Source organism: Rattus norvegicus, chromosome 2 (assembly GCF_036323735.1).
Source record: "Rattus norvegicus strain BN/NHsdMcwi chromosome 2, GRCr8, whole genome shotgun sequence".
NCBI lineage: Eukaryota > Metazoa > Chordata > Mammalia > Rodentia > Muridae > Rattus > Rattus norvegicus.
In genome coordinates this window covers 30,069,534-30,332,601 of record NC_086020.1, presented here as the reverse complement: position 1 = coordinate 30,332,601, position 263,068 = coordinate 30,069,534, and the positions used below count along the sequence as shown (strand labels likewise).

Genomic DNA, 263,068 nt, shown 5'->3' with positions numbered 1-263,068 from the left:
AAGGAAAAACTAGTCAGCGGCATTGAAATGCAGCCACCAATGCTAACACACTAGGTTGAAATTCTTTTAGAAAAAAAATTTTTTTACTCAAAAAAAACCAAACAAACCAAAAAAAAAAAAAAAAAAAAAGTCAGTTCTTGTTTTATCTCAAGTTATAACGTTTGGTATTTTCTAACTACTAACAAAAAAGTAAACTTTAAACCTGTGTCCAACACGTATTAAGGCCCGAGTTAAATCTCCAGCAGTGAGCACGTGCCTATGATCCCATCACTCGAGACGTGGTAGGAGGACAATCAGGAAGGTAAGATCCCCTTCGCTACATCGAGTCTGAAGCTAGTCTCAGACTATGAGCCCCTTAAAGGAGGCTACAGTTTGCCTGGGACATCTGTAGGAATCTGCTAGTGAAGAAAGTGGAGGGGAAGGAAGATGATTTCTGGGGTTGAACTTTGATTTCAACAGTGAGAGAGGTCCTTTAATATGCTAGTGAATGCTGTATTTAAGATTCTCAAGAGAAGGGGCTATGCTACTCATAGATTTTGATCATGCAAGGCACCATCAAGGGATAATCTGAAATTGTTTTATTCCTCCTCTCAATCATCTTATCACCATCGTCCTCATAAAGTGAAAAATAAATACATTTCATAAATGACTGTAAATATGAGCTTCGGTCTAGCCTGGTCAGGTAGGCTCACCAGTAATTTGGACATAATTGCTAACCAAAATGTCTTCTGAGAAGAAAGCTCAAGAATGGCAGTTCAAATCCTCTCTGACCACCCTAATACACAAAGAGAGAAATGGTTGGATAAGAAGATGTCACAAGACCCATGAAATGTCTCTGCAATTTCTTTAGAATATATATCTGTAGCGGGGCGTTGGTACAGGAGTCTTTAATCCCAGCATTCAAAATGCAGAGAATGGTTGAGCTCTGTGAGTTCAAAGCCACCCTGGTGTAGAGAGTGAGTTCCAGAACAGCCAGGACTGTGTAGAGAGAACCTGTCTCAAACAAAACAAAATGAAATAAAGCAAACAACAAAAACCAACAGAACAGGGTTGGGGATTTAGCTCAGCGGTAGAGCTCTTGCCTAGCAAGCGCAAGGCCCTGGATTCGGTCCTCAGCTCCGGAAAAAAGAAAAAAAAAAACCAACAGAACAAAGCACAACATGTATTTGTGCAAATCAGATGCTTTCTTGCAGAAGTGTTTGTAACTTGTTTCTGTGCTCAACTTCATTTTGTATAAGTAAGTGTGCAAGCTGCTGTTCGCAGACTATTAAGATCATCAGATCTGAGCCTTACAGTCTTCAGGGCACCAAGCATATAGACAGAAGTCACCTGTCATAAAGCACGCACTGGAAGTTGAGACAAACCCGTGATAAAGAACTTCATATATCATGAAATCAGGATATGGAGTCCTATGCACCGTGTGTATGTCTGTATGTCGGTGGCATAGCTTCCCAATTGACACAGAATGTTCACAAGTGTTATCTTTGCCCTTGTTCTGTGTGAGTGTGAATGTGCTTGAATGTGTATGTGAGTGTATATGAATGTGTGTGAGTGTGTGTGAATGTGTGTGAGTGTGTGTGAATGTGTGTATGAGTGTGTTTCAATGTGTGTGTATACGTGAGTGTCTTGAATGTGTGTATGTGCATGAGTGTATGTGTCAGTGTGTATGTGAGTGTGTGTATACATGTGCATATGTATGTGTATATGCAGATACACATGCACGTGAAAACCAGGGTTGTTCCTTGGGCTCTATCCATGTTGTTTTTTGAGTCAGGGTCTCACTCACCAAGCAGGCTGGCTGGCCAATGAGCCACAGGGACTTACTAGGACTTCAATGTGTCACTGACATTTTAAAACAAGGGGTCTGGGGCTCAAACACAGGTGGGTACCTGAGAACCCTTTTCCAACTGAGCTGTCTACGTAATTTATCTTTGCCCTTCCGAAACAAGATTCTGAAAGCATAGTTGGTTGTGCATATAGTACCCCTAAATGTTTCTAATTTAGTCAATTCTGTGGGGAAATGAGATGCTACGATTCTAAAATTAAAATGTATTTGATTGACAGACTGAATCTCAATCTTCCACTGTGTATTTTACCTTTGTGTCTGACAATGAGATGTGTCATTGTGCAAAACAGGGGAACCATCTGGCAAGAACTGCTGTAGACTAGGACGAACTCTGGGATCCTTAAAACTTAAAAGCATTGCTATTCAGTATCAATCTCTGCTGAGTGCTACAGAAATGAGCTTCTGCAGCACAAATGGTCTTCAGCCCCCCTGATCTCCTTGTCTCTGTCATGCCTCCTCTGTAAAAAGAGTGGTTCTGACGTGGCATTCCATTGCCCCAAGAGTAGAGGATTTGGAAAAGGTCCTTTCCTGGCATATGAATGCATCATTTAGAAATGAACTAGAATTCCTTTTCCACAATGCAATGCTATGGTCTAGGAGCTCGCTTTGTTATAGCTCATAAGTCATCAGTTTGCAGTTACACAGCTTCCAAGCCACTGTCTCTTTTCTTGACCTGGGCTTTCTTAAGGGCATTCGTGCAGCACTGTGCATGTCTTATTTCCCATGGCCAGCATAGAGAGTGGCATGAGGCAGGCCCTCAGTAAATGCTTGCTACATGTCTGAGTGAAATGCTGAATGAATGAATTCAAGACTCGGATTTATCTTTTGGTTGCATTGGCTTGACAGTCAGAGGAACATGCTAACAGTATCTGTTGGTTACCATGACTGATCTGTCCGACATCATCATAGACAGCTGCTGACAGTTCTAGAACTCAGACATGTTCACTGTCCTGTGGACTAAAATGCTCATTCGGTTTAGGAACGCTCATTTGTAACCTGTTTATACCTTGATATTTAACTACTGTATTTTCTACATACTAAACTCTCTGATGATGATGATGATGATGATGATGATGATGATGATGATGATGATGGCGGCTACATTTTCCCACTATTTTTCTTTCCTACTATTTTTAAAACCAAACATTAGAAGACAGGAGATGGCCCAGTGGGTCAAGTACCCACTGTGTAACGCTGACCTCAGTTCAGACTTTCAATACCTACATAAAAGCTGGGGTGGTGCTGTGTCTATAACCCCATTTCTGGAGAGGCAAAGACAGGCAGATCCTTGGAGCTTGCGGGCTAGCTACTCCAGTGGAAATACTGAACTTCAGGTTCAGTGAGAGATCCTGCCTTGAAATATAAGGTAGAAAAACAACAGAGAAAAACACCAAAAAAGAACAAAACAAAACAAAAAACCCACTGCAAACACAAGTGAGTATGCATATCACATACATATACACACACCACACATATACACACACATACACACAAACCATACACACATACACACACACCACACACACACACACACACACACACACATGCACACACATACCATACACACCATACACATACACACACACACCAATACTCCCTGCCTTTACTCTCTGATATTGCTCTGGTTAAATTTTTTCCTTGGCAAAAAGAAAGAAAGAAAGAAAGAAAGAAAGAAAGAAAGAAAGAAAGAAAGAAAGAAAGAAAAAGAGAGAGAGAGAGAGAAAGGAAGGAAGGAAGGAAGGAAGGAAGGAAGGAAGGAAGGAAGAAAATGTTTTGTGTTGTGCTAATTTCCTTCTGTACTTTGTTCCCAAAGGCTTGAGTGTAGAGCCCTCCCGGCCCTTGAACTTACAGTGAGTTACTGCAGCTTCAGCTGCTGCCCAGTGGTCTCCTGGCTCCTTGCTAAGCTCTAACCCTGGGCAGACTCCTCCAGCTCTGCTTACCCTGACTTCCAATGTCTCTACAGAGGTCCCCCACCTCCCTAAGGCCTGAGGATGAGAACCCTGGGTGCCAGGCTCTCCCTGGGTCCTTGTTCTCACCCTCTTGGGGGGCTGTGGGAACCCTCCAGGCTGCTGTCCACTTCAAATCTAATGCTCTGCAAGTCACTTCACTGGTGCCTGGGACCACACCTGGAGGCTTGTGTTGTATTTTTCCCTCTGGCTCTGCTACTGATGTACTAAAATGCTAGAGACAGGTATTGAACTCGTCTCTGTATAAAATATAAATCTCTGTGAGATTTCAAATATTTGGCATACATTCCCACCTTGAAAGTCGGTAACCCTAATAAACAATTTATTCTTGCAGATATGTATTCAGTAACAATGCCTTAAAAAAAAAAGACAGGAATTTTTTCCGTACCCCTAGCTGTCCTAGAACCGCTCTGTAGACCAGGCTGGCCTCAAACCCAGAGATTTATACCTGCTGGGATTAAAACCATGCACCTCTTGGGGTTGGGGATTTAGCTCAGTGGTAGAGTGCTAAGCACTAGCAAGCGCAAGACCCTGGGTTCGGTCCCCAGCTCCGAAAAAAAGAAAAAAAAATGCACCTCCCAGCCTCTTAGCAGTGCACTGCTGTGCTTGTTTTGTTTTGCTTGATTTCCTTTTCCTTTTTCTTTTTTCCTTTTATTGAAAACAGTTTTTTTCTTCCTCACATACCATATCCTGATTAGTTTCCCCTCCTTCTACCCGTCCCAGTTCCTCCCACCTCCCCTCCCCTCTAGATCCTTTTCTGTCTCTCATTAGACAGAAAACAAACAGGCTTTTAATAGAAAATGGTAATAACAATACCTAATACATCAGAATTGGACAAAATAAACAGAATGGGGAGAAGCCAACCGAGTGCTTTAATCTTACTGATGACGTAGGAAACTTGGGTTGTCTTTAAGGCTGACTGAGCCTTTCTTGGCTTCTGGGTAAGCAGGGTCCTAGAACAGCTACCACCAAAGCCACTCTGGAACCAGTGACCCTTCGCTTCTTGACTTGCAAATTGAAAGAATGAAATTCACAGGCCACAAAGGGTATGTTTTAGACAGAATTTTATTATAGATAGACAGAAGCTTACAAGAAAGGGCAGGGCTTCTACAGAGCAGGAGGGACGCCTGGAAGAAGAATACCATCGCGCTGCTAACCTGGAAGCTTTCGAAAGGATTTGGAAACTGTGGTGAGGTGTAGGGGTACCCAGGTGCCTGTCTATTGCATCCTCATGGACACCTTCCAGGCAAGGGTTAGTGATAACATGAAGCCAGGAGCCAGGACTCTCTTCTGGTGTTGCTGTTGCCCAGAACTGTGGCTCTGCAGTCCCCGATGAAAGGGTTAATAACCTAACTGCCTCGGGTGGACTAAGAAACTCAGGACAGGAAAACTGATGATAATGCCTGTGGGCTGTTAAGTTCAGGAGTGCTTCAGATAAAAGAATCAACAAGTGTCTTTGAGTGGTGCCATCCCCTTGGAGACTGCCGGAGAACTGCGCAGATGGTATCTTCCATCGGAAAAGTCTCCTTTAAAGTCCTATAAATCTCTCCAAGTCTTGTGTACCCCATATGCACAGTCTCTATGCCTGTGCAGAGACTGCAGCCCCTCAGTTGTCCTGATTAAAGGAACAATTCTGCTTCTGGAGATGCCATGCGACCTCCATCATTTCCAATCTAAGACCAGCTCCACCTCGCCATTTCCTGTCCCCAGTTCCCATCATCAATGAAAGTCATGAGGCACACACTAATACCAAGGAACATGTTGCAGTCAGGGAATCTCAGAAGGACTGTGACATCATGGTCTTGGAACTGTCTTTCAGCGGTGTTCTCTTCTGTCTAAGCACCCAGGACTCGAAAGATGGATGGCTCAGTGGTTAAGCGCAATGGCCGCTCTTCCAGAGGACCCACGCTCACCTCTGAGCACCCATGTGGTGGCTCACAGCCATCTGCAACTCCAGTCCCAGGGGATCCAATGCCCTCTTCTGTCCTCCAAGAGCACCGGGCACACGCATGGTGGGAATATACAGACATGATGACAAAATGCCCATAAGTATAAAATAAACAATGAAGCAAACAAAAACACTGCTGGATTGTTTTGCTTTTAGAAAACTGTCTTGAAATTAATCATTTGCATTGCCTTTGCCTTTGGTGAGGCCCAGAGAAGCACAGCCAGAGAGAGCTTCATCTGGCACTGAGTTCTGCAGAACCAAAACTCAGCTGCAGGATAGGTCTCACGGAACGCACGAAAGAATGGAAACAGCCCCGTGAGCAGCCTTCTGGTAGTTCTTTCATCATAGTGAATAAACGATGGTTTGTAACTCTTTAAAGACATTTTCTGGTTTGCTCTGTTTAAAAATTATTGAGAGAGAGAGCGCGAGCGAGAGAGCGCATGTGATATGAGTGTGTGTGCGTGTGTGTGATGTGAGTGTGGGCACATGCATGCCATCGAGCACACGTGCATCATGACAACCTTTGGGGGTCAGTTCTCACCTTTGACATGTTGGGTTCTGGCATTCACAAACACAAACGCTTTTACCCTCTGCACCACTTTTCCAACCTGATTTATGAACTCTCAATAAGACTGCAAAGGTGAAAACCCACCAATTTCAACGACTTCTTTTTCTCTGTCTGGAAAAGAACTCACTCCAAACTTGCTCAAAGCCCTCACCTGCCAACATCTGTGCACTTGCTGAGCCTCCGAGCACAGCCCTCAGTATTGTGCTTCTCCAGTTCCTGAGGACACTGGCCACCCATCTTTCCTGACTGCATCCTGCACCCAGCCATTTACTCTTTTATTGTAGGTCAAACCCTGCAAAAGCCAGGTCTTCCAGAGACAAGTGATTCAGTAGGGACAGAAACACTCCATCCCTCCATACGGCACTACTGGTTTCTCTGCTGCTTTAGAGAAGAAGAAAATCACCCTTAGTAAATATCTTCTCTTTCTGTCCTTGGTCTAGCAGTAGGTACTACTGATGTGTCCAGCCTTTTAACATTGTAGCACAGCATAGCTACCTACAAAGTTCACCCTTGGGAATTTTGCAACTGACTTACAAAAAAAAAGCAACAAAAAATTCTCATAGTGTTTTAAATAAGTTTATGACTTTGCATTTGGAGCCTCATTCAGGACTATTCTGTTGTCCATGGGAGCCACAGGCTGCAGGTAGGACCTGCCTGAGAGGGGGAGCAGGGGTATGTGTCGAGGGGTGCCTCCTCCGGATCTCTCTCCTCTCCTTTCTCTCCCTCCTTCCTCCCCACCTCTCCACTAAACAGAGGTTTAGGGAAGTGGCCCGCAGAAGGGTCTTCCAGGGATTTTGCATGACGTCATAAGAAACATCAAGGTGGATCTGTTATAAGGCTGTGGGCACCAAACATGGAGTTGGAAAGCTGTGTGTGTGTGTGTTCCTCTGCCAACAGGGCATAAGCTTTTATTTGGGGGAGACAGAGCACCTCAAAATCCTATTCCTGCAAAGTTCCATAAAAGGGTAGGCATACATTTGGCTGTTTCTTCTCTTCTTATCTCTTTTATGTTCTTCCTTTTTTTCCATCTTAAATCTCTCTTTTAAATTTTCATTTGTCCGCCTTGTTATATTTGGAAGAACAATGTTTTATCCCTCTGCCACTCAAGGCTCTGAAGAAGGACTACCTCAGCTTCTGAAAAGATTCCCTCCCATTTTCTTCATTCAAACAGTGTACAGTCATTTTCATGAGCAGTTCCCAATAAAGATAGATAGATAGGCAGGCAGGCAGACAGAGACAGGCAGGCAGGCAGACAGACAGACAGACAGACAGACATACGACAGACAGTACCTTAAGAATCTTCCTTACAAGGACCGGAAGTTCTAACTATGCCATGAGCTAATCATCCTATAAATTCCCTTTGCTTCCTCAGAGAGCAGGTGCAACCTCATTTGAAAGATTAAAATCTCTACCAGTTTGCACTAAGGTCAGCTCCGAAGCCACTAGCTCAACAGTCATTAAGTATAAAGAATTACAGGGTGTTTTGTGCCTCTAAGTTGAATTCCAAGAATTTTGAGTTTACAAAAGGCAAGGAAGTGGGGATTGCAGAATGACAGATATGCTAAGTAGAGGCATTGATTGGGAACCTCAGGAAACCAGAGCCGTGGGGAGGGAGAGAGCTCCTCCAGAATTCGGACCGACTTTGCAGTCATTTCTTAACCTGTGCTAACCTGTGTTTACAGGAAACCCTTATTTGCATGCATTTGGTTTTCTAAGGGCCTTTAAAAGGTACTTAGTTGGGGGTTTCAAATGTCTGCCTAAAGCGAAGCGTGTTTTCATCACTCAGGCCAAATACAATCTTCTTGAACTTAGTGCTAAAGAAATCAGAAAACGTGCATCTGTACTTGCAGGGTTCGCGTAAGTACGTGCGTACCGCGTGCGTGCGTGCGTGCATGCGTGCATACGTACGTGCCTGTGAAACTGGAATGAAAAATTTAAAGGAAAAGAATAATAAAGTGTTTAGTAGTTTTATTCCCCCCAAACAATAGATCACACCGGAAAATTCATCCATTAAACACATATTTATTCGGCACCCAGCTCACACCAGGCCTCTTTCTGGTCTTGGTACTGGCAAAATGGCGTGAAATAAGCTAGACAATCCCTCCGCTCTCGTGGGACTTAGAATCTAACCGGACAAGATGGGATTGTGGGTGGGAATAAGTGCGTGCTACCAACTGTGGCACAGGGTGATAGGTCGAACAAAAGTCAAGGACAGCATCTTGAAGGAACCTGGAAGGTGAGTAGGAGACAGGAGAAGGGCGGATCTAATCTTTCTCCAGGGTTTCCCCGGTGTCTTGTAATGAAATGCCCTTCTCTCTCCAAACCTTGAAACTCACCTGCCAAGCTTGCTCACTTCAGCTAAGAACTCGCTAACAACTTCTGTTGTCACTGATCACTGTAGCCAGGCATTATGAGTCCCTAAAAATTAGGATTTGCAGTCCCTGGCCCCCAGTCTGGGGAGATCTAAGCATCTAGCTTCCCTAATGACTCAGCTTTGAGTATGTCAGTATCTAAACGTTCTGGAAAATTCACCCATTTGCTTTAGTGGTTTTTTTTTTTAATCTTTCCCCAGAACAGGGTCCCTGTTGTTCACATTTATCCTATAGCCTGTGTCCTGATGTGTTATTTGTGATAGCACAAGTTTTATAATTTGTATCTGTCTGCTTTCTATCACTCTAATACCCAAGGTCATTAACAGGTAAAGAGAGAGGGCTTGTTCTGATACACAGTGTCAGAGTTTCCAGCCCCAGTCACGCAGGCCCTTGCTGTCGGTGTCTGGCAGGGGTTTGAAATATCTCAGGATGGAGTAAAACCATCTACTTCATGAAGAAGAAACAAAATGAGAAAGAGCAGGAGTAGAGGTCCCACTCTCTCCTTCAAGAGAAGACCCCTATTTTGATTTAAGTTTGGTGTGCCCCCTTCCAAGCCAGATGATATCTCTGTGCGACCTTTGAGACTAGACTAGCCTTCGCCTGGCTTCTCTCCTTCCTAACATACAATGAAGTAATGAAGTAAAATGACCCTGTCACATTGGCCTACCCCGTGAGCTCAGCCATGCCTTCCTGTCATGATGCACCTAAACTTATGAGCACAGGAGTCAAAGTTAGTTTATGTTGTCCCTCTTGTCTGATCATGGAAACGGGAAAGAAAATCAACACATCCCCCAAGACCTGACTCCTTCCCTAGTCCCCACCTCTCAAAAGTCCTTTCAGGCCTTAGTATGTTATCCTGGGGACCAGTGCCATCCCACATGGACCTTTAGGGGACGGTCAAGATACACATTATAGCATGCTTTTGAAAGTAGGATTTGTTTTTTTTAAATAAAATTTTAAAAAACAGAAGAAGAATAAAATTGTAGTTTCCATTTGGCAGTATTACTTTTCAGACTTTATCTCTAGTCACCAGAGTCTTGCTTTTTCTTCCCTCTCTCTTTTCTTTTCTTTCTTTCTTTCTTTCTTTTTTTTTTTTTTTTTTTTTGGTTCTTTTTTTCGGAGCTGGGGACCGAACCCAGGGCCTTGCGCTTCCTAGGTAAGCGCTCTACCACTGAGCTAAATCCCCAGCCCCTCTTTCTTTCTTTTTTTTTAATTGGCAGTGTCCACTATATAACCTGGCTGGCCTTGAACTCAAAAAAGACTGAACTGCCTCTGCCCCACAAGTGTTGGGATTAAAGATGTGGGCCACCACACCCAGCCTATTTTCTTTTTAATATAAGTGACTCATTCTACATACAATTCCGAATGCTAATTTCCCTCCATTTGCTGTCATCTCGTTCTCTCCCCGGTGACATGTGTAAGTGAACCAGGGCACAGTGCTCCACCAAGGGACCACTGTCCACCTCACTGTTCCGTGGGACGTAGAAGGCTCCCTGTAGTCTCCCTTTCACACAGAAGTGTCTTCAGTGGCTGACATGAGTTCTACAGGAGAGATCCTGGAAGCTGCACAACTGGGCTAAATTATAACACTTTTAGAGATTTCTGAGGCTTACGACAGACATCACTCATGTTCCCATGACAATGTACAAACGCCCCATGCAGTCACACCCTTGTCGGGCGTGGTATTGCATGTTCTCAGCCCGTCTTAATTTGTTAGGCAAAAGGGGGAGAGAAAGACGTTGTCTTGTCCTAATTTACATTCCGTGATGTGGATCATTTTCCTGTATGCAGTATTTTTATTTCCTCTTTGATGAACATGTCCTTTCCCATGCTTAGTTAGCCATCTTTTAGACTTTTACAATTCTCTTTGCTGTAACCCCAGCACTCAGGAGGCAGAAGGAAACAAATTTCCGGGAAGCCAAGGACAGCCTGGTCTACATAGTGAGCTCTAGGTCAACCCAGACAACATAGTAAGACCCTGCCTCAAAAAAAGGTTTTTTTTTAAATTTTGTCTTAAATCTTTACATACAGAATCACTCATCCTATGTCAATTCTGATCTGCGATCTTAATATCAATAATGTAACTTTCATTTGAGATAGTCTTAAATGAGACACAACACAATCCATTTTTATTTCAAAATAATTCAATTCCTATTAGATATTCCTTACAGATAGATTCTATAAGATAAATTGTTGTTGTTGTTGTTGTTGTTGTTATTATTATTATTATTATTATTATTATTATTATTATTATTTAGACTGGATGGCCTGGAACTTACTGTGTAAAACACACTGGAATCAAATTCAGAGCTCCATCTACCTCTACTTTCTGACATTAAAGGCCTTTGAAGCTATATCCAGATGCCTGTTTAAGTTTAAATACATGAACACGTGTATGTTTATATATGAGAACACACATGCACACACACACACACACACATGCACACACACACACACACACACACACACACACACATACACACATCCCACAATGTATAAACAGAAATAAAGACAAAAGATAAAATGATTAATTTTATGTAGTCACCAGTTCATTAGAAACATTTGGTCTAGTTGTAGATTTCGAATTCTCATAGAGGGTTCAAATGCTGCCCACAGAGACACAAACATTTAAGAAATTAATGTACAATTAATATAATAAGTGATGGGAACGTTTTACTTTTTAAAAAGATTTCTTTCTTTCCATGGCTGTGTCTGTGTGTTTGCTTGCAAATGTGTTCGCACACCACGTACTCTCAGAGGCCCAGAGAAACCATCGGTCCCTGGAAAGGGAGTTGCGGACAGTTGCGAGCTGTCATATAGGGGTAGAAGGTGAACTGGATCCTGTGGGAAAGCATCAGGGCTCTTAAGTGCTGAGTTTGTCTCTCTGGCCCTAGAACATTAAAAAATAAAGGCAAATATTTATCTTCTTTTTTTAAGTACTCAAACACTTGTGTTCTGACTTTACTGAAAGCATTTTTGGGTCCTCGTCTGCTATTGCTTTCAGAATTAGTTTCTGAGTCATCTTCATTCATTTATCTTACCCAGGTTTAGAATGGTTTTAGTCACCTGAGTTGAACTACTCTGGGAGGCTTCAGTGGTGATTTTTCCTTCTTTCAAGGCCCAGAGAATTACCATGATGTGAGGGATGTGTCTGCATTTGCCCATGTTCTCAAAACCTTACGTTCACAGATCTAAAACCGTCTGTTCAGAGGACAGTTTGGGAAAAGTTCAATTGCCTTTTGATATCCTCAGAAAACTGTCTCCTGGAAACCGCAAAGATACAACCCCTCAGATGCTCAAGCCCATGTGCAGACAGGCAATGGAGCCGCCTGGAGACCGTGTACAGCATAGGACAGCACCTCCGAATCACTTAACCTCATACAGATCGGCAAGATAGCTTAGGGAAAAGGTACCTGCCACCAAGCCTGATGGCCCAAGTTCAGTCCCCAAAACTCTCATGCTGGAATTGAGAGACTCAAATCCCACAAGCTATCCTTTGACCTACACACCAATGTGAGCGCGCACACACACCTACACACACACACACACACACACACACACACACACACACACACACAAATGTAAAGATCTGATATACATAGTATAATGTATATGTGTATTACTTGGACCTAAAATACCCTCTCAAGTTCCACAGGTTAAAAGTGTTTGTCTCCAGCCTCAGGACCTGCGGTGTATGTGTGTGTGTGTGTGTGTGTGTGTGTGTGTGTGTGTGTGTGTGTGTGTGTGTGTTTGCTGCCTGATCGTAGCCTTTAGCAAGTGGACTTTAGTTGTAAGAAGTTACATAATTGCAGGTGTTCCTTTGAAGGCTTGGAACCTCCAAGCAGTCTCATAGCTCTTTGCTTCCCAGCTACTGTGAGGGTTTTCCCCACAGGTTCCCACCATGATGAACGGTGAAGAGAAAACTTCACTTCCAAGGATCAACCTTCCTTCTGGGCTCTCCTCTTCGTTCTCTCGTTCCTGGGCTGAGGAGATCAAACCCAAGCTTCCCTTGGTTTTGGCAAGTGCTCTGCCATTGGATGTCATACCCTGCTCCTCTTTCCATTCTTGAGGTGATGGTTTCAGGACTTTGCTACTGTAATAGAAAGCTTATGACATGCCGAGTTAGTAGCTGCTGTAATGCGTTCTTTAGGGAATAATGGCGAGGAAGAAGGCTATACATGCAAGAGTACAGGCGAAGACGTTTTTTCCTAAATAGTTCAACCCCTTGGTTGGATCTGGAGGTGCTGATTACAGGACCGAGCTCATAGAGCATCTGAAAAACCAGGGTCACCTGCCTATGTCTGTCCCTGAAAGTATGATCTGCACCCCAAAATGAAAGCCCTGATCCCCCAAGATGAGTCCGAGAAATCCACTTTGAGACCTTGATCATAGCTCAAATACTTTGAGTTTGGTTTTATTTTTTCAGAGATTTGGAAAAAAATTGAATAGCATAAAAATTAAACTGGTTTTAGTTTTGAAGTCGATATGTATGTGTGTGTGGTGTGTGTGTGTGTGTGTGTGTGTGTGTATGTGTGCGCGCGCGTGCTCGTGGGGGGGAAGGGGGAGTGAGCTATTTGTTTTCTTTTGTTTTCAATCTGTCCAGGCTCACCCACCTCTGAGCACTGTGTGGAAACGTGGATAGGAAAAATCTGCAAAAGTATGTGCAAAAGTAATATTACAAATGAGGACATTATTACAATGTGTCCCTTTCTGACTTAAATATGCCTTGTCCATACACCTGCTTCTAAATTCCTAAGATGCTTGTCCTTGAACGTAGACCCAGCAATGGGATTGATTATTCATTTGCAAAAACACTCTTGGGCTTCTCAGGCACAGCAAGCTATTGTCTTCAGAGGATCAATAACCTCTCGCTCTAATCACCAGAAGAAACCACGGGCATTAGGAAAAATCATCAGCGAAAACATGAAAAGCTATGCAGGCTGTTCATAACAGTCTATAGGAGGGACTAGAGCAAAACAAAAAGAAACGTTGGCCCCGTACTGGGAGATGAGCGGAAATGGGACACCCCCATACCCCCACACCCCCATCTCCCCCGCACAGAGACTAACAGAGGTCTGTCTGGGATTCAGGTGTGCAAACAAAGCACTCCCATCTCTTTCGCATTGACTCTTGGGAATTCAAATTACTCCAGGCCTGGAGCAGCCATCCCTGAAGTCCCGCCAACTCCTAATGCAGACAATTTGCCTACACCAGAGTTCTAAGATCAGAGTGTAAGCTATGAATTAGCATAAAATATTCAACGTGAAGTCATTTGTATTAGAAAAGCGAGGGTTTGTGTTATTTGGTTTTTGGTTTTGGGCTAAGTTTCAAATTGGTGATGCTGCCTTGTATTTCAAATCTGCTTGGCAATCAATCTCTCCCCTTCTCTGACTCCAGTCCCTTGGACTTGACGCTCCTCACCATTCCGTGCTCGTGGTTAATTTCCTTGTGTTTGGGGAAATAAGGAAGACACACACCCTGTGCCCCCTATGTGGCTCACGAGAAACTCACCACTTCCCCTGCTTATGTCTAAGCATGTCTCATAGGCTCATTTCTCCCTGAAGCCTTCCGTCTCTCCGGACGTGTGTTATTCAGGTGTATAGACAAACGGGCCCAGCCTTTTAGCATCAGCTCTTCTGAATGCAAATTGCTCAGAACTTAGAACATAGGCGCTGAATAAGCTTTGCCGCAACACGAAGCAAAGAGCAAGCAACATGCAATCCAAACCTAAAGCTACTTAGTCATCGGGAGAGCCCTTTGTGGACTGAACGAGGCCAAACACTGGAGAGCTACATCCCCAGGCCTTATGGGAAGGAAAGCCAATCAGGCAGGCCCACACTCAAGGCTGTGGGTCCCAGAGGATGCTTCGTTCCCAGCCATGCAGCCTCACGGGCTCCTTGCGGTCTCAATACTCTGTTGAAACCATGACCTTCTAGAAGTTACCACACCAACTGCTTCAAAAAAATCTGGCGAAAGTAATTTTGTTTCAAAGATGGTTTAAGTAGAAGAGGAAAGCTGTTTAGCTCAGGTCTCAGATGGAAGGGAAATCGGCCCTGGAGAGAGGGGGAGGGGGAGAGGGGGAGGGGGAGGGGAAGGGGAAGGAGGGGGAGGGGAAGGAGGGGGAGGGGGAGGGGGAGGAGGGGGAGGGGGAGGGGAAAGAGGGGGAGGGGGAGGGGAAGGAGGGGGAGGGGGAGGGGAAAGAGGGGGAGGGGGAGGGGAAAGAGGGGGAGGGGGAGGGGAAAGGGAAAGAGGGGGAGGGAGAGGGGGAGATCTGTGGGAGTTATTTTTGAATGCCGTTCAGGTTGGGAGGCGCTATTAGAAGCTAAGGGGTAGAGCCAGAAACAGTAAACGCCCAGTAAAATTAAGTCCCCACGTCAGAACTTCCTCATACACTGCCCAGGCAATCATGCCTGCAGAAAAGAGAATATATGGATCTGGGTTTAAAGCCTCACCCCTGCTTGCCACACAAAGTACCTTTCCACGACTGTGGATGTTGAGACACACGCACCCGTTTGTAAACGCTGGGTGTAAGTACTTCGCTTTGGAATTTTAGCAAGAATGGACCACAGTCCTCACATTGTTAGTCATTATGTCAAGAATCACCACCATGGTCACTGATGAACCTCTGCCTGCATGAAAGGAACGGTCCCGTCGTGCGCTGACAGAAATGTATTTACCTAGCCCTTGCTTGAAAATGTCAAATAGAGTGTTAGCAGCATTCAGTGGCGGGGTCTTGCTTCTTGTGCGCCCAAACAAATTCATTATAAATAGTTGTGGCGCAAGACTTCACAGAGCTAGCTTAGTCATGTCAAAAGCACACGTGCTTTTAGTGAAAATCTCTTCCCTTTTGCCTTTCCTTTCTCTTTCAGTTTTCTCTCATGTATCACACAGATCCCTACTTTTCCAGACGCTGAGAGTGCCTACCTCAGACAGTGTGAGCCACCTTCTCCAAAATGGCTCCTGTCTCGAGAGCCATGCTTGTCCAAGGTCTTGCCCCCATCTCTGCCCAAGGAGTAGTCGTCATCCACTGACATCTCCCTGGAGGACCGTAAAGCTCCGATTATACAAGACTCTACAAGATCACTCATCTCTAGACCTCTGGGTCAACCAATGAGATCAGCTGAGTCACCTGTAGGACGTGGCAGCATAACCCGCTCTCTCCTGCCCGCCCCTGTGTCTTTTTCTCTCCTGTAAGCTGTTGGTCCTGAAAGCACATCCCCTAATACCATCTCATGTTTTTGGCTCTGAAGATCCTAATGTGTGACACAGATAAAATAGTTATGATGTATGTATGTAGTATGTATGTATGTATGTATGTATGTATGCATGTATACTTGTAAAAAAATTTATATACCAGTTTAGAGTAATAAAGGGAGAAATTACAAAAGCTTTGCAACAATAACAAAGGAACCAGCTTTTATAGGGCATCAGGAACCACAGGACCAGAGACACATAATACAGTTCTTCACGTTCTGACGCCCCCAACCATAAAATTGTTTTTGTTGCTACTTCATAACTGTAGTTTTGCTACTGTTATGAATCACAATGTAAATACCCGATATGCAGGAGGATATCTGTATGTGACCCCCAAAGAGTGAGAACCTCTGAGCTAAATACTTTAGGGTCCCTTTCCCCTAAGAGCCTCTCCTTCAGTGTAAGAACATGTTTCTGCTAGATGCTGACATCAGCCAAGACTCAAAATAATACCTTATGTAACTGTTTTTGCAAGAACTTGCATAAAATAAGTGGTCCTGCACCGCTTCAGAGCACAAAGCAGTTTTCTGCCCAAATTATCCACCCTTCCCTTGAGTGCATCTCAAGGGAAGTAACTGCTGATTGTGTGTGATGCGGCCATCAGAAGCCAGTGCACGCGCACGCCCAGAGAATAATGCGCCTCTGCAAAACCTGGCCATCACAGTAGAAGGTCCACATGGCTCTCTAACTCTCTTGGAGAGTTATTTAATGCCAAAGAAGATAATAAGCTGGATTGATTACAGCCATTTTGGGCCATTGAAAATTTTAGATAATGTAGAGTTTTATTCATAATATCATAGATAACAATTTTCCTTGGACTGGAAACGATCCGCAAAGCCTGGGTGTTGCCGAGGGGTGTGTGAGCACACATCTGAATGGGCAAGTACATTTCTGCAAATGTGTATGCTCGGGGTCTATGTGAGAGAGCGTATTGGTTGAGCCAAGGAACCGTAGAAGGGAATCCAAAAGCAAGACCATACCTGACCAAGAACGGATTGGAGGGAGGGAGGAATGGCTTGTTTTGGCTTCAGGTTTAAGAAGGGACACACCATGGAGGGAAGGCCTGGTACCAACGGCATGGGACACGTTGCTTGAGAAATCTGGAGGCAATGAGAAGACAGGAAGTAGAAAGGGCCATCATTCTGTGTTCGTTTTTTCTTTTTTAAGAGAATATCACGATCACAGGTCACATGCAGGAGGAAAAGGCTCTCTTGGCTTACAGTGTCCTGCCATTGTTTCAGGGAAGTCAAGGCAGAAACTCCAGCAACTGGTCAAGGGCAGAGGGGAAGGAATGTACCCGTGCTGCATGCCTGCTTGTTGTTACGCTAAACTGGCTCTCTTCACTCTCACACACTCGGGCCAGCTAATTTCCTATTGCTGTGATAAGACACTACGAGCAGAAGCAAATTTATGGAAGGAAGAGTTTAACTTGGCTTGTGGTTCCAGAGGGATAAGAGTCTATGGTGGCAGGTGACACGTGACAACAAGGTGCAGAAATGGGGACAGAGGCAGGAAGCTGAAAGATTACGTCTTCAATCACAGAGATGAAAGAGTGAACTGGAAATAGGGCAAGACTAAAAACTCTCCATACCTGCCCCCAGCGACGTACTTCCTCCAGCAGGATCAAACCAGTTCAAGCCCTGCCCCCACCCCCACTCCAATGCCACCAAATGGTGCCAAGCATTCAAATACTTGAGCTTCTGGGGGGACAAGCCCATCCAACTACCACAGCATTTCAGGGCCTCGTCTAGGAAATGGTTTCAGTTACGATGGCCTGAGTCTTCCTACGTCAATCAACAATCACGACAATCCCCCACAGATATGAGAACTAGACAACCTGACCTTGACTCGGTTCAAACTCTCTTACCATGTGGTCCTGGGTTGTATTAAGTTAACTCTTAAAACCAATTGTCACAGCTTTCACATCTCAAGGCCAGTCCCTCAGTGACTCACTTCCTCCAGTAAGACTCTACCTCCTAAATGTTCCACAACCCTCCACTCAGCCCGACAAGCTAGGGATCAAGTGTTCAACTTCATGAGCCTATAAAAGAAATTTTATACTCAAACCACAGCATCCAATGAGTGACGCTCCAGTTTTCTGACCAGGCTGCTCTAATCCAGTCCTTCTAAGCCCTTTGAAGGTGCTTCCATTCCCCTTCACGCCATCAAAGTGCTTTTTATATTCAATAAAGCTGGCGTGAGGTTTACTCACCTGACTTGGTGTCTCCATTCAACCTGTTTGTGTAACGCTTGTGCGTGCTGTAACGTCACCGGACACTTTAGCCACGGGACATTCAACACTTCTGAGTGTCTGAGTCTAAGCTCCTTAGCGCTGCTCAGCTGCCTCTGGATTGTCTATTCCAGAGTCTTCCTTAATGTCTGCTCTGCAGGGATGATAGTCAGAGTTCTCACTTGTAGTTCCTCCCAGGAGTGCGGTGAGGGCCAAAGAGAGCCATCATGCTTCTCAGGTACAGAGACGTTATAGATTGTCTATGGGATTTGAGCATACTCTGCTCTCAATAACATAGGTGATTAAAAATTAGGACAGTAAGCACAGGCAGGTGTCCCCACTTCAGCAGCAATGTCATTTGCCTCGTTCTTGTGGCTTATTGTCTCCTGGATTTAACAAGACGTCCCAGACACAGACCAAGCAAGGCTGGGAAGGGAAGGGAACACTGTCGTTGCCTAGCTTTCCTACCATCAGTAAATAATGTGTGCAATCCCGTCCACACTGGCTGAGCCCACAGCTAAGAATAGATTCAAGAATAAATCGTACATTTACTTGTCTGTCTTGTCCTTTGTAGTTCAAAGAGAGCTTTTATAAAAAATCTTCATGTTGCTTTTAAAGAAAAGGGGGCTGTGTGCGGTGCCTCAGCCAAGCTGAGGAAGTGCTGGGCATGCTATTTTCTCACTGAGAAAGTGGGTCACCTTCTCTCCCATGTGCTGCTGGCACACTGTCTGGTCACATACCTGCTCTGACACCTATTGCAACGGTAATCTGTTGGCTGCCTTACCAGGTTGACTGCTATGAGAAATTCAGCAGAACCAGGTGTATAAACTACAATCGTGTGTCCGACTTGATGGGCTCCGAGGACTGAGCAATTTGCCAAGACACTCGACCTCTATAGAATCGGCTCCCAAAAGACTGTGTGAGACGTCCTGTTCACAGCCAAACCACTGAGTATAGCTGGCGGCTCCACTCAAATACGGGTGGAGTCCCCGGTCTGGACTAAGAAACCAAAGAAGCCAGTTAGAAGTAAATCCAGTGTACACTGGGCAGCTTGGAGTGAGGAAGACAAAGGATGTGTTATTAGCAAAGAAGGAAAGCTACCTCTCTACTTGTGTGTGTCCGGTGAGTGCCTGAACAAACGTCTTGGCTGGGGTGCGTGTTTTCTTTCTAATATTTAGAATGCATGTCTACTCTTCCTCCGGAAGTAAAAGAAATGATGTGAGAAGTGGTCGCAGAGAGAGAATTCAACATCTTAGCGTGCAAAGGGGACAAGCTACAGGTGAATGCATGGTGTAACTGATTCTCCTTGCTCCAACCAATAATCAAACTCATGCTCAAAAACAAAGCAAGCGTGGCTTTGTCAATGAACTCGCCACAAAAACGTTGGGGGCAGTTAAAGGAATTTTATTCACGGGACACCTTTTCTGTGGAAAGTGGCATTCTGAGTTTCAGATCATCTTTATGTATCAGACTTAACACAGAGGCCTATTTTCCCACAATACTTTTATTCATGCTAGGCAACTGTTTTACCATACAACTGCATCCCCAGCCTCATGCACTACTCCTAGAAGTGGGCACCAGAAGTATGATCATAATTTCTTTTTAAAACATATTATGTATTTATTTATTTTAAATGCATGACTATTTGCCTACATGTATGTCCAAACACACCACATATGTGACTACAGATCAAGAAGAGGAAGTCATAGCCCCTGGGATTTAATAAAAATTTATTTTAAATGCATGACTATTTGCCTACATGTATGTCCAAACACACCACATATGTGACTACAGATCAAGAAGAGGAAGTCATAGCCCCTGGGATTTGTGTTAATACCCATCATTGTGAGCCACCATGTGGGTTCTGAGAATTGAATCCAGGTCCTCTAGAAAAGCAGCCTTCTCTTCAACTCCATGACCGAATTTCTGTCCTGTCATTTTCTTTTGCTGTGGAAAAAAAAAAAACCCAGCTAGAAGAGAAAAGGGTTTATTTGGCTTACATGTTACAGTCCAAATTGGTGTGGAGTAAATAAAGTCATGAGTTAATGTGCATTACTGATTACTAGCATGGCCATGTCAAGGACCTCATTACCTCAGAGGCATGGGAATGGCAAGGCCTCCCCAGGTCAAGTTCAGAGGAATGACAAACCCTTGCTATCTCAGTAAGGGTTTCCTTTGCTGTGATGACCCAGGCAACTCTTATAAAGGATTGTACGGAGCCGTATTGGATTTGGGCCTAGCCGCTTTTTGACTGCATGGCTCAAAGTGGCTAGGTGACTTTGGGCTGTTTGGCCACAGATATTCACCCCTAAGATGACTGCCATAAGTCTTAAGATTGTTGAATGAAAGCCTCTCCCATGAATTTATGGCACAGGAAGATAACATTCAAGGGATGCCTCAGCTCCCTTAGCAGATACCTGTTACCTCCTGAATCAACACCCAGTGTCTCCACTGCCTGACCTCTTTGCCTCCAGCTATCACTGCCTGTATCCGCACCTCCCCCTCCTCTGTGTTTCACAAAGGACACTCCCCCTACCTGAAAGCCTTAAAAGCTGTAACATTCACCCCAATAAACGAGACCTTGACAACAGAACTTTTGCTTGGTCTCCTTCTTCTCTTCACCCCCATTTTGGCCCACAGGTAGAAAGCCCCTTCGGGACCCTGAATAACTGGGTCCCCGCTGGCGGGGACAAAGGACAGCATTTATTTGGGGCTGGCTTACAGTTTCAGAGGTTCAGTCCATTATCATCATGGCAGAAGCATGGCAGCATGCAGGAAGCCATGGTGCTGGAGAAGGACCCAAGAGTTCTACTTCTTGACCTGAAGGCAGCCAGAAGAAGACTGAACTTCCGCACTGGGTGGAACTTAAGCATAGACCCTCAAAGCCCACCCCCACAGTGACTCACTTCCTCAAACAAGGCCACACCTAATAGTGTCACTTTCCATGGGTCAAGCATATTCAAACCACCACACTTCCCCTAAATGGTTGGCCTTTAGCTACGGCCAGGGTGTGTGGAAACTATCAGCCATTGTTTCTTCCTCTCAGAGGGCTTTAACCCAAGTCTACTCCCCTACAGAGATTTTCTGATCCATCTCCTCATTCCCCATCTTTCCAGTTAAGTCAACCCCTAAACTGTGCTAGGAGAGGAATCAAGGCAGGAACCCTGAGGCAGGAACTGAAGCAGAAACCACAGATGAAGGCCACTTATCGGTAGCTACCTCTGGCTTGCTCAGCTCCTTTTCCTACACAGCTCACAGTAGACTGGGCACTCCTAAATCTATTAGGGATCAAGAAAATGACTCACAGACATTCCCAGGTGAATTGGACCGAGGCAGTTCCTCAACTGATGTTCCTCCTTCCGGGGTGACTCTAAAGTTTTTATCAAGTTGACAGCTGAAGCTAACTATTGAAGTGGAAATGTCTTGTTTCTTTGGAGACTCGGTAGTGTCATGTGATTTTTTTTTTTTTCTGGAAGCTCTCCTATGAGAGGATATTTTGCTGCAGCAGACATGTGAAATGATGTTTTGCTGAGAACAGACGCGTGGTGTTTTTCTGGAAGCTGTCTTGTGAAGGGGGGTGTGATGTTTTGCTGGAAGGCATGCTTGAGATAGTATGTGGTATTTAGAAAGAATATAAATCGCAGACAGTGAAAGGACGCTCCTGCATTGGTTCACCTTACAAATATTTTGCTGATCTTCGCTGATGGTGTTCTTTCATGGGTACATCTCAGCACTTGGCTAGTCTTCAGTGATCTTCACTTGTGTCATGACTTTCTTGCTGTTTCTGCAGACTCCTGCTGACTTAGTGGAGCCTCACGGTTTCTTCTGGATCAAGCTGCTCCTGCTGATTCTTGTTTGATGACACTATTGAACTGAACTTCCATTATACTCATGCTATTGAACTGGACTGCTGATATCCTGACAACAAAGATTGGAATCGCCCCCAAAGAACTATTTATAAACAGGCCCACGTTTCCCCTTGTCCTATTAACCATTTTCCTCCTCTACTTTTGGTCGGTGGGCTAGAAGAGAGGTTGAAGTATTAAAGAGCCCTAATTAAAGTAGGTTTTGAAAAAATCTAAGCCAGCCAGAAGCTGGAAAGAACTCAGATGTCCTTCCACAGAGGAATGGATACAGAAAATGTGGTACATCTACACAATGGAGTAAAACTCAGCTATTAAAAACAATGACTTCATGAAATTCTTAGGCAAATGAATGGAACTAGAAAATCCTGAGTGAGGTAATCTAGTCACAAAAGAACAAACATGGCATGCATTCACTGGTAAGTGGATATTAGCCCAAAAGCTTGGAATACCTAAGAAAAAATTCACAGATCATATGAAGCTCAAGAAGAAGGAAGACCAAAATGTGGATGCTTCATTCCTTCTTAGAAGGGAGAACAAACTACTCATGAGAAAAAAATACAGGGACAAAGAGTGGAGTAGGAACTGAAGAAAGATCATCCAGAGACTGCCCCACTTGGGAATCTGTCCCAAATGCAGCCACCAAACCCAGTCACTATTGCTGATGCCAAAAAGTGCTTGCTGATAGGAGCCAGATATGGGTGTCTTCTGAGAGGCTCTGCCAGAACCCTTCTGATACAAATGAGAATGCTTGCAGCTAACCATTGGACTGAACAAGGGGACCCCAATGGAGGAGTTACAGAAAAGACTGAAGGAGCTGAAGGGATTTGCAACACCATAGGAAGAACAACAGTATCAGCCAACTATACCCTACCTGAGCTCCCAGGGACTAAACCACCAACCAATGAGTAAACATGGAGGGACCCATGACTCCAGCCACATATGTAACAAAGGATGGCATCGTCCAGCATCAATAGGAGGAGAAGCCCTTGGTCCTGTGAAGGCTCATTTCCCCAATGTAGGGGAATTCAAGGACATTGAGGTGGGAGTGGGTGGGTGGGAGTGGAAGCATCCCTTTAGAAGCAGGGCGAGGGGGAAGGGGTATGGGAGAGGGAGAAAAGGTGATAACATTTGAAATGTAAATACATAAAATATCTAAGAAAAATAAAATTTAAAAAAGAAAGAAAGGGGCTGGGGATTTGGCTCAGTGGTAGAGCGCTTGCCTAGCAAGCGCAAGGCCCTGGGTTCGGTCCCCAGCTCCAAAAAATAGAAAAATAGAAAAAAAGAAAAAGTAAAAAGAAAGAAAAATCTAAGTCTACAAACTATGACAACTACTTTGAGCATGTGAAGACTACAGATCTAGTGTGCTGTAGTTTGAGTAAATGGCCCCTTCCCAAATGCCCATGTCCTAAAGGGTCTGTATCTAGCCTGTGGTCCCTGGTTCCTGCCCTTGAAGCGGACAATGGGCCTCACTCATTCACTGTCTTCTTTGTTTACTTCCCTGCTGCTGGATCAGCCACTTTTCACCTCAATAGGACAAAACACCCAAAATGAGCAACTGAAAGAAGAAGGATTCCTCTTGCCTCATGCTTTGAAACAGTCCAGAGTGGTGGAAGGCAAGATGGTGGTTGGAAACTATGGTGTTGGGAGTGCTGTGAGGCAGAAGTAATGGGAGCTTAAGGTTCCTGGTTACTGACACCAGATCAGGAAGCATAAATTTCAGGCCAGAAGCAAAGTTGACCTATAACTTATTGGAGTCCTCCCAGTAACCCACTTCTTCCAGCTGGGCTCTACCCCTTAAAGAGTCCACAAGCTCTCCAAACAGTGCACCACGTGTTACGTGTCTTATTACAGCTCCAAGGCACTGAAGCCATGTCAAAGGCACACCCTAGTCATCCAAACATTTGGAATATGGAGGCAAGGGACAGCAAATTTGAGGCCAGCCTACACTATACAGTAAAGCCCTCTCTAACACCATACATGAAAGCCAAGTAACCATGGACGGGACATCTGGGATTGGGAACCATAATGACTCCTTTTAAGTTGGCTGTCCCGGATATTTGTTACATCAGCAGAAAGCTAACACACAGCCCTGTGCTAGGTGATGTTGTTAGTAATAACAAAGAATTCTCCTCCCCTCAAATAAGAGGCAGGCAGACAGGCAGGCTTAGAACAAACAAAACTTAGAACAAACAAAACAAAACAAAAAGCCTACTTCTAGTTCTGTCTTGGTCTGGAACAGGGAGACAAGAAGGATAGAATATCATTACTAAAACACTTTAATAACATAGTTAAGTCAGGACACCACAGTCATTGGATCACGCACAGAGAGTCTAAAACTCCAGTCCAAGCTCAGTAGCATATAGAAAGGATAAAAACAAAACAAAGCCCACAGAGAACCACAAAAACAAACCTCCAACCCCAGCTGTCTGAGAGAAGACTCCAAATTCTAGAGGTGCCCCTCAACACCGCCCACTGGACACACATTCATGTGTACAAACGTGAGTTCTCCAATCATGAACTCAGGACAGTAGCAGTCACTGCCAGAGGTAGGTCTGTATTGCAGTAAATATTTTAAAAAAAAGTAGAACCTTTTATCCCGTGCTAGCACTGGCACCCATGGGGCCCCATAGCACTTTGGGGTACTTTCATCTCAGAGGCCCCATGCTTTCCCCAAGTACCCTCAGACCCAGGTGGCACCTTGCCATGCTGGTCCCTAGAGTTAATTCCGGTACTGGAGGGCATATGGAACTAACCATAATTTATCTCTGGTTAGTATATCTCCCAGCCACTGCTAGCTATGAACTCTCTTGTTCCAGCCTCCCAGTAAAATCAGGGCTCTAGAAGTCCAGCATGGGCTGGCCTATCACTGCTCCCTGCCTCAGACTCTGCTCACACTGCCAACTACCCAATGAAATCAGGACTCCATAAACTATAATTTATCAATCATGTTAATAGTTTAAATTCTCAATCCACAACACATCCACACAACAAACTCACAACCAATTAATAAAGTTATAAATTGCCCACCTAGATAAGATAAATTAGCCTGTAGAAATCCATCCCTTAAGAAATATTCGTAACAGCCTGTATCTGTTCAGAGATTCGTGGCGAGGATCGTTTACGTCTGCCTCCATGTTGCCTCTGCTCCTTTATGCCTCTCCCTTTCCTCCTAAATCTTTGTTCCCGCCTCCCTTCTTCCTTGTCCAATGACAAGCCTCAGTTTATCTTGTGTCTGCGTTCACCTGCATAACCGCATCAACCTACAGGTCTAGAAGAGAAATTCCATCTCCTTACTTCTCTGGGACACCTGCTCAGTAAAACCCTTCTGCAGACCAAAAAACTCAAAAGTGTATACACACTGCAAGGCAGTCAAGGACTGGATGGTGACTGAAGGAGACTTCAAGAGTCTGAAGGCAGGCATCAACAGTTTTCAAAGTCCTTAAATGATCCCAGCAGACACTGCAGCTGAGAACTCCCCATGTTGACAATTCTCTGTAACACAGATTCAGCTCTGTTGACCTAGTCTAGGCCTTTGCCAATGTAAGAGAGACAGTGTTTCCTGCAGCAACGAATTAATCCATCTTTCCAACCAGTTGAAGTAGCACTTCTCAGGAGCATATAGACTTCCAAAGTGTGATTAGACATAAAGGTTTAGCAAAGGATTTGACTTTGTTTATAACAGGGTCTTGATGTATAGCCCATGCTGCGTTGGAAGTTACCATCCTCCTGCCTCAGCCTCTTGATCCATAGGGTTACAGGTGATTTTTATTTGTAAGAGTCTCAGTGGCTTAAGTAAAAATTATCTCCTATGGACTTGAGAGATGACTCAGTGGTTAGGAGTGCTTAGCAGTGCTGAAAACCAGAGTTCATATCTCAGTGCTCACCAACCATCCCAGTGTTCCACAAACGCCTACGACTCTGGCTCAGAGAAATACCCTTTTCTGGTTTCCTCAAACGCACACGTGTGCACACCTGCTTACATATGTGTGCACACACTCAGACAACTGCACAGACAAAAATGAATAAAATAAATCTTTTTAAAAGGTGGAGGAGGAAGAGGAAGAGATAGAGGAAAAGGAGAAGGGGAAGAAGAGAAAGAGGAGGAGGAGAGGGGAAAAAAGGAGAGAATAAGAGGAGAGGAAGGAGAAAGATGGACCTATTTGGTCTTTTAGTTCATTTTTGTGAACCTTCAGGCCCTAGGTGATATGCAAAGGCAAAACCTCTCTACCAAAAAAAAATCTCAAGTTTTTTGGGAAACATTTCCATTTGGAATTTCAGCTGTCAAGTGAGACGGCAGTTGAGTGAGTGCCTATTACTATTTAAATCAATGTAGTTTTATGCACCTCATTATAAAGGGAACAGCCCAAGTTTCTAAGTTTAATTTTGGTTTTAAAAAAAAGAAGAAGAAGAAAGTTGAAACTATATTTATCGGGCTGAAACATGAAAAGGATCCAGTCAACTTTTTTTTGGGTTCAAGTAACTTTCTCTTCGTCATCTGTCACTCCTCTGTCAGTTAAATTCTAGAGATAAGTTTGTACCAAAGTATGGGCTGTCTGTGGTTTTCTGCAGCTCCTGGGGAATAGATCATCTGGGTGAAGACCAGCAGATTGGTCATTTTTAACTTCACCTCTTTCTCGCATTTCAATAGGAGGGACAGGTACGTGGTAAAAGTAATTTAATAAATCTCAGGTTACATTAGGTTTGTGAGAAAAAGGGGGATGGCCCAAATTTTGCCCTGCTTCTATGGCTAATGTTGTTTGTTCTTCTGGCTTCAGCCTTGTATGTGAACCACAGAGACAATTAGCTCAGGGCTGCAGACAGTATATTGGTGTTTTAAAGAACTTTGTCATCACAGAAAATGAAGCACTAGGATTAAGAGTCAGGATTCAAGGTCAACTATAAACCTGACACCTGCCGGACTTACCATGTGCAGAGAGAGCTCTGTGTTTGGAATAAACAGAAGTTTGGAATAAACAGAACTTGGAGAACTGAAGCGGAAGTCAGCCTAGGGCAGGATTCCTCCTCAGACCAGGCAGGGCCTGATTCACACTGTTCTCAGTCAGTTCGTGCCCCGCAGACTAAACGAGTCAGGCACCACAGGCTGTGGGACCAGGGGTCACTCCTCTAGTCCTACCACATGGAACCAGAGTGGGACCTCTGGCCACCATCCTTTTGGCATCTTTAGAAACGGGGTTTACTTTAGTTTGCCTTGGTTTAGGACAGCCCAGACTGGCTTTGAGTTTCTGATCTTTCTGCCTCCCAAATTGGAAACGATATATACGAAAGAGAAAACCAGAGCAGGCAAGATGGCTTGGTTGATAAAATGCTTGCCTTGCAAAGGCTTCCTAATGCTCACTACCAGTCAGCCCAGCCTACTTGTCAATTCCAGATGAATGAAAGATACCTCGAAAATTAAAGTGGACAGCCCCTGAGGAACAAGGAACAACACTGGAGGGTGTACACACACACACACACACACACACACACACACACACACACACACACACGGGTAGGGGGGAGCTGAGGGAGATCTGACTATGAAGGACACTCTTGGCAGGGGTTAGCATATATGGGAAAATGAAAAGGATGAATGGAAGTTCCTGTGGCCTCCGGAGCAGGAAGATCCTTGCAGAAGTGTTTTTTGCAAAACGCCTTTCAGTCAGCATGCATTTCACGGGGAATGTAATGGCCGTTTTAAATGAGAGGAGAGAAGCTGTGTGGTGGCACACACCTATAATCCTAAGACTCGGGATGCTGAGGCAGAGGGATCAGTAGTTTCAAACAAGCTCGAACCACACAGCGAGACTCTGTCTTTTAAAAAAATAATAATAAAGTAAAATAAAATAAATGGGATGAGAAAAGGGGCAGAAATTCAGTGTAATCCCTCATAGCAACCCTCAAAGGTCTTCATGGGAAAATCATGGACACAAGAGGCAGAAGGCACCCCTATGACATGCTAAAGAGCCACGGTATGCCTAAGGCACAGTAAATGGCTACCAAGCCCTTTTATTGAAAACCCCCGGACAAAAAGAGTTTCCTCTCAAAGTGGCAAAGATCAGTATCTCCTCAGTAGTTAGTTACCCTGTTAGAGCTGGTTAGACATTACTAGCCCAGCTTGACGACAAAAAAATGTATGTGTTGGTTTGCTCCTGTTAACGTGGAGGAGTGGCATTGCCTTTAACGCTTTGTCATGGGTTGTCACTGGAATGACTGCTACTGCTTTTCGCGGTGTTCTAATTGGATATTAGCTCATTTATGGGACAGAGTTGGGAAGAGCTTTTGCCCAGGCGACTTGTAACGGAATGAAATAAGCAGATGTTATGCATTCTAAAGTTACTGCGAGGTTTTTATGAGCTGTTAGAGGCTGAGGTGCTCTGAAAATCCTGCTTGAATTGCAGCTTAGTTGTGAACACAGCAATCACATCACTCTACTTGAGCGGACAGTGCCAAATGCTGGAAGTTTCTTTTTGAGCCCGCAGGGATAGCTCGGTGGGTCGGGCACCTGCTGCACAAGTGTGAGGGCATGAGTTCCAGATGCCCAGAACCCACATAAGGCCAGATGCTGTAGTGACCATCTGAGACCTTGTGATCCTCCTTCCAGACAGACGGTGGGGAAAGGAGAGTATCAAGGTTATCAGGTCAGGTGGCTTTCCACTGCAACAGTGAGCAAGCTGCCTTTCGAATGGAGTAGAAGGCAAAGACTGATGTCCGAGGTTGGCTTCCCACCTCTACATGCACAGTGACATGTGTCGTGCACTTACATGCAAACACACACACACACACACACAGAGAGAGAGAGAGAGAGAGAGAGAGAGAGAGAGAGAGAGAGAGACACCTCCCAAATATAAAAGAGAAAGAAAAGAGTTCCTGGAGAAAGGAAATGCTCACACTGGGTCGTGGAGAGTCCGATCCCCTCTACAACTCTTTCTTACATAACCTACACACACCCCACCCACATAAGAACTCTCGAGGCCCCAAACTGAGGCCATAAGTGTTGCAATTTCAACCTTAGTCTTCGATTGTAGCCCTTCAGAGTTACTGCCCAGCTCGAAGCAGTTGGCAAGACACAGATGGCTAGGAAGATATTTAAATGAAGACACAGGCAGGCATGGGGGAACACCCATGTCACCCAGCACTTGGGAGGCAGAGGCAGGGGGAACCAGAACTCAAGGTGATGTGTGTCTTAGTTTGGTTTTTATTGCTGTGAGGAGACACCATGATCAAGGCAACTCTTATAAAGGCAACCATGTAGTTGGGGCTGGTTTACAGTTTCAGGAGTTTAATCCCTTGTCACGATGGTGGGAGGCATCATCAGTGTGCAGGCAGACATGCAAAAGAGCCTCATTTCACACCTGTGATTCCAAGCACTTAGGTGGAAGGCCAGCTCTGTGTTTCATAAAGTCACAGGGTCAGTTTTCTCTTTCCAGGACATGGCATTGTAGGATGTTTTGTAATGCAGTGGCTTGATGAGGTGGGAGGGGATGCCTTAGCGGGCTCATGCTGAAACATCCCCCTGCCCCAAACGTACCAGTCATAGGACGGGTCTGGTATAAATGAAGTTTATTTGGGGGTATGAGAAGGGGAGTGAGAAGGGAGTGTGGGAAAGAAAGGGACAGAGAAGGACAGAAAGAGAGAGGAGAGAGTAAGAAGGGAAGGCACTGGCTGGGAACACTGGGGAGTGGAGGGAGGACTAGAAGAGAGAGAGGTCAAAGAGAGGGAGAGGCCAAACAGTCCTTTTATAGCAAGCCAGGCACCTACCTGGCGTTGCTAGGCAACTGATGGGCAGAGCTTAGAAGAAATGCTAACCTGGCACACAAGGTAAATAGGTACACCATGCTTTAGTGGGGCAAATGATTTACGCCAAATCTCTACGAGACTCCTTTTTTTTTTTTTCCGGAGCTGGGGACTGAACCCAGGGCCTTGCGCTTGCTAGGTAAACACTCTACCACTGAGCTAAATCCCCAACCCGAGACTCCTTTTAGTTCCATATTTTCATAATATTTGGGCTTGAGTCGTTTATCTACCTCTTTGGGGTGCTTCACAGATTTATCTTCAGAATAGTTAGGCTTGCAGTAACAGGAAGTGAAAGTAAAGAGCTAACAGCCAGTGTCCACCTTACTCCCCTCTCTATGGACACCTGGTCCCACAGTGGTACAATTGTTACAATCTACATTTGTAACAACCCAGACATGTCACTATCACCCAGGGCATGCCAGGTCTAGCTCTCAGTGTTCTGCGTTCCATAGGTTTGAACTATGCATTCACCCACCAGTGCGTATCATTCAGATAGTTCCACTCCCCCAGCCACCCTACCCTCCTTCTCCTCCCTAGCCACAACATATCAAGTACAACTTTGTCTTTCTCGTTCTCTCCCTCACCTACAAGTCTTTATTCTTACGCTTCTCTAGCTCAGTGTTGGCGCCTGAACCTGGTCTCATCCCTTTTAACCTTCACACTAGCCTGATTCATAGACACTTCATTTCTGAGAACCCTTTTATTGCGATATTATAATAAGAAGATATTGTCTGTAGATCGACTAGTAGACCTCGTCAACAGCATAGCTAATTTCCATTTTGAACGAGGGTGCTGGTTGACTCTCCTCTGTCTTTTGATTAGATAGACTCTCAGGAAACACCAGAAAAGGCTCTCACGCAGACTACCACCCACAAACACATACTCCCAAGCTTTCTTCTGCTCTTTCTCTACCCTTCAAATATATCAATTATTTCAAAATTCCTAAGTTCTCTCAAATTGGTTCCCTTCGCCAGAGTGGGTAATGGGCAGGATATTTAAAGCTTTCCATGCATCCGGGGCAGTCTCAGAAGGAGTAGATACTGTTCTTGGCACTTTATTTGGTCATGTCTACTAAGAGCCTGCACTCACCTTTGTGGTCACAGTATTAGCCCAGCTCCCGGGCATGGGAGGGGCAGGTCTCAGCTAGCCAGTCCACCTCCCAACACCCCCTCACGAGTAGTTGTAAAACAACTTAGGGGTAGAACAAGTGATCTGTTAACACAGCAGAGGATTGGTAAAAGACTTGCTGAAATTCCAACAGCCTCTCCCCAACCGCAGCCACCCATCTTTGCCCAGATAACGGTTATGGTTGCCAAGGAAACCGGACTAAAGAGCTAGACAGAAACTCTGTCTCCTTTGGTTTCTCAAGACTCACAAAGCAAGCCCGGCTGTGAGCAGAGCTGGACGTGGCTATGGTAGATTTATGGTAGATTTATCATTTACTTAGCAGAACTGCTTTTGAGTCAGTCACACCGCAGTGTGCGATCCTCCCCTCCTCTAAAAGTTAGGTCTTGAACCTAGAGTTTTCCAATGTCTGACAAATGGTAAGAGCTTTGAAATTCATTGTCTCTGATTAAATTCAAGTGTGGGACAGATGGCTAAGTCTGAGTACATGTCAGACAGGCGGAACACTTAAGATTTGCAACAGGCAGGACCAGGAATTAGCTGTTAACTGTTTGCATTTATTCATACGTTCATGTGCATCATGAATGCGGCTGTAGACGCTTTACTCAAAAACACTCCCAAACAAAGCAACTCTCTCCCTGTGCCAGGCCAGATGCCCTCCTTCAATTCCCTTCACTCAAGATCCTTTCTCCTCGTGCTATAGGAATTATGTGCACCTTTTATACCCAGGCATTCAGGGCAACAGCAGCAACCTTCTCAACCCCTTAGCTTGTCCAGAACCCACAACTTGATCCTCACCTCTTTTCTGGGAACCCGTCTATTGAGATATTTACTTATTTTAATGAACAAACATTTGTCTATAGAAAAGGGGGTAGAGACAAAAAGCAGCCTCAAGCAACTGCAGCTCATTCAGAGCTGTCACACACAGCAAGGGAACCGGGCCACCGCCACTGGCAGAAACTCAAAGGAAGTCAAGTGGGAAGGCTTCATTGTAGGGGAGGAGGGAGGAGAAGGCTGGGGTTGAATAGAGTCGGTCAGCTTTGGGAGACAGCAGGTGGGCCCACTAGATGCCAGCCAGCATCCTGCCGTGGTGATTGGTTGGAACATACATTTAGTTTTGTTTTTTTTGTTTGTTTTTTTTGTTGTGTGTGTGTGTGTGTGTGTGTGTGTGTGTGTGTGTGTGTGGCTTTTTTTTTTTTTTTTGAGGGATGAAAACTTTGGAACCTGTCAGTTATTAATCAAGAACTGGCCGTCCGAGGCTCTGTGTGTGTGTGTGTGTGTGTGTGTGTGTGTGTGTGTGTGTGTGTATGCAGAAAATTAGCATGGGTGTAATTCCTCATGAGCATTCATCCTTGTTTTTAAGATACATCTCTAACTAGCCTGGTGTTTGCCAAATCTGCTAGACTGGTGACCAGCAAGCCCCAGGGATCCTCGGGCCTCCAGCTCCCCACACCCCTCTTCTTGAGTCTCCATGCTTGCACAGCAAACACTTTACTAACTAAGCTATCTCTCCAGTCCCTTTTGAAGCTACTTTTTATGGGGGTATTTGGCTTTCTGGACCAGTTGCAAGACATTGTGATCTGAGTTCTTCCAAGACTGCTTAGAAATAGGCTAGCTTTCTGGTTGGTGACTCAGTTTGAGTCTTAAGTCGTTATCAACCTCCTAGGGGTCTGATTTTTCCTCTCCTCCCTTTCTCCCTCCCTCCCTCCCTTCCTCTGCCCCTCCCTTCCTCTCCCTCTCTCTGTGATGTTATCTTTGGGCATCCATTGTCAGGATTCTTTGAGACATGGCAAAGACACTTTGCACTTGCTTGTTTGCCCTCATGCCAGGCAGCCTCAAGAGCCACTGGTCTCCTCAATCATCTCCCCAAGTCCAGGCTTCTGGACACAACAGATCAAGCCAACCTTGAGCTCCCAGTCTTAGTCTCTTGTCTCTTGGTCATCTCCTTCCACATTTCTAGGCCTATAGGACATTCCAGAGAGCTTGCCTGGAAATCCAGGGTCCCTAGTCCTTTGGACGAGTTATGTAATCTCTTTAAACTGACTCCCTGTTGTACTGGATAGGGGGCAATCAGAGGCTGCTCTGGAGGGCAGCCGTGAGAAGGAATCACTCCTCAGCAGTGCTGTGCAGTCTTCACACTCACCTGCCAGGGCAAACGCTGGAGTTGACATCCATTCACATGCTCCTCCCAACCGTGTTATACAAGTATACATTACCAAGGACCTACTGTGTGCCTGGCACGAGCTTGGCGCTTTCCTTAAATTCATTACACTGCTCAGCTTTGCTCTTTGCACCTGTTGGTGGAGCCTCCATTAGGACGGAGGAAGCGGGGCTGAGAGACGTTGAGAACGGTTTCTGCATGTATCTAAGCTAGTGACTGTCAAGCTCATCACTATCGGGGTCCTCAGGTCATCATGGCACCCACACATGTCAACAGAACTGTGGTTTACAGTGGCTCTGCTATTGACTGTGAGAGGCAACCCCACACACACCACCCACCATAGTGGATAACCTGGGTTCATCAGTTGTCGGTTCTCTTTTTCCCCTTACTGGTGAAATCAGTGCCACTGGCTTGGGGATGGGGGATTCTCTCCCTAGCCATTCATCCATCTTGATAAGTTCACATGATCTGGTTCTTATCAAGAGATTAAAAGTGAATCTGTTAGGCAAACTATTAGCATGCTAAGGAAAATAAAGCACTTCCTTGGGCATATGTCTTTTCACCCATTCTGATCTCCTCAGAAAACAGATATGATTCTGGGGGTGTAGCTGCCACCCCATGATCACGAGAACTAAGGTCCAAGCCCAGGAGAACAATGTCTAGAGAATCTCGTCAGACTCCTGACAGCACGCCCTGGTGATATGCTAGGCACCCCTGGTTTTACCACCATGGACAGATTGCTGCCATGCAAACAGAAGTCGTTGAAACTTTCATGTTTGAGCTGATTCTGCTGTCTGAAGGTGAGAGGTTATAATATGGAGCACCTTCTTCACATGTCCCCGTGTCCCAGCTGAGCTACATACACACACAAAAATCTGTCCAGGGCTGGGGACACAGCTCTGCTGGTAAAGTGTTTGTCATATAAGCCTAGGGACCAGAGTTCCATCCCCAGAATCAACTTTGAAGGCCACGTACAGTAGCACATGGTTATAATCCCAGAGCTGGGGAGGCAGTAACAGGCGGATTCCTGGAGCTAACTGGACAGACAGCCTAGCCTAGTGAGCCAGCCCCAAGGCCAGTCAGAGACCATCTGAAAAAGCAAAGTGGGTGCCACCTGTGGCTAAACAACACCGAGGTTGTCCTCTGGCTTCCCAATGCATGTGTACACAGTTGCGAATTGCCATCTAGGGCACACACACACTCACATATACACAATTTTAAAAGTTCTGTTCATAACAAGTCTCCATTAGCAGTTATTCTCCACTCTTCCAAGTTTCACTTATGAACTTGTGTCAAGTTCCCCTCTTCCCCATCATCTGTTGTCATACTTGTGTGAACCACTAGGTTTCCACAGGTCACACACACTCTGCCTTTGGAATCTAAAGACTCGGACATTTGTTCCCAAAAGCTTGGCTCTACCCCAGCCTCACCCAGCATGGAACCAACTGAGCCTTCTGTCAACTCAAGGTCTCTGCTGGCACCTTGGTCAAGGTCCAGCAGTTGTAACTGCATTATGCCTGCTCACGAGACTGACTCCTAGAGTCCCTATTAGGTTGCATTTAGTTTCTGGCCAGGGAAGACTGTGCCCAACATTGCTCTGCACACGGGAACAATCAGGAGCCTGGCCCAAGTGATAAAGGGACATCGGTGTGACATGAAGCCACTGTGAAGAGAGAGCAGGAGGCTTCATCCAGCTCCACACACAGCCAGCTGTCAACTCAGAAGCAGCCAAGTGTGTCTGCAGATCATACTGCATTCTGCCTCCTTCCAGAGAATGACTGACACTCTTCAAACCTGGGTGTCATTGGATAGGGAGAACAAGGCTCCACCCCTTCCTCAGATAGCTCTTTAACAAGGTACAACCCACTAAGAAGCATAGTCTAGATTCCAATATAAGGAATGCACAGAGCACTTCAGCTTACAAGTGACACAGAAAGGATGAATGCTGCTTTGCTTAAAGATTTCCTACTCTCATGATGCCGAACTCAGGCAGAGACAGGGAACAGAGTTCAAGGTCAGCCTTGTCTACTTTTGAGAGTTTAAGTCAGCTAGAGAGTGAGAGGAGGGAGGGGAGAAGGAAGAGGAAAGGAGAAGGAAGGGAGAGGAGATAAAGAATCAAATAATTTTTTTATGTGCAAAACTCCTTCCATAGAAATCGGTGCTAAATGGTTAAAGATACATTCAGAAAACACTTAAAATAACCTTCATTTTGATTTAACGAGAAAAGACATTTCCAATGCTTAAAACTTCATTGCTGTCAAATAAAAACTCACACATACAATGAAGAGAAAATCTCTAATAATTTATTGACCTTCAGTTTCACATCGTGAAAAAAAATAACAGTTTTACAAAACCTCAAAAATGTAGTGGAAGCAAACAACATACGAACACGACCGTCTTCTAACTTCTACAGGGTTTGGTATGTGAACCACATATTCAATAGCCAAGAGAGGGATATTATGCGGCTCTAATCACTCTTATTCAGACAGGTGTCAAGCCTGAGAAAAGAGGCTCCACCATTATGCCAGAAGTGGAAGGCTGCCCTTTGTTATCCGTTTCCAGGGCAACCGGCTCACAAAATAAGAAGAACCTCCCCTGTCTTATGCCAGGGTTTTTGTGTGTACTGTGCTGTGAATTGTATTTGCTTCAAAGTGTGGGACATTTCACAGGGCGAGAATGGTCAAGTAGCAGGCCCGAATGCCTAGATCAATTGAATGAGCGGGGAGTCTAGAAAGTTCCCCTGCCGGCTGGGGGCCCACCCTTGCTGGGCAGCTCCCTCTGGCTCACACAGTAATTAACAGAGGATTCAAGGCCGGGCCACAACTTTGAAACAGCTGCAGAGAATTCTCCCTGCTCTCAGCAGCAGTGACGTGAAGATCTTGAGACAGATTTGCATTGTAAACTGTGGAGCTGAGACAGCTACGAGACAACTGATCATACCACCAGGGTACAATCAGACACTTACTGCTTAGGATACATCTAAGGACCAGAAACTGACTGCACAAATGGTCCAACGGCTCATTTGTTTTCTTTTGGTCCGACTACAGTCCACTTACTCATGGCATAGACAGACGTGTATAATTAGCCTAAAGTACTAAGGTGAAGAGAAATGTTAAGGAATTATCTGTCGTTAGACAAGGCAAACACACTCACAATGTAAAGGTGGTTATCTGTCTTAAATCCTATTTTTTTTAATACAGCACTGTGAGAAATAGGGATCAAAACAGGCAGAGTTGCAAGCTCTGGTCTTCCCCAGATCCCCAGGGAAGTGCCCACTGTGATCTAACACTAATACCTACCACTGCACATGTTTAGTAAACAAGTACTTAAGAGGGGCAAAGAATGTATTCACAAATGATCCCGACAGGACCGGAAGACCTCCACTGGCCACCTCTTCACTTTGGCATGGTGTGTGACCAAAGATGCCACTTCCGCGTACCAAAGCTCTCTTTCAACATGTATCTAAGGGTGAACACTAACGTTTACATTGTATCAAAATGGATGTTTTCCAGGGAGAATTTCTAGCCAGGCTGGTGACTTTGTTTACACTCAACACATTTTAGTTTTCCCCCTACTGGTGTGGTTACTCAGCCAGGGTAAATAAATAGATAAATAAATAAGCTTTGGACAATGTCTTCACCTGTGCCCTATATACAGAAGTATTCTGGAACCTCTCCAAGGTTTCAGGCTATTACACAAACAGGGGGAAATACTATCAAGTAATTTGGTCCTTTCCAAGTGTCAGCAGCCGAGACCAAAGTTAGGTAAGTCAGACAGACAGGAGAAAGGAGGGCAGACCAATACCCTGCCCTTGTGGGTCCTGCCGTCAGTGTGACCGTGGAACCTCAGTAAGGGGTGGTCTAGGAACGGTGACTTCATAGTTTCCCTGCCTCTGGGATGTAATTTAAGTTTCCATCTCAGAATCTGTCTCTGTCCGGACACTTCAAAAATGCACCCTTCCCCCACCCACCCTTTACTTATCCTCCAAATTATAGTCCCAAAGTTTTCTTTTTGTGTGTCTGCGTGCACGCACACGGCAAAGCACACCAACAGCTACGAAATGTGCAAAACATACGACCGTCTCCACAGGCCCATACACGTGGAGACAACAACGTAAGCACTGTTTCAGCATGCAGGCCGCAAACAATAAATAGCTAAATCTAGAACACATTTCTTAACAGCCAAGAGAAGGTTTAAAGTCACTTATAAATAGCATCTACCAAACAGCCGACCAACAATGTCCCCATTGTTTCCAGACGTTCCTGGGGACCACAAGTCTTGGAGATGAGTGGAGAGTCCTGGGGTTCCCCCTTATTCAGTCAGCCAGGTCAGCTTCCCTCCTGACCCTTGCTCGGCTCTGCATCTCTAACAGCAGCTGGAAGAGAGGCTTCAAGCTCAGTCCTCAGAGGAAGCTGACAACCATTTCAAATCTTGCACATAAATGGTGGGGCCGTGGAAATCAGAAGCTGAATGAGGTACAACAAGGGAAAAGCCCAGCTTCTCTCTCCCTTTGAGGGGCTGATTAACGCTGACATTAATCCACAATTACCAGACAAGGACTAGATCACAAGTTCAGTCATTCATATTTAAACCATGTGCTACTTACATTGGGGGAAAAAAAAAAACCCGCCCCCTCCCCCACCCCTTCCTTCATGTCCACTTAAAGAGTGTTCACAAGGTGCAGCCAATGGTATTCGAGGAGTTTAGTAGCAACTGCTCCTGTTTTTTTTCTTTCTCTTCATTAAACTTGCCTTCTTCAGAGCAGAAACGACATCTCGTGTGTGTCAGAGTGAGCTAAAACAGGAGGAAAAACAAACAAACAAAAAGGTATGAAGGATTTGTGATACAACGTGGTTTAAGACATTTGCTATTAAGCACACAATTTAGAAAAAAATTATAGGCTCGGGGCAGAACTGGGCAATACCACTCCTGAAGGTCTGAAGTCAACAGAATTGTGTTCAGTAGAAAATGTGCACACCCAGCAAGTTGATACCATGAGGATGGTCAGTCCATAAAACAATGGTGCCCATTCCTTTCTTACCTTATACACGAGTATGTTCAAACTCAAGCCTACACATGCTGATACTATGACAAGCTGCCATCTTCTGTTTCCAATGTTTGGAAAAAGAGCTACTGTGACATAATCACTAGGGGGAGGAGGAATCAAGAAAAGGAGACAGCACCCTAAGTCCACTGATCATAAAGAATCCAAGGTAGGCTTTTCAGAGATAGAAGGTGGCCACAGTTTAAAATCCATCTCCAACGCTCACTGCCTTGATGTATACAAGGAGGGACAAAGGGAGTTTTTGCAGGGCCACTCGTTAATTGCATCAAATTCTTGTCTTTGGCTAGTATGTGTTCAGAAGTGTGAGTCAGTTCCTTGTTGTTTCTCTTGGCTGTTGTCTAATAGTGATTCAAGCCTGCAAGACATTCCTTAGCCTTCGGTGTCATCCCTAAGCCCCACCTCCCTGTAACCTATACAGTCACATTAGGCCAAAAGAATGTGTCTTGTAATATGTAACATTTCAAGCTGTGGCACACGCAGAAAGAAAGAGGGGGGAATTTCTAAAAGAAGTCACAAAGCAAACAGAAGTCCGCATCCTGTCAAGCAGAGGCCATAAAACACCACAAAAATCACTAGAAAATCAGAGTGGTTTCCCTGACAGAGCAGCAGGGGTCAGTTCAGATCTCTACGGTGGATGAGGCTTCTGACCTGGGAAGGTGTCTGCTAACCTTGCATGCATTCAGCTTGGGCCAGTATTTGGAGGACTCAGACTGGAGAGCCATGCTAACACCCAAGGGCCAGGTCTGAATGTCATTCCACCCAGCTCTAAGTGTCTTCAACAACATCTTGCGTACAGTAAACTTTAGAAATTTAAACCATTGTTCTGTAGGAAACTGAAAAAAACTGGCTTTGATCAGGGACTCACGGCACCCTTTAAAAGCAGCAAGCTGGCCCTATCAAGATCAATTTCTCTGCGCTTGACTCTTCCGTCGGGAATACCAAGGGCGAAGAATGCTGTTTTACATGTAACACGACATTTCTTTTGCTCTGTTTCCCAGGGACCGGAAACAAGCGATTAGGTTCAAATACCTTAACACACTCACTCTGAGCTGGAAAAGGGAGCCAAAACTGAAGAATAGAAATCACAAACAGCTGATAATCAAAGGAACAGAATGTCCCCAGGACACACAGAGTGAACTCCAGCCAGATCAGAGCAAGGTCTCACTGCAGGAAAAGCTGGCTCTGGGCTTAACTGGGGCTAGGTGTTCTCACCACCCACTCATCTGAACTGGAACAGTTTTTTGGACATCGTGATTGAAATCACTCTCAACGAAAGAGCTGTCCCAAGTCCAGAAAGATCTGAAACGAGGACCGGAGAACACTCGTAACCTCTCTGCTTGCCTCACCTTCCCGTCTTTGCTTCCCATTCTCCCGGTAGTCATTTCTGACCTACTGCCACCGATCACCCCTGGCAATTTTTCTAGCTCCACTGCATACACAGCCAGTTCTGGACTAACTCTTAATTTTGAATCTGTTAATTAGCGCTTTTCACCTAAGACGTTCTTTAGACCTGCTTGAGAGTTGAGTCATGCACCCGTATCTCAAATGAAATAACCACTCGCAGAACGCTTGTTTATTCTGGATTACTGGGATGCCAGCAAGGTTGCACAAACCAGTTTGGTGTGGGCTGCTGTCAGGAGATTGGTCCTCGGAGGAGGTTTCTGACTTGCTGCTCCTCTGGAGGAATCTCATGCCCAGGGACCATTGCCCTGCTGGCTGGGACAGGCTGTGGCGGGGACAGCCAAAGGGTTGTAAACAGACATAGCAGGATGTGAAAGGGAAACTGATCTTGGTGCTTGTAAGTGAGCTACTGAATGTGGGCAAAGAAAGGTCAAAAAGATGAAACCCCTCTGCTTAGCTCACCACCACCAAGGGGTACCCCCATTTTTCCTTTCAAAGGCCCCGTGAAAGGTGTGCCACCCTAAGGGAAGTTGAACCAACATTCCCTGGTAATGAGTCTGTACTCAGAGTCCTCCACAGTGACATTATTTTCTTCTCTTACTGTTAGCAGTGAGTAGGGAATCGGTGCGCCCCTAGGCTCTCTGTTAAACCAGTTTGGGTTTTGTCATTGTTTTGTCAACTTGACAAAAGCTAGAGTCATTGGAGAGGAGGGAACCTCAGTCAACTTCACCTCTACAGACCGTTCAGACAGCTTTTTGATTTATGATTGATGTGGGAGGGCCCAGGCCACTGTAAATGGTGCTGTCTCTGGGCAGGCGGTCTTGAGATGTATAAGAACGCAGTCTGAGGGAGCTAAGGGAGCAAGTCAGTAGTGAGTAGTCCCTTCCTCACTCATGGGCTGTGACCTGGTAACACACAAGAGGAAATGACACCCCCCACCCCACCCCCCGTTTTTTAGTCGTGGTGTTTACCACAGCCAACAGGAACCTAGCACGCACGCACGTACACACACACACACATACACACACGCTGCACCAATTCCTGAGGATGCTTCACAGTAGCTAAGCAGTCACACGTGACACCTAACTGTGCAGACTGAAGATTAATTATTGGATCCAAGAGAATAATATGTTCTTACTCACGCCAGACAACCATTATGTACTCAGCTATATGACACAGGACACCAATTTTGTTGGTCCCAGCAATAGGGTCAGGCTGACCGGTTAACTCTTAAAAAGGATGAAGTCAGGGCTGAATGTGTCTCCACAAGGGTCACCTTCCATGAGAACCTAGATCACCCTCCAAAACTAATCCATGCTCTGAAGGACGAGTATAACCTGAGGGAAGACATTTTAAATATGCGAATATACAACCTTGGTGTCAGTAAACTAGGAAAGGTGAGCCGTGTTTTTCTAATTCTATTAAGTACAGAAAGATCTGAAGATGTGAAATCGGAATAGCAACCCAGTCTCTCTGGAACGATACCGAGATGAGGTTCAGGCTTATCAGGTAGCCGTCTGACTGCATACTGAGGTGTTTGTGCTCTGGGCTCAGGCTCCCCCGGTGGATTCCTTACGGACCTTGACCACTTGTTGAGGTCTATGACTTTGGGCAATTTACAAGTCAGGCTCCATAGGAATCACGGTTGTTCACCTGCCTAGGGAGATTAGAAATAACATCCCAGGGGGTTTGTTCTGAGCATCCAAAGGATGCTTTTGTGAAGCACGTGGTCCTGCTCTAGGAGCACAGTGAGCATTTTACAACCACTGGCTGGAATCACGAATGGGAGTCTGGGTTTCCCAACTTGGCTGGATACTCGGATCCCTGGAAAACTTTCTTTAAGGTACTGCTAGCGTGGGTTCCACTCCAAACCCAACAAAATAATGCCTCTAGAATGGGCAGTTCCTAAAAATCTCTTTGGGAGATTCTGAGGTTCAGTGATAGCTGAGAACCACTGGTTTCTGTTAAGGAGGGGTTTTAGTAGGGGCCAACGCCAAGCGGTTCTGTTGCAGGGGCGCAAAGTCTTTCATTTTTACGTGTGTGACTTCAGATGGAGAACAGGCAGTACATCTCGCTCCCCGTCCTCTGAACTCAAGTGTGCTCCTGCTGCACCCCCGGCTACGGTTCTTACCTCACTCGTGCTCTCCTTGGTTTGCTCTGCATTAGGAAGGCAGGTGTTTCCAGGTGCTGACGAACGCGGTAGGGATCAGAGAGTAGGGAACCGTGGTTATGCTGTTCCACACATCTAAAGTCGGATCGTAACAGTCCAACGTCTTGCAGCGCTGAATGCCGAAGTATCCTCCAACCACGTAAAGCTTGTTCCCGGAGGCCACGGCATGGCAGCTCATGCGCTTGGCTGTCACGTCTCCTACCTTGGTCCACTGGTAAGTTTCACTGTTGAACTTGTAAGCAGAGCAGGCTGAGAATTCTGTATCCCCACCCATGATAAAAATCTGGTTCCCCAGCACAGCTGCGGCTGTGTAACGCCAGGGCTGGGGACAGGTGGCTGGAACTGTCCATCTGTTTTCACACTGGTCATAACACTGAACCTTAGGAAGCTTGTCGTGGCTTACGCTGGTACCTCCGAAAGCGAACAGCTTGAGCTTGGCGCTCACTACAGCAGCATTGCTGACACCTTCTCGGAGTGGGGCTACCATGGTCCATTTGTTGGTTGTGGGGTCATATTGTTCTACTTGCTTTAGAGAGACTGAAGGAGAGGCTGGGAGGCAGCCAGTTGCAGCTGTGTGCCCACCGACCACATACAGGCAGTGCTTCAGTTCGGCTGATCCATGGCCAAACCTGGCCACCAGCATGGGGGCAGCCTTGGACCATTCCTCATGCAGGGTATCATAAACCCAGACATCTTTTGAGACTCCGTTCTCTGATCCCCGCCCCCCAGTAATATACACTTTGCAGCCAATCGCACACGCACTGAACTCTTTCCTCGGGCTGGGAATGTCAGCCTTGGGAATGATTTCTTTAGCCTTCTGGTCTACCAAGTACAGTTTGTCACACATGAAAGTCTGCCCTCCCAGGAGGAACAGGGCGTGGCCAGTTTTCCGAGGGCGAGCACAGAGACTGGTGACCACGCCGTCATTCTGTAAGATTTTTAGTTTGCACCGGATGGCCTCTTCCACAATCTCCTTACTCTTTCTCTGCTTGGTGATGAGTTCTTCCATTGCCACGTTCTCCATGAGATAGATGGCAGGAAGGAGGGCCAGCCTCACTGTCTGCAACAGTTCTGGGAGGTAACAGTAGCGTTTCTTCAGGTCATAGCTAATCCAGTTCATTGCAGACTCATACACCAGCCTTTCGTCTTCTGTCTCCAGTTCTTCGCTGGACAGGAGCTGCACCACCATGTCCTGGGGCAACTGGAGAAAATCTTCATTCTTCCGGATGGTTTGGAAGTTGCTCAGACACATTCTCCAGGAGAGTTCGTACAGCTTGGTGCACTGGTGGGCGTCAGACAGCAGCAGCATCCCTAAGCAGTTGGTGGGATGCAGGTTCTTCTCCAGGAATTCTGCACATGCATCCCTGATGTCCTGAAACTCCAGCATGTCACCAGCCTCCAGGAGGGACTCAGCATTTTCTTCATTGATGATGACCCGGGAGGAGTATGCGTAGTCCAGAAGCAGCTCTAAGACTTCTGGGTGGATGGAATTGTCGAAGTTCACCTCACTGTCCTGGCTCTCTTTCAGGCCACCACTGAACATGGCTTCGAAGTAGCGGCTGCAGGCAGCCAACACTGCCCGGTGGCAAGGGAAGGTCCTGTTTCCCGCATGAAGGAGGACGTCTGTAAAGAGCCTCTGCTGACGCAGAAGGTTCAAGTGAGTGAGAACACTGTCGGCATAGGAAGACTTATGAAACAGGTAGATGTTGATGGAGCCGCTGCTGGCCCTGGACTTGCGGTTCTCATGCACGCTGACGGACATTTTGTTTCAACTCCTAAAAGAAAACCAAACAAACCCATTGAAGACAATGCTCTTGATGTTCCCAGCTGTAGCGCAAAGCAACAATCACTTAGACAAAGAAAACAGAGCCTTGTTGTTGTTAGTCCTGCAGCCTCCCGGTCTGAGGAGGAGGGTATGGCCAGAACAAAGCGGGAGAGAACAACCTGGAAGGAGACACAACCCTTATAATGCTGTTGAGCTATTCTGAACCATTCATGGTTGGGGGTGGGGGGCGGGTAAGGGGAAGTGGGCTAAGGGACTGGAAGCACGGCTTAAAACTGGGTTTATTTTGGAAGACCTGACTGCCAACTGTCAGGATACAGAGGTTCTCGGAACTGTAAGTCAGCAGAAGCTGAGGGAGGCAGGTCTCAGTCTCTCAGTTCCCAGAGCCAGGCCAGCTGATTCACTACAGGCCACTTAAAATGCCAAGCTTCCCGCTCTCATAATGCCAGGAACATCAGGAGGCCAATGGCTTTAAAGCCCTATGCAATATAAAGCCATGTGTGAAACAAACGCCTATAATTAGAAAGTCTATTAAGAATTCCTTTGGTCAGATCCAAACTCTGCATACACATAACTACCCAACTCCTGAAGTGGTCAAGCTTTTACTCTAAGGTAAAAGACACAGTTTCTAACTAGACAGCTCTACCACTACTGAGCTCTAAATGCACCAGAATGTAAACATTTCCGTCCATTGATCAGCAGGCTGCAGTGGAAGCCCAGGATAGATTCTGGCCACAATTACCTCCCATCTTTCTGAACCTGGACAGCTTCCAAAATCAGACTTTGGCACATAAAAGGAAGAATGTTTTGAGCAGGCAGCTCCGTGCTGTTTTTCTGTTCTTCCTGCTCTATACCCATTCTTGGAAAGCTGTTTTTCTGTTCTTCCTGCTCTATACCCATTCTTGGAAAACCATCACAAGAACAAAGGATGCTTCCACCCACCTCTTTGATTAAACACTCCATCACCAGGACTGTTACGTACCTGCAGATACCGCACCTGCATATTGGGAGTTCAAACTGCAAACGGTGCTTTATGTAAATTTAAAAGCACAAAGGGAGGTGTGTGTGTGTGTGTGTGTGTGTGTGTGTGTGTGTGTGTGTGTGAGAGAGAGAGAGAGAGAGAGAGAGTGAGAGAGAGAGAGATTGATTCATGTGCCTATGTGTGAATTTTAACAGCCATTGTTCATAAAGGGCCATTGTAGAATTTATTGGCTAACTATAGTGCTTTTCTAAGTACCAAAATTAGCATCAGTGGAATCTAATGCTATCTTTTTTGAGTATCTGCTGTAAGAAAACTGGGGGCCAATAAGGTGGACTATGTCCACTGTCCATCTTGAAAAATGGAATTAACTCCCCCTTCTGACAGCACTCTTCTAGGGCTCTAACAGAAGATAAAGCCTTAAGAACCTGCCCCTCAGGATTCCAGAGGTTGCTTATGCCAGGGGGACAGACCTTGTAGTTAGCTACTGTTACCTTTTCTGACCCAAACAGCCAGAACTTACAGCACAGCTGAAACCCTGCTCTTCCTTCAGTCATTCAGACCTTTTTATTTATACTCCAGGAATTATTAATAAATATAGATGACTTACCAGATTCATGAGCTATATAACTGCATCCCTCCACCCCCAGCAGCTGTGAAAGTCGGCACTGAGAAAAGTAACAAAGGTAGGTGTTTGCCCGGACATTCGCCCATGTCTTTAGGTGAGGTAACTTGTTTTCCTCTGCTTTTGGAATGTTACCTTTCACGATGAGTAAACAAGGCCAAAGAGAACTAAGAAAGCATCAAAGTTACAAAGCTCCAGTGTTACAAAACCTTTGCAAGCACCCAGAAATTTCCAGTAGGTAGGAAGATGAGGAGGACCCAAGCATCACCCCTATCTCAAGCACCAATCCTACCTCAAGCGAAGCCCAGCTTAACCCCATGTAGAAAGTTCTGAAGAATGACCCATTAGAGGCATCCTCTGTGAATACATTAAGCTTACCAAGTGTTCAGAGCCCATGAACTTGCAGCCTGCTTGCTTTACCACTGTGATGCCATTTAAATGAGTGCAGTTCAGTCTGAGTTATTCTGAGGAAGATTTTAAGCCTAAACCTCTAAATGATTGTCTACTCTATGGAAGCTGCCTCCTCTCGGGCTGCGAGCCAAGAAAGGAACGCCAGGAACACAAGCATCTAAGTGCTAGCAGGCTGAGCTGGAATCCCACAGGGCTAGAGAGTCAGGGTGGTATAAAACAACTACAACCAGGTGTATACTTAAGAAAACAGTTTGTCTAGAAGACCTACAAGACGTGCAACACGCTGCTGCGTCTGTGTTTTCTAAGCCCCCCCCCCCCGAAAACCAGAAGGCACTGTCTACCCTATCACCTTGGACCCCATCCCACAGGAAAGGGATGTCACGGTCACAATTTCTCATCTTGCAACCACTGTATGATTAAAACAAAAGGTGCACTTGAAGACCCAAGGGAGACAATGTGCTCCCTGGTTTAGAAGCACGCAAACATCAAAATAGCCACAGAAATAATGTATACCTTTTCTAAACACACCTTAAACATAAAATGAATCGTTCTTCCCAACATTTTTTAAAGCCCCCAGAGACATAAGTCTGAATGCTAAGGAAATGGTCCCCCAAACGCACATATATACTTAACTTGCATCTACAAAGAAGGCAGAGAAAAAGACTATTACTGTGAACATCAAAAGGGCATCTAGTTCAGTAACTTCGGCTCATTTACTCCTGTTCACACGCATGATGTCTGCCTCCAACACTGGGAGCACCTCCGTCTCTCTCCTGGTTTGAAGCTTGATCTCAATCCCACGAGAAAAGACACCAGGCAGATGTTCTCCAGCATTCACATTATTGACAACAATGGAACCACACTATAAAGATGTTTACAAAAATAGCTCTTCGCCACAGTCCCCTACAACACTTGCAACGCTATTTAACACGCTGGACATGCCAGTGAGGGCGACACCAAATTACAAGTCCAAGTTCACCGTTTCATCTCCACCCCGCCCACCAATTCCTAGCCTTTGAAATTAATGTCATTCTAAAAGGCAAAAGCTTGCAGGAGAGGAAACTCGTTTTTCAGGAACCAGTTTTCATTCATTTGGCTGAAGTCAAGTGCCCGCATGAGGAGGTCTGGGCATGGCCCCCACCGTCCCCCGGAACCGGCTACGAGGCACCCTGGGGAACCGATCCCACGCTCTGGGCTGCCTGAAGGCTGCTGGGAGCCGGGGTAATAACATCCCCCAACCTGGCTCCTCGCACACACCGAGACTTGCCCGGGCGTTACACTGCAGAGGAGAGGCAAGTCGCTCTCCCAGTGCTGTCTCACACCAGCCACAGTTCTGCCTCGAGAGCACCTCCTGGGCTTAAGCCACAGCCAGGGTGGCCGGCGCCGGCTCGGTGCTCGCAAGCACACCCTGCGGCAGACCTCCCAACCCCCGAAACCCGGGCGCCCGCAACAGGTTTGGGGTTGCAGGGCAAACTTACAGTAGTGGCGACTGGCCTCCGCACACAACCGGCTGGGGTTCTTGCCTCGGTCACCCGCAGGGAGCCGAAGAAAGGCGTCTCTGTTCCAGGAAGCGGTGGCGATCGCCGGGGAGAAAAGAGCGCCGGGAAGGGAGGCGATGGCGTCCCGGGTAGTGGCTCTCAGGCCGGCTCCGGCAGGCAGCTGATCTCGGTCTCCCGATCAGCAGCTACGGACCTGGCGCCCCGGCCGGGCCAAGCGTCTGCGGGCGCTCGCCTAGCCAGGGGAGAGTGAGCCTGCGGCGGCCGCGCCGCTAAGGAAGGCGGGCTGCACGCAGTGGGAGGGAGCCGGGCTGCGGCGGGAGCGCTGGCGGCCGCCTGGCGTCGGCTCTGGGTCTCTGCAGCGCCTCCGTCGCGCCGACCGCTCTGAGGCTGCGGGAGCAGACTGCGCCGGGCCACCGTGCGCCGGGCTATAAGTTGCGCCCGGGAGGGGGCGCGTATGCAAAGAGACTCGCTAGTGGGAGGAGGGAGGAAGCGCGTCCACGCTGCGGGCTGGAGCGGGAGGAGCTGGGGGCTGGAGGTGGGGGCTGTCGGGGGGAGTTTGCCGGAGAGGAACCAGGGAAGTGGGGCGGGGAGTGAACGGAGACAAAGCGGACGCCCTAGCTCAGCTACGGGCAGCTGCAGCCCCTGGGGACCGCGAAGAAAATAAGTTTGAGGGGCTCCGAGGACCTTCGCCTCTCCGGGTCAACCCTATTCAAGGCTGGGTCGGGGGCTGGGGCGTCCACTGCAGGGGAAAGCAGCCCTGGGAGCTTTCCTGTGCTCAAGGGTGCGGGGAACCTAAGAATGCTCAGTGGAATAGTCAAGGCCAGGCCGGGGGTCCCACGCACCGGCAAGCACAGCCACTCATTGGGTTAGATCCCCCAACCGCAGGCAGAGCCTCGTTCCCGCTGGAGCAAGGGAAGAAGCCCTGGTTTGGACCTTGGGGACACTGCGGGTCGAGCAAGTGGACTTTGGGTTACTTGCTGGCAAGAAGCCAGACTTCTACTCCAGGCTCTTGCCGGGTGTCTGCCTTCCCCACCCCAAATTGGTGAGGAACCCGCGACAGGACTCTGCCTCGCTCGGAGCTGGAGCCACAGCAACCCCGGCTGGGTCCTGCGGGCCCACGTGTTTCGCAACCAATCGCCAGGGCCGCTAGATTCAAAGCAAACTCCTCCAAGGAGCAGTCACGCTGCCTCCTCCTGGTAGGGAAGGCGTCTCAGTCACCTCGAGACTCGGCCTTTCTTGGGTTTTGTTGGTTGGTGGATTTTGGAGCTCAGTCAAGAAATAGTACCCCACCACACACACACACACACACACACACACACACACACACACACACACACACCGTAAAGCCTCGAGAGTATTCGAAAAAAAAATCAATTCATGTAGCCACAACTGTTTATGACTCTCATTTCTGACTCTTTGTGCCAGGGCATTTGGCTGGGAGCTAAAACGCCACTTTTGAGTTGGCTCTTACTCCGCATTTGAGATACGTAGGGACGAACTGTATAGATCATTGGCCCAACCCCTTATCGTACAGGTGAGCAAGGAAAAGTCTTGGGCGATGTGAATTGCCTGTCTGGAGATCTGCACACCCTCAATAGTGGCCCGGGAGATCGACTTTACCCTGTCCTCTCCATTTCCCCAACGCTGCGCCCCGAGTCTTCCTTTTCTTAAAACGCCAGGCGTAACAAAGGTTTAAACCGGCTCAGGAGGCTCCACATGGCGCTTCCTGAGAGCACAGCCTGCTGAAACCAGTAAGGTCGGTTCTTTATCCCAGCTCCCCTTCTGGCTTCCTCTCCCATTATCCAGGCTGATAAATGTTGCTCATCGCAAAGAAAGACAGTGCCCTCTTAAGTCCTTTCTTAGCATTAACTCGTCAGCCTCACTACAGCCTTTTCAAATCTGTTTCCTATTTTAATTTTTGATAGCGTCTTGGCTCCATTTTGCTTTACAAAGCCGGAAAAGCTCAATGGATTCAAAGTAAGAACCAGGTGCCGTGGGGGGTGGGGGTGGGGCAAGGAGCCAGGGGCAGCAAGAGCCAGGCAGGCTCAATTTAGTTCCCAAGGAGAGAAAGATACAACCAATAGAAAGCAAACGGGTGGAAACGGAGTTCTCACCAGAGATAGATTCTCACAAGGGGGAAATGGGAATGGGTCTCCATGTCTTTTAAAAACACCTTTCTATGTTCTGTGGCCAGGTATGAGAGGCACCACGGCCGACTACTGCACTTTCTGGTCCCTTCCTTTTCTGTTTTCACCTGTCTGGGATTGGGTCAAGCACAAATACATTGGTTTAGGGGACTAACACTTAATGTGTTCCAGTGGAGCAGTGTTCCATTAAGAAGTTAACACATCTTCTCTTTTGACGAAATACGTCTTTTCTTTTCCCCAAAGCCACCTTGAACTGCTGCCGCTGCCTAGAAGCAGTATAAGTACATACGTCAGCTGGATGGTTGGGGATGTTTGCCAGAAGCCACCTGGCAAAGGACAGATAATCGTGTCTATTGCATCTACCACCTGGAAATTGCAGCATCCACAATGAAGCAAACAGTGAAGTTTGCTTCCCTTTGTAGAGAGCTTGGCTAAGCAAGTGGTGCTAAAAGAATGCCAAGTCCAGCCAGCCGTTCTCCCCTGCTGTATCTTTTCTGCCTAATTAGCGCTTCCCCGTGCTTCAAAACAAGAAAACAAAATTGCAGCCTGGAAACTCCTGAAATGAATTCAGGAACCCTATACATCCCTTCATCTGCTACTGGGAGATAAGCAATTCGAGGTGATGGGATTTGTTTATGTGGGTTATGCAAACCAGAAAACGCTGAAGGACACAGGAACTGAACTTACATTTTAGGAAAGTGTGCATTTCCGATGACCCTTAGACCACAGTGATTGGCTCGAGCCAGAGTATGAGACTTCTTCAGACTGTTGGGCGGTTTCAAATGCCTTCCTCAAGGCTGAGAGTGATTCGCAAGTTGGTGGATTTATGATCATAGAAACTCAAACTATGTCATTTTTATGGCGTCTTCCGGCCAATGGTAAGAGTCATTCTTATCGCCTTGTTCACAGGAAGCAAAGGTGAGTTGTGTGCATGTACAGGAAGAAAACTCCACAGAATCGGGATTGCCCTGGACTAGAACAAACAGGGCCGGATACCGAGACGTCAGACCTCAGGAGAGGAGGCCACTCCTTTGCTTTGTACAACAGCCTGAGCTTGATTCAGGATGTTAGATAGGTTGGTCCTGCGGGCCGCTGGGAAGCTGTCTTTGCCTGGCCTTGGGACACTAAACCAAGGTTGTTTTGAATGCTGTTAAGAAGGCTTTGGCCTTGTTATCTTCCTTAACAATATTATTTTTGCTAGGCTGCAAAATCAGCAGCGTGGGGTTAAATGTATTAGCTGCCTTCAAACCTAATCTATCTTCATTCATTCCTAATTATTCTCGGGCTGAATTAATGAGAGTGATTTAATTAACACCATACAATCACAGTGCCAGGGACTGGACAGCTCAGGGGATTAGACCCAACTGGGCCAGGCAGCTGCCACCCTGCCACTTGCAGGTTCCCAAAGCCTTACCCAAATTCAGACATGTCCCCTGCTGGGATTCCAGAAGGGCCCCCCTTTGTTCTTTGAGTCCCTTTCTCGATCTGTGTGAGGAAGATGGTGCAGCCCTCCAACCTAGGCTTTGAGAACCAGGCCCAGTAGAGTCAACATGGCTGAGGGCCAAATGCCCACCCAAGGTGCGATGACTAATTTTTATTGTCAACTGGACTGGATTTAAAATCACCTAGGAGAGACATACCTCAAGGCATATGTCAGAGAGGGCATTTTCAGAGAGTTTCCATTGGGGAGGAAGACCCCCACCCTGAATGGAGACAGTGCCAGCCCATGAGGTTGTGGTTTCAGGATGAATACATGGGTGATGGGGGGGGGGGATGGAAAATGAACTGACCACCGGCATTCACCTCCCTCTGCTCACCGAAGATGCAGTGTGACCAACCATCTCACACGCCTATAATCCTAAGCACCACCGCTCCCCACGGTGGACTTTATTTCTTTAAATTATGAGCCCAAATAAATCCTTTTTTCTCCTTAAGTTGCTTCTTTTCAAATACTTGGTAACGCCACCAACAACAACAAAAGTAAGAAGCACACGGAATCTGTGCTTTTCTTTTCATCGGGTTGAATTCGTGCTAGGAAGCGGGCATCCAGCCAGAGGTGCTATCTCCTGGTCACACAAGTGTGGAAGGAAAAGGAAAAAGGGATTTGCAGTGGGAGAGATGGCGGTGGGAGTCCAACCTCAGGGGAACAGGGACAGATAACCTCGCCCTCACTGAGCGCCCTCCTTCCGCGTACATGCACAGGTGCGCATGCGCACGCTCGTGTTCCGTTCAGCTGAGAAGACCAAGCTTGTGGTGTCTACCTCAGTAGAAAAGGGGCTATGGCTCTTGCAAGGTGACAGTTTCATACTGAAAGCTCTGAAGGAGGACCACAGCCACTAGCAAATGTAGGGATTGGTCCTTCGTTCCCAAAAGAGGACCTGAAGGGCTCAGCACAACCCCCTTCAACACCTCACCGACAGATAGACAACCTAGAAGAGAGCCCCTAGAACCTGTCAGCAATCCTCTTAGTTCAAAATGAGAATAAGAGACTAACTGATGAGTCGGCAACACTGAGTAGGTCTCAGAACACAGTAGGTCCGTGATCACAAGGCTGATCCCAGAAGAACAAGAGGTCTGGGTTGGCAGCCTTGTCTTTGTTATTTTTTTTTTTTTTTTTTTTGCGTTTTCATCTGAACTTCGGTTCTTCAAAATGTTATTATTTGTGTTAAGGACTTGTGCTAAAAATCTAGAAATTATTGGGACGGTTGACATTGGTTTGATCATATTTTAACACTTCAGTTATTTCTTAAGGTGCTTTGCGCATGCTAATTTGATATCTTCGTGAATTGATTGCCGTGTTTTATTTATTTATTTAATTTCAAATGCCAGTTGCCCATTGCTACTGTACATGAACACAATTGCCTTTTCTTGTGATTTTCAGTGGAGAGCTTCATGGGAAAGTTTGCCTTTGTTTATATTGACCTCTTCTACTAGGGTCGTTATTGATGGGAAGTACATTCTTCCTTTCAGACTGCCTCACCTTATCCAGCCTCCTGTGACATTTCAGGGGACGAATGATTTGTTGGCTCTTCACAAAGACTCAGGATGACACATGAGTCATCTTTTCTTAGTAGAGTTCTGAGCTAATCCAGTTATGTTATTTCTGCTCCAGAGCCCTTCAAGACAATGATTGTCTGCACAGATCAGTGCTGGCTGTAAGTTTTAGGGGGCAGGATTTTAAAGCAGTTTTTTTTTCCCTATTTTCTCTGATTACAAAAGCAATGCATGGTTAAAATGGGGAGTATACAGAAAGGGAAAAGAAAACCGTTCCCTTCTCGGAGATAACGACACTCGGAATTTCCGTTCCGCTGGCTCGTTGTTTGGAGGCTAAGGGCAGATGCTTGAGAGCAAAGCTCCAATTCTGTGCTCACATGTAAGGGTGGGGTGTTGCGGGGATGGGTGCTGTACACTCACAGTGGTTCTGTTCCCTCAGCTATAACACAGGTTGATGACACTGCCTGGCTAGAAGGTTGTCTTACAGACTAAACAAACTGGTAAGTGTAAAACATGAACCACAACATGCTAACGCTGAACATTCCATGAACCACAGCATGCTATCACTGAACATTCCATGAGCCGCTTTTATGTGGATTCACTAGGCAGTTGTTTATGGGGAAGGGATTTCCTGTAGCCTTACAACATACCCTCGCGTAACCCCGTTTAAGTAAAAGACAGAGGACTGGATGCCTCACGGAAGCCCCTACTCCTTCATCTTCACGGAAGCTCCTCCTCCATCTTCACGGAAGCTCCTCCTCCATCTTCACGGAAGCTCCTCCTCCTCCATCTTCACGGAAGCTCCTCCTCCTCCATCTTCACCTAGTGCAGGAGCACCCTCAGGCCTTGAACATGCTCACTTATGCCGTGGGAACCTGATTATGCTTGGCCTTTTAGTACCAGACGCTGAAGTTAGGACCCAGTGCATGCTAAAGTCACACTTTATCCCAAGTGTGCTCTCGGAGCTCTTGGAGCATTGGTTCCAGGCTTCCTTGTCAGGAAGGAAAGTGGTATCTGCCATCCAACCCACAAGGTCTTCCAGTCCTTTGTCGTTTACCAATGCTCTCTTCCTGATTCGTACTGGAGCCCTTGGCCTATAACTGATGATGGAGAGGTGATTCTTTTCTGTTACTTGAAAAAAAGAAGTTGATGCCAAGGAGATTGTTTTTAAAACATTCTTTAAAATGAAGCAGCTATCCGTTTTTTAAAAGAAAGTAGCCTAGCTAAAACAGAGCAAAAAATAAGGCACAGGAGCCCCTATTCCCTCCCTACCTCCCTCCCTGAGGCATTTGTAGGGTGTGTGTGTGATAAGAGTTCCCTGGTACCTATCAGAATCACACCAGGCATCCATAGGGCGTGACCCTACACAGCCTAGGGGAATCTTGAACCGTTTTCCCTCCTGTTTTCCATAATCTTTTCAGTGCCTGAAGGCTCCTGGACTAAACTCCTAATTTGTTCTAAGTAATTACATTCGAGAATGGACCGTTGTTCCAAGCAATGAAAAATGAAGGTTTTGTTTGGCCTGGATGTTGTGCTACCAGGGCGGGATGCCAAGTGTCTGAGCAGGTCTCAGCGTGAAGAAGGGACCAGAAGAAGGGACCTTTGTGGGCCAAGAGCTTTGCACCTCTGAATGAATATTTAAATGATTTTATGGTGAGCACAGACTCTCCGCAGTGGTGCAGCTCAGCCTCAGACGGGAGGTTGAAGTTACCGTAAGTCAGCTGGAAAGGGAGAGATGAGTGTGCTGTGTTCTCACGAGGTTAAACGTACAACATAAGCTGAGACATGAGCTCATATGTGTGTGTGTGTGTGTGTGTGTGTGTGTGTGTGTGTTTATACGTAAGCAGTGTCCATTTCTGAGCATCGTAAGATTGTTTTCGATGTAAAAAATAACCTTACAAAAGCAGGCATTTCAAATAGTTATGCTTGCCTTTCACAGCCGCGGCTGTATGAGGAATTTTCTTAACAAAGCCTTGTGTTCATTGTGGTAGAGAAAACGGCCCAGCCTTTCCCCCAAACACCATCGATTCGTTCTACATCTCTCCTGGGACACCTCAGATGCTGAGAGATTGAAGAAACACCAGCACGCATTCCGATTTTAGATAGTGCTTTTCTAGGTAGAGCTTTAGTAGATTACTTCTAAATGCATTTTCTTCGACAAGTTTGTCTTTTTTAAAATTCCATGTATCAGTTTCCACAGCGTAATAAAATTCAGTTTGTCACATCCTAAATTTTTAGGTAAATTTTACTACAAACAAAAAACCCTCCTCCTCATATCCTCTACCTCTTAAGACATGATAAAATCACCCCAACAAAGCCAGGTAAGTGGGCTTGCCAGGGAGCCCAGCAGGGATTAAATAAAGCAAGAGTGCCCTCTGCTGGCTGCATGGAAGATCAAGTGCCAAAGGGTCTGACAACATTCCAAACCACCCTACAGAAAAGAGAAACGGGAATGAACATTCTGGGATGAACACGCTCTTCAAATTCTTGGGAGTTACTTTGAGCCCCAGGTGTCCCGTGTTTAGATGAGCAGAGGAAACGGTAAGCCGGGATCCGGCTGGTCTGTGAGAATGGCCAGGCACAGGGTGAGCCGGTGGCCTACAGACACAGAGAGCAGAGGACAAAACCCGGATCATTTAGTCAGATCCCTGCCACTTCTCCTTCTAAATACAATGTTAGGTTCATTGTCCTGAAGTCTGTGGACAACAACCTATTTGTCTACAGAGATAGAGTTGGGATTAATAACAAAGTTGAACCTCTCTCGTTTTTTATACTTATCGTGTGTAAGCACCGTATTTACCTATCCCATTTAACACCCACATTGACCCAAAAGGACTAAAATCTCATAGGGTGATCTAGAGCTGATGTGCTTCTCGTCACACCAGAGTTCTTAACCACTGAACTACACTGTCTCCTCTATCTTCCTGCCACTCATGGTTCCTGTTTTCCGGCCCTCTGGAGTGCCAGGTTTGCCCCACCCCACCCCATTTTCCTCCTCACTCTCTTTCTGTCTCTCTCTGTGTCTCTGTCTCTCTCTCTCTGTGTCTGTCTCTCTCTCTCTCTCACACACATACGCACACCCACACACACACACACTGGATTTATAGGGAGAGAAGACATGATTATTTGATTTACTTTGCCCCATGTTGACAGATCTGATAACAGTGTGACAGAGGAGAAGCTGGAATCAATTGACTACAATTAGACTGTTTTTTTTTTAATCCACTTTGCCCCTTCTCCATAGTTGGTTACCAGATCATGGTTACATTCTGGCACACTGTACCCAGTAGAGATTGGCACACCAACTCACAAGCAAAGACATGTCTTCATCAAATTGCTCTTTCAAACTTAGTTTAGACAGTTTCCCAGCTGTGGGCCGAGACACTGTTTCCCTTGCTGTGATCAAGCCCCACGCAGTAAGAGAAACATCTTCCCACTTCCATGTCTGCAACCCAAAGGCCCAGGGGAGCTCATGTGTCCTCTTGGAAGAATCTTGAGAGAAAAATACAATAGAAAACAAAGGAAGATTTTAACTTCTTGGCTGAACCCAGCAATTGTGACATTATGTTTTAAATCCAACATATACAGAGTATGTAAAAGTTCGAAAGCCTTATATTGGACAATGGTTTACAGATGTGAAGGACTTGTCAGTGGGTAGGCACAGGTCCCCTGAGTACGTTGCATTCTACTCCTTGAAGACGCCAATTGTCTAGGAGCCAACCGCTAGGATTAGTAAAGCAGTGCTCCCACACTAACCTTTTAGCGGATCGAGTCCCTGTTGGAGCTTCCTTCAAAGAGCACATGATGTCTACCCAAGCAACGAATCAACAAGTAGTCTCTCAGGCTGGGATTTAGTTATGAGGAGTGGAGCAACACCCATACGAAAGCTGAAACAGAAAACACAGGACCTGTCTATCAGCCATGGCATTCAAAGTGCTGGAGAGGGAGCAGGGGGTCCCTTTCCTCTCGTCTCTCTGAACTATCAGATGTGTGTATATATAAACATTAAGGCTGGAGAGGCGGCTAAGAGGACTTGGTGCTCTTACAGAGAACCAAGATTTGGTTTCCAGCTCCCACAGGGAAACATAACTGTAACCCCAGTTCAGGGTGATTTGGCGCCCTCTTCTGGATTCTTTGGATAATGTAAACACCAGGAGCCCTTCCATACATGCAGGCAGACATTCATACACAAAAATAAAATAAACAATGGAAATGTTAAGCTGGGTGTGGTGGTGCATACCTTTAGACCAAGCACTCAGGAGGCAGAGGCAGGCAGATCTCTGTGACTTCAAAGCCAGCCTGCTCTACAGAGTTCTAGGACAGCCAGGGCTACACAGAGTCAGCCTGTCTCAAAATACCCAGACCAAAAGAGGACAAAAAGACGGAAATGTCAGTTACAAAAATCTGCCTGGTCTCTCGATGGAGTCCGCGTAGGGGCAGCATCCTCTCTTACAGTGACACAATGCTTGGGCCTTCTGTACTCATTCCCAAAAAGCAGTATGTGTTTCTTGGGCACAGCATCCAGTAAGTAGTTATTACAGAAAGTTTAGAGTGTTTTCATACCTCATAATCCTCAAACCCTTGGAAAGGTAGAGATAATTGAGACTGCGTTTCATTTCACAGCCAGAAACTAAGTTTGAGGAATCCAGTGTCCTACCTTGGACCATGTATCTGCCAAGCGGATAGGCTGCAGCCTGAGCTGTCTGTTTCTTGATTCGTTTTGCCTCCATTCAGTATCTTCCTTCTCTCTACCGTGTGTGGCCTCAGACCAACCTGAGTAAGTGCAGATTTGTGAATGAAGAGTGTAGCAAAGGAAGTTTCTTCCTTTGACCTTGCAGACAGATAATTGAAACTGTGCCCCTTTCTCACCAAGGCAAGAGAGTCGATTGTTGTGTTGGGCTAAACACCAAGGATTTACCTTGTGTTGTTTGGAAAACATCATTTCCTAGAACATGTTTCCTTAACCAGAGTTTCACTGTTAGGCTCACACTCAGAGAAATCAGTTAAAGAAAACCCCCAGGAGTCTCCAAAGGAGTGCGATTGTTGCCCTCAATGAGTAAAACTGAGTAAATAACTCGGGTCATGCCAAACTCACACTAACCAACGTCTCCGAAATAAGCAGCAAGTCTCCCGAAGGCTGAGGTAATCCATTTCTGCTCCTTGGTGATTAATTGGTCTGTATCCCTTGGTGTAAGAACTGATAAGGCTCAGGTAGTGAAAAAACAGAGTGTGTCACCCAGGTGGAGAGGTCCACACGAAGGGGGTGCCAGATATTAATTCTAACACTCCGGTACCGATCCTGACAGCCTGGGCTGGGTAGCTAAGTCTACTAAGAACTCTACACAAAGCTACCCTTATGCCAGGAAAGCTAGGAGATAGCTAAAAACCAGTTTAACCCTGATTCTTGACTGTGGGTAGAGTCTGCACAGTAGATAAGAAGCAAATGGTTGGTATAGCACCTGCCTGGGACCCAGCAACAAAGGGTAAGACACAGGGGTCGTGAGTTGAAGGCCAGCCTAGATTACATAGGGACATGCTGTATCTGTCTTGGTGATGAAGAAATAAGGGTAAGCACGTTTCTTTGATCTTGCCAACAGTAGAAGGCAGGATCCACACTGCAGGCTTCCTTTGTTCTTTGGCCATGCACAGGTGCACATGCGTGCTCATGTGGAGGTCAGAGGTCAACATTCTAATACTTGCCTCTATTGCACTCCACTTTGCTTCTTAAGACAGGGCCTCTCATGGAACCCAGATCTCACTGACTTGACCAGGCCAAGGTCTGGGTAAGGAGCTCTAGGCATCTGTTTATCTCCATCACACTCCCTAACCTGTAAGCCTAGTGTGGTTTGCCCTGAAGTTATCTGTATTTTGATGCTAATTCCACTGTCCCAAGAACAGCTGCCTAGTCAGTACTCAGAACTCAGGTGACTTCACCAGAACCTTCTCCCCATTGAATTTGTAAAGTACAGGTGAGGGGCAGGTACAAGATAGAAAGCCTATCATTGGAGGAGAAGGAAGGATGGGTGGGAGAGAAGTTTGAAGGAAGAGGAGGAGACAGGACAGAGAAGAAGAGACAGGAGAGAGAGAGAGAGAGAGAGAGAGAGAGAGAGAGAGAGAGAGAGAGAGAGAGAGAGTGAGAAGCGTGGCAGGACAAGATGGCAGGTGATGTTAAGATTCCGCTCTGTGTATTTACAGGTTGTTATTAATGTTTTCAAGGGATGGATGGTACCGGGCTTTGTATGTTTAAGTGGGCAATTATTTCTTACCAATTGGGTCAAAGATTATTGTGTTGTGTGCTCTTTTATGTGAGGGTTTGAGTGTAGGAAAGTGTGTGGCCGGGATGTGTTTCCGCCAAGATATCTAGCAGATATCTTGGGGCACCACAGTACGGACCAAGCGGGATAAAAGACCACAATACTATTTATTTTTATATTTTTACAACAACAGCCTAGAGCTGGGGTTGCAGAGTTTCCACTGCACCTCGCTTTCACATGGATTCTGGAGACCCCAAGGTCAGGTCCTCCTGTTTGTGCAGAGAGCACCGTACCCAGGGTCATCATCCGACCGACCTGGGTGTTTTTTGAGACAGGGTTCTATATACCAAGCAGACCTTGCCTTCCAAATGCTGGGTTTACGGGTGTGGGCCCCCAGGCCCAGCTCAGATTCCAGGCTTCCTGACCTAGAAGCTGTCTGTGGGTCTCTGGTCTACCTGTGCCATAGCAAGCATGTCCTCCTGGGTGGAGGGTGAACTGCCACTTTCACGAACATTTTCAGTCAACATGCACTAAAATAGTGTCTGTTGGGGCTTTTTTTGGGGGGGTGGTTGTTGTTTTGATTTTTTTTCTTACATTTTACAAAAACTTTTATATTGTGAGAGGTCCTGGTAGTTGGGTGGTATATGATTGTGACACTTAACACCCGGACTATGAAGTATTAAAAACATTTTCATTTTTTTTATCTTTATTTTTTCTACAATAGGATATAACTACCATCTTAAGGCCCTAGTCTACCAACTTAGTGGGAACTTCATCTGGGCCACTTAGGGGGATCCATCCTTTCTCTCCCCATCCCTCCCTTTTTTGCTCAGCATTGGGTCTGAGTTCCAGAAAACTTTTGAAGACGTTTGGCTGCAGCTGCAGCCGCAGGCCAAAACCGGTGCTGCTGTGGCCATACACAGGAGATCTTTAACGAGACGATGACCAACAATTAGTACCTTCCAAAACAAACAAGCAGAAAATGAAAACATGTCTCTCGGTTTACCCTCCTGGATGCTTTAGGAAAGATTAAAACACTGCAAAATTACTATGTAAGAAATAATTTAAATAAAGATGCAGGTTTCCTAGTTACCCGGGGTGATGTAACAGGGCACCATCTTACCACGCAGACCTCTTAAAGGCAGCCAGAGTCCACGAAACAGCTGGATCATGAGGTAATAGAGTGCCAAAGTTTCAGGGCCTGCAAAGGCCTACCTTCAAAGGACCACAATTTCAAAAAAGTAAATACAGGGCCTGGAGAGATGGTTCACGGGTTAAGAGCACTGGCTGCTCTTCTAGAAGCCTGGGGATTGATTACCAGCACCCACATGGTGGCTCACAACTGCCTGTAACTCCAGTTCCAAGGAATTGAGTGACCTTTTCTGCCCTCCAAGGGCACCAACATTGATATCCATTCGGGCAAAACACCCCACACACAGTACAATGAAACAGCGATGACGGGACAGCCATGGAGACTCTACCTGAATGTGCACATTTGATTACCTTTTTGCTACAGCTGCTGTGAGGCTAACATTGTAGGTAATTTTGGCCAAACGTGATTCCTTCAAGCTGTGGTAATTATAAGCGGATCACATTTTAATTACTTCCATTACCATGGTGGAATTATACACCATGTTGATAATGAACGCCTCGAAAGCCAAAAGCCAATGAGCGTTACACGTTCACTGAATGACTGTGTGTCTGGCTAGGGAGGTCAGCCACAGGTCAGACCTGGAAAGTAGTTGCAGACGTGTTCTAGTCCATTACCTTCTTGCTGATGAAAAGCACAGCTCTCATCTTAAAGGGACTAAGAGACTTTTGTTGTTGGCTTTGTTTTTGTTGTTGTTGTTGTTTTGTTTGTTTTATTTTGTTTTGTGGAGCCATTTTGAGTGACCGTGGCTCAGGAACACAGGTTTAGATCACTCCGAATTCCATGTTCCAGCATGGAAGCAGTTTTGTTAAATTTTACAGTTTTACAAAACAAAAAAGAAAGTCATACATCAAGGCAAGATTAAGACACACCGGTGGGTACGGCAGAAAGATAGGTGCATTAAGATGAGGAAATCTTACCTAATGGCCGCAGATGCTATCTGATGACATTCTTAGCTTTTAGGTTGGAGGACAATGCCTATTGGTCACAGAATGTTAGTTGTGACACAGCAGGGCAAGGGATGGCTATTCAGGGGCTAAAGCTAGCCTAAAATAAGGTAATTAGCCCTGGACTTGCAACATCCCAACCTCCTCACACCATTGCAGTGCTAATCAGTCAGTCCCAGCAGACACAGTTCCCCCGCCCCCAGGAATTACTATTCATATTCTAAACCAGTCATAAAGCCAGTCTTGTTCCCAAAAATCTCAATTTCCTGTGCATCAGAAAATAACTCTGAGTCAGGAGGTGGTGACACACACACTGAATCCCAGTACTTGAGAGGCAGAGGCAGGTGGATCTCTGAGTTCAGGGTCAGCCTGGTCTACAGAGTGAATTCCAGGACAGCCAGGACTACACAGATAAACTCTGTCTTGAAAAAACAAAAGCAAAAAGATGACTCCTCTACTGATCCTACTGATGCTAAGATTGTGTGACACCAGGGCACACACAGTGAGTCTCCCAGTCCTCCCAGTCCTCCCAGTCCTCCCAGTCCTCCCAGTCCTCCCAGTCCTCCCAGTCCTCCCAGTCCTCACTGGTGAGGATGCCCTCACTCCATTTGCCCCATTCAGATACAAGTATGTGGACCCAGGAGCCGCATGCTAATCCAAACAAAGTCCCTAGATCCGAATGTGAGGAGCAACAGGGCTCTAGAATGTGATTCACTGAAACCATCTGTCTCTAGAGTGAGTAAGTATCTCCTTACGCCTCAGTTTCTCAAACTCTCCCACCGATCACCTTGAGAATTTGCTCAGCTCAGATTCTGATGATTCAGGAGGTCTGGGGTGGAGAAAGTCAGCTTGTTTTTACACCAAGCTCCCAGTGGTTGTCAAGGATGCTGGTCTTCTGAGTATGGAGGTATGGTAGCATACAGTATCACAGAAGCCAGTTGTGCCACAGAACCAGACTATGACACCGCCCAACCCTTCAAACCCTAGGACTCTGCCTCCTTATAAACAAGGAAAGCCCTCCTCAACAGACATAGTCCATGCTTTGTAAAGGAGTGGTAGATTCCCTGGGAAGTTGGTATGTGAGCTGGGTATAAAAGTCGGGAGTTTAATGTGCAGGAGAGGCCCAGGCACACACAGCATGAAGTCACATGAGTCTCGGGTAGATTAAACAGAAGACTTAAAAGAATATGTATGGGCTGTAAGCAAGAGAAATCAGTCAGGCCCCGGGGGCTGCCTCTGAATGCAAGGAGAGAAATGAGGACGGTCTGAGCTGGCAGTGAGCTAGGATCCAGGGACCTCACAAACATGCTGGTGCAAGAGCTCTGAGCTGTGGCATGAACAGCTGAAACTAGCTCAGCAACACGGAGTCTGATGGCATTAAACGAGCTCAGGTCAACTTCAGGGGTCTGGAGCTGGCTGTCTGGCCTGCAGCTCAAACCAGGATCCCACATGTTCAGAAGCAGTGGTTAGGGGTTGGGGCTCATAAGTCGTCCTGGGGACTGAGGCAAGGCACTGGGAAGGAAGCATAAATGGCTCTTTGACCCCAAGTGTCCTTTCCCATCAGCTATCTGTTAAGATAAGGATACAAAATGACAGACGTGGTTGGTTGTGGCAGGCCCCCATAAGGCCTGAGATAAGAAAATCCAGCTTTTAAGAATTTCCTGGTACCAGGATGAACTTGGGGAGAACTCTTAAAGCGTTAACTTTTTTCCTCTTTCATTTTGAAGAGAGTTAGACTATCCATCACGGGCCTCTCAGGGCCTATAAAATTTTGCCAGCACTATTGGGAAGCAAAGCCGGTTAGAATGAATCAGCTTAGACATTGAGCTATTTATTAAATGCAAGGGACTTTGAGCAGTGAAAAAAAAAATACACTGTATTTTAGAGAAACTGGTTCCCCTTTACACAACACTGTAGCCATGGTTATTGTTATTGCTTTATATGTCATTACCTTAAAAAAAAATCTCTACATAAGAGAAAGCCTCTTATGGCCATGTGCACCCCCTCACTGGTGTATATTTTTTGAGTTATACCTTTAATAAGCACTAGGTGATTGTAGTTGTTATAATTTAGGAAGATCGCTCCGATAGTTCACAAAAGAAGTTTCTTCTCAAAGCCTCTCTGAAAATATGAAAGGGAAATAGTATTCGATCAAATATATTTCACTCTAAAGTTCACACGTTGTCTTTTCCAGTTAGAAGGACCTACCAGGGGCAGGTAGGCTAAGAGCCCAGGGGTTAAGACTGATTGCTGACAGTGAATAGAGGATATGTATTTAAAAGAGAGTGAGAAGCAGTATATGAGAGGGTTTGGGGGAGGAAAAGGAAGAGGGAGGGTAAGTAATTGTATCATAATCTCAAAAGCAAGAGAAAGTATTAAAAAACAAAGAAAACGCTTGCTGAGCCACCGTGAAGACCAACATTTGGGTCCCACATAGCCAGCTGAGAGTCCCACTAAGAACTGTGACTCGTATCCAACACCCTCTTCTGGCCTCCCCATACAGAGATGTTCACATAAACTAACTCTGTGTGTGTGTCTCTGTCTGTCTGCCTCTGTCTCTCTTTCTGTGCCTCTCTCTACTTCTCTCATACATACACAAATAAATAAATAATTTAAAAAAGGAACTACTACTCACATCTGTGCCCAACTAATGTGATAGTGTCCTGAATTATTCATTTTAATGCTTCCTAAGGCTGGTGAGGTGGCTCAGCTGGTAAAGACTGTTGCCACTAAGCCTGGCCAGGTTTGACCCCTTCCAACTCCCAAGGGTTGGCCTCTGACTTACATCATGGCACACACACAAAATAAATAAGTGTAATTAAAAATAGAGCTTCCTAAATTTCTTCTACATGTACTTAGTCAGCATGTTACTGCCCTAACTGGTAATTGTTTCAACTCCATTAAAATAATGACTGTCGTTTGTACTATTTTTCACATGTACAACACCATTTAACCTCAAAAAAAAATGCAAAATGTTCTCAAAATGATCTCCATTTGTGGATAAGAACACCAGTGCTTAGAAAGATCTGGTGATGTGTCTGAGCTCTCCCAGCTCTCAACGGCAAACCCGAGACTCCGGCTGAAGTTACCTGTTACATAAATATTCTAAGTCAAAAAGGAAACCAGGACATTTTGAAAAATTCTTCAAGGCAAAGAAAATATTCAGAGTTACCTAGAAAAGGCTATCCAATAGCTAGCTCATCAATCACGTCAAGGACCCTTAACAGAAAGGAAACCTGAGGAAAGTGGGGCCACCTTGGGGCTGGCCTCAGCAGATTCAAAAGAAACACACACTCAGATCCATAAAACCCCACAGCTTAACGGAAGCGGCCTCCGGGGGAAGCAGCACAAGGGGAGGCGCGCACAGCACAACGTCAACCATCTTCCACCGCGCTGGTGCTACTTCACCACCATGTTACTTCAGCCAACCCGACGCTATCGCCTTCCGATTTCATAGCTTCCCTCAGCCACTCCGTAACCTCCCTACTATGAATTGTTTTTAGTCTTTCAGCTGCCCCTGAGCAGTTCTACTTCTGTCAACACAGGGGTAGGAGGCAGAACAGACTTTCAAGGTTGAGGATACAAAGAAGCGAGTGGGTGTGCGCCGTCTGCGGGATTGCTTTTGTTGTTCCGGTCTCATAAACTAATGAGTCACTCGGGCTCACGAGGGCCCATGTATATAGCTTCATCGTCACCCCTGGCCACACTGTTATCTTTGTTGGTCCTAAATACCAAACACTGTGGTCTGGAGACTCGTGTTCATCATGCTTTTCCCAAATCACCCTGATGTCCTCTGATCAGTCAAGCCCCTCCCTCCTGCCTCGCTCTGCTTCATTTTTCTCCAGAACTCCACCTTGTGAGCAGAATCCTGATCGCCCATCTCCCAAGTGCTAGGATTACAAGAACGTGTCACCATTTCAGTTGTACATAGTGCTAGGTATCAACCCCAGGGCTTCGAACGTTCTAGTAAGTCCTCTAATGACTCGGCTACCTCCACATCCTTCCCATCAGTCGCGTTTTGTAATACATATGTCGTGGCTATTCCTGGTTGTCGACTTGACTATATCTGGAATGAACTACCATCCAGAATTGGAAGGCTCACCCGTGATCCTGATCTTGAGGCTGGGAGATACAAGTTTCTGACCTGGATCTTGGCGTGGAGATCTTGAGGCAAAGTGGCTATGAATCTCAGGAGCTTAAGGCAAAGAGATCTCTGAGTTCAAGGTCACCTGGGACAAAGCAAGTCCTGGGTAGGCGTGGTGGTGCACACTTTTAATCTTCTGCTGGAGACTTACACAAAGACATTGGAAGAAGGAAGAGTCTCTCTCCTTTTTTTGCCTGCCTGCCTGCCTGCCTGCCTGCCTGCCTGCCTGCCTGCCTCATGGGGCGGAGCCACTGCTAGACCCTTGGACTTCCATTCACAGCTGCTGCTGACCACTGTTGGGGAGTTGGACTACAGGCTGTAAGTCATCAACCAATCCTCTTCCTACATAGAGACTACCCATAAGTTCTGTGACGCTAGAGAACCCTAAGACAATCCCTGATGTTTTGTAAACGAACCTCTGTAGTCTTTCCACTCCTTTGACTGCTCACTGTTAACTCCGCCTCCCAGGGTGTCCGATGTCCTTTGTCCCCAACCCCCCCTTCCCTGTGTGTACAAAGTCCAGGCTTTCCCGCTTAGATTCAAATCATGCTATGTCATCTCCCACTCCGATATACTGCTGCTCCCCAGACCTCCAAGGCAGGTGTTCACACATCTGGCCAACGGCAGATAATTGACTCCCAGAGATGTCAGCTGTCTTTAGGCCCCAGAATAAGGGAATCCAGAACCTTTGGCTGGGGAACATTCTGCAGTCCTGGGGACTTTATCGGACATAGGGGGAAGTATCCTCGGGAACACATCTCAAAAGCACCCTCTGGCAAATTGCCAGCTCCCAGAGGTCTCTGATGCTTTTCAGTGAGCACTCTCCTGAAGGACCACCATCCGTGTCGATTACGGAAGGGGGCCTGTGCAGTTAAGAAGTCCATGTTGCTCAGAGAGAGGCCTGGCCCTTGCCCTTAGCTTCTGTCTTCATGTAGAGGCAGGGCCCAGACCCACCGCAGTGCAAGAAGGGGGACCGATCAAGTGATGTAAGATGGGAACTTTATCTGTGCCATCCTGGATGCTGAGATGGACCGGATCCACAATCGATCAAGCCTATAAAATGGGGCCCTGATAAGGCCTCTGAAGACCAAGGTTTAGGTGAACTTCCCCGCTTGACAATAGTCCTGTGTACTGTCAGACAGTACACAGGGCATCAGTGGCAGAGAGATGTTGCCCGAGCATGGCAAACGTTTGCTTCAGAGCCTTCTGGACTCTGCCCGCAGCAGCTCCTCTCGTGTCTACAGCTGAGTAGACCAGCTTTGGGTGGGTACCAGAAGGCCCAGCCGATTAATGAATGAAGGGTTGACCCCAAGCTCGGAGTTGGCATCAGGAGTGAGAGAAATCTCAGGCCCCGTGCCCTCTGAGCTGACAATTTTAGCTAATCCTGAGGACACCCCCTTATCAAGGGAAGACGCAGGGTTATTTCACTTGGAGTCATTTCAATTTAATGACATTAGCTAGCTCCTTTCCCCCCAGTTTACTCTGATTTTTATAGTCTTTATATCTCTTTAAAAACTTATGTGGGGGAAAGGAGACCTTTAGAGCAGAGAACATGACTCTGGTATTGATGTGACATTTGCACCAGTAACTCCTAATATACTTTGAATATTCCCTGGTGAGAACATAATGGTTCAGTGAAACCAAGGCACCTGCCTAAGGTCTCAGAAGGTTCATATCAAATCTGGGGGCAGAGCGGCCGAGGCTAGATTTCTCAGGCAGCCCAGAAGACCATGGTCAGATCTGGGTACACGTTAACCTTGGCACATCCAATCCCAGTGCAGGGTGGGCAGAAGGTTCATCTTGGAGGACTCATCTGCCTAAGGACTGTCTTGGAAATGGCTGTGGGGAAGCCCTGGGCAATTCTGAATTCAAAGGGATCACAAAGTGAACAGTTCCTGGCCCGGAGAAAGTGGGCACGAAGCACAGAAAGTCACTAAGACCTACGCCACAGAAGGATTCTGTCTTATCACTGAGGACAGAATCCCTGGAGGTCAAAAGACCCTCTTCAGGTGGGCTAGTTAAAACTGATTAGATCTGAGATGGGTACCAGAGGGACCCATAACTCCTCTTCATTGTCCCTTCCCTTCCTCTTTCTTTAAAAATTACATCCATCCATCTATCTATCTATCTATCTATCTATCTATCTATCTATCTATCTACCCAACCAGCCAGCCACCCCACCTATCTATCTATCTATCTATCTATCTATCTATCTATCTATCTATCTATCTATCTGTTTCTATTCTCTCTCTCTCTCTCTCTCTCTCTCTCTTTGTGTGTGTGTGTGTGTGTGTGTGTGTGTGTGTGTGTGTGTGTGTGTGTGTTGATTTGAATGAGGAATCTCCACCATAGTCTTGGACATTTGGACACTTGGTCCTGAGTCGGTGGCTCGGTGGCTCAGTTTCGATAGCTTGCTGGAGGAAGTCATTACTGAATGCAGGGTCTGAGAGTAAGTAGCATTGCCCACCTCTAGGGGGAGCTCTCGCTCGCTCTCACTGCTTCATGTTTATGGTTGAGGTGTGAGCTTGCAGCTCCCTACTGCTGCCTAGCAGCCTGCTGCTCGCTTCTATGCCTCTGCTCCGTCGTGGTGGACTCTCATCAGACTGGCACCACAAGCCAAAATAAACTCTCTTCTTCTAAAGTTGTCTCGGTCGGGGTGTTTTAACAGAGCGACGGAAAGGTAAGTAGCACAGTCGAGGGACAGCCGGTTCCTGTGCACAGTATGTTTGTCAAGGTCAGAGGACAGCTGGTAGGACTTGGCTCTCTCCTTCCCACCCAAGGATGAAACTCAGATTGCCAGGGCCAAAGCATCTTTCACTGCTGAGCCATCTCTTTGGCCTCTGTTTCTTTTAACCTCCAGCCCCGCCAAGGGCAGACAATCAGATGGCAAGTTTCTTACTCTTGGCCAGTAGTCTCCATCATGGCTAATCTTGTACTGACCTCATGATTCTAAGAGAGGAGACAGCTTGGGACCAAAAACTGGTAACAGATCAGAGTGTGGAGAGAATGTAGACCGGCTAAGGAGAATGGATGAGTACCAGAGTTGGGAGATTCCCCCCAGCTCCTTCCTGTGTGGGAGGAGACGGACATTTTGCTAGATCCTCCGTTTTCAGTCAGCTAACAGTAGGAGCCTCCTCCATCAGAAGCCACCCTTACCCTATCATCAACTAAACACAACTATTTCCACCTTGACCCAGGAAATTAAACTTTGGTGAGACTAAATGAACTTAAACTCTTAACATTTTGACCAAGACATGGAATTTGATATCGATTTCTGAAGCCTCAGCAAGCCTTTAATGTCTTTTCTACTCTGTGGGTGGGGTGTGAGGGCAGGACTGTTGAGAACGGAGGAGAAAAGCAGGAGCCCAAAGGAAAAAAACCAAAAACACCATTTATTCTGCAAGAGACAAAGGGACGATCTTAACCTTTGTTACAAAGAGAAAGAGCAGAGCTTCTGTGAAAGGAGTTGAAGCCCTTGTCAGGTCAGCAGCTTTTCTATCTGAGAGCCACATCTTGGTGGCTCCCAAACAATTCCTTCAGCCGGGAGCAGTGAGTTATGATTCATCTTCTAAACCATCCCAAATGAGTTTGTTACAATGTAGCTGCTTCCCAGCCTCCCCTTTAGCTAAGAGAAGTCCCTGAGCCAAGCTTGATCTTGGGAAATGAAGTGAAGAGAAGCCGGTGCAGATGTCCAGGGTCCCCGTGAGCGGCTCATTACTGTCCTTCCACCTCAGGTACACACTGGTTTGTTTTGTTTTGTTTTTTTTTTTTCTTTTTTTTTCTTTTTTTCTGGAGCTGAGGACCGAACCCAGGGCCTTGCGCTTTCTAGGCAAGCGCTCTACCACTGAGCTAAATCCCCAACCCCTACACACTGGTTTTTAATACTGTGGCAACTAGCTATGGCTACAAAGAACAAGGAAATCCCAGAGATACTAGCCTTTAGGTCATTGAGTCACTCAACCAAGTCAGCTTAGTGAGAGAGGGGGAAAAAAGCAAAACATTGTTACATCGTTTACTTAAGCTGCCATTGACTGTTTCTGTGAGCCCCAGAAGCAGCTGACCAGCCCCTCAGAGACAGAACTCAGATAACAAGAAAATGCCTTTCCATTCTGAATAATTGTGCGCTTATACATTTGCTTTGAGAACTGGTAAGCATTAGTAAAGACATCTCAGAGGGATTTTTTTTTTTTTTAAAGATTATCTTGGAACTCAGGGATCCCATCAAAGAGGCTCCAGGCCTGAGGATCTCCTAGATCCAAGTTTGAAAAGAACCAGTGTAGGTCAAAGAAGCAGTTTATAGCCATGCTAAGAAAGATAAGTCATAGACTAGCAAAGGTCAATGGGAAGCACAAAAGCAAGGGACAGAAAGGCAACTGGGGAATGGGGAAGTGGTCACACAGGCAGCATACCTTTGTACAGGGAAAACCCCTGCAAGAAACCACAGCCTCCATTCAGTGTTGGCATTACTGGGCATCTCTGAGATGTCTACCTTGGATCCCAGAATGACAAACCCAGCCCTGCTGCAGTCACAATTAAGCATGGATTGTGTCTTTGTAACCATTCTGAAGCAACATAAATGGAAACCCACAAAGTTTGACCACCAAGAGTTATCTTCGACAGGAAAATGAGAAGAGGAAAATCAAAAGGGATATCAGAAGTGACAAGGAATTCATGAGTAGAGTGGGCTATAGGGGCACTTGCCTATACCCCCACCGCTGGGAGGCAGAAGAGGACTAGGAGTTTGAGGGTAGCCTGGACTCTAGACAGGAGACCAACGTTGTCTCTGGTGGGGGAAGCTGAAGGCTAAAGATGTTTGTAGCTCAGAGAGGAGGGCTACGTTAGCATTTACAGAACTTTGGTTTCCATCCTTAGCATGGGGGGTGGGGAGAAAAAGGAGGGAGGGAGGGACGTAACTCTGGTAGAAAGCTTACCTAGAATGGAACAAACACACACACACACACACACACACACACACACACACAAAACCTTTTTCAGAGACAGGATCTCACTATGTAACTCTGGCTGGCCTGAAACTCACAGAGATCCTGCTTCTGCCTTCCAAGTACAGAGATTAAAGTTATGTGGCTCCAAACCCGGCTAAGTAAATTTTCTAAGTGTAAAAATATACACACTTTAAATTGACACCCATATGGAGAGCACTGTCTTTCTTTCTTCCTTTCTTTTACTTTTTCTCTTTGTCTCTTTCACTAGACCTTTTGTTTGTTTGTTGAGCAGGGTTTCTCTGTGCTGGCCCAGAACTCACAGAGATTCTCCTCCTTCTGCTCCAATAGCTCACATGTGGCGTTCAGAAGACAAGCTGCAGGAGTGTGTTCTTTCCTTCTTCCGTATAGATTCTGGGGGTTGTCACTCAGGCCTTCAGGCTTGGTGGAAGACGCCCTTAACAACTGCACCACCTACTGGTCCCCTTTAAAGAAGTTTGTTTTTCTTCTGATCACCATGACACACTTTGAAACGGAGTTCAATTTAAAGAAAATCCAATGCTAAAAATCGATACCCACGGAACATGGAGAAGACTCACATCGCAGAGAGCTTTGCAGACTTTCTCTGTAAAGCGAGCCTTCCCGTGGACTTACAGCAATGTTTGCATCGAGCAGAGTTTGTCAAGCAGTGTTCTTGTGCGGTCAAGACCGCACCTTACACACATGGTGGCTCGCAACCATCTTTATTTCCTTTCTAGAGACTCAACACCCTCCTCTGACATCAGCAGGTACCAGGCATGTACATGACACACGGGTGTACGTGTGGAGCAAAGCATACACATAAAATAAAAATTAAAGTGCCGGAGCGGTGGCTCAGGGGTTAAGAGCACTGACTGCTCTTCCAGAGGTCCTGAGTTCAATTCCCAGCAACCACATGGTGGCTCACAACCATCTGTAATGAGATCTGATGTCCCTCTTCTGATGTGTCTGAAGAGAGAAACAGTGTACTCATTTATATAAAATAAATTAAAAAAAAAAAGACTTGTGGTGTTTACATGATAGATATTTTTATGTTGAATATAAAGAGTAGGCACCAGCAAGATACCTCACTGGGTAAAGGCACTTCCTCCTAAACCGAATGACTTGAGTTCGATTCCCAGTCCTGCATGATAGAAGGAGTGCCAATCCTGGCTTGGGCTTGTGGGGACAGAGTGACATTGTTTCTGCCCCTGGGACAGGGCCCCGTGTGAGCCTCCAGGCGTGTTGATGTGTGTGTAAGGCTTGTTTGTGTGATAATGTACGTATTTTCTGGAACCAGTGCTAGCAATGGAGGCCTCTTTCCTTCTGAGGAATGTCCTCCCCGTTAGCTTTAATGACTCCACGATAGTTAGAAACAGTACAAGTCCAGGAGTCTAGGGCGTGGCTGTGTCTCAGTAAAATGACAAACACTGGGAGCCTCAGGACAGCCCTTAAGGATTTGAGAAAGAGCTCTAAACACACGAGTTCAAAAACAAATCTCTCAACTATGCAGAAATAAGGAGGCCTTAGAGATTGTATGAGGGGCTTCATGAACCTAAGGAATGAAAACAGCTGCCCTGTGAGACAACTTGTTAGAAAATTACTAAGGAAGGAGATAAAGAGATTTGGGGAGCGGCGATTGCGGGAGATCCTGCCCAGCTGAGTTTTTTGCTTATGCTTGCAGAGGCGAATGGATTCCTGAGTTCAAGGTCAGCCTAGGACAGAGCAAGGTTAGGCCCAGGCAAGGTGGAAATGGTAATTTCAGGGCAGGGTCCTACCCGCCTATTTTATCCTCTGTGCTTAGTAATGGTGACAGATCTCCAATTTGTTTTGCAATGTTATGAAAAAAAAGATATGCTTGCTGTCTCCTAAGAATCAAAGGGCTGGATGCTGATTCATAATCAAAGAGAACCTGAAATTAATAACTGAATTGCTAGGCAAATAAGAAACGGGGTTTTTGATCTACCTGGGATGAGCTTGCAGAAAGCAATAGCAGTTCTTCTTTGGAATTTTTCTCCAGAGAGAACTGAGCTGTCTGGAGATCTCTGGAGAGTGGAAACAGCTCTTCAAGAATTTCTTTGGGCTGGAGAGGTGGCTCAGTGGTTAGGAACACTTGACTGCTTTTCCAGAGGTCCTGAGTTCAATTCCCAGCAAATGCATGAAGGCTCACAACCATCTGTAATGGGATCTGATGCCCTCTTCTGGTGTGTCTGAAGACAGCCACAGTGTACTCATATACATTAAATAAATATATCTCTTAAGAAAGAATTTTTTTTAACAGGATTTCTGATCGGTTGGAAGATCGATTTTTTTTTTTACAGCAGCTTTTCTGACTTTGGTCAGAAAAACCCATGATCTATCCAGATAGAGTTTATAATTTTTACTAGCAGAGAGAGCTGTCTCAACCAGAGAGTTTTTTAGAATAGCAAGAAAATGCTGTTTAAAGCAGAGCAGAACACACACACACAGAGAGAGAGAGAGAGAGAGAGAGAGAGAGAGAGAGAGAGAGATGGAGAGACGGAGGGAGGGGAGGGAGGAGGGGGAGATATCAGTCTGGAAAGCCATCTCAATAGAATCTCAATAGAACCCAGGCCGAAAGCTTGGACCCACAATTAGACTTTTGGCCACTCCCAGACACCCTTCTCTCAGGAACACCTCTCCAAGCCGAGGCTGGTCCTTTACCAATTTACAAAGTTATTCTCAGAATTCCACATGTGTAATGTGGTACCCACACATACAAACAAGCAAACTAATTAATTAATTTTAAAAAGAAAGATAAAGAGTAACCTTGGGGCAAAAACTAGATGAATTAGTGAATTTGTTCCTATGTAGAAATGGAGGGTGATGGGGGCCCAGGGCTTCAAAGCTACGCAGAGCTATGGTCTGCAGCCCATGAAAATCAGTAAAATTCAGTTTTCAGGCATAAGACGTGGGCTAAGAAACGGTGAGATGCCACCAGGAAATCAGCTATGAGAGCAAGCGCATATAAAGCAGACCTAGATAAAGAAATAGCAACACGTTTAAAAGATGGGTTATACAAAGATGGACTATTGAACGAATGGTGCCGGGAAAATCATAAATTAGATTCCTCCTGACTCCTGTAATGGCCAACATCAGTTCTGCAAAGACTTGTGATGTATATAAAAATTTAAAAAGGCAGAAAAAAGAATGCTGGGGAAAATCGATGATGTATCTCGGGCTGGGGAGGCTTAAAAGCAAAAGGACTGGCACGACAGCTCAGTGGGTAAAGGGGCTTGCCACCAAGCCTGGTAACCTGGGTTCAATCCCTAGAACCCACATGCGGAAGGGGATGGGTAGAAAGAGAGGTTGAAAGGAAAGAGGGGGGGCTGGGGATTTAGCTCAGTGGTAGAGCGCTTACCTAGGAAGCGCAAGGCCCTGGTTTCGGTCCCCAGCTCCGAAAAAAAGAACCAAAAAAAAAAAAAAAAAAAAAAAAAAAAAGAAAGGAAAGAGGGGGGCTTGGGGATTTAGCTCAGTGGTAGAGCGCTTGCCTAGCAAGCGCAAGGCCCTGGGTTTGGTCCCCAGCTCCGGAAAAAAAAAAAGAAAGAAAGAAAGAAAGAAAGGAAAGAGGGGAACTTCAGCAAAGGGAATAAGATGTTCCAGACCATCATGCAAGTTCGAATGGAAATATCAAACCAGGAGAACAAAGTGATTTATCAGACGAAGACTCGGGATCTTGCTACCGCACTGATACTGAGAGGAAGACCCGGAGCGCCTGCAGGAGAGTGCGGTCTGGGTTTCGCATCCCCTGGGAGGATGGGGCATGTCATTACGCCCACACGGTGCACCTGAACGTGAAGTCCCAACAGTCAGAGCCGGCACCTTTGATCCAGTAGCCTGACTTGTAGAAAAGAATCCGAAAGCTACCAAAAGCTGCTCTCACAGACCATTATCGCCAACTAAAAAGGTGACCGATAAATATGAGTCCATTCAGACTCAGATCTTAAAGGACTGTTTCACAAGAGGGAAAATGTTCGCGAGCTCTAAGGGTGAGAGTGGGTGACTTGGCTCCAGTTCCTGAAAGGCTGTGATTTTATAAAGGGGAGAACACACGTGTGTTTGTGTGTGTGTGTGTGTGTGTGTGTGCTCGTGTGTGCGTGCTTGAATGTTTGCGTGTGGTGTGCGTATGCATGTGCATGCATGTGGGTTTGTGTACATACTATATTCCTCCCTGTGTCCCATGACATCAAGAGGATGTCAGATTCCCCTGGGGCTGGGATTAGAGCTGGTTGTTGGCCCCCATGAGGATGCTGGGGACGAACCCACCTCAGGTCCGCTGCAAGAGGAGTAGTGGTCATAACCACTGAGCTGTCCCTTCATCCTCCTTGACTGTTGTGAGATAAGGTCTCTAATTGTAGCCCCAGGCCAGCATCTACCATCATACCACCTTATGGCGGGTTTGTAAATTTACGCTGCCAAGTTTCCCAAACTTTCTAAATAAATGTTTGCATGTGTGTAGAAATAAAGATTAAAACTGTGTATGTGTGTATGTAATGCTCTGAACTGAATATATATGTGTATATATATATATATACACATACATACATATATGGACATATCTCCCATCACACACACACACACACACACACACACACACACACACAGAGAGAGACAGACTCACGTGTGTTTAAAACATCTTGGAATCCCCAAAAGGACTATAAAATGGGGTCTGCACAGGTGGGGTACCAGCTAATCTCTCTTAATGAGAAATCGGGAAGAAGTGAACAACAAGTTTGATGAAATCATTTCTTCGTAAAGTTGTAAATATCACAGAGGACAGAGAAGCCCATAAACGGCCGCGAGATCAAAGACTCTGCGGAACAAACTCACCGGGAGAGAGGGGAAATTTATGGACCGAATTCTTTTCCTGAAGCCAGCTTCCTTCAAGTGTCCAGTTTAACGACCGCTTAAATTATATCCGCAATTTTCCGAGTGGTTCGCTTACTTTTCAAGTTTGTAAACCTACACATCAACAATTCTCAGTCAATGGGAGAACATCTCTCCTGAGAGCTATTAATAGAGCTTGCATCTTAAAGGTAGTAAAAGGCATGGCTACACATGCCTCTGCTTTTCATAACACAGAAGTACCACATCTGGTCATTAAAAAAAGAAGGCACATTATACAGAGTTGTACGGATGCCAGATACTTATTACAGAGGGCTGTTTTATCCATTTAGCCCAATTTCCCAGATGTTTTATTACTTGGAGACAGGAGAATTGTTGAAACTGGTGATTGAAGCCCATTTACTTTAAGGGGGCTTGTCTGTGAGCCATAGGAAGCATTTGGGGGGACAAGTAATTCACCACAGGCCACGGGGCAAAGCCTGTCATGTCTCTGGGTCACAAGCCAGCCCAACAAAGGACCAAACACCAACACTGTATTTAGGAACTCCAATGCTTCGTTTGCAGAATCTGCCCCTCAGAGCACTTAGCTGGCATTTCACATGCAAATGCAGAATTGGAGTAATTTTCATAATAGTAGGTCAAGTTGTCAGAGACATTGAAAATGCACTGGAAGGGGGCTAGGGCTGGTTTCTTATTGTCTGTCAACTGGGGAAATCCCTCCGTCCTCGCAGAAGTCTTGTCCTCATAAAGACCTCAGGATCTGGTGCCTCTTCCCCATCTCTACCCCAAAGAGGTACCCCCTTCTGCTCCCCCTCCTAGCACTCAGAGCCCTAATGGACCTGCCTGCTCTGCGGAATGGCAGCCCCGGAGGCATTTGCAGAGCTGGCCCTGGCCACCATGGCTGCTAATTAGAAGGCACCTCACTGAGGTCAATCCCCTGTACCTGTCAATCAGTCTGCTTCCAGCAGGAGTGAGGGGTTTGGGGGGAGAATGGAACCTTCCCCCCTTAATGTCTCTGTGGTTAGCAGCTCTGTTTCATACATGTGTAGGGAAATCTCTTGGGCCAGTGGGAATGAGCTTAGGCTGAGGGGGTTACATGCGGCCCATTCCCTCCATGCAAGCAAGTGTGGCCTCAGTCATTTTTTGTTGGTTTTGCTGCTGTGACTGCTGGTGGCCTCTGGCGTGAGAGTCACTGGGGTACATACACAGTGCCCCCCACTTCCATAGCCTTGCCACCAGGTCTCAGAAGGGAGTCCAAGACAACATTCTGCCGAGTGTGCCAGTGTATTAACAAAGAGCTTTTTTTTTTTTTTTTTTTTTTTGGTTCTTTTTTTCGGAGCTGGGGACCGAACCCAGGGCCTTGCGCTTCCTAGGTAAGCGCTCTACCACTGAGCTAAATCCCCAGCCCCAACAAAGAGCTTTAAACACAACACAGTCACTTTTGTGAATTTGAGGCAGGCATCTATCCGGGCACTCCAATAATCTGGGGGTACACCCCAAAGGGACAGTATTCTGACTCAGGATTAGCCGATTTCAAGCTGGGGTAGGACACTAAAGTCTCAGGGAAATAGGAAAAAACAGAGTCCAATAGATGTCTAGAAGTCATGTGTATTTCCAAAGGCTGGGCTGGCTGCTCCCTCAGGCTCCTGCAGGCCCCCATAGGCTCCCTCAGGCCCCCACAGGCTCCCTCACAAGCTTTCCAGTCAGCCAGGTTTCAACCTGAATCCCCCCCCCCCACCCTTCCTTGAGTAGTTAATGGATCTGTTGCTAGATTTCAAAAACAATATTCAAATAGCACTTCTGGAGCGTGTGTTCTTGATTAGAACACTTCAGAGACTCACTAATCATTCCTGATTAGGGTGCTGAACCAAGGCCTCCCCAACCTCATCACACTTTAAAACAGATTATATTAACATAAATTATCACTAGGCTTAGACAACGGTCCCCCCCCACCACCACCACCACAAATGGCAGGTTTGGGAAAGGACAAAGGATTCCCAGGGGACAGGCAGCCTAGCCTACTGCCAGGAAGGTCTGAAGCCTGGCTTCCAGATACTCAGATGCACCGTGGCTCGGGAGGGAGGGATGCATTAGGAGGCCACATTACCTGATGGGGTGGGGACAGTCATCGAGGGAGCTAAGGGAAAACAACGGCCACGCACTCATGTTCAGGGCAAGGTGTGGGCTTGTTCATCCAGTACTCTGTCTTTTGCTGGCTGCATTCCCCTCTTCTTGGTTCTCACTGTTTTCTTGTAGCTCCTTATTCGAGTCTTCAAGGTGCAGGATCCTTTGGGAGTCAGGTTGCTGTTATGTGTGCTGGGGGAAGGTGTATAGTGGCGCGCGCGCGCGCGTGTGTGTGTGTGTGTGTGTGTGTGCGCGCGCGCGCGTGTGTGCGTGTGTCAACCTCCGTGTGTGCCTATATGTGTTGTTTCTCTCTGAGTGTACCTGCGTCTGTTTGGGTGTATGTGTCTGTGTTGTGTCTGTCCATGAGTCTCTCTGTGCATGTTTGTATGTGTGTCTATATTTCTGTGTTTCTCTCTGTGCGTGTATGTGTCTGTGTTTATGTGTGTGTCTATGTCTCTGTCTGTTCTGTGTGTGCACCAGATACACACAAATGCATGGTGGAGGTGAATCTCAGACATTGTTGAAGCAGAGTTTCTAATAGCCTGGAACTCAAGAAGCAGGCCCTGAGGGCTGGCCAGCCACCCCCATGAACCCTCATCTGTTCTTGCCAGCACTGAATTCACAGGACCTTGCCACCACGCCCTGCTTCGTTAGTGGGTCCTAGGACCTTCACTCAATCCTCACACTTGGAAGGCAAGTGCTTTACTCACCAAGTTATCTCCTCAGCCCCGAACTACCTGCTTGTTTGCTGAGAGGCAGCCTGGCCGGGTCAGGGTAGATGGCTTAGGGTCATCAAATACTGACCCTCATGCTGTCTAACAACAGCTCTCTGTGCCTCAGTCTCCCCAACAGTCAAATAAGAACAGACTCACCTGCCTTACAGGCTGCGGAGGGGTGGGAGAGGCTGGCTTTAATAACAATAATGATTGCAGGGCTATCAAGTTGCTGGCTTCTCATAGCCTCAGGGCCCCCTCCCATGAGCAGAGACCATAGACAAGTCATGGTTGTGCCTATGACTACACTCATTAAGAGTTCTGTCCTTTTTCTTTTCTTTTTAAAAGATTTCTTTCTTTCTTTCTCTCTCTCTCTCTCTCTCTCTCTCTCTCTCTCTCTCTCTCTCTTTCTTTCTTTCTTATATAAGTACACGGTAGCTGTCCTCAGACACCAGAAGAGGGCATCAGGTCCCATTACAGATGGTTGTGAGCCACATGTGGTTGCTGGGAATTGAACTCATGACCTCTGGATGAGCAGACAGTGCTCTTAACCGCTGAGTCATCTCTCCAGCTCTCTTTCTTCCTTTCTTCCTTCCTCCCTCTCCCTTCCTTCCTTCCTTCCTTTCTCCCTCCCTTCCTCCCTTCCTTCCTTCCTTTATTTTTTTTTCTTTTTTTTCTTTTTTCTATTTTTTGGAGCTGAGGCCCGAACCCAGGGCCTTGCGTTTGCTAGGCATGCGCTCTACCACTGAGCTAAATCCCCAACCCCTCCTTCCTTTATTTTTTTCTGAAACATGTTCTCATGTCAACCCAATCTGGTCCCAGACTAGATACCTAGCCAGGGATGCCCATGAACTTCAGATCCTTCCTCTTCCACATCCTGTCTTAGAATTACAGGTAGGCTTGGTTTAAGCAGCGCTGAGAATCGGACCCAGGCCTTCCTGCATGCTAAGCTAGCTTTCTTCCTCCTGAGCTCCGTCTACTGCCAGCCCTGTCCCTGTCTCTCCCTTAGCCCATCTACATGCAGACTTCAGTGTGTCGAGCAAGGCTGACCAGTTGCCCGTATGCTTGTTATCCGTTCCATTTCCTCATGGAGACCTATGTCCCTCTGTAGAGTGTCTATTGGTCTGAATTATGTCCTCATTGACTGTATTCAGTACTGTTTTTTCTTTTTTAATTCAAAGAGTTCATTTCTTTTTATTTGGATTGCTTTTTCAGCATGCAGAATTGAACAGAATTTTTTTTTAGGGGCATGAGCTTAGCCTTTAAAGGCTGAGCCATCTCTCCAGCCCAGATCTTTTTTCTTTTTTAACCTATTGATTTTTTCCCCCTATTAAGAAGATCATGAAAATCCAAGCTAAGGAGATAGCCCTCCTTCTCCCAGAGACTTAATAAATATTCTCTAGTCATTCCCTCTGGGCGTGGGGGTGGGGAGTGGGGGACTTACCTCATCAATAAATCTGGAATTAATCTGGAGGAGGCTAAGATAATTATCTAAATTGATTTTTTTTCCAAGGAGCTCATCAATTGTCCCTATGCCGTTGATTGGCAAGCCTCCTCCTCTTCCCCGATCTGCGATGCCTCCTCTGGCAAACGTTAACTTCTTACATCTGGCAGGTCCACATTGAGGCTGTCAGTTCTGTGCTGTCAATCTCTGTCTCTTCTCAGGTCTGACCCACGATGACTGTAACACTGAGGAGCAGGGTGGAGGATGGGGCTGCCAAGGAGCCTGAGGGACAAGATGGGGACCAGGCAAGTACTGTGGCCTGGGTACAAACAGGACAAATATGAAGTTCAAGGCCTACTACTAGCACAAGTAGTGCGGCAGTGCGCATCTCAGTTTGTCTGGATACTGGAGATGTGGAATTAAGGGTCTAGGGAAGAATGAGGAGGGAGCTGAGGGTGCAGAACATGGCAGGTCAGGAACCTAATAAGAACCCAGGCATACAGTCTCAGGAGGAATGTGAAGCCGTGAGACACACCTCAGGTCATGAGGCCTGGGATGTAGAGTAGTCAGTCCCCACTTAGCCACAATTTCTCTTCCAAAGGTTTCAGTTTCTTATGATCAACCAGTGTCTAAAAAAATACTCAATGGGGGCTGGAGAGATGGCTCAGTGGTTAAGTGTACTGACTGCTCTTCCAGAGGTCCTGAGTTCAATTCTCAGCAACCATGGTGGCTCACAACCATCTGTAATGGGATCCGATGCCCTCTTCTGGTGTGTCTGAAGACAGAGTACTTATATACAAAAAAAAAAAAAAAAAAAAAATCTTAAAAAGGAAAAAAAAAGAAAGGGGCTGGGGATTTAGCTCAGTGGTAGAGCACTGACCTAGGAAGCGCAAGGCCCTGGGTTCGGTCCCCAGCTCCGAAAAAAAAAAAAAAAAGAACTAAAAAAAAGAAAAAAAAGAAAAATATTCAATGGAATATTCCAGAAACAAACAACTTGCGAGCTTTAGATAACTTTTATTGTAATGTACCATTCCGATTATTCTAGTTTATCCTTGCTATTATTATTTTTACTATGTTTAATTTATAAATCAAAATCACTCATCTATTAGTATATTATACATATGTATATATTCGTATGTAAAATTCACATAAAAGACAGTACGCATCAGGTCTGGTGCCCTCTGAATCAGCAGTTTCTGGTACCCACTTCAGTCTTAGATTGCTTCCTCTTTGGATAAGGAGGGACCACTTGGTAAAATAGTAACTATCATGGGATACCTCACTGCCAAAACGGCAGCGCCCAAAACGCGATCCAGGTCTGTGGGAAGTGTCTCTCCAGTCTTCTTACCCAGATGTCACCCCCATGTGCTGAACCCCTGGACTACCAGCAACACTGGTGTAACTTTAATTTTTTGTTTTAGAGCCTATTTTTAATGATGATTCTTAAATGCTTTAACCTCCCTTTTAGCCCACCACCCACCAGAGGTAATGGAAAGGAAAGGATACGGGGGAAGCGGACCTGCTTAGATCATTGGAGAGAATCCCATCTGCACTGTCAGGAAATCAGCAGTTCCATTCACAGGATTCAGCAGGGGCAGCTCGATCCACTCACAAACACTCTACAGGTACACCAGCAGTCCAGTTCGGTAAAGTCGGGATAGCAAACAGGAATCAGCAGCGATGGCATAACCTAGGGAGACAACCAAGCCTCAGCTTCTGCCCTGGTCAGCAGGAGGGACCAGCAGAAACCTCAGAAGTTCTCAGCTGTGCCTCTCACAGCAAAGCAAAGATCAGGGAGGATTCGAAACCAAGTGTTGCACAGCCACATCTACTAACAAGCCACGCTCGGCCTCTGCCACTGTCCATCGAGTCCTTTTATGCTCCTTCCAATCATCACGTGTCCTCCACGGGTCTTGCCTCAGTATGTGTAACTGTCTCGGCTGACATCACTCTGACAATCAGCCCAAGTCCGTAGAAACCACAAGAAACTGCAACACGCCACCAGAAGTTTTTCCAGTGCATTTCTCTCTATGGAGTCCTGACAAATGGAGCTCAACTGGCAATGTAAGATGGACCGATATATTGTCGTTGGCCAAGAATCCCTCATCATGTGTCTTTTCATGTGCTTGCTTTAGCAGAACACCCTTTTATCTGTGTCTGCTTCAGCCAAACACTCTTTCATGAGTCTGCCTTAGCCTTTCGCCTGTGTCTGCTGCAGGAAAACACTCCTTCACGTGTTTGCCCCGGCAAAGCGCTATCTAACACAACTGACTTTCCAAAGAACACTTACCTTTCCGCCTCACTCTGGAAATGGGATAAATTGCTAATGCATCAGAATAGTCTGTATACGGAAATGCTACTCACTACACAAACCAGAGTGTGCTGCCGAGACCTGGGGCAGAGTGGATAGGTCCCAAGTATGCCCAGGGAAAGAGCCAGACCCCAAATGAGGACACATTGTACCATTACTTTTCTATGCAAGTCTAGAAAATGCTCCCTTCCTACGGTTGTCTGGATGGAAGGGGAGGTTGGAGTGGTGGAGACAGAGAGTGCAGAGACAGGGAAGAGTCTGAAGATGGAGAGTTGGTACTGTGTCTGAACAAGGATCTGAAGTCCATCCCCAGGACCCTGTAAAAGGGCAGGCGTGAGAGCATGCATGTTATAAACCCAGCACTGGGGAGGCAGAAACAGAGGAGGGACCTAGTGGAGATTCCTAGTTAGCCAGTCAAGCCAGTAGATAAGCTTCTCATCTAGTGGGTCCCTGTCTCAAAAGAATAAAAGTATGTAGTATGAGCGTGTGTGCGTGTATGCATGTGTGCGTGTGTGCAACAGGTCTCGTAACTCATACCTGTAATCATAAACAGGTCCGTTTGATCCTGTCTTTTGTTCTCGGTCTTTGTTCCTGGGGCTTAGGCTGGTCTCTCTGGATTTCTCCCCAGTAAATTTGGGGCACGTGTTTGGTCTTTTGCTCCTGAGGCCTTAAGCTGGTTTTTCCTACTGTGCTTCCTGGAATTTTCCACCCGGTGAACTTGGGGTATATATTCAGTAATAAAGCTAAAGATTTGGCATTCTCTTGACATGAATGACCCGAGTGTTTTTTTTTTTTAAGCCCGCAGGCTTACACCCGGCCCTCCCTACCTCGTGGGTGCAGGCACCGACAGGAAGTGGAGGCAAGATGGTCAGGAGTCATCCACAGACAACCCTGTCTCAGAAACAAACAAAAAAAATAAGGTGGAGAGCAATTGAGGAAGACATCTGGCTTCCACATGCATGCACATACATGTGCACGTGCACATATATGCACACACCACACCCACAAACTATTTTTAAAAGAAAAGAGTCTGGAGAAAAATTTGGGTGTTGATATAGCCATTATCCTGACTGTGTGCTTGACTATCCAAACATAACCACACGGTGTACTTCAAATAGAAGTAATTCGTTGTGTGACAACTATACTCACTAAAAACCTATTTAAAACAAAACTGTGACATAAAACTCCAAATGTCTCTGCCTCACCCCTGAGGGTTCGTATCTGTTAGACCTGTGCCAGAATTCAAAGCTGGTTTTCACAGTTACCAGGTGAGGTTGATGTCAGCTAACGAGTTTCCATAAATGAAGTCCTTCCTGGCCCAGCTCTGTCTTCCTTCTGACAAGTTGTTTCTCTGCTGGCAAAATGAGCCAATTCAAACCAGATTAGATTATATTAAGGGCAGGTTTATCAGGAAGCTGCTGTTGGGAGAGTTCACTGGCCCTAAGGGCCAAAGGCAGGGAAGTCACCATAGGGAGAGAGAGGGGATATTGGGTGAAGAGAAAGATAGAAAGGGTTCAGAGAGAAGAGAGCGGGGAGGGAGGAGAAAGGCCAAAATGTCTGGATGATATAGGGAAGAGTCTCTAGGGGAAGGGAAGCCCAGCCCCTGGGTTGGAAAGTTCAGGGTTGGGTGCAGGCTATGCCAGGTTGGGACTGAGGGATGCTGGGAAAACCTGGAGGCCAGGTGTGAACCAAACACCTTCTAAAAAGGAATCCTTGACGCATGCTAGGAATATAGTCTCTTGCTCTGCACAGAGTCATCTTGGTAGAAAACAGGAAGTGGTAACTCTTTATCGTGGGCTCTGCCTGCTTCTTTGACACACTCTGGGACTTTAGCTATTGAACGAGGTCTGTGTGGTTTGTTTCCGTAAGACGTTTCTGCCCAGTCTAGGCTCCGCCATCTTGGTGTAGGGGATGCTTGCTCTCAGGGGGTATCCTCTAGACTCATGATGTGGTGAATAGTCACAGTCACTCAAGACGGGCCTCTTCTTCATGGCCCAGTCTGTGGCGTTTGGCACAGCCTGGTAGTATTGTGCCTGTCTTATTTACTTTCTTTTTGCTGGGATAAATTACCCTGGCAAGTCTCACAGCTATAGAGTACAGTCAGTCCATCACGTTGGAAAAGACTGTTAGGTCCCAAAGAAACCTGAGGGAAATCTCACGCAGGGCCTGAGGCTCCTCCCAGCACTTCTCAACCCACCCTCTACTCTAAATTCTCTAGCTCAGGGGTTGGGCTTCCCTTCCCCCCAGCTTCTGGTGCCTCTATAACAGCCATTTTGGCTACTGTTCTCCTGGTCTCTTGGCTCCTGACTGGCTCTGCTCCTGAGTCTTTCTCGGCCCACTTGCCCCCCACCCATGCTCTCATTCCCACTTCCTGTTCTGTATCACAGCTCGGTTCAGGCTGCTGACCCGTTTCAGTCTGGAGCCTTCCAAGTGCCCCTGGCTGTTTTCGCTGAAACCTCTGAAATCGCAGCCATGAGCAGCCATGCCCTCGTTTTTCACTCAAAGTCAACGCATGAGAAACTTGAAGCAGCGGGTGACCGTCCAACCCTAGGAAGAAGAGACCAACAAAGGCTCTGGCTCAGATATCTTCCTATTTTTACGCAGCCTAGGACCTAAGCCAGGGACCTAAGCCTCTTTCCAGTGTGTCTTATCAGCTCAATGAACTTAATCAAGATAGTCCGCCACAGGCATTGTCACAGTCTAACCTAGTCAAAATAACTGCACACAAGCCCACGCCTCTCATCTTAAAGAGAAATAAGAGTTTATTCTGGAGTCATTTTTGAGTGACCACGGCCCCAGGAACACAGAATCAGGTTACCCCCAGATTCCGTGTGCCGATGTGGAAACAGTTTTGTGGTGTTTGATAATTTTACAGAACAAGAAAGTCACAAATCAAGACAAGTTTAAAGCACATTGGTGAGGACGTCAGAGAGGCAGACACCGCAAGATGGAGGAAGCTTTTCTAGAGGCCCAAGATGCCTTTTTAGCTTTGGATCGGTGGAATTTAATCTGCTAAATTAACAGATTCCCAAAGAGGTTTTACCAGTTACTCACAAGGTTTTAGTTCTGACACAGAGGTGAGAAACAAATGCCTGTTCTGAAAGGTCAGAGCTAGTCCAAGGTAAGGTCTCTTTGGACCACCAGCCTCTTCAGTCTCTCTACAGTACTGAAATCCTAAGCAGTCAGTCATATAGCTCCTCAGAAGTGTAGCCCGAGGCTTGCTCGAGGCCTATCCAGGTGAGGGAGTGTTTTAGTTTGCTTTCTGTTACTGAGATAACACTCTGACAAAAACACACTTGAGGAGAAAAGGGTTTCCTATCAGTCTATACTTTCATGTTTCAGTTCCTTGTTGAGGGAAGCCAGGGCAGGGATGGAACCAAAACCACGGAGACCATAGAGGAGCACTGCTCTCTGGTTCCCTTTGTGCCTCTGTCTGTCTGTCTGTCTCTGTCTATTTCTGTCTGTCTCTCCTGTCTGTCTCTCTGTCTCTCTGTCTCTGTCTCTCTGTCTCTCTGTCTCTCTCTCCCTCTCTCTGTCTCTGTCTCTCTTTCTCTCTCTCTCTGTCTCTCTGTCTCTCTGTCTCTCTCTCTCTCTCTTTCTCTCTCTCTCCCTCTCTCCTTTTTATTCCGCCTGGGCCTGCTTACCTAGGAATGGTGCCACCCACAGTGGTCTTGGACCTCCCACAACAGTCAATTCAAGACAATCCCTTACAGACAGGACTACAGGTCAATGTCAGCGAGGCAACTCTTCAATTGAGGTTCCCTCCTCCCAGGTCACTCTGGCTGTGACAGGTTGGCAATAAGAACTGACAAGGACAGTGTTCTTGCTCAGATGAGACCAGTTCTGCAGCTCTCTTGGCTAACCAGCACTCTGTCAACAAAGGAGAAGCTGTTTTCTCTTCCAATTTCTTCTGGAGGTTTCCAGTTCTTGTTCTGTGTACACACACACACACACACACACACACACACACACACACAGACACACCACACCACACACCACACACACACACATACATACACACATATACACCACACCACATACACACACATCACACACACCACAGATATACACACACACTGCACACCACACACCACACACACCACAGATATACACACACACTACACACCACATATACCACACATATAACACACACCACACACACACCACACACACCACACACACCACAGATATACACACACACTACACACCACACATACCACACATATAAAACACACCACACACACACCATACACACCACAGATATACACACACACTACACACCACACATACCACACATATAAAACACACCACACACACACACCACACACACCACAGATATACACACACACTACACACCACACATACCACACACCACACACACCACACACACGGAGTCTTCTTGCCCCCAGTGCCCACTGAACTTCAACCTTCAACCTATACCTTTTCAGGCTAATGATATGTGACCCTTAAGCCTCTGCACCGGATTCAGCCTGGCGCTTGCAGCCACACAATCTCTGGCACAATAGATCTTGCTGAAGGCCTCTAGCAGGGAACAGAATGGAGGATTCCTAACCCTGAAATTTAAGTCTAAAGCTAAAAGTGTCACTCTGCCAAGTGTACAGACCTGGACCTCTTTCTAGACCTCTTGTGTAGAAGGACAGGGCAGATAGGTGTGTGGGAGTGACAGCCACCCTGAGGCCACCGTTTCCCTTTACCTGATGTTCTATTACAAATCCCTCGCCTGTTGACACCTGCAGGCAAGTCCTTTTGCAGTTCCAGGTCTGACGCTCCGTTCAGCTTCTCCCGTAGACTCATACTTAGATTGTGAGGGTGAGAGAGGGGTAAAAAGGAACATTTTTCAGGAGTGACGGGAGAAATCAGTCACCAAAATGACCTCTGTTCCCAGTCAGGAGGTTTTGGTTTGAGAAACCTTAAAAGTTCAACGTCTGTTTCGGGGCTTGTTTTCGTTTTCGTTTACTTGGGTGTGGACAGGGTGAGGTTTCATTTTGCAGCATCTCTGACTGGGTAGGCTTTGGTCGAATAACCCACCTACATAAACCTGCCTACCGATAGACGAAAGTGGAGTGTTGGCGAACACGAGAGCTGATTTCCACCAGAGGGCGCTTCGGAGCTAAAACAGAAGTGGGAATGGGTGTGTGTGTGTGTGTGTGTGTGTGTGTGTGTGTGTGTGTGTGTGTGTGTGTGTGTGTGTGTGTGTGTGTGTGTGTGTACGTCGCAATCGTCAGAGTAGTTTTAACTCTGATTCCTTTCTTTGCCTCGAGGAAAACAACCCGTTTAGCAAACCTATGTTAGAAAGAGCTAATCTTGGGTTTCATAACCGCAGACAAGATTCACAAATATTTCCAGATCGCTATAGCTGTGCCTTGACACAGCTTTTCCTCACAGGCAGAATGCTAGCACTCTCCCAGCCTAGTTCCTTGTGGTCTAGCTATCTCAGTTAATTGGTTCACTCAATCTGCACCCACCTCGCTTTCCCATCATCACGCGTAGAACTACATTTCCCAGGCTCCTTTGTTGCCGGGGGTGTTAAGATCTTCGGTTTCCATCCTCTGTGACTCTATGAATCTTGAATTAAGAAGACATAGACAAGGGGCTGGGGATTTAGCTCAGTGGTAGAGCGCTTACCTAGGAAGCGCAAGGCCCTGGGTTCGGTCCCCAGCTCCGAAAAAAAAAGAACCAAAAAAAAAAAAAAAAAAAAAAAAAAAAGACATAGACAGGATACAGAGTTCCCCTTCTGTGGGTCCAGATTGGAACCAGGGTGATGTAATCCAAGAGTCAGTTTCTTCAGCTCTAGTGAGGATTCTATGAACCACTTAGTTCCCTACAGTGAATTTGTTTCTAAAATCACTATAGTAAATAATGTTTTCTGTAACTAATCCTTGGATGCTGATACATTAAAATAGGTCTGAGTTAGGCATTTGGCAAAGTTCCCAAGTTCCACTTTGTCCTTCCCTCCTGGAGGCTAACAGATCACAAACATCACCTTAATTGAGTTAAAGAGAAATGATTATTTGACATTTGTTAAACTAACAGGAAGACTTTTTTCAGGACCACTCAAAGAAGTGACAAGGTTACTGCAATAGAAGAGAAAGACTGGCCTAGACTTTGAATACCACAAAGATAGCTGGGGTACCAGATACAGTAAGGGAGATGGTGATGAAAAGGGACAGTGTTGAGGGAGGGACTCTTCAGAAGCTGACTTCATAAAGATTAGGCGGTAGGCAGAACAAGGTGTCCAGGAACCAAAGCTGGGGGACGAGGAACTGATGTCAAGGATGAGGGATTTCTGCTCATCAGACTTGCTAGAATTACTGCTATCTGACCATTTGTATGCAGATCCAGGCAGAACAGGGATCACAGCTGAGGTCAAGTCCAGAAGCCCGAAGGAATTTTGGCTAAGAAAGGAGTTTTCATAAGTACGTGTCGTTTCTAACAAAATCTCAATCATTTGATTTTTACCAATCTAGGTTATGGAGCCAGAGGCTGGGGTGAGAGCCAGAGAGAGGCTCAGAGAGGCAGAGAAAGCACCCAGCTGAGCTTCCTTCACAACTACATCCCAAGAAGAAAGTGCTCCTCGTTATCATCTCCAAAACCCTTTAAACCGAATGTCCTTCTCTTCTACTCCCTATGAGTCCTCCTGAATTCTTCTTACTCTCTGGTTTTCTTTTTTTCTTTTTCTTTTTCTTTTTTCTTTTTCTTTGTCCACTCCCTGTCAACTGGCTTTGCCTTTTGACCCATGATTGACTTTAATCCTGTTTATGACAAACAAAAAACTCTTGGACTAAAGGTGTGTGTTAGGGCTGAACCACACCACTAAAAACAGGTTTTTCCAGGAAATAACACAATCTTGGGCGTTCACAGTGCGAACAGATACCCTGCACAATCACACACACGTCAACTGTTCAGAGCAGCAACGGACTCTACGTCTCTTAGTTCTTGACTTCCTTGTTTTGGTAACACCACAGATCAGGCTGTGAGGGAGGAACAAACTCTGATGCAGGTAACAGGCCAGGGCGCCAAGGACAAAGCACTAGAGAAGGAGAGAAGGGAGGTGGTAGAGAGACCTGCGAACACCGAGATGGGCCACACTGTGGAGGGTGATCAGGATTTTAAAGCACATTAAACATGGAACTAAAAGGACATCATCCAATGTATTTTACACAGACACCTTAGGGGCTGTATTTCTGACAGGGATGGTTTGCCATGGTAGGACAAGCAGCAAAACTCAGGCCAATACCTAAGACCCCACTGCACTAACCTGTGAGTTCTAAGGAGAAACTATAGGTAGAGTGGCTTGAACAAGAAACACCTCTTGTAAGCTCAAACATCTGAACACTTGATCCTAAGTTGGTGGTGTTTTAGAGAGAACTTGGATGATGCAGTCTTGTCAGAGGAACTACGTCACTGGAGGTGTGCTGCTTCGGGAGTTCAAAGCCTCCTTCCACTTCCATTTCATTCCCTCCGCTTTATACTTGTCATTGGAAATAGATCTCTCAGCTTCCTGCTCTGGCCCCTTGCTACCATGCCTCTCCCCTCCACCATACTCAACCATTTCTCCCTTGGAACCATAAACCACAATGAACTCTTCTAAAAGTTGTCTTGGCCAGTCATGGTGGTGTATCCTAGCAACAAAAAAATTACCACACTGGGGAAAAAGAGAACCCATCTCAGTAACAGCAGCTACAAAAACCAGGGGAGTCCTACAGATGCTTAATGAACTCATGTAAAATAGACCAGAAGACTTGGGCATCAAGACTCATGTAAAATAGACCAGAAGACTTGGGCATCAAGATTTGCCCACAGGGGGCGCTAGAGAGATGGCTCAGTGGTTAAGAACACTGACTGCTCTTCCAGAGGTCCTGAGTTCAAATCCCAGCAACCACATGGTGGCTCACAACCATCTGTAATGGGTGTGTCAGAAAACAGGTACAGTGTCCTCATATATAATAAGTAAATAAATAAATCTTAAAAAAAAAAAGATTTGGCCACAGGTTTATCATCTGAACACAGATGTAAAAACCATCGCCAGATAGAGAAGGGAAAAAAGAACCCGACCCCATCTCAACATTTTTCTCACTGACACACAGATTCTGCAAGTCATCACTATTAGTCATCTCTTTTAGAAATGTGGCGGGAGCCACAAAACAATCACTGAGGACTTTGAGGGGGCTGAGTTGGAACGAGCTCCTTCAAGCATGTCTGGATCTCTGGTGTGACACCTTCCTGTGGACACTTCAGACTCACAAATACTATGGGATAATCAGTAACATTCTGGGAGGGAGACTTTATTAAAAACATAATCACGGGCACATACTTTTAGGGTTACCCATGCTGTCTTGATTGTTGGTGCTGGTAAGTCTGAAGCTGGTACCTCCAATGATGGCAAGCCCGTGACGTGAGCCAAGTCCTCGTGCATCCCACCAGATATACGAAATGGTTAAGTGTTACTATTCACAAAATTCATTCCACGGAGCTACCTCCCAGCCGGAAGAAAGGCCAGCAAGCACCATTCACATGAAAAACAAAATGAAGAAAAAAAAAATCCACAACGGGCTACAACTCTGATGTGATAGCATTCTTGCCAATTTCTGTTCGGAGTGGTGACAACACACTACTACACAATGTCCTAATACACCCCGGACTCACACATGTTGAGAGCTTCTCTTACCATCTCTAGGTTGTTTTGCTGTTTTTGACTGAGACAGGAGGCTGCTGTCAGTGTTATCAAAGCCATGGACAAGAATGCTGGGGGCCTTAAGTCCAATTTGGCAGCTGTCGGTCATCCCTCAGATACTGATGTCACTATTGCACCTTGAAGTATATCTTGCCAAGATAGTTATGGTTGTAGTTCACAGGTGAGTAGGTGACTGGCTAGTTGCCTAGCACCCTCCAGTACTATGCTAGCTAGTCTTCCAGGAGGACGTTTTTGGGTCAGAGGCAGCTCCATTCCTCCATAAAGTTTTTAAAGGCATTTAAGGTGTTTAAAGACTAACAGCTTCAACCGAAAGGTACAGGCCCACAATCTAATGAGTCCTTGGATGCCTTAAAGTTCAACTCTTAGAAAGGAGACTGAGAAAGCCAGTCTAAATCAGGCACAACTGAACTGGCATTAAAAATAGAACAGTGGACAGGCAGAAGTGCCCAGAAATGAGAGCTTCAGAAAAGTATGCCCAGAATTTGAATCCTAAACAAGGATCCTCCAACTTTTGCCTGGTTCTCGGAATTGCTACAGACAGCTTGGTGTTTTCCTGTTTCCTTCTTGAAGTAGAAAGTCCATACTGGTCATTCTCTGCCCATTCCACTTTGGGTTTGGGGGAGGGGATTCGGGGGAGGCCGAATTAACTTGTTTGTAGATCATAGACTTTTAGTTGAGAAAGAAATTTCACCTTATCTGTACTTACACACACACACACACACACACACACACACACACACACACAATTGTATATTTGCTACCCTTTTTTTTTTTTTTTTTTTTTGAGAAAGGGTCTTACTAGGTAACCCTGGCTTGTCTAGAACTCCCTATACCTCCCAAGTCCTGGGAATAAAGGCAGCCATGACCATACTCAACTTTGTAGACGTACAATTTTGGACGGGAGAGCGAGGGCATTAGGCGATTATGCCTCACGATAGGTTCTAAGGCAGAGTCACTCAGCTGCATTTTTTGAATTCCTGACTCATAAGGGCTGTGGTGTGTATCATCTCATTAGCATACAAGATAACATCCTCTGGCATATGGTAATTTCAGCGCCATGAAGAGACACTGCAAATTTAATGGTATGTTCCTTAACAGGAAATGGAAAGAGTCATGTGACCCTGAGGTTTGCTTTCATGGAAGAACTTGGCTTTCAGCATTTTACCAGATTTTTCTTGCAACTCTCTTTTTGAACTGCTTGCTGGGCCGTGTGGTTTGGGCTTGCCTGGCACCTCTTTTTCCTTGTGTAAATAAAAACCTGGTTGGTGTTTTGCAAGGGCGGACGCTCGAGAGAGCACATGGTGTTTGGGAAGGGTATAAATATAACCCCACAGACAGTGAATCACAGCACTGTGTGGAACTGGTTCTCCTTGAGACGCTTTGCTTGACCATTGTTTGTCCTGACTTTGTAGAGAAAAACGCACTGAGGAACTTCTGGTGGTGTGGGGTCCCAGCAGCATCTTGGCAGCTTCGAGGACTCCGGCTGACTAGCAGGGCCTCTTGGTTTCCTCTGGATCAAACTGCTGCTGCAGTTTTGTGACTGGTGTTTTCCAGTGGACTGAGCTACCAGGGCGGATTCCTGGAAGATTCTGGACAGGAGAGCGAGGGTGATTATGCCTCAGGATAGGTTCTAAGGCAGAGTCACTCAGCTGCATTTTTTGAATTCCTGACTCATAAGGGCTGTGGTGTGGAGATTGGATTTGCTACAAAGAACTATTTCTAAGCAGGTCCACATCCTCCTCTGCCCTGATAGCCTTTCCATTGGGCTAGAAGGGAGGTTAAAGCATTTACATACACGTGTTAGAGTAGGCTTTCAAAAACCTAAGCCTACCCACACCTGCTCATAGGCCTTCTTCACTAGCTTTCTCCTAGAGGGGTTGTGACATCCAGCTTGTTGACTGGGATTGGGACAGACATGCATTTTCTTGTGACAAGCTGGCCCTGAGCCCTGGGGTTCCTGGGATGATGTAATGTGTAGAAAATGAAGCTAAAAGAGGAAAGCTGATTGGTAGTTCTAAGAGAGGGGGAAGAGACAAGGTGGTATGTCTAGATGTGTTCATCTCCAAATATTACACAACCCAATTTTGAACTACTTAAAAACAGTCTTCATCTTAAAAATATTTTTAATTTTTTTGTTTTTTTTCTATGTGTGTTTTAGTCAAGGTTCTCTAGGATTACAGAACTTATGGACTGTCTCTATATATTAAGGGAATGTATTGTGATGACTTACAGTCTGTAGTCCAACTAACCCAACAATGGGCAGCTGTGAATGGGAACACCAAGAATCTAGAGGTTGTGGTTGGGGATTTAGCTCAGTGGTAGAGGGGTTCGGTCCCCAGCTCCAAAAAAAAAAAAAAAAAAAAAAAAAAGAATCTAGAGGTTGCTCAGTCCCACGAAGTGGGTTCCAACAGATGTACTGGCAAGGGAGTGCAAGCAGGTGAAGAAGAGTGAACCTTCCTTCTTCCAGTGTCCTTATGTAGGCCTCCAGCAGAAGGTGTGGCCCAGATTAAAAGTGTATACCACCATGCCTGGACCTGGGACTTGCTCTGTCCTAGGCTGACCTTGAATTCACAGATCTCCTTGTTTCAGTCTTCTAGGATTAAAGGTGTGCATTACCTTGCCTGGGACTAAGCTTTTTCATGGCCACTACACTTCGAGATCTCTGTGTCAAGATCTAGGTCAGAAATGTGTCTTCCAGCCTCCAGACCCGGATCACAGGTTTGCCCTCCTCCAATTCTGGACTATAGTTCATTCCGGGTATAGTCAAGTCGACAACCAGGAATAGCCACCACAGTGTGTATGGGTGTTTTGTACCACGTGCATGCGTGGTGCTCTCAGACCAGAAGGGTGAAGGATCGCCTGGACTGGAGTTACTGGCAGTTGGGAGCCAGCAAGTGGGTGAATTCTTTTTTTTTTTTTTTTTTTTTTTTGTTCTTTTTTTTTCCGGAGCTGGGGACTGAACCCAGGGCCTTGCGCTTCCTAGGCAAGCGCTCTACCACTGAGCTAAATCTCCAACCCAAGTGGGTGAATTCTTAACTGCTGAGCCACCTCTCCAGCTCCCACTGAGCAGTCGTCTATCATTTATCTTCTATCATTTATTCACTAAGTTGCCTTCCCACTGAGTCCTAGTGTCTTTAGACATCTTGTAATTTTTGATCCACGTTCCCTCTGTCTAATCGTTTGGGTTTTTTTTTTTTTCTTTTTTTCGGAGCTGTGAACCGAACCCACGGCCTTGCGCTTGCTAGGTACCGCTGAGCTAATTCCCCAACCCCTGTCTAATCGTTTTAAAGGTTTCTTTTCCCTTTGGAAAATTATACGACGAATACGTCGACATTAATCTCCACTACAGAAATACTCTCTTTGTACCACTTTAATATTAATGTACTCCATCGCGGTCATCTGAAGTTTTTTTTTTTAATATTTTATTTATTTATTTATTTATTTTGGAGCTGAGTATTTATTTTATTTATATATGTACACTGTAGCTGTCTTCAGACACCAGAAGAGGGCATCAGATCTCATTACAGATGGTTGTGAGCCACCATGTGGTTGCTGGGATTTGAACTCAGGACCTCGGGAAGAGCAGTCGGTGCTCTTAACCACTGAGCCATCTCTCCAGCCCCTCATCTGAAGTTTTAAATGCTCTCCCCAACCCCCCTCACCATTTCTGTTTTTCCACGCATAAATTTTAACCTCCCCTTAGTTCCAGAGTCAACTCCAGAGAATTCTGACCCGGAGGTTTTATTCATCAGAGTTGACCACCGTCTAAACTTCGTGGCAAAAGCACCGCCTGGGGAGTGGAGGAAGAGACAAGTCCTGCCCGTCAGTGGGCTGTGCAAAGGGGTTCCTCAAGCGTGACAGGCGTGAGCCACACACACACAGCATCCTGGCTAGTGTAGGGCCGCCTCCTCACCGAGCCAGCACAATTTCCGGGCCAATCCCCGCTCGGAGGCGGAGCCCGGGCCGGGAGCTCGGTCATCTGACTCGGTGACCCGGGCACGGATGCTTTCTTCCCAGCGACCCAGGCTTGAAGGTTGATCCGAAGACTCTCCCCGGCCAGACTCGCGGAGCAGTCATGCCGGGGTCCCCGCGTCGCGCCCCGGGGCTGCTGCTGCAGGCGCTGGTGGCGATGGTGTCGCTGGCCCTGGTGGCCCCCTTCGGGCTGCAACCCGCGCTGTGGCCCATGCCGCGCTCGGTGCAGGTGTTCCCGCGGCTGCTGTACATCTCCCCGGAGAACTTCCAGATCGACAACAGCCCCAATTCCACCGCGGGCCCCTCCTGCTCGCTGCTGCTGGAGGCGTTTCGGCGGTGAGCTGCTCCACCCAGCGGGGAGGGGACCTAGGGCACAGAGACGGATCACCTAGCCACTTGGGTCTCACAGGACTGGAAGACAGCATGACTAGCTAGCTACGCTAACTTAGGTCTAACCTATGCGGACCGAAGCCTGCTCTTGCGGCTTCCTTCGCACCCTAGGTGCTCAGGGACCCAACTTAGCATGGGTTCCGAATAACAGCGGAACCCGTGACACTGCTAGAGTCAGTTTGTTGGGCCTCAGAAGGGCAGTTGAGATGACTCCAGAGATAGGGAGGGAACAAAGTCCTAGCCTGCAGAGTGAATCTCCTGAGTGCATCCTTAGATGCGTATCTTTCAAGGGCCTGAGCTAAACCCCAGTGTTGCATGTTGCTTTCAGCTCCGTATGTGGCAACAATTCAGATATCATTAATCTCTTCTAATTTTTTTCTCTATGTGTTTATGAGCCTGCATGAATTTATGTGTTCCACGTGTGTGTATATACCTGCGGATGCCAAGTGCATGAAATTTTGGTGAGCCCCTAAAGCGGGTGCTGAGAATGGAGCCTGGGTCCTCTGAAAGAGCAGCAAGCGTTCTAAATCTCCGAACTCTGGGGTGGTGTGTGTGTGTGTGGGGGGGGGTACCTCCCCCTTCGAAGCCTGTTCCATACCTAATGTTAGGTATTCAGATCTTAGTGTTTCCAAATGGCCTTTCAAGTGGCTCTTAGGTAACATCTGCTTTTCTAATTGTTTTTCAACATTTGGCAATAGTTGCTCTGTCTTGTTCCTCTCTGATAGGTTCCTAAAAACCCTTCCCACTAACAGCTGGTTGTGCTAGCCGTATTGGTTGTAGGATAGTTGTATTTGGGATGATGTTTGAATGTGCCATCCTCTGCCTTCTCAATGAGAGACCTGTGCGAGTGGGTCTGCCCCCTGGGAACTGTAATTTGGTGCTAGCTGTGCAGCCTGCTTTCAATTCTCTGTGTCTGGTGCACACAACTGTAACTTTGTTTTGCCTGCAGGACACCAAACAGCTGACCAGGGAGTGCAAAACAAAGTTAAGGTTGGGCGGTTTTAGGCTCTGTGGTGTGGAAACCTCAGTGGAAGAGGTCCGGAGACATGCTGCAGAAACGGGGTGCTCTCTGGCACAGGAAGGCGGGAAGCCTCCTCTAAAAACCTTTGGAGTTGAATTTGCTAATGGGTTGGAATGCTTTGTGGCCAGGGTGGAGCGAAATGTAAGACTTAAGTGCCTGGTAGTATAGAGATATCCAGACTTGTATCCCAGCTACTGGACGGAAAAACTTCTGAAAACGAGTTTGCTTGCTTTAGAGCTGACAGTGAAGCTGGATTTTCCCGGAGCTTGGGCAAGCACGAGTTACTTGTTAATGGATAAAACGTTACAAAGGCTTGAGTCAGCTCTGAGGTAGCTTGAAAACAGGCTTGCCATCTCAAAATAAGTGCGGGTGATTGTTACCTGAAGGATTTGTCCAACTAATTTGTTGCCAGTGTGGGAAGCAGCTAGTAATTGCACTTGGCATTGTTTGGAAGCTGGCTGTAAAGTGTGGCTAACCCTTGAATGCATTTGGCTGAGCATCCTAGTAGAAACGCTGGCAAGCATGGTGGGGTTGGAAGTCTCAGGAGATGCAGGTGAATTCAGGGAACCCTAGGTAGTGAACATTCATACAAGTTGTTCAGAGTTCAGCCACATTTATTAGCAAGAGCCCAGGCCTCATCACAAACAAGGCTTTCTGCAGGGATAGTTTGGCTGTTGAATGTACAGCCACTTCCTCAGCCTCGAAAAACTACTGAACACACTATTTTGGGTTTTGTTTTTGTTTGAGACGGCTCGAATTGTGTAGTCCTGGCTGGCCTCAAACTCAACAGGTAGACCAGAATGACCTCAAACTTACAACAGCTTCTGTCTCCTTAATGGTGAGATTAAAGGTGTGGACCACCACGCCTGACTTGGAACTCCTGTTTTAAAAGAATAGTTTCATTTCTTTGGTTCCTGGCAGGCTAGCTTATACCCAACTCAGACCTCAGATCTTAAAAGCTAATTAGTGGCTCTTCCCTGACACCGCCACCCAGTCCCTGACCAGTACTAGGAGGGCCTTACACACGCAATCAAAGCTGTGCTACTTGAGCCATGCCCCAGCTCCTTTTAAACTTTTTTGATTTTTTAAAGATATTCTTTTATAGCTGGGCAGTGGTGGCAAATGCCTTTGAACACAGCACTTGGGAGGCAAGGGGATCTCTTAGTTCAAAGCCAGACTTACATACCAAGTGGGTTCCAGGACAGGGCTACACAGGGAAATCCTGTCTTGAAAAATAAAAAACAAAACAAAATGAAAAACCCAATAACAACAAAAATTATTTTATGTGTATGTTTTGACTGGTTGCGTCTATGTGCCATTTGTGCACAATGCCTGTTAAGGCCGATCATAATTGGTTGTGAATCACTATGAGGCTGCTGGGAATTGCACCCACATCCTCTGGGAGAACAGCCAGTGCTCCTAACCAGTGAGCCATCTCTCCAGCCCTAATTTGTAAAGCTTTTTTTCTTTCTCTTCTTATTTATTTATTTATTTATTTATTTGTTTGTTTATTTGTTTGTTTATTTATTTATTTATTTATTTATTTTTGAGACATTTATTTCTGTAGCCCTGGAACTCACTCTGTAGACCAGGCTGGCCTCAAACTCAGAGATCCGCCCACTTTGCCTCCAGAGCAGAGGCATTCACCTCCACTGCCCAGCTAAAAGTTTTTAGTTATGGATATATATATATATATATATATGTATATATATATATATATATAATTTGCCATAGTAACTTTAACAAAATATTCACTTTTACGTATATGGGTGTTTGGTACGTATGTCTGTCTGTGCCCCTTGTGTATGTAGTGCCTATGGACTGTGAGAGAGCTTTCAAAATTCCCATGTATGAATTTCCTCCTCAGAAAGCTTGATCTGAAAGCGTGGATGTCGGGGTTTTCAGAAGTTCCTCTGACGGTTCCTAGACTGCATCGAGGAAAAGCGTGGTTGGGTTGAGCTAGCAGAAGACTTGAGCGCCGACTTCCCTGTCCACTAGCACAGACATACTCTTTGGTTCATTATTTAAATGGATTTCTCCCACAGATATTACAACTATATTTTTGGTTTCTACAAGAGACATCATGGCCCTGCTAAATTTCAAGATAAACCACAGTTAGAGAAGCTTCTGGTCTTCATTAACCTCGAACCGCAGTGTGATGCCTTCCCTAGTATGTCATCAGATGAGTCCTGTAAGTACCTATTATAAAATACAGTCATGGGCTGGAGAGATGGCTCAGTGGTTAAGAGCACTGGCTGCTCTTCCAGAGGTCCTGAGTTCAAGTCCCAGCAACCACATGGTGGCTCACAACCATCTGTAATGGGATCTGATGCCCTCTTCTGGTGTGTCTGATGGCAGCTACAGTGTACACATAAAATAAATAAACCTTTTAAAAAAATAAAATACAGTCATTGTAGAGCGTTCATAAATTCAGTAGTAAGTATGGAAGGAAGGAAGAAAGGAAGGAAGGAGAATTAACCCATCCTTCACCCTAGCCCTCAGAATTAACCCCTGCCATTTCGGGGGTCCATATGTATGCTGTTCATTGCAGTAAATGATATATATGTGTGTGTGTGTGTGTGTGTGTGTGTGTGTGTGTGTGTGTGTGAGTGTGTGTGTATGTGTGTGTATGTATATATGTATATGTATTCTGCAAACAGTGCTCTGAAAAGAATGCTTCTTGAGGTAAGTTTTAGGAAACTCACCAGCATCCCAAATGTAAAATCCAGACCCTAACCTTCTGCGTTAAAGACGGGGTACCCTGAGAGCTAGAAGTGAACCAATTTCTCCTTTAGAGAGGTAGCCACATATACCAAAGATGTTTCCTTGCAGCGAAGACTTAAACAAAATGAACCTGCCGTCCATTGGTAGAGGACTGGCTGAACAGATGAAGTTGATCCACCTGCCAGACAGACTGCCAGACTGCTGAGTCGGACCAAGGAAGGAAGTTGTATAAGTGGTAGAGGGAGAGGTTCCATTTACACGTCAACATAGTTACTCACACGTAGAGAAGGTCATATATTTGTATTACACAAGTATGTATGTCGATGCCCAGGAAAAGAACTAATGGATGTGTCATTTGGGGGAGGTAGGAAGAACTGGGCGGGCATCCCAAGTAATGACTGGGTAGTATTTTAGTTACTGGTATTATATGGATATAGTCTAAAACAATGGTATCCACGGTGCAAACGCATACAGAAAGGGATGGCTGTAAAGGCAAAGCCATCTTCCTGCTCCTCCAAAACATACAAGCAGAGTCACTACCAAACCTGAGAATTTAGCTTTGAAATTAAAATTCTATAGCTAGGTGTCTGCGTACTTAGCAGATGAGCCTTCTATATGACTGGATGAGTCGAGTCAGGGTCCTATTTATATACTGCTACTGTATAGTTTTTTTTTATAGTATATATGGGGTGAGTTTACTCAGGGTCCTCTTAATATTAGCAGACAGACCTCATCTATGTTGGGGAAAGGAGGCCTGCTTCGACTGCACTCACAGTAGCAGACTGGTTCCGAGTCTGACAGTTTGCTCAGTCAGCACTGTGGGCTTCTGACTGGAAAGGCTGTTCTGGTAGAATGCTGTCAGCTGAGCGTGTCACATGAGTAACACGCTCTTCTTTTCCCTGCCCGGCAGTCTGAAGGCAGACGACGATGACTCTGTCCAGATGATATGACACTAAGTCATTAACTGTGGCTTCCAGAGCTTTAACTGTGGCAAAGTCTGCACTTGGGCACCGGGAGCTCTCAGTGTCTGTACCTTCTGTGCTGTCTGTCTGTTTGTCTGTCTCTGTCTCTCTCTGTCTCTGTCTCTCTCTGTCTCTCTGTCTCTGTCTCTGTCTCTGTCTCTGTCTCTCTCTCTCTCTCTCTCTCTCTCTCTGTGGCTGCGCTGAATCAAGACCAAATTTACTGTGGATCAAACTTAAGCAGAGTGTGATTCCAAAGGCTGAAGGATAAGGCCCTTTTTAGCCCAGCTCAGCCAACTAGAACAGTATACTCTTGTGGGTATTTTTGTTTTGAGACGGGATTTCCTGTTTGGCCCAGGGTGGTTTTGAACCTATGATCCTCGTGCCTCTACCTTCTAAGTGCTGGGATTACAGGCCCATTTCTCCTCTCTCACCATGTCTGGTTGGAGTCCCATTCTTCACAGATGCAGATCTACTGAGTGAGTGGAAGTTGATTTCAGTGAGGGGAGCTAGAAAGCAAACTTTAAGGCAGATTCCAGGTGACGTTGAGAAGGGGAAGTAGGTCGGATGAAAATAGAAGAAGGGAGTGATCTCGCTGGCCTTAGGGGAAGTGGGTACGTTTGAGTAACGACTGGGTACTGAAGACTTTGCGTTCAGACCTGAGAAGGTGAGGAGGAGTAAGGGATGCCCAGGGTGTAGAGAGGCAGGGTCTCTGGAGTTCAAGCTGGAGTATTTTGAGGTGAAGGAATCTACTTGCCAGAGGAGAGAGAAAAGGATGTGTGAAAACACCAACAGTAAAAGTGTAGAATATAGTTTGTTCGTCATTCTGGGATTAACAAAATTCACTACCCTTACTCCACAGATTCTCTACTTGTACAAGAACCAGTAGCTCTCCTCAAGGCCAACGAAGTTTGGGGAGCACTAAGAGGTAAGTTCTGTGCAGTTTCATTGTCTCTATAGTGGAATGATAGCAGGTGTCGCTTTACAAAATCAAGCACAACAAAACTGAAAAACTAGCTTGAACACTTAGATTCCTTCAGACAAAAGATGGCCCAAGCTGAACCCCAGAGACCCGCGTCTCACCTGAGTGTGTCCCAGGGCCATAGGCCAGGTGGGTGATCAGTTCAAGCCGGGCCCTGTCCTCATCCTCTCGGAAGTGAAATGCCAGCTCAGAAACACAAAGCGTTCCTGTCAAGCACTCACTTTTCTTATTTACTCATACATTTTACTTCCCCAGCTGACCTTTCAAACATTGGCAGGTGTTTATTCAGAGTATCCGACAACCTATATGCTGGGGGTTAAGAGGAGTCACATGAGTAGGGTGGCAGGCTACTACATGGTAGAAACACGTTTCCATAGAGACATATATAACAGTGTCCAGTTGTAACAGAGTGACCTCACTCCTATCCACACGCCCGGGAGAGGCTCGGAAGCACATTCCAAGAACAGTTCTTTGTTTTTGAAGAAACTGGGGTCCCAGACTCTCGTCCTGTTTTCTTGGACTTTTCTCATAAGCGCTTACAGATCTCCTCACAGGACTCCCATCCTTGTCTCATGCTCCAGTCCTGGACTGTAACACCACAGAGCCGTCAGTAGGCCCAGTTCGTTCAGCTTTGGTTTGGGATCAACCTACTCCTTCTTGTCACCTTCAGGAGCAAGCATCCATCTTCCCCCATTTTCTATGCCTACGGATTTAGAGCCGTTAGCAGGTTTATCTGAGCAGTAGAAAATGGGAATGTGCTGTAAACTCTTTCTTCACCCCCAGACCTCCTGAATCATCAGAATCTGAGCTGAGCGAGTTCCCTGGGTGATTCCCAGAGAGTCTGAGAAACCACCGCATGGGGAGACACCCGCTCACTCTAGAGACAGACGGTTTCAATGAACCACATTCTACAGCCCTGTTGCTCACCACATTCGTGTCTTGGGCTGGCTACTCCTGGGTCCACATGCTCGTGTCTGAGTGGGGCAAATGGAGTGAGGGCAGTCTCGTCAGGGAGGACTGGGAGGACTGGGAGACTCACCGCTATGCCCTGGAGTCACCCAATCCTGACAACAATAGGATCAGCGTTGGAGTTATCTTTTTTTCTTTTGGGTTTTCGAGACTAAGTTTGTCTGTGTAGCCCTGGCTGTCCTGGAGCTCACTCTGTAGACCAGGTTGGCCTCAAACTCAGAGGCCATCTGCCTCTGCCTCCCAAATGTTGGCATTAAAGACAAGGGCCGCCACCAGCAAATTTAGGGACTTCCTGAAATGACCAGTACTTCAGCATAAATGTCCTCTCTGCCTGCTTCATTTATTAAGGAGTTACTATTTTCAAGTGGCTTTTTTGTTCTTTTTTTTTTTTTTTAAGATTTACTTATTTAATATATGTAAGTACACTGTTGCTGTCTTCAGACACACCAGAAGAGGGCATCAGATCTCATTACAGATGGTTGTGAGCCACCATGTGGTTGTTGGGATTTGAACTCAGGACCTCTGGAGGAGCAGTCAGTGCTCTTAACTGCCATCTCTCCAGCCCTTTCAAGTGGCTTTTGTGTTAAGCAAAGTAGAGAGGACTGGGAAGATGAGGTCAGGTGCACTTATTCCGTGGGGTACAGGAGCCGTGGGATTGCTTGTGTTGGGGGAACATTAGAGATTACAGGAGTGCTACACTTTAGAAAGTGTAGGTGCAGTACTTGCTCTTTAAACTATTCCTCCTGTGGTTATGAGTCTTTTTGGACATTTATTTTATTTTATTTATTTTATTTTATTTATTTATTTATTTATTTATTTTTTTGGAGCTGGGGACGGAACCCAGGGTTAGGCAAGTGCTCTACCACTGAGCTAAATCCCCAACCCCTTATTTCCTTTTTTTTTTTTTTTTTTTTATCTCGTAAATAATGCAATGCCTTTTGCTTCCCCCAGGTTTGGAGACCTTTAGCCAGTTGGTTTACCAGGACGCTTATGGGACTGTAAGTATTCCTTTGTATCTTCAGGGCTGGTTGGATAGGCACTGTTGTTAGAATGTAGCCGACTGAGCTGTCCTTTTGAAAGTTTCTTTCTCCACTATAGTTACAACGCCATGCACTTTGGGCTCCTACATTTTTATGCAATGCTTTTTAGATGGTTGTAGTCTTTGTTGAACTTGAGGAGAAAAACACTTTTAAAAAAATCATCAAAATTTTATTTTGTCTCCTAGTTTACCATCAATGAATCCACTATTGCTGATTCTCCAAGATTCCCTCATAGAGGAATTCTAATTGATACATCCAGACACTACCTGCCTGTGAAGACAATTTTTAAAACTCTGGTAGGTAATTGTTCCTCTGCTCCAGTGGTTACTTTCTTTATGTGTCTTAGAAGACTAGAAAGACTTGTTTCTTTTTGTCCTGAATCTAAGCACTGGGGGTTTCCTGACAACCTCTCTGATAACAGTGTCCCTGTGTGAAATGAAGGGATACCTAACTGGATCTCCCTGTGGTGTCATTGGATCACAGACAACATGAATTTGGCCAAGACTGCTAAGAGAATTTTTGTCTGTCTGTCTGTTCGTTTGTAGCCAGGATTTTCGTGTGTAGCCGAGGCTGCTCTCAAGCGCCCTCAGCCATGGGGTTGCCAGCATGCCCTACTATGTTTAGTGAGAAAGGCAGATTTAATATTTAATACTCCCATTGGCCTATGTGCCTGCCCCCATTACTCAGATAACAGCTGTAGACATGACCTGGAATAAATGGCTACAGTCACTGGCTATTGGTTGACATAGAAAGGGGTCAAGCAGTGATTTTTTCCCTTTGGAAATATTCCAAAAACTATATGGAACCTTGGGATGGAGGGATGGGAAGGTTGATTAGAACTGCCTTTTCCTGGGGCCTTTCATTGGATCGTCCCCACTACTACCCGTCAACCAACTCTGTAAGCTGCCTAAGCCTTTTAGAAGGCTGCAAAGAACTTTCATATATTCTGTAATCGAGAATACATGAACACAATGTATGAATACGTGAATATAGCGATGGTAAGTTTATGAATATAAAATTTATGGATATGTGAATTGGAAGCTTATGGTCTAAAAATTTTAAATATTTGTTCAATTTCCTTAAAGCTTGTATTTGCCTGAATCTCCCTATTATAACATCTGCAGTGGGTTACTCAGATATTAGCTTGCATCTCCTATTAAAAGAACACATCTCAAAATAGCTTCCATGCAGGAAGCTAATCCCACATGCCCTCTGTCTACCCCACAGTGCCAATTCCACGGCTTGTGGTACAGTGTCCATCTTGGACCTGTGTTGAACTTCCTTGTTCTGTTTCCTCATTGACTTCCAGCCCAGGCTGTTGCCTTTCCTCATTTTGAAGGATCATGATATTTTAAAAGTCCAGTTACTTTTAGAACATGTCTCAGCGCATCTGTTTCTCACATAAGATCCTGTTTCCCCGGCAAGAATAAAGCAGAAGCAGGGCTGAGTCCTCAGATAGTGTCAGTTGGCACGCTGTCTCACCATGGGTAATGTATACCTCAGTTGGCTGAGATCCTTCTGCCACATTTTTCCACTGTCAAGTTAATTTTAGGGTATCTTGTGCTTCTTAAGTACCCTGTGGGAGAAATGGTGGGACTATGTAAAAATCTCATACTCAGTATGTGCCTCATACTCAGCGCTCACCCACCGATGATCCTTGCCTTGTCAGAGGGTCATTGCTCTGACCGGTCACCAAGCGGTGGTTTCCCTAATTTTATCACCTCTAGTATTTGGTAGTGGTAAATTATATTCATGGGAAGGCAATAGCGTATTCATTATTTTATCTTGTGTATTCATTATTTTTTCAGTCTAGAGTATCATTTTGCTTGATGGGAGTGCAATCTGGTAACACCCTATATAATTGTCAAGTTGGCCTTACTATGACCACGAAAAAGCCCATTCATTCAATTATCCTTTTGAGATGTCCTCCTCAATCTCTGTATTTTTGGAACCATGATATCCCAGGCTTATGTTCTACTGTCTCTGTCTAGATTCAGACTTTTTTTTTTAAAATGAACCCTTTCAGTGGTCAATATTTCAAAACCCGGACTTGGGCTGCAGGGGTCAGGGGGTAATTCCAACAAAGGTATGTCTTGACCTGACCTTACAGACACCTAGGACATACCCATGTGTGTGTTCAGTATATTTATGGGAACATACATGTATACATCTTCCCCTGTGTCTATATCATGCGTTGTTTTAGTACAACCCAAGAGTCAGATCTAGTTGCTGCTGTGGCCTAGGAGATTGTGCTGACCCCTTGTTCTCACTTCACAGTTAATCTGGAAGAACTCTTTCTGTGGCTTTAAAAAACATAAAGACCCCATCCCCCACTCCCAACAAACGGGTATCCTCAGACCAGTTAATGCTGTCCACCTGGAGACAGTGTCAAATCCCAAAAACTGAAGGCTCACTCCTCAAGGCTACCCCAAGAGGTTTACCTGTGCTCGTGATATAAATCACAATTTACAAATCAGCGTTCCCATAACCCCCAGTCAAGTCAGTTAATTTCCTTGAGTGACTGCTAGAACTTAGAGAGACACAACGACCAGTTTATTACAAAGGACACTGCAAGGGCTGCAGGTGAAGAGGTCTTTATGCTTGGGGTTTGGAGACTGGCCTGTTCGCCCTCTCCTGAAACCTCCTGTGTCCAGAGATGTAGAAGCCAGAAGCCTGTCCTTTGGGTGTGAGAGTCTTCATTGCATAGATTTGCGCAACAGGAAATGGGATGAGACACAAAGGCTCTGAGCAAAGCCCAGAAGTCCTGTAACTTCAGCATCTTGTCTGTGAGACATCCCTCTGTTGGGGTACGGGACAGGTCCCCTCTGGAGTAAGTAGGATCTTAGAACCTACTATCAGATGAGATAGGTCAGAGAATTCCATTAAGGCCAGCTCCCAGACAGAAACCCGAGGCAAGATTGGTTTCTATGACCCACCTTTCCGGAGAGAAGCCCGCACTGGGAGGGCTTTAGGAACCAAAACCCCAGCAACACTTAGGACAACATCACAGCCATCTGTCTTCACAACTGTGGTACCATTTGTTTTATTTTGCTCTGTTTTTTTGTTTTTGTTTTTCTTTTCTTTTTTTTTTTTCTTTTCTTTTTTTCGGAGCTGGGGACCGAACCCAGGGCCTTGCGCTTGCTAGGCAAGCGCTCTACCACTGAGCTAAATCCCCAACCCTACCATTTGTTACCTACTGCTTTATGGCTTGCAGAGTGGAGTGGTTACAAAAGAAACCCTGCCCGAAAGCTGAGATTCTTAATACCTGGCCCTTTATGTCAAGTTTACAACCCCCTGGTCTGTATTAAAAATTATGAGTTTATGGTAGTCTATATAGTGGGAATCAATTAGCACATACATTACTACTACTTTGTAACTTCCTTGCTGAGTTCTCTGATGATAAAAAAACCCTGTCATCTCCACCTCCCTCAACTGCATCAGCCAAGTCCCTACAGCCCCAGGACAGAGAAGGGATACTCTCCATTGTGTCACCTGCTAGCCCAAATCCTCCCCACATTTTATCTTCTTAGAATCCGTTTTATATAAGTTCTACAGTTTATTCCTTCCTTGTATACATTACATTCAATACATCAAGATGCCTAGGTTTTCTCCAGGCTTTTGCTTGGCCTATATTGAGCCTATAATGAATTTCGTTTCCCAGGGCTATCGCCTTTCATATACGTGGGTATTGCAAGCTTTATGTTAATATAGATGCCTAGTTCTTCCTGCACCCTGCTTCCTAAGACAGTCTCAGCCTCTATTCCTGGCTCCCCGGAGTCGTGATCAACTCATAAGCTTGCTCTCCCGTACAGCAGCATCACAACCTCCTGTACACAGTGAGGGCTCGCACAGAGATGTATCATGCTGGCCTACATGTGATGGAACATTTATATCCTCTCTTCATTCTTTCTTGACTAAAAGAAACTACAAAAAAAAGGAAGAAAGAAAGAAAGAGAGAGAGAGAAAGAAGAAAGAAAGAAAGAAAGAAAGAAAGAAAGAAAGAAAGAAAGAAAGAAAGAAAGAAGCACTGATTGGAAGCAATCCCATTGTAGACAGACACAATATGCACTGTATTCTTCTGTGGCGTGTAACTTTCCCCATGTTTGCTTGCAGGATGCCATGGCTTTTAATAAGTTTAACGTCCTTCACTGGCACATAGTGGACGACCAGTCTTTCCCTTATCAGAGTATCACTTTTCCTGAGCTAAGCAACAAGGTGAGTGAGCCATGTCCTTGTCTGTACGAAAATCTCTGGCATAGCTTCGCTAGAAGATTGTAGCCCCCGTGGTTTGCTTAGAAATGGAACCAAAGGGTAACCAGGCATTTGTGGTTTAAAATGTTTTCAGCTTGTTGCTTAGCATTTTATTTCCATACGTCTTTGTAGTTGTTATAAATATTAATCAGATTGTTACTATCAATGTTATTATGAACATAATCTCTGGGAACGGCATACATAATTTAGAAGCTTAAGGTAGAAGACCTGAGCAGTTCATGAAGACCAGTGAAGACATCCAGTTGCATGGTAGAATATTTATTTTAAATAGGTTTGAAAACATGTAAATGACCTTTTTTTTCCCCCTAAAAACACACAAAAAGTAGGATACGTTTTTGTTAAGACAGGATCTCAGGTCCATGCATCTAGGGCCACAGAGGCACTAAGTTCTAGACAGGCTTAGTCAACATAGTGGGTTCCAGGACAGCTGGGACTACACAGAGAGGCCTCTCAATAGCAAAACAAGAACCAGTGACTCCTCTCTCTCAGGCTGGCCTTGAACTTGCCGTGTAGCTGAGGATGGCCTGTTAGTTTATTTCTTGTAAATTATTGTTATTGAAGAACCAACGGAAACCAACAGAATGTGGTGTCCCTGCCTCTCTGCACTGCCTTGGTTTGGCTGGTTACTTCCACAGTATCAATCAACGCACGCCCTTATATTTTGACCTGGGTTTAAAGGTCAAGATGATTTCAGCAATCAGAATCTGTACTGTGAGACGTGTGCCAAACCTTGTCTTTGTCGTTATTTACAACCGATATGGAACACTAATTCGTCAACTGACACAGAGAGACTGAGTTAATATTTAAACACAGGGTTGAGGATTTAGCTCAGTGGTAGAGCACTTGCCTAGCAAGCGTAAGGCCCTGGGGTTCGGTCCTCAGCTGGGGGGGGGGGGGATTTAAAAAATATTTAAACACAATTAAGTTACTTACTGTTTTTTTTGGGGGGGGGAGAATGGGTTTTTAGGTCATTGTAATTAAAGAACTTGAAAGAGAAAAGTCTGTGTTTTATAATAATGGGTGAGTTTTGATTCTGAACTTGAAAAGGGCAGTGTCCCATCAGTGAATCCTGAATTCAATGGGCAGAAATTCACACCATTTCTATTGATTTCTGTTCTGAAACCACGAATCACCCAGTGTTAGGTGGGTCTGTTTAATACTCGGTGATAACAGAGAAACGGTCCAGCAAAGTTTTCAGGACCAAATCCATCTTGCACATCTTAACTTAAATATTACAGGGAAGCTATTCTTTGTCTCATGTCTATACACCAAACGACATCCATATGGTACTTGAATATGCCCGGCTCCGAGGGATTCGAGTCATACCAGAATTCGATAGCCCCGGCCATACACAGTCTTGGGGGAAAGGTAAGGAGATTGACTTACAGGTTGGAAAGGGGGTCTTTGCCTCTTAACAGTTTGGTGGTTTTGTTTTTAACTGTTGTTTGTGCAGTGGGAGCACAAGTGCTACAGATGCAATGAACTATTTTGTGTCCCTTCACCGTCACTGTCTAGGTCCTGCCTTGAGTATCACAGTTGGGTGAGGCAGAACACTGCATTATAAGTAGAGCATGGTGACTTAACTCCATGTTATTGATTGACATGCACGCTTTGGGGAGAGCACAGAATGTGCTCATAGTTCTGGCAGAGAGAACAGCGAGAGGAAAGGGATGCAGAGAGAGTATGAGTGGGAACGGCGTGGAACAAATTCTAGGAGCCACCTGTTCATGTGTGCTTCCTGATTTTGTCATTTGGAGGTGAACCTCCAGTTTCCCCATCTATAAAAGAGGGCTAACATTTCTGAGCACCAAATAAACGACAGAAAGTATACAGCATGGGACCCAGCATTTATAATTGTTAAGTACATAGTAGTATCATGGGAAACATGGGAAACAATGGGAACTGAATTGGAAAGGCATCACTGAGGTTCCTGGGGACAGTTGTGGGCTTTAGCAGCATGCCCTGGACACCAGTACAAACCTCTGAGTGGAGAAGTAACATGATTCGGGTCCCACTTAGGGAAAACCTTTGTGAAAGTAACAGATTGGAAAGAGAAGACATGGGGGTCCTACACTGGGAGGGTGAAATGGAAATGTTGCATTCAGGGAACTCAGTAACCACCGACTCAGGACTCAGGAGTTACAGTGTCGAGGCCCACAGGCAGACCAGTCAGGAAGCAGAGACAAACCGAGAGTTTGGGTTTTGTTAGATCATATTGAGAGGCAGCTATGGTTTCTATTTGTATGGAGCAGAGAATTTAACTATGCATTGGAGTTCAAGAAAAAATTTGAGAGTCGCTGGTAGTCTGTGAAGAGGATAAGCCCTCAAAGTCTGCTAAAAGCAGCAAAGGAGACCTGTGAAAGCAGCTCTTGTCTTCCTGGGGAGAAACTAAGTGAATACTGGCAAATGCGGTTGTCTTCTCTCTATAAAATTTCTATAGTGTCAACAGTATAATGTCCAGATGCTCAAGGGTTACAGTGTTTCCTGTTATAATGGAATCAGAGTAGGTCATACTCAATAGAAACTATGCTTTGATATTGATCTTTCCCAGGTTAATATTATGATTGAGGAGCCCCAGGAAGCAGACGCACACGCAGATGGCACAGTACGCTGTGCAGCTGAGTTACACTTGGATTAGTTTGTCAAATGCATTGTTTTACTATTTTTTCACCTCGCTTATGGGATTTATTGGGATTCAACACCATTGTAAGGGGAGGACCATCTATAGCATAAAGATGTGCAAATTCAGGTCTTCGTGATTGATGTTCTCATAAAAATAAATTGTTTTCTTCTAGGTCAGAAAAACCTTCTAACTCCATGTTTCATTCAAAAAATTAGAACTCAAAAGGTTGGACCTGTAGACCCAAGTCTAAATACAACATACGTATTCTTTGACACATTCTTCAAAGAAATCAGCAGGGTGTTTCCAGACCAGTTTATCCACTTGGGAGGAGATGAAGTGGAATTTGAATGTTGGTATGGTAACCCTAAACCTTTATTTTTTTTCAGTTTTCGTTCTGAAAGTATCAATATACAGGATCCACATTAAAAGGGGGTAATTTGTGGTAAAAATCCTTGTAGGGCTTTAATTACTAAAATATGTGCATTGGAGAGGAATAACAAGGTAAGGCTTAGGGAAGAAAATCAAGTAGGAGCTGGGCATGTTGGCTCATGCCTATAACCAAGGTGAAAGGCAAGCCTGAGCTATAGAGTAAGACACTGACTCAAGGGAAAAAGAAGAAGGAATCTGTAACCAGTCTTGGTGGTGCGTATTTAATCCCTCTGCTCAGGAGGATGGATGTGGAGTGTTTCGAGTTCAAGGTCAACCCCGACTATAGTGTGATTGTCTCAAGAAACCTGAAAAACTAGGATGAGATGAGTTTTGGTGGTGGAAAGGGAACAATAAGTAGGGACACAGTTTCAAGTAAGAGTTCTCAGCTTTGTAAAGTGCCTGGGATGGAGGGTGGACATGGAAGGAAAGCCTTTGGGGTTTGTTTTTTTCTAATGGGAAATCATTTCTGGAACAAATACTTTGCACTAAAAGATTCAGACTCCCTTTGAATACCTAACATTTTGTATGACTGCTGTTAGAGATGCATGCTGCTTCAAATAATCAGCTGGGCACATCAAAATGTTTATAACATCCCACTGTTTTATTTAAGGGCATCAAACCCAAACATCCAAAATTTCATGAAGAAAAAGGGCTTTGGCAACAATTTTAGAAGACTAGAATCCTTTTATATCAAAAAGTAAGTCATCTGAAAGCCTAATCACCACTGTTTTCATACAAGTCCAAGCTGCGACTTAGCTCTCTGCTTTACTTCTCATCTTCCCCACTGCTTGCAAGAGTGGAGCCAAGAACACCTAGGAGGCAGTAAGCATTTTGCAGTAACTACTGAAATAGAGGGAGAAGCCATGCGCCTGCTAGGAGCTCTGGCTGCCCTTTGTCTTTTGCACTATCCAGGGGCTGGAACTCACTCCCTTTGTCCTGAGTGACCTGGGGCATCTCTGCTCCTTACACAGTGCAGTGACATTTCCAACATTCCACAGCCAGGGAATTGGTACTGAAGTGGTGGCTGCCTTGTTAGAAAACACAGACAGACCACTTCCCAAAAGTTTGGTGGACAGTCTGTTCTCTAGGAATCAGCACATTTTTCCCCATAGGGACCAGACCACCCTTAGGCATCATGGGCCATGTGGAGTTGCAAATCTCTTTTAAAAAGAAAAAGGGAAAGCTTCGCAGCTCTACTCTGCTCCATCCATTTGGGATGCTCAGAGTTGACACCGTTCCTATTAAGCTTCTGTGTGACATTCAAGTGTTTGTTACTGCCTAAATGCTAATCTGTGCCAGCTAACAACTGACCAGTTTCCTTTCTTCCAAGAAATCTTTGGAAACCCAAGAGATTACTAGAGTTCTGTTGGGACAGTTTTATGAGTTTGAGACCCCTCCCTATTTCAGAGACAGTACCTACTACACTAGGTCCCAAAGCATGAGAGTTGCTATGTGAATTGCTACCCAGCTTTACTTGGTTCTTCTATACCAGTGGCTCTTAACCTGTTGGTTGTGACCCCTTTAAGACCATTGGAAATATCAGCTACTTACATTATGACTAATAACAGTAGCAAAATTAGTTATGAAGTAACAACAATAATAGTTTTATGGTGTGGTCACCACAACATGAGCAACTATACTAAAGGGTTGCAGCATCAGGAAGGTTGAGAACCACGGTTCTATAAAGAGGATAGGAAGGAAGTTCCGTGTTGAGGCTGTTCGCCCGAGGCGTTCCCTGAGGGACCTCTATTCATGTGTGGCAGGGTCTCACAAGTCATTCTGGGACAGTCTGAGCTTGATCAGAAGTGCAGCTACATCTGAGAAGAGTGAGTGTCTCATTAGTGGCTATGCGCACCATTAATGAGAATTCTGCTACACTGTTTAAAGAGGTACTATAAGGTATAAGGGAACATGGCATGTTCTGGGTAGAAAACACACAGGGTTTAGGAGAGCTAACCTGGTGATCCAAGTAACAGTCCACGTCTTCAATGTTAGGATTTTGGATATTATCACATCCTTAAAGAAGAGCTCCATTGTTTGGCAAGACGTTTTTGATGATCAAGTGGAGGTAAGAACCGTGACCACTCTGTGGTAGGGCTGTTTGCCATCCCAGCCTGAGGACCTGACTGGGACACCTGTTTTCAGAGTTGAATGTTCCATCAGCAGTCAGGACAGATGGACAGAGGAGGGCTGAAGGGCTCATTGTTCTCTGTTTGCTACAGACTCAAGGAGATGAACATTATCTCAGTCTCCAACAGACAGTGCAGTGCAGTGGTCAGACAGGACCAAAACTGATCAGCCATCAGCCTGCTGACATGTGTGCCTGTAAGCTGAACACTGCCAGGCGCCGGGACTTGCTAGCCTCCAGTACAGCTCCAGGTTCAGTGAGAGCCTTCCTCAGGGGAATCAGGGGCTCAGAGCAGGTGGCCAACCTACCCATGCACACGCACACACACGCTGCTGTTTCCTTCTCCCTTCTATCCCCAACCCCTGCTGTCTTACAAGTTGAAGTAATATGAATTAATTTCCTTTTTGCTTTTAAGAGCAAAACACAACAAATGAGCTTTTAAAAAATAGTGTTAGTAGTTTTAAAATATGTAAAATCAGGGCTGGAGAGATGGCTCAGTGGTTAAGAGCACTGTCTGTTCTTCCAGAGGTCCTCAATTCCCGGCAACCACATGGTGGCTCACAACCATCTGTAATGGGATCTGATGCTGTCTTTTGATGTGCAGGCATATACACAGGCAGAATGCTATATACATAATAAATAGGTAAATCAGTATACACTTTTAAGGAATATTTTTTCTTTTTTTTTTTTTTTCTTTTCTTTTTTTTTTTTTTCAGAGCTGGGGACCGAACCCAGGGCCTTGCACTTGTTAGGCAAGTGCTCTACCACTGAGCTAAATCCCCAACCCCGGAATATTTTTTCTGATAGACTTATCTCTCACAAGACCCCAGCATTACCTTTCTAGGGGGCTGGTGACAATCTCATTGTTCCAAGTTAAGTACAACATCAGTGTGGTAGAAATAGGTCTAAGGTACAAATCTTACCCGTCTCTGAGGTATTAGCTATAGACAGAAGTTAATTATTCAGCTTTAAAGGTTAATTTGAATAACACATGTCACTGACCATTAGCAAAAAGAAAAAAAGGATGTAGGATTTTTCTAAGATCTTAGAAATGTATGTTTACCAATCATGATCCCATAAACCTGTGAGACTGTATTGACTGGACCTAATGCCTTTAATAGCTTCAGCCGGGCACGGTAGTTGAAGTGTGGAAAAGTGAAAATTACTTAAATGAATTAGCACAAGTCACAGCATCCGGCTTCCCTGCCATCCTTTCTGCTCCTTGGTACTTAGACCTGATCAGCTACGGGCAAGACTGGAGAAACTACTATAAAGCGGAGCCCCTTAACTTTGAAGGTAAGCAAAGCAGACATCATGGCTGCTGGTTTCTTCCATAACTCCCGTTCTCTCCTCCTAAATCTAAGTCTTAAAATGAAGCTAATATTCCATCTTATGATTTCTGGCACACCACTAACAGGAGATGCAGGGAAAGGTTGAACGCAGTGTCCACACGAGTCTGTGTAGGACCTAGGAAAGCATCTCTACCACAAGCCCACCACAACCCTCCATTATGTTGAATAGCACTGAGCCAGGGTGGGAATAAAGGTTCTGCTGCCTACAGGAGGGTATGGAGCGGTGTGGTAGGATGACTCTAGGAAGGAAACCAGTGTTGTACAGCTTAACCTCTGTCCCTTAACCATTGTAACGCAGGTTCGGAGAAGCAGAAACAACTTGTTATTGGTGGAGAGGCTTGCCTATGGGGAGAATATGTGGATGCAACTAACCTTATTCCAAGACTATGGTAAGGCATTCAAGGGGCGCCGAGTGGCCTGAAGGCTGCCTTGGCTTTTATTATACATGTATGCAGGAGAGCTCTTGAGAATCTCCTTATATAGGTGACAAAAGAAATCTAAACTGCTTTGGGAGCCACATATTTTAAATTTCAGGCCTCGGGCAAGCGCTGTTGGTGAGAGGCTCTGGAGCCCTAGAATTATCACCAACCTGGAAAACGCCTACAGACGACTGGCAGTGCACCGCTGTAGAATGGTCAGGTGAGACACTTCCTTCCCGATCCAGGATCTCGTACTGAAGTCCAGCATTCAGTGTTAACTAGTTTCTTCAGCTTTTTGTTTTGCAATAAATAAAAATGTTACCCAGGAACTAATGATTTAATTGGTAGAAACTGCACTCATTGTTGCAGGAGAATAACCCCTGTAAGATGTATTTTAGAATAACTGCCATCTTAAAGGAGTTAGTAGCTTGGATTAGAATATTAAATCACAGGGTTGGGGATTTAGCTCAGCGGTAGAGCGCTTGCCTAGCGAGCGCAAGGCCCTGGGTTCGGTCCCCAGCTCCGAAAAAAAAGAAAAAAAAAAAAAGAATATTAAATCACTGCGAAAGGTGGGGGATTTGCTAAGGTGCCACCCATCTAAAACATCTCTGTCTATCTGTCTACAGCCGCGGAATAGCTGCACAACCTCTCTTTACTGGATATTGTAACTACGAGAATAAAATGGAAAAGTGACAGAAGTCTACAGCACTACAGCTCTAATCATGTTGATTCTGAAATCATGTAAATTAATATTTGTTAGGCTATTTTTTAAATAAACTATCTTTTTATTGATTGAATCTTTCTATATCTGAATCAAACACTGAATACTGACATCTTTTATGTGAGCAGCTTAAAAAAAATAAAAGAAAAAGCTTTGCACTACTACTCAGAACTCCAGCACTGCATGGTACTCTCATCACTGCAATGGTTAAATGAGAAATGGTGGGCCAGAAAGAAGGCTCAAGTATTTAAGAACACTTGTTCCTGCAGAGGACCAGAGTTCAGTTCTTCATAACCACACCATAATTCCAGTTTGGTGGGGGAGAGGCATAACATCTACATCTGACCTCCACAGGCACCAGGCCTCCATGTAGGCAAAAGACTCTTGGTTCCCAGGGAGCGTGCTGTTTGGGGAGTTTAGGTGGCGTAGCCTGAGGAAGTTCATCACTAGGTGAACTTGGAGAATTCACTGCCTGGCCCTACATCTAGTCTACACTCTACTCTGTGCTTGAGGTTAAAGAAGGACTATCTCAGCTTCCTGTTGAGAAAAGAAACCCTTTTATAAGCTGCCCTGACTGGGTTATTTTATCACCGCACCAGAGAGGTGAGAGACAACCAGGGCCCAGCCGTGGTGCGTTACAGCAGAGCAGGTTCAACAGTCTTAGGATGGCAGCTCCAATGCCATTCTTCCATGTCTTGTTCAAGTTCTTTCCACAGGGCGAAGCAGCAGTTTACCAGCCAGTTAATAGAACAGCATTCTCACTGAGAATGAAGCTGGCAAGTGCCCAGCTTTCCCCGTTTCCAAGGGCCTACAGCATACGGGCCAAACCACTTCTCTGGCTGAGCAGAGTCCTTTGGTCTTGTGGACTCATGGCTTGATAAGTAGACAGCTCCAAGGCAAAAGTAGCTGAGCCTGATGTCAGGGTTCGAAGCACAGTTGAATATCCCTAATGAAAAAAATTCAGTTTGTTACTGTACTTAATTTAAGCCTTCCATTTCTTACATCTTGTGGATTATCTTTTAGCCCATAGAAGAGAAGGAGGTGGTAAGTACCACCACCTCCAGAGAGGTTTTCAAAATGAAGGAAAAGGGAAATACTATGGCAAAACCTTAGCATGGGGAAGGCCAGCTGTGTACGTGTTCTGAGGCCCCTGGTGATTAACTCTGTCCTTCCTCCTTGCCTGTCAGTATCCCTCATGCCTTTCCTAGGGGCAGAAGTGCCCGGTTGGGGAAGAGAATGATGCTGGCCCCAAAACCTAGCAGAAAAGGAAAGATGCATGGAAGCAGGGTAAGACAGTTAACAGACTGACACATTTTGGCACACTGTACCTTAGTCTATGTGGTCCTGTGGTTGGAAGTAACCTGCCTGCAATGCAGTGTTCCCGAGTTCTCAGCCACCACTCAAGGCCAAGGTTTCTCATCCATGGTGGTTGAGAACTTGGTGTGCATTCTCTACACCCAAGTGTGATGCCCACAGTGTCAGTGATTCTAGCTTCACTCACACTACGTCTCCTGTAGTAAACAATGTGTACATTTCAAACGCAAATAACTCACCATAATTTCTGCTAAAGGAACAAATCCTAGAACAACTTTGTTGTCTTGGCGAGTCTGAATTTCCTGAATGTTCCCTCTTCTTTGTGCCAAATCGGCCAGGACAGGGCTGAGGTACTCTCTACTCACTGTGACCTCAAGACTCATCAGAGGTTCCAGCACCTGCTTGTCAGCTTTCTTCAGGGCCTAAAGAGATTTCATAAGATGAACAAATTTCTATTCCAGTTCAAGGAAGATGTAAACAGCCTTGAACTACTTCCTGTATTCCTGAGCAGAGGGCTCTGGGAAGCTCACTGGCTTTAACGTCCCCCAGAGAGCATCGCATAAGGAACCAAGAAGTCAGTACTTGCACTGGTGGCCGCATGCTGGAGACAGCAGGAAAGGAGAACACTTTAACAAGCCAGCAACAAAGCCAGTAGTCAAGACTGTCTACAAGCAAGTCCTTTCTTGTATTACGGTTTATAATCTTAGACTTCATACGCCACATAAGGAACCTGAGAATGTTTCAAGATATAATAATCATGTGGGGAAAAGGTAAATCTAAGAGAAAAAAATGCTACCATTAGAGACTGGACTCCCTGAACTGTCCCTCCATCCTTCTTTCTGAACAGTACCTCACTGCAGAGCTTCAAAACCAGATTCAGTGTGGCTTCAAGAGCAGTTCCAGACCTTCTCTGGGGACTCTGGTCCTGCCCTTCACTGGCCTGTGGTGGGGCAGCCTGTTTACACTCCAGTTCCCCAGTGTGCCCCAAACATGGCTCAGCTTTTCTTTTCCAAGCACTTCTCTGGCCTTTCTTATTTGCTGATGGCATTAGCAGTTTTCAGTTTGCTTATATATACTTCTCTGATTTCCTTTTCCCAGTAAACACCAGTATTCCTATGCCTGTTGCTGGTATCCTAATTCAGACATAGTCTAGTTCCTGTCTTTCCATGCCAATCACTTCTGTGCTCTGACTACACTTCACTGTTCAAAACACTTAGTCTTCATTGTTCCCAGAACACAGTCAAGCCTTCGTTGGTGCTTGAGGGTTTCACGGTCACCCCCTTTACTCTCCAGTGCTAGACTAGGGTACTCCCACACTGGGAAACAGCATGCGGGTTGATCAGCTCTGGTAGGTCACTAAGGCAAGAAGCAGAAGGCCACGTGATTCAAGGACAACTCAGGTGATAATGCCTAATACTTTGAGAGGGAAGATGCTTAGCCTAAATCTGCTGTTCAATAAGATGGATTTAGTTTTTTAATGAAAGCAATATTATTTGAACAAACTCAAAAATTTGAAATTAAGGGTTAGAGAGATGCTCAGTGGGTTAAGAGCATTGAGCTCAACTCCCAGCCACCACATGGTGGCTCACAACCATCTGTAATGGGATCTGATGCCCTCTTCTGGAGTGCAGCTGTACATAAAGATAGAGTGCTCACATATATAAAATAACCTTTAAAAATAAATTGAAATTAATATTAGATTTCCATTGTCTTTTACATTAAAGCCCAACGTTAAGCTGACGTCGTCAGATCTATCCACTTAAATCCACCAGGCTTGGAGGCTGGAAAGATGGCTTAGTGGTTAGAGTATTGGGTATTCTTCCACAGGACCTGGGAATTCAATTTCCAGTACCTACATAGCTCACACATGTCTGTTAACTCCAGTTCTAGAGCTTCTGACACCCTCATAGAGATATAGATGTAAGCAAACACCAACACACATAAGATAAATTATCTATCAAATACACACACACACACACACACACACACACACACACACACACACATATATATTTGTAGCTTGTGCTAATTGCTATATGTTTGGAAAGATCTTTTGCTAAAACCAGAATATTTTGTTTAATCTGTCTGACCGGTAATTTCTAAAATCTTTCAAAGGAAAAGGAAAATTTAGTTTTAGAAATCAAAGATTTCCTATACGAAAGCTAGTTTAAAATTTTTAAATACATTTATGTGTGTGGTGTGCGCTCATGAACACAATGCATATGTGGGGGTCAGAGGACAACTTTCTGAAGTCAGGTCTCTCTACTTTGCAGTTCCTAAGGATTAAACTCAGAATCAGGCTTGGTGGTAAGTACCTTTACCCACTGAGCCATCTGATGGCGACATAAGGTCTGTGGAATGTATGGTGCTGGACTCAGTGCACTTCCTTAGCACAGAAGCACGAGGAAAATACTCCGTACCTTCTGCACACACCGTGAGATGCAGGCAGTGACCATAGTTGTGGAGGTGCCAGGATGAATCATCAGTGAGTGTAATGTCACTGCCACATCCTGGATTGGGGAGCCAAGTAAAGGTCCTGAGTTGGGGGAAATAAAGCACAACAATATATACGGTGCAAGAACAGAGTAATGCAACAAGAATTCAACTGCAGTACAAACACAGAGAACACTGACAGGCTGTAGCACATGGACTAACTTGGAGGCTAGGAGTGTAGCGTCAAGGCAGAGTGCTCACTGGTATGCCCAAGATCCCTGGCTCAAACACCAGCATGAGGGGAAAAAGGAGGAATTAAACAGTCAACGGGAGACACAGCCGTGATCCCTCACCTTGGAGGCATGCACTATGGACGGCATTTTCAATGTCCTCCCGAGGGGCCTGCAGCAGGTCTTCACCCACAGAGTCAGCGTACTCAATCGTGGCCACACCACACGGCTCTTCTGCTGGCCGGACTTCCAGCTCTGCTCTCGCAAAATGCCGCTTGTCTCCTAGCACTCTATCAAGGGTATCTGAGGACAAACACATGGAAATGCATGAAAAATAAGGAGGTGCCTGCACACAGTGTTCAACTTTTGGCAAAAATAATGAAGAAAGCCAAAGAAAGATGCCAGGAACAAGCTGCCCCCCGGATATGGGTTGCCATTGCCAAGACTGCCTGAATCTGAGTCCACTCAGAAAAAGATAACTCAAATTGCAAAACATCCAGAGAATACGAAAAGCTGATAATAAAAACTATAACACTTGTTCCTCTGCTAATTTCCAAACTTAAATTTCCTATATTCTTTTAGCAATATTTAATGTTTCTTCCCCTCCTCCCTGAAAACCTAGTAAAGTATTTTTTTTAAAGATTTATTTATTTATTTCATGTATGTGGGTACACTTGCTGTCTTCAGACACTCCAGAAGAGGGCTTCGGATCCCCATTACAGATGGTGGTGAGACACCATGTGGTCGCTGGGAACTGAACTCAGGATCTTTGGAAGAACAGCCCATGCTCTTAACCACTGAGCCATCTCTCTAGCCCAAGTATTTCTTGAAATATAGAAAAACAGCTTTTCTTGTTTTGTTGTTGTTTTTGGGTGGGGGGTGTTCTGGGGACTGAACCCAGAGGCCTTGCACTCCCACTATGTCTATATTCTTACAGTGCGTGTTACTAACACCTGCCCTGTGCACATCTGTCTTCAGTGTCCTCCCTGTGTGCCCTGTGCACATCTGCTTACTTCTGCCATTTGCTTTCCCTGCAGGCTGTGCTCCCATCCCAGCCATGGTCCTTTATGAATACATGAGACTATATATAAGAATGATGATTTTATATCATACTTGGTAGTGAGCATTTACTGGTTTTTATGACTCCATATTTGACAGTGAGCATATTTTTCAAGCTGGTAAGCTAGTTCCTGTAGTCTTAGGACCTTTATTTCTTTTTATAAAGTATTCATTTGTCTAGCACTTCACTAGCACTTAGCCCTTGAGGAGTAAGTTGAATACATCTCTCTCTTCTTCTTCCTTCAGCTTCTTCAAGAGAAGAGCCTATCCATGAGTACCTAGCATTAAACTCTTAAAGCTTCTCACAGCAATCTGGTTCTGTGGGTCTGGGCTTAAAGCTCTGCAGTAGAAGCTTGTAATCACAGATTCTGGTGCTCCCCTCAATGCCATAACCGGACACGTTTCCTGCCTCCTGCCTGTGTAGAGAAAACTCTCAGGCGACCTCTTCCCTCCGGCCCCCAGAGTTAGGAGGGCATGGCTCGTGCTCATCGCCATGTCCACCGTTGCACATCCAGCAGCAGAGCCCCTGCGTCACTGCATTTATGTGCAGCTACTTTTTCCAGTTCCAGTAAAATGTGGTCAACCAGACTCTATGAGTTCTCAAAGGGCAATTTCAATATCCTCAACAGTTCTGGCCTGCCTTACCTCAGAAGCTGTCCATGAAAGTTCACCTGGGGGTGCATAGTGGTCACTGTTATTTTGCTTAAGGGAACCAAATACAGAAAACCCGAGCACTTACATTCTGGACAGTAACATAAAAACTGCACTTCCTCTAGAATGCTGTCAGCATAGGAACTCTGTGTTAAATGGTGGAATTACTCACGCACTCCATACAATGAACTGTCTGGTGTGTAGGTAGCTGTGGCACCAGGCCTTCTGTGCTCATAACATTTTTAAATACACACAGTAAAACTGTGGAGACACTAGACACTGCAACCTCTGTTTACACAGCCAAACAATACACAGACCCAGAGTGTCCAAAACGTTTTATTTTTTTACCTGTGGCACGAACTGAGTTTAAGATGGTTTCCCGGTATGCCACCTGCAGAGGTCCTAGGTAGGTCTCTAGGCCATACTCCCTCTTGATACGGTCATGAATAATCTCAATATGTAACTCCCCCATACCACACAGGACAGTCTGGTAGTAAAAAGGAAAAAAAAAACAAAAAACAAAATAAAACAAAATACTAAATATAGGAAAAAATTAATGCAAAGTATGATAAAAACGGAATGATGCTCACTTATTTAAGTAATTTTCTATTAATTACAACTGAGTTTCTTTTGAAAATTTTGAGAGGGCTCCTACATGAAAATATTTGTGACTTTTCTGACAAGAATAATGAATCCGATGCAGTGAACTTTCGGGCACTGTCTCTGTTCATGACAGTCTGATGGCCAGCTGAGTAGGTGGTATAAGTTAGGGTTACATAGACTTCAACCCACACGTCACATCCGTCTGAAGCAACCGGAGTAGAACCAACGCTCACACCGTCTGGATTAGGCCTCCTCTCTCCTTTCCTTGTATGCAGTTTGCTTATATTTATCTACTGTGTGTGTGGTATGTTTGTGTATTGACGTAGGGGACAGGCATGTGTAGAGGTCAGAGGACAACATATTCTAAATTCCAGGTGTCAGTCCTATGTAGCCAGGGCCTTTACACACTGGGGCATCTCACTGGGCCCAGTTTTTAATATTTCATGTGTATGGATATTTTGCCTGCACGTATGTCTGCTCCACGGTATACCTGGTGCCTAAAAAGCCATAAGAAGGCACTGAAATTTCAAATGGTTGTGAATCATCGTGTAAGTGCTGGGAATTGAACTCAGGACCTCTAGAAGAGCAGCCAATGCTCATAACCACTGAGCCATCTCTCCAACCCCCCTGGTTTGATTTCTGACAGGGTTTCACTTGTGTGCTGTCCAACTTCACATCAAACTTGTATCAATCCTATTACCTTAGCCTCTCAAGCATTGGAATCACAGGCACAAGACACCCCAAACCTGGACAAATCCTTTTTCTTTTTCGGTGGTGGTGGTGGTAGTGGTGGTAGTGGTGATATTTTTGAGACAGAGTCTCACTATGTAGCACTGGCTGTTCTGGAACCCACTCTAGGCTGCTCTAGAGCTCAGAGATCCTCCTGTTTTTCCTCTTAAGTGCTGGGATTAAAGGCAAATGTCAGCACCATTGAGCTACAACTCTTTTCTCAATGAAGAAGCAGCCAGCTGTTTGACACTATGGCTGAAGATAATGCCTTAAGAATGGGGTAAATAACCCCCTTCTAAAACCTCTCTCAACTACATAGATGTTTCCTAAATGTTGTAGGCACCGACAGCCCTAGGCTAGTTTGAACATGCATACAACAGAAACTGGCTTCTCTGATTTCTGACCTCCTTTAGTATGCTGCTTGTGTAAGCATCAGTGTAAGAGACAACAGAGTTGAACCTTATTTCAAAACTTCACAAAAGCCTGTGCTATGTTAAGTCCAAACCAATGGGGAATGAGCTGTATATTTTAGGGAACTGAGGAGATGCTTATTTAGAATGACAACATAAAGACAAACTTCTATTATGAATCAGTGCTTTTTCTTTCAGGCACATCGACTAATCAGTGTTATGCGCATGTCCCCTCCTCTCTAGGCCACAATGAACTTACTTGTCCAGAGTCAGGGTCAAGTTTGACTTTCAAACTGGGGTCTTCACGCTGAAGGTGTTCCAAGGCATGATCCAAATCTGTGGGATTAAACAATACTTGCTCTCTTCACTTCGTTTCTAGGTAACAACAACAGTAAGTTTCAAGTAGGGAGCAGACATTAACAAGCAGGTACACTGATTTTAAAAAAGTGAAAATTTCAAAGAGGCATACATGCTCTGCAGAGGCTAAACCAAGGTGAGACCATTCCAACGAGAGGTGAGTGAAAGTGCAAACATCTCCACAATGAGCTGCGTAAAGCAGCACACAGGCTGCACCAGACAGCAGCCGATAAAGAGCAGCAGCAGATGAGAAGGGAGATACAGGCAGGAGAGCATGCACTGTCTGGCAGGCCATGCTGAGAGGTTTGGCTTACACCGAGAAGCCACTGAAGGGCTTTACAGGGACAGTAACCTCATCTAGTTCTATTGCATAATCTGGTAGCTGACCAAAAAACATCATTATACCTTCAGAAACACTGGCTACAGTGAGGAGATTACTCTATGGCCAGTTCTCAACCATAGGAGAAACAGAAATGAATCCTTTGTGTTTACTATGCTATGTGGAGCAAGACAATAATGACTTGGCTGATGAGTGTGCCTGCCTTCTTTATAAAAGTTCCACAGCCTGAAAAGTGCAGTTGAAGAAAAGAGCTGAACTACATACAGATTAATGAGTTAATCTTTATCGATTGTTTCAGCTGAATTCTGCTGTTTCTTAGTTAGATACACCAAGCTTTCTAGAGCTGTGCTCCCCATTTCTAAGTGTTACTGGTCTGAATTAATAGGTGCTATAAATGCAAAATGCACACCAGATTTCAAAGATGTAATATGAGAAAATAGCACTCTACAAAGGTTTATGCATATAAGTACTTCGACTGCTGGTATGAATATGTACAACTTGCATGCTAGTGTCCTTGGAGGACAGAAAGTGTCCCATTCTCTGGAAATGAAGTTACAGATGGTGCTAGCCACCACGATCAAGCACTGGGTACTGGGAACTCAGCCCAGACCGTTGCAAAAGCAGAGTATGCCCTTAACTACTGCACCATCTCTCTAGACCTCATTAATCTTTTCACATTACTTCATATTTAAATGACAATATAGTATCACATCTATTATCTGAAATGCTTGAGATGAAAAATGTTCAAATTTCACACATTTCAGATAAAAATGCGTTATGTATGAGAGCTGTGTGTGTATAAATATTTAGTATGCACAACATAACTGGCTGGTACTGAGGGCATCAGACTTCTCGGAACTTGACTCATTGGCAGTTGTAAGCAGCTGTGTGGGTGCTGGGACTCAAACTCGGGGCCTCTGAAAGAACAAGTGCTCTTAACGGAGCCACTGCTCCAGCCCCTGCTATGTTTGCCTGATGTAAGTGCTGCTCCTCAGCAGCTGGACAAGAGAAGACCCAATATCTTCCATTACCTGGGCTCTTAGATCTACACATCGACTTCTTTCATGGCACTTGAGCTGGGTAGATGAACAGCCCCACTTGGCTAGACTATTTCTCTCACTGCGTCTTACGAGGTAATGGAGAGGGAATAAAGGCTGCTCCTCATTTCCCGTAATCTGTGCATCCAAGTTGTTTGTAAGGGACACTAGAACGCTGGTCTTCAGGTGGTGGTCAGAAGTGAGCACCCACTGAAGCCTCATAAAGAGCTGATGCTTGACTCAGACCTAGAGTTCCTAAGACAGAAGAGCTCAGGGGAATCATTACAACGTATGCAAGACAAGGAGAAGGCTGAGGGAACAGAAGACAAAATGGGCAAACATCCTCAGGAGATCAGAATTGGTTCATATTGTAGATGCAAGAAAGTGAATTAGTTTCAAATCATGTTCTAATTAATCTAATACATTAGGAGGACAGAGCAGGGCCAATACTTGGAATTTCATAAAAATCACTACAAGGCTGGGCAGTGATGGGACATGCTTTCGACCAAGGTGGAGGGGCACAGAGCTGCACAGGTACATCTCTGGGGTCAAGGTCAGGCTGGTCTACAGAGTGAGCTCCACGACAGCCCAGGCTACACCAAAAAACCCTGACTCGAAAAAACACAACCCAAACAACAACAACAACAAAACAAACAAATCAAAGTGACTCAAGTAAAGCCCAGACCAAGCACAAGAAATGCTGACCAAAATTTAACTGTCACAGCGGAGTCTTCTGAGGACTCCCTGAAACTACTTCCTGCAGGCTGCAAACACCAGCGACTGAAAGGGCGGCACGGCTGTACCTGGCTGCTTAGCGGCTGATGGGGGTTCTATGGTGCAGAAGAAGACAGGCTCTGGGATCTCCACGCCGGCCAACAGTACACTCTCTGCTTCACTGATCCTTCCAGGCTTCCTCTCTCCTTTTCCGGCTCTGCGAGCTGCAGCTAAAGCGCTAGACTTGGACGAGACTATGGTGTCTCCAGTGGCAGTCTGCAAGCAAGCAGGACAGCTTCCTGGCTAGCACTCATCTACCCAAAACCAAGACAACGTCCCAGTGTAGCATGTTCTTCACTCGAACGTAAGAGAAATAATTCACAAATCTCACAACTTTATATAAGGCTCACTTAACTTGTGTAAGAACCCTAATCTAAAATGTCATTGTAATAAATTCTAACAAAACATACAATATACACCAAAATTTATTAGCAAAAAAAAAAAAAAATCTGCCTAAACATGTATCTCTCTCTGCCTAAAAATATATCTTCCTGAATTTCCCATCATAGCAAGGCAGGCTTGATAAAAGCTCACAACGTGTTTTAACTGCCGCCCCCTACACACACACACACACACACACACACACACACACACACACACACACACACACACACACAGGCAAAGATTACATGGGAATAAAATATAATAAAAAACTGTAAATAAACCTCCATCTTTACTTGGAGTTGAACTTGGACTATCATCTATCCTGTCTGTGGGCTTCTGCAATCTATTTTCTTTCTAGCAAATGCATGACATTCAATTTTATTGACAAATATGCCATCACAGTCATATAGTAGGCATTTAGTCAATTTGTGCATTTTTTGCTATTATAAAATATTTATAAATCACATTTATGATTTGATACGCACCCAAGTGGTCACTCACCTGTTTAAGCCCAACTGTCAAAGCAATGTTACCAGCCGTCAGGGAAGGGATCTCTACGTGTTGGTCAGCAAATGGCAGAAGCAGACGACTCATTCTTTCCCTATAAAATCCATGATCTACATTAGTAAAGCACTTTTAAATAAGTAGGCGCAGTTTTAGAAAATAACCAAAACTCCTCCTTACGTGCAGTTTCTATTAACGTTATGGACAGCCGACTGGGGCGTCAGTGTACCCGAGTAAATGCGCAGGAAAACCAGGGGTCCTCGCTGTTTATCATGCAGCACTTTAAATGCCAGTGCACACAAGTCTCCTTTATACCACTGCCTGCGAGATGAAGGAGGTATTAGAGAAGGCCCAGCTGCCTGCAGATCAGGCAGGGTCCTCCCAATGGCCTCACGCATCCTCTAGCAGAGGCCCAGGCCCAGGGAGTAACATCACTACAGCCCTCTCTTCCGTCACTCGTTAAGATCCTTAGTGGAGCCTTACCAGTACACCTTTAAAACTAAAACTAAAACTTGGTTCTCTTTAAGTACTGTCATATTTGTAAACATCTTCAACAAACTCCTTAAAAAGTGCGATCTTCAAAGGTCATAAAACAAAGGAATCCCCTGAGGATAAGCAAGCATTCTTCCCAACGCTTGCTTCAGCCTCTCCTTGCATACAGCTGAGTAATACCATCAATCTACAGTAGAAACTTGAACTTGTTTACAGAAATGGCATTCTTAAAGAAACATGTTTTTAAACTGGCATCATTAAAAAATTTGGAAAGTTTGAATTTTCCCGAAATTGATATTTTGTCCATGAAGTACGTCTTTCTGAGGAAAGATGATATTGTCATCAGTCTCAAGGAAGTGCATGGGTCAAACCTTCTAGCTACAGTCTTTTCCCATGCTACTCCTAGTCCTTCTTAATAGTGCCAGCATGGAAGCTTTCTAACTGCTAGTGTTGCTCCTCATGCTTAGCCAACATTATTAACTCACTAGATTTTCATAACAGTCTTAGGAGATAGGAGTCCGACTGCCTATCTTTCACAGAAGTAAGGCTAAGTCAGTTGGATTAGGCCACTTGGCATGAAGTCCATGCTCACTTCACATTTTAATTCCGAGATGTGAGATAATCCAAGATAATCTCTAACATTTTTTAAAAATGGCCACTTTAAAGTATGTTCATGAAACAAGGCCTATTCAGTTTTCCCAGCCGTATGATTTTAATGTATGTGGCCACATACTTACAGAAACCCGTGCTCACGCTCCTCAGGTGATGGCAGGTAAGTGGTCACAGCATCCAGCAGAGGCTGAACGCCCTTGTTTTTCAAGGCACTCCCACACAGCACGGGCACTGCAGCCTGAGCCAGTGTCACTCTGTGTATTGCAGCCTGTAGCTAAAAGCAGGGAGAGGGCATGGACATGGATCTGTGACAGTCCACTAGTCCCTGTCAGGATCTCTCAGAGGCAAAGGCTTTCTCTAAACACCCCTGTGAAACAACGCTCTGCACCACACCTCCGTTACTCTTCAGGGATTTATTTCCTTACAATGCTAATCACTTCCAGTGTGCTGGATGTCTGTCTGGTCTAGCCTCTTATTCAACAAAGTCTTTATAAATATTATAGTGAGGCCTCTGAAAACACAGCAAAGCTTCAGAAGGTAGAGAAGCTTTAGATGTAACAGGTGCTTAAAACGACTGAAAGTGTTGTATCCTCCGGGGCTGAGCTCTGCATTGTGACCAGCTGTGGGCCTCTGTGGAGGTCTCTGTCACTGCAAAGAGAGGCTGTGATGCATGATGGGAGCTACCCTTCTCTGTGGGCATGAGAGTAAGTTCTAGAATGCGTTGAGAAGTTACGCTGGTGCAGTAAAGTGGCAGGAGTAGGTTCTTTTTCTCTAAGTCAGGACCACACTAGCCCAGGTAGTGGCTAGGCTTTCAGTACTGGGGATAGTTCCCTCCTGCTGCCACCCTTTAAAGAGCCACTGCGATGAGACAATTAAAGAGCCTAACTCTGTATAAGGAAAAATGATCCAACTTCTAACTTTGTAAACCATATCTGGCAACAGCATGTTGCTGACATTAAGTACTTACACGAGCAGTGACCTTCATTTTTAAGCCAGCATTTTTAACAGTATGTTAACACACACATCTTATATACTCTCCAAAGACAGAAAAACCAAACCATTTCACTTGAGTAAAATTTTGTATAGGTGATTGATTAACACGTTACCTTTTCAGCTGGCACCAAATCAAAATCTTCACTAAATTCACCTAAAACCAAGTCAGCAAATTCATCATCTAGATCTGCAACCTGTAAAGAAAGACAAACTTGTCTAAGTTGCATTTCGTTTCCTCCTTAGCTGACTTTACATGTGAGACCTCTGAAGGCTGTTACACAGCCTGCCACACGTGGGCCAAACAACTCTTTGTACCTTTAGAAAACAGCTCAGTTTTGTTTTGTTTCCACAAAGAAAAGAACCTGGAAATTGAAGGTGTGCTGTGAATTGCTTGAAGTCACAGAGAGTCAGAGCTGGACTCAATTCCATGTTACCTATTCAGTGCCACGGAGAGAAAAGGCCCAACACATCCACAGTGACAATCATATACGAGACTGCTGGCTTGGGGACAAAGCAGGGGGCTTTCAGCTCATAGCATGTGTCACTGGGTACTCTGCTAGCACATGAATGCGTAATGACTGCCACACTTCCCACATAGCCACACTGAAAGCCCTAATCTATTACCTGACTGAGGAAGGAAGGCCCTTCAGTTGCTGTTGCTGCCATGCCGTTAACAATACAACTGTAATTATTAGTTTGTGCTTCTCAACCAACTGCATAAACGAAACAGATAATTCCGCTAACAACAAAGTAATAAAACAGGCTGGGCATAACGAAACACCCCTGCAATCCCAGCACTTGCATGTTTCTAGGCAGCCCGGGCTAGAAATGTCGAGACTCACAAAATATAAAGGCAAATCATGGCCATAATTCTAAAACAGTTTCAATTGTGGGTGATTGTGTAAAGGAGCAAAACACTCCAGCTTGGCGAGAAAACCAAAGCGTAAGTTCAGCAGACACAGCAGAAACAAGCCTAATCTGTCCAGAAAGCACAGGGTGAAATGCGAGGCTAAAGGCAGCTTCCACAACTGGACTGCCTAGAAATGTCTGCCCAGCCTGTGATGACTTCAGTCAAGTTCATTACCTCTGCTTTCCTAACTAGAATTAATATCAGTGCCTTCCTGTGGTGGGCCAGACCAACCCAAGACTTTCTCAGATGCCCCAAGGAAAAGACAAAAGGTACTTTAGTTCTGTGTCCTTGTCCATAGTGGACTTGGCAAGGCTGGTGTAGGGCTGGAGCCCGGGTCTTACAGGAGTCAAGGCTGCGTTCTCTTGTGATCTGAGTCCTCCCCCTGGACTGTGGTTATCAGCACTAAGGCAGCTGTGTTCTCTTTGCCAACTTTACTGACTTAGCTCTCTGCTAACGTTGGCCATTTTTCACTCTGAAAATGCTATATAAGATGTTGCACTTCTCAATAAACTTGCCTGGCACAGGACAAAATTTGTGCAAGGCTTTGTACACCAGCTTTTATCTTCTGTTTCTCATACCCTGTCACTGAACAACAACTTGCTGGTCCTGGTCACTTCTTCTTAGGGCTGTAGTAATGATCAATAGCCAATTCCTTCAGAACACGCCGTTAGTGGCCCTTAAGTATTAGCTACACTATCATCATTACGCTTCACCTCTAAAGCTGTCCTAAGAGACAGAAAGCTAATTGTAGTTCACACTTAGGGTCTCGATTGAAGAAGGGTCGATTTAACTGTGGTTAAAATCACCATCATAGCCACTTTAGCGGTCTGCCATCCTAATCATTTTTAGGTGTAGCTCAGTACTACCAGGCTCATTTGTATTGCTGGCCAATCTCCTAAACTTTTAAATTTGCAAACAACCCCTATCCTTCCCTCGTCAAGCCTCTGATAAGCACCGGTCTACTTTCTGCCTCTGAGCACTGTCTAACACCTCACAAGCAGGGCTCTGCGGGCGGCATTTGTAGCTGGTGCTCTTCCCTGACAGAGTGGCTTCAGGCTTACTGACGTAGCATCTGGTGTTAGCATCCCTTCCCTCTTAAAACAGAACAACAGCCCACATTTTGTTGATTCACTCATCTGTTAATGGCCACTTGGGCTGTCTCTGCTTTTTACCTACTAAGAATACTACTACTAGGAACAGGGTGGTTTCAAGATACTGCTTCTAATTCTTTGGGGGCAGATACCCCAAATGAAATGTTTGGAGGAGCCTCCATCCCATATGGTCTCCTTTCCTTTCCCTTTTTTCTTTTTAAAGGATTTATTTTATGTGTATGAGTGTTTTGTCTGCATTTATGTATGCATACACATGTGTGCCTGGTGCCCGTGTAGATCAGAAGACAGTGTCAGATCCCTTGGAACAGGAGTAACTGGGTGCTGGGTGTAGAATCTGGGTCCTTTGCTCTTTCCAGCCATTCTCACATGGTTTTCAATGGCAACTAATCCGTGTGCTCCCACTTCAGCACACAGGTTTACACTTGTTCTATAGTCACCAATACACACTTGTGGGTTTTCTCTTATTGTAGCTAATGTACCTGAGGTGGTCTTATTTTCTAAATTTTATCCACATTCATCTTTTTTTTTTTAAGATTTATTTATTTATTGTATGTATGTGAGTACACTGTCACCGTCTTCAGACACACCAGAAGAGGGCATCAGATCCCATTACAGATGGTTGTGAGCCACCATGTGAATGTTGGGACTTGAACTCAGGACCTCTGGAGGAGCAGTCAGTGCTCTTCACCACTGAGCCATCTCACCAGCCCTATCCACATTCATTATAATTAGCACCTGTAATTAGCTACTGACACCTCAAATTTTCTCTATGTACATCACATACTATCACATTGTAGTGAAGGCCATGTGTGCAATCATGTTTTGGCTCTCCATCTGGATTATAAGATCCTTCTCTATGCCTATAATTGTTCCATATTAAAACTGCGTGCGTGCATACACATACGCTCAAAAAGGAACTAATTATGTGTCCAATTCATGATCAATACCAGTTCTACGCTTGCTCTTTCTATGCCTTATTAATCTCAAGAAACCATCTAGTAGGAGGCATGGTGACATAAGCCTTTGAACGCAGTACTTGGGAGGCCGAAGCAGGCAGATCTGTAAATTCAAGGCTGCCTGTTCTACAAGGCAAGTTCCAGGCCAGCCAGGACTACATAGGAAAACCCTTATGTAGAAAAGAAAAGAAAAGAAAAGAAAAGAAAAGAAAAGAAAAGAAAAGAAAAGAAGAGGAAGAGGAGGAAGCAGTCTAGCAAGGTGGGAGCAGTTTGAGCTCTGATCTGATTCTGTCCTGAGTTCATATTCCAGCTCTGCCCTTTATTAGCAGCAAAACTTATTTAAACATTCTAAGATTCTGACTTCTCGTCTGTAAAGTGGGAAGATACATGGTTGTAAGAATAAAACAGTACATGTAAAGTCCTAAACCTAGCAAACACCAGGCCCTCAATATCCACTATCCAAACATTATGTCAGTTATAAAGTCACTGAATACTAAAAATTATAAATGGCAAATAATTTCTCTAGAAATATCTACCTGTATAGATAAATGCTAGAAAATGCTGATAGAACCTGTCTGGACTAAGCAGGTATGGTGGAATATAAGGCAGCAGGATGGTATGTTCCAGAGAAGTCTGGGCAGCACAGTCAAGACAATGTCTTAACAAACATTTATGTTAAACTTAGACCAATTCAATTTTAAAGTGAAAAAAAATCAAAGATTCAAATACTTTACTATAAAGATTCAAGAAGCATATCATGTATTATTTATTGCCACAAATATTAATATAAATATTGTAACATAATAATCTATCTTGCTATGTTCTATGAAAGTGTTGAGAATTGATGCAGACCTGAGCTATCTAGTAACCAGAATAAATTGATGGCTTTAATTTTTCTAAGTAATCTGACATCTGATAAAGTAGAAAATAGGCAGGAAAATATTTCATTGCACAGGAGACAGAACATGGCTTCTGTTCACCCGATTTCTTTGAGAAAGTTTGGCCTGGAACTCACTATGTGCCTGGGCTGACCTTAAACTCACATCAATTCTTCTGCTTCAGTCCCTGAAGTAAAGGGACTACAGATGTAGCCACCACAAGTTCAGCCACAGTACTTCCAGCAGCAAGAAAGAGAAACAACTCTCAGTCAGTCTGCTGGGAAGCAGACACACTGACTGCAATCACGATCAGAACGCCACACAGCACTCAAGCTGAACTGTCACCACATGTACCAACAGTGACAAGCTGCATCACAACATAAAACGAGAAAACAGACAGTATCACTCCACACAGAAGGACAGAATATGCAAACTAACGCTAACATTAAATAACATGCTGGGTGCAGGGATTGCAGTGCAGCGGTAAAGCACATGCTTACCATCTATCCAGCAAGTCTAGGTTCACCTCTGAGCACACACAACAAAACCAAACCCGGCCGGGCCCGGGAGCAGACAGCTCAGCAGCTGAGAGTATCTGTTGCTCTCAGGCATCTGAGAACTCCGGTTCCGAAGGAGCCTGCCACCCTCTTGTGGTCTTCCTAGGCACTAGACACACAGATGCCAAACACAAACACATGCAGGAAAAACACTCACACAAGTAAATAAACGAATAGATTAATCTTAAAAGAAAAACAACTAAGAAGGACACATAGATAACAGGAAACAAGGTTATTAATTTATCTTGGATGTGGGTGGCAGACATAGTAGCACTAATATCCATTCGCTGTTTTTACATATTAAATATGTAATTTTTTTGCATACAAAAGTCACTGAACACGGAATTCTAAACTAAAGTACTTACTTGCTCAATTAGGGAGTTCCTTGCTTCGACTGTCTCCTTTAGCAATGTCGGATCGCTCGCTTCTGAGAGGGGCTTTCTCTCGAAGTCTTTTCCGTCATCAGAGTCAGAGTTCCAAATAAGCTTTTCTCTGTTTACCACATCCACCACTCCTTGGAAAGTCCTGGCTTCCCCAATTGGCAGCTGCGAGTCAGAGTGAGCGTCTGTGGTTACACCATGCTGGTGCCAACACTAACCAGGATCATCACTTTCCTCAACTTCTACCTCACTGTTTCAATTGAAATCTTTAGCCGTACTTACTTATGACTTGAGTATGCCTCAGACATGTGTATGCTACCATAAACTGACCAGGAACCATCAGAATGTGGGATTAATTGACCAATTACCTGTAAAATCAGGGGCTTTGCCTTTAACTTCTCCCTGATGCTTTCAACTGCATAGTTAAAACTGTAAAACAGCAGAGCACCCCGTTAGAAACAGTAAAAACCTCTCAGAACAGGTTTAAGAATGTTCTCTAAAATATTCTTTATTCTCCATCAGCTTCCTACAGAGCAGTTTATCCTAAGAAACCTGATAACAGCAATCGAGTATTTATAGTGACCATTATCTCACCACGTGCAAGTCTAACAACTATTACTGCAAGCTTCATATAACCACGTTTTGATCCTAATTAAGGACACACAATTAATTAATTAGAGTTAAATGCAAGACTCATTTGAATTACAGATTTTCTTCTATAATCATCTACACTACTGGTTCTCTTCCAAGACCCAGACTAATGCTCTGTTTTAATCTTAGGTATGAGTGTCTTATGCGATGGTGCTTGTTTTTATGCTAACCATGGCTGCCTATGGTGCAAATGCTATTGTTGACACACAGGCAGAATTATAAACACACGCATATTGTGGGTTGCTGTTTGTATTTTCTGCTCCCTCAAGAGTAGATCAAGTACTCAGGTGAGATCAGGTGAAATCTTAGTCAAATAAAGGCTACAGTCTGTGATTGGGCAGTGGGAGGGAAAGGCGGAGCTGAAAGTTCTAGAGAGGTGGGAGAAGGAGGGAGAAGAGATAGAGGACAGAGGGAGAAGATGATAGAAGAAGAGGGAGCAGAACCACGTGCCCAGGGATTTCACAGCTGGACAGCAGAGGGGTGAGGTGAAACATGTCTGATCTAAGCGTGCAGCTTGTAATTATATCACTGGGTTGCTGTATCATTGAGCTGTGTGTTCTTTGCGCAAGCATTTTGGGGTCGGAGATTTATGGTTATAAATCTGGCTGGTATATTGTCTCTAGTGTTGCCTTTTCCCAGGGCTAACGGGTGTGAGTGAGGGTAGCTGGCACTCTGGTGGACAGCCCCAGGGGCAGATGGCCTGGGAAATGAGAGTGGCAGCTCCAGGCACTCAATCGAGCTGAGAGAACCAGGGCAAGATAGCAGCATAGGGCTAGCCATGGGGGTGGGTGATGCTGGCACATTAGCTGGATTTAGTGTGGGTTCTTTTTGAAACTACACATGTCCATGGCCCCAACACCTCTGAGAACTAGCCTAGTATCCAGGCATCACCTTCATCACTACAGAGGCCAGTCAACGAGTACTTATATGGACTACAAGAAGTCCCAAATAGGAAAGATTCAAACATGAGCCTAGCAAATGTTACAGGTTGCTGTGCCATTAGTAAGTAAGGGAACTTTAAGTTGCCAGGGGGGCCACATAACCACAGGGCACACAAGAGTAATCTTGGGAAGGACAGCTGAATTTTACCACATCTCATGTTTCCTCCACAATCCTTAACATTCTTGATGCATTTCTATTCACATTTCACCACATCCTTCATGTATTTCTGCTTCTCTGTTGCCGGGACAATGTATCTATCTTGGTTGCCACTCCATAAGCCTCAGTGTATGACTGTTACAACTCCGCCTGCTCATCGTCTGCCTCACAGGACACTCTCCTCCCCAGTGCCCTTCCTTCTGTTGAGCCTAATACTCACTATCCAAACAAAATCAGAAGAGGTAGAAAGACACCATTCTCTGAGTTAACTACAAGAATCAATCCTACTCTCTAACTCTAGCAACGAGGAGATCACAGCAGCCTTCGGGAGAAAGGGTGTTATGCTGTAGAGCTCAAAAAAGAATGAACAGAACAAAAGACTCCGCCCTCCATCAGGACTGTACAAAATGTGCTACATTAGACCCAGAAACTCATCACTTGGCAGATCTCCACTACAATTGAGCTGCTTCGAAATTACTTTAAATTGTTAAGAGTCCATACAATAATTATACTTTATATGGAAAAATTGCTTTTCCTACACTTAGGCTCTAACCCATGAGTTCCTGTCTTTGCTTTGTAACCCTAGCAGCCTATGAAGCAGTCTACAAATACCTTGCTCCAGTCTTGTCCATCTTGTTTAGAAAGCAGATCCGGGGTATCTTGTGTTTGTCAGCTTGCCTCCATACAGTGAGAGTCTGAGCCTAAAGCAAAAATTAGAGGAAAGGCCAGTGGCTATTTGGAGACATGGGGTGACAGGCTCCACGAATCTGTGGGGTGTGGAATTGGGCCTGATGCTGGCAGAGAGGGAGAACCGCTTTGGTTCATCTCCTGGGACCCTGTTTGCTCTTGGGAGAACAGAAGGGGATGTGGTGGAGTGACTGGAAGATGCTTCACACTGCTGGAGACCAGTGCTTCTGATTAGGTAAACTAAGTTCCCAGATAAGGTGATGTAGAGTCTTGGAGATGTCCAGAGCTCTCAGGAGAGAATCTAAGTTACAATCAAAAGACCTTACTTTTTATCTTGCTTCATTTTCCCAGTATATAATAATGAGCTAATTTGTATTTTTTTAGAGCAGGTTTCAAAAAGCCTTGGTTGGCCTGGAACTTGCTTCATAGCAAGGTTGATCCTAACTCCAGATCTTCCGCCATCCTCCTCCCAAGTGCTGAGATTCCAGGCAGGTGCCAGCACACCTCCCAGTGTCAGGCTTTTACATGGGACCTTTGCCTTGAGGGGTAAATGAGAATATAATAAAAACACTGTGGTGATAAAAATCACATTTCATTGAGTATCTGAATGTTCGTGTGAACAATAGATAAAGGTGAAAGATAGACTACTACCTATATTTATAAGTCATTCACATATGCTTTTTCTCTAATTGATTTTATGTCTGTACATATTAAATTTCTCTGGTTGTACTAAAACATCTGTACCTCACTGAATCCGTAAGCCTAAAAAAACATAAAACGTCTAATGTTTAGCTTTTTGTTGTTCAGGTAAAACTTATACACAGCAAACTCCACAGACCAAACATGTAGATAATCTTGAAACAGACCTTGTATAACTCAGATCAATACACGCTATCTCTCCAGCCCACTGGAAGAAACCAGTCCTTACACATCATCACAGGTCCACATTATTTCTGCCTGTTCATGAGTCTCACATAACTGTGGCTTCTGACTTGCCCACCTTATCTCTTGACTCAGCAGACCAGCTTCTCTATCAACACTTACAGAGCTGCCAGCTCGGAGCTGCTGTGATTCTAGCCACCACAGACATTCTGAACAAATCCCTGGTTAATAATGTTCCCTTCCTTGGAGACAGATACAGAATTACTAGACTTTAAGGCAGATGTATATATGACTTCATATGACACTGCAAACAGTCTTCTAAGGCTATTGTGTCACAACTGTGAGCTCCAGCTGAACCACTGTCGTCAATATCTGCTGTTGCTCTTTTGAATTTCCAGCATTCTTCAGCATATAAAACGCTATCTTATGTTGCTAGCCTGCATACAGACCAAGTTCATAATGATATGGCTGGGCTGTGATAGTAGGTGGGAGATAGGATGATAGCTGCATGACCTTTCAAATAAGAATCTTCTAAGTAATCTATTATAATCATCACACTCAAAACATTTTAAGCTTAACATAGCTTAAAATAACTTTTTCACATAGTATATAATTCAAGTTTCTCTGTGTTCCTCAATGATCTCTTCTAATTCATTTTAAATCGAGAATGCAACCAAGGATTTAAAAATACATCCATTTTCTTGATTTTTAAAAATTCTGTTATCTAGAATAGTTCTTCAGGATTCCCCTTAATTATTGGTGATTCTTATATTAAAAGGATTTTGTTTTTGTTTTATTTCTGAAAAGTTGTAAGTAGTTGTTCCTGACACATCTTTTCATTTAGATTTCATTAATCATTGTCTTATGATTAGACATGGGTCAAACATTTTGAGCAGGAGTACAACATATATTTGTTTTATCTTTCTTAGCATATTGTATTGTGTCAATTTGTCCCATTTTTAAAAAGATACTGATTTTTACAACTTAATTAAAATAGTTTTAAGGACAGAACTATATTCACCAAAGCCAATTTTGAAGGGTACACTCATTAAAGATAGTATAACTCACGCCTATAAACACAGCACAAACCAGGTAGTGGCACACACCTTTAATCCCAGTCCTTATGAGGCAGAGGGGCATGGATCTCTGTGAGTTTGAGCCTAGCATGGTCTGCATACATGGTACATAGCGAGACCCTGTTTGAAGCAATAAAAAACAAACCAAACAAGATAACTAGCACAATTCCCTCTCCTATCAATAAGCCGTATTAACAGAGGACTTTCCTGTTCCCAGGCACTCATACACGCTTGGCAGGTACTCTGGAAATGAGCGGTAGCCCCTCTAACAATCGAGGTTTTTGTTGTTGTTGCTTTTTGTTTGGTTTGTTTGGTTTGCTTTTCAAAACAGGGTTTCTCTGTATAGCGTTATCCTAGAACTCACTCTATACTCCAGGCTACCCTTGAACTCCCAGAGATCCACCTGCCTCTGCGTCTGAGTGCTGGGATTAAAGGTGTGCTACCACCACAGTCTAAGAATGTTTACCTGACCTGTGAGAAGATAACTATTCATGCTTCTGTGTGTTGCTACAAGTGCCAACTGTGCTCTCCGCTCATCTTTGAGGGATGGTTGCTATAGAAGTATACAGTAAACAATCTCCTCAGGCGGTGTCTCCCTGGGAGGAAAAGGAGGTTTGCCCTAGAACAGACACTGTCCATCCTCCAAAGTAGCGCAGAGGGACGCTAACGCACAAGATGAAGTGTTCCAGTGCTTTTGCCGTGCCACGTGAGCAGCTGGCGTCTACTCCTCCCATGCCACTCTGGCCTGGACTCAGAGGGATGCTGACTCTGTTGGTTTCTACACATAGACTAACAAAGTCCCCTGCTCCTGACCCTCACTTAGTGACCTTGTGACTTCTGACAGAATCCACACACTAATGCAGAGGAATTGTTAGCTTAAAATCAACAGCATCCCAGGCTCCTCCTGGTTCCCCACACCAACGTTCATACATTTTCTACAGAAACACTAACTTCCCTTCCATTGAGGAAAGTCTGAGTCTCACTTCATTATTAAACTCTGGTTTTCCTCCATCACAGTCCGACTGACACAGATTTCCCACAGAAAGGGTTCCAGCGGACTAATCCTGACACAGGCCACACTGTACAGAACACAGCACACACTGCTGTTCTGCGCTCACTCTGGCTCCAGCTTTACCTCCACACCAGCAGAGGCATCAAACACGGCCACCGCACCATCCAACACCCTCAAGCAGCGCTCAACCTCCAGGGTAAAGTCTACGTGACCTAAGGAAAGAAAAGAGACACTTAAAATCTTCAACACCCAACTAGAACAGTCACGTGGGCCAGCAAGGTCACTCCTGAGTGTACCCAAAGGAAAGTGAGCAACTGAAAGGAGTGTCTCAAGAAGCTATGTGCACACCCACATTCATAGCGAACAAAATGTGGGAGAGACAGTCGCTTCCCTGCACCTACATGTTTTGAGTCTGGAGATGTAGTTATGGGCTGAAAAGATTCAGGAAAAAAGGTGCCCGTTCTAAACATGGACAGACATTTTTCTTGTCATTACTCTCTGAACAATACAGAATAACAGCTATTTACATAGTAGTCACTTGTATTAAGATATGTAGGTATACAAGAGGATATATACAGGTTTTATGGAAATATTATACGATTCTATAAGGGATTTAAACATTTGGTATCTACATGGGATCCTAAAATCAATTCCTCATATATACTGAGAGATAAGTACACACCAAGGAATATTATGTAGCCATAAAAGGAAGAAATTACTGTTAATGAAGGCTTCATACTAACTGAAATAAAAAAGCCAATCACAACAAGGTAAACAGGGTGTGGTTCCACTTACAGGAGGCATCAAGAGCCCTTGCAGACGTAAGGAGCAGCACGGTGGGGACAGGGGGCAGAGGAAACCTGCTGCTTACTAAGGACAGTTTCAGGTCTAGAAGACGAGAAACTGGAGATCTGTCCCACAGTGATGTGAACGTAGTGAATAAGACGTGGCTGTACACTTAAAATGAGATTTAATGGGTTTGACTGTAATTTAAAAAACAACACTCAGAAACAGCCTGAGGGCCCAGCTTCTTTGCAATGGTAAAGCTGCGTCTTACCTGGCGTATCAATCAGGTTGACTCTATACCCTTTCCAGTCAAGAGTCACGGCTGCTGATTGGATGGTAATGCCCCTTTCTCGCTCTTGAGCCATGAAATCCGTCACTGTGTCCCCATCATCGACATCTAGTCAGGAAAAAGAGGCCACAGTTTACCTCAAAAGAAGTGTGCCACACTGGTCCTCAGTACACCCCCAGGATAACTTAATCTGCTCTGAGAAAAGCAACCCAAAATATTCAGCTTAATACTTAGAGCCTTTGTTTCTCTATATAAAACCCTTGTGAGAGAAAAGCTTTTGCAGGGAGATTAGTAATTGTGTCATGGAAGGTTTTTTTGTCTTTAATTTGACTAAACCACACATCCTGCCCTTCAGTCCTGGGTTGATGTTTCTTACTCTCTCTGTGGGCCACATCCCTTGTTAGGAGGCAGAGGCGAACCAAGTCCACTCATAGGCTCCTTCCTCACTTTATTCTTATCCCTTGATTATCCTGGTCCTCAAATCTAACATAACAGAGTTACCCTTGCCAGGCTGTCACAAAGACAAAATGAGGCAGGGAATAAAATCTAGTCCAACCCAATAAAGCCAGATAGCAGGGACATTGCACGAAGAGTGGAAAACACCCCCAGACTCTCACTGCTATTCTCCAGAGCAGGGAGGCGTCTGCAAGTCCTCAGTATAAAACATGCTTAAACTGAATCCTAAAAGCTCACCCAAATGATTCTTGAATTACACCTTTTATTCTGAGTAAATTTATAGATAACAAATACATGAAAGTTATTTTTACAATTCAAAATTCATGAATATAGGATAATATTATGTACTTATATCAATAGAAGACCCCAAAAATGTTATCTAGCTTCCCACTACACACACACTCTCTCTCCCCCTCCATGCAGACACACACACACACACACACACACACACACGCACGCACGCACGCACACACGCACGCACGCCACCAACACCAAGGAATATAAAGAAATGTATCTGTGACAACCCTAGCTGTGCAGTGCAGCCCTATCAGGCCTAGAATTCATTACACATTGCAGGCTGGACCCGAAGCCATGGAGACCTGCTTGCCTCTGCCTCTCTGGCACTGGGATTAAAGGTGTGCCTCACCTTCTCACGTTATTTCTTATGATTCTTCTAACCAACAAAGCGAGCTCTAGGCTGCCAAACTAGAGAACTTAGTAGTAAGAACAACTTAGCTCTGGGCCTCAGACATCTAAAATCAGTTCTTAATGCTTCAGAGTTTGAGGTGTTTCCAACTTCCAGTTTTAGATTTCCAGAATAGCAATTTCCAATCAAGTAAGTTCATGAAAACATTTCTAAACAAAAAATTGTAGCATCTGAACTATTTCCAATATCTTAATCACATTAGACAAAGAATACTTAACCTATACTGACTGCAAATATACTTAAAACTGGTTCCTCTTACAACTTTTAAAAATGGAAACTTCTTTACCCTCACTTCCAGTATCCAAATTGGGGTATAAGGGAAGGATTATCATCAGACTTCTGAAGCAACAGCAGCGTGGCAATGCTCACAAAATGCTGCCAGCATATACTTATTAACACAGAATCTCATATGAAAAATCCAGGTAGCATCTGTTTAAGAACACACCATCATCTTGATGATCTTTTCCTCCCTTAAGCATCCAATCTGTTACATTTCCAAAGGTCTAGGAAAATGGCTCCTAATAGGAACACATCATAACTAGACCTCCTGAACCCATCATGGGACTCCCCAGCATTACTTAAAAATAGTAAGCCCTGATCTATGCTCATGCAAGCAACAGGTTCAGTTAAACTCAGTGACACGCACACACGTTCACTGACATACATACTCACACTTTCACAGATTCATAAATTCACTCACATATTCTCACAGACACACTCACAGCTCTGCTCCCACACACTCACACACTTACATGAAAATTAAAAAGTGGACCAGTTGGGAAGAAGGGTTGAGCAGGAAGGTGTGGTGAACAAGTGAATATAGTGATGTATGAAAATACAGTATCTACACACATGAAGCTGTGAAAAAATAAACAAGGAATGCTCTGAAGAACTGATGCCCATAAAATCACAAAGTCTGAAGTAAGTCCAACTTGCAAGAGCTATATTGAGCAGTAGCTTGTAGACCTTAGAGAAGAAGCAGTGGGCTAAGGACCAACAAAATCAGCTCCTTTCCATATAACAGTTTGACCTTAACTTTCCAGCTTTTCTCTTTTCTTCTGGAAATTAGACAATAGAAGTATGTCAACTATGTGGCTATGGCACACACACACACACACACACACACACACACACACACAATCTTTATCATCTTCTTCCTCTTCTTCCTTCTTTTCCTTAGTGGTAAACTCTAAGTGTAGCTTGGAGTTACACATCTTGGGCTTCCCTGACTTGGGTATAGACTGTCCCTTACATGAAACCTGGAACTGGAACTGAGTCTTCTCACTCGAGTGGCTCTTGTATAAACATCTAATGCTAAGTGTGGTTCTGTCCTACCACCTTCCAGTAGACCTGTATCAGATGAAGCCATGAGGGACTCAGTGCTGAGCTGAGTCTCTGAAGACTTTCTGGTGATGTTGCAGCTACCTTATCTTAATGCTGTAGTTTGGACATACTCTATGCCACACTCTAGTTGACTTCTTAACCAAAACCTTTTCCCCTGATGCTCTCGCTGGTGGGTCTGGGAAGAGGAGGAGTCCATTCTAACCTCCCAGTGATCTTGTGTATCCGGAATAGTACAAAATCCTCTCTGTGGTGGTGGTTTTGCCTGCGTCAATATGGGCCATAATTCCAATATTACGGATTCTGTTTAAAAGGGAGGAAAAGGCATGAGGTGCATATTTCAACTGAAACATCTATGCTGCGCACATTTCAAAAGTTATTTGTATTCCTATAATACATGCAATTCTGTACAAAGACAAACACAAAACCTCCTTCTGGATCTCTTATCAGCACACCTCCTCAGCACACATGGTAAGGGACGGGCAGCACCATGACACTCTCACACGTGTGATAGGATTTGCTCATGTTCACCCCACACATCCCTCTTGTGTTCTACACCCACTCCCGTGGATGTATACTGCCACATTATCACACAAAATAGCTAAGTAACAAAAGGGCTAATGATGATCTTAAAAATATATACACTCGTTTTTGTTACATTAAAACTTCTTAATATTTTTTTAAATTTTTTTATTAATTTTTATTTATATGAGTACAGTGTAGCTGTTTTGAGATGCACCAGAAGAGGGCACCAGATCCCATTACAGATGGTTGTGAGCCACCATGTGGTTGCTGGGATTTGAACTCAGGACCTCTGGAAGAGCAGTCAGTGCTCTTAACCGCTGAGCCATCTCTCCGGCCCAAAACTTCTTAATATTTAACTGAGAAAAAATATCTTTTGAGATACATACTAACATTATATAGAAGCAACAGGAATTACATAAGTCACTAGTAAAGCCTGTCAGAGAAGACTTGCGAATTCCTCAACAGCCTCTGGTACAGCAGCCTAAGGACAGTACTTACTTGGCCACAGGGGGGTTAATGATGGAATGAAGAGATTTGACTTCATTTCCTACAATGCCTAATAGAAAGAGGATTCAAATTAAACTGTGAAATTATTAAGTTTTTCTCTTAACTTATAAATGGAAACATACAAAATAAATGAAAGCAAATACAACATTCCAGACCAAGCAAAGTCAAGCTCAGTAACATACACTTACTTAGGATTCATTTGTCACCAGTAAGGAAGAAAGCGTGATTGATGGGATAAGTTCTAGATACAAATTTTTTTCTAACTCAAACCTACAGAACAATTTCTAAATTAAATCCTTAAAAAATACGCATTTTCCAGGCAGTGGACACTCACGACTCTAATCCCAGCACTCAGGAAGCAGAGGCAGGTAGATTTTTTATGAGTTCAAGGCCAGGCCAGTCTACAGAATGAGTTCCAGGAGAGCCAGGCCTACACAGAGAAACCATATCTTGAAAACAAAACAAACAGATTTATTTAATCAGTTACTTATTACACCTCTGTTTGCAGGACAGCAGAGTTCGTGTTCATAATAACATGGTAAGGTAACAGCAGACCTAAATGCAAGGAGAAACGTAACCGCGCAGACGTGGAAACCTGCATTTGTAAGTTGTGAGGAATCCTGAGTGAGAAAGTGCTAGTGAGCTGCCACACAGATAAGAGCCTTCTTCCCTTCAGCAATGCCAGCCCGACACCTTCAGAGACAGATGGACAGCCTGAGCGTGATCCGTCGAAAAGAGATGAGAGATCCCAATACTTCCTTATGGTGAAGCAGTGTTTCCTCTTTTATTTATCTACTGTTTTCTTTGGCTGATTTAGTTTGGCTTGGTTTTTTTAAGGCAGTGTCTCACTATGAACTCTTGGTTGGCCCAGGACTTGTGATGGGGATCAGACTGGTCTTGAACTTACAGAGATCCTCCTTCCTCGGAAAGCACCCAGCTTTTATCTAAGGTTTTCGAGGCAGAATCTTGTATGGAGTTCCTCCTGGAGTTAGACTCTCAAGCCTCCTCTCTCAGGCTTGTTAGTGCTAGGGTTTTAATATGAGCCACCACACAGGCATATGGTCATTTCTTACATGAAAGATGTCCACAGTGACCACTCCATGCCAGCTTAAGTTCAATAATGATACCGAAGCAGCAAGTCTTACAGTGAAGTTAATCTCCACTTCAATGCATTTTAAACCAAGTATTTTACATTTCTAAAATAAGAACAGTTCTACATTTTTTTAAATAACTATTTTTTTTAAAGATTATTTATTTTATGTACAGCATTCTGCCTGCATATGTGACTGAAGGCCAGAAGAGGGCACCAGATCTCATTACAGATGGTTATGAGCCACCATGTGGTTGCTGGGAATTGAACTCAGGACCTCTGAAAGAGCAGTCAGTGCTCTTAACCGCTGAGCCATCTCTCCAGCCCTCAGTTCTACATTTTTAAAACTCCATTGAGCAGTCCACAGACAAAGTACAAGCCACAGTTAAATTAGCAGGGGCAGAACATAAAGTCACATACATACTAACAGCACACCCCACGGAATTCATAAATCCGTGTAAATCGACAGCCAGTTGGTAATGTTTCCCTTTGTTATTTGCACGTGAGAAACTTGCTCAGAGGAACGGCAACAGAGTTAAGCTGTTTAATCAGTACTATTTGTTTACTTCCAACACAGGAGGCCACAGGAATGAAGTGCCAGGCTCCCAGCCACTCCAGATTCTAGTAGTCTTGCCTCTACCCTAATAGTCCAGATAAACAGGTAACTGAACTTCTAAAGTCCTTCAGAATAAATTATTCTAGTAAATCTCCGTTAACGGAAAGCATGCTAACATAAAAATCAGCAATAAACTAAAAATAAGGAGAGTCACACACTAAACTTAAGAGCCAGCTATAACCTCGCCCACTCTCCGTTTGCTCAGCTCATCAGAAGCCTGGAGAGGAGGAACAGAACTCTACTGGTACCCATTTGCCTCACATCTACCCAAACCCTCTCACCTAAGAATCTCAAGGAAATAGCCAAGAAGTTAAAATAGGCTGGAAACCTCTAAGAAGCAAGATTCTTCAGGAAAAGGAAAGATAATGTGAGAAGGAAGGAGAGAGAGCAAGGTTTCAAGTGAACTAGAGGAATTTAACATCTGTACCTGGTGGGGAACTGTAGCTTCTTGTAAGAGGCACCTGAGTCTTTGATCTTTTTAAATTAGCTTTTATTTTACAGTAACACGTGGTCTAGGAGAGACAAAAAGAAATTGACATTAATTTTACTTTTGCAATACACATCAAACATAGAAAACAGAAAATACATATTCTTGCTGGGTGCAGTGACACATGCCTGCAATCCCAGAAATCAGGAGGCGGAAGCAGGAAGATCTTAAGCTTGAGGCCAGCCTCCACTACAGAACAAGAATCTCTCTATGCTCTTTCAGTGGAAATACACATTCCTCAAAATGCTGCAAAGTAATTTTAAACTAGCAAAATGAACTGGCAAGGCCTGCATCAACTGGATTACAGGCTCTCTGGAGCTCCCTGCTGGGTCCTTGCTGGAGGCGAGACAGCCGAGTCCAGGGGTGAGTGACAGAGGGCATCATTCTACTTGACGATTCACATTTGCAATGCAAAGGAAAGTAATAGCATACGAAATATATAGAGATCTCGTGTTAGAATAAACCTTACAGGGCAGAGACTACCCTGAAACTCGAGGTGTCAACCTTCAATAGCTCTGCAGAAATTTGTACCTCCACTATTTAATAATGACGCTATATCCTGACATAATGTCACAGAACTTTACCTTCTCAGAAATGCATGTGCAAACACAGACAGCTGCACACACGCACATGCATGCATGCACACGGGAGGAGGGGACACACACTCTTAGCAGTGTTAAGGGTGAGCAAGAAGTATCCACTCTTGGAAGAGAGAGAAACACGAGCCTCCTCCAAACACAGCATTTATTACCTCATGAAACCAGCGTTTCATTTTGCCAGCAGATGCTCTTTTCATTGCTAGGGAAATTTTTAAGTTGCATAACCAACCAATTTCATTAACGTAGTCTACCCAAACTGGATTTGGAATGAGCTACATACTAAACCTCTGGGGAAAAAATAATTAGGCTAAATACATCCATTTGTGTAGGAAACACTTACATGAATGTGCACACTGAACGTTTTCTGACGATTCACTGCAAAAATCCTCCAGTTGGTAAACATTGTGGTCTTCTACAATCCTCTCTGAAAAAAAGACAAACAGAATTATAAAACTAAACATATACAAGTCGGTAATGCTTATTATATAACAAATAGAATTGTATGTCTTAGAAAGTAACTTGGGATAATTTTAGCTACCAAAACCACAATGCATCATTTAAGTAAAACTTTGTATTAAATGAAACATATAGTTCTTACTTAAGCTTAAACTGTCCTCCTTTAAAAAAAAAGACATCTTAATTCTTAAAGAAGGATATGAAGGGCAGAGGGTTTGGTAGATGCCTATAATTCCAGGACTCTGGAAGCCGAGAGGGCTGCCAAAGTTTAGATCACCTGGGCTGTATAGTAAGACACTGTTAAAAGAAAAACCAAACCAAACAAACAAAACTTCAAGATATGATTAAAGTACATTTACTGAAATTTTAAAAAACTAAACAGAAATATACTTTAGGTAAGTATTTAGAATTATGTATGATAAACATCTCACAGAAACTTGGTAGTTTCTCATTGACGACAAAGCCTAGCTATTGTGATTTTTCACAATACATATGTGAAGATAAAACGTATACAAAGCCACAGGGAAGCCCGCTGCCTTCCTCTGAACACAGAAGCAGACAGAGCAGCTTCACGTTGCAGACATTACTAACCCTGAGGTGCAGCTCCCGGGTACAGCGTTTGCTTGCTCTGTCAAGGCCCTGGCTTTGACCTCAGCACCACGAGAGGCCCTTAGACCAGCATTTACCAAGTCTTCTCTGGGCTTGAAGTACAAGATCAAAGGTGATAGAAGACGACAGAGGTATCTGACGCCTAGGACACGGGAGGCAATGCTAAATCATTTATGCAGAATTTTCATATTATGTGATTGAGGCCACCAAGATGGCTCAAAAGGTAAACGCGCTTGCCCCCCAGCTTGACAATCTGAACTCGATCCCTGGGACACACAGGGTGGGAAGAACCCACTGTTATAAGTTGTCCTGTGACCTCTATACACAAATGCAAGTGTTTTCACATTGGCACATGAAATGGACAAACAGATAAATGTGATACACTTAATCATGTCAATAAAAGTAAATGTATTAAAAAAAAAAGACGTGACACTTCAGATCAATCATAAAAGGTACTCCTATGGGGTTGGGGATTTAGCTCAGTGGTAGAGTGCTTGCCTAGCAAGCGCAAGGCCCTGGGTTCGGTCCCCAGCTCTGAAAAAAAAGAAAAGGGGAAAAAAAAAAGGTACTCCTATGTAAGCAGAATTTAAACTGTTACTGAAACTAGCCTGGCATGGTGGCACACGCCTTTAATCCCAACACTTGGGAGGCAGAGAAGGTTGGAGTTTTGAGTTGGAAGACAACCTGGACTACAGAGTGAGTTCCAGAATAGCCAGGCTACACGGAGAAAGCCTGTCCTAATGAAAAAAGCAGAATCGATGTCGCTGAGACCATAGGAAAGGGGACCTGACAGCACCCGGTGAAAACGGCCTTCAATTAAGTTCTTACTGTACTAACTGTATCTTCCCACCCCAAGAGAAGATGTCTACATATAATATTTATTATGCACTGGTGTTTCCTAAGTAACACACTTCATTTCGAATTTGTATCCTATCTAACATTTCTGCAAAAGTATGATGTAGGATTAGGTAAAATGTTGCTTATTAACATCAGGCCTTTTTATGCTCAACAGAAGATGGCAAGCTACCAATCTTATTACATTTATTTCAGGCACAAGAAATTTTAAAAGATGTAAAACTTTTGTTTATGCATGTGTGTCCCTATGAATGCATGCCATGTGTGTGAGGGTGACTGTAGTGACTGCTGGGACAAGAGCAGGAATGCGAGACTCAGGTTAAAGGAATTCTTAAACTGGAAATTGATTAAATATGTGTGCTCAGAATCTGAAAACCCACTGGGGCAAACACCAACAGTGTATCCTATCCACTTCCTGCTTGTATGTTCCATTTCAACAGAGTCTTTAAAAACTGTTTCACTATTAGAAGATTGCTGGAATCTCAGGTCTTCTAAAATCTTAGATAAAGCACTAGAGATCTCAGCGCTTTAGTCTTTCATTGATGACAGCACAGATATAGCATGAGAATTAAACCCACACATTTAATAAACATTGTGTTTAAAATTGCTTTTTTAGGCAATTTTTTAATTGTTTAAAGCAATGAACAAAGACAATTACGGCGCTCACACTGACTCTATTCAACTCGAGGGCTACAAAAGGGGGAGGAGGTTGAAAAATAAAAAATATACATCCTATTGTCACTGATGCTGTAGAAAAGAATTAATCCACAAAGGGAAATGGAGCAGCTATGGTGGAGATGTCAGGGAGGCTTCACTAAAACTGTAAAATTAAAAAAACCTAAAGTAGGCAAGGGAGTCAACGGAGGGAAGAGGGAACATATTCTAGCTCGAGAAAGTATATAATTTACAGCATCTGAAAATACATGAATGATATATTTTTTTTTTTTTGGTTCTTTTTTTCGGAGCTGGGGACCAAACCCAGGGCCTTGTGCTTCCTAGGTAAGCGCTCTACCACTGAGCTAAATCCCCAGCCCCATGAATGATATTTAGCACTAGCTCTTGATTTAAAACAAAATAAAAATCACATTATACTATGGGGAAAGCCTGGTGGTTATGGTACACGCACGCCTTTAATCTCAGCACCTTAGAGGCAGAGGCAGGCGGATCTTTGTGAGTTCAAGGCCAGACTTGTCTATGAAGCAAGTTCCAGGACAGCCAGCTCTACACAGAGAAACACTGTCTCGAAAATACCAAAAAAGAAAAAACAGTTTGAATCCAAGTGCTAAAGCTTTTTGAGCTGTGCACTTTTTAATTTTGGTAATTCCAAACTGGAGTTAATTCCGGAGTTAATTAGTGTGCTTTGTGACTACAGTAAAAAGGTAAAACTGGGGATTGGAGAAATGGCTCAGTGGTTAAGTTTGGTTGCCCTTCTAGAAGACCAGGTTCAATTCCCAGCACCTACTAGCACTCCCAGTCATCTTTTATAATTCAACACCCTGTTCTGGCTTCGGAGGGCACCAGGAACGCACTACACATTAAAAAAAATAATAAGATGGGAAAAAAAACACCAATAAACAAAACCCACACTTTTCTAAAAGGTAAAACTGCCCTTAATTCGATGTGTTTCTTGGGAATTCCTACCCACAACTCAAGCCTGTTTATTCCTAGTTCCGGAATACAGGAAATAAAAAGCCCTCAAGAGTTTAGGGGGAAAGTCTTGGGCCTCCACAAAACCAAAATTATCTTTTGATTTCCTGACAGCTAGCCCAGTAGTTTTATTTTCTATATAATAAATTTCAATCAATTGTCCATCCGTTAGCAAGAGGAGAGAAACAAACAAACAAATCAGTCCTCCTCCATAAAAGATGAAGACAAACGTCCCTAATCCAGCAGACGTCACGGCCGGGGGTCAGGAGGTCCCGTGGTGGTCGTCCAGGGCCCGCTGTCAGTGGCAGCTACAAGGTCAGCAGTGAAAGACCAGCCAGACCGCGGCACCCACGGGGCGCATGGTTATGCTAGCGGATTCGCCTCTCCGCCACACGGCGGGGAGTAAGAGTGAAACCGTCCACTCCAAAACTGGCAACGGCCTCAGGTTACAAAATCCCACCGCCTCAACCAGCTTCATACCCGCAGGAAGAAGCTACGCGTATCCCGATTTCAAGCGCCATAGGCAGCCTCCGCCTCCAGTTCCGGTGGTACGTCAGCTAAAAGCCTCCGGCCACCAACTTCCGTTCTTCTACCTAAGAACGGAGAGACAACACGGAACTCCTGTGCGGCGCTTGAGCTTCACTCGGCCTACTTAAAGGACTACCCTTTCCCGTTCCGGCCTGAGTGAAGCAGGCTCGTGGGCCAGTGGTAACACTGGGATTAAGAAGTTTTTAGAACCCGGGAGGTCGCGGACCGCTGCTTCGCGGCTGTCATCATGGTAAGGAGGCCTCCTCGGGCGCCGGCGACGGAGGGCCTGGGAGTTAGCGTGGTTGGGCTGTCGAGTCGAGAGGACCGTGCCTGGTAGGAACTGAGATGCTGTGGAGGGAGATGTAGCTTCCGCGAAGGAATGCTTAGCCTCTGGACCCGGAACACAGAGCTCACTGTTAAAAGTTCTGACCTAGGGGGCTGGGGATTTAGCTCAGTGGTAGAGCGCTTACCTAGGAAGCGCAAGGCCCTGGGTTCGGTCCCCAGCTCCGAAAAAAAAGAACAAAAAAAAAAAAAAAAGTTCTGACCTACCGTGGCATCAGTGCCAGCCTAATAGAATACAGTTGAGACTTGTGATACTAACTGTATAATCACATCACACCTTTTTAATGCTCAGTATACTATATTCTTTGCAAAAAGCCAAACGGCGAATGAATTGCGGATCCAAATATTCTCTTTATAAATGCCAGACCTGCCATTCTTATTATGCTGATGTTGCTTTTTAAAGTGGAATGCCTTAAACCTTCTTTGTAAGTTGCTGCATAATTGATGTGATTTTGTTACCTAGTTTTATTCTCTGAGCTAGACTTGCCCTTTGTATCGTAGGTTTTGTTTGTTTTTGCGGGTTCAAATGTAAATAAATGCTGAGGACAGTTTCACTGTTAACAATGAAACAATTTAAAACACAAAAGGGTTCCCTTACAGTACTTACAACATGCAAAATAATACACTCACTTTAGAAGACAACATAGCAGTACAGTTTTCATAGAAAGATTTGAATTCAACTATATTTATTGCAACTTTATTCCTAATCATCAAAGGAAAAAAATGAACGGTCCAAATATACATCGTATAGCCAATGGATAAAGAAGTGATTTTATATCCACACACTGGGATATGACCAAGCACTATAAAATATTTAAGAACTGGTATACACAAAATGATTATATTCTAATCGAAAGAAGCCAGATGCAAAAGGATGTATGTTCTGTAGATTCCACTCACTGGGTAAACCATAAAAATGTAAGATTGAAGATGGGGAAAGAAGAGTGACCTCAGAGTAGCACAAAGGAACATTTTGGGATGATGGAAAATAAATATGCCATCTTGATTATGATGGGTACTGAGATGTATAATTGACTAGGAATTATAACTATGTACCCACAACTAAAAATGGTAAATTTTCTTTTATGTAAATTATGTTTTTAGTAAAATAGCATTTTCTAATTAAAAAAACAGAAAATAATTTACCTTACTGTGTAAAGAAAAGAGAATTAAATCCTGTAGTAACCTCATATGTTGAATAAATTCCTTCATTAAATAGTAGCTCTCACTGAGAGTCATGCAGGTGTAAGCACATGAACACTCTCCAAGGTAAAAATATATTTACCTTTATCATATTAAAATCTTAGAATAATCTTATCAAAATTTGCAAAAATTAAGGTAACATTTCTTGAATCATTACAGCCACAAAATGAATATATTGAATTGCACCGCAAACGATATGGATATCGTTTGGATTACCATGAGAAAAAGAGAAAGAAAGAAGGTCGGGAGGCCCATGAACGTTCAAAGAAAGCAAAAAAAATGATCGGCCTGAAGGCTAAGCTCTACCATAAACAGCGCCATGCCGAGAAAATACAAATGAAAAAGACGTAAGTGGTTCCATCTACCTCTTACTTAGGTGATAATTAGTAAGCACACTCTGAATCTCTGTCCTTTCTGGTAGCATTAAGATGCATGAGAAGAGAAACACCAAGCAGAAGGATGACGAGAAGACTCCACAGGGAGCAGTCCCTGCCTACCTGCTAGACAGAGAGGGGCAGTCAAGAGCAAAAGTACTTTCCAACATGATTAAGCAGAAGCGGAAAGAAAAGGCGGTAAGCAAGAAAAAATTTTTTTTCACGAGGGAAATATCTAAATTTGAGATTTTAGATTTGTCTCCAATTTAATTTGAAACATTAAGGGCAACTATTAGTGCCATTATTAGGATGTTGAAGTTTTAGAATGTTTTTGTGTAATTTTTTTATTTCTATTTTGATGAGTTAAGGCTTGTTTATTTGTGTGTGTGTGTGTGTGTGTGTGTGTGTGTGTGTGTGTGTGTGTGTGTTTATGACAGCACATGGTGCCAACAAAGGCTAGAAGAGGATGTCAGGTCCCCTGGAACTGAAATTATTGACTGTCATGAACAGCTCTGTGGTTGTCGGGACCTGAACACAAGTTCTATGAGGAACAGCAAGTGCTCTTTGAAGCTATCTCCAGCCCACTTTGTAAATTTAGTTTGATAGAAACTTGCTGTCTTGTCACCAAGGTCGATATATCCTGGTTAAAAGAATTTTAGAGTTTAAGTTTGAAGAAAATTTATCAGAGGGAGGTGTGGATATAGCTCAGTTGATGAGTATCTGCCTAGCATGTCTATAATCCCAGCACATAAGGGATAGGGAGGCAGGAGGATCATTCTTGCCTACATAGCAAGTTTGAGGCCAACTTGATCTCTCTGAATCCCTGTAAGCCATTAGAATGTCATACATCTCTCATTTAAAAATTAATTAAAAGCAAATTTAGTAGGTAATGATCTACTACATTTGAAAATCTGTACTGCTGTGCTATTTTAGAGAAAAACACAACTTTTTTTGCCTTGCAGTGTCAAAATTGGTTCCAGTAGAATTTTACATACCTTTTTACAATTACTATAAAACTAGCTAAAATTCTGCCCCCTAGAGAAAGAACATAGATATTTTTAAGATCCTGTGAGTAGATTTAAGAAATCTAATAGGAAAATACACAGTATTGAAATCATTTTTTTAAATTTGTAAATATCCTAAATTATAATGGTGTGACTATTCCTGAAGACACTAGTGGATATCTATTCAGTGAATATATTGAATTACCTAGTCTTATGGAGACTAGAGTCCAGGGGGTTGTAAATCATTATTGTTGGTAGTGCACTGGGAAGTGCTGTACGTCCTAGAACCCGTGTCTTAGTAATGTCAGTCCAGAAGACTTTCTACAGCCATACACTGCTAGATTTAGGGGTATGGTTTGTATTTTATGTGTCTGTTTATTCTGGGGTGATACAAAGCATCCAATGTTATTAGTGAAGAAATAAAGTCTATAAATTTTAGGGGAAAATAACAAAGAAATTAAGTGGAATCAGTCCTCTGATATTCTGCTTGTAACTAGTAACAAGCACACACACTATTTATAAGTCCCTGCCTTACAGGTGTAACAAGGTGTGAAGAGATTTTAGGTTAGCCAAACAACTTTTAATGTGCCCATGATATCCAAATTTAGCTGGTTTTGCCAATTATGGCTTGTGAAGAGACAGCACAGACTTCTCAAGCAGTTGAGCAATGAAAGTGTGTGGAATGGTTATGGGAAAGTGAATCTTTTATTTTGTATGACCAAAAACACTGGACTTATTCTTACTATCTCCCCCCCTCCACAATATAAACCTACACTTTTAGGGAAAATGGGAGGTCCCTCTACCCAAAGTTCGTGCCCAAGGAGAAACAGAAGTATTGAAAGTTATTCGAACAGGAAAAAGAAAAAAGAAGGCATGGAAGAGAATGGTTACAAAAGTCTGCTTTGTTGGTGATGGTTTTACAAGAAAACCACCTAAATATGAAAGGTTCATTAGGCCAATGGTAAGTCTCTAAAGGAGTGTGATGCCTTACTGTCAACTCCTTGTTAAGCTGGATAAAGTATATTACAGCTTCCTGAAATTATTAAAATTGGTGTGAAAAACAGTTGAACAGTATCTTGTGCTATTTTTGTTAATTTAATTAAGTAGTAGGAATTAGCATTTTCCATGAATCAAAGCTGAATCAGATGAAGTCAGATTCATAGTAGATTTGAAATGAGTTTTGTATAACACATTGCCAGTGAATTCCTGTATTTAAACGTGATGCATTAGGCTCTTTATTTTTATAGTTATTTTCCTTATTCAACAAGTGAGCTGCTGTATGCCTGAAGTACTAGGCCTCAGATACAGGCCTTTGAGACAATCCACTACACAAAGGACATTTGCTTACATTTGGTCTTAGCCAAAAGACCAAAAAGCAGTGGATTGATCAGCTGAGATTTAGTGAGGTAAATGTCTGTTTTACTGCTTTTGAGAATGTCCTTCATGTAATTATTTTATCTTTATAAGGGGCTATAAAAGTAGCTTCATTTCTGTTGAGAGTAGTAATGATTATCTCCAAAATATTAAGCTCTCCCACACCCCATAATTTCTCCTGCTTTGAAAGGTATGGAACATAATTACTTTTTCTCAGAATCCTTTTGAACAGGAATGCTGGTGCTGTTGATCCTAACATTCAATCTGAATAATTTGTATTGGACTCAAATGCTGTAGTCACTGCTAACAGCCATGCTTACTAGAACAGTGCAGTTACTGGCCAAAGACTATCTGGCTACAAAGCCCAGAATGTTTATTCACTCTTAGACTATATCATGATTCCCTTGATTTTTGATTTTGTATTTATAATCTTTGGAGTGTATTTTGGTATCTTTTTTTTTTTCCTGGAAGGGAAGGTTCTCACAAATACTCCAAAACTAAGAATTTAACACCATTTTCCTTTTATTTCTGCTAAGTAAAAATAAGGCTAGACTTCACGGAGTTCTGATATTTAAAATACTGTGCTCACTGGATCCCATTCAGGTGACTGGGTGACATCTGTGTAACAAGGTTCTCTCTAAATATTCTCTAGCCTTTGAATCATGTTATTATCTACATAAAGAAAGCTAAGAGCCTACACTCAATCCCTTTTGCTTCCCCATCTTTTAAGGTGGCTAAAGTATTTCAAATCCTAAAATTGGAGCTTGTAGGTTTGATTCTGTTTACCATGAATTATTTAATCTGGAAGCAAAACTCAAGGCTGTGTATAGACCCTTGTTCCATTATTGACTGAAGATGGAGGGCTCTTTAAGGCTGGCATGTATAAATGAGGCACTAGTGCGCTGCAGCAGTGTCTGGCACATACTGTCCTTCAGTAAGCATGACACAGACTCCAAGTACTGACGTGACAGTCTGACATGGGAAGTTAAGTTGTGTGTATCTTCCTATCCACTATGCCACTTTTCATCTGTAGAAATGTATTTATTTACTCTGATGCTTTAAGACATTATTCATTCCCTAGGAGAGATACTTAGAAAAGATGAGGATTCTAAAGACCTTACTCACCATTTGGATGCATTCTTGTGTTTGATTTTTAGGGTCTACGTTTCAAAAAAGCCCATGTCACACACCCTGAGCTGAAAGCTACCTTTTGCCTGCCTATACTCGGTGTGAAAAAGAACCCCTCCTCCCCGTTATATACAACCCTGGGTGTGATCACCAAAGGGACAGTCATTGAAGTGAATGTAAGCGAGCTGGGCCTTGTGACACAAGGAGGCAAGGTCATTTGGGGTAAGTAAAAATTTACATCTGGTGTTGCTTTTCTGTACTCCTAATGCAAACTTTGGAAGTTGGGCTAGAGATATGAGAAATGAAACTCTGATTCAGTTCCACTTTTATTGCCCAGATTTATCTACAAACTTAGATGTTTGAAAATGTTTTAAAAAAGGTGTTAGACTGATTTGAAATTCATTTAGGGGAAAAAAGCCATCAGAAAGTAAACAGTAACTTAATGTATTAATAAAATGGAGGGGCTGGGGATTTAGCTCAGTGGTAGAGCGCTTACCTAGGAAGCACAAGGCCCTGGGTTCGATCCCCAGCTCCGAAAAAAAGAACCAAAAAAAAAAAAAAAAATGAAGCTGGCTGTGATTTGTGAACATAAACAAGTGTATAACTTAATCCTGAATTAGCTTATTTTCTGCTCATTTCTTATATTAAGATGGTATTTAGAAATTTTTTAAGACAAAAAGTTTTAAGATGAGTTTTGTTAACATTCCTTCCTTTTCCTTTGGTTTGGTTTTCCTTAGGAAAGTATGCTCAAGTTACCAACAATCCTGAAAATGATGGGTGCATAAATGCAGTCTTGCTGGTTTGACAGTGACATCATACAAGTCACTCCACTCACTACGGAAGACTACAGTGTCAGGAAAACACCATCGCTGTGATCCTTCTGAACTACCAATCAGCCTTACCCCATGTGCAGTCATCAGGAAGTATTTATTAAACTGTAAAGGAAAATAAAACACTGCCCAATTTACAGTTGGCATGGAGCATAATGACTTACATTTTAATAAAATGTAGTGACTGAGTAGCAAGCATATTAAGGACTAGGTATGCAGCAATACAAGTTTGTCATTACTTAAAAAGCCACCAGTGTAGTTGACAGTACCCATAAAGGTCAAGTGTTTCCCATTTTGTTGCCACTAATCCTAAGATGTGAAGCATTTTAAACACATGGTAGTGTCTAAAATTCTAAAATATTACATTTAAAGTCTGAAAAAAAGGTAAATTAGATGAAAAATTTCACAACTCAGTGCCTTCACTCATAATACTTTATGTAGTATTTCAGTGAACTCAAGTGTACGTCCACCATTTCATATATCCTAAAACTAGGGAGTGTGAAGAATTAGATTAGATAAGGGCTGGTATCGCTCAGTGGTTAAGAGCACTGGCTGCTCTTCCAGAGGTCCTGAGTTCAAATTCCAGCAACCACATGGTGGCTCACAACCATCTGTAATGGGATCTGATGTCCTCTTCTGGTGTCTGAAGACAGCTACAGTAAATAAATCTTAAAAATTAAAAAATAATTGGGTTACATAACTTTCAAACATGTACCAGTGACTTGAGATGTAGGAGTTAATTAAATTGAAAAGTCATGATTTGAGGTATAACTCAATCCATGTTCTTAAGAGTACATATTAATCTATAATCACCACATTGCTTTAAATTTTTACTTTTTAAAATCTTTCATAATACAGGCAATGTAATTAATTGTACCTTTAACACAATCATTCAATGTCTAACAATGAATGAAACTTGGGGAAAAGAAAATTTAAAACAGAAGACTAGAAAACAATCACAAAACATAGGTTTAATTACTATTTTAAAAATTGGGGCTGGGGATTTAGCTCAGTGGTAGAGCGCTTACCTAGGAAGCGCAAGGCCCTGGGTTCGGTCCCCAGCTCCGAAAAAAAGAACCAAAAAAAAAAAAAAATTTTTTTTTTAAAGATTTATTTATTTATTATATATGAGTACACTGTAGCTGTCTTCAGATACACCAGAAGAGGGCATCGGATCTCTTTACAGATGGTTGTGAGCCACCATGTGGTTGCTGGGAGTTGAACTCATGACCTCTGGAAGAGCAGTCGGGTGCTCTTAACCGCTGAGCCATCTCTCCAGCCCCCCCAAAAAAAAAATTAAGGGGGAAAATAACCTAGCAAAGAAACCAACCATAAGTATAAGTTTTAAGTTTTAGAAACATACAAAGATAATAAAGGAACAGGAAGGTTAGTTCCTTGGAAATGACTGACCAGCAAAGACAGAATCACTTCAGGACCCACCTTATAAATTTTACCAACAAAAATGGGCAATGTGTATTTATTTGCCTAAGTTACAGTGAAAGGAAGTCAGACTTCAGGTAATCAGTGGGTACTGCTGAAGTATGCTTGCTTAACTTTTTAGTATTAAAACCAACAAACTGTCTTGCAGGAAGTATTAAAACAAGCACGAGTTCTATAAGAGCTCACCCCAAGACACCAGATGGCTAATGGACATAGAAGGCAAAAGCTGCTCTCGCAAACGGTTACATCTGAGTAGTATTAGTACAAATTATTTAGTGTTCCAGTTTGCTGTGACCACAGCTTAGGTAACTCCAAAGGGGACAAAGCCAGAGACGTTTAGCTGATAGAAGGGCTTGAAGGTACACTGCTTGCTAACACTGGGTAAGTAACACTGGTCACCTGTTCAAAGCAGACCATAGTGACCAGACGTCCTCCTTAGTCTCTACAAATCAATGGGAAAAGGAAAAGTAGACACACAGAGAAGACTGACAGTCTAAGTCATGCCATTTGGTTTTATTTAAAAAAATCATAATAGAATCTCTTTAAAAGTTTTAAAGGAGCTTTACAATAAAATTCTTAAATAAACTTTTGTGTGGTCTAAGTGAAAGTAGAACTAAACTTCTGGTAATACTCATCTGCTTTGTTATGTAAGGAAATATATATGTATATACACTAGAAGGGTGCTTCCCTCTCCACAATCATGACTGAAACAGTACCAGTTCACAGGAGACTAGAATATGACTGAGCACTCAGCAGAGCGCTGCTTGACGTCACTGTAGTCCTCATGCCTTGCAAAAGCCACATTTGTTTACATTCCCTACTGAACATAAATTTTGTTACAAATTTTATATAAACGTTACTGAATATGAAAGATTTTTCCTGTGACCTAACTTTCCTCTATATAAACTTTAACGCCACAGACAAGTAACAAGTTTTCTTGTATACCGAACAAAATGTTTTGAAACTGCTTTGAATCCCATTTATAGCAAACACATTTAGGAAGTATAAGTAAGTTTATACTGCTAGTACCCAGTGTGATATGTAAATATTTTAACTCTAGAGACTATTCATACATTGAGCTGCCAGTGAGTGCAATCTCTTAAAAACACTCATTTAAAGAATGTAATGTAAGGGGAACAATAGCCCACAAAAAACAAAACAACAATGTACCAAGAAATTTTTAAATGTTAAAAATGAAAAACAGAATTTGGAAGTTTCTAAATCTTAACAAACCCTTCGGTTACTATCTGTAAATTGACAAGTTTCTCTAAATGTGTAAAACAGCATCCACGCTTGCAAATTCACTAGTTAGTCAGATCTACTTTATAACTTAGCATTTACTAAGAAAAATGGTCAGTATAATTTTCACTTAGAATGAAATTACCTAACAGCTAATCAAAATCAAGACAACAGGTAAGTGCAAGTGATCTGACTTCATAAAAGGGTTTACTATTTGGTCTGCTGCTTAAAGATCTTGACTAATTAGACTTTTCTAAAATACCAGCATCCCTAATAAATGAAACATAAAAACATCAAATCAGCTGACTGAAGACTGAATGGACTGAACATAGACTCACAGCACTTCATGATTCAAATTCCCAACATTCATCTCAAAAGTTCAAGCTGTTTCAAAAACAAATCTGACTGGTATCAAAGTAGTCTCTAACTAAAATACAAATCAAAGGACATGGTATTTCCCAAGTGACCAATTCTCTATGAACCCTAAGAATAACCAGTTTGTTCATTTTAATAACAATTGTCATTAAATAGTTAATTTAAAAGTATTTCTAAAATATCAAACAGTCAGGTGGTGGTGCTGCACACCTTTAATCCCAACACTCAATAGGCAGAGGCAGTCAGATCTGAGCTGGAGGTCAGCCTGGTTTACAGAGCAAGAGCAGGACAGTCAAGGCTATACAGAGAAACCATCTTAGAACAAAAAAATCAAATGCTCTTGCCATAGCAATAAAGTGCACATACAGATTGGCCTACAGCCAGTACTCTGAAGACATCTAAAGTACACAAGACCCAAAGGGACAGCAGAATCAGAGTGTAGGCATTTGTACATCTCCTAGGGCAGCTTTACTCCTTCCACCTAGCTCTACAGGTAGTCGGACAGAGTTCTAGACCTATCCAAAAATGGACACAAGGGTGTACTGGCAAGCTGGATGGAGGTCTTTTGATATGAGAGTCACAGTGAGTTAGACAGCAGTAGAATTAAGGAGGCTTAGGAAGGGGCCTATACTTCTGTACTACCTGTGATCAGGACCACAGTCCAAGTTAAACTGAATGCTAAATTCAATGACTTGAGGTCTTTAAAAGATAAAAGCATACTTAAGCTTTTCAGCATCTACAAATATATATAGAAAAAATTATAGCAAACTAATACTTCAGGTGGAATTTGAAATTATGTACCCACATACCAGTTACATCTTTAATAGTACTATTAACACCAGATGATATGAAGTCTAGGCTACTCAGAGGCTTGAAGAACTCCACCTACAACTAACATTAAGAAGTAAAAACAAAAACAATCATCTTCATAAACCACTGATCACAAGTTTCTCATTTTGTTCTCCTGATATATTAGTTAACTGACATTTTGTTTAGGTATGCCTACACTTAAGGACAGAGATTGATTCTGATACTAAGATAAAACTTTAAGAATCCTTACCAAGTTTTACCATTAAAACCAGTAGTATAAAAGATTCCTATGATCAAAGTCTAACAGTTTTTTTAAGTTGTCTTTTTAAAATCTTAATGATTAGATGTTTTACTTGCCGAAGGAAAATTATAACCTGGATTTCCAAAATTGACACATGGCTCATAAATAAAAGTTACAGAAAATAGCCTGAAAAATGAAAATGAATGGCGAATCCTCGTTCTAAAAGAAAAAGAAAACCTGTATCTGTAGGTTCAAATTGAAATTTTAAAATTTGTCCTGTGCCCCATGCTGTTTATTAATTAACCATAGTTTAAAAACAACATCAACAACAACAAACGTATTTATCAACCACGTCTCTCCTCCATTCAGGTCATCTTGGCTTTCTTCTTGCCAGGTCCCTTATGTCCTTTGGCCTTTCTTCTCAGACTGCGCCTGTCTACTACAGGAACTTCCACTTCAATCTCCTCTGAGCTGCTATCCACGGCTTTCTCTGCTGACTGTGCATACTGTTCCAGTTGCTCAGAAGATGCTTCAGACTGCTCCTCTGACTGGCTCTTCTGTCCTGCATTCTGTGGAAATGGCACGTCTTCAAGTTCTACCTCTATCAGAGAACTCTGAGTAGCCGATGGTTCCTGGGCTTCAGGTACCCCCTCCTCACCCTGGTCTTCCACTGAGGAAGTAGTGTTGGGTGATACATTCTCAGAGACTGGTTCTTCAGGAAATTCTGCTACCACAGAATTTGGAAAGTCACCATCTGACTTTTCTTCATTTGATAGAGTGGCAACATTGTCTGAGCTCCCCAAAATAGTTTTCTTTTTTGAAACTGGGGACAGATTTTCTTCAGTATGACCTTTATCATTAGAGGGGCCTTCATCAGTCAACATTTCTGCGTCAGTAACAGGTGAGGTCTGGGGAAAGAACACAAGGCAAAGCTCAGTAAAGAGTTCTGCAATGCACGTCTACAGTGACTCATTCTCAGACAGTGTCACTGAACTACCATGGGAGAGCTCACTAGTCATCACTTTTGTTCAGCACGAGGACATTATGTTAAATCCAACTAGTGTCTCCAAAACTGTCTCATGGTGAGTTTACTACAATAAATTCTTAGAAGAGATCTTGTTGCCTGAGAAAGTATCCACGAAACTTTAGGCTTCAAGATCGTACCAAATTAATTGCCCCTAGGTTTTGGCATTGCTGGAGCCAGAAGGAAGTCTCCAGGGACAACACTGCTACCCTCACTGGGTGCCAAAGGCCAGTGTCCACAGATCAGACACCCCGGAGAGGGATGCAGACGGAGAGTAGTCACGCAGCACACTTTCCTTTGAGGGAGTGAAACTTAATTCTCTGGGGTCTCAAAAATCTCTGGGCTGTCAAAAGTGGTAAGGGAACAAAAATTAATTGTCTGGGAAATGAACGCACGCACGCACGCACTTGGTAAGAAAGCAAGGCTATAGCAACTTTATTCTTCCTCCCACAGCTTACATATCCCAGCAAAATCTTCCAAGCAGTATTTAAATTACAATGTGGTTAGTCTATTTTTCTTTAAATGAATGATTACAATAAATACAAGTAAAGACAGCATGTTCCCCCGATACTCTTTACACAATTAAACATTTTACTTATCACAGGTGAAAAAACCAAATTATTCCCAAGAACATTCATGTCTAAGTACCTTGTTATAGATTAACAAAGTATAAGCAGGCAAGCAAGATACTTTTCTCAGGCAGTTTCTCTTACTGGCAGGCTGGAACTTGTGGTTACGAAAAGAGGATCGGTCACTATCTTAGTAATCTTTAAAAAATCTTAAAAAGAATCACAAAGCTAGGGGTTGGGGATTTAGCTCAGTGGTAGAGCGCTTGCCTAGCAAGCACAAGGCCCTGGGTTCAGTCCCCAGCTCCGAAAAATAGAAAAGAAAAAAAAAAAAAAAGAATCACAAAGCTAAACTTGTGCACACCACTCACCAACAATTTTTAAATAAACTGTATAAGGAAACCAAGGGCAAAAAATACGTACAAGAAATTAATCATCTTGATCACCAACCCAGCTTTACCAAGAAAGGCATGTCACCTGGTTGAAATGAAAATTTCTGGTTTCTTTGGAATGTCAGTTCTGTCAAATGATGTTTTGCTACAGCAAATGATATTAAGAAGAATATAAATATAACCCAACAGACAGTGGACAATGCTGGATGGTACTGGTAGGTCTTGCCATTCCTTACTGTTCATTGTTTGTCATGACTTCATAGAAAGAAATGCACAAAAGCCTTCTGCTGATGTTCTGGAGGCCTCTTCTGGGTCAGCCTGCCTTTGCTGAGCTGTGAGTGGTGTCTACGAATGATGAAGCTGCCACTTCTGACTTGTGTGAACTGACGGCTGATATACCTTGACGATAAAGACTGGACTCGCTCCAAAGAGCTACTTCTAAACAGATCCACATCCTCCGTATCCTAGAAACCTTCCTTTTCCCTCCTCCGGTGGGTGGTGGGCTAGAAGGGAGGCTGAAGTGTTTAAGAGCCCTTACTAAAGTAGGTTGGAAAATCTAAGCCTGCACTGAGCACTCATCAGGCCGCCACTGTTCTTGTTCTCTGACCTCAAAAAAGCAAACAAACAAAAAAATCCCAACTATTAAAAGTGTGCCTTTCTGAGCTTTAAATTATTCCCCCAGATTTTCTACATCAAAGCCACTAACAAAAACATTTTAACCTAACTTTACTAATAATCTACATCTCTATGTTCTTTCTGAGGCTGGTGTGTTATAGGATATTAGATCGCATTGTGAACCCCCAGACAGTGAAATGGAAAAGCCTTGCTGTGTGGCCCAGAGCTAGGACACACTTTTAAGAGGTAAATAAAGTCAACCATAGGCCAAGAGGCGCGGCAAGCAACCAGCTGACAGACAGGAACATAAGTAGACAGAAAGGAGGGTCTCTGAGTTGAAGGATTTTAAGGCTGTACACCAGGTCAGCTGGGTGTTTGCTTTGCCTTTCCTAAAGGACTGCGTTGCTAGGCTGGAGGACCCGGCAGGTTTTCACCACAGCCTTTGGGCTCCTAAGTCTAGACTAGTAAAACCAAACAATTAGGATTTTGTTTTTGAAAACATCAGTGGTGAGTAAATCATAAATCTTGAAAAAGATCAATCACAATACAGTGCCCAGTGAAGGACCAGAAACTCCTTAGAGATGTCACACAACTCAAAGATTACAAGGGGGGTGATGACCATGAGGCAAGAAGCAGAATGTTAAGGCCACACCAGCATGAAGTCCTCAGGACATGCAGTCCTTCAGCAGCTCTGCCTCTCTAAGATACACGTATCTTGACTCTGCTAACCTGTGCTAGCCTGTGCTAACCTGTGCTATCCCGTGGGCCTCACTCCTGAGTTCTAAAGCTTCTCGCTGTTGTTTTGCGTAGCCTGACAGCCTGGCAGATCTGACTGGTTACATTAGACAATAGTCATCAGGTGACAGGAGATTTACCCACCACCTTCAGTAAGCTTTACTACACATGTCCTTTAGCCATACATTCAAATATCTCAGACTAACCAAATTCATTTAAGTAGTCTACCGAGGTTTTCTTCAGCCTTTCTACTGAACTTCAAACAAACAACGTTACTATAGAAGTCATAGCCAGGGCACACAATAAGTCCTCAAATGTTTGGTAAACCATGCTTTTGTTTTTGGTCCCTTTGTTTTTTGTTTTCCTAATCATTTCCCTAAGTCTGTAAGAGAGAGTTCATTTTGTCACCATAAAGGACTTATGATATGTAGTGGAGTAGAACTGAACCTTGAAAGGCAAATATAAAAACTTACGTCTGAAATAAAATTTTTCCTAAAGGATGACGTAGAGAAAAGATTCTGAGTCCTCTATCTTCTGGCACCGAATGGTGCCAATATTGGCAAATTTACATATGGAAACTGAGGTGATGCCTTTCCTACCTGGTCTAGTGTAGCCTCGGGTGCTTTTGAAGACTCTGCTGCCCGTGGAACAGGAGGCCCAGTCTCTCCACTGGAAGTTAAAGGTGGAATTTCTTCTTCAGGACCCTCACTGCTGGAGTCATTTTCTTCAGCTGCAAGGGAAGTCTTGAGGGCAGCATCTGTTACCTCACCATTCACAGGCTCTAACGCAGAGTCCTGCACCAAGAGGGAAAGACAGGATACAATTACAAACTGATTGTTCAGGAGAGGTGCATTCTCACTCCCTACTTAACCACCCACCAACCCTCACAATATAAAGTATCAGTTAAAATTTATTCTTACTGGGGGCAGTGTAGAGGGTGGGGCTCAGTAGGGAATGTCAGTGAGGTAAAGAATCCAAGGCCACACATCCCCACTGTTCTCTGGTGCGAGGTCAGGACAAGGATGGCCAGGGGTTACACAACGTGGCTCTAAGATCCTTCCCCTTCTATCTCTTCCTTAAAGGACAGTCATAGAATGGACTTTAGAGTAGAGAGACAGCAGAGCACCGTGAGACTGATGCCAGCCCTGTGAGACAATGCTGGGTGCTCAGCACCTGGGACGTCGGGCTCTGTAAGAGAGCTTACCATGCCAGAGAGGAGCGCTACCAGGCTACAAAATCTAGGTCCACTTGCTTCTTGCTGAGAAAACAAAATCTCCAGTCTCAACGGACTCTGTCAGTCAATGCAAACAATCAGTTCTTTGCCTCACATAGTAAAGTATAGAAAACCGACACGATGGCACCAGCCTTCTAATTTCTGAGACTTTCTTCCAATATTTATCAATTTACATCTACTTAATGTTTAATATTTCTAATTCCTAATGAAAGTCTAATAACCAGAAGTAACACCATTCCCATTTTAAAAACTTAGAAAGTTGATATACAGTAACTGTTCAAGACTAGATTCCTAAAAACTCTTCTGGCTGGGCGTGATGACACACGCCTTTGATAACAGCATTAGGGAGACAGAGACAGAGACAGAGACAGAGACAGAGAGAGGAGAGAGAGAGAGAGAGAGAGAGAGAGAGAGAGAGCGCACATGCGCGTGCGCTAGATCTCTGTGAGTTCAATGCCAGCCTGGTCTACACAGTGAGTGCCAGGACAGCCAGGGCTCTGTAGGGAAACACTGTCTCAAACAAAACAAAAACAAAAACAAAAACCAAAGTTTTCCAAAAAGAGATGTTCACAGCAGACTTAACTGTGCCAGAATAAAACTTTTCTAAAAATCACAGTTTTCTGTTGTGGTTTGCCCTGAAGCTATCTGTATTTTGATGCTAATTCCACTGCCCCAACGACAGCTGCCTAGTCACTACTCAGAACTCAGGTGACTTCACCAGAACCTTCTCCCCATTGAATTTGTAAAGTACAGGTGAGGGGCAGGTACAGGATAGAAGGAGGCCTGTCATTGGAGGAGAAGGAAGGATGGGTGGGAGAGAAGTTTGAAGGAAGAGGAGGAGACAGGACAGAGAAGAAGAGACAGGAGAGAGAGAGAGAGGGTGAGAAGCTGTGGCAGGACAAGGTGGCAGGTGATGTTAAGATTCTGCTCTGTGTATTTACAGGTTGTTATTAATGTTCTCAAGGGATGGATAGTACCGGGCTTTGTATGTTTAAGTGGGCAATTATATCTTACCAATTGGATCTAAGATTATTGTGTTGTGTGCTCTTTTATGTGGGGGTTTGAGTGTAGGAAAGTGCAGCTGGGCTGTGTTTCCGCCAAGATGTCTAGCAGATATCTTGGGGCACCGAGGTGCAGACCAATCGGGGTAAAAGACTACTCTTTTATTTATATATTTTTACAACAACAGTTTTCAGGATGAGCTTGGAGGTGTGACTCTAATCCTAGTGCCTGGAAGACTAAGGTAGGAGGGTCCTAGGTTTGCAGACGGTCTAAATCAGTTTAAAGGCAATTCTAATGTCAGCCTGATTACACAAAAGGAGACAGAATGTTTTATACCATTAATATATGTCTTACTTGTACTGAAGGTTTCTGTGTCACCTTGGCACAAGCTAGAGTTATCAGAAAGGTACCTCAGTTGAGGAAATGTCTCCATGAGATCTAACTGTAAGACATTTTCTCAATTAGTGATCAATGGAAGAGGGCCCAGCCCATTGTGGGTAGTGCCATCCCTGGGGTGGTGGCCCTGGGTTCTGTAAGAAAACAGGTTGAGCAAACCATTGGGAGCAAGCCAGTAAGCAGCACACCTCCATGGTCATAAGCTCTTGCCTCCAGGTTCCAGCCCTGCTTGAGTCCTGACTTCTTCCAATGATGGACTACAATCTGGAAGTGTAGGCCAAACAAACCCAACTTGATTTTTGGTCATGGTGTTTTTGTTGCAGTAATAGAAACTCTAACTAAGACATTAGCATTATACCAAGTGGTACACAAACTTGGTTACACACAGAAAGTAATTACAGTGAACTCATAAAAGCACCAACCAGACCGAGAAAAATGTTCAAGGAAAGAAAATGAGAAAGGCAAAACATAAGACAGAACCGTGGTCACAAAGAAGCAATGAAAAAGAAAAGGTCAGTCCTTTAAATTTGAGAGCAGAATGGACAAAACAGGAAAGCAGATTCAAAACAAAAGAATTAGGACGGCTCAGAGGTGAAGAGTACTACTACTCTTGCAGAAGACCTGTGCTGGGTCCTCTCTCCCACATTATGTGACTTAACTGTCTGTAACTACAGCTCTGAAGAGTTCAGTACCCACTCGTGGCTTCTGTGGGCACCAGCATGCATATACACATGCTTACACAAAGATATATCCATATATGCATAATTAAAAATGCATGAGGAAAAAACAGAAGTATTATTGAACTGAATTAAGATGACAGAAATATGCAGTGGGCAAGTGACTGTAGATCTAAACCTGGGATTGGGGATGGTTTAGTTGATAAGGAACACTTGGTGTGCAAGCATGACAACCTGAGTTCAAATCCCACATCCACATAAAAAGATGTAGACGCTGCTGTTTGTTCCTGAAAGTACCAGCAATAGGAACCAAAGACAAAGGGTCACTAGTCAAGCATCATAGTGAACAAAGAGTCACTAGTGATCCTAGGGTCACTAGTCAACCAGGCTAGCTAGCAGGTCTAGATAAAGGGTAAGTTTCCGTTCAGTAAGACAGCCTGTCTTAAAGCAGTAAGGCAAACAGCAACAGAGGAAGATACCTAACATCCTTTTCTGGCCTATGCATGTGCGTATATGAGCAAATGCACCCCTAAACGCAAAATACTGACTTCCCCAGCATGTATACTTGAAGAAGAAAAAAGCATGAGTCAAATATATACAGACACACACACACACACACACACACACACACACACACACACACACCCACACACCCCCAGAAAATTAAGGAACCTTAGGTAGGGTAAAGCAGTCAGTTCCCTAGAGAAGAAAATCCACTGAATGACAAAGGCAGTGTCGCTGAGGAGCAGTACTAGCATATACTCAATGTCCTGCTGATGAGACAAGCTGCAGGATATGTACTGTCTCCAATAGACTACATTATACTATAGTTTAAAGGGGGAAAACTATAAACATTTAGTCTTTTTTCCCCTCAGAAGTATATGCTTTTATTTTACCCAATTTCCTAAAAGAAAAAAACGGCATTTTAAAATACAGTTTAATGAGGTAGAGGGAACAAAAGCTAAACCCTACTGACTAAGGAAACTGGTAGAAGAGCTTGCTGTTCCAGTGGACCCAGACTTAATTAGCAACACCCACATAATAACAACTGTCTGTAAATCCAGTTCCAAGGAACCCCATGCTTTCTATTTTGTTTTTCATTTTTTTTTTCTTTTTGGTTCTTTTTTTTCCGGAGCTGGGGACCGAACCCAGGGCCTTGCGCTTCCTAGGTAAGCGCTCTACCACTGAGCTAAATCCCCAGCCCCTTGTTTTTCATTTTTTAAGACAGTATCTCTCTTATGTAGTCCTGGCTGTACTGGAACTGCGTAGACCAGGCTGGCCTCAGATCTCAGAGATGCCTCCAAAGTGCTGGGATTAAAGGTGCGCACCACTATGCCGGCCCTCTTCTGACCTTCAAAGGGAGCAGGCTGGTACTTGGTGCACAGACACAAAAAGGCAACATACCCATACACATTAAAAAAAATAGTAATAAGAAAAGCTGGTAGTACTGTCACTCTTATATTGTGTATACTAGGAGAAGAGGCAGAAGACTTTTCAAGAAACGCAGTTGCATATGAAACAAGGAACCAGGAATATTTAAGCAAAGGCCTGAAGATATCAAAAGGAAAGACAAACGGGTAAAGGTGAGGGAGAGGATAGGATAGTAAACATATAGAGGTCAAGTGTGAAGTCTGATTAATTAGTTTTGTTAGATACAGAAGATTTATCTATTAGTTTTCGGTGTTGTTTTCTTTTGTAACTACTTTACCTATCTTTTGAGGGATTCAGAAAATCTTCTGAAGAGATGGTTCTAGTTAAGAGCAAAACTGCTCTTCCAGAGGTCCTGAGTTCAATTCCCAGCAACCACATGGTGGCTCACAACCATCTGTAATGGGATCCAATGTCCTCTTCTGAAGACAGCTACAGTGCACTCATATAACATTAAATAAATAATTTAAAAAGAAAGGAAGAAAATCAGTTGCAGTTTAAAAAAAAAATCCAAATAACTAATTTTCATTCTTCTAACAAAAGTAAAGCTTGCCTGGACCCCAACTGGCTTCAACATTTGTGTACTTGTTAAGTGTATCTAACTCCACCTATCAGTGTGTATCTAAAATGCACTGAGGGATCGTACTATGTGCCCCTACAAAAATCCATAAATCCAATGTATAAATTTTCTCAACCACCAACCACAGTCTACACTGTGATCTTATTTCTCCGGCAGTGTACTGTTAAGGATGCTTCTTTCTAGTTGACGGACTCCCAGTGGTTTCATTTAGCGAGTGACGTCATACCCTGTCCCCATCCTGTTTCTGTAGGCGTGGCTGAGTCTCCAGAGCAGGCCGTGCGTCCTTATCACTGCTCCCGTCCTCACACTCAACCACTCTCTTCTCAGGCTCCTCCTCAGGGACTTCCTCCGAGCTCTCTGACGTCCTTGCAGCATACTCTATTCTAGAAAACAAAACAAACCATTCTTGCTTTTTCTTATTATGGATCAAGATAACATTTCAAGGATCCATTTTTCGGGACAGTATAGGTGATGAAATCAGGAACTCTGATATAATCAAGCAAGAACTGTACAATCCCAGCCCTTTATTTTGATAAGGGTATTGCTAAAATCACCTGGCCTCACTTGGGATTCACAATCCTTCTGCCTCTGCATACTAGAAGCCCTTCTTAACAAACTAGTATTTTAGAATCAGTAAATGTTACTCTATCAACTTTAGTCCTAATGAATTTATTCTTTTTCTTGCCTATGTAATGAAAAGCATCACCACCTTCTCTATTTAAACTAGACCTCTCACCTATTCTACTGAAATGAACATACATCCCACTTTACTTCCAACACTGTTAGTGCAAAATCACAAGTGCTCTCTATCATCAGAGGTACTCACTATGTGACATGCCCACAGTACCTGCTATCACACTTTACAGATAATTTGCTCAACCATGTTCACTGCCACTTTATTGGCAATCGGTAGGATATGAAACAAGCCCAGTGTTCTTCAGGTGAGGAATGGACAGTGAAATGTAAACGTGTGCCATGGATTTCTATTTGGCTGTGAAGAAAAATGAAATTAAGTGACTGGGTGGAAGCAGAAAATACACACTGGGGCGGTCTGAAAGCGAAAGGCTCCATGGGCGCCTCGGTTTGAAATCTCAGTGCCTAGTTGGTGGGGCTGTTTGGGAATGACTAGACAGTGTGTCACTGGAGTGGGGCTGACATTTCAGAAGACTCCCGGTGTGCTCTGTTTCCTGTGTGTGGGTCAGGGCGGGCTCTCGGCTGCTGCTCCAGAGCCATGCTGTCCCACCTCCTGCCATACTCTCTGCTATAATGGAGATGACGTCTATCTGGACCTTTTATCCTTCTGTTATGGTCGTTTATCAGAGCAGCAGAAAAGGAACTAAGTAGCTAGCTGGACTGGGGTGAGCTACTGCTGTGACAGACATGACTATCTGTTTTTAAATTTTGTTTTGTTTTTGTAGGAATATGGAAGACTTTGAACTTGAACTGGGAAAATGGTTGAATGCTGTAAGCAGAGCCATCCTGGTAAGAGCTTAAAAGAGAGTAGTGCAGAAAACCATGTGGGCTGTGGAAACCCAGGAAGAGAAACCTGGGGGAAGGGAATGGTAGCAATCTAGGTATCATTCTGGTGATATTTTGGCAAAGAACGTGGCTGCCCCTTGCTCTAGTCCTAAGAACTTGCCTGAGATGAAACTGAAAAGTAACAGAACAATTTCTTCAGCAGAAGAGATTTCAAGGCAGTCTAGTGTCTTGAAATCACTAATAACCAACCACTCTGCAACGTTGTTATGAACAGTCACTTGTATGCAGGTTGAAAATGAAAAAGTACAAGTGGAAATGAAGAAATACAAAATGGTTTAAAGGGAAAAGGAACACCATGAGACACAGGACTTGGACTTTTCTCTGATGATTTTGGTCTTGCTTTAGTCCAGTATTTCCTTACCATGCCCCATTTCCTCCGTCAACACATACTCTGTATCGGTATGTTGAATATGTAATTTGCTTTTTGATTCTGGAGGTTACACTTAGGAGACTGCCTTGAGTGTCTCTCTGAGTGTCTTTGGATTTTGGACATTTAAAGTATTAAGACTGAAAATTTACAGTAACTTCTGAAGTTGGATTAAATGCACTTTACATTAAGATATAGCCACAGGACAATGGTGGGCAAGGAGTAGAATTTGTTGTTTTGAATAAAGATGATTCGCATAGGCTATAAATTAGAGATAGAGTTGGAGAAGAGCACAGGAAGAGTTGGAAGGGAGAAGACGTGGTAGAAAGATATAAAGACAGTCCTTGTGGATGGAATGACATATGTGTGCTGTGGGTAGGGTGGAGTCGTACCTGCTGTGAATCCCAGCCTTGGGGAGGCAGAGGCATTGGCCTTCTGTGAATTCCAGGATAGCCGGAGGTACACAGAGAAACCCTGTGTGGGGCCCTGGGCTCAATACATACTGTACCATGCAAAAATAATCAAAACCAAACAAATGGCATACTAGGTTGAGCCTCAGAGCAAGGCTGGAAGGCCTTGAAGCTATGACGTCTCTCTTAACTCTGCTTACAGAGTTGCAATTATGCTTGAAGCCCAGACCAAAAAGAACATGTAAAAGTGCTAGAGGAAACCCAGTATGCCTGTGCTCACAGGAACACACACAACACACACACACACATAAAAATCTTTAAAAAAAAAAATCACAAGTATAAAGTCATTACTTGCGAGAGTACTGCAGTTATAGAAACATATTATTCATTTCATTGTATTTATATTTATCTTTAATATAAGTATTTTATTAAAACATCATTTAATTATCTTAATCTAAAATTATTTGATAATTAACAGATGTTTTTGAGTAAATAATTAGGCATCTAAGATGACAAAGCTATAAATTAATGATTGAATTGAATGGTTAGTAGGAAAAAAATCTAAATAGAATCTTGGTTTCTGTCAGATACCAGTACATGGCTGTGGAGATGGCTCAGTGAGAGCTGGTTACGCACGCCAAAGCTCTGGGTTCCAGCCCCTTGCACCATATAAACCAGGTATTACGGTGTAATTCTGGCCCTCAGAAGGAAGAGCAGAAGGAAATGGCCATTTAACAACTTTCAGATCATGTGAAATCATCCTTTAAAAACTAAAAATTAAATTCAAAGAAACTTTGCTATTTCACCTTTCTCAAAAGAGACTGGCAATATAGGGCGAGCTAGCCTCAAACTCTTGGCAGCCCTGGCTCAGCCTCTTAAGTGTGGGTTAAAGGGATGGGTCTTCATGTCTGACTGAAGGTGATATGTTTACCAAGAGTTCTGTTGATTCTGTTAATGACCAAGTCTCTGGAAGAACTGACTGCATTATTTATGGTTATTACTAACTTATAAGCTACATCCAGTAGCCTAGGTCAAGTGGATTAACTACAAAGTATCTAAATTTAAAAAAAAAGATGTTAAGCTTTAGCATTACTAAAACCTATCCTATCAAATTCAAAGGTGATGATAATGAATCTTTCGGTAACACAGTGATAGAATATGCTGGACTTGCACATGGAAGATACCAGGGTGAGTTTACCCAGCCTCCCAACCTCTTACTCACTAACGCTCTGTACAACACTGTTCAGATGGCGACCCTCCCGGGAAGCCTGCCTGGCAACCTTGCCGCAGAAGCGAGACACAAATCCTTACAAGGATACCTGCTGGACCACAATACAGCAGCTCCGCCCTCAGGACTAGATACCCACAGTACGGAAGCAACAACACAGGAACTGTCTGAGTGAAAATCACGTGTTCCTCACTTGTTTACGGAAGCCATAGGTGAAGTCTGGGCAGAGTTTTCATCTTCACCTTGAGAACTACTAAATTCAGACTCCTGAAAACGCTTTCCAATCTTTGGTCGCTTTAGATGACTGCTCCGAGTACGAGTGGAAACAGGTGTCTTTTCTGGACCTGCAGGAAACCAGTAAAACTGCATGTGACTATGTGTAGAAAGGACTTCCTGCTAAAGCACACCGAAATGCAAGATCTGCAGCATGGCCACCCACGGCCCATCATACAGTGCTGTCCCTTCCTGCAGATCCAGCGGAGAGAACCATGTCAGCACTTGTTTCCATTATAGAATAAGGGCTGTGTTCACTCGGCATATTCCTAATCGTTAGGATTACTGTTCCTGGACTTTCACCCATGCTCTCTCTTACTGATTTGGGGGAATGATGTGGATATTATGATCCCCAAGCTACAAGTACAGAAGGGGGTGCTCAGTGTTCTCACAGTAAAACCAGAGGCGGGGGGGGGGGGGTAGGAGGAGAGCCCAGGTTAGAACACTTACTACAAGAACAGCTGATTTTCTTACCTTCAGAAGTGCTAGCAAAGGCATCTTTTAGGGAATGGATCTAAAACAGAGATAGAGATTAAAATCTAATGTTTTAAACTACTCTCTCTCACGATGGACCTCTTTTCGTTCATAGTTTCAAAGAAAAATATTTCATTGTAATCAAATAGTACTTTTTTTTTTTCGGAGCTGGGGACCGAACCCAGGGCCTTAGCACTCTACCACTGAGCTAAATCCCCAACCCCAAATAGTATTTTTTGTTAAGAAATCTACCTTCAAAATTACAAGAGTATGTTATAGCTGTCAGCTCATCTCCAGCCATCTGCTCTGCTGGGTTAAGGGTTATTTTGTTGTTGTTGTTGTTTTGTGTTGTTTTCATACCACCTTCAGAGGGCTATCTACTGCTGATGAACTAAACTTGCGATTGAAGTTCCCCAACATCTAGCTTGACTTCCAAAGCAAGTATCTCCCAACAGATGGTTCATCTGATTTCACATTAAACCCATCTCAAGATAAATTCCCAAAATTATTTCTCTACATTGATGGCAAGAATTACAGTCATTCCACTTAAAACCTATGTAACAATAATGAGAGTGTCTGAAATCTCATTCAACCAATCACAAAGCTTCCTGATTTTGAATGACAGCTCCCTTAGAGCTATCCTGTCTTATCACCATTTGTTTAGCCCAGGCCTTTATTGTCTTAATCTGAACAATCCCAAACAGCTTCTTCACTGGTCAAGCATTCTCCTCTAACTCATCCTATCTAAGCCTTTACACCCAATGAAAGAATGCTTCCCAGTCACAAGCTGTATGACTGACTCCTTTGCTTAAAACTTAAACCAATGTCCCCAGCTCCGAAAAAAAGAAAAAAGAAAAAAAAAAAACCTTAAACCAACATTTTACCACTGTACAGAATACAAAATAAAAAACCTTTTCAATAATTAATCTCTTTAACATTAAATAAACATTTCTCTTACATTCTAACTTCTAAAATGCCCTAATAGCTTTTCATAGACCTTGCACCTAGCCCTCAGGTCACCCTGTGCTATGCTGTAACAGCTAAGGCAATTGTTACCCTGTAGTGTATTTATTTCTTTAACAATGGATCCTCTAGTTCTCTTGTGTTTATGAGAACCATACCTTTGAATGTCCACGCCTTGCTGTGATACCTACTCCATTACAAAATTCCAACCCCTCGACTTCCCATTTCACGCACTGAGCACAACATGGGATGCAGAGGCATCAACAGAGCTGCCTAAGGCTGACAAAGTGGACTCTGCACTTCAGGACAGCTAGCAGGACTGTGGGGATCTGAAGATGCCAATGAAAATACAGTAAGTTACCCTACTCCAACCATTAAACAATGCGTATCATTAATGTCACACTGTACTGCATGAACACACATAAATGTGTCATTATGGACTGTGGCAAATGCACAATAAAGGTCTTGCCTTCCAGAAGTCTGTTACTGAACTAGAAAGATAAGAATGAATAGGTAAAAAGATACAAAGAATAATGATGCAAAGATACATACACGTTATGATTTATGTACACGAATAAGTAAAAGAAAGCAAACCATCACTTAAAGAATAAACCATGTAGTTAAAAATAGAACTACTAAGTGGTTACACTTTTTTTTTAACTAAAACATTAAAGTAGTAAGAATCTGAACATCAAAAATGACAGAATATACAATTCATGCTATTAACCTTATGACAGTTACTATAATATATTCTCATTCGAATGATATTTAAAATTACTTGGTATTATATTAAAATAAAATATAGCCTTTATTATACTTGTGAGAAGAGCATAATTTCTAGTTTTCCTTGATTTTATGATAACTGAAAATACTATGTTCCTGTGTATCTGAGAAATAGGGGCTGTAACCCAAAAAGAACAGGGGCTTGCTAGGCATGGTGGCACATACATTTAGTCCGAGAACTTAGGAGAAAGTGGTAGGTGGGGCTCTGTGAATTCCAGGACAGCCAGGGCAACTTAATGAGACACTGTCTCAATAATAAACAATACATATGTACACATCTTATAGTTTTAATTAGCTTGTAATTCTGTATTCTTCAAAAAGCATTAAATCTTTAATAATCAATTGACAGAAGTCACCAAGAAAGTGAATGCAGTTGAAATTGCCTGAGCTTGTGTAATAAACGTTTGAAACTTTGGGTACAGAAGCTTACAGTCTGAGCTATTCATGAAGCTGAGGCAGAATGTTTTCAAGTTCAGACCAGGCTGGAATACAGGTTTACCTGAGCAACATGGTGAGACCTATCTCAAAATAAAAAGTAAAGTGGGGCTGGGCTGGGAATGTAACTCAGTGGTAAACACGTGCCTAGAATACGTAAGATCCCACGCACAGTGCTCACTATCACCAAAACAAGCAACAAACACAAACAATTTCCTATGATGGTCAAAGGCGTACCTGCAGCTCTCTGCACTGACGCTCGCCCAAGCCAGGTTCACACTCCGGTACAGCAGCAGGACCATATTCTCCAGACACAGGTCTTTTGGCTTCATATTGAGAAATCTCTATATGAAAAAAATTATGAACTAACCATGTTTGATTTTTATTTTAATACTATTTGATTTTCCCAAAATTCCAAGAGCAGCATAGATAAAAAGAAATCAACACTTATAACTAATCCATTGATCCACAAAGCCTAATCCAGGCTTCTTTATTAATATAGTTATTTTTAACTCCTAACTTTTACTGGGTTATTTTGTTGTTTGGGCTAGACTAGATCAGTTTTTGTCATTGTTATTTTGGTTTTTTTTTTTTTTTTTTTTTTTTTTTCGGAGCTGGGGACCGAACCCAGGGCCTTGCGCTTGCTAGGCAAGTGCTCTACCACTGAGCCAAATCCCCAACCCCTGGTTTGTTTTTTTTTTTTTTTTTTTTTTTGTTAGTTTATTTTTGTTTTCTCTTTTGAGATAGGATTTCTATGTAGTCTTGATTATCTTGGAACTTACTCTATAGACCAGGCAGGCCTAGAACTCAGAGATCCATCTGCTTCTGCTTCCCAAGTGCTGGGATTAAAGGCATGTGCCACCACCACCTGGCATGTCTTTTGGTTTTTACTTTTACTTTTTAGACTTACTTAATATGTATGACTATTTTGCCAGTAGTTATATATGCATAATGTGTGTACCTTGTGGTCAAGGAGGGCAGAAGGTGTTAGATCCCATGGAACTGGAGTTACAGAGGTGGGTGATATGGCAACTGAACCCAGTCCTTTATAAGAGCCACACCTGCTCTTAACTGCTGAGCCATCTCCCTAGCCTCCTCTACACCTCTTTTTCCTTAGTGACTCAAAAGCAAAAGCACAATAAAAATTCCAAAATTTAAAAGAGGGTCTGAGTGATGGTATATATATGCTTGGCCCAGGGAATGGCACTATTAGGAGGTGTGGCCTTATTGGAGTAGGTGTGAAAATGTGGGGCATGGGCTTAAGACCCTCATTCTAGCTGCCTGGAAGTCAGTATTCTGCTGGCAGCCTTCAGGTGAAGATGTAGGACTCTCAGCTCCTCCTATACCATGCCTGTTCCTGCCCTGATGATATTGGACTGAACCTCTGAACCTGTAAGCCAGCCCCACTTAAATGTTGTCCTTTATAAGACTTGCCTTGGTCATGGTGTCTGTTCACAGCAGTAAAACCCTAACTAAGGCAATCTGCACCCTGAAAGATCACAACCCTGCTCTCAGGTATAAGACACCCCCTATTGGTGTGGCTTTTCAAGCTGTCCTGTATTCTACTAGTCTTACCTGTAACGTTAACAGCTTCTCTCTGTAATGCTCTAGTGATTGGTATTCGCTGGTGCCAGTGACCCACACCTTCAACTTCCCAAAGAAGTTCATGATCTCCTGGATACTTTTCAAAGTATTGCTTGGAAGCTGTAAAACACATTTAACAATTTCCTAAAAATCTCACATGTCAAAAAGAACAGAGGAGAGTAAGGTGCCCAAGTCACTCAGTGAGAATCGTAACCTTGCACTGACAACACGACTGAGGTAGCACAGAGTGAACAGGAGTCTCAGTCACGGGAAAAGGCTTTGTGATTAAGAGCATTTGCTGCTCTTCCAGAGGACCCGACTTTGGTTCCCAGAAGTATATGATGGCTTACAACCATCCAAATTCCAATTCCAGGGGATTCAATGCCCTGTCTGGCCTCCACAGGCACTAGCACTCACACGGTACAGATACACACCCAAATAACTGTACACATAACATGATAAACCTATCTTTTTTTTTTTTTTTTTTTGGTTCTTTTTTTTTTTCGGAGCTGGGGACCGAACCCGGGGCCTTGCGCTTCCTAGGCAAGCGCTCTACCACTGAGCTAAATCCCCAACACCTATCTTTTTTAAAAAGTAAAAATCTTAACATTTCAAGTAACAAGTTTAAGTGATAAATCTAAAGAAGGTCAATGCATGTGCAAAAGGAGTCACTATAAAGTTTAAAATACTACACAAATAGTAGAGGAAAACATTTGATAGTTTGTCAAAATAAGTCACAAAAAAAGAGGCCAAACTGTAGTGACATGTACAGATACCCCGTATCTAATCGACATGTAGAGTAAAGCCTTTGTGTCTGTAATGGCTTTGAGTGGAATGCCGCAGCAAAGCCTTTGCTATGTTCGGGTCAATCAGTAGAGGCTGAGAAATCGTTTTGAGTTGTTTGAACCTTGAAGAAATGTTGCCTCTCTGGAAATCCTGCACTTGGTGCTCTGTGCTGCACCAACCCTGGTCCTAAGCCACTCCTGGCAAACCTGGAGTTCTTAACTTTTGAATATGGCTGGCCATGGTCAAAAGGGACTGAGATTTATGTCTGTTTTCTCTAGCAGCAAGGGCAAAATAACTTTGATACGTGAACCCTTTCTCAGCCCCGATTAACCCGGTATAACATCTGAATAAAGTAACTGGAGTGAGCTAGTCAGTGACAGTCTCTTCCAAGAAGGCCGAACTAAATCCCTCTGTTCCCTCAGGAAAAGGAAGGCTTAGCATACACATTAGTGAACTTCTCGCTACTGTAGCACATACGGTCATCATCAAACAGTGTGTGCTGGCACTTGGGTGATCTAACTAGAAGAGGTAATCCAAAGGATGAGGTTACAAGGGCAATCCATGCTGCGCAAGAGACAAGGTTCTGATATACTAGCGGTGCATGTACAGCGCTGTGCACATCTCCACAGAACTTACTATTAAATGGCAAATAGCATGGGACTGATTAATAAAAAACAAGTGCAAAGCATGTAACCCCTTCCAAAGTTACAAACATGCACACATGACATCATGAGAGAGAAGGATGCATGGACTTCGGGGGCAAAGGCAAAGGGGATGAAGGGATTGCTAACAGCTCCAAAAGAAAATGAACTATGGGTTGGGGATTTAGCTCAGCGGTAGAGCGCTTGCCTAGCGAGCGCAAGGCCCTGGGTTCGGTCCCCAGCTCCGAAAAAAAAAAAAAAAAAAAAAAAAGAAAAAAAAGAAAATGAACTATATGCAGAATGAGCTGTATAACCCTGTACCAAAAATGCTGCTTGCCGTTTCAGAGTTGGTCACATTTTAAATACTTGCAGACCGCTTACTACTGGGCGTACTTAATCTGAAAACTAAAAATGCTCTGACACACACTTTTTGAATGACATATGCTGAGTAAGCTTCATACTGGAGCAGTTTCCATTTGGGTGAAGCATGTTCAGCCTATGTAATTCTCATTAGAAACGAACTTTTGTCCAACTGTCTAATCTGCATACTGAATACAAGGATAGTAGCATACTATTCTCCATGTGAACAAGTTATGAGTATCTAGTGCAAATCCACAAGCTGACTGAACTGGCCATTGTCCAGACCTTCTCTCAAACCATAAAGCTATGTCCCTGGGTGTAATAGGAAAGCACTTCCTGGAGCAACAGGGTTCTAACCCAAGGTAACTCATACACACGTAGTAACAGTCACCACGACTGGTCCCCCCCCACTGGATATTTTTTAATTTACATTTTAAATGGTATTCCCTTTCCCAGTTTCCTGTTCATAAGCCCCCTATCCCATCACCCTCCCCTTCTTCTATAAGGGTGTTCCCCCTCCCCAACTACCCCCCTTCCTGCTTCCCCGCCCTGACATTCCCCTACACTGGGGCATGAGCCTTGGCAGGATCAAGGGCTTCTCCTCCCATTGGTGCCCAACAGGGCCATCCTCTGCTACACATGCAGCTGGAGCCATGGGTCTGTCCATGTGTACTCTTTGGATGGTGGTTTAGTCCCTGGGAGCTCTGGTTGGTTGGTATTGTTGTTCTTATGGGGTTGCAAACCTCAACTCCTTCAATCCTTTCTCTAACTCTTCCAATGGGGACCCCATTCTCAGTTCAGTGCTTGGCTACGAGCATCTGCCTCTGTATTTGTCATGCTCTGGCAGAGCCTCTCAGGAGACAGCTATATCAGGCTCCTGTCAGCATGCACTTCTTGGCTTCAGCAATAGTGTCTAGGTTTGGTGGCTGTATATATATGGGCTGGATCCCCAGGTGGGGCAGGCTCTGAATGGCCTTTCCTTCAGTTTCTGCTCCAAACTTTGTCTTCATATCTCTCCCTATGAATATTTTTGTTCCCTGGTATCTCTTATCCCAAATGTTTGAGAAAAAAAGTTTTGGATTTCTTTTCAGATTTTTAATATTTGCCAACCTTAAATACAAAGCCATGCCTTTGACTTATGGTCGGCTGCCTGCCCATCTCCACTGCTAACAATAAGTCAAAGGCTTGGCTTTCACTCTTCTTCTCCATCTCTCTCTTCCTAGCAGCTGCTGGAACTCAGGGCTTGGCTATCTTGTGGTTTTTCTCTCAAATTGGACTCTTAAGCTTCCTTCTGAGTTTGTTTTTAAATTTTTTATAAAAGACTAAGAACCTGTAAAAGGAAATTTTAATTCTTCAGTAACATGTGCTTTATTCGATTCTATTTTTGAAGGACAGAATAGATTTGCAGGAAACAAAACCAGAATTAAAAAAAACAAAAACAAAAAACCAAGGGCTGGAGAGATAGCTCAGCGGTTAAGAGCCCTGACTGCTCTTCCAGAGGTCCTGAGTTCAATTCCCAGCAACCACATGGTGGCTCACAACCATCTGTAATGGGATCTGATGCCCTCTTCTGGTGTGTCTGAAGACAGCTACGATGTACTTATATACAATAAATAAATAAATCTTTAAAAACAAACAAAAAACATTAGTGCTGTTATTCAGAAACTGCAAACTATTCTTTTACATGTATGTGTTTTTTGCCTGCATGTCTATCTGCTGCCAATGGAGGCTGGAGGAGTGACTAAATAAATAAATAAATAAATAAATAAATAAATAAATAAGCAAGCAAGCAAGCAAGCAAGCAAGCAAGCAAGCAAGCAAGCAAGCAAGCTTTGGGGGAAAAAAAAAGGCTGGCAAAAATGTTACAAACTCCGTGGCATGTGATCCCAGAGCCTGGAGGTTAAGACAGCAGGATCGTCACTTCAAAGCCAGTCTGTCTCCATGTAAAAAATTTAAAACATTTAATAAAAAAGTTATCCTCTATATAACAACTAGATACCATAAAATAAAATTACACCTGTAAAGTTAAGTCCTAGAAAGTGAAAACTTCCACTCTCATTTAAAACATAGTATACAGTTACAATATTCTGGGGGAACCAGGTTTAGGTGACATCAAGTTTATCATTTTTCACCTCAGTCCACTTGCCTGTGTACATGAGAGAAGACAGTGGATACCGTAAGCCAAGTGCATCTTCTGTGAACGAATCAACAAAATCCTCCAGCATATGAAGCCCCAGATCTTTTCCTCGGTATTTCTTCCTTATAAACATTGTGTCAAGAACTGGCAGTTGGTAATTCTGGGTAAGAAATGAGGCACATAAGCTTCCTGCAGTGGTAAGAGAAACCAGAGAGTTTTACACATTAAGCTACATGGACATTTGTAAATACCAGTTAACACTTCTGAAACTAGTTTTTCCCTGTGTCAAGAAGCACACCAAAAAATGTGTATATTCTGTAATAAAATGTATTATAACACGTTATACATTATAATGTATATGTGTGATAAGAATAGCTGTTATTTTATGTTTTCCAACAGTGAGGAATATAGGACAGGTAGCTTATTTCTATCTCATGACATGCGTACGTGTCTATGACTACATATACTACACTGTCATTGTCTTTAGGCAGAACCTAGCCTTCTCCCCGTCTCCTCCACACACTGAAACATCTAAAACCATGAGCCAAAAATAAATCTTCTTTCAAGTGCTTTTGCTCAGATATATGATCACACTACCAGTAAGTCTGCCTAGGGCACTATACAAGGAAATGTTATTTGGTCCTTAGAAGAAATGACGCGTTGGCGGGAGATGGCACAGCGGAGAGTCTGGGGTTGGTTCTCAGCACTCATATGATGGCTAACAGACATCCATAACCCCAGTCTACCTCTGCTCTCTGAGGGCACAGGACATGCACATGGTACACAAACATACAAGCAAGCAAAACAAGAACGCAGATGTAACAAATCTAATTTTTTCAAAGAAGTGAAGTACTGATGCACACATACATTACACGAGGCTTGGAAAAAAGAATGTTAACTCCCCCTCCTCCAAAAAGGAAAGCTGGATAAAAGCCAATGACATATGATCTACATTAGTGAATAGATTAATGGTTGCCAAAGGCTGGGAATAAGAGTGACTAATGTAGACAGATCATACAAAGTCTAGCAGTGTATGCAGATTTTTGTTCTGTAATAATAAAAATATCTAAAACTGGTGAAATCTGATACATTTGAAATGAGTAAATTTTTTGGTTTATGAATAAACATATTTAAAATATGAATCAAACAGCAATTTACACCTTTGATGTCTACCATTACAGCCCGATGCCACAGAGACAAGTCTGAAAGGATGTCCCTCACGTCCACCCATTTCTCAGTAAATCTCGACATCCCTCTGTCCAGCTACTCTGAGCAAAAAGCCCAGAACTCGGCTCTGGTTCTTCCTGCAGTCTACAACAGTCCACCAGAACCCTACAGCAGGAAGAGCAACAACGCCTCCTCAGGCCTTGCTTCCTTTGCCCAGGCCACAACACTGACCTCAGCCTTCCACAGCGGCCTTGTCACTACGTTCTCAACCCTGCTGACAAGCTTTGTATTGGCGAGTGGCCGCAAGCATGTCAGCTCACTGTGAAGCTGGCTCTGGAGGTCCCTCCCCATTTCAGACGTAAACATGTTTGTATTAAGTATCCTCTCAGGCATGTGCCCCCACCACAAAAATGAACAGAGACCAACAAAACAAACCAGCACTGTGACAGAGTGGGAAGAGAACCACACAGCTCAAGGACAAGAACATCGTGCTATAATAACAATAAAAAGGGTAAACTATTTCCGACATATGTTACTACGATTTATCCCATGATATAAGACTGGAAAGAAGTTGGAAGTTCTGTCATGGGAAGCTCAACCTGGAGAGAGAGCTCAACTGGAGCCCCAGCTGACTGTCTCGTCTCGATTCAGCTGCTTATTGAGAGCAGCAGACCTGATGCTGTTACTGCTGTCTGCTGGGAGCCTTGCTGGGGGACTGCTCTGCCAGGGACTCCCTTGATTGGAACTCCGGCTCGGGGCCTTAATGATGTTTGCTCACTGGGTTTCTGATGGACTTGAAGCCATTGCCTGTGAGCTGTTATTTATTCTTTTACTTGGAACCCGCAGGTGGAGGGGTTGCAGGGTGGGATGACATGACTTTCTATCAAGAACTCTAGTTACCTGCCTCAACGGAACTTTCCCAAATGATTTCTGCTGGACATTTTAAGCGCCTTATTTAAAGGTGTTCTACTATCTACCTTGATATTTATTCTTATTGTGGCTTGCTATGTATTTTAGAAACTCACTCCTTCAAAACCAATACTATGAGGAGAGATGGATCAGTTGTTTAGAACACCCATTCTTACAAGGACCTGAGTTCAGTTCTCAGCACCTATATGGTGGCTCATAACCATCCGTAACTCTGGTTCCACTGGGTCTGACTCCCTCTTCTGACTTGTGTGGGTACCATACACATGACACATACATACATGCAGGCAGAACACTCATACACATAAAATAAAAAATAAACTGAAAGTATGACTTACTTTATTGGCCTAAACAGAATACCTGCACACTCTGGGCACCCTCTACCTGGACTCCTAGTGCTGCCTTTTAAACGAGCATGAAGGTGTTAGGCAGGGGTGGGTATCCTTTACTCAGCACTCAGGCAGCAGAGGCAGGCAGATCTCACAGAGAGTTCCAGGACAGCCAGGGCCACACAGAGAAACCCTTGTTTTCTTGGGTGCAGGGGCAGCAAGAAAGATGATGTTTGCCCTCCTTCCTGAACCCCCTTCATCATAGAGCATAATTCACTCTCTTTGGCTTAGAAACTTAAGATGCCACCTCTACCCTCTCCAAAGTCTATCACTCACTCTATAAACTAGGCTTGGAAACCATCTGCAATTTCTGAGGGATTCAAACCTGTTTCTCCACTTTCAGTTCCTGCCCGGGACTCTCTTCCACCTCACACTTCCTGTTACTCCCATCGGTTCATTTAGAAAACCTTCTCTCTCCTAACACTATTAAAACAGCTTCTCCAGCACCCTCTCTTTAGTTGATTTGACTTTTTTCCTAGCACCGTCTCTCCCTGTAAAATCAAGTTCCTCAAGGACAGAGCTTGCAACACTTTTACTCTTTTTAGTGTGTCCCTCGCATTCTTTCCCGCTACTCTTCCCTCCTCTATTCCTCGCCTGTGTGTCACCTAAAATAACATAAATGAACACTTCAGTGACATGATTTAAGATCTATTAGCAGAAGTCACAAGTCTATTCTGCCAGACCGAGCAGCTTCCTCATCTCACCAAGAAGGTACCCCTTAACCTTTTCCTTCACCATCCTAAAGCCGCATTTAGCATCTCATAAAAGTGTCGGTGTGGGGATTTTTTTTTTCCACACTATTGATATGAACGCCAAACAAATTGGGAGATGGCTCTTCGTGTTTTAAAGTCAGTTAAGTGTTGGCTACCTGAGAGAAACAAACCCAGGGAAACTTGGTAAGGGCCTAGTCTGGGCTTGAGTAATAATTCCCTCACAATCATCCAGAAGATGTCTGAAGTTGCCTGACACTGTGACACTCTAGCCACAGACTAAATTTATTAATTTAAAACAAAATAAACTACTATTCCTCTTCAGAGAGCTGAAGCTCGGACCCCGTGTCAGCAATGAACTCACTGCCTCTGTACAGCACTTTCTTCCCAATGCTTTAGCCCCACAAGCCTGTACCTATCCTTCTCTCAGATTCCGAGAAAGGTTGCACAAGGAGGATGACATGGTACAAGTATATTTTATCTCTAAAATCCATGCTGAAACCACTTCCCATTATAAGCACGTGCTTTAATCCCAGCGCTCAGGAGAAAGAGGCAGAGGGTCTCTATGAGTCTGAGGACAGCCTGGTCTGCATAGAGTCAGGACCAAGTAGGACCTTTTAAGAAGTGACTAGGAATCTATACTCATGCACGTAAGATCAGTGGGTCTATACTGACAACAGTCGATTTGACCCGGTTCTCTTCTGTGTCCTGTCTCCCACCGTGATGCCTGTGCTACTTGGAACTCAAGCAACAGAAAGCATCACCAGATGAGTAAGCACACATTCTTTGAAGACTTTAAATACAAAGTTCTGTACCTAAAGAGAATACATTCCGAACAGTACCACACCTATTGAACATAGCAATTATAAAATTGTTATAAAGATAGTCCAGTGGCTGGGGAAACAGTTCAGTCAGTAAAATGTATGTCGTGCAAGCATGAGGACCTAAAATTCAATCCCCGATACTCATGTAAAAAAGCCAGGTATGTCAGTGCACATCTGTAAACTCAATCCCTAACTTCTATGTAAAAGGATCAGGTGCAGGACCAAGTGCCTCTAATCCAACTGCTGGGGAGGCAGCAGCCAGTGTAGCTCTAGGTTCAGTGAGCAATTCCAGTCCAAAGGGAGACCAGCATCAGCCTCAAGTCTACACAGACACACACACAGACACACAGACACACAGACACACACAGACACACACACACACACACACACACACACACACTCTCTCTGATTCTCTCTGCCTCTCTCTCTCTCTCTCTCTCTCTCTGATTCTCTCTGCCTCTCTCTCTCTCTCTCTCTCTCTCTCTCTCTCTCTCTCTCTCTCTGTTTCTCTCTGTCTCTGTCTCTCTCCCTCCCTCCTTCCCACACACCTTTGGGTTGGGAATCTTTTGCCCTCTCCTTTAAAGCCTGAGAAACAATTCTCTACAATTTTTATTCTTCCAATTTTTAAAACTTAAAATACAACAGTTATTTTATTCACAAAATGGGAAAAAACAAGAATTGAAGACACCAACTTTAAAAAGAAGAAGTAATTCTTACAGATTAAGTTTGTGTTAAATATAGAACATGAAAAATTGGATAAAATATGTTTGAGACCACAAACATTTCCAATTATATTCTACTAACTGCTGTCCTTTAAGTCACTCATAGTATAAGACAAATATATCCATGATTTAACATCTATGATTTTTATAAATACAAGGGAGCATGCAGGTCCAAGATAGGTTACAGTTTATAATTCTCCTTAAAAACACAACTATAGTCTTACTTGTTTCCAAGTCTGCATTTTATAAGTACATTACAGAGTCTCCACTAAGCAGGGTGGCACATGTCTTTAATCCCAGCACTTGGGAGGCAGAGGCAGGTGGATTTCTGAGTTTAAGGCCAGCCTGATCTACAGAGCACGTTCTAGGCCAGACAGGGCCAGACAGAGAAAACCTGTATCAAAAAAATCAGGGGGGCAGGGGAGAGGGAGAGACATAGGACAGGGATGGGGGAATGGAGGGATGGGGAGGTGGGGGATTGGGCTGAAATGATCTGTTGGCAATCACAGATTTTTGAGGATGTCTGTCCTTAACAAAACTTTCAACTTTGGAAGATACGTCAACTGATGTCTAAAGTCAATCTACCTCCTTTGTTTTAAAAAGTACTATATTCTAATCTAGCTGTGTCACAGAAGCCTGTGACAACAAACAAGCATGTGCCTTCCTTTGATGCACCCAGGCTACCTGACACTAAGATTACCACCCCCACCTACAAAGAGCTGCGGGGCAACTGTGCAGTGAAGAAAGAGTGAGATCAGTGCACTCTGTCTACTGATCATCATCTTACAGTCCAGGACAATTCTCCCAGTGAAGGAGCTCAGGGAACAAGCTTTACTCTACAGTTTCCAGATGTATAGAGATCTGAGACAGCAAAGATCTGAAAGACGTAACAGGCAATTATCTTTATTTCTTTTTAGTCTGTTGTTTTCCAACTGAATTTTAAATATTTATTTTCCTGACTTCACTCAAATGTTGATACCAATATTTGAAGTAAAATAAATTTCTTTCCTCTGAACCTTTTGAGTGAAGTAAAGACAGAAATTTTTTACTTAAGAAATGGCTGCCTCTATTCTCATAAAGTAATACTATTCTTATTTTTAAGTAGTTCTTATTGTTTCTATTTAAATCTGAAATCCCAGTTTGGAAATACACAAAGACCATTATCTGCAGATATAATTTGGGTCCTACTGAAGATGCTGACTAAACAATCTATTATGATCAAAGTAACAGTTCATGAAAAATAGAATATCAGATGTGAAAAACCTAGACGATCAGTATGCTAGACCACTTACCATACTGATGACATCCACGTCTCTGAGATGGATAATACAATAGTTGTCACTATTTACTGACAAATATAAGGCTTGAGTACAAAGTTAGCCTTGTTACTATAAAGACAAGGCTTCTAAGAATTAGTTATAAAACGTAAGTATAGCTTTAATACAGATCACAATATATGTATTTCAATAACAAGGCTAAAAGCTCTTCAACAGAAAATAAATAAATGAGTACGGTTTTTTAAAATCTCTCTCTAATACAAATTTTTAAGAAGGTTTTATCGCTAGCTGCAGGTGTATCTTTTCCCTACTATGTATGTGGGGAGGGAAAGAAGGCATGAGAGGAAGTAAAGGTATTTTTGTTTTTCTTTGGGAGAATTTCTCACAGTGATTTCAGTTATGTTCCATAACTTTCCTTACTGACCCAAAGGCTGGCATGAGCACCGAGTTCCACTACTACCCAGCAGAGGGAGATAGAGCTTAAAAGTAAAAGAATACAATGAAGACATGGCAATCAAAACGAATGGGTGCGGGGTGCGGGGTGCAGGGTGCGGGGTGCGGGGTGCGGGGTGCGGGGTGCAGGGTGCGGAAATTGGTAGGAGCTGCCCAGGCAGAGATGACATAGAGCTGCCTACCAGAGCAGCAAGACAGAGCACAGGTCTCGGAAGAGAAGGAAGCCCCAGGAGACACATCAGATGAAGAATGGCATACTCAGGACCAGCCTGAGCTTCAGAGTAAGAGCAAGTCCCTAGCCAGAAAACAAAGCTAAAATAATAATATTTACTTTAAGGATGGTAACTACAAATGGCAATGCACGTAGGCCCTGTGTGTTTTAATAAGAAAGAGCAACAGTAGCAGAATTCAAAATAGCAACTTTTACATAAAGGAGCAGATGCAAGGCTACGACCAAGGTGAATCTCCACCCAGATAGAAAGAAAGGCCATCTTCTGTACCTAGGGTCCTTTTTACTCTTCAACAGGCTTTTCTAGCAGTCCTCTCTCACGGGACAGTAAAAAACCATAGCACTCCTGAGAAACCAAAGGGCAAGCATCTCGATTTGCACTCTAGGGCTCGAGTTAACAGACACTGACACAGTTGGGGTTCAAAATGGAGATGTCCACAACACAGTCTAAGTAACTTACAAAACTCACCTGTAGGCTTAACTGAGTAAAACCCAATGGCCTCTCCTTTCTTCCACAGAATCTTAGCATAGTCAGTACTGCTATGACACAGGAATGGGATCTCATTTCTCTCCATTTCCTGTTTTCTATAAATAATTCGATTGAGAACATACAGAACCACTCTTTCTCCAAGAGTGCTCACCTACAAAGAGAGTCAAACAGCAGGCACAGCAGTTACAATATGCAGTGAGTGATTAGAAAACACCAATCACCTTGTCCCCAGCTCCCACAGCTCCTACTGTCATTCAGAACACTTCACGCACAATCAACACAATTTAAAAACATTCTGTTATCATAGATAATCATTTATAACAAAAACAGCCCATTCCCACAAACACATTTTATGCATGGGATACTCCCTTGTAGCAAATTCTAAAGGGAGGCAAGCAGACCCCAAGGCACATGATCCACATCTCACTCAGTACAGTGTCTTCGTCACTATAGCTCTTAGGAGTGTGTGTACACCCCTAACTACTGCCCCACGCTACATACTCTGCTTCAATCCTTTCACTCCATTCCTGCCCCAACATTTAAAAATTATTTACTAAAAAGAAAAACAATACTATTCCCAAGAAACTCTCAGAACAATTACCTCAGTTCATGAAGGCAGCCATAACTACGCCCTTGGGGAAAGTATCTTTCTTTCCTTTTTTCAGGTGAAATGTTCCTTTTTACAGCCCTGTTTTTGCTCTAAATATATCTAGTCCTCCTACCCACATGCCACAACGCAGGTGAGCAGGGAAGTCTGGCTAAATAGTCTTGGGGCCCAGGATGAGAACAAGCCCAGCTCCTCCTCCGAGCCAGGCCGTCACAGGTACTACATGAGTACTCCCTCTGCCGTCACTCAGCTCTCCTCATGGGTATCTCTAACGCTAGAAAAAGGTGTCTGTTTGTAAAGTCTTATTTTCTTCCAAGTTTCCTTAAAGGAAAGCAACTTTGTTGTGACTAGCTGTGCAGAGAAAGAAAACTATTAACTACACGTACACACTACTCCAAAAATATCCCTGGCAGGGGCTCTCCTGAGCCAAACAGTACAAGGTGGCAAAACGGCCTTACTCTACTAAATGACAAGGCTACTTCTTTACACAGCACTAACCAACTTCTTCACACTGAGCTGAAATCTATTTCCCAGTGGTTATTCTTTGGTATTATGCCACACAGAGTACCAGCATCTGAAGACAGCCATGATGTTCTTCTCCATTTTATACCAATGCAACATTAACTACTGGAGAAATAGAGTCAGTCAGGCCGGCTGAGATTAACTTTGTTATCTCCGTCCTCTTGAGTGCTTTAGCCCTTCTATGTCGGTTCATGCTCAGAATACATTCATTATGAACACTGAAGAGACTGTGGAGCTAATGTGAGTTTGCTTCCTAAATTCAAGGCTCCATTTTACATCAACTAAAGCCCAGTGTTCCCACACATGCTGCTGCTTCAGTCTGAGATCAATGGTGCGCACGGACATCTACTCTTTCTGAAACACACACGCTATCTTCTACCTATCCTCATTTAAATCTATTTGTTCCCATTTATTTCTTAGAGACCAAGTGATGAAGCCAAGGGCAATCCTGAATTTACCATGTTGCTAAGAATGACTTTGAATTTCTGATCCTCCTGTCCCAACTTCCCAGGTGCTGGGATTTCTAGGAATGGCACCACACCTACTTTACATGGTTCTGGGGATCATGCATACCAGGCGAAGCACTCTACCAATTCAGATACACCCTAAGTGTTGGTGGTTTGAATGAGAAATGTCACCCACAGGCTCAGGTATTTGAACTCTTGGATCCCAGTTGGTGGCTCTATTTTGGGAAGCTTAAGGGGTGCAGCCTTGCTGGATCACTGGTGACAAGCTTTAGATAATTTAGCCTTGCCCTACTTCTAGTTGCTGTCTCTGCTTAGTCTTTTTTTTTTTTTCTTTTTTCTTTTTTTTTGGAGCTGGGGACCAAACCCAGGGCCTTGCGCTCGCTAGGCAAGCGCTCTACCGCTGAGCTAAATCCCCAACCCCTCTGCTTACTCTTGTAGCTCAGGACACAATGTAGGCTGCTGTCAGGCATCCCTGTCATAATGGACTCTTATTTCTCCTGCAACTGTAAGCCCAAACCAATTCTTCCTTCTGTAAAGTCATGGTATTTTATCCCAGGAAAATGGCTAACACACAGGTTCCACCTTTGTTTCTGGATTCTGCTTTTCAGAGATTAGTTCTCTCATTCAGCCCAGGGACATGGCCAGGGATATAGGAAACAGGTAAGCATGCCATCCACATCCTCCAGGGCACTGGCAGTATGAGTGGATGGAAGACAGAAATGGGGAAAGTCCTGCAGCATTAGTCTGGGGACCTCCAGCATATAATTAAGCATAAATAGGAGGTCCGGGATTATAAGCTTAATTTTACCACAACATATAAAGCAGAGAAAACTAAGGTCTAAAAACAATCATGTCATTTGTCAATATTTATAAGCAACTGTTATTTCCTCCTGTGCTTTACCAACTTTTCCTAACTAGCCAGAACTTGACTAGAACAGCTGGTCTTCCTGCACCTTTCCCTCAGTGATTTCCCTACTCCTCAGGTGTGATAGTCATCCAAATATTGTCTAAATTTTGGCCTTAACTGGTTCCATACCTGGGGGGCTTCGGTTTCCTCACGTGAGTAGGAGAGGACACTGTTTATTTGTCCTTCTGTTCTTTAACGCTTATCTAGATGTCCTCAGTCACATTTCAATTCTATGGGATGCTGTCTTTCTTTATACACACTGTATGATGTCAGAGCTGATACATCACACTCTTGTACATCTATCTCCACCTATCTTATGGCTTTATTTGTATCTTACACCCTCCTCCTCTATAGGAGTTCTAGATTAGGCTACACTACAAAGGTTGGCAAATATCTATATGTGCACTCTCCCAGCTTCTGTAGAATCTACAGGCATATTCAAGAATAAATACAATATCCAGAAGAAATAATACTCATATATTATTCCCCTAAAATCCCTTCCCTTTGAGTCTGATGTCTCCCAGAGTTCTACACTCAAAAGAACAGAAGCAGGAACAGGCCTATCCGAGGTGTCCAAACCTGGCGCGCCTCTTGCTCCTTCTAATTCACGTGGTTCAACTGCAACCACACTGAAAAACCAGACTCTCCTCCACCACAGAAGCTCAGAAGCTCAAGTAGAGGAAGGCAGCTTCCGTCAGCACCCCAAGAGCCCACTCTCCTCACCCACTCTCAGGAGAGACAGGACTGTAGAAACAGAGGAAGCCCAAATGAGTCCTGCTTTCATCATAAAACCCAGACAAGTGCAACTCTGTTATATGAAAATGGGGAACAGTCAAGAACGTCAAAAACTCTCACTATTTACAGGAATCACTGAAGGATATGAGCTTATTACCTGCTTCAGCCCCTCTCTAGAAGGTTCCGATGTTTTCACAAGATCATCAATGGCCCACCACTGACCAACAAGGTAAAGTGCCACAGCTAAAATAGAAAAGTGGCCATTAACATTGAAGTCTAAAGGGTCAAAAGAGGCAATGCTGCCTCCCAATAAGGATCATATATACATAATATACACATATACACAATAAAATCCATCCGTTCTTCCTTGCTTTCCTTTGCAGTCAGGTTGAGAGTCAACTCCAGTCCCCAGCACATCCAGGTAAATCTCCACCTTCAGCTATACCCCTTCTCCCCAGACCCTGGACCCACCCTTCCTACCTCTATTTTTAAACCCACTTTATTCATTAAAGGTTTAATTATATACAACTGAGAATTAATTTTTCTAAAACTAAAATTTGAAAGAAGTTTTTACACAAATTCTTTTGTGTAAGTTTCTCAATAAATTCCACACAGTTTGAATTGAAGTCCCTTAATTTACAAAAACAAAGCAAATGTATTTGTCATGTGTCTGGTCAGACCTGTAAGTGAATCCTCAGGCGCAAAGAGAGCAAGGATCTTCTGGGTCTGATTGCCGCCATAGAGAGGTACGAAGCCCACATTTGACAGGCTCACAGGAATCTGAAACACACGATGGTTCCAGATTAGTGGAGTGTTAAATGAAATTACACGACAAAAAAAAAATTACCAAAGGATTTACCAGAACTTAAGCCATTTATTTTAATATACAGCTTCATTTCACAGGCGGTAATAACCCTAAAAAGAACAAAAATCAAAAGGCAACAATGAAAGCAGGCTTCTCTTTTGCAAGAATTTTATTTTCTTGTGGAAAAAAATGAAAATGTGTTTCTACTAACATTCCTAGACACTAGCCATGCTACTGAGTAAAAGCAAACGACACTGCCAAGCCTACTGTAGTTTATTATCATTAGATTTCATATGAGGGACAGATTTTATTTTCTAGTAAAAGAAACCAGTAGGGTAAAGGGATGCTCCATCAGGACACACACAATCCTTTCACGCTGTTCTGCATTCGCTGAGTCAGCCATTGTAGAGAACTAGAAAACACTGTGTGGGGAAAGTTGTTAAAGCTCTTTACATCAGGCGGGTAAGACAGTCCAGGGGTCAAGGGGCTTGCTGCCAAATCTGATAACTGGAGTTTAATCTTCAAGTTCCACATGGTAGGGGGAAAAAACTAAGTGAAAGCTGTCCTGTGATTTCCACACGTGTGCCCACGACACACAGACACACAGACACACAGACACACACACACACACACACACACACACACAGGAAAGATAATAAACATTTTCAATCTTTTAAAGTCATCATCCCAGAGGCTGTGAGGCCTGAGAGATATTAAGAAGTCTGGCCACTTCATTCCATAGTGGAACTTAAATAATCCCAAGACTCAATGTAACACAGCTTAATGATTGAACTTTTTATTTTTCAAAATTTGCAAAGAAGGGGAAAAAATGACTGCCACAAAAATTTAATTTGTGGAGTCTTTTTGATTTTTTTTAATTAAAATTAACTTCTAAATTCACAAAATGTAAACTCAAAGTAAATTTAAGTGACAGAGCTTCAACCTGTATCTTGTCTTAGCAAAGGCGATAAACTCACCTGTATCCCAGCATGTGGTTGGGGCCCAGACGGATCCTGAAGGCTCAGTGTCTAGCAAGCCTAACTGAAGTGACAAGGACCTTGCCTCAAGAGAATAAATATAAAGCAAGAGAGGACAGCTAGTGTTCTCTGTGGCCTTACCCGCCTGATGTAAAGATGTGCACACGCGACAACGCACACATTTATATGCATGTGTGCATACACACACTCGCACACTCACACACCCCAAAACCCTGATTTGCCATTCAATTTGTTACTAGTGCTTAGTTGATATTAACGTTTTACCTGTAAATTTCTGGTAATTATTTCAAAATTGATTTTTTTTTAAGATATTGATTTCATATGTAACTGGACAGGTTGGTAAAAATCAGTGCAGAATGCCTTACCGTAAAGTTGAGAATAGAGAAACATTCTGGATTCTCAGGGTCCCCACACCGTAAGTTGGAGAGGTAATCCTCAGCAGAATTTTCCAATTCCTCATGTGTGCAGTTATCCAGCAAATCCACAGGGAATGCCATTCTCTAACAAACACGGAACAACACACTTACAATGGATGCCTTTTTACTGAAAAACAACAACAACAACAACAAAAAAGAAACCTACTGTATTTTATCAGTAAGAGACTGTTTCACTTTGTCAGATAGTTTAGCCTTAGTCTGTTGATTCAGGCAATTAGGTAAAAAACTTTCTAGTATTATTGATTTATATTCAAAACATGCAGTAAAGGCAGCTGTGAGGCTCCTGCCTGTGGTCCAAGCAGTTGAGACTGAGACTGAAGAACTGGTGAGTGGTAGACTACCCTGACTACAGAGTTCCAGGACAGCCAAGCCGATAACACAAGACACCTTGTCTCAAAGCAACAACAGGAGTAGGCAATGGAGCATTCATGGCACTTCATAAACATTTACACAGCTGTAAGACACACATGTGCTCACACACATCAAGTTTTATGTATAAATATACCCTTCACATAGTCCTCAACATGAAAGTCACGATAAGACATGGGCTGGGGCTAAGAGACGGCTCATCAGTTAAGAACACTTGTTGCTCTTGTTAGAAAAAGTATTCTCGGGACCCCCCAAGACCAAGTTCTCAACACATAGATTTCTTGCCCCAGAGGGTGAGAGGGCAGGGATAAGAGACATAGAAGAGATAGAGGGAAAAGGATAAGGGAACAAGGAAGGAGGAAGGGTATTTGTCCTGGAGAGGACAAAGGACTGCCTCTGGACAGAAGACAGACATGGCACATAGGAAAACAGTGGCTTATAAAAGTACAAGGGCTTATAAAAACCCCATGTTAGGATGAGGCGTTTAATTTTAACTGGACATGTTGCTTATGTGAGCCAAAGCTTTTGATTGCTGGACTACAATACTCTGATAGCTGGGCCTTGGTAGTCAGCCTCAGGAAGAGAAGTGGCCAACAAAAGAATGGCCTTGGAGCTAACTTAGGAGTGCACACCCAGGACGTTAGCAAGGGAAGGGAATGGGGGAGAAAGGCGAGTCCCTTCCAGCGCGAGCCTGTCTGGCTCAAACTGGCCGGAGTCCCTTCAGCTCTTACAGTGGACTTCCAGCATCCACACGGTAGCTCACAATCATCTACTACTCCGGTCCCAGGAGATCCAACGCCCTCTTCTGACTTCCACTGGCAACAGATACACACGAGGTACATATACATACATGCAGAAAAAACACTACACACAGGAAATAAATAAATCTATTTTTTTTTTTAAGTTTTAAACATACATGGGTCCAGGTGGTGGTGGCACACACCTTTAATCCTGGAGCTTGTGAGGAAGAAGCAGGTAGATCTCTGAGTTCAAGGCCAGCCTAGTCTACAGAGTCAGTTCTAGGACAGTCAAGGATGTTTTGGAGAAACTTTGTCTCAGAAAACAAAGAAAAAAGCCAAAGAAACTTTCTGGAATGACAAAGAAGTTCCACCACTAAATGTTAGGTCCACAATTTAATATATATTTTAAAAATCAAGTTAACTGTAAAAAAATAAAACCCAAGAAATAAAAACATAAATTTAGTCCAGCTAATAAACAACCTATAAACCTTAAACAAAACAAACAAAACTCTGCATGTACACACTCAAAACACAAGTTTATATCATGTGCACTTACAATAGATGGATGTTGTGGTATGCAAGATATACCTCATATATAAATGTCTGTACAGAGAAATGAAAAACACAAAATCTAGCCTCTTGTTTATTTATTTGGTATCTTAAAAATGTTTTACTTTAGGGTCAGGCATGATGGTGCATGCTTTAATCTCAGCACTTAGGAAGCAAGAGTAGGCGGTTTCTACGAGTTCTGGACAAACCTGGTTTGCATAGTGAATTTCAGGCATGCAAACACACACACACACACACACACACACACACACACACACACACACACTCACACACTCTCTCTCTCTCTCTCAAATAGACCATAAATACAACAATAACTTGCTTTGAAAGTAAATTAGAAAAGACTATCTTTCTTACAATAGCGAAAATAAGATTAAATTTATCAACAGTATGGTAAGGGGTCTCCCAAAAATGGTTTAGTATAATCCATAAGTAATGAAAATACCTTTGTCATTTTCCTTGAAGCGACTTAAGTTAACTAAAGTGAATATGAAACAAGAGCAAACAAGAGAAATAGCTAGGAAACCCTGAAAAGTCAGACATAAAAACACTTTCGTAACTGCAACATGAAGTCACATAAACGGAAAGACCCCTGAAAACTGAGTAAGTGATGAGAGACTCTCAGTGGACAAAGATGTGCTCAATGATTCTTTCATAGTCTTAAATACAACATTAATTGTGCTGACTTAACTTGGAACTGAACTCTTTACTAACTCACCACGGCTTCTGTGAGAAATACAAACAGTACTGTATCTGCCACAATGTTTTGGGTCTTGTTTTTGGTTATGGTACATGGTAGTTTACCATATACATTTATTTACCCATTCTGCAGCTGACAGACAACGGGGCTCTTTTCCATATTTAGCAATACTGAATAAACCCACTGTGAGAAAGCCTACAGACTCTTCTGTTGGACACATGTTCTCCTTTGTTAGATCTACAGATATGTAGACATCTACAGACATAATTACTCTCACTATAACCAAGACAAGCAGGTGTTACATCCTGATACGATGCAACAAAAAATCGGTTATCCGAAGCTAACCAATCCTTAACAAACTATATGTGAAAACCCCACCAAATACAGCATTAGCCAAATTCAAAGTGGGAGTTTCCTCAATGAATATGTGTGTGGTTTAGATTCACAGGGAAAAAGTAGGAAAGAACGTGAATTCACACACAAGCAACATACCAATACTGTACTTTGAAGAGCACCCTGATCACTGCGATCTTCAAGTTTTTCATGATAAAAAGTTCAGCAAGAAATAAAATTGTGGGGTACAGCAACAGCTCCGTGTTAAGGAACACTGGCTGGCTGCTCTTCCAGAAGAGCCAGATTCAATTCCCAGCACTCGCAGGGTAGCTCATAGCCCATCTGTAAACACCAGGTCTAGGGGATCAGGTGCCCTCTTTAGCCTTTATAGGAACCAGAAAGGCAGTGCACAGATATACACACAAAGCACTCATATACATAAATCTTTTCAGAAAATAATAAAATGACCTATGACTACTACTGAGCTACCAGATCTTAAAGAGGTAAGAGCAAGGCTAGGGGCTACTGTCCTAAGCTTTTTAGTTCTTAATGTATGGAGTGTAAGCGTCTGTGGCTTGGCTTGTGACAGAGGTGAGGACAGCCTGCAGGGCTGTTCCTTTCACCATGTGGACTGGGCTAACCTCAGGGATTCAGCATGGTATGTGGCTCCCTGTCCCACTGAACAACCTGGGTCCCACCCGATCCCATTTTTATTTATGTGAAATCAAACCTAGAGAGCCTAACTGTAACCTTTATTAACAACCTCTTCGACTCTGACTTAGTGGCTTGATTGGTTGAGGGTTGAGGGGATGCAGCATGTGTGCCTGGCGTGCCTTTAAGGTCAGAGAACAACGTGTGTGAACTGTTTTCTCCTTCCACCAAGTAGGTCTCACTCTTCAGGTTTCATTTGCCTGCTGGGGCATCTTACCAGCCTCTCAAATTCAATTAAAAAATGATAAAAGGATTAAAAAACAAAATCAACAGAACTTTCTATTCCCATCACCACCAAAAATGGAGGGTGAAGGGAGGAAGGGAGTGGGGAGGAGATTACCAGAGCTGAAGGAGAGCAGTTGTGGGCTGCTCCTCCTGTAATGACACCCATACATAGCGAGGAGACATGAATAGCAGTGATACGGAGCTCAATGTTGTAAACTCTGAAGTTATGATAAGGAGGCACAGTATTTTACCACTATCTGAAATTTGGTTTTAAAGACTTTACCACTATGTATACATTAAACTGAATACCTAATTTTTATGTCTATATTTTAATGAAACTGATTTTAAAAATCAAAATCTATGAACAGAACACTTAAATTCAATCTAGAGTTAATAAATATAAATGACTAAAATTTCCATTTTAGAGAAAAGAAAGGTTTGTAAAATTATTTGAAACTAATATCGTGGGAACCCAGACAATATGAAGAGAAAACAAATTCTATGATTTTCAGAGATATCAACCAGAATCTTGGGTAGAAGGAATCATATACACACAATTAAACACTAGCTCTACAGTGACACAGCTTAATAGTCAACTTAGGCAATCTGTTTGTGTGTCATAAACTCAAAATGTGAAAAAATAAACTAGGGAAATACCCTAAGCTGCATATTAAACCAAGTGAGAGGCCTTGGACTGGCTAGGTGGAAGGAAGGTGAGTGTGAGCCAGTGCAGCAGTGAAAGGGAGGAGGAGGGGGAGGAGGAGGAGGGGGAGGAAGAGGAGGCAACCAAGTGCTGCATTCTATGAGTGGTCCCTGTGACTCTCCTTTGGTCAGAGGCAGTGGGATAAGAGAATTCATTCGCCTTCATTCGCTCTTAAACCTGTTTAGGGTAAGACTTTTAAGTGGAAGCACAACTTCAGGGTTTGATTTTATTGTCAAATGTTATTCCCTCACCTATATACAAAATTTTATTAACAGAGACTACAACCCTGTTCCTCAAGTTTGGCAATTTAGATGTTCTCAAACTCACAAGCACAAAAGCACCAGGAAACTACAATTTATGAACAGTTTTACAACTAAATCCATCTCAAGTTTTAATATGAAAAAATTAAAACAATTCTCTACCTCTAAAGACTTAAGAACAATTAAACCCATCCTTGGTTTTAATGTGAAAAGAATTCTTTAACTCTAAGGCCTAAACATATACACACACCCCCACCTTCTTCAAGGAGGCTCTACTCTCCTATGTTTCCAAATCTATCCTTACCTCTGTACTTTTTTTTCTAAATATTTATTTATTTACCATGTATACATCATACAGCTTTCTGCCTGCAGGCCAGAAGAGGGCGCTAGATCTGATTATAGATGGTTGTGAGCCACCATGTGGTTGCTGGGACTTGAACTCAGGACCTCTGGAAAAGCAGTCAGTGCTTTCAACCTCTGAGCTATCTCTCCAGCCCACTCTCTACTTTTCTTATTAGCCACTCTCAATACTAAACTTAGGAAACTCTGAGATGCATTTCTTACTTTAAAGATAGTCTTACATTTAATGCATTTATAGCTGTTATAATTTGAATGCTCATATGAGCATCATTTCAGAGTATCTCCTAAACCTCTAAGGTACAGATTCCTATCATTTTAAAAGAGAGTCATAATTTAAGAAACTTCACCAGTACCACACCACTAGTGAAGCTCAAAATACAAGGACCCAGGCAACAAAACACACCTTCCACTATTCTTAATATGCAAATTCACATCAGTATTTTTTCAGTTAAGTTTTTTGTTAAGCTGTTGTAACTATTTCATAATTTAATATTCTATACACATACTACATTAGAAAGAACACTAGAATTGGAACTCTAACCAAGTTACTCACCACTCTCCGTCTTTAGGCTTCTACAATGGCATTAGTAATTCGCTGCAACTGGAAAGGCTAATTAATCCTGAAGACCTCTAAATTCTTAGAACTAGAAAAAACCTCAGAGGATGACTTAGGACTACATAAATGACTGGCACCACTACAGCTCTGCCCCGCTTTACAAAGGTGAGACAGAGAGGGGGTTTGGGGGAGGGGTGCTCTGATGATCCCTGGCTTCTCCCTCTTGTTTTTAAGCTTCTGTTCTGTTACGTAACTGTAAAGCTGTCAGGTCGGATTCTGTCAAGTACTTCAGGCCCTGCCCATGCATGGCCTAAGCAGATTGATTCTACAGGACTGAGAAAGCTTAACGGAGCTGCAAGCCAACTAGCTCATCAAAAACGGACACAGAATGGACAGTGAAGTGTAAAATTGTCCAAATTAATTCATAAACTAAATGGTATGCTTGGGAATCCTGGCCACGCTGTACAGAAACATAAGCAGACGTCTTACAGAAGAATTCCACAATCAGCCCCAGACACTCTGCCCCTACCTCTCAATAATTTCACCCTTCCCATAGATTTTTTTTTCTTTTTCTTTTTTCTGAGATAAGGGTTTTTCTCTGTACAGCCCTGACTACCTGGAACCAGGCTGGCCTCAAACTCAACGATTGGCCTGCCTCTGCCTCCCGAGTACTGGTATTAAAGGTTGTGTCACCATTGCCAGCCTTCCCCTAGATTTATAGAACTACGAAACAGAATGAAGGTTCTTAGGTAATATGAAAAAGCACAGTAGAAAAAAGATCTATCAATATAATTTTCCCTCTACTTACTGTCGATGACTGCCAGTCAACTGTACTGTAAAACCGAGAGAAATGTATTTCTATATTCGGTCCAGAATTATTGCATGATTTCCATAGGTTTCTGCTACTGATTGGGGGCTTCTGAGAAGCAGACCCCCAAATCAAAGTACAAACATATGTGAGGTGAAAGAATTCTCAGAGAAACAATTATCTCAACCCATCCAAGTCATGAGCCTGTCCTGACTCACATGATTTCTCCTTCAAGGATACCTCAGGTTTCTAGGCACCAATCAGTAATGCTCTCTCAACTTCACACAGAAAGCCAGTTTCTAACTGTGAGACTCTTTACTCCCTTTTCTCCTTAATTTCTTTCCCTAGCCAACACAAGCCCAGTACTACATCCCCTCAAACAATCTCTTTGCCTTACCCTTTTCTTCTAGGCCCATGTCCTCCACAGGCCTGAGTCCTAGATGCCCTAGAGGCATCCAAACAGTCACTCTGAGAGCTGGGAAGTTGAGTGAACCAACAATAAGGTAACTGAAAAGGCCACACTACCCGAATCTAAGTAGTCCTCTGCAGTGCTCAGCAAGCACAAGCCCTTTCTCCTCCCTGTAAAGGATTGGCTTACAGTGGGTAAGGACTGCCTCTAAGTTTGCAGGTGGGGGTTGGGGATTTAGCTCAGTGGTAGAGCGCTTGCCTAGGAAGCGCAAGGCCCTGGGTTCGGTCCCCAGCTCCGGAAAAAAAAGAACCAAAAAAAAAAAAAAAAGTTTGCAGGTGGATGGTGAAGATCTTAAATACAATGTATACCTGCTGTCTCCAATATTTGTATTGTAAACCCTATAGTTCATATTGTACATTCATTTGACAGATAAAATAAAAACAATTTCTTTTGCAAGGGCATACAACTAGTAGGCTACAGAGGTAACTGACTCTAGCCAATGTCTGCTCTTGCAGAGACAGCGCTGATCCATTTCTAAAAGCATAGGTGGTGTTGGGGACACTAAGCATGTCTATCACCAAAGTCTTAAATATAAATACTATCCTCAAAAGTATTTTTAGAAATATTCTAACTAAAGGTTTAATTCTCTCTTCATGTCCAGGAAAATTCTTAGAGCTAAAAACAAAACAAAACAAAACCATTTAAACATGTAAGACCTGGCATTTTGTATGCTGCCGGGTCTACACTGGCTAATGCCATGTGCCCTGGAGCCAAACTGACAGAATTCAGTTGTGTGACCTTAGGCAAATACAGAAGTTATGGAGCATGAAGAGGAAAAGGACCTCCACTGGGGCAGAAGTAAACTGTGACTAGCTGCTGAGCAGGACAAAAGCTTGCATCTGTCCTGGGCTCAGTGTGGCTGCCTATGACCAGCAACTGGGGAGGGTGAAGCTTGAGGCTCCCTTGAGCTCAGGACCTTAAGGCCAACTAACGAGGACTAGGCAACACTAACACTAACTCAAACAAAGTTCATATCTAAACCCAGAAAAGCCACAGGGAAATTATAACCAGTATGCCCATAACCCACAAGGGCTAATCAACCAATACAAAGTATTTTTAAAGCTAAAGTGCTTCAAAGAATACAAATAGAATTTTTAATGCAGAAAAAATTAACACCAAAAAAAAGTCAAGCTCCAAAATCTACTTCATTCTGCATTTTAATAATTATGAATAGTATCACTATAAATGTATACACAAAAGTCGAGAACACCCACTGTACTGTTAGCAGTATTGAATCCGGATGAAAAGGAGCCTAAGGAAGACCACAGGACCACAGAGTGCACTCAGAGCCCCCTTCCTCTACTGGGTCACTCTGTAGCTTAGTCTCTCTTAAGCATATGTGGGAACAGGCTGTCTCCACTGTCTCTACAGAATATGAATCGTGGTTGTGTCGGGGAAGCAAAGCAGGACGCATATAGCTGACTGAAGACTAAAAGATGGCGAAAGGTGCCGAGCAGCCGGAACACAAGCACTAAGTGGCTGGGGACTCCCCCTCCTGCATTACCAACAAGATACAGAGAAGGGAGGCTGGAGAGACGGCTCAGCGGTTAAGGGAACTGACTGCTCTCCCAGAGGTCCTGAGTTCAAATCCCAGCAACCACATGGTGGCTCACAACCATCTGTAATGGGATCTGATGCCCTCTTCTGGTGTGTCTGAAAACAGCTACAGTGGACTCACATACAATAAATAAATATTTTTTAAAAAGATACAGAGAAAGCTTCTTACACTCCTGATACATTTCAAAGTTTAACGATAACTTAATAAATGACCTTCAATACAAAAGACATGAACTGCAACTGAAGCTTCCACTTAAATACATGCTGTACTATTAAGTACCCACTGTATTTGCCTCTAGGACAACAGCAACTCCAGTGCCCCATGACCAGATTAACAAACACTGCTAACAATCTCACAGAAGCAATTAACAAAGCACAGAGGAAGTGCTTAAAGGAATCCCATTAAGACAATGTCCATTTTAATAGTAAATCTCAGACTTTGTTTTATTACTGGTTTCTTTACCATATAATCACATCTGACTGTTTGGGGATTTATTAAAGTCACTAGGGGTTCAGCACAGCCTCCAAGACTAGTTCTGTAATATAGAAATACAAACAATACATTTGGTGTTGCCACTATCTTTAACATAAAACATCACTGACATTTGTCTCGTTTAGAACCACAAAGATTGCTTTAAATATAAAGGAACTTATCTGGTTCACAAAAGAAACGATAATAAAACAGTGCTTCGTTTTGGTCTATTAATGGACTACCACAATCACCACCATCCCCCAATCCTACTCTAATGCTTGCGCTAAATGGCTACGATTGGAATGTGTTCTCCAAAGGCCCAGGGGGTTAAATAACAGCTTGGTAAGTAGCCTGCGGCACCATCGGGAACTAGTGGAACCTTTAAGAGGCAGGTTCTAGTGGGAAGACGTGACATCACTAGAAGCATGGATGCCTGGAATGAAATAGTGGGATCCCAGCTCCCTTTTCTTTGCCCCAACTGCCAAAGGTAGGAAGCTTTGCTCTCCCAGTGATACACTACCTCGCCACATACCCAAAAACAAGTTAAAACAATCACAAACTGAAAAACCTCTGAACTATGAACCTTGTAAGCTGATTAACTCACTCTGCCACGGTGATATGCTTAAACAACATCTAAGGAGGCGACCAAGGATTCCCTAGCTGTACAGATATTTGAAACATGACTCTCTGAACCACAGCCTGGGCATTTCCCTGCCCTGGCCTGGCCTCTGCAGTCATTTTGGAGTCACAGTATGTGTCTGTTGTGTGTTCTCATGCTAACTATATTACCCAAAAACTTGTTTGCAGTGTCATATACATAGGACTAAATAAAGTTAACTGGTGGCCAATGGCTAGGCAGGTTAGACAGAGGCGGGACTTTTAGGATTCCTGGGAAGGGACTGAGGAAAGAAGAGGGGATTCCACTATGATGAGAGCATAGGAGATGGAGCCCACTGGAAAGGTGCAGGAAGGAGGGAGAGACAACCAACATGTTGGTGCAGGGGGAAAGTGGCCCCAGGAGGGCTGCCCAGCAGGGTCCAGAGCAGCAAAGATAAAATACAGATTTAGTATTAACTCAGGAATATCAGAGGGGAGTGTGTGTTAGCCATGTGAAGTCAGGGACTGGCCCAGCCACTGAGCTGTTTAAGGTATTTAAAATGTAAGGTTGTGGGGTTGGGGATTTGGCTCAGTGGTAGAGCGTTTGCCTAGGAAGTGCAAGGTCCTGGGTTCGGTCCCCAGCCCCGAAAAAAAGAAAAAAAAATGTAAGGTTGTGTATGTGTGTCACTGAGAATCCAGAACATTAAGGTGTAGTGAGAAGCATATGCACACCCACTGGGAGTTTAGAGCAGATTAACCTACTACTGCTACAACAGCCAGCTCTACATACACATCTGATCTCACTGTCCCCTTGCAAACACACACGGGCTTATTTACCCAAGAAAACATTCATTCATTTCTCACTTACAGCAGGTTCACATGAGGGAAAAACAGACAGGAGGTTTCCTGTGTAACTTCAAAACATATCTAAGCAATGAATGACTGCATGAAAATGTGTAAAGGACTGTAGAGACGATCCCTGAAAATAGTCTTTAAATGAAAGCATCAAGGAGAGTCTCAGACACAAGCCAGAAAGCAGAGCAAACGGTGAGTATTTGGACTTACCAAGGCAGCTAAGGTACAAAAAGACAGCTGAGCAGAAATGCAGGAAGTAAACTGAGGTCAGACAAGAGCAGACTATCAACACTGTCTCAGTCAGTGCTCTACTGCTGTGAAGAGACACCATGACCATGACAACTCTTATAAACAGAAAGCATTTAATTGGGGCTGGCTTACAGTTTCAGAGGTTGGTCCACTGTCCTCATGGCAGGGAGCATGGCAGCATACAGGAAGACAAAGTAGTTTAAAGTTCTACATCCGAATCTGAAGGCAGCAGGCAAGAGCCACTGGGCCTGGCTTGGGTTTTCGACAACCAAAGTCCATCTCCAATGACACACTTCTGGAGTGTGTAGTTTTGCTGTATCGCTCTGTGCATATATTTCATATAATTGAATGCTTGGTCATTAGGGAGTGCCACTTGAGAGGGATTAGGAGGTGTGGGCTTGTTGGAGGAAGTGTGTAGGAGGTGGTTCTGATGCTCCGATCAGGAACCTGCATGTGGACACTGAAGGTCCTGTTGCCCAACTGGTTCCTGTTCGATTAGCACCTGTCCAGGAGCCACCCGGATCCACAGATGAAAGACGCACAGACACACACAGAGACAGACAGACAGACAGACAGACACACACACGCTTATCTTAAATATGCTTTTTAGCTCAATGGCTGGACACTTCTAAGCCTCCTGCAGCTAACATGCCCTTCTCTTCACTCCCAGCTCAACACCTCTAATTCTGCCCTCAGCTCAGCTGCCCAGTTACCTTCTAATGCTCAGCATGTAAATCTCCCCTCAGCTTAGTTACGTTTCTAATTTCCCACCTGCTACCCCAGGTCCAGTCACAGAAGTGGCCAATGGCCACTCCACCCTAGATCTTACATGGCTGGTGGCGCTCTCTCGCTCTCTCTCTCTCTCTCTCTCTCTCTCTCTCTGAAGCATGGTGACTCCTCTTTACTCCTCCTGCATCTATTAGCCTGCCTGCAGGAACCTGCAAGTCCCATCTCTTCCATCCAGCCATTGGCTGCTAGCATCTTTATTGATCAACTAAGAACCAATTGGGCAACAGGACCTTCAGCATTCACACACAGATCAGAACCACCCACTACACACTTCCTCCAATAATCCCACACCTCCTAATCCCTCTCCAGTAGTGCCACTCCCTAATGACCAAGCATTCAAATATATGAGCCTACGGGGGGGGGGGGTGGGTATTCTTATTCAATCCACCACAAATACGCTATTACAGAATCCTTATCCTTATTTGACACATTAGCAGAAAGCCATTCAACAACTCTGAGGAGGGAAAGCATTCAAAGCTATGTTTTAGGACCTTTAGCCATAGGACCCAGCAGCTGTACACATGGCAGACTCACTGGAAGACCTGAAGAGCCTGTCAGTATCTTGTGGATAGATAATTATCCTTTGGGGTCTGTGGGAGATCGGTTCCAGGGCTCATTCCCAGCCTACAGATCTAGAGACTATGTATGCGAATCTCCCTGCAGATGTTAAATCACCTCTGGGTTACTTATAATACTGAAAATATAAGTGCCGTGTAAATGTTTGTTAAACTGTATGGTTTAGGGAATGACAAGGGAAAGGTCTGGGCATGATCAAAGTAGCCACAGTTAGGAGTTTCAAACTGTAGACCTGAGATAGGCTAACTTTGCAGATACAGGTTCTTATAATAGCTGTAAATGAATAGCAGTGGGATTCATTTTCCTCATTCATTTATCCTACCAAGCTCAAAGTTCAGAAAAGCAGACCCTTTTTTTATACACATTAAAAACTAAGGAGTGATCAAATGATTTCTGATGTCTATTCTAATTAGTAACTTGTCTACACTTGCTTACTTTCCTTCAAAACACTAGAGCTTGCTGGGAAATAGGATCTGGGAAAAAAGAAAAGTCTGGATTGTGTTCTCAATTTTTCATTACAATTATTTTAAGCTCCGAATGCACTTGCCATTACATGATACCAGGCACTGTCCTAAACACCCTAAACATACTACCACAAGTGTTTCTCAAAATGACCCCAGAGGCAGGCACTTTAGCATACATGTTCTAAATGAGTGTTAGGCCTGCATGAGGAAGCTCATCAAGCCCTCACAGCTGGAGGTAGGGGAAGCCGGGCAGGCCCTCTACAGAAGGTTTTAACGTGCTGGCCAGGTTCCCAGCTCAAAACAAAAGGCCAACACAGACCACAATGTACCTAAATGTGATACAATTACTAAAGACCATAATAACCATATTGCTTAATCATTCCTAATAAGTTAATATTTTAAACCTTGCACTGTAGTTTCCTTAGGTTTTCTGTTTTGTACACTGTATTCAGAATTTTTTAAATGGTTACAACACAATTAAGAAGAAACACCTTAACCAGAGGCTCTAACTCTGCCAGCAGAATATTTGACTGGCACACACGGAGCTCTGGATGCAACCTTCATTGCTCAAGTGGATCTGGTGGCTCACATCTGTAACCTGAGCATGTGAATACAAACAGGATGTCAGGTGCTCCAAGTGACACGGCTAAGCTGTAGGCTAATCTAGGTATTGAACACAACGAAACCACACACACACACACACACACACACACACACACACACACACACCCCTTCTCACCCAACATAGGGAGCCCACTACAGACTAAAGTATGTATACTGCCAAAGTCCAACTTGGGGAACCCATGAGTTTCCTAGTGTTAGTTACAGGAGCATGAATGACTCAAATATAGCTGTATCACCAAAGTGCCCTGCAACACGGTGACCACTCACAAAAGCCAGCCAGGAACCTGGGACCTACTGCACAGATGGCCGGCAGCTCATCGGGTTGGAGAATTCCTTTCCAGGTAGCTCTATTGGTCCAAACCAATAGCTTCCAAGGAGCTCAGTCTGTTTCAGGAACTTCCTGAGACTATTTTGAGTTGTTGACCTCTTATCTGAATGAGTTTTCCTGAAGGACAGACTTTCTCTCCTGGAGGAAAATGCTATGTAACAGTGGGCTACATAAATTCACCCCACCCCTAAAATAAAGTAAAATAATAAGGCTATTGAAAGTAGAAGTTAAAAACTGACAAAATAAAACGCCTACCAATTACTTCCTTAGTAAATTATTCAAAATAGAGCTAAGGGGAAAAATCAGATTTGCTAAAATTTTATTATAATCTTTAAATCATCCACTGCCAAAGAAAAGAGAAAAATGAAATTCTGAGAGCTATGTAATACATTCAATATGAACCACACCAAGTTGTGTGTGTGTGTGTGTGTGTGTGTGTGTCACACACACACACACACACACACACACACACACACACACGTCACATGCATGCCTGTGCCTGCAGAAATCAGAAGATGGCATCTCCTGGAATTGACGTTACAGGTGGTTGTGAGTCACCATGTGGGTACTAGAACTGGAGACCCAGCTCTCTGCAAGAGCAACAGTGCTGTTCTCCATGCCCCCCACCTTTTTTATGTGGCACTCTATGTATTTGTTATAAATTAGGTCACACTCTCCCCAGAGGGAATCCAAGGAGGAAAAGCAGTCATGTGGCCCTGGCCAAGTCTGGGTCACAGGTATGGCTGGGCCTTGGACAGCTCCCACCTCTCCATGGGAGGAGCAGGTTCACTGCCCTCTTTTCAGTGGCTGCCACAGCAGAACTCAAAGCTGTCTTGCCCAACACCAGGGCCTTTTGTAAGGACATGATGACTGAGGGAGGCACAACTTCCCAGCTGCCATCACGAGCACAGTAGTAACTGTTGGACAGCTTGTGACTGGGGCCTACGGGGCGCTTTGGAGGTGGCTGGGTCGGCTCGGGGATCTCCTGGTAGTGCAGCTGCAGCTTCACCTGCAGATCTTGCTCAGACGCTCAGTTCCACAGCTTTTGTATAGCGCAAGTAGCAGACACCATATTCCTTCTGCTCCAAAGCTCCACGGCCCTTTAATGCCTTCAAAACCAGGAGCACCTGGGTGACTCTTATACTAGCAAGTTCTGCTTCCAGCACAAGGTCCAACCTAGTTTCCTCTGGAGCACAGATGATCCTGGGGGAACACTTCCCAGAAGACTTCCTCAGTGCTGCTGGTCTCTTACGTCTCAGCTGATTTTTCAACCTTAGCTGACCAGTCTCTTGTTAATCACTTCACACAAATCTCCCTCTCAAATGTCCTAAGCGAGGCCTTCATCCTCTGCACTGCCCTCAACATTTATCTTCCAAGCTACACAGAACACTTCATCATGCTTGGAACAGTTAATGGCTGTTTTGGCCCAAAGTTCCAAAGTCCTTCCACAATCCTCCCAAAAGCACATGGTCAGGTTTATCACAGCAACATCTCGCTACCCTGGTTGGTACCCTTCTGTCCTAGGTAAGAGTTACAACAGCGGAAATGAAGCACCATTGGAGGTTCTTTTGGGGGAGAGAAAGGCAACTTGGAGAGGAATGGGTTTATCTGGCTTGTTTCCACATCCATAATTTATCACTGAAGAAAGTCAGGACAGGAACTCAGGCAGAGAGGATCTGAAGGCAGGAGCAGATGCAGAAGCCTGGAGGAGTGCTACTTACTGGCTCGTTCCCTCTGCTTACCCAACATGCTTTCTTACAGACCCCAGGAGGACCAGCCCAGGAATGGCTCCTGTACTCACTGAGCATTAAGAAAATGCCTGATCAGTTTGCTCACAGCCAGGTATTTTCTTTACTAAAGTTCCCTCCTCTCAGACTTTAGCTTGTGTCAAGTTAACATAAAATGACTAGGCATGACTGTAAATCCATACCAATGGTTGTTTTATTAACTACACTATGCTTTTGTATCCCCCTCCCCCATTTTTACAGGATAAAAGTACAGAAAAAGTATTTTGCAGATAAAAATTTTTTTTTAATTTGTTGTTTTTTAGTTGTGTGGGATGAGGGTAGGGAAGTAGGTGTTTCTGTGCATGCACACTGGACCCCTGGTGCTGATGTTAGAGGCTGTTGTGAGCTATAGGAAGTGGGGGTGTAGAAGGGCCTTGGAAGTGGGTAATAGAAACCCTGCAAGAACAATCACCCCCCTAACCACAGAGATGTCCACATGAAGCATACAGACCAGCTTTAACTCTACTCTCATGGTCTGAAATCAACAGCAAATGCTTTTACATACACAAAGCCAAGGATCAGGACATCTGTCACCCTGTTTGCTGACATTAGCTATTTTCCCTCTTCTTTTTGAGAAAGTATCTCAACTCTGCACTCCAAACTCACTGTGAAGTAAAGCTAGCTCGCCTCAATCGCACAGCCACACCCTCCTGCTTCAGCTTCCTAAACGCTAGAATTACAGTATAAGTCAAGCATTTATCTGTTTTACACTTGTGAGCCAAAGTAATAGAAATAAAACCAATAAAGGAAATGCAAACCAAAAGCACACTGAGATTCCACACTAGCCAAAAAGTCACCAAGAAAACAACAAATGCTGTTGAGAATGCAGAGGGCACATACTGGGGCTGCCACCATGGAAATCAGTGTGGGAATTCCTGAAGGAAAAAAAACCTAAAAGCAACTATCACAGAGTCCTGCCATACCAGTAATTCCTGAGTAGACACACAATAGAATCTAAGTCAACATACCACACAGAGACCTACACGCCCATATGTATTAGAGTCCTTTAAAATAACCTATTTACAGAATCAGCCTAGCTCCCCACTGACAGATGAATATGTGGTCTATATGCACAATAAGGTATTATTCAGTCATAAAGAAGAATGAACTTTCCTCACCTGCAGGAAAAGGAGGAACTGGAAATAATGGCACGAGTAACACAGACAGGCTCAAAAGATAAAGTGTTCCCCTCACACATGGCATTTATTTAAACAAGGCACGAGGGCATGTTTTGAGCCCCAGCACTAGGAAGGCAAAGGCATTAGGATCTTTGAGTCTGAGGCCAACGTGTTCTGAATAGTGTTCCAAGCTAGCTACACTGTGACACCCTGCCTCAAAAAAGGGAAGGCACAGAAGTAGAAGGGGGACTATGGGGGACCAGCAGGATACGGGATGCAAGAAGGCGAGAGAGAATGAGTCTGACCAAAGTACATAGTGTACACGTTTGAAAATGTCATGAATGAAACCTATTATATTTTTCAGTTAATCAATATTTTTCTTTTTTTAAAAAGGGGACTAATCTAAAACAAGAATACAGATACTTCGGGATCCAAAAGGTATAAAAATGACCACTATGACTTATTTTCTATTTTAAAAAGTTTGTTATTTCCTCAACATATATAGACATACTAATGAAAATGGAAGGTTTTAATTTTTTAATCAGAAATCTATTAACACATGGTACTTATACCTTACTTCAAGAAAATCAAAAGCTTTGGTTGATCCAGGATGGATATAGCACAATTTTTAAAATAAGAAAGTCAGAGACTAAAGAGATGGCTCAGCGGTTAAGAGCACTGGCTGCTCTTCCAAAGCCCATATGGCAGCCCACAACTTTCTGAAACTCCAGTTCTAGGAGATCCCTCACGCAGACATACACATCAAAGCACAGGAATAAATAAAAAATAAATCATTTTTGGAAAACGAAAGGAAATTATTGCTTTAGTATTCCTCAGTCAAATGTGCTGTGGGAGGTTCATGTGGAGACAAAACAACAGGGCAGAGAGAAGCTAAGGTTCGGTGGACTGGAACCTCAGGACCATGCTAATGTCACTAATGCTAAGGCTCTCAATTCTCCTCTAGGTATACCCTCACGTGCACTTCTGCCAGCAGTGTTCCAGCTGGGTGTGTCATCATTTTTATGGCTTGGACCTGCCAGGTTCCTCACAGGCTGCAGCTCTGCTTCCTGACCTGCCAAGACTGCACCGAGCCCAGAATGCTGTCAAAGTAAAGTGACTAACCAACTAAGTTAAATTTAGGCCTCTTTGTCTTCATTGTGAAGCCATATTGAAAAAGACATACTGTATGGTGTCAGCATAAGACAAGACATACTGTGTGGTGTCAGCAGAAACTCATAGCTAGACCTGAAACCAACCTGGATGTGTGTGTGTGTGTGTGTGTGTGTGTGTGTGTGTGTGTGTGTGTGTTATTTGGTATGTAATATTCCTTATTAGCATAGTTCATTACTTTATAAAATGGTATACTTTTGCATATTTACATACAACAAAAAGTCGAACTCACTGACTTTCCCTCCATTCTGATTCATTTCTAAAATGGGCTCTGACTTTATCAATCCATTAATATTATGACTCTTCGAGCTACCAAAAACATTGCAAACACCCAAGTTTAATCAATTATTTTCATTCTTACTCCTCTTGGCACTGTTATGGGCCAGACCCGATTGACCAGGTCTTTCTCTTCTTGGGTATCCAGGACAATACTTTTTCCCATTTTTCATTTTTCCCCATTTCGAGACCCTGTCTCAAAAAAGAAAGACATTATACTAGAAGGGGCCCTGGGGGTCCAGCAGGAAGGGGATGCAAGGAGGTGAGAGGAGTAAGTCTGATCAAAGTGTAACCACCGAGTCTCCCTTCTTGAGGGACCTTGCACATGGGAAGTAGGAACATGCCTCCCCCCCCAGCCTGCATTGCCAAGAGCGTTTGGAACAATCTCAGTGTTGCTCAAGACCAAGTTGGCGCACTATTACTTTGTAACACACTCTGGCCTCGTTCATACAGAATCAATGGGCCCTTTTTGTAAGGCCCACTTCATTGAGCTTCCTTTATTCCATAGGACAATACTTAAATGTCTGTCCCATCCGTAGAGTACATTTCTGAATCACATTTATCTTTCTATCCCCAAAGTGGCTGGCTCACTCATTTTAAGCACTTACTATGGTGAATTTTCCAAATTAAACTATTTTACACTTCCAAGGTTACAAATAAGGTACAACGTGCAACTTGGCACTCTGTAAAAATGTTTACTAAAGGGCTGGAGAGATGGCTCAGCAATTAAGAGCACTGTCTGCTCTTCCAGAGGTCCTGAGTTCAATTCCCAGCAACCATATGGTGGCTCACAACCATCTGTGATGGGATCTGATGCCCTCTTCTGGTGTGTCTGAAGACAGCTACTGTGTACTTATATCTAATAAACCTTTTTTAAAAAAATGCTTACTAAATTGATTTGTTCCTAATTTGCATTTTCAAAAATGTATATTTGTATTTTAAGGAGCTTTAAGGTTTTAATTCAAAATGTTTATTGAACTACAGACTTCTGAATGAAATGGCCAGTTTGTTTCCTACAAAATAAAAATTGCTTAATAGAGGAAAGCTATCTTTGCTGTAGACTAAAACTAAACAAAACAGCATTCTAACCTAAATCTTTCTAGCCCACAGAACAGGTTAGGCACATGCTAAATCCCGGGTTATTTTCTGATGCTTTTCCCTGATCATCTTCAAGTCATCGCAACTTTCTCCTCATTAATCCCACCCCAGTGATGCTGCCTTTGAAAGACAAAATACCTTTTACACTAGGCACACCAAATTTAGAACTTAAACTTCAGTGTTAAAGAAACACGGTAGTGGAGCCTAATGGTGTGTGACTAGCTCAAAATCAATCAATCAATCTCTCTCTCTCTCTCTCTCTCTCTCTCTCTCTCTCTCTCTCTCTCTCTCTCAGAAATGTGAAGGGAACAGGAATGTCCACTAAACCACTTACCTTCCCGACAATCTTTTTACCACACTGTCCTTGTCAGACACTTTTCAACCTGACTGACTACTTGGTTGAATACTTGGTTCCCTTACCCTGCAAACCCCCTTTAAAGATAAATACTCTGATTTTTTAGGCAGTTGACCTGACAGCACACACACATAGGCTTGAAAGCTTAAGGAGAAACATTCCACTTTGATTTCTGTCACTGACAACATATCACTGAAAATCTCAAGTGAAAAGCACACCCGTTACTTCCAGACTCCTCAATTAAACACAACGGTCCCAAGTTTAGGAATACTCCTCCCCACAGAGTAACACACTCAATGTAAAAGTATTTGTCTGATTTCAAGTTTAAGTTACTAGAAGAGACCATCTCATCTCCCTTTAATAGGTCCAAACTGGTCACCTGGAGTCAGTCCCCTGGCTGACAGTCTTGAATTGCTTGAGTCCCCCAAACAGAGACTAAGACTTAAGTATGTTAGGGGCCTTTCCCCTCTGTGATTCTGACTGACTGTCAGACAAGCTTTATTAATAGCGAGCATGGGTTTCTTGGGGATGGTACTTGAAATGACACCGTTTGTTTATAGACAATTAGCTAATTTTTAAAAGTTTAATTTATTGACAAGGGTAACGGGGCACTTTTTACTTTGAAAAGTATTCCGTCATTAAATTGTTTTCCCCCCCTCCAAATCAGAGTCAAGTCCTTCAATTCCTACTAAAGGAAGGGCATGACTTACAGCTTATTTGGTCTCTTCTTCAAACACCAAAATAACGAAATCTCTCGGAACCAAGAAAATGAAGAGGTACAGGTTTAATCTATGATCACTGGTGTGGCAAGTGACTCATGTAGGTTGTATCTAGATTCACCAAAATGATCCTCCTCATAAATTTTAAAGATGAATCCACTATGACAGCGGCTCAATTTCTATGCATGACTGCCACATTTTACCATCATTTGTACTGAAGTTTTATTATTATTATTGGTGAACTCCACTCAGTTACCTATCACCACATCCCCTATTCTAAAGAAGTAAAGATTAAAAGGAAATAAATCCTTGGGCCAAATTTCACATTAGCTATTAATAATCTTCCTTGTAAATACTTCATAGAACAAGACAAGGTTTGAAGAGATTACCTATACGTCCACAAAGTGCTTTGAAATAAATAAGTAAAATTTAAACACAACAAATCCAGACCCATTAGATTCCCCTCCAGGGCTCACATGCATTACGCAACAACCAACGGTCCAGATGTTAATCCCTATTCTGATGGTAAAATACCCAAGGCAAGGGTTATAATCCACTCAAGGAGACCATTTACAAAACAAATTTAAACAACTATTACTATAGGTTCAAGACTCTTGACTGATACACTAACAGTTCTAAGAGAATTACATTTAAACTCTTCCTTTGGGTCGTCTTTTAGCTCCGCGTCTCCCAATTCCCTCCCATTCCCCTACAAGATCCTCAAACAGCGTCTTAATTTAGGTTTTAAAAGGACTTCCTGAAGGGGAAAGGGGGACAGACCTGCATCAGGTGGTTATGTCAGAGTCTACTTTGGACAAGATACCCGCGTAAACTCCCAGAAGGGATCCATGTATTTCGTCATTCTTTCCCATGCACAACAATCGTAGTAAAATGTGATCCACAGCCATAAGCCACCCCGGACTCGCTCCATCTTCCCATCTCCGGTGGCACAGGCCTCTCCAAGCTCTCCGCGTGATGGACGGCTGAGATCCCTGAACCAGAACGGCAGTGACCCGAATTCTAGAGGAGCGAGGACTCCATACAATGCCCTAGTCCGGGGCAGCGGCCGGAGCGGGAGGTGCTGCGCGGCCAACTCCGAGCCCGCGCCCCACCCCCACGCCGCGCGGGTCCCGCTATCCCGAGGGCGCCAGGGCTCCAGGTGGGGACGTGGGAGGGGGCGGCTCCGGAGCCGCCGCCGCCGCGACCCCGGGAGGGCGAGCACAGCATTCCCTCACACAAAATGGAGGCCGGCGCACCTGGGGTCGCCGCCACCCGGGAAGCCCGCGGCCGCCCCGCCGCTCGGCCTCGCCCGCCACGCGCCGCGCACTCACCTCAGCCGCGCCGCGGGGGCCCGAAGGCGGAGCGCGAATGACTGAGCGGCCGCTCCCCGCCGCCGCTGCCGCCGACCCCGGCACGCGCCGATCGTCCGCAGCCCACCGTCCCTCCGCCGGCGTGACGCACTGGCGCCGCGGCGCGCCCACCGCGAATCCCCCCGCCCCGCCGGCCGGTCGGCCTCGTGCGCCGCGGCGCCTCCTCTCCGGGAGCCGCCCCGCCTCAGGGCCGCGGCCGCCCGCAGGTGCGCGCTGGCCGCCCGCCGGTCACCGCCCGCAGCCCGCCCGCTCGGTCGGGCCGTATTAAAGAGTGACCTTGGTTTAGCCCGGAATAGAAGCGAGTAAGCCGCGGGGGCCTCGCGCTGAGTAAGCCGGCTCCTTTAAGGTCGACCTGCGCGGCATCCCGCGTGCGCGGCCCTGCGGGCTTCGGGCCCGGCGTGGGCCTCCGGAAATTTCGCCCGGGTGGGCGCGGCCTCCGGCCTCCCCGAGGAAAAGGAGATGCTCAACAAACCTGGGGACGCCCGCCACCCCCGCGACCCCACCCCCGACACCTCCTGACCCTGCTGCCACCCAGGAGCGCGCCTAAGAGAATTTGCAGAAGCCCCACAGCCCAGACTTTATGCCTTGAGATAAGGAACCATCGCAGCCCTGCGCTGACCTTTCCTACGTGACTAACCTGACCCTAGAGAGCCTGCGCCATCCTCTCCTCCCCCTCATCCCTTATGGGATCCAGGGCCTTTTACTAAGTACTCGAGAAAAATAAGTTCACGGGCATTTAAAGGATGATGATTCTTTTTTTTTTTTTAAATAATACACGCTGTAGTAGAAATATATTTAATAAAGATGCACAGCATCTTTGATTTTAAGACTTGGGTGTTTTTTTCCCCCTTAAATTCTAATGGCATTGTGGTTCAGCTCATTCGGAAAAGCTTAAAGTTATCCCTTCTATTCTCGGGAAATATTAGTAATCACAACACTCAACTTTTAAAGATTTCACTAATTGATAACTTCAAAGAATTCTTTTTTCATATAGATCTATTTAACTCACACTAATTTTTATATATGGACCTTTTCTACCTCCAGTTGCACACGAGATCAACCTCACATCTGCTGTGTTTATTTACAATAAATTATTACTAGGTATCTTGAGTTATATGCACTTACTATTTTTAGCGGAATTTAACAATGAATTAATAACCAAGCAAAAACTTTGAATAGTTGGGTTCCAACCACAGCTAATCATGAATGAGTAAAGTTATATAACAACTGGATTATCATTTCTAGGACTGTTTGCAAACAGGAGTCCCCAGGATACTCCCAGTTGCCACTTTGTAAAATTTCTTTTGTTTTACCGACTTTGGCATCACTTCCTCCAGGTGCTGCAGAAGAGACCCTGAGATCTTATTTTAAATCTAGCCAGAGTGTGCCTGGCTTTTACATTATTTTATCAATCCGTGGGAACCTGTGCCTGGAACACTTAGCTCCCAAAAGCCCCAAAAGATTTTGATAGAAATCAAAAGAACGACTCCTCTAGGCCCATACAAGCCCAGTGACCACCTGCACACAGATAAACCTGCCCTCTTTCATGTGGCTGGCATTCTACCTGCCCAGACCTAAAGTGCTATCCTCCACACGTCTGGATGACAGAAGCAAACTTAAGTTAGGAAACCTTCCATGCACTGGGTTGCACATGGTTGCTGATAAACGTGGCCCAGAATAGAGCCCATCAGGTTCACTGGGGAAGAATTGCTAATGGGTAAAATGACAACCGGTGTTTCTGACTGCATGGCTGCTCTGTACTCTGCTATTCTTTGTGGAAATTAACTTATTAACAAATCAACTCTCCAGAGCATACTCACATCATTCCCGGTTTACATAAGAGGAAACCCAGGCGTACAGATAAACTGAGTAATTTGCTCATTGTTACACAGTTACTGATCCTGGTCCTTTGGTTCAAAAGCACACACCCTTAAGCAAAATCCTATACTATCTTTCTCTGGTTGAATTTTGACACATTTCTAAATTTTTCATTTAGGAGCAAAGGGAAAATGAAACCCTCGGTTAGAACATGTATAATATTCCCCGGGGTCTAAATAGACGGCTCAGCAGTTATGAGCACTTGGTGCTCTTGCAGAGAACCTGGGTTCGATTCCCAATACCACATGGTAGCTCACATTCTGTTCCGAGAATCCAACACCCTCTCAGACTTGTGGAGAGAAAAACAACTCAGACACAGGTTTAAGTTAGTAGAGAGTCTTTGTCATCCAACTGGGTGTTCAGGATCCCAGTGTAGCACCAAGCCTTTCTCAGGGTGAGCTTTTAAGTACAAAACTATATCCTGGGCTGACACGCTACAGTTAACAAGAAGTTAGCCAGAAATGAACTACAGAAGCCTCAAAGCATAGTTGGCACATGTAGAGACTTGCCCAGAACTAAGGTCTTTGATGGATTAGGTCTGTGCTCTTGCTTTGGCCGATGATATTGCCTATGTGCTGAGTTTTAGCCTGAATTATTATTTCCATCATGGCGTCAGTTGTGTTAAGATCTGGAGGACTATTAAAGTCTGGGGGTCTGTTCCACTGACCTCCATAGGCCTCCAGGCAAGTAAGTGGTGCTCATATACACGTACAGTCAAAACACTCCTAAAATATTTCAATAAAAATAATTTTTAAGAAAATTTGTAAGACTTCCTCTGGTGCAGAATCTATTAGTGTTGGAAAACCACCTTTTTCTTTTCGCATCTTTTTAGGACTAATAGCTCCCCGAAGTTGTTTTGGTGGAGAGGAGGGCTCCGACAATTAAAAGTCTTATTTGTATTTCTTTCATGAGTGGGGAATAAAACCACATTTCTTCAGAAAATATTCATCATCACCTTTGTCCGCCTAGCTGTTAAAAGTTAGACTTGGGTTTCATTTAACATGTTTTTTTTTTTTTTTTTACTTGTTCTTACAAATTTGATGTGAATTTAATTTAATTTTATTTTATTTTATTTTTCAGAGCTGGGGGCCGAACCCAGGGCCTTGTGCTTGCTAGGCAAGCGCTCTACCACTGAGATAAACCCCAACCCCATTTAACATGTTTTAACGTCATCAAGTCACAGTGAGAAATAGCTAAGGGGCCTCACAGACTTAAACAGGCCATTCTGTTAACTAGCTGACAGTACAGAAGTCTGGGGGCAAGCTCCTCCCTGCCTAATGCTCCCACACCGTATAATGCTCTCAGGATTAAAAGCCATATTCTGAGTGGGTTTTTCTTTGTGAACCATTACAGGAACTTGCACGTTTTTGATCCCTGAGTCTATCTTTGAAACTGTCACTGGGAGGAAAAATAAGAAATAAAAGACCCTGAGGGGGCTGGAGAGATGGCTCAGCGGTTAAGAGCACCCGACTACTCTTCCAGAGGTCCTGAGTTCAATTCCCAGCAACCACATGGTGGCTCACAACCATCTGTAAAATCTTCTGGTGTGACTGAAGACAGCTACAATGTACTTATATATAATAAATGAATAAATCTTTAAAAAAAAAAAAAAAGACCCCGAGGAACAGAAGCCACAACAGGTTTGAGAAACCCGGACACACTCGTTTCTTTAACAGAGCCCTCTGTCAAACTGAGTTTGGATTTAAGAGGCATAATCTTTGGTACCGTCAATATTGCTGATAACTACAGATTAGCAATTACAGAAGTAGGTACTACAATATCCATTACTAGTTTTGTTGGGTTTTGTGTTTTCTTCCGTGTGAGGCTGTGTAACTTCCAGGGAAACTCTTAAAACATCGCTTCACCGCAGGCGCGACATAAACAACAGAACAAAGGAAGCATTCCACCTTGGCCTGCTTTGGGAGGTAAAGCAATGAGCCGATTGTAGTTACTAAAAGGGGCTCGGAAGTCAAAGGCAATGCTAGAGCCGCCCTCCCGGATCTTCCCAACAGGCCCCTCCCCCACGGCAGTTGCTCAGTGCTGACTTACCTTAAGTTTAGCTTTTTGCAAATCTCAGCCTTGAAAGTAAAAGTCTTCAGCTTCCTCAGTTTTAGGAGCCTTTCTCTTTCCTGGAAGGAAATGTTTCAATTTAGAGGAGATAAATGCGTTGGAGGTAGCCATGACCCCTCCTAAAACTATTTTCCTCCCTGGGGGCCCGTATCGAATCTAAGATAGCTACTCCTTCTTTTGGGCCAATGAGATGCAAACAGAAGATCCTTAGGTATAATTTCCTAGACCCCTCCCCCCTCCCCCCTCCCCCTTCCCTATCTCTCTGTCTTCTTTGCCCTTACTCTCTCTCGCTTCCCTAACCCGCTCATGGCCATGTTCAAATCTACAACTTTCTCTCCTTGCTCTGGACTCTTCCAGATGCCTCTGTTGGTCCCTCCCTTATATCTACAATAAAAACCTTTCCCTTTCTCACACCTTTGTCACAAGGCAGGCAGCCATCATCTACTTAGTACTCTGGAGGCCAGATGTGGAACCCGGGACCAAGACCGTGTTTAGGAACTGCAGTGCCAATTACAGGCAGCGACTTCTACTTTTCTCTGCTGCTTGCCAACAGGAGCGAACAGAGCTAATACTCAAAAGTCAAAACTATGTCTTCCATGTAACCAGGGGGAAAAATACCTATGTAGCTATACCAGGTATACATGGTATTCTTTGATTTTCCTATTATATTGGGTGTTGTGGCTTGATTCTGAAGTGTTTTTAAGTATTTGGTCTCTACCTAGTGGCACTGTTTTGGAAGGCTGTGGAACCTTGGGGAGGAGCGGGTAGAACCTTGCTAGAAGAAGGGGATGGGTCCCTTTCCATGTCACAGGCCCTCAAATTTAAGAAATGAGACTCCAGGGGCTGGAGGGATGGCTCACAGGTTAAGAGAGCCCTGGCTGCTCTTCCAGAGGTCCTGAGTTCAATTCCCAGCAACCACATGGTGGCTCACAACCATCTGTAATGGGATCTGGCGCCCTCTTCTGGCCTGCAGGCATACATACAGGAAGAATACTGTATACCCAGTATATAAATAAATCTTAAAAAATAAGAAAAAGAAAGAAAAATACAATTAAGAAAAAGGAAGAAAAGAAATGGAAGACCCCAAGATATCTTTTGTCAGGAAGCAGTCTGTTGTACCTACCAGCAGGTTCTGCTGAATATTCTCTTATGTAATGGAGCAGAGCTTTTTTTATTCTTTTTTTTTTGTTGTTGTTGTTGGATAATTTATCTACATTTCAAATATTATCCCCCTTCCCCGGTTCTCCTCTGGAAACCCCCTATCCCAACCCCCACCTCCTGCCTCCATGAGGGTGCTCCCCCACCCACCCACCTACTCCCTTCTTCCTCCCTGCCCTGGCATCCCCTTATACTGGGGCATCAAGCCTTTACGGACCAAGGGCCTCTCCTCCCATTGATGCCTGACAAGGCCATCCTCTGCTACATATGCAGCTGGAGCCATGGGTTGCTCCATGGTTACTCTGGTTGGTGGTTTAGACCCTGGGAGCTCTGGGGGTCTGATTGGTTGATATTATTGTTCTTCCTATGGGGTTGCAAACCTCTTCAGCTCCTTCAGTCCTTTCTCTAATTCCTCCATTGGGGTCCCCGTGCTCAGTCTGATGGTTAGCAAGCATCTGCATCTGTATTTGTCAGGCTCCTGTCAGCATGCGTCTCTTGGCATCCCCAGTAGTGACTGGGTTTGGTGACTGCATGTGGTATGGATCCCCAGGTGGGGCACTCTCTGGATGGCCTTTCCTTCAGTCTCTGCTCCACACTTTGTCTCCATATTTCCTCCTGTAGTGTTTTGATCCCCCTCCTAAGAAGGACAGAAGCATCCGCACTTTGGTCGTCCTTCTTCTTGAGCTTCATGTGGTCTGTAAATTGTATCTTGGGTATTCTGAACTTTTGGGCTAATATTCACTTACCAGTGAGTGCATACTATGTGTGTTTTTTTGTGATTGGGTTACCTCACTCAGGATGATATTTTCTAGTCCCATCCATTTGCCTATGAATTTCATGAAGTCACTGTTTTTGATAGCTGAGTAATATTCCATTGTGTAGATGTACCACATTTTCTGTATCCATGCCTCGGAGCAGAGCTTTTTATATTGCTCTGCCTTTCTTGTCTCCTGGATGTAGTGACTGACATTCTGTTTAAGTGCTTTAAACTTCTGGGCAGTGAGGCTCATAAAGCTGGAGTGTGTAGGAAGAGGAGGGAGGGATTTTACGGAGAAATGTGGTGACACTGCTGATAGGTTAGTTCTCCTCCAGTGAAATGAGCCACTTCAAGCCAGATTAGATTATACTAAATGCAGGTTCATTGGGAAGCTGCTCTTAAGTGGGTGGGCTCACTGGTCTAGGAGTGTCATCATGGGAAGGGAGAGAGAGGAGAGGGGGAAGGGAAAGGAAGAAAGAGGGTGGGTTCAGAAAGACAAAGAGAGGTGGGGGAGGGAGGAGAGAGAGAGAGAGAGAGCAGAGAGACCAACATGTCTGGTTATATAGGAAAGAGCCTCTGGGGGAAGGACAACCCAGCCACTAGAAAGTTCAGGATTGGGTACAGGGTATGCTAATTAGGGACAGAGGGATGCTGGGAGAACCTGGAGGCTAGGTCTGCTTTTGAATATAACATATACACCTCAGTCCCTTGTCCTGGGTCTGAAACCAAACAGCTGCAAGTACACTCAAGGACAGTGGCCAGCTGGGAGTGCAGTTCCCTGCTCTGTCCCTTGACTGGCACAGGGTGGGGCTCCCACAGGGATAGGCCTTGAAAATTTATCAGCCCCATTTCCTGCCCTCACTTTGCTTCCAGAGTGTGGATGAAGTGTGGCCACCCAGCCTGCGGCCTCCATGTGTCTCCTGCCTGCTGCCATATCTTCCCCACCAGAGTTGACTGAACCCCTTTAGAACTGTGAACCAAAACAAATCCTCTGCCCCTGAAGTTGCTTTTGTTAGGGTATTTTGTCTCATCAACAGGACAAGAAACACAGGCAAGTAGGAAACTTCCTTTCACAGAGTTAATGCTCCAGTACCTACCTACCTGGTACACAGAGATGGTCAATCCAGCGCCTGACGCCAGAAAGATTGCATTATCCACAGAGTACATTGACTGAATGCAGCTGAAATACGGCCTCACCAAGCTCTCTCCTGCTCTCTTCTCTTCCTGCCTTCTTTCTTGTAAGTACGAGGGATCAAACCAGGACGAATTGTCACCATGCTGGGTACGTAAACAACAGAACACAAAATGTAACCCTGACTATGACAATTACCTTCCTCGATGCTGTAACTAAATGCTTGACAAAAACAATGGAAGGAAGGAAGGAAGGAAGGAAGGAAGGAAGGAAGGAAGGGGTTATTTTCCCTCATCCGTTGTGACAGGGCAGTAATGGCAGCAAGAGCTTGTGGTGGTGGTTGGTCACAAGGAAGCCACAGTCAGGAAACATCTGGTGCTGGGTGTCCTGTTTTATCAAGCATTTTTTTTTTCACCCGGAGCTGAGGACTGAACCCAGGGCCTTGAGCTTGCTAGGCAAGCGCTCTACCACTGAGCTAAATCCCCAACCCTTGGGTGTCCTGTTTTATAACACACTATAATGCAGCATAATGTGGTGCCGGGAACACCTTAGGGAGCCAGCCAAGGTGTCCACCCTGAACAATCAAACTGTGTAATAGGCTTGGTACAAAAGGAAGGGAGCCAGGGAGCAAGTTCCCTAAAAAAAAATAAAATAAAAATGTTGGAAATGGAAAAGTTTTAGTTTTCCAGGGAAGCAGATTGGGCTCAACAGAAGGAGCTACAGACAATGGGTTGTTAATCACTGACCGCTCCGAAAAAGGGAAGATATGCTCAGAACTGAGTCAGTTCCTGGAGTTTCCTCAAGGCCTCACCAAATATAGTAAAACTAACAGCAGCCAGTCAGAAACCGGCCCTTGTAACTCCCCGGCACCTACCAATGAAGTTTTAGATTACCTAGCTTTTGCTAAAATTCCCCTAGTTTCCTATAAAAGACTTCCGCCCCTTTGTCTGGGTGCCATTTTTTTTTTCTATTTTTCAGAGCTGGGGACCGAACCCAGGGCCTTGGGCTTGCTAGGCAAGCGCTTTACCACTGAGCCAAATCCCCAACACCCTGGGCGCCATTTTTGTAAGTAGCCAACCAGCACCTGCGCGCAGGCATCTTGCTTTGGAGAATTAAAAACAACCTGGCCTATTGCATGTGTGAGTGGTTGGTTGTCTCTGTTATAGAGACATAGAAGTGAAGTGGGGGATGGGGATAAAGAGAGGAGGCCGGCCAGGAACAGGGGAACACGAGGACAGAGAAAGAGAGAATAGGAGTGGGAGGGAGAGAGTTGGGATAGCAGTCAGCCCCTCACATATGCCTGGTGCCGTACACTTCCCACTTCAATTAACCCAGTCCAGGAACTCTTTTTGCACAGAAATGTCTAGAGGTTTATCTTTGATGTGATTCTACTTTTATGTATTTAATTATGTACGTGTATGTATGTGTGGGTGGGTGTGTATGTGTGTGTTGGGGTGCGAGCACGTGCAGTGGCTGTCATGGCTGGGGGAGAACATCCCATTCTGTGGAGGTGGAGTTACAGGTGGTGGTGAGCAATCTGACCAAGCACTGAGAACTGAACTCAAGTTCACTGTAAGAGTACCATGCACTCTTAACCACAAACTGTCTTTCTGGCCGCTCCTAGGTGGCTCTAGATCGTGGTTTTCAACCTGCGGCAACTCCCCCCCCCCCCCCCCCCGGGATTGAACATCAGATATCCTGCATACCTGATATTTACATTATGACTCATAACAATAGCAAAATTACAGATATGAAGTAACAACGAAATAAGTTTATGGTTGGGGGTCACCACATCATGAGGAACCATATTAAAGGGTGGTAGCATTAGGAAGGTTGAGAATCACTGCTCAGATCCTATCAAATTAACACTATTAGCTATCACAGTGATAATCACCTGATTGGTGTCTATTTTACACCTCATTTGCATACACATGAGAGTGATATTCAGAGAAGAAGAGATCAAGGTTCATTGTTCCTGAGGCTTCTGCCTCAGGCAGGAACTCAGTCCGGTTCCTGCCCCCAAGACCTAACCTGTAGCTGCTCCAGAGGACTCGTTTTTGCTTCAGCTTCTGAAACTCCATGCTAGTACCACAGACAAGAGTTTGTTCCTGCTCTAGGATTGACTTCTTGCTACTGTTTCCAACCTTCCAAGACCCACCTTTTCTGAGAGACAGTGCTCCAGTTCCTGAGACCTGTGAGGCTTAGAACGCTGCTCAGACCTGCAACATTCCTGGGAGTTATCAGCAAGCTCTTGGCTATGGTCCCAATGCCACCAAGAGTTGAAATCTTTATCTTTCACTGTTTGTCCTAGTTCGTTTTCTACTACTGTGATAAACCATGACCAGAAGTAATTTGGGAAAAGAAAGGATTGGTTAATTTCATTTTATGACTCCCCCCTCCCACCAGGTCACAGTCCTTTACTGAGTGAAGTCAAGGTATAAAGCTGGAGACAGGAACCTACGAGGAGACTGGAGGAGGAGTGCTACTTACTGGCTCGCTCCTTGTGGATTGGTCAGCTTTTTACACACCCCAGGACTACCTGCTCAGGGCTGGCATTTAGTGGACCTTATTGCACTCTTTCCTTCCTTCCTTCCTTCCTTCCTTCCTTCCTTCCTTCCTTCCTTCCTCCTCTTCCTCCTCATCCTCCTCTCCCTTGTCTTCCTCTCCCTCTTCCTCCTCCTCCTCCACCTTCTCCTTCCTCATCTTCTTCTTCCAATGTGTATGAACGTTTGTTTTGCCTACATGATTGTATATGTGCCACATGGATACCTGATGCCCGTTTAGGTCAGAAGAGGACACCAGAAGATCCCTGGAACTGGAATTACAGATAGTTGTGAGCCGCCATGTAGGCGCTGGGTGCAGATTCCAGGACCTCTGGAAGCGTGACCAGTGCTCTTAACCACTGAGCCATCTCTTCAGCCTTACCCCACTGCGTTTGTTCAGGGTTGCCTCATGAGTATGTGTGGAGGGTGTCCCTCACTTGAGCAAGGGCACTTGGAGAGTGGCTATGGCACGGAGGAGTGTGGTCTCCTTTCCCTAACTATTAAGTGCCTGGAACTCCTGAGGGAGAGAGGGGCTTTATAATCCCGCCCACTCCTGTCACCCACGAAAGAGTATTGATGGGCTCAGGCTCGTTCGAGTCGCCGCTGACACAAAGTTCACGAAGCATGGCAGCTGTCCAGACCCAGAAAACTGTTTCTCCTTCCCATCCTCAGCTCGTTCATCCCTTCTGCCCCATTTTAGAAAATGTTATGAGCCTTGGAGAGGGTTACGTAGATGTCCAATTGCAGACTGAGTCCCCAACGGTCACTTATTCTGAGCTCTTTGACCAGTGACAAGTCTCTCAAACGTTAATGTTTGGCCACTGCATATAGAAGGTTCTCTGACCGAAGTAGAGAATGGCACCAATCTAGACACAGCTTTTGAAAAGTCTCTTATGTAAGGCAATATGCAAAGTAGGCCATGTGACTGGACTATGTGATAAGTGACACATACAAGGTCAGTAGGAAGCTGACCTGTAGTCCAAGGACTTTAGAGCACATGGTGTCAAGAAACAGAGCTGCAGGTCTTAGTTAGCCATCATAGGGAACACTAAAGACAGTGGGTGGGCTTGGGGCTTGGGGGTTTGGGGGTTGCGGGGGTGAGGGGCTCATTTTCGGATGTGTGTGTTCAGGTGTCTGTTTTGATGAGGGCGGTCTGGTCTTGAGGTGGCAGTGAGGATGAAGAGAAATGAATTCTGGAGCTCTAAGGTGGGTCAGCAGGACTTGGCAAAATGTGACATAAGCAGTCCACTGGGTTTCTGGCTTGAGCCGGAATAGGAAACAGGAATCCCTCCAGATTGGTAGGTGGGGGAGGGGTTACTCATTGATCTGTATTTGCCTTTGTTGAACTTTTTTTTGTGTATGTAGTTGTGAAACATGTATGTGTTTAAGTGGAGACACGGAATGGCTATGCCTTAGAATAGAGCTGTGGGGTGGGGGGCATGTAGCCTTGAGAGCACTTAGACCGTCATTGTCATTGGAATGGTAACTGGGACCATGAAAGGAGGGATCGAGTGAGAGAATGAGAGAGAGCCCACAGGTCAAGACAAAGGTTAGCGGGAACCAAAGAAGATGTGCACTGAAGCAGAAGCCTAGCCAGAGAGACTGTGGAATGTTGCCATAGAAGCCAGAAGAAGGATGGAGTTAAAGAGCGTAAAATACTCCCTTCAGAATTACCCTAGCAACTAACGAGGGATGAGCAGAGACTTACCTGTTAAGGCTTTAAATGCATCTGTGTGGTTTGAACAGAAGTATCTCCCTTAGGCTCCTATACTTGAACACGTGGTTCCCTGTTGGTGACATGATTAGGGAGAACGTGGAACCTTTAGGAGCGGGGGCCTTGCTGGAGAGAGTATGTCTCTGAAGGCCAGACTTTGAGGATTTATATTCTATTTCTCCGCCCCTCCCCTCCACAGCTGTACGCTTTCCCTCCATCCCTCTGGAACTGTAAGCTACAATAAAGATTTTTTTCTTTTTCTTTTTTTTTTTTTCTTTTTTCTTTTTTTCGGAGCTGGGGACCGAACGCAGGGCCTTGCGCTTGCTAGGCAAGTGCTCTACCACTGAGCTAAATCCCTAACCCCTTTTTTTCTTTTTTTCTTTTCTTTTTTTTTTTTTTTTTGATTTATTTATTATGTATACAGCGTTGCGCCTGCATGTACACGTGCAGGCCAGAAGAGGGCACCAGATCTCATTACAGATGGTTGTGAGCCACCATGTGGTTGCTGGGAATTGAACTCATGACCTCTGGATGAGCAGACAGTGCTCTTAACCTCTGAGCCATCTCTCCAGCCCCCAAGATTTCTTTTTCTTAAGTTGCATTTGGTCATGGTACTTTATCACAGCATCAGAAAATACCTATTATAACTTGTAATGGGGAAATATTGATGGTAGGGGAAGGGAGAGGAAGCCTAATTAAGGCATTGTTGGTACATCCACACGGTAGAATGTTGTGCAGCTTAAATCATACTTCTGGAGAATGACTCAAGAAATGTTAAGCAAGAAGATATCCGCTGAAAATTATGACCCCATATTTTTATTTCGAAGTTAGGCTTCATAGTATGTGTTAGGCCAATCACTGTAATTGTCGTCAGTTGTAATCCTAGTAAATACTCCCTTCAGGATTATCCTCTCTTCTGGGCTAGAAAGGGAGGCAGAGAGGCAGGAGGATGAGGAATTCAAAGCGAAGCCTTGAGGTCAGTGAGTTTGAAGTTAACCTGGACTACAGAGATCCCCACATCTCAAACAAAAGGCGAAAACACACAAAGTAAGACACAGATTAGTTACCTTTTCTTGCTGTGATGAAATGGTTTAGCAAATCAACTTAGAGAATTGCCTATTGGCTCACGTGTTAGAGAATCTCGTCCACGGTCACTCTGCTCCATAGATCCTGGGCTGTGGTGATACAGAGCACTGTTGCGGGGAGCAGGGTGGAGCAGAGGTGGGAAGCACAACACCCTGAGGTTTGTATTGTGTATTTTATATTTCTTTTTAATTTTAGAGGATCAGACTCTTCTTTTTTTTTTTTTTTTTTGGTTCTTTTTTTCGGAGCTGGGGACCGAACCCAGGGCCTTGCGCTTCCTAGGTAAGCGCTCTACCATTGAGCTAAATCCCCAGCCCCAGACTCTTCTTTTTTTAATTAATTAATTTATCTATTTTATGCATGTGAGTACACTGTCGCTGTCTTCAGACACATCAGAAGAGGGCATCAGATGCATATTACAGATGGCTGTGAGCCACCATGTGGATGCTGGGATTTGAACTCAGGACCTCTGGAAGAGCACTCGGTGCTCTTAACCACTGAGCCATCTCTCCAGCCTTTCTTCTTTTCTGTGATGAGCATCTAATCCCTTTATTTTTTTTATTTTTTATTTTTTTTGGTTCTTTTTTTTCGGAGCTGGGGACCGAACCCAGGGCCTTGCGCTTCCTAGGCAAGCGCTCTACCACTGAGCTAAATCCCCAACCCCATCTAATCCCTTTATAATAAGAACATTTTCATCGTGTTTCAGTTGAGACTCTGGTGAAACAAGCTGAGAGGTGGTGGCACACGCCTTTAATTGTAGTACTCAGGAGGCAGACACAGTAAGATCTCTGGGAGTTCGAGGCCAACCTGGTCTATGGATCAAGTTCCAGGACAACCAGGACTACACAGAGAAACCATGTCTGGAAAAACCAAAAAAAGAGAAAAGAAAAAAAAGAGAAAAGAAAAGTATGGTACATATCATGTAGTAGGCAGTGATCGATTAAATAGGCTGCTTATCGAAGCCCAACAACAAGGAAAAAGTTTGTGCGCTCGCCCCTTAAGTTACAGCAAGTTCTACCTTATATGGAAAGGTGCAGGGCAAACACTGCATAGCATGGTCAAAGATGAAGTCACACAGGAGGGATGGTGAGGACAGATAGCTCCTGGCAGCTGCTCGGTGACGAAAGAGCGGAGTGAAGTCAGTGGGCAAAAGAGATGTGGCATGTGCGGAAGGGAGAAGGCGGAAGCTGGGCTAGAGCAGTCAGAGGAGTGACCACTGCAAAGTGTGAGGAGGAGGGTTGACTGATGTCAACGTGATGAGTCCTCTGTGCCTGCTACCTGGCATTCATCCAACTCAGGTGTCTTCTCTCCCACAGAGAGCAAGGGCAGAAACCCTGCGCTCGTGATGGTTACAGGCAAAGGGATGGTTTTTGGGTCCTTAGAGAGGTCACCAGATGCTCCTCAGAGGGGCCAGGAAGGATTTATAGTTCTAAGATGGTTTAAATAAATGCTCAGAAGAAAGGATATTAAGGGACCACAGCCAGGTATTGGCTGGAACACATGGTACATTCTTTTGTCAGCCTTGAGCTTTTCTGGACCTGAACACAAGGTATCCTGGGTCATCCTGGGGACACTGCCTTAGGCTACTAGAAGAACTCCATAGTTTGGTCTTGTGTCTTAGGGGAGAAATCTGGATGGAGATATTGGTGCCAAGAATCTCAAGGTGTCACACACACACACACACACACACACACAGACACCGACACACACACACACAGACACACACACACACGCACACAGACACAGACACACGCACAGACACACACACACACACAGACACACAGACACACACACACACACACACACACACACACACACACACACACACACACACACACCTGCTGCTGACCCAGCATCATTCAGGCGACTGTCGCTTTGTCTATGGAGGCAGGAGTCTCTGACAGGCCCGTCACCTTGTTTGCTGGGGGTACTGTAACATCACATGGTGCGTTATTATTGGAAATTGACTTAACACATTATTTTGGGTTGGGGTGGCATATTCCACACTGTCAATGTGCTGTGTTAACGCTGTAATGACCAAGGCTTGTATAGTACTCCCACTTAGAACTGTCGTCTACCATTGGTAGCATCACACCCCATCTGTCCTCTCGCACACCTCCCACCAAGTTCCTTCGGTGGTTTACAATACTGCAACACAGAAGATGGCGCTGTTACTGACTGGCTTTCTCCACATCGCCATCGGAGAAGAGGATTCAACTGCTGACCTTTGTCTTGTAGGCGATGCTGGGAATAAACATGCTATCACAGAAAAGTAACACCTATAGGTGCATTCGAGGCTATCATGAGACTGCAAGCCAGGACTCCTTTGAGTTTTTGAAGTTGAAGCAAAGGAGTCAAGCAAACTGGACTGGAGGAAAAAAGAAATCAAGCAGCAGATGTTGGAAGGGAGCAAAGGTGGGGGGAGGGGCAGGGACAAGCAGGGGTCAGGGACAGAGATGAACTTTCAAGGCACACTGAGCACATCCTGCCAAGCAAGGCACAGGGCAGCCAGGTCTTCTTCCCCCACACGAAGGCTGAGACAATAATACACAAAGCCTCTCAGCTTTTCAGCCTGGCCTTGGCTTGGAAAAGATCCTCCAGGGGAACTGATTAGAGCTGGGGTGGACGGAGGGTGGGATGGGCCTTCAGTGTGGGAGCCAGCTGCCCAGACGTGCTTGTGGCAGTGTTTCTCAAGCATCAGCCTGGAAAACGCAGGGCTGGGTCTCCTTCCCCTAAGGAGCCCAGACTTAGGGTCTAGAATGTGACCAAAGAGTCTTTGTTTTTAAAAAGTTTTTAAATTTTAAGCGTATTTATTATGATTGTACAGTGAAGGGGGCATGTATCCCATGGTGTGTGTCTGTGTATCCCATGGTGTCTGTGTGTGTGTGTGTGTGTATGTATGTGTATGTGTGTGCATATGTGTATGTATGTGCATACGTGTATGTATGTGCATACGTGTATGTGTGTATGTATGTATGTATGTATGTATGTATGTATGTGTGTGTTCAGTTCCTTCTTTTTTTTCTTCCTTTCTTCCTTCCTTCCTTCCGTCCTTCCTTCCTTCCTCCTTCTGTGGATTCCTAGGCTTGAACACAGGTTAGACTTGCATGGTAAGTGCTTTTGTCCACTGAGACATCTCACTAGCCCAATTCCATTTTATTTTTAATTGCTACATAATTATAGCATAGTTTAGTTATACATATTTATGAGGTGTACATGATTGTCATATATATATGTATATATATATACACATTGTATGATGATCATATCAAAGTAACACATGCATTTACTGAAGCCTTTATTTCTTTATGGTGAGAATATACAAAATATTTTTTTAATTATTTTTTATAGCCAATTAAGGCATACATCTTTAATCCCGGCATTGGGAGACAAAGGTGGGAAGATCTCTGTGAGTTCAAGGCCAGCCTGGTCTACATAGTGTGTTCTAGAACAGCCAGGGCTACGTAGTGATCTGTCTAAAAACAAATTATTACATTTAAATTTATATATCTATTTTGTGTGTTTGCATGCAGGTGGGCATGTGCATGGCTTGTGCTTGTGGGGACTGAGGGTCAGAGGACAATTTGCAGGAGTCCGTTCTCCCTCTCCGCTATTGGGGTCCTGCAAGTTGACCTCAGGTGATTAGGCTCTGCAGAGAGCGTCTTTTCCTGCTGAGTCTTTTCACTGCCCCTTGATTTTTTTTGTTGTTCTAGCTACTACAAAATATACAATATGGGTTGGGGATTTAGCTCAGCGGTAGAGCGCTTGCCTAGCAAACGCAAGGCCCTGGGTTCGGTCCCCAGCTCCGAAAAAAAAATATACAATACATAATTATTACCTGTAATCACCCCCTGTGCTAGCATACCAGAACGTAACCCTCCTATCTATCATAAACCAACCAGCGCCACCCTCCCTATCTCTCCCTCAGCCTCAACCAGCCTTGAGATCAGCTTGCTCCCATGTAGACAAGTGAGGTCCCGCAGGGGTGGCTCGTTTCCCTTGGTCCTGGACGAGTCCTACAGGTACAACAGCTGCTTTCTTTATCAAACTCGTCCCCGGCTCACTGGGGATGATGTCAGGGCCTCAACCACGCAAAACGAGTGTTCACCCACTGCAATATACCTCCAACCCTCTTTCTGCTCCTTCTTATTTTGAGGCAGGGTCTCATAAAGTTGCCAAGGCTGGCCTTGAACTCACTCTGTATTTAGGCAGGCCTTCAACTTAGATTCCCCTCTTAGATTCCTGAGAGGCCAGGTTTATAGACCTGTGCCTGAAACCCGGCTATTAGAGCCATACGCTTGGTGGGAAAGCAGAACCATGTTTACGAGTCTGGATGAGTGGAGATGCCATAATTGCTAATTTTCCCCATTGATCCTAACAAAAGTCAAGCATTGATAAGGAAATGTATGAGGTCACTAATATGAAGAGATCCTTGACACTTTCCTGTGCGGGAACCTGGATAGCTATGACGGTTCCTGAGTGTCACATGTTCGTGAAACACGTGAGCACATTTGCATACAGCAACCCTCTTAGATGGTATTAGGAGGTCAAAATGAAGAGAACCAGATGAGGTCGTGGGGTGCACTCCTCATTAATGGAATTGGTGCACACATAAGGGTCACAATAGAAATTACTTTCCCTCCCTGCTCTCTGCCATGTGAGGATGTTTGAGGTAGATGATATAGACCTGAAGAAGACCCAAGGAATCCTACGCTGGCTGGCTGACCATGCACCTCCAGCACCCATGTTCATGAGAAATACATATTTAATCTCTCTTCTCCCTTCCCATCCTCTACTTCCTCCCACCCCCTTTCTTCTCCAAGGTCTCGGTCTGGAACTACGTGGCTAAAGAGATGTGTGAAGTTGTGACTCTTCTGTCACAAATCTATGGGGGACTGTGGCTAGTGACCGGGGCCTGGTGCCCAGGAACAGGCGAAGCACTTACTGTTCCTTCAGAGTCTCTGGGGCTTTTAGCCATTGATCAACCGGGAACCAGGCTTCCCTTCCTGGTCGTGTGTGTGTGTGTGTGTGTGTGTGTGTGTGTGTGTGTGTGTGTGCGTGCACGCACGCATCTGTCTGTCTGTCTGTCTACCAGTGTGTACTTGGTACCCTTGAATGTCAGAGCCCCTGGAACTGGCAGTACAGACATCTGTGAGTCACTCTGTGTGGGCTGGGAATTGAACTCAGGTCCTCTCAAAGAGCAGTCAGTGTTCTTTTTCCTTTTTTAAATTTTTTTTATTAGATATATTTCTTTACTTACATTTCAAACGTTATTCCCCTTCCTGGTTTTCTGTCCATAAGCCCCCATTCCCTCCCCTCCCCATCCCCCATATGGGTATTCCCCCTATACATCCCCCTTATTGCCTTCCCCCATATTCCCCTGCACTGGGGGTCCAACCGTAGTAAGACCAAGGGCTTCCCCTTCCACTGGTGCCCCAACAAGGCTATTCTCTGCTACATATGCAGTTGGAGCCCTGGGTCAGACCATGTATAGTCTTTCAGTAGTGGTTTAGACCCTGGAAGCTCTGGTTGGTTGGCATTGTTGTTCTTAGGGGGTTGCAAGCCCCTTCAGCTCTTTCAATCCTTCCTCTAATTCCCCTAAACGGGTTCCTGTTCTCAGTTCAATGATTTGCTGCTAGCATTGACCTCTGTATTGGACATGCTCTGGATGTGTCTTTCAGGAGAGATCTATATCTGGTCCCTTTCAGCATGCTTTTTTTTTTTTTTTTAGCTTTATCCATCTTATCTAGTTTTGGTGGCTGTATATATATGGGCCACATGTGGGTCAGGCTCTGGCCATTCCTTGAGTTGCAAGCAGTCAGTGTTCTTAACCGCTGAGACCCTCCACCACTTCAGCCCCCACCATCTTTTTCTCCAGGCTGTGTGTCACTGAACTGGATCTTGCCAAGTACGCTAGGCTGGCTGGTCAGTGAGTCCCCAAGAGACCCCTACCTCTGCCTGCTCAGATCTGGGATTCTAACTGTGTACCACCACACCCAGGGAGCCATCTCCGCAGTTGGTCAAGGTTTCCGATGGGTTCTTCCAGTATCCAGGAGATAGATATATCTATCTCCTTGAACTCACTCTTTAGACTAGACTGGCCTTGAACTCAAGAGATCGCCCTCTGCTTCTGCTTTCTAAGTGCTAGTATTAAAGACATGTGCCACCACCCTGCGGCCTCTTTCTTTTTTAATCCTCTCTGCACCTTGCTTTTTTCCTCTATAAAGCTAACATTATCAAACATATAACTTGTGGTATATTTTAATATATTTAAATATATTAATATATTTAATCTATATTAAACTATGTGGAGGGACGGGGGTACAGTTCAGTTGTGCTGTGCTTGCCAACAAGAGCAGGACCCAAATGTAAGCCCCAGCACCATAATCATCACAGAGAGAGAGAGAGAGAGAGAGAGAGAGAGAGAGAGAGAGAGAGAGAGAGACTAACTACCTCCACCAAAACCAACCAACCAAAAACCCCTTATGCTTAGCAAACAGGCAGGACTCTGAAAATTGAATAGCATTTAACTTTTTCATTACTCACTCTGTCCTCCATGGCCACCTGCCTTTTTTTTTTTTTTTTTTTTTTTTTTTCGGAGCTGGGGACCGAACCCAGGGCCTTGCGCTTCCTAGGTAAGCGCTCTACCACTGAGCTAAATCCCCAGCCCCAACTACTAAATTTTATGAGAGAGAAAGAAGTGTAATTCTGCCAAGTATGTGAGATACAGTATTTAAAAAAAAAAAAAAAAAAAAAGAGCAGGGGTTGGGGATTTAGCTCAGTGGTAGAGCGCTTACCTAGGAAGCGCAAGGCCCTGGGTTCGGTCCCCAGCTCCGAAAAAAAGAACCAAAAAAAAAAAAAAAAATTTTAGTAGGCCCCAATAAACGAATGAACGTTTTACAGAATGTCTTGTCTGCTCGCTGAACTGAGTTGAGTCACTGCTCTGCGAACCACAACCATCCAGACCACATCACCTAAGCACCGCCAGTCATCTTGCAATGTCACTGTGTCAGTCTTACGGATGAAAGGTAACCTCCAGGCTCCGCTGTGGTCAATTAGTCCTGGCTGCTCTGTTGAAGACATTGTAATGTTGCTGGGAGAGATGAACAAAAGGAACAATAGTCCCCAGGAAGCCTGTACTCGGCCAAGCACAGAGCGGCTCTGTCCAAACCCGTGGAGATCAAGATGGGCAAGAAGCCACGGCGCTTCACTGGACAGGTTGGACAGCCCAAGTGAATGCTGGGAGAGTTCCAAAGCCGCTTCCGGTGGGAAAGCCCAGCCTGGCCCAGCAGACTGGGACTCTTTTCCCATGGAGTCAGGTGGGTTTCTTTCGGGCTGGGAATACTGACTAAGTACACAGTCTTTACGACTGGTTTCTGTTTTACCACATTTTTGGAGTTTGCGAAGAAGTGTTCACTCTGCAAACATTTCTTGAGAATGAAAGTAGCCTTTTCCGTCATTCAATTTATTATATCTGAAATCTATCCCAGGGAAATGGTGCCCCAAGAAGACTATTTACACTTCCCCAAAACGTAGGGCCATGAAATCTTTACTATGAAGTTACTGTGTTAGGAATGAAGTGTGAACACTGGGAACTCTACATTCTTGAAGGAATAAACGTCCTTCTTCTGGTGAGTTAGAATCAACACAGAATGCACACAACCTACGTTCTCGGATCAGAAAGTCAGCTCTCTGACTACATTTCAATTGTAGCGTCTGCTAATGTTTTTCTTTCTTTTCTTTTATTTATTTTATGTATATGAGTACACTGTAGCTGTCTTCAGACACACCAGAAGAGGGCATCGGATCCCATTACAGATGATTGAGAGGCACCATGTGGTTGCTGGGAATTGAACTTAGGACCTGTGGAAGAGCAGTCGGTGCTCTTAACAGCTGAGCCATCTCTCCAGCCCCCGTTAGCACGTATGCATTCCACTTCCCCATTGGTCCTGATTTTCTGTCTTTATTCTCTAGTTTCAACTATAATCAAATGTTATTTCCAGCTCTGGGTGCTCTTTGGAGATTCAGAGCCAACTACCAAATCTTTCAAAATATTTCAGTTTGCTTTTCCATAAGCATCTCAAATACAAACTGTCTAAGACTACATTTAATTCTTGATCTAAAAAAAATAAAACTTACCTCTCTCCTCTGTTTGCTTTCTTGACCCCAAAGGATGTTAACAACATTCCATCCCACAGTCCATAAGGTGTCTCTCTCACCATCTGTGCCTGACAGGATGTGTTCAGTTATGCCTCAGTAACAACCTTTGGTAAGCTAGAAGGGGCTTAACGAGCTGTCGCTCACTCCATTAAGTTAGTGCTTGCTGCCCACCAAAGAAATTCTTTTAGGATCCCGGATGATGGAGCTCCAACCACCTGCAATATGATCGGTTGCCACAAGAGGGCGATGAGCATTCTGAAGAATTTCATCATGGTGATTTGATGCCTGCTGGCCCACTGAACCCGGTTTTGCTTAAGTCTGAGAACACCTCTGCTGTCCTACAGACCTACACCTGCCCCAACTACAGATTACAGGTGCTTAGAACAAAAATTAATAAGCAGAACCAATGCCTTGACAGGGACTCCCGGAAGCAGTCTGTGAGGAAAGGACCCATGTAAAACGATTAGGGTGTCATAACAATGAGGACAGAGAAAAGAAGCAAAGCCCCTCAAAACCACATGAATGCCCATGTAAATGACTTAGGCTTAGTTCTCCTGAGGAATTCTGCATGGCAGCATACCCGAGAGTAGTCTGGGTCAAGAACAAGAAACTAGAATTCATATATACATACATATACACATGCACATACACACATATACATACATACATGCATAATATACACACATTTATTTTATATGTATAGGTACTTTGTCCGCATGCATGTCTGTACAACACATGCATGTCTAGAGCCTATGGAAGGCCAAGAGACGTCATTGGCTCCCCTAGAACTGGAATGACAAATAGTTTATAAGCCACCATGTGGGTGCTGAGAATTAAACCCAGGCCTTCTCAAAGAGCAGCAAGTGCTCTTAACTGCTGAGCCAGTCCTATAACCCTGTTTTTCAGATGACAAAACTGAGGCTCATAAACCTGAGATCAAGTCACTTGTTCAAGCCCTTCATGCAATGACAGAGAGCCAGCACAGCAGCCTGGTATGGGCTAACTCCAAAGCCTTTCTCCGTATACTGAAATATTTCTACATCATGATTAATCTTCCCTATGCTTTACTGTTAGTTCTATAAACCTCACGAGTGTACATCGCCATGTACTTCCCCGTGTCAATAATGGCCCTGCCATTAGCCATTGGCATCACCTTTTTGACTATTCCCCCTCTGTGTTCAAGTTATTTGTACTTCTGACCCCTAAAGGTCTCTACTGCATCGGGGCTGGCCCCGTGTGCTCGAGCTGCATTACACAAAGGTATCCAACAAGTGCCACATGCGGGAGGTCCTGGAAGGAAGCCTAAAGAGGGCTCATTAGCAGTGGAGAGCATCCAGTGAAGCTCCGGGCCAAGGAATGAGCTCAGAATCCAGGGAAAGGAGCCAAAGTCGGCTGGTCAGTTTGCCAAGCTGGGAGTCCTTGCACGTGGTTGTCAGGCAAAGGAAAGACACCTGCAGAGAGGGCTAGATTGGCTGATGGTGAAATTGAAGAAGCAGTGATGGGCAGAGCAGACCCCTGCAGGGAAACAAGAGAGGATCTTACATACCTGCATGCATCTCTTTGGGAGAGAGAGCTCTGATAGTGGGGCCTTTTGTCCTTGAGCCAAAAGAGGCCAACATTCTTTTCTGCCTGTTGTCCTGATGTCTTTGCTGAAAAATCAATGAATTGTTACCCCTGCGTGCTGAGCTGAATAGTCAATGACGGGTAAGAGTGATATATTCATGAATAAAGGGCCTAAGACAGGAGGGCCGCCATTAGCTGCTGCCTTATCCCGGTGACGGACCCTGGCCACAAGATTCTTTTGGCCATGTGACATATATCACTCCAACCTAAGACAGATGCAGTTCCCGGGGGGCTCATTCCAGGACAGCACAGCCATTTGGCCACCTTTTCATTTGACTATAAGGAAGGGGGAGATGTTGGGAGTGATGCCTTGAAGCCCTCCATTGTTGATGTTATTATTATGGTTAGAATTAAGTATGACTGGGTTCATGGAAAATCCCCAGCCAGCTGCAGAAGACTAATACAAATGTGGTGGTCAAGATGAATAATCATATGATGACGTCTGACGTCAAGATACCCAATGTGATGACCTGTAACCTTTCTGAAAAACCAACATCCTGCTGACCAATAGATATGACAAACCTGTGACCTTTCTGACATCCTGTCAACATCAGCCGATTCCCTGACCACACGAATATTGTGTCTTTGGCCTGTGTAAATGTCTCTTACTTCCCCCCTCCCTGTTACCCATGTTATGGTATAAATTCAGCCTTGGGGAAAAATAAAATTGTCGCCTTGATCAGACTCTTGTCTTGGCGTCCTTCTTTGTGTCTCTTGTCCCCCATTCTCTTCTAGGTACACCCAACACCCTTTGCTTACACTTGTGGGCTGGGGACATATACTTAGCAGATAATAGGCACTCAAAATATGACTGAAAAAATTTAGTGAAAACACGTCTGTCCCCTGTTCTGCCAAAGCAACTATTTGGACCTCGTTTTAAATTTGTTATTTTTTTTTAATACCTGGCATATATTTCACATTTTATCACTAATTCTCTTACATGTTATTTAGTGAATTATCCGTCTGAAACCGTCAACATCCTATCAACAGATGCTAACCCTCTTCTCCCTCTCCAAGAACAGTAATGGTAGAAGCAGGAATGCGGCTCATTGGTGGAGCACTTGTCTAACGTTTACAAAGTTCTGGGTTCCCAGCCTTAGCACTACACAGACTTGACCTAGTAGTGTACACCAGCAGTCCCAGCACCTCCTGGAGACAGAGGTAGAACTGATATAAAAAGCAGACAAGGTGGGGGTACCTTTGGCAAAGCCATGCACTAAGAAATCATGCCACACAGCAGACATAGGGTAAGAAAGGATGAGAGCAAAAGGCTGTCCAAGAGATGGGGTATGAGGTAGAGAGAGTGTGGTGGTTTGAATAGGAATGGTCCCCATAGACATGTGTGTTTGAATGCTTGGCCCATGGGAAGTGGCACTATGAGGAGGTGTGGCCTTATTGGAGGGCATGTGGTCTTGCTGGAGGAAGTGTGTCACTGTGGGGGTGGGCTTTGAGGTCTCGTATGCTTGAGCTCCATCCAGTGTGGAATTCCAGTCTCCTTTGGCTGCCTTTGTATCAAAATGTAGAACTTAGCTCCTCCTGCACCACGTCTGCTTGCACGCTGCTGTGCTTCCTGCCAAGACGATAATGGACTGAAGTTCTGAAACTGTAAGCCAGGCACCAATTACATGTTCTTTATGAGAGTTGCCTTGGTCATGACAGGGAGAATGAACAAGTCAGGGAATGATACATATAGATATAGATATGGATATGGAGATAGATAGATAGATAGATAGATAGATAGATAGATAGATAGATGATAGATAGATAGATAGATAGATAGATAGATAGATAGACAGACAGATAGATCCCTCTGAGGGCAGGCCAGTGGAAATGCTTGATTACTGACAAGAAGGATCAGAAATTCAAGGTTATCCTCAGCTACATAGTGAGTGAGTTTCAGGCTGAAACCAAAACCCTAATACAATTCTGGTAGAATCAGCCGTTACTTCATTATTAAGACTATGCACCTACGAAGCCTTATTGTGTGATTGAGCGATCACAAGGAACCATAGTCCCCTGCCCACTACCTCAGTGCTGGATATCAGATAACTACAGGCAGCCCTTGTACACTCAGATTTGGCTGAAATTATTCAAATCAGCCAGCCAATCTTAAATCTGCTTATCCTCCTTGACCTGAACATTTTTTTTTTTATGGGGCTGGGGACCGAACCCAGGACCTTGCGCTTCCTAGGTAAGCGCTCTACCACTGAGCCAAATCCCCAACCCCCCTGACCTGAACATTCTTGTTGAAAACACAAAGAGAATTCCTGCGCTCTGTCCCCAGCTAAGCCAGTCTTCTGAGCAACCCTGGTGCTTTTCCATTTGGATTCATGTAGTCAGGCTTGCCCTCCCCTCTTCCCTACCCACTGTAACAAACTCATATTTGAAGAAAACGCTCTTCTCATCTGTTGCCCTTTCCAGACATAGAGAACTAATATTTTTAAAGCAGTTCATTTATCATGTGAACTAGCAACTCTGGTACTCGCGCAATGAAGTAAAACATCTTCCCATACAAAGATATAGTTCTAAGCGTTCATGCTAGCAGGCTAGTCACAGGAGCTCCAAGTTAGAAGCAGCCTAAATATTTACCAGCGGATAATTAGTAAAGTCTGTTATATTTATATAAGGGAATGCTTACCTGGGAAGACAACGGATCAAACCACGGATTAAGGCTAAAAGGTTAAAATTAAAAATGATCCTAGTGAGAAGCCATGTGCAGGAAGCACACACAGCGCATGATTTCTTCATGTTAGCATTCATGGTTTGTCTCTAACAAGGGCCATCTTTCCAAGGACAGACCGTCTAGAAAAGTAGTGAGCTCCCTGAAACAGCAGACACACACAGACCGAGGTTGGTGGCCAAGTCCTGAAGAAGGACAGGCTGACTTCCACTCCAGACCTGAGATTTGGACGGAACCAGAGAAAGAACTAAGATAAAGCCCGTAGGAAGTCTGAGTAATATTTACACAATAGAATGGTTTGGGGGTTCTTTTATGTTGTTTGACTTTTTTTTTAAGGTTTTGTGTTTTTTTTAAGTTATGTGGGTGTTTACGTGTGGGTTTGTGCACATGACTACAAGACAATGGGGAGTTAGAAGAGGGCACTGAACCTTCTAGAACTGGAGTCGCAGACGGTTGTGGACTATCCAGCTTGGGTGCTAGGACACTGACTTGAGTCCTCTGTGTCAACACTAAGCATTCTTTTTTTTTTTTTTTTTTTCTTTTCTTAGGAGCTGGGGACCGAACCCAGGGCCTTGCGCTTGCTAGGCAAGTGCTCTACCACTGAGCTAAATCCCAAACCCCAACACTAAGCATTCTTAGCCATTGAGCTGACTTTCCAGTCCCTGGTTAGGATATTCTTTTACTAGGGTGGGGACAATACATAGTAATTTAATTCATCTTTGATATCTGAGGGAAAAATATTCTACCAACATGTTTTCTAAGATGAGGTAAAAATGTCAATGATAGGGTGTGGAGAATAGATATGTGTAGGAACTCGGAAAAGATTATTAGTTGGGGGCCAGAGACACGGCTCAGTAGTTGAGAACATGTACCACTCTTCCAGAGGACCTGAGTTCAATTACAACACCCACCTTAAGTGGTTTACAACCATCTGTAATTCCAGCTCCAGGGGACTCCAACAACCCTGGCCTCTTCACTCACGTGCACCCACTCATGTGCTCACACACACATACAATTAAAAAAATAATAAAGTTTAAAAAACACAATCATAGTTATAGAAATATGGAAGGCTTTCATTTTTCTTTAATTCTGTATTTTCTAAATGTCATTCCAATAAACATATACTTTTGTTTAAAAATTGTATTTAGAAAAGATAAATCTATAGAGAAAAGGCAGCCTTGTTCATGGTTTTCTGGGTAAAATCGACTGAAGGAACGTGGCATACCTTTCCTGATCATCGCTGAAGCCCACACTTAGAACAGGTGCATTTCATGGTGTAGAACTTGTGGCCCAATAAAGCTGTTTTTAAAATGTTAAGTAAGATTGGAACAAAGAAATCTACCCTGGGCTGGGCAGTGGTGCCACAAATCTTTAATCCCAGTGCTCAGGAGGCAGAGGCAGGTGGATCTCTGTGAGTCTGTGGCCAACCTGGTCTACAGAGCAAGCTCCAGGACAGCCAGGGCTACACAGAGAAACCCTGTCTGGAAAAAAACAAAAAAACCACACAAGAATAAAAGAGGCGAGGGGGAGGAAAGGAACCAGCTGTGTTGTGCTGAGGGGTGGATATAATGTTCCTGAAGAGGTGGGACACTCCAATCTCATGCGTCATTAGACTCTGTGAAGAGGAGTTCTGAGTGCTGGCCCAGAAGCAATTTTGACCGACAGGGCTGCGAAGTGGATTGGCCAGCATTGTTTGTTGTACATTTGTATTAGGGAAAATAGAGGCAATGGTAGTGTGTTCTTCCATGGACAGACTGATTCATACTGAACGTGTTCATATTGTTCATACTGAACATGTATGTGACCGGGATGCAAACGGATTCCCACCTAAGAGAAAGAACGTCCTACAATGGACTCCCCTACACACACACACACACACACACACACACACACACACACACACACACAGAGTTAAAGGAGTTAGTTTTGTTTATTTGTATAGTCTGCAATCTTTCTATTAGATAAATTTGTTTTCCTGGGGTAAGTTTTAACATCTTGATACCCCAGTTCTGAGTGTAACAAACTATTTAACATGTTCCATTTTTTTTTTCCTGAACGAGAATAGTGGTTTCTTTTGTTTCTTTTGTTTTGTTTGTTGAGACAGGGTTTCTCTCTGTAGATCAGGCTGGCTTGAACTCACTCCATCGACCAGGCTGCCAGCCTCAAACTCAGAGAGCCACCTGCCTCTGCCTTTGAGAGCTGGAGTGAAAGGCGTGCACTACCATGCCTGGCTCATTTTCTTTCTTTTCTTTCTTTTTTTTTTTTTTAATGTAATCAGCAGTTTTTACTGTCTATGTTTTGTGGCCCTGGAAATCTCCATCTCAGCAAGCTAGGCTAACACTTCACAGCAGCCACACGCCAGCCTCTTGCTCTCTCCTTAGATAAAGGGTCTCACTAATTCCAGGCTGCCTTTGACTTAAGCCAAAATTCTCCTCTCAGTAGCTCTGGCCACGGTATTTTATCACAGCAACAGAAAAGTAACTAAGGGGGTTGGGGACTTAGCTCAGTGGTAGAGTGCCCTGGGTTCGGTCCCTAGCTCCGAAAAAAAAGAACCGGGGGGGGGGGGGGGGGGGAGAAAAGTAACTAAGACACTCCTAAATGTGAAAATTCACCGTGCCCTTCTAGTTGCCTACTTTCTGCTACTATAAAACTATGCCTAAGATAAAGAGGAAAGATTTGTTTGGGCTCCATCCATGGCTGTTTCGGGCCCAGTGGCGAGGACTACACTGTAGGCAGTCAGTGGGAGAGGACCGTGCTCTCCGTATGATAGTCAGGAAACTCGGATGCAGGAAGACGCTAGAATCATTATTCTCTTAAAGGGCACACCCCCAAAACCTCTTCCAGTTCCACCTCTTTTTTTTTTTTTTTTTTCTTTTTTCTTTTTTCTTTTTTTCGGAGCTGGGGACCGAACCCAGGGCCTTGCGGTTGCTAGGCAAGCGCTCTACCACTGAGCTAAATCCCCAACCCCAAAAGCTCTCTCTTTTTTTTTTTTTTTCTTTTGGAGCTGGGGACTGAACCCAGGGCCTTGCGCTTGCTAGGCAAGCGCTCTACCACCGAGCTAAATCCCCAACCCGCCAAAAGCTCTTTTTTTTTTTTTTTTTTTTGGTTCTTTTTTTTTCCCGGAGCTGGGGACCGAACCCAGGGCCTTGCGCTTCCTAGGTAAGCGCTCTACCACTGAGCTAAATCCCCAGCCCCCCAGTTCCACCTCTTAAAGGTCCCCATCCTCCACCACGAGCACTAGACTGAGGTACCAATCATTAAATGTGGGTTTTTGGGAGACATCCCAGATTCAAAATGTTTAATACACAGAATAACAGGGTGTGGGGGAGGGAAAGTCCATGCCTGGAGGACCCTGTGAGAGTCTTTAGATTCCCACAGAGAAGGAACCGGTGTTAAACCTCTCCCTCGTGTAAACTCATATTGCTGTAGTCTGGTATTTAATAACTCTGTTAGTTCTTGCTATCACGTGGACAACACCCCCCTCCAAATTGTGCCATAGTCCTATTGATTTATTTAATCGGCTTCAGTACAATTACCGGGCTATTGCCCTAACCTATTTTCCTATGTTAGACTGGCTCGTTCCCAGTTGTGCTCGCCAAGTTACCTGCTGTTTGAATTTTTCCCGGGTTATTTCTGCTCTGTCAGTCAGTCTGTGCTCGGGGTGCACTTCTCTCAGCTATGTGCTCCTGGTCCACCCCCTCCAACAGAGACCTCCAGCTCTCTCCATCTTCTTTCTCCTCCCTCCTCTCTCCCCTGTTCTCCCTCTCTCTAGGTCTCATGGTCCCTGCCTGTGACTCTCAGTCCAGTAACGGAAGCCCTGCCTACCTCTGTTCTCCCCTGTAACTGGCTGTCAGTCACGTTTATTTAACCAATCAGAGAAGATCAGCGAGCAATGTGTGTACAACGTCATTTGTCGTTCACGAGAGTGAGCTCATCTAGACTGCAGCCAGATCTGGGGGATGGTATTTAGTGGGCAGTATTTAGTGTTCGAATATATAGCAGCACCAGATCAACCCCCAACACTCCCCCGTTTTTTGTCTAAATAATAATAGTTAGTTGATTGGAAATCTGCTGGAACAGATATAGACAATATACATACATAAAGATAAGCAGTTCGGGAGAAAATGTTTATCTTGGGTGTACATTTGAAACTTCCAGGCTCACAGTCATGGTAGTTGGGGGAGGGTAGTCCCCAGGAGAAAGAGAGAGGTCTGCCCTCTGGAATAGGCGGGTAGGGAAACTTAGGAGTACTTATCTGAGGTTGGTTTGACCTGTGAGAGGTGATTCAAGAAGATTCCCTAAAGCTTATAAGATTTTTTTTTAAAGATTATAAAAAGAAATAAAAGCCTAAGATATGCTAGCATGGGGCTGGAGAGATGGTTCAGTGGTTAAGAGCACTTGACTGCTCTTCCACAGGTCCTGAGTTCAATTCCCAGCAACCACATGGTGGCTCACAACCATCTGTAATGGGATCTGATTTTTTTTCTTCTGGTGTGCATAAGACAGAGCACTCATACACATAAAATACATAAATAAATAAATCTTTTAAAAAAGATCTGCTGGCATTATCCCTGTTTATAGTCTGTACTGAAATCCACATTGCAGAAAAGGCAGTAAACTCTCACACCCTTGAGTCATAGTAAAAGCTTAGGAATCCCCAAAATGATTTTGAGTTAAAAGCATCTTTTGGCTTATCTCCCTTCAGAGCCTGGTAGTGAGGCAAACTGTATTTCTCAGCTAGAGACCTAGTAACTTTAGGAAAGTGGAGTCTGAGGCAGGATTTTTACATATGAAGAGAAGGCAGCTGCAGCCTTGCGTGGAGGAGTTCATGTGCTTGTTGTTAAAGCTACAGTTTCAATATCAGAGATCCAAGAAGGGTAAATAGCACTACAGGTATAATCCAAATGGCATACATATCAATTGCAATGGCAGAGGCTTACCTACTACCTGGATGGTTGTCCTAGATTCCTGTGGTCTTGATGGCTTTGTGGGGGCAGTGACAGGTCTTCAGCTGTCACACAGGGCAACGTAGGTCTTCGCCTGGCAGACCCAAGTCTGACAGCTTTTCCTGTGGAAAAGGAATGCGGGGTGTTGACCTTATTTTGAGCAGGTAGAGTAGGGCAATCAACCCAAAAGTGTCCACAGCTTGGGCAGAGCCCTGTGACTGGTGTTACTGCAAATCAGGTGGGGTTGTCCTGCCCCATCTGTGTTTGGAGACTGTCTTAGTTAGGGTTTTACTGCTGTGAACAGATACCATGACCAAGGCAACTCTGATAAGGACATTTCACTGGGGCTGGCTTACAGGTTCAGAGATTCAGTCCATTATCATCAAGGTGGGAACATGGCAGCATCCAGGCAGGCAATGGTGCTGGAGGAGCTGAGAGGTCTACATCTTCATCTGGAGGCTGCTAGCAGAATGCTGACTTCCAGGAAGGCACCTAGGATGAGGGTCTTAAAGCCCACATCCACAGTGACACACCTACTCCAACAGGGCCCTATCTTCCAATAGTGCCACTGTCTGGGGCAAGCACATACAAACCTTAGGGTTCCTGACACATTATTTCTCTGCTGGTGGAATGAGCCAACTCGAGCCAGATTAGATTATATAAAATGCAGGTTTGTTGGGAAGCTGCTCTCAGGTGAGTTCACTGTCCTTAGGGAAGTCTCCATGAAAGGGAGAGAGAAGAGAGGGGCAAGAGAAAAGAAGAAAGAGGGCATGTTCAGAGAGAAAGAGAAAGGGGGAAGAGGGAGAACCCAATGGCTGGATGATATAGGGAAGAGCCTCTGGAGGAAGGGCAACCCAGCCCCTGGGCTGGAAAGCGCATGGTTGGGGGCAGGGTATACCAGGTAGGGACTGAGGGATGCTGGGAGAACCTGGAGGCTAAGTCTGCTTTGGTATGTGAACTATGAACCTCAGTCCATTGTTCTGGGGTCTGAAACCAAACATCCCAGACTTTTGTGGATAGTAAATGAATAAGGGGTGATGAAATGATCTATGACCGATCCCTGCTGATATTGGGTCATCGTTACGGGGGGGTTGGGTAAAAGGTGGAATGTCGGCCAAGTTCAGGAACAGCCGGTTGTTTTACTGCTGACCAGGTCGTGAGACCATCTGGGGCTAAGCGTGTGTAGGCCCAGTGGAAGGGGTCTGTGAGGCCGCACAGGAGCCCCTCGCTGTAACTGCTTTGGAACGGTACTGTATGCAGGTTCTAGGGAACACCCAGTCAGAGGATTGAGACAGTCTGACTTCACGACGGGCTTCAAGCCAGCCGTTCAGGAGACTAGGCCTGAAAGAGTCAGAGTTGGGGTCAATCTAAGGCCAGTGGGAAATTCCACCACAGATATCCCAACACTAAGACCCCTCCCTTCCAGGTAGACATAAAGAAAAAGAAACTCCAGACCCCGTGAGCATCCAAATGGCCAGCTTTTGGGAACAGTTGGCCCCAGGAAGGGACACTCCATCTTCCTATAACCATGGCAGTCAAATGTGAGATCCTAGGACTCAGATCCAGATCTGCTGGTCACCCGGATCAGGTCCCCTATATAATTGTTTGGAAAGAGCTTATAACTAACCCCCCTGCTTGGGCTTGTCCTTTTCTCCCTAGCATGGTTCTGACCTTCAAGACTCAGCCTGAGCCACTGGCTGGTTCGGGGAAGAAGACAGAAGTTCTCCAGGAAACTGCAGATCTTCCCCTCCTTGAAACTCCTCCCCGTGGCACCCTGCCCTTGCCCCAAATGTGCCAAGCAGAGGCTGAGAATCTACCAGTTCTGGCACCTGAGCCCCTTTACCCATCCCCAGAGGAGGACACGGGTCCTGCCATGGGGACGTGGAACCGTAGAGCTGTATCCCCTGACACCACTGTGGCCCTCTTCCTTGTGAGCCTTTGGACCTGCCGAGGCAACAGGAAATCAGGCCATGCAATACTGGCCCTTTTCCACCTCTGATCTCTATAACTGGAAGGATTAGCACCACCCTTTCCAGATAACCCCAAGGGCCTCACCAATCTAATAGTGTTTATTCTTTTTACACACCAGCCTACTTGGGATGACTGTTAGCAATTATAGGCCCTCTTTACCAGTAAAATGAAGGAACAAATTCTCCTAGAGGCCAGGAAAAAAATGTTCCAGGAAATAATGGGGTCCCAACCCTGAACTCTGCTGACATAGACGAGGGATTCCACCCAACGAGGCCTGACTGGGTCTACACTGTGGCAGTGGGTAAGGCGGGTTTAAGAGTCTACCGCCAGGCTCTGTTGGCAGCAAAGCAACCCACTAATCTGACTAAGGTGCGGCAGGGCCCTGATGAGACACTGTCAGCCTTCCTAGAATGACTTATGGAGGCTTTCCGCCAATACACACCCTATGATCCCAGCACTGAGGAACACAGGTAACAATGACTATGGCGTTTACAGATGAGGCTGCAAAGGACAGAAAGAGGAAGCTCCAGAAGGTAGACATCTTACAAGGTAAGTCTTTGAGGGAACTAGTACAGGTATCTGAAAAAGTTTATCATGATGGAGAAACAGAGGAAGAAAAGGAAGAGGAGAAAGAGAAAGAGGCAGAGGAAATGGAGCTACAAAGAGAAGAGTGGCAGGATAGAAAGTTAGAAAAGATCCTGACAGCGGTGGTTAGAGAGAACAGGAGGGGACCAGAGCCTCCGCCACAAGTAAGGAGATAGAGAGCTCCACTTGAGAAAGACCAGTACACCTATTGCAAAGAACAGGGCCACTGGGCTAGAGACTATACCGACACAAGAAAGCAGGGAGAGAGGGCAAGAAGGGAAGAAGATGACTCAGACCCAAAGAGTCTTAACTCTAGGAGAAGAGAGTGACTAGGGGGGATAGGGTTTGGAGCCCCTCCCCAAGCCCAGGATAACTCTGAAAGTGGAGGGGAAACCCACCCAGTTTCTGGTGGACACAGGGGCACAACATTTTGTCTTCCTCCAAACAGAGGGGCCCATCTCCAAGAAAAAGTCTTGGGTCCAAGGAACGACAAGGACTAAACAATATTCATGGAGTACCCAAAGATCTGTTGATCCAGGACTGGGATGGGTATCCTACTCTTTCATGGTCACACCTGGTGTCCCGACCCCCTCCTTGGCTGAGACTTACCAAAATGGGTGCTCCAATCCACTTCCTCCCAGGAGCCCTACCATCACAGGCCACAACGGGGAACCTATACAGGTCCTAACCATAAGATTGGAAGATGAATGCAAACTGTTTGAGAATATCAAGGAGACACCCCAAAACTTGGACTGGTGGCTAAAAGTACCCCCAGGCCTGGGCTGAAACAGCAAACATGGGGAAGGCTACCAACCAGCACCCCCCCAATCCATGTAGAACTGAAGGCCATGGCTACCCCAATATCTATGTGTCAGTACCCTGTATGTCTCAGGAAGCTCTGGAGGGGATTTGGCCTCACATTAACAGGCTCCTGGACTTGGGGATCATGAGAAGGTGTAGGTCAGCATGGAACACACCTCTCCTGCCAGTCAAGAACCAGGACTGTCACCCAGTGCAGGACCTGTGTGAGATAAATCAGCGAATGGCTGACATATACCCCACAGTACCTAATCCTTACACCCTGCTAAGCTCATTACCATATCCCAGGACCTGATACACAGTACCTCAAAGATGCCTTCTTCTGCCTAACCTTGACTCCCCAAAGCCAGGAATACTTTGCTTTTGAGTGGATCCCAAGGCAGGGATCATGTGACAGCTCACCAGGACTAAGCTGCCCCAGGGCTTCAAGAACTTGCTAACCCTCTTTGATGAGGCCTTACATTGTGACCTTGCCATCTACCATGTGTCTAACCCACAGGTGACCCCTTTTGCAGTATGTGGATGACCTTTTACTTGCAGTAGAGACTGAGAAAAACTCTCAGGGGTACTAAGCAGCTGCTGATAGAGCCGAGCAAGTTAGGTTATCGAGCCTTGGCCAAGAAAGCCCAAATCTGCCAGTGTATGGTGAGCTACCTGGGGTACCTGTTAGAGGATGGGAGGTGCTGGTTATCAGAGGCCAGGAAGGAAAACATCCTTCATATCGCTGCCCCAAAGACCCCCAACAAGTGCAAGAATTTTTGGGATGGCTGGCTTTTTGTAGGTTATGGATTCCCAGGTTTGCTGAGCTAGTGGCACTCCTCTATCCCTTGAATAAGACTGGACAACCATTTTATTGGGGTGAGAGGGTGTTCCCCTCACAGGCATTTGATGCCATTAAAAGGGCTCTTTTGGAAACACCTGCTCTAGGTCTGCCTGACATCAGAAGGCCTTTTCATCATTTTGTGGCTGAAAACGGAGGGATGGCTAAGGGGGTGCTGACCCAACCATTGGGCCCATGGAAATGTCCCATTGCTTGCCTGTCAAAGAAAATAGACCGTGTAGCGGCTGGATGGCCTGCCTGCCTGAGGATAATAGTGATGGTGGCAGTTCTGGTTAAGGATGCCTATAAGCTGATCATAGGACAGGACTTGACCGTGGCAGCCCATGCCCTCAAGAGTGTGGTGCACCAGCCCCCTGACTGGTGGCTCACTAACACCCGTATGACCCACTACCAGACTTTGTTGTTGAACTTGAATAGAGTCACTTTCACACCTCTAGTGACCCTCAACCCAGTTACTCTATTACCTAACCCTGATCCCAAGGTACCTGCCCACAACTATCTACAGGTCCTGGCAGAGGAACAGGGGTGGCAGAAAGATCTCTCCAACCAACCACTGCCCAATGCTGAGGTTACCTGGTTCATTGCCCTCTGGAACATCAGCCCAGAAAGCGGAACTGATTGCACTCATCAATACCTTAGATCTGGGGGCTGGCAAAAAAAAATCAACATCTACACCGATAGCAGGTATGCTTTTGCCACTGCTCATGTACATGGGGTGATATACCAGCAGAGGGGCTCCTGACATCCAGTGTCAGGGAGATTAAGAACAAAGCTGAGATCAAGGCGCTCTTGGAAGCTCTCCTCAAACCACTAAAGGTGAGCATCATCCACTGCCCAGGCCACCAAAGAGGAGAGACTTTCATAGCTAGGGGAAACAACTTTGCAGATAAAACAGTGAAAGAGATTGCTACTAAAGACCCTGCCACTGTCACGGTCCAACTAATAGAAACAAAGAAAAGGGGGGGGGTAGACAACGGGACTAAGGGTTGTCCCCTTCTACAGTACACCCCAGAGTAGTCCAAATCTCTGATTACTTTAAAAGAGATGTGTTGTGGTTTGCCTTGGAGTTCTCTCTGAATTTGTAAAATAAAGGCAAGAGCGCTAGATTTGGGCAGAGGGAGGAGTCAGGAGCGAGAGGGGGATTAGATTCAGAGAATAGGGTGAGAGAAGACAGTTGGTGACAGTTGAGCCAGTAGAACCTGAGCAGGGGGGAAAAGGATTGAACAGTTGAGAGAGTTGGGAGAGGAGAAATGAAGATAGGTGGGAAAGGGACAGTTTAGAGACACGATGAGGAACTGAGAAAAGTTAGAGGAGACAGGAGATGGAAAGAGGGGAGAAGCTAGGAGTCGTTGTAGGAGAAGGAGAAACTAAACCATGGAAGAGTTGATATAGTTGGGAGAGTGAGTAAAGAAAAGATGGAGAGAGGGGAGAAGCGAGGAGTCGTTGTGGGAGAAGGAGAAGCTGGAGACCTGGCAAATAAAAGGTGCAAGGGATAGATGATACTGGGCTTTGTATGTTTAAGTGGGCAATTATATCTTACCAACTGGATCTAAGATTATTGTGTTGTGTGTTCTTTTATGTGAGGGTTTGAGTGTAAGAAAGTGTGTGGCTGGGCTGTGTTTCCGCCAAGATATCTAGCAGATATCTGGGGCACTGAGGTGTAGGACCTAGCAGGGTAAAAGACCAAACATTACCGTTTTATTTTTATATAATTACAACAACAGAGATGGACAATGGAAGACACAGGAGGGAAAAGTTATTTTACCTTGGGTCCAATCGAGAGATCTGCTTACCCAGATGCACCAATGAACTCATCTGGGCACCAAGAAACTAGCACAAGCAGTCAAGGGTTCTTGAGTATTCATCCTGGATGTGAGGTACCTGGCAGAGGAAGTAGTAGAAAGATGCCAGGTGTGTCAACAAGTAAATGCCTGCCACACCAAGGTGGGGAAAGGAAAAAGACCCAGGGGAAACAGGCCAGGTGTCTTTTGGGAAGTAGACTTTACTGAGGTCAAGCCTTGGAAATATGGTTACAAATACTAGTTTTTGTAGAAACCTTTTCAGGATAGGTGGAGGCCTTCCCCACCAAACAGGAGACCACCATGCGGGTGGCAAAGAAGATACTAGAAGAGATTTTCCCCAGGTTTGGTGCACCTAAGGTAATTGGATCAGATAATTGTTGCAGTAAAAAATAAAAAAAGGGTGGACAGTTTCTGCATGTACCCTGGTGGTCATGATTTCGCTAGTTCTGGCTCCTGGGGGCCATTGGAGGTAGTGATCATTTATTTCAGTGGCTTCACACTGCTCCCAAGTACTCTCTGACCCAGGAAGCAATCTCTCTACTCATCTAGTTCCCAGGGCAGGTTGTTACCATGCCAGGCATACATATCCCAATTCTGTGGCGGGCCTGGTGTGCCCCACCACCATACATTATCTTGAATTCAATTAAACCACCACTGAAAGAACACACCAGACACTATCCTCTGATCCAATTGATAAGATATAATTTGCCCATCTAGACAACACAAAAACCTGTACACACCCATCCCTTAAAAATGGTCATAACAACCTGTCACTATGGGCAGAGAAGAATCTTAACATCTGCCGCCATGTTCTCCCAGCTCCTCTTCCTCACTCTGTCTCTTCTCTCTTACCCCTCCCCTCTAAAACCTCTGTTCCCAACTCCCTTCCTTCTCATCCAATGACAGGCCTCATTTTATCTGTCTGCCTTCACCTGCATAATGACACCGACCTAAAGACAATGGGCCTGCCTTTGTATCTCAGGTAAGTCAGGGGCTTGCTAAGGTCTTGGGGACTAATTGGAAACTCTATTGTGCACAACATTCCCAGAGTTCAGGGTCGGTAAACAGGATGAATAGAACTCTAAAAGAGATCTCGACGAATGACCTTAGAGAATGGCGGTGACTGGGTGGCACTTCTTCCCTTGGCCCTGTTCCAAGCCTGGAACACGCCTTACCAGATGAACTTGAACCCCTTTGAGATTCTCTACAGGGGACCCACACCGTTGGTAGCTTCCTGACCCGACCTTGAGATTGCCAACTGAGGCTGACAGTTCAGAGGGAGATCTGGTCCAATCCGTCTATGCTCCAGGGACCACCAACATACCCCATCAGTTTCAAACTGGCCATATAGGTCTGCCAAGTCCAAGTCCAAGTTTTTAGAATCTTGGTGGAAGGGCCCCTACATAATCCTCCTAACCACACCAACAGCTACGAAGGTGGACAGAGTCGCAGACTGGATACTTGCTTCTCAGTTACCTGCCCAACCCCGTTTGATTATCCCTCCTGGAACAGAGATTGGAGAATTTCTCACACAAAGAACCGTATAAAGATCAAGCACACTCAACAGCCTGTGAAAATGGAACTCCTTTTCTTGCCAAAAATCACCCTTCTCCTGCTCCTGCTCCCAGCTGAGAGGATGGCCAGAGGGACAAGCCCCCACCGACCGGTCAAGCTGACCTAGATCATGACTTTGACCCTCACGGGAGATGAGGTGACCATGGTAACTGAGAAATGCCCCCCCCCACACACACACATGGTGGCCTTTGACCTATGACAACTGGCTGCAGGACTAGACTCTTGGAATATATCCACAGCTGCAGACTAGGTTAGATGGCCTTCCTATACTCTTAGATACACCAACGGCACTCTGGGGTCTGAGAGATTGGGGGCTTGGCTGCAGCCGACCAAACACCTGGTGCCGCCTTCGTACTACCCTGGTCTATGTCTGTCCCTGGGACAAGCCTACCAGGGGAGGACAGCACGGGTATGTGTGTGTTGAGGGGGCTGACTCCTACTGTGGTGGTTGGGGATTCAAGACCACTGGAGATACTTACTGGGGCCCATCCTCCTCCCAGGACCTGATTACAGCCAGGAGGAACCTAACCAAGGCCACTAACTGTAAGTCAGATAAAACAATCTCTCCCTGCTAATCCAAGCATGCAACCCTCTACTTGAAGACTTCACTGAACTGGGGAAGCTGGCTTATAGTAGCTGGCTCAAGGGGAAAACCTTGGGGTTTAGACTCTATAAACATGGGTGTGATGATGGGCTCCTTTTCACTGTCCAGCTCAGGATAGAAGTTCCTACTGCTTCAGTAGGACCCAACAAAGAAATGGCCATTATGCCACTCGAACCTCCAGAGCCCACCCCTGCTTCTGACGACTTAGTCAGCTCATACAATAGCCCCCTACACTTTAGAGAACCCAATCCTGTATCTACCTAACCCAGCCCCCTTGACTGATCTCATCAAGAAAACCTTCCAAGTACTGAATGAATCCAACTCTGGGACCACTAACTCTTGCTGGCTCTGCTATGATATAGCATCCCCTTATTACAAGGGCATTGCTTTTACCACCTCAAATTATCACACTGTCTAATGCATTATCTTTCTGCAGGTGGGCCCAGAAAGCAGGAATGGGTCTTACCTTGCAGGCGGTGAAGGGGCCTGGGCTCTGCCGAGGGCAGGTCCCATCATCCCACCAGTCTTTGTGCAACTCTCCTATTTCCCAGGTGACCGAGCTTCATATATTATACAACCCCAAAATGGATGGTGGGCTTGCTCCACAGGCCTTACACCCTGCTTGTGTTTACGCACAAGTACTGAACCTGACAAGATATTTCTTTGTCCTAGTACAGTTAGTCCCAAGGCTAATAAACCACCCTTCTGAAGAAATGCTAAATAGATGGGACGGAGACTGCCGAGTCAAGGGAGAGCCTGTAGCTAAAACTCTGTCTTTGCTACTGGGGCTGGGGCTGGGTGCAGCAGGTGCGGCCACTGGGACTACCTCCTTAGTACTCCAGGGACAGAGATATCAAGAACTCAGGGTAGCTACAGATGCAGATATTGAAAGAATTGAAACTCCCATCTCCCATTTACAAGAGTCATTGACCTCTCTCTCTGAGGTGGTCTTGCAAAACTGGATGCAGTCTAGTGTGGCGGTTTGCCATGAAGTTACTGTATTTTGATGCTAATTCCACTGCTCCAAGGACAGCTGCCTAGTCACTACTCAGGACTCAGGTGACTTCACCAGAACCACCTCCCCATTGAATTTGTAAAGTACAGGTGAGGGGCAGGTACAGGGTAGAAGGAGGCCTATCATTGGAGGAGAAGGAAGGATGGGTGGGAGAGAAGTTTGAAGGAAGAGGAGACAGGACAGAGAAGAAGAGACAGGAGAGAGAGAGAGAGAGAGAGAGAGAGAGAGAGAGAGAGAGAGAGAGAGAGAGAGAGAAGCCGTGGCAGGACAAGGTGGCAGGTGATGTTAAGATTCTGCTCTGTGTATTTACAGGTTGTTATTAATGTTCTCAAGGGATGGATAGTACCGGGCTTTGTATGTTTAAGTGGGCAATTATATCTTACCAATTGGATCTAAGATTATTGTGTTGTGTGTTCTTTTATGTGGGGGTTAGAGTGTAGGAAAGTGTGCGGCTGGGATGTGTTTCCGCCAAGATATCTAGCAGATATCTTGGGGCACCGTTGTGCAGAACAAGCAGGGTAAAAGACAACATTACTTTTTTATTTTTATATTATTGTTCCTCCAGCAAGGAGGTGGGAAGAATGCTGTTTTTACTTAGATCACTCAGGGGTAGTTAAAGATTCCATGGCCAAAATTAGAGAAGGACTTGCCAAGAGAAAAGGTGAACAAGTCCAAGGGTGGTTTGAGTCTTGGTTCAATAACTTCCCCTGCTTTACCACCTTAATTTCTACTTTGCTAAGACCCTTGATGATTTTTACTTTTACTTTTGGCCCCTGCGTTTTAAATCACTTAGTAGCTTTCATAACAAACAAACACAATCCATTTATGATCTTAATATAAGCAGCTGGATTCAGAAAATCAGGAGTACAAGCTGGAGGACTACAAGCTTCAGGATTGAAACTATGCTCAAAGAAAAAGGGGAAATGAAAGAGCCCGAGTCGGAGTCAATTTAAGGCCAGTGGGAAAATTCCACCACAAGCCTCCAAGCACTAAGACCCCTCCCTTCCAGGTAGGGTAGAGCCAGCTTAGTTCCTGGAAAAACCACAAGCCAACTGTCAGACAAAGCCACATGTGACCCTCAATCGACCCTCTTTGGAAAGTACTGGATGGTCCACTGACCACAAATCAGTTTAAAGGTCACTTTGCTCCACCAATTGTACCTTGCCCAGTTACTGTTACCTGAATTCTGCCTTTATCAAGTGTATATAACCCCCTGTTAGACTCTGCTCAGGGCCTTTACCCTCTTGAAGTGGGGCGGCCCCAACATGCTGGAACAATACAACTCCTTTCGTTTTTGCATCGATCATCACCTCCGTGAGTCTCAATCAAGGGGTCCCGGTAGAGGTCCAACCCAAACCTCACAGGCTTAGGTCTGTGTTTTCCAAAACTGGGCAAATCTAGGCAAGTACTGGAAAAACTCCAGGCTTGGTCAGCCACCCTACCACCTGACCTGAGTCAAGGGCAGCAACAAGTCAGCAACAGTTTCTAGCCCCCCTACCCCCAGCAATGGTTTTGGGATATCCCTAGAGATAGAATCAACCAATCAAGATAAAGGTCAACTGGGGCTGGGGATTTAGCTCAGTGGTAGAGCGCTTACCTAGGAAGCGCAAGGCCCTGGGTTTGGTCCCCAGCTCCGAAAAAAAGAACAAAAAAAAAAAAAAAAAGATAAAGGTCAACCACCCATCCCTGGAATCCCCCTGATGTGCTTTAAACTGGTCCTTTGGGCTCACCTGGACGTCTCTATCTTGGTAAATGGTAGAACTCAAAATGCTAGACTTCTACAGAATAAAATGTTCTTTCTTTTACATACTATTTGAGTCTGGGGTATTATTCTTCTTCAGAAAACCATGAATTCTTATACTAAATATTAGGGGCAGAAGATAAAATTAAAGAGTTGAGGGAATTTTTTTTTTCCTTGGGTGTATATTTGAAACTCTCAGGCCCATAGTCTTGGTAATTGGAGGAGGGATGGGAAGTCAGGACCAGTGATAGGGGAACAAATCCCACAGGCTCATGGGGAGGGAAACAGGCTGTTGACTGACAGAACTTATCTGGAGTGCATTTGATCTGTGAGAGGTGGACTCCCTGAAGCGTATTAAGTTTACAAAAAGTAAATCACTTTTCTCTCACCATCTAAGTTTTTTACATCCTCTAACCTTTATAACTTCCATTACCAACCTCAATCATTTTCCTAGACTTTCATACACTTTATGTAAGACCCTGACTCTCGGTCAGTGGTACTTACTTCGAGACACCCCCAAGTGAGACACCAAGATGCAGATCGATGCAAAAGCAAGAGGTTTACTTTCCAGTGCATTGGGATCGACCCTCAACCAGTCCCTCAAGGCAAGTGACCCCGAATGGCTATAGCAAGCAGTTTTTATACTTTTTAGGGGTACAGGTTACATCAGGGAGGTTACAGTTTAAACTTATTGGCTAAGCATATTGACCTTTAAATCTATTGGCTAGCAGCAAGAGCAGATTATGACATGCATTTGAACTCTATCTGAGACCAGAGGATCAGGTGACTATGTCAGTGTGTTCTTCGGTTTTCAAGAATGTTCCTGCTCCTCCTGAGAACTGTGGGCAGAAAATGGAACTTGACCTAGCCTTGCCCCGAGACAGGTGGGCGAATGACTGGTGAAAGCCCCTAGGGTCCTTCACTTAGACTATCAAACTTTTTTTTTTAGAAGCTTTCATATTTTCAGACCTTACATAAACTTAAATCCTTATACCTTTTCCTATCCAAATTGTTCATCATGTGTCACTGGAGGTTCATTATTAGGAACAGTCATTGTTAAGTGAGTTCCTTTAGAGAAAGTTACTTCTTTCCCTAGCTTATTCCTCAAGGATATATTGTAATCTAAATGGCCTATGTATCAATTAAAATGAAAGGCTTATCCATTACCTAGACAGCCACCTCACTAGGTTCCTGTGTTGCCCATGGCTTCATTTGGCTTCATTCAGGTCCCAGGAATAGGATCAATCTTTGGCTGCCAGGCCTGCAAATCTGGGAGGTCTTCCTGTGGAGGAAGAACTTGGGAGACTGACCTTGAGGCATGTCCTGTGTCCTGTTGGTCTACAGTTCAGGCTGGGCCTTAGCATCAGGCAAGGCAATGGAGCAGGTTATGGTACCATAATCTAGGTAGAGTCCTTTCTTGTTGTCTCTGTATCTTCTTGGAGTCCTTGGATGTAATATTGCTAGGATTTGGGAGTTGCTGTCATTTTGAGCATCGTAAGTTTTAAGATTTTAAATGCCGTATTCAGCAGGTTTCTGAAGTGCCTGAGGACTATCTGTCTATCCGAAGTATATCTGAACAGAGAAGCTTAGTTTGATTATAGTTACCCATCCTGTGCTTAACCTTGAAAACGTATATCTTGATTAATAAATATACCTTATTTATTTTTAAGTGTGAGTGCACCAAATTGCAGTGAAGGTATGGCCTTCCCATAACAAAGATGGCTACCAGTCATGTGACAGGCCATAACCAAGGTGGCAGTGAAGCCAAAGTCAAGATAGCGACCAGTCACATGCTTTTTACCCACTGTGTATACTTTCCTGTTGCTGACCGGTGCTGTAGGTGACTTAAAATGAGCAGGCTGGTCGCTCACCACCACCTTTGTAATAATCACCTCCACGATAGATAATCACCTCCACGCTGCTGCCGCTGCTGCCGTGTTAGGATGCCATTCAGGTTTGGTACTGAGTGAGTCACCAAAAGTCAGGGGCAAATATCACCAAAGAAGACACTGCCACAAGAGTTACAAGAAGTAACTCTCTTTGTCTTGTAAAGGGAACACTTTAAACAGTTTACTGTTTTTGCAACTATGCAACAATTTGGATTCCCAGAACAAAGCTTTGCTATTTCACTCTGAAGTGAGATGGTAGCTAAGAGGAAAAGTTTTAAAACCTGTTTTTGTTAAGTCAGAAAGCTAGGGTTTGGTTAGGACAGAGGACTGAGCTGCATATTTTACATATCAATGTAGACCTAGCCTCCAGGTTCTGCTGTTGGCATTTCATCTAGGCTCTGCCACACAGTTACCTGGCCACAGCCAGGTGTGCCTAACTCACTATACAAGGGGCTGCTTGCCCCACTCCTCACTCTCTTGCTCCTGCTCTCTCCTCTTGCTCCTGTTCCTTACTCTCTCTCTCTCCCCATTTCCCTCTCCCCAGCTCATGGTCGGCCTCCTCTATTCCCCACTCCCCAACTCTCCTCCCCATACCCTGATAATAAACTCTATATTACACTATACTATACCATGGCTGGTACCTGAGGGGTAAGGGATGCCTCAACATGGGTCCACAGAGGCACCCCCTTCCTCCACACCATACCGAGACTTCCTCAAATATAACCTTGATTTCTCTATCTTTTAATAAAACACAACATCTTCCAACATTCCTCAATCCTCATCTGGTGTACTCTGCCCCCAACCTTGAACTTTCCAGCCCAGGAGCCTTTCCCTCAGAGTCTCTTCCCTATATAATCCAGACGTTTTGGTCTCTCCCTCTTTCCCTCTTCCTCTCTTTTCTCTGTGCGCATGCTTCTCTCTCTCTCTCTCTCTCTCTCTCTCTCTCTCTCTCTCTCTCTCTCTCCTCCTCCTCCTCCTCCTCTCCCTCCTCTTCCTCCTCCCCTTCCTCCCCCTTCCCCATGGTGAGTTCCCTGGCCTTGGTCCTTGGGGCCCGTGAACTCACCCACCCAAGAGCAGCTTCCCAATAAACCTGCCTTTAATGTAATCTAATCTGTCTTGAATTGGCTTATTTCACCAGTGGCAGAGAAATAACCTACTGGCAAGTGTAGGTTGATGTCAACGCGATACATGATTAGACAGTGTAGAGTGGGGCAGGGACAAAGTTTTTGTAAGGCAGGAGAGAGGAGGAAGGAGAGGGATCAAGATGGGGCCTGTGGAGGAGGGTGGTTCTGACTTAAGTGAACTAGATCGATTTTTATCTCGTCTACGTGGACAGTTTATATCTTTATCAATTCCAGTGAATTTATTGTGTGGATGAATTGTGGATTGAGAACTTAATATATAAATCTAATTGCTAAATTGTAAGTTTTTGGAACTTTGATTTTACCGGGCCAAAGAGGACAGTGTGTGAAAGAAACGGCTGAGAGGCATTCGGAGCATGCGGATCTGGTTCAACAGAACCTGCTCTGAGTGAGAACGGGAAGGGCCCACAGAACGAGGTGTGTGTGTGTGTGTGTGTGTGTGTGTGTGTGTGTGTGTGTGTGTGAGGCGTGGTAACTATCGCCTAGGGGACCTCTAGAAGAGGGCGGCTTGCCACTGCGTGGCATAGAAGCAACCAGGGGAAGCAGATTTGGTCTCATGGGAACCGAGATCAAGCAATCCTCATTAATTTTAACTGCAAACAAGCAAGCCCATAGTTTAGAGCACTTTTCAGCGATAAAGTGAACTGCAGTAGCTCCTTGGATGACATCTTTGCATCTTGAATGAGATAAGCTTATCACTGCACGGATGGAATCCAAGATGCCTCGATTTGCCTGAAAAGATCTGATCATCCCAAATGGAATGTCGGCTTTGGGGGGAAAAAATGGATGACAATAAAATTTACATGCTGCCTGCCTTATCTTCGTTAATGTAATTTTAAAAGGGTGACCGTTTTTTTCTCTAGCCCTGGCTAGCTTCCAAGTAATTGAGACAGAGACTAAATTTTCATGTTATATGCTTACCACAATAGCTGTCTCTTCTAAACCTCTAATCTAAGCTGGCTGTTTCCCAGCCGAAGTCCCTAGGATACAGTTTAATGTTCTCGCCCTCTCAGTTTCAGATCTTTTCCCCATGGTGTCTTCTCAGACCCTCTCTGTAGGCACAATGTTCGTGTACAGTGTTTACTCTTGGGTCATTCAAATGAGGATTTCTCTATTTTTATCTTACGTTAGTGGAACATAGCATGCTTACACCAAGAACCTCCTGTTTCAAGTTTGTGTAAACAGTTCTTACCATTTATTCCCTGCCTTGTCAATACGTGTTAATCACCCAGATGGCTGGGAAGGATAGCAAGTAAGCCAAGATGTACACCATCCAGAGGAAGGAGAGAGGGAGAGGGAAGATTCAGATCAGCCGGAAAGATGGAGGAATTAGGGCCATGAAGAAGCAGCCATGGACTGTTGTGTTATTTATTAATCTCAATTGGGGGTTTCTACCCCATCTTTGATCATCCAGTTCCCAGATAAAAGTCGTGCGACTTTTATATTTGTAAGCAGAATTGAACGCACTAGATTCTAATACAACTATTAGAGTCTACTTTGCCAACAATAACCCCAAATTATTATTATTTTTTTATATATATTTTTTTATTAACTTGAGTATTTCTTATATACATTTCAAGTGTTATTCCCTTTCCCGGTATCCGGGCAAACATCCCCCCCCTCCCCTTCCTTATGGGTGTTCCCCTCCCAACCCTCCCCCCATTGCCGCCCTCCCCCCACCAGTCTAGTTCACTGGGGGTTCAGTCTTAGCAGGACCCAGGGCTTCCCCTTCCACTGGTGCTCTTACTAGGATATGCATTGCTACCTATGAGGTCAGAGTCCAGGGTCAGTCCATGTATAGTCTTTGTAACCCCAAATTATAACCCACCATGTTGCATCTGAGCAGCTCTTAACTCTAAATGACCAGCCCTCATGGCCGTGTTTCCGTGGCTCACCCACCCCATGGTGTCTTTTCCTCTCCCCACCTTCTTCCTTCATTTTCTCCCATGGTCCTCCTCAGACCCCCAGCCTGGCAACCAAAACCCTACCTACCTCTCTTCTGCCCAGCTATGAGCTGTTGGCCAATAGTGTTCAATTAAGGAGCATGATCACATAGCATTACTTTGTGTACGGGCAGATTCTCTCATCTCTGGGGGCAACCAGGCCTTGGGGCCCAGTATTTAGTATTACAATGTATAGCAAAAGACCAAAACTCAACACTGGAGAGAGATCACAGAAACACGCCCGATGCCTAAAGAGCCAGATCAATAATTATATGCAAGTATCGTGGGATGGGATGAGGTGGGAAGGTTGCCAGATTAGTATAGGAGGTAAAAGAAGATCATTTAGCTATTGAGGCACAGTTTTGAATAAGTGTGTGTGTGTGTGTGTGTGTGTGTGTGTGTGTGCACACGCGTGCGTGCATGTGTGTGTGTTTAGTGGTGACTAGCATAAAGTAAAGAAATACAGCTGCTTGATTAATCCACTGCTTACATTGATATTAAGGATAATTAAGGGCTGGAGAGATGGCTCAGCGGTTAAGAGCACTGACTGCTCTTCCAGAGGTCCTGAGTTCAAATCCCAGCAACCACATGGTGGCTCACAACCATCTGTAATGAGATCCGATGCCCTCTTCCGGTGTGTCTGAAGACAGCTACAGTGTACTCATATACATTAAATAAATGAATGGATCTTTTTAAAAAAGGATAATTAGTTTACTCCTCTCCTCATGGTTCTGTTCCCCTTCCCCCAAGCTGGTAGAAGTCCATCACTGTTCTCTCTTCTGCTCAGCTATTGGTGGATCAACTTTTTGAAAAGTCAGAGAATAAACAGGGAGCAATATTTACAGAAACTTGAAACAGGAAACACTTGGAATAAGCATTACAATGCCAGTTGGAACTAAGTATGGGGGCAGAGAAATCAGCATGAACAATACAAAGATTATCCTTACACACTGCACAAAAACATGCCTACATATCTGTGTTCTTTGAGGGACATGACATTGAACCAGATAAAAAGATTACAATGATAATTTCTGCAAAAGAACACCTGCACGTGTTTGAGGATGGAATTTCCTTGTAATTTCTCAGTCTACCTGGTGTCTTGTTTGTGCTCGCCAGAAACCCACCACAGTCAAAGCTTAAGATATTCCTGAGGCAACAACTTCCTTAAAGTTGTTAACGGTGGCACAGGAAGAACTGACTTCTCTGCAATGCCAGTTAGAAAGTTCTTGATCAAGGGTTTCCAGTCATATCCTGTTCTGCCCGAGACTGTGTTGCCTTGCCTTCTCCATTTCCAACAACATGCCTTTGTGAAACAGGTTTTTATAGCTTGTTAGTTAGCATGTCTAAATATGGATGTAGACTTGTTATAAGAGATGACCTTCATGGTACTCTTGTGAAGACTTCTCGGGAATTTCTGGTGGGAAAGATGCAATCTCAACCTTCCCTCTGACGTTAGCTTTTTATACACGCTGTTGCAAAATGTTGCAAGGTAGTTTGCTATTGTTAGTTTAAGCCTCTTACCACATGCTGCATCATGTTTTAAGACATTTACATTTATTTGTAATTAGAAATAAATATTTCATGAGGTATGATTGCATATTTTGTAATTAATCACTATGTTTTAATTTTGCTCAGTTTTAACAATGAAAATACATCCTGTATATCAGGTATTTACAAATAGCAAAATTACAGTTATGAAGTGACAATGAAAATAATTTTATGGTTGGGGACCACCAGAACATGAGGAACTGTACGTATTAAAGGGTTGCAGCGTTAGGAAGGGTGAGAACCACTGCTCCAGATCTGGAGAGACAATTGTGGAATAGACAAGGAGAGGAATTGTTACAACACATGGAGGGGAGAAGTAGCAAAGAAGGCAGACTCTAGAAATTGGAAGAACATGAGGCTGGAGAGATGGCTCAGTGGTTAAGAGCACTGACTGCTCTTCCAGAGGTCCTGAGTTCAAATCCCAGCAACCACATGGTGGCTCACAGGATCTGATGCCCTCTTCTGGTGTTCCTTGTTTGTCTTCAAGGAACATACATAAGATAAATAAATCTTTTTTTAAAAAGTTAGAAGGACGGGACTGCCTTTAGGTATGGTGGAGGAGAACGTTTTTCGTAGATAAAAGAGAGAGCACGGACAGAGGCAAGGACATCTGGGAGAGTCCAAAGTGGACTTGTCTCTGGGGGGGGTGTGGAGCAGGGGTTGGGGGGCATGTCAAGAGAGAGGAAAGAGGGGAGACGGGAGAGGGGAGAGCCAGGAGGGTAAAGGGTAGACAAAAGAGCCAGTAACCAAAATGGCTGCATTATATAAGGAAGCCCAGCTGGGGGAAGGAAAGGGCAGCCTCTGGGCTGGAGAAGTTTAAGGAATGGGTTGAGTTTGTCAGCCAGAAGGATCCTGTAACATGTAGGATGCTGCTGTGATGTGTTAAACAGGCATGGATGGTTTGTGTATGTTTGGTCCACTATTAGGAGGTGTGTCCTTGTTGGAGTGGGTGTGTCACTGTGGGTGTGGACTTTAAGACCCTCATTCGAGCTGCCTAGAGGTCAGTATTCTGTTTGCCTCCAGAACGAGTTGTAGAACTCTTAGCTCCTCCTGCACCATGCCTGCCTAGATACTGCCATGTTCCCACTTTAGGATACTGGATTGGACTTCTGAACCTGTAAGCCAGCCCCAATTAAATGTTGTCCTTTGTAAGACTTGCCTCAGTCATGGTGTCTGTTCACAGCAGTAAAACCCTAACTAAAACAAGGAACCTCAGTTAACTGTTTGTCCCAGTTTAAGACAAAATCAAGAAGCAAGAGACACACAGCAAGGGACTCAAGACGAAAGAAGAGCAGAAAGATGACAAGTCTCTTTTCCCCTGGATAACTCTGGGTTGAGGTGATTTTTGTTGGCCAGGGATGAGTTCTTTTCCTCTAATTAAGAATTGGTCTGTTTAGACAAAGGAAGGCCGGCAGCTTTAGGCAAGTGTGCCCAGACGGGATCTCTGCTTATCTGATCAGCCTGGAAAGGCTAGTGGGAATGCGGGTGAAACCTTACTAGTGAGAGAAACCTGTCGGATGCTTGTCCCAAGGCTCCAGGCCGATACTTCCTGTGCCGAGAGCGATAGAGAAGCCGGAAATGCTCTGTCTTTCTCTATTTATGACCTTTGTCCCTATTTGGCTGTCAGGGATCTAATTCCTAGTCTCTCCAATACACGGGCAGTTATTTTTCTCACCTCTAGATGGAGCCAGCTAAAAGCGATTCGGCGGGATTTAGCTATAATGGATGACTTGTAAAAGACCATTACAGTGTTCCGCACAGCCGAGTCAGAGGGCAGCCCGACCTTAAGATCTGATCACCGTTCGCTTACTCTATCTCTGCAGACACAGATAGCTATTAAGAGTGAGCTATTAGAGTCCCATATACACAAGAGATCCGATTGCCTCGCCTCGCCTCCTGCGTGCTGGGATTAAAGGCAAGTGCCACCACTGTCCAGCCCTATTTTCTTTTGAACAAAAGAGAAAAATTGATGGCCTGGGGCCATCGAGCTCAGACAGTAACCTGTGAGTCCTGCTCTTCCCTGTCTTTTCAGGCCTGTGCCTCGCCTTCCCAGCTCTTCTGACAACGGAGGCTGCCCTGAGAACTGCCAGAGGTTCCCACACTGTATCTGACATTAGCCCGTGAACCCCTTCCCGGATGTGCTTTTACAGTCTCTCGCCCCGACCTGCGTTTGTCTATCCCTCAACGGACTGTTTTCACTTAAACCCACAAAGAATTCCTACTATTAAAATTAGAAATGCTTATTTTTTAAAGATTTATTGTTATTATTGTTGTGTGTGTGTAGTTCGAACCCTGCACACCCACCCAAGAGCTCTCTGGATTTGAGAATGAAACACACACACTCAAGTGGTGGTGATCCTTAACGAAGAGACGATCCCTGTTTGTTCATATTAGTTTATTTGATGATGGGTTGGAGTACATGACCTTTATTCAGGGTCAACCAGGGACTGAATACCTTTTGTGGGAAGGGATGCTCGGGAAGGAAAGCTCATTGGCTGAATGCTTGGGGGCTCTCTAGATCCCTCGTCAGCATGGAGAATT

General features: G+C 44.3%; 5 protein-coding genes, 2 long non-coding RNA genes and 1 pseudogene across 17 annotated transcripts; 2 read left to right on the top strand and 6 right to left on the bottom strand.

The window, feature by feature from the left end:
- Positions 1-35,407: 35,407 nt before the first annotated feature.
- On the bottom strand, positions 35,408-47,328 carry Enc1 (ectodermal-neural cortex 1). 2 transcript variants are annotated; one of them, NM_001003401.2, is made up of 3 exons: positions 47,044-47,328; positions 41,729-43,542; positions 35,408-37,925 (listed from the first exon to the last, which is right to left on the bottom strand). In NM_001003401.2, the coding sequence occupies exon 2, from the start codon at positions 43,527-43,529 to the stop codon at positions 41,760-41,762; it is 1,770 nt and encodes a 589-aa protein (NP_001003401.1). In that variant the 5' UTR covers positions 43,530-43,542; positions 47,044-47,328; the 3' UTR covers positions 35,408-37,925; positions 41,729-41,759. The 2 variants fall into 2 exon arrangements, with proteins under 2 accessions (NP_001003401.1, XP_063137562.1); XM_063281492.1 differs by lacking the exon at positions 47,044-47,328 and adding an exon at positions 45,533-45,798 and having other exon boundaries at positions 35,413-37,925.
- Positions 47,329-55,089: 7,761 nt separating this feature from the next.
- On the bottom strand, positions 55,090-80,823 carry LOC120100676 (uncharacterized). The gene is made up of 3 exons (XR_005500525.2): positions 74,507-80,823; positions 55,962-56,092; positions 55,090-55,697 (listed from the first exon to the last, which is right to left on the bottom strand). It is a non-coding gene; the product is annotated as an uncharacterized LOC120100676 (long non-coding RNA).
- Positions 80,824-93,830: 13,007 nt separating this feature from the next.
- Positions 93,831-113,994, top strand: Hexb (hexosaminidase subunit beta). The gene is made up of 14 exons (NM_001011946.2): positions 93,831-94,137; positions 97,258-97,403; positions 99,758-99,823; positions 101,798-101,844; positions 102,072-102,182; positions 106,000-106,101; positions 107,397-107,526; positions 108,954-109,134; positions 109,821-109,907; positions 111,206-111,278; positions 112,460-112,634; positions 112,989-113,079; positions 113,225-113,329; positions 113,736-113,994. Exons 1-14 carry the CDS (start codon positions 93,905-93,907, stop codon positions 113,800-113,802), a joined length of 1,614 nt encoding a protein of 537 aa, NP_001011946.1. The 5' UTR covers positions 93,831-93,904; the 3' UTR covers positions 113,803-113,994.
- Positions 109,791-148,539, bottom strand: Gfm2 (GTP dependent ribosome recycling factor mitochondrial 2). Of its 4 annotated transcripts, XM_006231830.5 has the most exons (22): positions 148,401-148,480; positions 145,401-145,560; positions 144,694-144,777; positions 143,695-143,779; positions 141,553-141,610; positions 140,735-140,832; positions 138,009-138,134; positions 137,075-137,163; positions 133,907-133,995; positions 131,914-131,974; positions 131,531-131,710; positions 126,866-126,946; positions 125,885-126,033; positions 124,836-124,976; positions 124,653-124,752; positions 123,797-123,983; positions 121,519-121,595; positions 119,866-120,004; positions 117,931-118,110; positions 117,565-117,680; positions 115,384-115,566; positions 109,791-114,776 (listed from the first exon to the last, which is right to left on the bottom strand). In XM_006231830.5, the coding sequence occupies exons 3-22, from the start codon at positions 144,754-144,756 to the stop codon at positions 114,639-114,641; spliced, it is 2,340 nt and encodes a 779-aa protein (XP_006231892.1). In that variant the 5' UTR covers positions 144,757-144,777; positions 145,401-145,560; positions 148,401-148,480; the 3' UTR covers positions 109,791-114,638. The 4 variants fall into 4 exon arrangements, with proteins under 4 accessions (XP_006231892.1, XP_017446189.1, NP_001094135.1 ...); NM_001100665.1 differs by lacking the exon at positions 145,401-145,560 and having other exon boundaries at positions 113,874-114,776; positions 148,401-148,479; XM_017590700.2 differs by lacking the exons at positions 124,836-124,976; positions 145,401-145,560 and having other exon boundaries at positions 148,401-148,539.
- A 58-nt stretch (positions 148,540-148,597) lies between these two features.
- Nsa2 (NSA2 ribosome biogenesis factor) lies at positions 148,598-154,849 on the top strand. The gene is made up of 6 exons (NM_134415.2): positions 148,598-148,698; positions 150,153-150,340; positions 150,415-150,565; positions 152,153-152,332; positions 153,903-154,095; positions 154,611-154,849. The coding sequence occupies exons 1-6, from the start codon at positions 148,696-148,698 to the stop codon at positions 154,676-154,678; spliced, it is 783 nt and encodes a 260-aa protein (NP_599242.2). The 5' UTR covers positions 148,598-148,695; the 3' UTR covers positions 154,679-154,849.
- A 1,780-nt stretch (positions 154,850-156,629) lies between these two features.
- On the bottom strand, positions 156,630-217,295 carry Fam169a (family with sequence similarity 169, member A). 5 transcript variants are annotated; one of them, XM_063281717.1, is made up of 13 exons: positions 217,236-217,295; positions 192,032-192,166; positions 190,544-190,643; positions 190,021-190,106; positions 186,605-186,776; positions 179,447-179,626; positions 175,505-175,633; positions 174,167-174,273; positions 171,749-171,788; positions 171,195-171,345; positions 167,684-167,840; positions 162,740-162,934; positions 156,630-159,716 (listed from the first exon to the last, which is right to left on the bottom strand). In XM_063281717.1, the coding sequence occupies exons 2-13, from the start codon at positions 192,161-192,163 to the stop codon at positions 159,174-159,176; spliced, it is 1,992 nt and encodes a 663-aa protein (XP_063137787.1). In that variant the 5' UTR covers positions 192,164-192,166; positions 217,236-217,295; the 3' UTR covers positions 156,630-159,173. The 5 variants fall into 5 exon arrangements, with proteins under 5 accessions (XP_063137787.1, XP_038959400.1, NP_001414575.1 ...); XM_039103472.2 differs by lacking the exon at positions 217,236-217,295 and adding an exon at positions 213,270-213,391 and having other exon boundaries at positions 192,032-192,209; NM_001427646.1 differs by lacking the exon at positions 217,236-217,295 and adding an exon at positions 213,270-213,366.
- Positions 192,219-212,712, bottom strand: LOC108349924 (NADH dehydrogenase [ubiquinone] 1 alpha subcomplex subunit 7 pseudogene; annotated as a pseudogene).
- A 17,178-nt stretch (positions 217,296-234,473) lies between the features above and the next one.
- On the bottom strand, positions 234,474-243,639 carry LOC120100675 (uncharacterized). Of its 3 annotated transcripts, XR_005500520.2 has the most exons (3): positions 243,047-243,639; positions 238,065-238,098; positions 234,474-235,452 (listed from the first exon to the last, which is right to left on the bottom strand). It is a non-coding gene; the product is annotated as an uncharacterized LOC120100675 (long non-coding RNA). The 3 variants fall into 3 exon arrangements; XR_010063708.1 differs by having other exon boundaries at positions 234,474-238,098; XR_010063709.1 differs by lacking the exon at positions 238,065-238,098.
- Positions 243,640-263,068: the final 19,429 nt, after the last annotated feature.

Coding starts and splice junctions, on each gene's coding strand:
- Enc1 (NM_001003401.2), bottom strand. CDS start 43,529: ATGTCCGTCAGCGTGCATGAGAACCGCAAGTCCAGGGCCAGCAGCGGC.
- Nsa2 (NM_134415.2), top strand. Junction 150,566..152,152: donor AGAAGCGGAAAGAAAAGGCG/GTAAGCAAGAAA, acceptor CTACACTTTTAG/GGAAAATGGGAGGTCCCTCT. Junction 152,333..153,902: donor AAAGGTTCATTAGGCCAATG/GTAAGTCTCTAA, acceptor TTTGATTTTTAG/GGTCTACGTTTCAAAAAAGC.
- Hexb (NM_001011946.2), top strand. CDS start 93,905: ATGCCGGGGTCCCCGCGTCGCGCCCCGGGGCTGCTGCTGCAGGCGCTG. Junction 111,279..112,459: donor TTTTTGATGATCAAGTGGAG/GTAAGAACCGTG, acceptor TGCCTTTAATAG/CTTCAGCCGGGCACGGTAGT. Junction 113,330..113,735: donor CACCGCTGTAGAATGGTCAG/GTGAGACACTTC, acceptor ATCTGTCTACAG/CCGCGGAATAGCTGCACAAC.
- Gfm2 (XM_006231830.5), bottom strand. CDS start 144,756: ATGTTTACCAACTGGAGGATTTTTGCAGTGAATCGTCAGAAAACGTTC. Junction 143,780..144,693: donor CGTTCAGTGTGCACATTCAT/GTAAGTGTTTCC, acceptor TGTCTCTCCTAG/ACCACGTGTTACTGTAAAAT. Junction 131,711..131,913: donor CAAAGCCCCTGATTTTACAG/GTAATTGGTCAA, acceptor TCTGACTCGCAG/CTGCCAATTGGGGAAGCCAG.
- Fam169a (XM_006231831.5), bottom strand. Junction 186,777..190,020: donor CTAGAGAGGGGCTGAAGCAG/GTAATAAGCTCA, acceptor CTCTCTTTGTAG/GTGAGCACTCTTGGAGAAAG. Junction 167,841..171,194: donor CCTATGGCTTCCGTAAACAA/GTGAGGAACACG, acceptor TTTGTTTTCTAG/AATAGAGTATGCTGCAAGGA.